General features: G+C 29.8%; 27 protein-coding genes across 52 annotated transcripts; 19 read left to right on the forward strand and 8 right to left on the reverse strand.

The window, feature by feature from the left end:
• The first annotated feature begins 3,619 nt into the window (after positions 1–3,619).
• LOC113858116 lies at positions 3,620–11,832 on the forward strand. 5 transcript variants are annotated; one of them, XM_027490592.1, is made up of 16 exons: positions 3,620–3,770; positions 4,818–4,919; positions 5,045–5,152; positions 5,556–5,591; positions 5,801–5,911; positions 6,077–6,160; positions 6,234–6,352; positions 6,922–7,023; positions 8,612–8,728; positions 8,807–8,872; positions 9,134–9,200; positions 10,089–10,142; positions 10,223–10,318; positions 11,145–11,171; positions 11,278–11,313; positions 11,408–11,832. In XM_027490592.1, exons 2-16 carry the CDS (start codon positions 4,917–4,919, stop codon positions 11,549–11,551), a joined length of 1,170 nt encoding a protein of 389 aa, XP_027346393.1. In that variant the 5' UTR covers positions 3,620–3,770; positions 4,818–4,916; the 3' UTR covers positions 11,552–11,832. The 5 variants fall into 5 exon arrangements, with proteins under 5 accessions (XP_027346393.1, XP_027346395.1, XP_027346390.1 ...); XM_027490589.1 differs by having other exon boundaries at positions 3,696–3,770; positions 4,815–4,919; XM_027490591.1 differs by lacking the exon at positions 3,620–3,770 and adding an exon at positions 4,100–4,567 and having other exon boundaries at positions 4,815–4,919.
• Positions 11,833–14,588: 2,756 nt separating this feature from the next.
• On the forward strand, positions 14,589–22,770 carry LOC113857383 (secretory carrier-associated membrane protein-like). Of its 8 annotated transcripts, XM_027489197.1 has the most exons (14): positions 14,589–14,888; positions 15,560–15,569; positions 16,418–16,465; positions 17,812–17,932; positions 18,041–18,103; positions 19,088–19,121; positions 19,415–19,537; positions 20,203–20,265; positions 20,373–20,466; positions 20,940–20,985; positions 21,072–21,139; positions 21,758–21,806; positions 21,955–22,020; positions 22,146–22,756. In XM_027489197.1, the coding sequence occupies exons 1-14, from the start codon at positions 14,828–14,830 to the stop codon at positions 22,230–22,232; spliced, it is 933 nt and encodes a 310-aa protein (XP_027344998.1). In that variant the 5' UTR covers positions 14,589–14,827; the 3' UTR covers positions 22,233–22,756. The 8 variants fall into 8 exon arrangements, 7 of the variants coding, with proteins under 7 accessions (XP_027344998.1, XP_027344996.1, XP_027344995.1 ...); XM_027489195.1 differs by lacking the exon at positions 15,560–15,569 and having other exon boundaries at positions 16,411–16,468; positions 17,815–17,932; XM_027489194.1 differs by lacking the exon at positions 15,560–15,569 and having other exon boundaries at positions 14,589–14,885; positions 16,405–16,468; positions 17,815–17,932.
• Positions 22,771–25,300: 2,530 nt separating this feature from the next.
• LOC113858735 (PAP-specific phosphatase HAL2-like) lies at positions 25,301–29,488 on the reverse strand. Its single transcript, XM_027491471.1, has 3 exons — positions 28,981–29,488; positions 26,143–26,809; positions 25,301–25,733 (listed from the first exon to the last, which is right to left on the reverse strand). Exons 1-3 carry the CDS (start codon positions 29,360–29,362, stop codon positions 25,427–25,429), a joined length of 1,356 nt encoding a protein of 451 aa, XP_027347272.1. The 5' UTR covers positions 29,363–29,488; the 3' UTR covers positions 25,301–25,426.
• A 16,009-nt stretch (positions 29,489–45,497) lies between these two features.
• On the reverse strand, positions 45,498–50,253 carry LOC113860213 (internal alternative NAD(P)H-ubiquinone oxidoreductase A2, mitochondrial-like). The gene is made up of 9 exons (XM_027492905.1): positions 50,142–50,253; positions 48,373–49,022; positions 47,954–48,167; positions 47,446–47,606; positions 47,282–47,347; positions 47,012–47,175; positions 46,808–46,922; positions 46,135–46,314; positions 45,498–45,653 (listed from the first exon to the last, which is right to left on the reverse strand). Exons 2-9 carry the CDS (start codon positions 48,967–48,969, stop codon positions 45,498–45,500), a joined length of 1,653 nt encoding a protein of 550 aa, XP_027348706.1. The 5' UTR covers positions 48,970–49,022; positions 50,142–50,253.
• A 3,024-nt stretch (positions 50,254–53,277) lies between these two features.
• On the reverse strand, positions 53,278–56,615 carry LOC113860216 (endonuclease 4-like). 2 transcript variants are annotated; one of them, XM_027492909.1, is made up of 9 exons: positions 56,471–56,615; positions 55,997–56,177; positions 55,760–55,870; positions 55,610–55,665; positions 55,217–55,300; positions 54,533–54,625; positions 54,296–54,363; positions 53,830–53,903; positions 53,278–53,412 (listed from the first exon to the last, which is right to left on the reverse strand). In XM_027492909.1, the coding sequence occupies exons 1-9, from the start codon at positions 56,576–56,578 to the stop codon at positions 53,294–53,296; spliced, it is 894 nt and encodes a 297-aa protein (XP_027348710.1). In that variant the 5' UTR covers positions 56,579–56,615; the 3' UTR covers positions 53,278–53,293. The 2 variants fall into 2 exon arrangements, with proteins under 2 accessions (XP_027348710.1, XP_027348709.1); XM_027492908.1 differs by having other exon boundaries at positions 54,533–54,717; positions 55,201–55,300.
• A 1,304-nt stretch (positions 56,616–57,919) lies between these two features.
• LOC113860214 (bifunctional 3-dehydroquinate dehydratase/shikimate dehydrogenase, chloroplastic-like) lies at positions 57,920–64,476 on the reverse strand. Of its 2 annotated transcripts, none has more exons than XM_027492907.1 (12): positions 64,306–64,476; positions 63,991–64,220; positions 63,729–63,834; positions 62,813–63,031; positions 61,952–62,298; positions 61,152–61,215; positions 60,921–61,029; positions 60,684–60,827; positions 59,732–59,880; positions 59,083–59,245; positions 58,907–58,951; positions 57,920–58,317 (listed from the first exon to the last, which is right to left on the reverse strand). In XM_027492907.1, the coding sequence occupies exons 1-11, from the start codon at positions 64,330–64,332 to the stop codon at positions 58,911–58,913; spliced, it is 1,599 nt and encodes a 532-aa protein (XP_027348708.1). In that variant the 5' UTR covers positions 64,333–64,476; the 3' UTR covers positions 57,920–58,317; positions 58,907–58,910. The 2 variants fall into 2 exon arrangements, with proteins under 2 accessions (XP_027348708.1, XP_027348707.1); XM_027492906.1 differs by having other exon boundaries at positions 57,994–58,311; positions 64,306–64,465.
• A 12,298-nt stretch (positions 64,477–76,774) lies between these two features.
• Positions 76,775–78,000, forward strand: LOC113860217. The gene has a single exon (XM_027492910.1). It carries the CDS (start codon positions 76,779–76,781, stop codon positions 77,421–77,423), a length of 645 nt encoding a protein of 214 aa, XP_027348711.1. The 5' UTR covers positions 76,775–76,778; the 3' UTR covers positions 77,424–78,000.
• A 5,220-nt stretch (positions 78,001–83,220) lies between these two features.
• On the forward strand, positions 83,221–85,101 carry LOC113860218 (vacuolar protein sorting-associated protein 28 homolog 2). Its single transcript, XM_027492911.1, has 2 exons — positions 83,221–83,319; positions 83,898–85,101. Exon 2 carries the CDS (start codon positions 84,014–84,016, stop codon positions 84,641–84,643), a length of 630 nt encoding a protein of 209 aa, XP_027348712.1. The 5' UTR covers positions 83,221–83,319; positions 83,898–84,013; the 3' UTR covers positions 84,644–85,101.
• A 2,787-nt stretch (positions 85,102–87,888) lies between these two features.
• LOC113859903 (syntaxin-125-like) lies at positions 87,889–88,803 on the reverse strand. Its single transcript, XM_027492565.1, has one exon. The coding sequence runs from the start codon at positions 88,801–88,803 to the stop codon at positions 87,889–87,891; it is 915 nt and encodes a 304-aa protein (XP_027348366.1).
• A 5,257-nt stretch (positions 88,804–94,060) lies between these two features.
• On the forward strand, positions 94,061–101,044 carry LOC113859904 (probable disease resistance protein At5g63020). The gene is made up of 2 exons (XM_027492566.1): positions 94,061–94,300; positions 98,621–101,044. Exons 1-2 carry the CDS (start codon positions 94,061–94,063, stop codon positions 101,042–101,044), a joined length of 2,664 nt encoding a protein of 887 aa, XP_027348367.1.
• A 3,202-nt stretch (positions 101,045–104,246) lies between these two features.
• LOC113859905 lies at positions 104,247–105,466 on the forward strand. The gene is made up of 2 exons (XM_027492567.1): positions 104,247–104,685; positions 104,964–105,466. The coding sequence occupies exons 1-2, from the start codon at positions 104,247–104,249 to the stop codon at positions 105,464–105,466; spliced, it is 942 nt and encodes a 313-aa protein (XP_027348368.1).
• Positions 105,467–118,528: 13,062 nt separating this feature from the next.
• On the forward strand, positions 118,529–127,271 carry LOC113859906 (probable disease resistance protein At5g63020). The gene is made up of 3 exons (XM_027492568.1): positions 118,529–118,538; positions 118,683–118,938; positions 124,857–127,271. The coding sequence occupies exons 2-3, from the start codon at positions 118,699–118,701 to the stop codon at positions 127,269–127,271; spliced, it is 2,655 nt and encodes an 884-aa protein (XP_027348369.1). The 5' UTR covers positions 118,529–118,538; positions 118,683–118,698.
• A 4,588-nt stretch (positions 127,272–131,859) lies between these two features.
• Positions 131,860–132,708, forward strand: LOC113859908 (probable disease resistance protein At5g63020). The gene has a single exon (XM_027492569.1). It carries the CDS (start codon positions 131,860–131,862, stop codon positions 132,706–132,708), a length of 849 nt encoding a protein of 282 aa, XP_027348370.1.
• A 4,084-nt stretch (positions 132,709–136,792) lies between these two features.
• LOC113858297 (sphingosine kinase 1-like) lies at positions 136,793–141,004 on the reverse strand. 2 transcript variants are annotated; one of them, XM_027490866.1, is made up of 10 exons: positions 140,549–141,004; positions 140,336–140,458; positions 139,831–139,931; positions 139,593–139,665; positions 139,126–139,212; positions 138,949–139,026; positions 138,733–138,803; positions 138,038–138,334; positions 137,496–137,618; positions 136,793–137,388 (listed from the first exon to the last, which is right to left on the reverse strand). In XM_027490866.1, exons 1-10 carry the CDS (start codon positions 140,874–140,876, stop codon positions 137,197–137,199), a joined length of 1,473 nt encoding a protein of 490 aa, XP_027346667.1. In that variant the 5' UTR covers positions 140,877–141,004; the 3' UTR covers positions 136,793–137,196. The 2 variants fall into 2 exon arrangements, 1 of the variants encoding a protein (XP_027346667.1); XR_003503343.1 differs by having other exon boundaries at positions 137,256–137,388; positions 138,025–138,334; positions 140,549–140,986.
• Positions 141,005–142,341: 1,337 nt separating this feature from the next.
• LOC113859006 (nucleolar protein 12) lies at positions 142,342–144,139 on the forward strand. Its single transcript, XM_027491822.1, has 3 exons — positions 142,342–142,635; positions 142,771–142,882; positions 143,432–144,139. The coding sequence occupies exons 1-3, from the start codon at positions 142,432–142,434 to the stop codon at positions 143,683–143,685; spliced, it is 570 nt and encodes a 189-aa protein (XP_027347623.1). The 5' UTR covers positions 142,342–142,431; the 3' UTR covers positions 143,686–144,139.
• A 7,027-nt stretch (positions 144,140–151,166) lies between these two features.
• LOC113857570 (calmodulin-binding protein 60 D-like) lies at positions 151,167–159,120 on the forward strand. Of its 2 annotated transcripts, none has more exons than XM_027489604.1 (8): positions 151,167–151,460; positions 151,953–152,028; positions 152,940–152,998; positions 153,312–153,805; positions 153,878–154,038; positions 154,181–154,384; positions 154,934–155,174; positions 158,109–159,120. In XM_027489604.1, the coding sequence occupies exons 1-8, from the start codon at positions 151,348–151,350 to the stop codon at positions 158,660–158,662; spliced, it is 1,902 nt and encodes a 633-aa protein (XP_027345405.1). In that variant the 5' UTR covers positions 151,167–151,347; the 3' UTR covers positions 158,663–159,120. The 2 variants fall into 2 exon arrangements, with proteins under 2 accessions (XP_027345405.1, XP_027345406.1); XM_027489605.1 differs by having other exon boundaries at positions 151,211–151,460; positions 154,934–155,168.
• Positions 159,121–161,696: 2,576 nt separating this feature from the next.
• LOC113857644 (anaphase-promoting complex subunit 4) lies at positions 161,697–178,036 on the reverse strand. Of its 4 annotated transcripts, XM_027489738.1 has the most exons (21): positions 177,758–178,036; positions 177,544–177,655; positions 177,245–177,336; positions 176,238–176,321; positions 174,914–175,153; positions 173,965–174,045; positions 172,291–172,442; positions 171,939–172,099; positions 171,760–171,860; positions 171,606–171,680; positions 171,438–171,500; positions 170,407–170,586; positions 168,561–168,643; positions 168,385–168,483; positions 166,692–166,796; positions 165,829–165,970; positions 165,435–165,662; positions 165,173–165,325; positions 162,947–163,028; positions 162,030–162,077; positions 161,846–161,911 (listed from the first exon to the last, which is right to left on the reverse strand). In XM_027489738.1, the coding sequence occupies exons 1-20, from the start codon at positions 177,824–177,826 to the stop codon at positions 162,058–162,060; spliced, it is 2,322 nt and encodes a 773-aa protein (XP_027345539.1). In that variant the 5' UTR covers positions 177,827–178,036; the 3' UTR covers positions 161,846–161,911; positions 162,030–162,057. The 4 variants fall into 4 exon arrangements, with proteins under 4 accessions (XP_027345537.1, XP_027345540.1, XP_027345538.1 ...); XM_027489736.1 differs by lacking the exon at positions 162,030–162,077 and having other exon boundaries at positions 161,697–161,911; XM_027489739.1 differs by lacking the exons at positions 162,030–162,077; positions 174,914–175,153 and having other exon boundaries at positions 161,697–161,911.
• Positions 178,037–182,515: 4,479 nt separating this feature from the next.
• Positions 182,516–186,977, forward strand: LOC113857645 (bifunctional riboflavin kinase/FMN phosphatase). The gene is made up of 10 exons (XM_027489740.1): positions 182,516–182,866; positions 182,984–183,170; positions 183,664–183,794; positions 183,902–183,971; positions 184,082–184,147; positions 185,776–185,930; positions 186,029–186,124; positions 186,224–186,375; positions 186,453–186,536; positions 186,642–186,977. Exons 1-10 carry the CDS (start codon positions 182,800–182,802, stop codon positions 186,765–186,767), a joined length of 1,134 nt encoding a protein of 377 aa, XP_027345541.1. The 5' UTR covers positions 182,516–182,799; the 3' UTR covers positions 186,768–186,977.
• Positions 186,978–189,105: 2,128 nt separating this feature from the next.
• Positions 189,106–195,024, forward strand: LOC113858484 (telomerase Cajal body protein 1). 6 transcript variants are annotated; one of them, XM_027491162.1, is made up of 15 exons: positions 189,106–189,331; positions 189,407–189,469; positions 189,554–189,597; positions 189,696–189,782; positions 189,868–189,941; positions 190,266–190,348; positions 190,778–190,884; positions 191,018–191,160; positions 191,242–191,289; positions 191,410–191,462; positions 192,421–192,505; positions 192,610–192,676; positions 193,485–193,595; positions 193,819–193,970; positions 194,779–195,024. In XM_027491162.1, exons 1-14 carry the CDS (start codon positions 189,165–189,167, stop codon positions 193,929–193,931), a joined length of 1,245 nt encoding a protein of 414 aa, XP_027346963.1. In that variant the 5' UTR covers positions 189,106–189,164; the 3' UTR covers positions 193,932–193,970; positions 194,779–195,024. The 6 variants fall into 6 exon arrangements, with proteins under 6 accessions (XP_027346963.1, XP_027346962.1, XP_027346966.1 ...); XM_027491161.1 differs by having other exon boundaries at positions 193,819–193,914; positions 194,853–194,959; XM_027491165.1 differs by having other exon boundaries at positions 193,542–193,595; positions 193,819–193,914; positions 194,853–194,959.
• A 3,635-nt stretch (positions 195,025–198,659) lies between these two features.
• LOC113859120 (F-box protein At1g61340-like) lies at positions 198,660–199,998 on the forward strand. The gene is made up of 4 exons (XM_027491936.1): positions 198,660–198,753; positions 198,904–199,162; positions 199,279–199,353; positions 199,446–199,998. Exons 2-4 carry the CDS (start codon positions 198,971–198,973, stop codon positions 199,659–199,661), a joined length of 483 nt encoding a protein of 160 aa, XP_027347737.1. The 5' UTR covers positions 198,660–198,753; positions 198,904–198,970; the 3' UTR covers positions 199,662–199,998.
• Positions 199,999–203,805: 3,807 nt separating this feature from the next.
• On the forward strand, positions 203,806–205,413 carry LOC113860124 (berberine bridge enzyme-like 4). Its single transcript, XM_027492777.1, has one exon. It carries the CDS (start codon positions 203,806–203,808, stop codon positions 205,411–205,413), a length of 1,608 nt encoding a protein of 535 aa, XP_027348578.1.
• A 4,219-nt stretch (positions 205,414–209,632) lies between these two features.
• Positions 209,633–211,231, forward strand: LOC113859909 (berberine bridge enzyme-like 17). The gene has a single exon (XM_027492570.1). It carries the CDS (start codon positions 209,633–209,635, stop codon positions 211,229–211,231), a length of 1,599 nt encoding a protein of 532 aa, XP_027348371.1.
• A 12,987-nt stretch (positions 211,232–224,218) lies between these two features.
• On the forward strand, positions 224,219–225,491 carry LOC113858795. Its single transcript, XM_027491547.1, has one exon. It carries the CDS (start codon positions 224,478–224,480, stop codon positions 225,387–225,389), a length of 912 nt encoding a protein of 303 aa, XP_027347348.1. The 5' UTR covers positions 224,219–224,477; the 3' UTR covers positions 225,390–225,491.
• Positions 225,492–235,421: 9,930 nt separating this feature from the next.
• On the reverse strand, positions 235,422–247,719 carry LOC113857499 (probable RNA 3'-terminal phosphate cyclase-like protein). The gene is made up of 7 exons (XM_027489467.1): positions 247,707–247,719; positions 237,826–238,117; positions 237,584–237,736; positions 237,180–237,358; positions 236,934–237,109; positions 236,573–236,789; positions 235,422–235,948 (listed from the first exon to the last, which is right to left on the reverse strand). The coding sequence occupies exons 2-7, from the start codon at positions 238,028–238,030 to the stop codon at positions 235,739–235,741; spliced, it is 1,140 nt and encodes a 379-aa protein (XP_027345268.1). The 5' UTR covers positions 238,031–238,117; positions 247,707–247,719; the 3' UTR covers positions 235,422–235,738.
• On the forward strand, positions 245,385–250,919 carry LOC113857498 (external alternative NAD(P)H-ubiquinone oxidoreductase B2, mitochondrial-like). Of its 3 annotated transcripts, none has more exons than XM_027489464.1 (10): positions 245,385–245,687; positions 246,309–246,564; positions 247,495–247,701; positions 247,919–248,169; positions 248,368–248,590; positions 248,720–248,824; positions 249,370–249,642; positions 249,727–249,848; positions 249,974–250,093; positions 250,195–250,776. In XM_027489464.1, exons 1-10 carry the CDS (start codon positions 245,596–245,598, stop codon positions 250,280–250,282), a joined length of 1,737 nt encoding a protein of 578 aa, XP_027345265.1. In that variant the 5' UTR covers positions 245,385–245,595; the 3' UTR covers positions 250,283–250,776. The 3 variants fall into 3 exon arrangements, with proteins under 3 accessions (XP_027345265.1, XP_027345266.1, XP_027345267.1); XM_027489465.1 differs by having other exon boundaries at positions 245,410–245,687; positions 250,199–250,919; XM_027489466.1 differs by having other exon boundaries at positions 245,410–245,687; positions 250,165–250,242.
• A 15,463-nt stretch (positions 250,920–266,382) lies between these two features.
• On the forward strand, positions 266,383–271,203 carry LOC113858457 (protein TRANSPORT INHIBITOR RESPONSE 1-like). The gene is made up of 4 exons (XM_027491119.1): positions 266,383–266,991; positions 268,252–268,741; positions 269,237–270,034; positions 270,512–271,203. Exons 1-3 carry the CDS (start codon positions 266,474–266,476, stop codon positions 269,990–269,992), a joined length of 1,764 nt encoding a protein of 587 aa, XP_027346920.1. The 5' UTR covers positions 266,383–266,473; the 3' UTR covers positions 269,993–270,034; positions 270,512–271,203.
• A 6,988-nt stretch (positions 271,204–278,191) lies between these two features.
• LOC113857732 (armadillo repeat-containing protein 4-like) lies at positions 278,192–280,930 on the forward strand. Its single transcript, XM_027489894.1, has 2 exons — positions 278,192–280,337; positions 280,499–280,930. Exon 1 carries the CDS (start codon positions 278,605–278,607, stop codon positions 280,333–280,335), a length of 1,731 nt encoding a protein of 576 aa, XP_027345695.1. The 5' UTR covers positions 278,192–278,604; the 3' UTR covers positions 280,336–280,337; positions 280,499–280,930.
• The last annotated feature ends 7,428 nt before the right edge of the window (positions 280,931–288,358 follow it).

The raw sequence follows: 288,358 nt of genomic DNA on the forward strand, positions 1-288,358 counted from the left end.
ACACTGGAGATGACTTCCTACAGAGCAACATAACTAAACAAAAAGAGTGGCTTCTATCTAGTACCATAAAGATCTATGTACAAAAAAATACTACCTACGACTAACCTTTGTCACTATACAAAAAAATAAAGTAGTATCAGTCCTACTCTAAATCCATATCTTCAGACTCATCGGTGATCAAAGGATCATAATCCTCTAGAATATCAATATTCATTTCCTCCTCCTCAGCTGGAGGGGGAATTGGTGGTGGTATGGGCTAAAAAGGATTATTATTATCTAAGTCAAGGGTTAGTCTAGTCCTTATGGTAATAGGGACACCACCTCTGGGTCCTGTCGCTCTCCTAAAAAATATAGTAAGTATGTTCGCAAAAGCATGGGTGTGTCTATCCCAATCGTGCTACCATCGATGTGGCTCCGGGCTAATGAGCCTAATCGTCATATTTATTGGGTGTGGAATCTGGGCCATCTCTCTCTGCTACAGGTGGTAACCGATCAAGTCCAATGAATACCGCAGGTACAGAAAAAAATAAAGAAAATAGAAACAACGATAAGGTGAGCAATAATTCATACATCACATTAAAATCAAACATCATAAACATTCACAAATCAATCACATTCCAACTCAAATATGAACCTAGTAGCTCACTGACCATGATATACGGTAAGAGCACAGTCAGGTACAGGAGAGTTTGTACAGTGGGATCCCCGACAACAGGTAGCGAACCTGAGCCTTTTAGGGCTTCCAACCACTACTCTTCCTATCCCCAAGTCCTCCTTCAGGTCTCCCCATCGTATTCCCAGAGTTCATAGTCTCTGATTCCCCATTTTGCACAAAATACCATTTTCGGATGAGTAATATATGAGTTCCTAAGTGATTTTTTTCTTAGAAAAGTCCTATATTTCTAAATTCTTAAATTTGTTTGAGAATGATTAAAGAAAAATTTCTAAGTCTAAATATTTTTTTTTTTTGACAGAGTTTCCCCTGTAATACGGATTTTTCAAAATTTTCCAAATATCTATTGCAATCAGAAAACTTTCCAATACAGTTTATACGAGTTCTCAATCCATCATTCAATCATTTCAATTTGTTTTCATTAAACTTTCCCATGAAAAACCACCATGCACATAAATGCTCACTCAAAGACAACTAATATCATATAACACAATTTATGTCTTAACGAAGTATCAAACATATATTTCCATTACCAAACACATAAGTAAACCATTATCAAAATTAAGCATATAAGAAAATCACAATCATCAATCATAACAAAATTTAAACAATTTCAACAAATAAGGTTAAATAAGTTTATGATGTAATCCTTACTACATAGCTCACCCCTTACCTTTTACGTCCACGTTTGTTCTCTCTAATGCTTGAAGTTGATTTTCGACTAAATCTATACACGTAATGAAACGCTAGTTAGAACCTTATAGTTCTCTGATTTTATCTCGTGTGAATTTAAACTCACTTTGTTTTGTTAATCCATTTTTTTGTAATATGTTAAGCTCACATTTATCCCACACTTAACTTAAAAAAATCATCCTAGTTGGTACACACTTAGAGTAGGAAGAATCCTAATGGCAAGCATGAATAAGGTTTAGTACTTTGGAATTTTCTAGAGTTATATAGACTGTTTTGGCATGAGGTCAAAATCCAAATTTCAATAACGTAATTATCTACAATATTGATGTAGAGGTCAAAGTCTAATTCGAAATAGATTGTGCAATAAAGTTGATCAAAGCCATGACAGGGAAATTTTCGAGCAGATTGCACAAGGTTCAGTGTTTTTGCCATAACTCAAGATATACTTAATATTTTAACATGAAACCAATTTCTAAATTTCAAGGGTTTGTTTATCTACAACTTTTATGAGGAATTAAGTTCAAATATCCTATAGAATAGTGCCAGTTTTTACGTTACAGTGGTTGTTTCTGACAGGGATCAACTACACTAACACTCTAAACATACCTTAGTAATCTGACCATATCTCACGCTACACATAAGATATTGACATGAAACCAATTTCTAAATTTCAAGCATACAATTTTCTACAACTTTTATGAAGGAGACGAGTCCTAATTTTACACTCATAAGTCTCAGTAAATCAAAATCTGTGACTGTTAAAACAGGTCAACCTCCCTAAGGTGACAGCTAGAACACCTGTTAGTAAAATGGACATAACTTGAGTTACAAATATCCGTTTGAGGTGAAACCAGTGGCTAAATTTCAAGTATTAAAAGGGCTACAACTTTAATGAAGACATAAACTCCTAATTCAGTCTATACAAATCCCAGAATTTAGTGAACAGTGACCTGCAAATTTGGGTTCTTAAGCTTTTAGCTCAACCACTTCTAATCCTCCATTCCAAGCATGATTCTAGTATCCTAGATGTAAAACCACAACAATAAAAGCAAGATAACACCCTTCCCATTCCTATTCAAGCTCATCCAAGTAAGAAGAGAAAATTAAATAACACTATTTTTAAAAAATAAAACCATACAAGTGTAGAGGAGGATAAAGGTAACAAGTTTACCTCTTGAAGCTTTTCAAAAAAATCAAATTTTAGCCTTAAAAATCAAGCTTAAAGGTGAGTAGTGTATTTGAGAGAGAAATGTAGAAAACTTTAAGGAAACTTCTAGAAGAAGATGCATTCTCTCTCTCAATCACTTTTTAAAAGTAAAAATTTAATTACTTTATCTTTTTTTTTAACTTAAAAATTTCACTTTTGCAAATGTATATATCTTTTTCAGTTTAATAGGTAGAGAAAATTTTTAAAAAAAATAGTAGAATATTTAGAATAATACTGAGATAGTCACTAAAATTTTAATTCACTCAAGTTGCTCTCGGATCGGTTCGTTTCTTGTCTGCGTATTAGACGTACTAAAAAATAAAATTTTAAAATTTATCAAATTTCATTGTAAAAATTCACTTTTCAAGATCTTTCTAATATTATTAGGTTCTCGTAAAATTTTTAAAATTTTACAGCTTTGTTTGCTATAGAATTAGATTCAGTTTGAAAATTTATTTATTTTTGCTAAGATTCTCGCAAAATAGGCTAATTTTAAGTATTTCCTAAAAGTTTCAGAAAAATTCTAAAAAATCACAAATTATCTAATGAATATAAAACTCTAAAGTTACATTAAATAATTCCTAATAATTTAATTCTTTTTTAAAATTTTGACAAAGGTTCTATCAAAATTTAGCAGACCACGAATACTGAGAATTAGGATGTTACAAGATATATTGTGTCTTTCAAAATATATTATTATATCTTTTGATTCTTGTAAAATATTTTTTAAAAGTTATTGATTTTAATTTTTTTCACTTATGAATTTTTATATAAAAATTAATACGTAATAATATTTAAGTTAACTATGTTATCATTTAATAATAATTAATGATTAACCAAAAAAATTAAAAAATACTTTTACAAAAATTAAATTCAAATATTATACCTTTATAAAAAAAATAGAAATATTATATATTTTGAGATGTTAAAAATATATTTAAAATTATTGTTCATTGTAATTATAATGTCAGTGTGACCTCAACTTATATAATTGTAAGGTGTTTGGTCATAGCTAAAAAATGTAGCTACCAATGCCCCAAAATGCCATAGCCACTAACCACGCATGCATATATTCATATTCTTCATTCGCTACTCTCTGTCTTATTTCTTCCCTATAAACGTGCCCTTCTTCACTCTTCCCTTTTTCTTGCTCTCAGATTTCAGCTTCTCTCTTCGTTTCGATTCTTGTGCATCTGGGTATGTCCCGTGATCTTGAAAGTTTTCTCCATCTCGATTTTTCATGCATACCCTTTTATTTTCTCATATTCTTCGACATCCTCATTGCTTTTCATGCCTCTGTTTTGCCCATTTGCTCATCTGAGTCGGACACTTGATTCAGGGGAAAATCTTTATTTTAGAAGATTTTGATTTTATAGTTTTTATCGACTGATAAAACGATTTGTTATGCCAAAGAAGACTTTTTTTTTAGCTCTCGATGAAGTTTTTTATTTTTTATTTTTTATTTAATTTTTTTGAGGAACTGTGTGATTTTGGGGTGGGAGTGAAACTTTACTCTTCTCTATCTGGCTATGATGAATGTAAGTCTCAAAGGGCTAGATCTAATTCAAGCGCTCTGGGAGCTTTTTTATGTGAAAATTAAGAATGACTCTATTATCTATCATCTCATTTCCAGCAAATATATATTTGTTTATTTTATTTTTTCTTGGGGTAGCAATTGGAACTTGCTGTGAAGAGTGGAATTTTGGTTTTCTGGTGTAGGTCAATGTTTTGGCCAGCTGTGTGTTTTTCCATCTTTTTTTTCTTCCGTTTTTCATGTGATCCTTGTGTCGGTTAAATCCAATGCATGCAGCTCTGTTTTCATGTTCGTGAGGGTGCTGATGTGTTGTATCATGTGATGTCATTATCATTAATTGCTTTTATTGGTGTCTTTTATTGCTGCTATATGTGCAGATTTTGCTGGTGTAGATAACGAGTGTAGATTCAGCAACTTGTTATCATTGCCAATATTCTAAGCATGTTTCTCAAATTCACATGTATTATCCCTTTCTTGTCACACTGCAGCACGTGCATAAACATCTCACTAGTCCCTTTGCTTGTTCCCCAATATCCTGTAAAAAAATAAATAGTATTGTATATATGGCATTCTGTTCTGTGCTAATTGTTCTCTGTTTTGAACCTTGAGGGTTTGGTTTGCCAGTAATTTAGCTCAAAGGCAATCCTTTTCCTTTTGCTTCTATGTATTTTGTGAGATGAAGTAATTTCTGATACTTTCTATTACAGCAGCAAGCAGTTTGTGATGAAGACTGAATAAGAGATTCATTTTTTCTATGAAGTCACTTAAATCATGGAGGTGTCCCATGAGAAAAATGAGTGTCTCGCCTAATGGTTTGTCTTCTTTTCTTTGAAGTTGTTAACTTTTGATATTTCTGAGGAGAATGTCTTGTGAACATATTTTCATTAAGGAATTCGTTTATAACTTCACTCTTTTAATCTGAATTTTCTTGGAACAGGGAAAATCAAGTTTGAAGATGAAACGGCTGCCTTTTATGGCAGTTGTTTGTACAGTATTGTTGTTTGTTGTTTATAGGACTATAAAGTATCAATATTACCAAGAAGAGGTATGAGATCACTTGTCGTAACTTGGGGCCAAAATGTTGATTAAGTTTCTATTCTGCATCAGGTTACTGCTGCAGTGTTGCTTTATCCAGAGTAGTATAACAATGCTAATATTTATTTTGATTCGGAAATTTGTGAAGCGATTCTGAAAAACATTAATTAATCAAACTTTTTGTTGTCATTAAAAGCGTAATAAAAAAGTATAGCAGCATAAAACCCTATCGCTTTATTTGAAAAATTTCCCACTTCCTAGTATATGGTGTGTCAAAAGCCACTTTTTGTGGCGGGTGGAAGCTACATGGCTTGAGCTTTGCCTTTCTTATAATGCATCAATGCATGACCTTTTATTCTTTTTTCCTGTTCTAATTTATATTTTTGTTCTCTGTTTTCATTTATCATTATCAGATAGACAAACAGTGGAGTATTTGGGGAGAAGAAAAGGTATACTTACTGATGCTAATCAGTTTTCTGTTTCTTGCTAAATTTATGCTTTGATGCATTTAGAACAAACAAAGGCTCTGCTAGTTATAGTGAATGATGGTTATGGCTGCATTCAAAATTTAATACACTTTACAATTCTTGCATGAATTTGATAATGTAACTTGATATGTATTTCTTTTTACATTGGTACTTTTGATACAACTGTGCAGGCTTATCCTGAAACTTCTGCAAAGCTGAAAAGCTTACCACGAGGCATAATACATGCTACTTCTGATTTTGAGTTAAGGCCTTTATGGTTGCCAAGTAGTTCTAGGTCAAAGGTCAGCAACTTTAAATTTTCTTTCTTTCACATTATAGTTCTATTTGAACTTACTAATGATGGCTAGAAGTTGGTATACTGTAATGGGCATGCCATCAGTTATCAAAGCTGCTTCACCTGTGCTAGCTAATTTAATGATTGCTTGGTGGTGATTATTTGACTGCAGGCTAGTGTTTACACCAATCGTAACTTGCTGGCTGTTCCAGTTGGTATTACACAAAAGCATAATGTAGATGCCATGGTGCAAAAGGTATTTTTGATGATTCATTCTGTTATCAAAATTGCTTGAATCAACATTCCTAATCAAGTTTCATTGATTTCAGTTTCTTCCAGAAAATTTTACGATTATTTTATTCCATTATGATGCCAATGTGGATGGATGGTGGGATCTTAATTGGAGTAGCAAGGCCATACACATAGCTGCTCGAAACCAAACAAAGTGGTAAGCAACTAGATTTACCGTGTTGGTTTTTTTTCTGTCTGAAAACCTTGTATTGTTAATTGAAGGGAGTTGGCTTTAAATATTGTCAGGAAACTAGGAATATATGGGGCATGTCATGTTTTAATCATGGAAGAGATATATTGAAAATTGAAATGTCTAATGGACTGGTAAATGAGTCAATTAGGTTATGCGATCATTAGAAGTTGGGAAATTAACTTTTTTGTCAATGCATTGAAATCACGGTCTTTATTTATTTTCCTTTTTCTTCATGGGAATCTCCACTCAAATTGGAAAAACATTATGGAGCAACATAATATCTCATTGAAACCATGTGAATCTTCTAGTTGTAGATGAGTTGGGTAATGTGCCACTGCCTGACCTTGCCTCTGTCAGTATTGCTTGGTTATGTATCCCTTTTTGGTCTGATGCATTGGCGTCCATGCCAAACTGCTGGTCCTCTTGCTTTTCTTGCCTAACATATGTGGTTTTGATTTAAATATATTATAAATGTCTATATGTCAACGATTTATTTTCCCAATTTATATATTAATTCCTGAATTCTTTCACAGGTGGTTTGCAAAAAGATTTCTACATCCAGATATAGTTTCTACTTATGATTATATCTTTCTCTGGGATGAGGATTTAGGGGTGGAGCATTTTTCTCCATCAAGGTATGACTGATAGTTTTGTTTCACTTCTCTGCTGGTAGTATATACTTTTACATTTATTTGCTTTTGGCTTCTAATACGAAGGTTCCATTTATATACCAGCTGAGGTACCAAAGATATTATAATGAAAAATAATCCTATTTTATTCAATTATATAATATGGTAGTTTTTTCTTTTATCTTAAACTGAATGAAAATTAACTTGAAAACTATAACATGTAGAAAATAAGATTAAAAAAGGTTCCTTAAAAGTGAATAGTGAGCATAAGCAAGGTAGATAAAATTGGGATTTTGCTTTGAATCATATAGGGGAGTGAAAATCGTAAATCAAATTGTAAAATTTTACACAATATATATATATATATATATATATATATATATATATATATATATTCATGTTATGCATATAAAATAAAATAAATTAGGGAAAAAAACCTTTAGATCAATAAAAGCACTTAAATAAAGTAGCACTCATAAATCATAATCCATATTCCATCAGAAAATCACTCCTCAGCATAAGTAAAAAAATAGAGCAGAACAGAAAAGATGCAAGAACAGCAGCACTAGACTCGATCTCAGAGCAGTAGCACACTGCTGGGTTTATTTACAGACCAGGCTGCACACACTGGGAGGACTGTTGAATGTTGACAATGGTGTTGGGGTCTGCTAGAGGCAAATTGGGTTTGGTCAAAAAGAGATATGAAAGAGGCACTACATTAGGGTTCAACAAAAGAGGCTTTTTGAGGAATTTTCAGAATCATTGTGAAATCCCACAATTTGAGGGATTTTACAATTCAAATTGGGATTTTACATCAATTTTCACACCCATGATTTAAATCAGTAAGGCTTCCAAAATTGTAAAATCCCACTATTTTACGATTCAAATCGGGATTTTAACTAGCATGAGTGTAAGAGGTGGGGCCTTTATATTCAATTTATCATGAAGCATTTCTCCGCTGTTTTTAATTAAAATAGAAAGCAAGATCAGGGCTTTAGGGAAACGAATTTATAGACCAAGTGAAGAATCTTCTTTCTTTCATAGCATAGATGTTTGATATTAAATCAATTTTATTTGATGTCAACTTGTGCTTTACCATGACAGCTTACAACCTGCTTCATCTGATCATAATATTAGTGGTTCACTTGATAATTTATACCCCTTGCCTCTATTGCAGTGGCAGTTCGATTACACATGCATGTGCCTGCATGTGTTATCTGTGATTGTATATATTGTTTAATGCCTTGTCTTGTTTCAATTTAAATACTTACACATATTGCTATATTGATAATGTTTTTTAGATAAAAGGCAATATTGAGTGTTTTTTTCAAGCTATATAATGATTTCTCTGCCTATTTGATGTTTAATTCAACTTGCACACATGATAAGCTCTATCTTACCCTTTATTAGATTAATAAAGGTCACATTAGGTTACTTAGTAATCTTTGCTGGTCTGGAAAGGTAAAAAGAAAGATAATTGGTTGGGTTTTATTCATTCTTGTTTTTCTTGTATAGACTAGTCAATCATCTCATGACAATTTTTATCTCACATCAGAGAAAGAATTAGTTAACATGGGTACCTGTTTTTTCACAGATACATTGAAATTGTGAAGGAAGAAGGATTGGAGATATCTCAACCAGCTCTTGACCCAAATTCGACAGAGATACATCATAGAATTACAGTTAGAGCTAGGACCAAAAAAGTTCATAGGTGACTTGTTGTCAAAGGCTATTGATATGTACTTGTTAATGAATTGTCATACTTAAGCTTGAGTTTTCATACATGCAGAAGAGTCTATGAACTCAGAGGCAAAACTAGGTGTTCAGATGCAAGTAAAGGGCCTCCGTGCACTGGGTAACTCTTACTTTCTTTGAACCTAGGAATGCTGTGTATCTTTTCAAGATGATGTGCATTCTGTAATCTGGATCTTATTCCTGTGGTGTTATCATGCTTCTTTCTGCCATCAAGATGGTGGATGTTTAAATTTAATCAGTCAACGTATTAAAATGGGAACTTAACAAAATAACATTTTATGTTTTGGAGTTTTATGATGCTTATTGGGTGTATCTATAAACATGTTATGAATGAAACTGAAATTTCATTACAACTTGGCAGGTTTGTGGAAGGTATGGCCCCTGTTTTCTCTCGATCTGCCTGGTATTGTACTTGGCATCTTATACAGGTGATTTTCCATGGTGCATAGGAATTGCAAAAATTCTAAACACAGACAACACCTGAAATTCTTTCAAAGTTATTCTAAGTTGTCTCTTTTACGAAGCAATTGCATGTTATCTACTCTGGTGTAGTGTTATGAACTAAGATTGATTGATTTTAAGTTAGGAAGCTACATAAAAAGATGAAAGTATATTATTTATAACTATCTCCAGGTCTGGAAATTTTTTGGAATTCAAGAACAACTGAGAATTGAGCTCCCAGCCTTAGCTTGCCCCCACTCATAACCACTCTCTACAATATTGTCCTCTTACTACTCTTTTGTGTTGTTGTTTTTCATCTTCCACTACAATTCTGTTAGGCTTATTTCTCTCTTATTTTCACTCGGTCATTCTCGTCATCACTTCCTTCTTCCCACTCATTACTCCCATGATACTCCTTTACCAACTCTTCTTATTGGTCCGTTATCTATGATTGACACTACTATTCTTCCCTGTTCTCTATTTCCCTTATCATTTGTCCTAATACCTTGCTTGTGTCTTCTAGAATTAACTTTGGTTATGGACCTAACATTCACTTTCTTTTTTGTTTTAAAGAAAATTCATTATTTAATATACTCAGCATTAAGTTACTTAAGGTTACAATATACTTGCAAATAGGTTTTTGTAGATGAGGTTTTGGATCAACACTGTGCTCTCATCTAACAAGTGAAAATAAAACTTACTACAATAGTCCAATTAACTTGGATTTTTTTGCATTTTACTTTGGTTGATGTTCTTATGTAGTTTAACTTTGTTTCTTTGGTAATTTTTAGTATTCATTTTTTATCTTTTGGATTGGTTATAGATCAAAATAGTCCATAGTTTTGGTAAAATCATTATCATTTTCATTTTCTCAGAATGACCTTGTCCATGGATGGGGAGTGGATATGAAAATAGGATATTGTGCTCAGGTGAGAATTAGACATTTTCTTTAAAAGGTTTATAACTATTCATGAGTATCATTAGCAGTGAAATCAATGTCATTTTTCAGGGAGATCGCACTCAAAATGTGGGAGTTGTTGATAGTGAATATGTTGTTCACAAGGGAATACAAACTCTGGGTGGTAGCACTCATGATACAACTAGAGTATTTTCCTCCTCTCTCCCAATTTTGAATTAATTTTGTATACATTAGCTTCATTGCTTATTTACACTCTTTGTTTCCTAAGAAAAGCATTAGTACACAAACACTTGTATTCACCCTTTCGGGCAAATCCTTGGGATTTTGCATAGGGCTGCCTTTTAGGAATGAGTGATCTTCGGTACACATTTATTAACATTCAGCTTTGCAAAAGAGGTTTCTGTTGCACTATATAATTTATGTCAATAACATGAGCACATTGAGTTGATTATTAGTGTTTATACAATGTATGCAAACACTCCCTCCCCCCCCTCTCCTTCCCCTTCCCCTTCCCCTTTCTCTTCTTTCGATACCAGGCCGTATTCTTAGAAACAAACACGGCTGGTACATATATATTTTATCATTCATTTATTTTATTTACAAAAGGTGTTCTTTTTACCAGTTGTCCTGCTTGGTAGTCATCTCTCCTTAGGGAGATCCCTTGATGCCTACTGGCTATGGATGAGCAGTTTCAATTGGGAAATCCTTTGAACGATTTCCCTAGATTGGCATGCCCTTTGGAATCCTAGACATGTCATTAATGCCTTTATTGATAGTATTGGAGTGACACATCCTTTCTAACATTTTTGTTCATAAATGGGTCTGTAAATTGAGGTGTAGCAATTCATTCTTGTTTCTTTTATGTTTTTGATTTAACCTCTTCCAGATTCCACTTTGATAAGCAATATTCTATAAGCAAAAACAAGGAACACAAGAATATAGGATGAGTTGAATATTAACTGGACCACGAATCTGCAGAAGTAATTTTTCTTTCTTCTCTTTCCTTTTGCAGGTTTCAAATCGTAAAAGGAGAACTGTGGTACAGTTTTTAATGGCATTTAAAGTGTTATTCCCTATATCCTATTTCATTTACCAACACAGTCAATCCTAACTTCATTTTCTTGCTGATGTTGTTTCCTAATCAGAGACACGGTGCAGCGGCCTTTGATCAGCGAATTGAGGTGAGGCATTTTAAGTGATTTCAAACGAAGTCTTGTATTGATCACAAAGAAGCTTGCAAATGTCCTTCTTTACATTGTAACATGTACTGAGCAGATACGAAGGCAATCAACATGGGAACTTCAAGTTTTTAAAGAGCGCTGGAATCAAGCTATTGCTGAGGACAGAAACTGGGTTGATCCGTTTAAGAGTGATCAACGACGAATGAGACAAAGGAGGAATAGCCAACGGTTCTTTTAGCAGTTATTTAACTAACCTGGTTTGATATTTTAGCCCATCTCCATTCATAGGGCTTTAGTTTTATTTGTAGGCATAATTTAGTTTTTTTAGCTGAATGAATTCTCAATTCGTTCAATTTTGGATGCTCATATTTCCTTATATTCTTTTGTTCTTTCCATTCATGTCAAATACTTTCCTGTCTCTCTTTTTTTTTATACGTGTCCTTCATATTTCTTATTTTGATGTAATTATCATATATGCAGCCTTGGATTTTATCATTAATGAAGAAGCTTCCATCTTCTTACAGAGTTTTTGGTTTTGGTCGTGTAAGACTTAAGATTTAACTGAACTATGCCGCTTATACTTTTTGTATGTTGGGTACAGGCAGTGGCAGATCTAGGACCCTAGATCTGTGGGAGTATATTCAATTAAAAATAAGAATTAACAATTATTATGATATGAAGATAAATATAAACATACAGAACTCAATTTTGAAATACACTATTTGCATTGTGGAAAAGTGAAAGAAAAACTACGAAGAAAAACAATGGTAACAACGATTAAGTAGCATGTTTCTTTTATTGTCTTTATTGAAGTTATTATTATGTAGAACACAGGAGGAAGTATGTATAATAATTCAGAAGCTTGGAAGGTAAAAATAGTGCTCGAGACAAGTTTGGATTTTGACTAAAATTAAAATATAATTTTGGACTAATTTTAGTGGATTTATATATAATTAAATTTAGATTTAACGAATTTAAAGTTTTGAAGCTAGAGTCTAGTCTTAATGAGTCTAAATATAGTTGAGTTTTAGTTTAGTGACTTCAAAATTATAAAAATGGGAGATGCAAAATATGAAAAAAAATTCATTATTTATATATATTTTTTTTCAAAGTGAGGAGTGCATTTATCCATCTTTACACGTTTACTTCAACGATATTTTCATTAAATTCACCTTTAAAATATTTTCTAAAACTCAAGAACCAATGGTTTTAAAATGATATTTGCATTAAATTTGCTGTTTATAACCCCCTGCCTTGTTGAGGAAGAGAAATTATTCTTAAGGGCACGCTTGTCTTTACTGTATGGAGCCAATTAGAATTAACAAAATTCATAAGAAATGTTAATTTTTATTAAAAGAAAAGTGATGTATGGTTAGAATGGAAGGCTCTGCTTTAATATGCGGTCATGTTTAATATAATTTTGTTGATTTGTTACAATGACTAAGCAACGTTGGTTGTCTTGCATGTCTGCATTAGAGGGCTTTTTAATTTTTCATTTAATAAGGTACAAATTAAGGGTAATTTATGAAAACTCATATATAGTTGCGTTGTGAATAAAGTACTGTGTCATGATCACACCTTACAATATTGTTTTTCAAATGGAATTTTACAAATGTCCACAGCACAATTCCAAATGTTTGATACCTAACAAATGGTTGACACAATCACATCGCTTTAAATCAAACTGCTCTTTGGAGCTCATTTGTGAGTCCTCAAGAACCCATGCCACCTCAAACATGGTTGGATCAAGCTAAATATTGAGGCAGGTTATTTAACAATGGAAGCACAGTTTTTAGATGTATCCTCATAGATCGTGATGTTTGGATGCTCCTAATAAGCATGCTATTGTTCCTCTTCTCCAATTCATTTGCTTCCAGATATGGTAAATATGACCCTGAATCAATTAGAACCTTTCAGTAAGATATTGTTTAATAATAAAATGAACGTGTTTTAAGAATGAACAAATAATATTTGACAAGTTACATGGGCATCTATGATGCTTGCCTGAGAGAATTTGGCACCCAATGGACAATGTTGCATACATTTTATATTCATGTTCTTATGTGTTAGGAGAAAGAAAAGTTAATCTCTTTCTTTCCACATCCTTCCTTATATCAACCACCCTTTCATGAGAGTGCAAGGTTAGATGTGTGTCGGAATTTTCATTAGGAGAATAAACATAAACATTTATCCATATCATGATTTTGTAACCCAAAAAATAAAAAATCATGATTTAGAGATTTTTAACTAAAATGTAAACATGTTTTAGGAACAACATTTCCTTCTTTAAGTACAATTTCTTCGTCCCTTTTCCTGGTCTTTGTTATTTTAAATAAATTGTTCAAATTTATTTAGATTGAATTTAGAGTGGGTATCTTTAATTAACGTTTAACTTTTTATTAATTATAATGATTTTTTAAGAAACAATTTTACATTTACAAGAAAGAGTAAATAAACTATTCAGACAGCACCACTTCAAGTATTGGTCTTTGAAAATCATCGATAATTTTTCATATAAAAGTAGAGTAACAAATCGATGATTAATTTAGAGTGAAAATTATGTTTGTTTAAATTGTTTCTTTATCTAAATGTGAGTTGTGTTTGTTATTTGTATGCATTTTTTAAATTCGTTGTAATGGATTTTCTCACTTATCAAAGGAACGAAAAAGAGAAAATTTTTATTTTTTAAATAAGCACTTGTATTATCATCTGGTTGCAAGTTGCAACAAGAAACACTGCCATCCTGCTTAGAAAAAGACGCGATTTTGAATAAAAGCTTTGGAAGACCTGAGGGAACCAAAATTTGAAATTTTGTCTTGTTTCTAACAGCAAAATATATATTTGGACAAAAAAGATTGATTACCTTTTCTTTTTAACGATGGGTAAGATGCATTATTTCAGAAGAGCATTTGATTACGCCTATGTCCTCAAATGCGGTTCAATTAATTTTGAATTTACTATTAATAGACTAAAAATTTTGAAAATTACAATATCCATAGCTTACTCGATATTACAAGATCACTTTTATTTTGTTTATTAATAATCACAAAAAATTGTTTATTAATATTTTATATAATAAAAAAATAATATTTTATTAAAAATATGATGATATACTCCTCTGATAATTTTTATTACATTTAAATTTTTTAATAATACTTTTTCGTTTATTAATTCTTTAAAAATATTTAAGGCATGATTAGCAAGATTTTCTTTTACAAAATCTCAAATCTCCCAATTATATTATATATTTTAATATGCCGGAAAGCCAAGATGAAAGCAGTGGGTGTGTGTGTCTTTATTTTCTTCTGTGTTAAGCTGACCAAAGACAAATCCTTCGTATCTGTTGCTGGAATTTAAGTCCTTCTTTTACAACCCTTACTTTACCTTCCTCACCTTCTAATTCTATAATAAGTTCCACACTTTCAAATCTCAGCACTCCAAAAATCCTTTCTTTTTTTATTACCCATTTGATTTTTTTCCCTGCAGAGTCTCTGATCTCTGCATTCCAATTCTCATGGCTGGTCGCTATGACAGTAACCCCTTTGACGAGGAAGAAGTTAATCCCTTCTCTGTAAGTTTTTCTTCCTGAGTGTCCATCACCGTTGCTTTTTAATCAAAGTTGAGATTTTGTGAACTGGGTATGCAGTTTTGTGTTGAACTTGATTTGATCCTCTTCTGGGGTGTTTGAGCCTGCAAATATGGTCAATTTTTTGTTTCTGAAATGTTGTTGATTTTAGGTTGACTTGTTCGATACTATAATTGATGTTGTTGAGGAAACCGGTTTTTGGGGTTGTTCGTAATTTTTATATATATGTTTAGTTATAGTTGTCCTTGTTTCTTCATTTAGGGTTTTGTGCTTTCTGATGATGTTTTGGCCTTAAGAAGTTGCCTTTAGAATTAAGCTCAAACTTTCTGGGTCACGTCTTTCACATGTTCTTGAGATTTGCTTGCAGATGCAGATGCTGTGTTTCTTAACTTTAGAGTGTTAATAACTTGTAGTGAATTAACTATTAAGTAATTGTATCATAAGGGGTGATGGATTCTGGAAGTTTTCAAATCCATTTTTCATTTAAAGAAAAAAATGTGAAACTCCTCTCCACTTAGGATCGAATATCAACTAGAGACTGAAATTCCTGATAATGATTTATTTCAAAGGGATGGTGAGAGACAATTTCCCTTTAAGCTTTGTTTGGGAGTTTGGAAAGAGAGGGAAGGAAAGGGTTTGAAGGGTGAGGGAGGAGAGGAGAAAGAGGAGAGTTAATAAAAAATATCCCAAATTGAGGATTTATAAAACCTCCTACTCTCATCTTAAAACTCCCAAACAATGGTTATCATCAAATAAGCCTTCTCCTTCCCTGCAAAAACTAACTCCCAAACAAATTGAAGGGTAGATAGTGGTGTGTGTGGGTAACAATAATTTGAAAATATACAGATTATATTAAGTTGTTCCAAATGTTATTGTGTGTGTGCACACACTAATACAATAGGGTAGCATTTTACAATTATCAAAAGTAGAGGAGCTGAATTGGATAATGAAAATATTGAATTCAACTTCTCTAAAATCAAGGAGTAAAACACAATAGGGTAACTGCTAGTGTAAAGTAAAGGAGTGTGATTGCTGTTTATGAATAAAGGTATTTAAGATCATTAATCTTTACATTAACAGCCACCCCACGTTTTACTCTTTAAAGTAGGCCATAGGTTTGTGCAGATCTTTTCTAAATCAGATTGTACATTATTATCTCATTGTAAGCTCTTAGAATATCTGAGAGAGATTATTGGAACAAAAATTGAAAATAAAAGCAATGTCTGTGACTTATAATTTGTTCATAGAAGTCAAAATACATATTTGAGTGCCTTATATGGGTGTACATTCTCTATGTATATTCTTAATGTTTAAAATTAATATTGTTATGCTAATGGACTATGAGGAGGCAACGATTATAATAATTATTAATTTATGATCTTCTCAATTTGGGAATTAGAGTTGATAGTTGGGGATTTCAGAATTCAGTTGTTTGGGGTGTTGGGATGATTGTTCCCTACTGGAATAGTTATATGTTTACTTCAAATTTGGTATGAACTAACATAATCCAGCTGTAAGGGGAAAGACATCAAGCCATTCAAACTTCAGTGGGGGTTCCTTTTACATTACGCTGAGTTTATTAATCAAACATTAGTGAATCATAATTATTAAAGTCAATGGAATTTCGTTTTGATGACTAAGAAAGTCACAAACATAGGTTATGATCAGTGGTGTATGTAGGAGGATAGAGGGAGCACAACTTTTATTCATGTGTGCAGCTGTGTGAGTAATATACAGATTTTTTTGAGAATATTCTAAATTTGTATTCAGAATTTTAAAATCATATTATTTTAATGAGTGACATTGCTAAAGGAAAAGGTAATGTCAAATATATCTTAATTTTTTTTCGATCATTACACATTAGGTTTACAAATAATTGAGAAGTATTGTAAGCCCACAAACCAAAGGTCTTTACAGGTCAATGATCATAGAATAACTACAAGTCGCAATAATGATATCCAGAGCTGTGTTTGTGATGTTTTTATAGGTGCATGATTGTGAATTTGTGATATTGAATTTTTATAATATGGAAAGAACAGATAGATGAGAGAAGAAAATTAAATGTTATGATAACTAGCGAAACATTAGGTGAGCTAAATTATTGAGCAAGGTAGTTAAAATCAGGATTTTACTTTAAATCATAAAAGAGAGTGAAAATCGTAAATCGTAAAATCGTAAATTGAATCGTAAGATTTTATAAATTCATATATATGATATAAATTCATGTTATTCATATAAAATATCATAAATTAAGAGAAAAAAGCTTTAAATCAGTAAAAGCACTTAAACCATGTAGCACTCACAAATCATAATTTATTCCATAACAATGTAATGCATTTACATGAGTAAAAAACAGACCAGAACAGAAAATATGCAAGAACAACAACAATAGATTTAGTTGTAGACCAGGTTGCATGCACTAGGAGGACTATTGAATGTTCACAACAATGTTAGGGTTCAAAGCTGCTAGAGGCAAATTAGATTCCATAAAAAGAAGATATATGAAAGAGGCATCAGCTACGATAGGGTTCAACAAAATAGACTTTGCGGGAAATTTTTTAAATCGAAGTGAAATCGTGAAATCCCATAATTTGAGGGATTTTATGATTCAAATCGGGATTTTACAAGGATTTTACTCAATTAGGATTTTATCCACGATTTAAATCGGTGAGACTTCCAAAATCGTAAAATCGTAAGATTTTAAGATTCAAATCGGGATTTTAACTACCTTGTTATTGAGGAAATAGAAGAGGTCCCTTGGAGGTGGGGGGCACCTGCTCTGCTGCACCTTCTCCCTAATACATTGTGGAATCATCTTATCAGTTTAACAAAGGAGGAAATTCGAGTTTTCAGTTTCCACTACCTTGTAATGGCTACATCCCATCTTAATGTGTCATAATGATTTTAAAATGTCAGAATCCTGGAAGTGTTCCTCCTGCCACAAATTCAAGGCTTTCACCTCTTAAGCCAGAGCCTGTTGATTATAATTATGGGTTTGGTGCAACAGTTGATATACCTCTTGATACATCAACGGTATGTATAAAATTGAGATTGTTGAAATCCTCAGTTTTTTCCCCATTTATTATGTGTTGTTGGAAGTATTGATTGTGGTTTTGCTAATTATGATCTATTTCCACATAGGATTTGAAAAAGAAGGAGAAGGAACTTCAATCCAAGGAAGCTGAATTGAGAAGAAGGGAACAGGTATACCAATTTCTTGTTATCTCTTTGTTGGTTTAGACTTCCCTTAGTTGATATTTACTGCAATTGGGAAACTTTCCCTTTGAATGGTCTTCTTCCCCCCCCCCCCCTTTATGGAGAGTTCCATTTGCATTTCTTCTAACCATCCTTCAATTTCCAACTTTTTCCTTTGAGTGGTCTTCTTGACCCCCATGATATAATTCTGTTAAGTTTTTCCTTTGGGAAAAAAGTATTAAAAGTGGACAATACATATATTTGGGAGAGTTACAATTTGAAAAGACATGGGGAAAGCATTTCCAGTTGGGACTGGGTAATGATACTTTGACTACATAAACTACCGATTTGGTTAACTATTAACTTACTCCATTTAAGATATTGAATCTGATCAATTCAAATGTTTGATTAAAATTTTTTACTAAGTCGATCAAGCATAAAAAAAATTATACAAATTAAAAAATAGTTAACACCTCATCAAACAACTTTATTTTAATGTATCATAATGTTTTTTAAAATATTAGTAAATATTTGCTAAAAGACTACTCAATTAACTAAAATTTGATATGCATGATCATCATAATATGATCTAGTGGTTTGATTTTTTGAATTAGTGTTTTATAAAAATTATTAAATGAAGTGTCCAATGTGTATCTACACACACACTGATTGATTATATTACCTGGATTTTGGATATGACACAACTTGAATTTGAATCGAGTCTGATTGATAATAATACCTGAAACTTGGATATGAAGAGGGCATCTGACTTTGTTATGATCAGAAAAACAGTTTGGTCCATGGAAATATGGGTTGTGTTAACTTAAGGCCACTCATCTTATCATGCCATCGTCTATTCAATATTTAGAATGTTCTTGCTGATATTTGTTCAGTTAACTTTGTATGAATAGAGGTTTGTCTACTGACTTTTTGAATCAGTTCAAATGCCTGGAAATTCATTTGTACTTTTTCTTTTGATTTATCAAAATTCAGGAAGTGAGACGGAAAGAAGAAGCTGCTGCACGAGGTAACAAACATCTCCTGATTTTGTATTTGAAGTTTGGGCTTAATTTGTTTCTGCAACTGTTGAGGATGATAATGTTGTTTGCTTGCTTTATCAGTTTTAGAAAACAATTGTCTCTGTTTCTTTTTCTTTTTGTGGGTGTGAACAGGGGTGGGGGGTGACTTTTGTTTGTGTTGGCATTCATTTGGATAGTGGAAGATAGTAATACTGCAGAATTCTGTAAATGTCTTTGAACTATATGTACTGATTTAATATTGCTTATTTATTCTAATAGATATTTACATTTTGTTTTGCAGCTGGAATTGTGCTTGAGGAGAAGAATTGGCCACCGTTTTTCCCAATAATCCATCATGATATTGCTAATGAAATTCCTATTCATCTTCAAAAGTTGCAATATGTTGCATTTACTACCCTGTTAGGTATGTTATCCTCTTGTTTGTTTATTGTTTTGGGTTGGGGGGGTGGTCTTGATTCCTATTGTCGAATTGTTTTTCATTCTTGAGGCTGTTTCATGGACATTTATTATTATTTCATTCTTTTATTTTCAATCTTTTCTTGATTAGATTTTATTTCAAGGATCCTTTGTACATTCTCTGCAAATGATATAGTGTTATGTTTGGTTCCTTTTGATTTATGCTTTGTACAAAAGTTAATTAAAGGGAGATGTTTCTTCTTAATTTTTCTTATTAGCATCAATGGCAAAACCTTTACACCTTATACTGAAAAGTAACATTTGGGAACCTTTTCTTCTTTTCTACCACCTAAATTTTCTAAATGAAAGATTTATAATGAAACTTAAGCCATGAAGAGAGGTGAGATACTCTGAATCACTAGTTTTGTCTGAACGATTGATTTGAAACTGTTAACCTGGATTCTTGGAACTAATTAGTTTTATTGAGTATGATTGTGGCCTGATAAATGCATTCTCTATTTATTTGTTCTTAGCACGATGACATATTTTGAATTAATTAGTTACAATAAATGTATCAATCACGCTTCTGTAAGTCATGTAATTTTATACCCCAAAAATTATGTAAGCATTAGGTGTGGTTCACTGTCACTGATAAAAGGTTATATTATGCAGGATTAGTGTTGTGCCTTTCATGGAATGTTATAGCTGTTACTGCAGCTTGGATTAAGGGTGAAGGTGATTTTAGATACTTAGAAGATTTTCTGGGGTTTTTACACAGCTCAAATTACAAATATGACATTTCCAAATTCCATTGATGTGAAATTTGGCCTTGTTTGTTGCAGGTGTAAAAATATGGTTTCTTGCCCTTATCTACTTCATAGCAGGGGTTCCTGGAGCATATGTTCTGTGGTATCGTCCATTATATCGTGCTTTTAGGTAAATTTTTCAATGCATTCATGCATTTAGCTGCTTTTTACCCCCCTATTATATTATGCAACTGCAAGTAGCAATCATTTCTTTTATAACTTGTGTAGCAAGACTAAATGTAATTTTTGAAAACTGAGGCATGCTTTGAGTTTTAATTATGCAACCTTGGGGTTTTATGAGTGTTATTGTTGTGTCCATAATTAACAAATTGCTGAAGTAAACAAATTTATTGTAGTTGAACTTGTTTCTTTCCATTTATTTTTTCTTTTTTCTTCTTGAATCATTTAATGGGTTATTCATCCAATTGTGAGACAGTGAAACTATACCATTTGTTGGTGTTGACAAATTTTGAAATGTCCCTTCAGAAAATTATGCTTTATTCTATGAAGCATTCATGAGAAGAATAGGCAAATATGATTGCATATTTGATCTTTTATAATTGGTCATACTGTAGATTTTGAATATGCTGCCCTTTTTTGCAGGACTGAAAGTGCTTTGAAATTTGGATGGTTTTTCCTGCTTTATCTGGTACATTGACTATACTTCTTAATTCGCAAAAGCTATGCTTTAAAAGCTGGCAGAAAACTAATCTTCATTTCTTCTTCTGCTTACAGTTTCACATAGGATTCTGCATTTTAGCTGCAGTTGCACCTCCTATAGTTTTCAAAGGGAAATCCCTGACGTATGTCAATTTCATATGTACTCTATTTAATATGCCAATATTGCTTATATAGCTTTATTTTTGTAACAAGGAGACTAAGCATTCAAATCATTTTCTTTGCAGAAGATATGTTTCCTTTTTCCATTTCCTTCTCTAAAATAGAACTAAATGATGATATATGAGAAGAAGGACTTTATGACGTGCATCATTACCCTCCCCCCGAATTACCTGATTTGAAATCTGTTATATATATATATATATGTGCTAGTTGTTAATATCAGTTGGTGTTTAGTGAGTTGTTGATATGTGTTAGTTCGGCTGAGATAGAGAAGAATTACGGAATATTGCTTATAAATAAGAGAGGTTGAGTGAGACGGAGATCTTGTCATTTGTGAGGAAACTGGGTCAAAGATCTGCAGTGCCGTAATGCGGAAGATTGTCCATATTCTTTGCAACAAGATACCCTGTTTATATCAAAATATAAGTGGTGATAGACTAAGAATATGAAACCTGTAGCTGTTGACATGATGGTGACTGATAAAATTTGTGATTTAATGGGTGTGTTTCATATTTTCAAGAGGCTGAAATTATTCTAATTCTTTTAACTTAGTGGTTGACTCTGTCCTCTCATTGGTACAGGGGCATTCTGTCTGCCATAGATGTGCTGGGCGATCATGCTTTGATTGGGGTAAAAATGCATTGTGAATTTTTTTATTCCCACATCTTATTTAATTGTCAACTTCATTGTGACATAATCTTTTTGCAAATACTGCTAAATGCAACCTAAATAATTTTTTGCTTCGGAATGATTGATCTTTTATTATGCTTGTCTGTAGATCTTCTACTTCATTGGATTTGGATTATTCTGCATTGAAACATTGATCAGCATTTGGGTTATTCAGGTTTGATTACACTTTGCTAGGTTTCCAATTATTTTAAGCACATGCACCCAGCATTTGGAATGGCATGATTTCCTTATCCACGTACATATCTGCTCACTTTTTCTTTGGTTGTCAATGCCATACAGCAAGTATACATGTATTTCCGTGGCAGTGGTAAGGCTGCTGAGATGAAACGGGAGGCTGCGATGGGAGCAATGAGAGCTGGCATATGATTAATCGTCTTGTGGAGAAAGGCAGCATGGATAACTTGTGAATGGATCGATGTGTATATTACAAGCCACAGAAATTGTGAACAAAAATATTCTACTGAGCTTGATTTTTGTTTACACCTGTTATTTATTTATTTGTTTTTCCCTTGTTTAGCATAATATCTGTTCATGTGGTTTGTTAGTGTATATTCTAAGCTGATAGCTTGGAGATAGTAGTGGCTGGTAGAAACATGCTCTAATTTATTGAAGTTGATCATCTATAAAGTTCTATCTTTCTTGAAGGTCCAGTATCAGACTTAAATTCTCATCTCAAATTTGGAATAGTGAAGGTTTCACCAAGGGTGCTGGAGCTATTCCATCAGTCGTTATCACATGAACTTTGGCTACGGAAGCACTGGCAAAGTGTCCTGGTCTTCAATTTGCTTATACCTCAGATTGTTCTGGCTCGTCTTTAATTAGCCAAAAGCGGTTGTTTTAAGATATCACAAATTCTCAATTTGACAATTTACGAACAGGACTGAATTTGCAGGATATCACAAAATTGATGGATGCATCTTAACAAAACTAGTAATCCAGTATGACCTAAGACAACTCAATTAGGCTGCACATCGATTATTCAAATTCTCTGATTTTTATTATTTTATTTATTAAGAAGAATTTGGATATTTTAGCTTATCTTTTACTAATTGATGCAAACCAGTATTGACATGGGTTAAATAAGAAGTAGAAGCCTATTTTTTTGTAAGACTAGAGCCTTTATTTGTTGCATTTGCACAAATATAAGCCTGTGTTTCTTTTAGACTTCGTCTATATTTTTATTGTAGTTCGCTTTCAGGTTTGCAATAAGTAGGAGGAAAACTTTATTTGATTTTCTTTTTAAATTGGATGTTGTGCATTTAAAAATTGCTGGTGGTTTCAGTTAGCAAATTGTCTGCCATTTTTGCTGCTTTAACTGGCTTGTTCACCCTCGTTTATCAATTCAATTAATTTGGACACAGCCGTGTGATATATTGTCTCCAATTACTCTACTGTTTACTCTACTGAAATCATAGCATCAAGGACCAAAATAATATATCAGCATAGAAGAATTGACGAATCCTTGTCTCTGTAGTTCTGTTGAGAAGCTTTGAGGTTTATGATCGTTTGCTGTACGATATGGACTTAAGTAATGATCTTCTATTAATCAAATTTTATGTTTTCATAATGAAAATAGAGGAATATAATAGTTATGCACTTCAGTACTCATTTTTTAAATGTTTTTTTTTTTTTTTGTCAAATATTCATTGATTAAAAAAGACTAATGACTTCACTTATCATTTATCTCTCCCTCAAAATATTAAACACCTTCAATCGCCTCAAACTTTCTATCACTTCAAAAGGAATTATTTGAAGATAAAATCCAACACCTTTCATGAGCAAGACCCTCAAATTATCCAAATTCTTATATTCAATAGGATACCTATTTTGTATACTTGTTCTTGAAAGGTCAAGGTATTCCAAGTTGATTAACTTGCCTACTTCTAAGAGAAGATGCTCAATTGTGATTCTTGACAGATACAAGACTTTAAATTTTGACATATATTGGAGATTTGAGTTCAACTGTTCCTACATTTAACATTTCACTTTGACTTTCTCCTTAGCTTTCATTTTAGTAGGTCAGTATTCGAAAGATTACTTTTCATTGATATTCAGTATCCTTTGTGTCTTTTCCTGGGGTCATTAGAATTGGTATCTAAGCTTGAGCTTCGAACTTTCTTTAATGTGAATGAGACTAGAGCACAAGAACATAGACGTATGAAGAAACAGAGAAGCTATTAAAGGAGACTATAGAGACTCCTTGTTTGATTTGACTAATATGGGGGCAGCTATCAGTCTAAGATTCGATTCAACTGGCGGTAGCGGTGGTGGTCAGATTGCACTCAATTTCCAGAACAACAATGATTTTGTTCAAACTCGATTTTCTAAATTAAATTTTCTGTCAATGGTGAAAATTCACGCGGCTGGTCTACAAATGCAACCGAATTTTTTGTGATGAGTATAGCCTCCATTCATTTGGAAGGTAAAGCTCTGGTTTCAAGAACACGAAGTAGCTAGTCCAGAAGCCAGGTGGACAAAATTTGAAGTTGACGGTTTCCCGGTCCTAATCTCTAGGAAAATCCGGTGGGACAACTAATAAAATTGAAATAGACTACTACTGATAAAGGCATATCAAGAACAATTTGAAACATTAATGATCAGGTTTACCTAAAGATTTTTTTGTGCAGTGCTTCATTAGTGGGTTGAAGAATGCAATCAAGAAACAGGTAACATTATTCAAACCAAATACCTTAACCTAGACCATTGGGTTAGCACTGCTACAAGAAGCTACAATTTTTAATGACTATATATTTCATTAAGAATAAAAGTACTAATTAAAAATTCATTATGTATGACCGCCCAACTAAGAGCCCTAAGTGAACCCATCCAATCCACTCAAGTAGATTATTTTTGCATAATCCATTTTAACTAGCTAGTTACTATATCTTTTTTTTTTCTTATTCTTATAAAATATAATTTGAGAAAGATATTGAATTATTTTCATAAATTAAATTTTAGAAATTATTAACAAATTACTTTCTAATTTAATTTTGAAAAGAGATTTTATTTGTTTTAGAAATTAGGATTTAGGGTATATCAAACACATTTCTGAAAAGGTAGTGCAAATAATAATTCCTGTCAAAAACTGTGAAAGGTTCGAAACTCAAAACGGGCACAACCTGCTTGTCTCCAAGTTCATTTATATATGTTATGTGCAATGGAAAGTTGGCAACCAAATGATAGTGATAGAGACCATGAGATAGTTAAATGATCCCCCTTAAACAGATTTCCTTGCTTCTTGTATATTTGTGAAAGCTTTGGGGCAATGTATAAAGAGGAGTATGAAAAGGGAAAGGAACTAATATTAGTGTATAGGTTCATGAAGATTGAAGCCCTCATAAAAGTGATTCATGCCTTAGTAAATGCCATTCAGAGTACAAAAATACATAACTTTTATCCACAATTTTAAACAGTAGTCCTGACAAGTCGGTACCAGTACATCAATAACTGATGTTTATGAGCAGGTGAATTTCTATGATACATACTCTGTAGGACAGAAAAGAAAATATTATGTATTATTCACATAACCACAATGTATATTATAATGATTAGAAACAATCTCAAAGACAAGAAGAGGACCAGCTAACATCAACAGCATCGATGATCTTTTCATGTAATGTGGGTCCAGAACAAGCAACAATACCACGATCAAGCCTTTCTAAATATAAACCTTTTGAGAAATCCAGGGGAAGCCCCCTAGCATCTGTTACCACACCACCAGCCTCCTCTATGATGATTGCACCTGCAGCATGATCCCATATTTTCTCCTTGTTACCAGCCCTTGCAAACTTCATGAAAACCTCAGCATCCCCACAAGCTATTGCCGCATATTTCAGCATGTTGTTGTATACTCTTAATGTCTGGTTACTGCATATAAATGATGAATAATGAATGATGATAATGTTATAGTGCAAGAACTATGCTAGAATTTTTTTGTCATTGGTGACTTTTTCATTGAGATAAATAAGAAAGTAACTGATCTCTAAGGAATATGTGCAACTCCACATTACATTTTTCATCTTGCCATCATATTCTAAGAACCTTTTATTTATTATTTATGCAGTATTCAATTAGCACAAATGATTGGATCTTTCTCAAGAATTTTAATATGCATATCATACTAATTGAACGCAAATATAAAAATTAACAGCAAAAATAAAAGAGCATAGGAATAAATCCCACGTTGGAATGTCTATGCATGACAACCACACAAGGTAAAAAGTGAAAAGGCATAGAGGGTAACTGATATTGAAAATAGAATGAAATGAAAATGCACCTGAGACCAACACTGAGAGCCAAACCTTCAGTAAAAGAGTGGCTTGAATTGGCCTTCTCAAGTGGTTGGCAGAATGTGGCAAATGCTAAGTTGTCAATGCAAGAGACAGAAACTTGTTTTGCATGGTTTGGCCACACAAACTTCTTATTGACATGGAGAAGTGGTTGGATCCAAGCTTTGCCACTACCCCTTTTAGCATAAATTACACAACCTTGATTCCAAGTTTCAGAGGTTGGAGGAGTTAACTTAGATATAATCCTTTGATAGCGGCGATGATAACTAAACCAGTCCTTTCTCATTGGGTAATTAGGACAGCCAAGAACTCCAAGCACCACTTCTCCATCCTCTATAAGGGATAAGGCCACAGCATATTGATCACCATCAAGAGGACCTAGTACCCAAAATCTTCCAGAAGGACCTCCAACTGAGTTGCAGCGACTAATGATTTCAAGAAATTCAGAACTTCCAAGAGGTGATTTTGGCTCTTCAATTCCAAATCGAGGTCCTTCAGCTAGACATTCATTCACAGTTTTAACAACAGCTTCTAACAGTTCAGATGTATTAGTCTTGGAGAGTGTCTGAACATCCTCTTCAGCTAGAATTGAGACATTTTCACCCCTTAAACATTCAAACAATATCCAACTAACAATCGCTTTGACACTCCAACCTATATGAATAACATAATAAAGAGTATAATTCAACCATTATTGTAAGTATGAAAATAAATTCAATAGCTGCCACGAATAGACTGATCAAATGTTCTCTCCAAAAAGGGAAAAAAAAAATTTAATTCACAAATTCAAGAGACTAATAAGCATTAACCACCACATTACCAAACTTGTGAGGAAATATAACTAAGGGAACAGCATAAATATATGATCATGGAGTAACCTACGATTAAGCATACATAAATACTTTACCAAGAGCAAAGAGGATACGGTATATTATTTAAATTTGTTTTAGAAATCATTAATAACTAATATATTTTTCATTTTAGACTGAAACTAATTTCAATTTAATGCTCATACCAGCACCCAAAATTGGAGATGTAAAATGAACACGCGAAAGGTTCAACCAATAAATTGAAAAAACTACCTCATCTGTTTCAATAGAGAACAATGATATCAATTTTTTTGAATAATTTTTCTCCTTTCTACAGCTGATGGGCTACTTCCAAAGTGTTAAAGACACCTCGATGAGATAAGCAACTAAGCATAGCAAGTACTTTCAAAAAATGAGAGGTAAAATAAATCAGTTTTTTTACAAAAATTAAAATCAAGTTGCACTTCAACTTTAAGAGAAGTTAAATGAAAACTTTTGAAAAAGAAGAGTATAAATTGATTTTAACTTTTAAAAAAATTTAATTTATTTTTAATCTGTATTCTTTTCTCTTATAAGTTTATCTGAAGTGAGTCACAGTGTGTTTAAGACAAAGACCTATGACCTCTCTTTGTCAGTGCATTAAATTCTCTTTCCAAGGAGTATCAAGGACGATATTAGAGAGCTCTTATGTGTTAAATACAGTTTTCCTTCTATTAGCATTTTTTTCTTCTTTTTCCCGACTTTTTGTATTCTTTTGGTGAGGATGCTTATCCTCCACCTTTCAATTGTCTCTTCTTTTCCTTCTAATATAATTTCTTCTTTTATAATAAAAATTAAAAAAAAAGGTAGGTTTTATATATCTCTTTACTTCTTCATTTGGTGGGCAAGGGAGCAGTGAACGGCAAAAGAGAAGTCATATATTCATGAATCTTGTTAAGTATAATATTTCCAATCAGCAGACTTTAGGGTAAGCAATTGAATGCAGTCAAATGACAAATCAGTTTGCTTATGGAACAGGACAGATTAGTAGACCTTGATCCAATTTCATGTTCTTCATACATTGAGTAGGAGAATTATATGGCAGTATGAGCTGATGAAACCAACCATATGGTCTCCAGAAAATTCTTCTAACACTTCTAATGCACAACTTTTTCTGCTTGATAGATATGTTGCACTTAAGTTTTTGTTGAGTCTTTTGGTAGCAGTAATACATGATAGTACTGCAATTACTAGTGTCTGAAAATCCGTGTAGCGTCCAAATTTAACAGCGACTTTTTTACCTATAATTTTTCATTGACTTCAAATCATTTTGATTATTATGTCCTTTGTGTATCAGACAATATTTGCATTCCTCTCTTGTCACTATTAAGCAACAATCAAGAAACCACTTGTCATAATTTGACGGGATAACATATCAACAAAGTCCCAAATAGTAAGATTAATCTTCCCTTTCCGTTTAATAAGTTGTGAACTTTAAAGGCAAATCTAGTAATCAATATACCTTATTTTTCTATTCTGTGTGCACTTATATAAATACATATTATTAAATATTTTAAAAAATGAAATTAGTTTTTATATTTTTTAATATAACAAATTTTTATTTTAATAAAAATATCTTTTTAACTTCTTATCACACTTTATATTCACAAAATGTAAGAGTTTATATCTATAAAAGACAAAATTTAGATCAATTTACATTTGTGGCATTAAATTTTCACATTAAATCATGACGTATACACATATATCATAAATTGATTTACTAATTGAAGCTATTTAATATTTTTTGGTTTAAACCCAAGATATTACTTAAGAAGAAAAAAAAAAAATATATATATATATATATATACCACTTCAATCAACTGTTGATTAGTTGATACTGTACTATTTAATGTTTGAAAAAAAAAAACTGATATCATAATTTAATTTGCGAAATTAGTGGCCAGAAATTTTTTTAAAAAAAAGAGCTTTCATATAATTTTGTCAATATGTAAAAGCAAAAGGGTCAACAACATTCACCTGCAACTGTGATTGGAAAATTGTCATTGTGGCTCTGAGGCTTGGAAATCAAAGTGTCTTGCATTTTCTGATATAGGGAGCATACCATCTGAACTGCTCTGACAGCAACATCTAACTCTTCGGAATATTCCTCTGCTTCCGAGACCAGGCCAAACATTTTGTGCTCCTCCTCCATCACAGGAGAAGAAAAATTTTGATCAAATTTTGACACAAACGCAATGTGGGTTAGGAGGGTGTTGGGGGATTTATGATGAAGGGACAAAAAACTAGAACAAAATACGTGAGATGTTTTTATATGGCTGTGTGTGAAGTTGTCACTACCCCTCCCAAGTCCTAAGATACGTGGAATGTTCGCACTCAAGCTGGAACAAATTAAAGGCATGTCAAGTACACAACTTCACCCTTTATTTATTTGGTTCGTGGTTAGTAATTGGTGGTTACCAACAGTGTGGGGATATTGGCTTTGTGACGTTTGAAATAAGAGAATAGCAAATTTCGGATTGTCAAATTATGGGCATAACTATGATCTGCCTACGAGAGTATTTATAGGAACCAGTTTACTACCCAAAAAGAAGAAATAAACATATCACATCTCTTTTTCATCAAAATAAGAAAATTGCATTAAGATTGGAATTTTCTGTTGACAGATGTTGTGCAATTAAAAGAAGGAGAAAGGACAAAGAAGGAAATGAAAAACAAGGGGAAGGGACAAAGTTTCAAGTCAGAAAAGTATCATTGGTGAGAAGACTCGTTACTTTGTTTTTTCTTGAGCTAGGAAATTTAATCCAACAACTCAAGGGCGGTGAGGATATCTTTGATATCAGAAAATGAAAACTCGCACCTTTCAATCATGCAGGATGCTTTTTTGGGTGTAGAAGTACTTTCAGATTTTAAGTTCTAATAGTATCCTCGTATATGTCTTGTAATTATTTGTATTTTTTAAATTAAAGTTTTAAAATTTACTGTGATGGAAAGCTTGTGCTTGAAGAAAGCTTTTGGCTTATAAATTTGAGTTAGTGATGGTCATGTTAGCGAATTTATTTAAACTTTAATACACTGTATATCATGTTAGGAATTCTATGTTAAATTAGAAAATAATAAATTTCTTTTTATTATTACAACATACAAAAAGTTGAAAACTCAAAACTAAGTAACTATAACGAGAAAATTATAGATAACTTTCTTATGTGAAGTTTCTTACATTATACATATAACTATGTTTATTTATGGCTCAACACAATGTACTTGTCTTTTTTTTCTTTTAACTCTCTTATATATATCTTCCTTTCTCCCCTGTTTTCACAAACAAAATAACATATATTGACTAAGAATTAGATGACATAATAGATTCAGATTTGAGTTTCTTTATTTGGATTTTCATGTGAAAATTAAAAAAAAAATGAAAGATGCATAACTTGATAAACAAGAAAGTTAGTGAAAGACTATGGTTGATGTGCGTGTAAATGTGCCAATGACAAATACACCTTATTGCACAAGTAATATCGGAATCAAGTCTCACATATTATCCTACAAAGACTGATTAATATTTATTAATATTGCAAAACTCTTATGATTAAACCACGAAATTAAGATATGGAAAAAAAAATATTAAAGAAATTCAAGAAACAAATAAAGAATCAAGAAAAAGCAATCAATAAGAAAAAATTTAGTAAAAACTAAGAGTATGTTTAATTTCTATTTCAAAAAAGGTTTTTTATTTTTAAAAATAAAATGTAATATAAATTTGTATTACATTTTAATTTTAAAAATTGAAAGTTATTTTTAAAATACAAATCAAACATACTCTAAATCTCTATGTTTTCTCTAAATCTCATCAATCCTGTAACAAAGTAGAAAAAAAATGGTGAAAATTAAAGTAAAATATCTAATAAATAATAAAAATTTCCACAATTTCTCTTTTATAATTACGAAAGGATGAGAGCTTATTGGTAGTTCTACCCCACTCAACCTAGATTAGTTGGATGCCCAATGTATCATTTAGATACTAATAATCTTAGACTAATAAAAAAAAAGTTAGTGAGGGAGATGAAAAGATAGTGATTGATTAGGATAGTAAGAAGACAACAAATCAAAAAGTTAAGAATAATCCTTCTTGTCCTTTATTTTTATAAATTATTTTTAATTATCAAATTAAATTATTTTTTTTTAAGATTACAGATATATGTAATTTTTTTATTTAATATTTATTTTATAAAACAATGAAAAATTATTAAAAAGATAAGTAAGAAAATATACTAAAATTTCACCATTAATATACAATGAATGATATCAAAATTAAGAAGACAAAAATATAATGAAGTATCATAATTGACATATAAGCTTTTTTATTGATTTGGCAAAATGATGTTAACAGAAGATATGAGGTGTCAATACTATTCGTATTTTAGATTTAATAGACTTAATTGTATATTTTATAATTTTAGTTTCGATTATGTATAAGTTTAGTTCTCCAGTTTTTTTTTTTTTGTGCTAATTAAATTTATATATTTTAAAAATTAAGTAAATTTAATTATATCATTAATTCTTTTATCTAAAACCTTTAAATTTTTTTTTACTCAAAATTTTTTCAAATCGAATCTATTAGATTGTTTTAATTCACATATTCAAAACTTTAAATTTCACCCAGAAAAATAAAAAAGAATCTCAAATTTTTACATCTACAAACCTTAATCTCATTCTATAAATCCTTCAAATTTTATTGCATATTTACTAAATTACTGACTTATTAACTTTTTTCATAGTTTAAATTTATAATTTTCTAACTTTTACAAAAAAAAATAATTTGAAGATTTTAAGTAGAAGAAAATCAACAACATGACCGAATTTATTGAATTTTAAAATAATAGAAATTAATCAACAAATAAATTGAGGAATCAATATTACCCATCCTCCAAACAAAGCAGTGATATAAATAGATTAATTTCTGTATTATATTTTTATCATGATTGTGTGGATTGGGGAAGAAATATGACCTTAAATTATAAACATGTAGCATAAAATTACATCAAGTTTTTAAACTGATAATGTGGACATCTTTTAATTAATGAGTTATGCATACGTTAACAGGCAGAAGTTAATGAAAATTCAAGTAGTTAATATCAGGCAAGAATTACTGAAAAAAATTACTTAAAGTCCGTCCTACATGAGCTTTATAAATTCAGATATAACGTATAATATACATTCAAGTACAAAATTTCTCCAAAACTTGACTCATGCATACACATACACCATTCCTATTAGTTCAGTTTCACGGCTATTTTTGTGTATGCCATAGTCTTGTGTAAGATTCGAGTCATAATGAGCTCATCATCAACAAAATATATATTCGCAATCAAATTTTTTCATTCATAATACCAATCATAACTCCAAGTTATTTTTCAGTCTATGGAAATATAACTAATAAGTGAGCCAATTGGGTCAATAATTATGGCTGATGACAATAACCACCACTGAAGCAGGGACCAGAGAGAAAATTTATGAAGGCATAGAGTATCTAAAAGCAAGATGTCTATCGGCATGTTTGATTGATTAGGGAAGCCATGTAATGTGCATGAGTTTTGTTTACAATTGAAGGCACCCCATTGGTGCTTTACTGATTTGTGAGATTCAATCTATTTCTCTTGGGGAATTTATCACTCATCACTGTAACTTGATTTAACACTATTGCTTATTGCGTGCACGATTAAGAGAGTCTGAAAAAAGGAAAAGGAAAGAAAAAAACAAAGCGCTACTGTTAGCGGAAGCTAAGAAAACTCATTTGATAATGCCATACACATAGTGGCATTCTTATAAGGAAGAAAAAACAAACACGCACAAAAACAAAAGCTAAAATAGAAAACATTATTCGGATCAGTTGAAGATTCTGGAGTGCTGGCTTTTTATAGTAACATTGATGTGAAGCGCTTTTTGCTTAGATAAACAAATGATTTTATTCCTAATGACGTTAAGCATATGAAAATATGATGTCATCAACTCCCCCTTATATTGAAACAAATTTCAATGATAAATTTGATATTAAAATATGTGCTACGTTGAAAATAAATTGATTCTATAAACTTATCAAACGGAAACTTATTTAGTAATTGTATCTGAAGACTTTCATTTTTAAAATTAACAGATAAATACTCTAACTTATTGGAGAGATTATATAATATTAACACAACTTTTAATTCATAATCGTTTTATCAAATTTTGTAGTTAAATTTTTATTTTGGATCAACATAATACCTAAGTGTAGTTCAATGGTCAGGTTGATTGGGTTCTTGATAATCAACAATAAAATCCCATTGAAAGTCATTTGTCCCTCTCCCGTTTCTCCTTAAATGAGTTGGACAAAAAGTACTCCATCCCATTTATTTGTAAATTTGTAATGGCGTGTGTTAATATTTCAGAACTCCATACATTATTTATAAGTAAACTATCAAAATATATTAGCCAGTCTCAGAAAATTACTGAAATTACAGGCTTACTGTGACACGTTAAAAGAATTTACAGACACGATATAAAGTTAATTGATATAAAGTTATCAGTATAAATGTGTTAAATGTTTGCACAATGATGAAATTCATTTTGACACATTAAAGTTAAGACTCGAGTAATATAACATAGAATTGCCACTAATGCTTTGAGCTCAATCAACGTTACTTCCTAGTCTTACAGATTGATCGCAAGAATAAAAACCAGTTGAAACAGTACCGTCCTCAACCCTTTATTTCTTCTTGTAGTTTTCATTAGATTGTTTTCATTGTAAGAAAAAAAATAATCAAAGATTATAAACTGATTTTTTAAAATTTACCAAACAAAAATCAATCATCGTTTTTCACATAATCAACAAAAATAATTGAATACAAGAACACTTAAAACTCAGCAATCACATAATATGTTTGCTGCCTTGCAATTAATAGCGGAAGATGAGGTAACTCTTTTTAACTTAGTAATGAATTTATAATTACATGCAAAATCCCGTAAGATAAAACAATACTTTTTATTGGTTTATTGTCTAAATAACATGTATCGTCTTTTATTTAAATTAGATAAAACTATTGTGTGCGATAAAATTTATCTTCTAAATATTTAATATAATTACTTTCATTAGAACTTAAACTAAAAATCACGTATTAAAATAAAAGAACACGCGATAAATTGATTCACATGGTCAATACAATTTTTTATTTGTGAACCTTTTCTTTTTTTTTTTTTTTTTTTTGCAAAACAGAACATGGATGAACCTCACAAGCTAGCCGAAAAATTTGGTTGAACTAAGTCCAGTAGGATTTGGGCCTTCTTGATCATGGTTAGGCCCGATATCTATAATTCAATTACACTAGTTAAGAACAAAGTTAAAAGAATTTACTGCTTTCGTTTTGTTTATATGTGTCTTGTAAAGAGATTTTTTTGTTTTTTATGTCATCAAAAAACTTTAAGTTAATATTAATTATTATTTAATCATTATACCCTATCGAAGAAGAGAGAGAAAAATAATACGTGATATGCAAATATATGATGAATAAGAAAATTATAGTATAATAAATAATTAAAAATAATTTTAATATAAATTAAAAATAATTATTTTTCTATCTATGTACTATAACCTTAAGCAACAAATAAAAATAAAAAAAAGAATATTCAATATAGTTTAACCTAATTCTATATGATTTTTTTAAAATGGGAGTGTTTTTATGAATTAATTTTCTTTTTCCATTATGTCAAGTAAATTTTTATATTAGGTATTTATTTTTAATTTAATATTATTTAAAATTTTGAATTTTTCATAATTTATTTTTAATTGAAAAATTATGTCTTTATTTAAGTTTAATTAAGATAATAGAATAATTTTTTATAATAATTACACTATTTATTTTTTTAGAATTTATAAAATTTACTAATATCAACTTATAATTTGTAAATATGAATTTTTTAATTTTTAATTTAATAATATCCATTCAATTTGCATAGAAAATTACTTATTTATTATATAAAAAAAAGTGCCCAAAAAATTATGAGCACAAATTATAATTTATTAAATAAAATTAAAAGAATGTGGGAGAAGATGGACTTAAACTTGAGTGGTATGTTTGATTAGAAAAACCTTGACATTTTAGACTCAGATTCCCTTACTTATAAATTCTTTAAATTGTTAACTTTGTTATTTAATACTTTTTCTCAAATCTAATTAGATTAAAAAAAAAATAGCTTAAACTTGTAGCTTAAGTAGCTTCTATGCGGCAGATTTTTTATTTTATTTTTCCTATTAGACTTATACAACTGTCTTTGAAATTTGTTTAGATGTGACCCCCACACACAGTTAGCATGTAAAAGTGTGAGTAAATTTTAAAAGTAAAAAAAAAATGTAAAAGTTTGAAATATTTATATATTGACAGGTAACAATTTTGTGAGAAACGTAAGAAAAGATTTATGTGATGTTTATTTATTTTATTTTATTTTATTCATAATTTTTAGATAAAAAGAGAATGTTTATAAATTCTTTAAAACTTTTATAATCTAATATTTTTTTAATTCTTTTAAAATAATTTTTATTCTTTTTCTATTCATATTTCATCTTTTATTTTTTTCAAAATTTTTTTCCTTTTGAGCTCCAAATCTAGATACTTTTTTTTTCCCAACAAATATACTTTCCAAATCACGTTTTACAAAAGATATCATTCTTCAGTTATTGTAAAATTGGGATACTCATATTTAAAATTAAAAATTAAAAAAAACTCCTATTTTCGTCACTCATATTAAGGTGAAAATTTCGACAAGTATACCTTTTTTATATTCATTAGCTATGCTCGGCTATCCCTAGTTTATTTTTATTTATAAAAAAAGTATTATCCCACTTTAATAAAATTAAGATATATTTATTTTTTCATAGAAAACATGATACGGATATGTACATACTTGAAGTTTTTAAGGGTTATTTAAAAATTGAAGATTTAAAAAAAAAAAGAGAAGGAGGATATTTTTATTTTAAATAAATATATTTTATTTTTAAAAAATATAAATTATATATGAATATAAATTTAATATATTAATTACACATTTATTATTATAAATTATATATAAATTCTCTAATTTAAAAATATGTTGTATCTTTCTTTCCTTGTTGATATTTTAAGCGTAATGTCCAATTTTGTAATAGATAGATCAATTTATACTTTTATCATGAGTTAAAGCTTGCATTTTCTTTGAGAAAAAAGCTAGGAAAGCAAGAAGATTTCCAAGATAAGGTGGGAACAAATATGTAAAGACATGGAAGATGGGGGTTTGGAGATTAGGGGCCTTTAAAAAATTAATATTGCATTGTTAGACAAATTTAGATATTAGATTAAATTGAAACTGGTAAACTATAATGGTCAAAATGCACCTTTCCAAAAAAGGTAGGAAATTGGAAGGTACTTTCCTTGGGAAGAAAAATCGATTGAAGGAAAAATGACTAAAAATATATGTCCAAGTCAAAATAAAAGAAAGAAGCAACTTCTTATTTAGGGGAATGGAACAAGGATAATGAAATTGGAAATTAAAAAGGAGAGGACCTTTGTTCCACATGGAGAAAAATTAAAAAACTGTTTTGGCTAATTTGCTTTATTGTAAGATAAATAAGACTCTTGCCATTGGATTACAGACAACACTAGTCAATACCTATTTATTAAGGCTTATAAGATTCGTAATCATTCTTAAAATCTGCAAAAGCAAGTCTGCTACAAAAGCATTTAGATCAAATTTGTGGTAAAGAAGGTTTGAGCATTTTTGTAGAGAGACTTGTAGAAAATAAGATAATATTGGTATAAGAGGTATTCTCCAGGGTGATTTAAACTTGATGTGTACTTTTTTATGGAAATTGCAAATAAAGAAATGTCCGCACTATAGTCCATAAAACATGTCCAAATGCAATGTAACATCTGAGACAATGCACTACTACTACACTTATTTGGGCGGCCAATTAGTATTAATTGCTTTGACAAAAAAATCGATTTGATTAATTGACCACAAAACACAAAACACTGAATCTGTACCATTTGTATCGCTATGTTTGGGTTGTCAAATCAAAGGTGTGGCTTTCATAACCAGTAGCAAGCATCAGTCACTGTAATTGGATAAGAAAAAGATAGAAATGCAAGGACCACTATGAGATTATCCACGTGAATAATATGCAGCATGGCACAAAACAATAGTTCTGGATTCTCAATTAAAATGTTCAAATTGTTTATATTGGATTCACCAAAAGTTTAAAAAGTATCTATGTGTATGATTCTACCTACATCCAACTTATTTTCTAAGATCCTTAACCTGAACTTGTGATATATATAATTATACTTCTCATGTATATATCATACTTCTCATAGTGCTTTGCCATCACTATCACAGCATCTATGTCTATATCAAACTTATTTCCCACTTTAATCTACACTTGTAATATATGTCATTGTTAGTTATTTTTTCCTTTTTATCATATAAAAATATTTGCATTGTTTTTAAAAAATTATATATTTATTTTTAGTATTAATATTTTTTATAAATTTTTAGGAATTAATATGATAATAATAAACATTAACTTTAATTAAAGATAAACTTAAAATGCTGTAATTAAATTTTTAAAAAATAATACATCAATTACTTTCAATAAAATTTTAACAAGTGAAATTAAAATGTTCTTATAAAAGATTTGGGAGAAGAAGAAATAAAATATTGATTTTCTTGAAATTTTTCTAGTAACATTCTTATTTGTTAGGAATAGTTTTTCCTGTTAACTACTAAAATAATTTTAAAATTAGTTATCACTTAATTACAATAGCTTCAACACTTTTTAATAGAAGTATTTTTATAAAATTAATTTATTTTATCATAGTAATTAGTAAAATCAATTACTCTTTCTGTTTCTTTTTTATTTTATTTTACCTTTTTTAATCTCTCACTTTGAAATTCAAGAAAATTATTTATTTATTTTTCTATAATAGTCCTATCCTTTATAAAATTCTTAATTATTTCACACCTTTATTGTAAGATAGATAATTAATTATTATAAAATTTAAAAAAGAATGACGCGAAAACACAAAACTCTTTATAATTACATTAATCCATAAATTATAATATCATTGAAGAAAGTGATATCAGAAAGAAATAAAAAATAAAAAAATTAATATGCAGAAAGTATTATAAGTTGTAATTCGCATCAAAATTAAAAATAATCCAAATCCAATATAAATCAAAGTATTGTGATGAAAATACTATTTAAACTTGTTTTTTCATAGTAATAATAGGCCATGTCATGCAGCAACTGCTCATCCAAAGAGAACAGAAACAAATTAAAACACGTCACTCATCAAATGAAACATTTAAACAAACCACCAATTTGTAGGAATCCTAGTGCATGAGGCAACGTGTTTTGTGTTCCAATCGAAATGAGTGTACGAGCCATTGTTCCTTCAAATGCCACAATGCTCATTACAGAACATGATTAAAGCCCTTGAAAATTTCAAGTGTCACATTTTTGGTGCGGTCCCAATCTATATCTGTCCTCCTCTAAGGACGGAAAATGTCTATAGGCAATGTAACGTTTAAAGAGAAAAGCACTCCAATGAATCTAATCCACTTTACAGTAAATGGAGGCATGGGACAACACGAGGACCCAGTGATGTGCTATGTTAACCCTCCCAGTGCTACACAACGTCAAATTTCTCATTTTCCCTATTTGTCACAACTCTCACATGTCTCATTAGTATAAAGTTTTACAAATTCATTTTAATTAAATCTATTATGTGTTATCCACTGTAATTCAAATATAAATATATGTATTGAATTAATTTAATTTAAATACAGAGTAAAATAATTAGTTCAAAAATCATATTTACGTTGAATTTTAATTTGTTGACAAAATAAAAATATTTATACTAACTTTACACCAAAATTAAACCCTTTAAAGTATATATTTATACTGAAATATAATTTTTTTATTAAAAATAAGAATTTTATTTTTTAACTCTAAAATAGAAATGTAATGTACAAATATATTTATAATATTTGAGATTGAAAATACTTCAACTACAATATTTTAACTAATATAGGGATTAATGAATTTTAAGCATTTTAAGTCTATTGCTACTTATTTTATTATTTGGTGATGGTTCAAGTTTTGTTTGACTATTTTGTGTCTATAAATTAATAGTTTAGATAAAATTTTAAAAATTAAATTAAATAAGAGTAATAATCAATACATATTATGCCAATAAATACTTCTTTTGAGAAGTTAAAGTTTGATTTTTTACTTTTATATTTATGTTTTTGATTAATAAATCAAAATAATTTCTAAAAGCTTTATTTTTCCCCTATTTTCTACGTCTCTATCCAAAAACATAATGGAGGAATAATGAGAGCCCTCATCGTTTTGGCCATCGCAGTTCCTTAATGTGCTTATTTTAATTTTTATTTATTCTTTTAAGAGGATGATATATAAATTTAAAAATAATTACTATATAAACATTTATTTATTTATTTATTAAAAGTATTCTATTTTTTTAAATATTTTTATTATTCATTTATAATAAACATATAAATTTTTTAAAATTATTAGATATAAAAATATTTAACAATGAATATTATGTCATATTTTAAGTAAATAATAACAATTTCAGCTTTTAAAAGTCAAGTTTAAACAACTAATAATAATAAATGTTTTTATATTTTTATTACAGTTTTATAATTTTTACATAATAAATATTTTTAATAAAAAATAATATTTAAAAATTAATCCTAAAACTAAAAATATTTAAAAACACACAAATAAAAAACAGAACAGAGTAAAAATAAGTTAATCGAAAGGATAATGATGGAAAATGATAAACTTATTTTCTCAGCTTTCGTAAAAATAATTCAAAATGAGCTCACTTACAATTATTTAATGAAACACTGTGTCAGTGCTTTCGTCAGTTTGGAGTAGAAAGAGAAGATCCTCTGTTCCCGTACACACTGTTTCTGTCTTGTCTGTCCCAATAAAGACCGCACCAAGACAGGGTCAAAACCGTCAAAAAGCTAGTGGCAACTCATGTAAATTCAACCCAATACAAGGGTCATTTTGGCAGCCTCAATCCTATATAAGCAAACGTCAAAGCCCGCATCCCCACAACACGAAGAGGCAGCATAACTGCTGAAGCATCTCCTTTGTCCTCAGTTCTCACTCATCTTTTCTTAATCTTCACAGAGCAGAGAAAGAAATGGCAGGTGCAAGAGCTAGTGGTGGCATGATCAAGGGTGGAAGAAGCATCCCTAGGAGATACTCTGCACGCCCAATTCCAAAGAGGGGACAAGTTAAGGTTGCAATAGTTGTGGGTCTTGCTAACTCTGTTGCTTCCATTTTCGCTCGCAACAGAGCTAGAGGCTGTGCTACACCTCCTCATCTTACTCACTAGAGAGAGACTCAGAGGACCACCAAAATTTTGATCATTTTCTTTTGTACAAATTGTTGGGGGGTTTTTTATTCCCTCCTATCATTTGTTCATATGTAAATCTCTTGTTTAATTTCTTCTTAATGAATCCAATCCTTTCTTGTTCACCTCAGTTTTTAGTTGGATCTGCAACAATGGATGGGTTTTAGTTTCAAAATGAGATTTACTTTTAAAAAAATAAAATAATCAAACTAACACACTAATTTTAATTAACCATGCTGGTCTTTAACTTTGAGACGGGAGTTTTTTTTTTTTTGTTTTGAAGTCTCTACTGCAGCTTGCACGAAACAGCCAGCAAAATGCAAAAAAAAAAAGCTCCAAATCATTTACAGATATTAAAAATTCGCTTACAATCTCATCTATCTAATTTATTTAATTTTATAATTACAAATAATTTTTAATATAGTTGAGTACATCTAAATTACCAAAGTACAAGGTACAAACGGAACCGCATGCTGTTTGTTTTCAGGGTGTTGGCCCCTTACAGTCAAAACTCGTTATAATTATTGCAAAATTCAGCTTGATTTGAAAGGTGTGATACTAATTCATCTACACGAGCCTTCCATTTTTTGTCTTCTGATTTAATTTTTCTTTCCCATTAGATCGATAGGGAGCATTTATCCAATATAATATTTTGTTTTCACATTTGTTAAGAGGTAGGAGAATGGTCATGTCAAACAACGGCCATTCAGATTGAGTGCACGATCTTTACCAAAAGTGCTTGACTAGGTTAAGCAAAGCAACAAGGAACAAGTTGTCTTAAATTTAATATTCAATAATTGGGATTAACAATGAGTTTAACAACTGTCACTTATATTGTTATTATAGCCTTAGTAGTATATTTTTATTCTTCGAATCTATTCTTCCCTCAACAAAATCCAACATGATCTTAAACCAACGTATTTAAATATTACGTTTTCAGTACGTTGTATCGAAGACTTCCCTTTACAAGATTCAGAGCACTGACATTCACTTATGGGGTACGCATCATTTGTTAATTAAGTCCACTTAGCAGCCTACTTTCTTTCATTTTGATATGTTATAATCTTTTAAGATTTATTAAAATTATTTCTAAATTAAATAAAATGTGATTTTAATCTTCAACGTCTATAATTATTAATTATTTTATTTTTATAGTTTTAAGATATTTTATTTTTTTAATAAAAGAAAAAATCTTAGTGGCTAGTTTGAGGGAGCAATAAATTATAAAGTATAAGATTGAAAGATGAGGGTTTGGATATGGAGGACGTAGTTATCAGGAGCAGGATACATTGAAATTGAAGCAATTTAGCTGAGGTGGGTTGCATATGGGGCAATAGAGGCCACGTTTGGATGGAGTAATAAAATAAGGTTAGTGGGAAGTAGGGCCTTAAACTAAACGACAAAATGACACCTAAAATGGTTCGATTCTCCAAAATCAGAATCGTCAGTGCTTTAACTAATTAAAGGAATCGTGCACGTGATTTTAATGTAACAAAGATAGTATACTATATACATCACAACTTACGAGGCTTATGTTTTTCTTAATATTTTCAAATTAGATTATTTACATTAAACTAAACCCGCAGCCTGCTGCTCGCCTTTTAAATATAGCCAGCGTTACGCCGTCGTTTCCGCTATTTTCGATTTTTTTTTTCAGATAATGATTTATCGCCCAAACTGTGTGAGCTCATTATCACGTACAACCACTTTTTTAAAAATTTATTAAAACTGATTTTAAATGTTTTAAATTAATAAATGTTTAAAATACTTATTATATATATATATATATATCCCATCATATAGAATTTTCAATATAAAAAGCATGCTTGAAATATATAATGATTTAATCAATTTAAAAAAACAAAATTATCGAAAAAATTACCAATAAAAAAATTCATCTTAAAGTTCCTTAAAAAAAATCAGTGGAAGCTTACGTAGCGATGAATTCGTTTACTGGCTGGTGAGCTTCTGTTAACATCTTGATTATTTAACCCCTTTTTGTTTTCCCTATCTATCCAAAGACCAAAGGATTCGCTCTAGTTAACTAGTGTTGACTATGGACTTTCCTACCAATCTTTGTTCTATTTTTATTTTATACAATTCAAATCCGTGCCAGTGATAATAATTGACTGTTGACCTTGTCTTAAAATATGAGCAAACATCACTTGTAATTCTTTTTACGTATGCACCCATGTATGTATCACCTAATAGTTTTATACATACATTATTTGTTTAATTTTATCCCTTTATATATGATTGTTTTATAGGGTTATGAGAAGACAAACCAGTACGAGTGTTATTGAGTTAAGTAATTTATTTTTAATTTAAAGCTGAGACGCACTATAAACATCAATAAAAAAATTTAAATTTTGTAAATGTATTCTCATTTTTCAATAAATTATATAAAGAAAATATTATTATTTTTAATTATTTGGTTCTTTAATTTATATAGTAACTTAAATTTTAGAAACAGGTATATGAATTTTTTATGGGGGCAATGAAATTTTCCCTTGTTGGGACAAATAAGGGGTATAATTGAGTACGTTGAACAATAGAAACCAACAAAGGGTAGGTTTGACTGTTGGTGTAAGGTCAATATCAAACAAAGAAAAAGAGGTACTCCACCGCACGTAACGAAGAAAAGGTAGACAGCTGGCAAGGTCAAAATCGTCAACAAAGGCCAATGATTCAAAACCCACGACCGCGAGAGAGCATCTTCGATTGAAACAAACGAATAAAATAAGATAAAAGGAATCGTAATTTATTGAAAAACAAGGGGCACTCTTGTAAGTGAAGTTCACACCAGCTTCTATTTAAGTTAGAGACTCAACGAATCACAGCACAATAAGCAGTGTGTTTATTTTGGTGGTGGAAGAAGTTACTAAACTTTGTCTTGAAAGGGGAAAGAGAGAAAAGGAAGCTACGAAGGGAAAGATGGGTGTGGCGGTGATTAGAAGAAGGGATTTGATCAACGACAGTTATTTGTCCAACAGGAATATTTGTAGCCGTTTGATCCCAAAGAGGGGCCAAGTTAAGTTGGGAATTGTTGTGGGCATGTTTCACACAGTCTCCTCCGTCTTCTCCTCCTTCACTACGCGATGTGTTCACTAATCTTGATTTTCTGCAACAATTTTTGACCACTATGGAAGCATCATCATCATCAAGGGATGGGTTTCTGTCCTTGGAGAATTCAAGCTGTTGTATTTGTTAACTAAAAAGTTGTACAAAGCCCATATTGATTAATGTTGTAGAGATGAGTTATAGTTTCTTTCTTAATGCCATTTACTTGGTTTCTTTTTATAGAGATATAGGTTGAGTTGAGTAAGTATTTATAGGAATTCAAAACCAAGTTATAAAATGAATCAACTTTTTTTTAAAGTTATAATCAAATTTATGTTTTTATATTGTTTGAAAAATTCTCTAATTTTATGCTTATCATATAAAATAATACATCTTTTTTTTATAACTCAAAATCGGTGATTAAATTCCTATCAGGCCATAGTAGAAGTAGGGATTAATTGCCCTCGTATATAAAACTTATTCAGTCATGTATGTGGCCCGTTAAGGAAAATCCAAATAAAAGGAAATGGTGACATAGGCCTAAACTGGTTCACAATGGCAGAAGATAAACCAAAAGTTTGGTGCAAGTTTGTAAAAATGGGTTATTTTGCTAATTGAAGATGGTGACCATTTTTCAGTTGGAGTAAGAGTCTGATCCTGTTTTCATGGGTCAGGACTACAATTTCTCTAATAATGTTTTGATATACGATTGAATAATTATAAAAGGAATTATAAGGTGTCAGATAATAATAATAATAATAATAATAATAATAAGAGATCGAAAGGGAGAATGATTGTAAGGCTATATGCCTGTATTTAACACAAATAGTTGAAATTAATTAAAAAATTTAAAAGTATTTTCTCGTTGAAAGTTATTAAAGTAACTTGTCAAATTAAAGTAATTAATAAAATTAGTTATTGGATTAATGGATACACAAAAAATAATATAAAGATATGCATTTATATTATACTATTATATATATATATATATATATATATATATATATTTAGATATATATTATTTTTTAAAAATTTATAAATAATGATATATTTTTAGTTATTTTAGTTTCTGAGTGTATTAGTTGACTTTAAAATTCTTGTTTTTTAATAAATTAAATATTTTATCAGTAATGAAAATAAATAATGCAAATAATATAACAATCAAAATAGATAATACAATATTAAAAAGGTAATCACGAATTGTAAGAAAATAGTAAAGTAATTAAATTAAATATCGTTTAAATTATATTTTACTATGATATACCAAGATAGTAAATAAAATAAATCTATTATTTAAAAATTCAAAATAAATTAACAATATTTCTCTGATAAAAAAATTATTAAAGTAGTAAAGGTAAAAATTAAACAGTATATACATAATGAGTTTTAAGAGTTAAACAATAAGTTTAAATGTTACTTGAACTAGGCAGAGAACATGCTTATAACTCTTTTTACTCTTTATAAACATATTTTTTAATAAGCAAAGTTCTGTGATTAACATCCATTTTTAAAATATTTTTTTAATCACCTTTTTATTTACCGATTAAAATTGCTTTAAAAAATATGTGAATTTATTCTTAATTCAATGTTTTTATTTTTTAACTTAATAATTTTTATTCATATGTTTTATATTTTTAATAATTTTTACCATAAATAAAAATATATTAAAAAATGTATTACTAAGAATTTTGAAAATAAAAACGCCCTTCAACAACCATTTGTTTTCTTGTTTTTACCCTTTATTTTGCATTGTCTCCCCATCATTGGTAAAACTTTGTTAGGTTGTCGATGAGTTCTTTACAATGATTCCAGAAGGATGTTTTCTATTATGAACCCAAAATACTAAGTATAAATACTCGCACAATATCTCAATTTATATTTTATAATATTTCTATAAATTGACAGAAAATAAAATGATGAAAAGAATGAATAGGCTAATCACTACTCAGCCAAACTAATGAGGGAAAAAAATGGTTTTGCACATTTGGAAGTGCTGTGATGAAATTTGAGGAATCAACCAATCCTGCTGTTGTCTCTGCCGAAGACCAAAGTGGTAGCCCAGTTCACTGCCACGTAAAACCTGTTCCTCCAGCTAACTACACGGGTAAGATATGCAGAGCGCCATATCAGCCAGCTAATGAAACCAGCAAGTGACAACCCCTTTGCATCCTACACAATATTTATGTTAAGCAAAATCAGATTCAGAAGCCGCTTTCTTTTATTTACTTTGCTATGTTAGTAAAGACTATTAAATTCAATTTTTATTCTTTATGAGAAATAAATATTTGATAATAAATTAATTTTAATCTTTAAAATTTAATTTAACATTAAATAATAATAATATTTTAAAAAATAATATTTACATTTAATTCTTAGCGTTAATGTTAATAAAATATATATTTAATTTACTATCATTAAGAAAAATAATTATACATCATAAGTTTTAATTTTATTTAAAAAATATCTATAATATTAAGTAATTAAATTAGTGTCTTGTATATTAAATAAATAAATATTTTTGCTTATTTAAATAAAGAAAGATACAAATTTTGTAATAAATAATAATATAAAAATTAACAATTAATGTAATCTTTATTTTTTATAAATAAAATCCAAGTTAGTATTAGAATTAAAAACATTCATATTATACCTTTGACTGTCGTAGATCAACTAGTGCTTTATAGCGACCTACTGATGCCATGCTCCCAAGATGCGTGTAGACAAAAGGCTCACCAAGTGGCATGCCTTTTGCAGAGAAAGCCTTGGCTCCATTCTGTTTCCCTATTTTGTTGAACAACTCCACAAGAAACTTCCCTTCCCTTTCAGCAACCTGTAAGTGACCAATGCATAGGTAAGTATCGCGCATTAATTCCCACTTATTATTCTTGATTTCCAGCATAGAATGGAATAGAAGCTTTCACACTTCAATGGAAATATATTATTAATATAAGGCTTTGGTAACCTTTGCAGTTGCAGGGAATGACTAATTTGCCAGGGGAAAAGGAAACTATCTTATGTTTCAGCATACTGTGAACAATGACGGCAATTCACATCATTAGTTGAAAACTACAAAATACAAATATATAGTGCATAGCAATGGATGCTTTTTAGTATATGCCTGAAAAGCTACCAAAAGGTGGATCAGGAAGAGGGCCTCATAATGTGCCCGGGAGTAAACCTTGATAAAACTTAACTAAAATTGACAAATGCATCCATTTACACTAGGTTATTTTCTTGATCACTTTATCCATATCATTTGACAAAACATTTATGCTTCACTTTATCCATATCATTTGACAAAACATTTATGCATAAAGGCCAACCTGAGCTAGAGCTGGAAGCACAGGCTTTCCAGTTTGTTCAAGAAAACCAGCACAATCTCCAAGGGCAAAGACATCTTCCACAGATGGAACACGCAACCATTCATCAACACCAATTCTGTATCAATCAACAACATTAATTAAATGGAGATCATATATAGAAAAATACGAAAATCTTTTTTTTTTTTTTTTTTTTGCTGCACATACCTTCCACCAGGAGATTTAGGAACATTTAGTGACTTCACAAACTTAGAGGGACCAACCCCTGTGGACCAGACCAAGAGTCCATAAGGAACTTCTGTTCCATCACTCAGAACTATCCTTTTGGGATGCACTTCCTTCACAACACCTCGCATAAGACGGACCCCAGACTGATACAAAAATTGAATGTCTCAGCCTTAAACTTGAAAATTGAAATTAAGAGCATGTGGCCAATCTTTATAGACTCAAATATATGATCAAAACTCAAAGGTTTACCTTTGTTAAGTGCTTTGTTGCATATTGCCGTAAGCTAACATCAAAGGATGACAGTATCTCATTTGCCTAATCATGAAAAGTTCACATAATTGTTAAGTACATCAATTTTTACCATCTATTAACAAAATAGACTTTCATATATGGAATTATGTTCAGCCAGGTACCTCAATGAGCGTGACATGAATGTAATCTTTAACATGAGTGTAACGCTCATGAACGTCTCTCATGATGAAATCACTCAGTTCACCACTAAATTCTACTCCCGTAGGACCACCTCCAATAACTACGCAGTGTAAAAGGCGTTTCTTTTCTTCTTCTGATATCCCTGTTATATTAAAACGAATTTAGCTTAGGCTTCAGCAGAAAATGACAACTGCAATCATAATGACTTCTAAAAAATGAAGTGAATAAGTTCTTTTTTTTTTAAAAATAAACCCTGTAGAAAACCTTCAAATGGCTCCTGCTGAAGAATAATCATAAAAGAAAAGAAACTTCAAGCTTTCATTCAAGTGAAGGAATGAAGGTGAATTGGAGGGGAACAGAATAGAACTTCGAGAAAAAAAAAAAAAGTGAATGGCACAGAGAATTGTTGCATTAACTAGGTTTATTTTATTAAAAAAAAAAAAAAGAGTAAACTTAAAAGAAAAACTATAATGGATATCAAATACCCACCTGGATTTTCAGAAAGCATCAAGTTAAGGAGAAGTCTCTTCCTTATTTCTTGAGCATGGTTCACTTCACGAAGAAAAAAAGCATGCTCGGTTACTCCCTTGATACCAAAAGTTAAAGGCTCAGCTCCAGCTGCAATTACAAGCTTGTCATATGCGACTTTAAATTGGTAAGGCTCTCGAGGCAATCCACCATTGTTAACTGCCTCACAATAGATCTGTTGGCACATGGTAAAAAAAAAAGAGTAATTCATTTCATTAGAAAAACTTCTGAATGCACTTCAGCATTTTACATAAAAATTGTACAAACATAAATTTATCACTGTACTAATATTTCCCATAGAGCGTTGCATGATTTCTTGAATGTTCAAAGAATTTAAAGAAAAGGAAACAAAGGCCAAAGGGCACATTCACTTTACTCACTTCATGTTTGTGTGTGTCAATGCCAGTGCAGGAGGCTAGAAAGAAGTAGGAGTTGGGGTCCTTTGACAATGCATCCTGTATTCTGCTAACAGGCTCGGCAACAGACCGGAATTCCAAGGTTCCAACACATGTTGAAGCCAACAAAGGAGTAAAGACCATGTGATTTCTTGGTGATATGCATACAACATCATAAACTCTGGTGTCTAAACCTTTGAGGAACCGACAAGCAGCCCAACCAGTACCAAGAACAACCACTCTAGGCTTTTCACCTGGTTTTGTTGCCTCTAGTCCTGCATATCTTGGTTGATCATACTCCAACTCTGACTCAGAGTCCTCTATAACCCTCTGTGTGTTAGCAGAAGGAAACTGATGGTATGGGGTTCCTGATATTTCTCTCATTGAAAAGTTCATGTAGTTCTGTTCCTTGATTCTTGGAACATACGAAAACTTTCCATCTGATTTGAAATTTACATAGGAAGGTAAGGAGCATTTGCTTGTGTAGGCTCCCTCATTGAACACATCCTTCTCACGAGCATAACTACCAAGAGCACCTCCTGATTTTCTCAGGTTGGCCCTAGCAATCCTTGCCAATGCCATTTTCTGAGGAAACAATTTCTGGGGACAAGCCTTTACACCTTATATAAGCTTTTCTGAAAAAGACCAAAGTTCAGGATTTTAGTGCTTTCAAGTTTTAACTGCACCAACAAGAATGATATGTTTTACAGGAAACAACAAGTTATTATAAACAACATGATGGACAAATTAGGTGCTTCAGAACATGAACAGAGACAAAAGGGAAAAAAAGACCATAGACAAATGGTAGTTCCAGATCATACAATAATTTCTCAGAAAATAAGAGTTTGAGCATTAGAGGGCTGCAAAGAAATCCAGAATTCATGACTAGTGGACCACCATCATTTCCAAGAATATGGGACAACATAACAAAAGTTAACATAGCTGTGCTCATCAACCATTGACAGTTACAACGAAAGAATCCGTTAAAGTTTAGAATCACCCAGAAATGGTAACTCATTTTACAATAATTCGAAACAAGTAATGCCACATTGAATTTGACACTAGTTTGGGATATGATGGATGATACTAAGATACGTCCAACATATACTCTTGATGATGCCATCAAACATATTGTCAGCAAAATAATTATCTTATTGAACAAAACGCTAAGCGAGTCAGGTTGTCATAAAGATATAGATGTGATTCATCATAAGCCACTAAAACCAGGTAACCATGGTTTTTCACTCTCGTAGCTACATGTCCACCAAAAACATTGAAAAAATAAACTTTTTCACAGCTTGCTTTGAGTTTTCATAAACTCAAAGCACGAGTTTTGTTTAATAAATTTATATTGAAAATAAAAGAAGGGAAAAGGAAGTTGAAAGGACAAGAAGTTTCATTTTAGAAATATGACCAACCAATGCCACTTGATTACCTACCTAGTGCCTGCTAACAAAACAAATGTATACAGAAGGATCACCAATTTAGTTTGTCACAGACACAATCTTATAAAACAATTGACAAACACACACGCGAGTCCTAACATCAATGCTCAAAATCATTAGTAAAGCAGGGGCATGGAAATCAGTCTAATAATATGCAACTAATCTTCCGAACCAAAAATGATAAAGATTTGGGCTGTCTAGATCTTATAGAAAAAGTAGCTCCATAATATAACAGAAGCAAATGAAATTGGAAATAAAAAATAACCAAGTAAATCACAGCCATCATCAAGCATCATATTTAAGAGCTACCTTTGGTTTGGTAATGAGGTTACGGGTGATGAAGATTGAAGGAGTTTTTGACGCTTTGTTGATGTGCCAAATGAGCATGCATAAGTTGTGTAAGGGTTAAATATGATGCGTGTAGGGCGGTGCTACCATGAAAGTGTGATTAAAATATATTATATTCACCCATTCCCATGTGACCAACTCCGCCGCCTTGAGACCCAAGAAACTAGGGTGCAGTTGAGATTCCAGAAGGTCTTAAATTTATTTCTGTACTGTAAAGAAAAACATAAATCGCGTGTTAGAAAATTTTTTCAAAAAATATTATTATTTATTCATTTTCTATTTTAAATTTTTTTAATCTAGTACTCAAAAATATTCATTTTTTATATTTTTCTATTAGTAATATATTAATTTGTTTGTTATTTGCTTATATAATATTCAAGTTATTTTATATAATTTGACTTAAAAAATGACGTGAAAGAAATGTGCCACTAATAATATAATTTCATTACCATATTTAACCCAAAATTTTAACTTATAGGGTCAGAGTTGTTTGAACTGAATATACAAATTCGAAGGAGATAAAAGTGTAGATTTTACATCTTCATTCACGTCATTTCCATGTTATATCATTAAGTCAAATTGAATACTATCACTTAAATAAATAACCAAAAAAAATTAATGAATCATAAACAAAAATATCATATAGAAATAAAAAAAAATTGTTTTAATTTTTTATTAAAATAAAGAAGCATATAAGAAATTGAGAATTTTGTAAGAACCGAAAATTATTTTAGCCTTTATTTTTGAAACAAATTATCAAAATAAAAAAATGAGCAACTTTTTTGTGAGTTATTAAAATAACTTTTTTACTAACTTTAATATTTAAGGTTGATTTTAACATTTTAAAATAATTGATTTTTATTAAAAATATATAATTGTAATAATGCTAATTTTTAATAAAATACCACTTTTGAATGCTTCAGAGATTGACAAAATCGATAAAAAAAAAATGATAGAATATTACAAAATTAAAAGTAAAATATTGCCTAATAAATAATAGTAATGGTGGGCCAAGTGCCCAGGTTCTGGGAAAGAAGCACGTTTTCCGCATATTCTTACTTCATATTCTTATGCGGGAGGTCCAAAGTGAGCTAGCAGTTAAACGGCACCGTATGAAACGGAAAAGACGATTCTGTCCCTACAAAATGGGTTTCATGTTTAGAAGGTGAGAGGACAGATAAGACTTTGTGTGATTCCATCTGCGACTTTTACAAAAATTGGAAAATTCCATTTTGTATTCTAATGAGGCAGGTTGTAGTGAAGAGTACGTAGAACCAAATTAGGAAGCAAAGAAGATGGTCAAAGAAGGTGAAATAAGCTGAGTAGGGACGCGGTGTTGAATTTTGATCAACGGTTCATAAATAATGGGCCCAACACTTTCTGTCTCCAACTTCGTAATCATCGACTTCCGAGTCAAATCAAACTTCTCTGCTCAAACTTCCGGAAGCTCCTGTTATTGCGGAAACAATATTTTGCTCGCTTCTTTAATTTTAACTTATTTTTTAGTTATTTTTTTAAATCTAATCTCTATTTTCTTTTGTAAATTATCTTGGGGTGATTTATCAAGATACTGCTAAATATCAATTTTTTATTAGATCATGTTTCCTAACTAAATTAAAAACAATGTTTAGAAAAATAGAAACTATGCCTTAACAAATATTTTATAAAAATTAAATTTAAATTTAAATTATGCAACTTTTAATTAAATATATTTTGTGTTTTTTATTTTGGTCAAATGGAAATATTTTGTTTTTCTTTTTTGCCAAAATATGTGCAGGTGCCTATTGGGCATAGGCCCAAGAGCGCGTGTCTCACATCCATTTTATTGTGTTTCAATTTTAGAAATTTCAGAATTCAGACTTGAGGAGTTTTGGACAGGAAAAAAAAAGCTTCTAACATAAAAAATGAAACATGTCTACAGACTTGGTTGGATATATAGATTTAGATTTTAACAAAATAAAACTTAAAATAAAATACTTATGATATTTTTTATTACTGTTTTGAACATAATTTTCTATTTTTAAAAATAAATTTTAATACAAATTTGTACTAGAATTTATTTTTAAAAACAGAAAACTATTTTTAAAATAATAATCAAATATGCTCTTAGAGTGTTTGTTTTTATTTTTAAAAAAATATTTTTAAAAAGAAAAAAAACACGTTTTAAGTATTTTTAATTAAAGTCAGACTGTTATCTCAGTAACACGTGCAATAAAAGTTAATTCTAAATTAGATACAATTTTTTAAAAAAACTTCTTTATAATATTAAATCACTAAAATTATAATATAAATTCATTTATATGATCTTATTTTATTTAATAAAAAATTAAAAATGATAATAAAATTAAAAATATATATATTATCCTGATTTTTAAGATGATAAAGTAATTTATATATGAAAGTGATAATTATTTAAAAATATAAATACTGATCAAATTTCAAATTAAGTCTAAGTAATTAAATATGTTTTTTTGTATCATTATACTGTTATCAATTAGTTCAATAATTATATTTTTTAAAAATTCAATCAACTAACTTTTTACTTTTAGCTTGCTTCGAATTGATTTTTCAATTTTCAGCTGACATATTTATTAATTCTTTCAAATACACCCTTAATTGATGAAATGGGTTGTACCTTCACCAAGAAAGTAGTATCATTACAAATTGGGTAGCAATGAAATTGTAAATTGTTTGGTCGGGGAGTACTCCTTTACTTTTCCAGTAGAAAATCAAGTCTTTTTTACCTATGGGTCGTTGATGGATTAATCCATTGAAAGAGTTTTAATATTGGGTTAACACCATATTCATATTGCATATTTTTTTCTGCGTATGGAGTAAAAGTATAAATTGTTGCATGAAGAGGCAATGATCCATGTTGATCCTTCTGTTGAAAATTACAATAAGAGGTTGGTGAAACAAAATTGCTACAAGATAGATGTAGCTTCTACAATAGGCACAGAAAGGCGGCTTCTACAATGGTCCAAAATTAGTTCCATACACAAGGCTCAATGAATAGGCATATAAACTGCCAAGAACAACGATTGTGCTACTTTATAATTTATATTAGAAGAGTTGGCAAGCGGAGAGCACTGAAGGTCCCTAAAGATGTGTGTTCAAGCTTGAGCAATTCTGGATTTGGAAGTAAAAATACGGTTGAGGATAGCAGCAAGTCGCACAGCACCTTGAGCCAGCCTTTTCTCCACGATAGGCAGCCGAGAGAGGAAGTAATCATCTACATTATTGAATAGAATAACACAATGAGGGGTCATCCTTCAGATATTATGAAATCAACTGTATTTGTTTTGTGCTGCAAAGACCAGGTACAGAGTAAAATGTGAAACACTTCAGATTTTATTTTTATTATTATTTGATAAAAAAAAGGATTTAATAGAAGAAAAAGGAATGCAATGCATTAGCAACAAAAAATCCTCCTAAAGTAGAAGAGAACACAACATAGAGGAACAAAGAAATAGATTCACTCAAAAGAGTCCCTCAGCCTTTTCATATCAAACAAGGAAGTCCCTTGAATCGAGGAAAAACAAGGAGGCTTACAAAACAACAATACAGTAGATGGGGAGGAGGAAATCTATAATTGAAGATTATGAAGTTCTTTAAATATTTTATTTATAGATGAGAAAATAGGAACTACCTTCCAAAGTGCTACCTGGTGTAGCATTCCTGTAGGCAAATTTGCATGCTAAGCTAATGCTTTCAGAAGCATACCTGAATTGTAAGTTTTAACGAATCAAATCATGGCATATAATTTCTTTATATCAGTTGTATGTAAGAGGTATTGTAATTACTAGTAATATGCTAATATGGCAAAACAAGGGGAGACCATGGCTATCCAAATATACGACCAAAAGTTTTCCAACATGGATTAATTAGTATTGTGATTGATTAAGATAAGTATTTCAAATTTATCAATTCATAATGTTTTCAAGGTGCAGAGTTATGATAATGATGCACAAAAAATGAACATAAATCAGTCAAAATACATATGGAAATATTGAAAACTAAGCAAAGTGTAACTAGTTTAACACTAAGCAACCAATCAGACAAAACTAGAGAGTAATATGATAAAAACGTTGGACAGGAAATGTATTTGCGTATACTGATATGGACAAGCTGTGTAATTGTGCGCGCAATGTTCCCAAATTGATACATCACTTGACCAATTATCCTGCAGAGAGTGAGTAAAAATAATAGTCAGTCTCTTGGGTGTATACATATCTACATTACAAGTCCAAGCAAATAATGAGAAGAGAAAAAAAAAATGTTAACTTTATCTATGCTGGGTATCTTCATCATTTGAATAAATGCATAAAAATATAGGGAAAAATAAAACTCACTGTTATATTCCTTTGAATAGCTTGTATCATAATAGAAAGATCTGAACCATAGAATGTTTTAAGAGCAGACTGAATAATCATGTCATCCCATACCTGGACCAAAACCAAAATCAAAATCACTGAATTTAGTCCATTTACTGCATAATTAACAGGGAGAGGTATTATGACAAAAAGATCAAGACCACAGGAATATGTAGAACATCTTAGTGACAATGTAATTAAGAAGCAATTTCAAAAGTGGGTGCATATTTTAGCTACAACAGGTGAGAATACAATAAGGTTTCTTTAAATTTTGCATAAAATGCGAAGTGTATAAATCAGTGCAAACTGCATACATAGCATAAATAGAATTGAAATTAAATTTTTCATTCCCTTTCCTTTTAGATGGACATAGATCCTCAATCGTTACCTTGCCCATACAAACTATTATTCCCAACCACAATCAATAAAACAACACCATAAAAAACCAATAATCATACAGAGTTCCAGTACAGGTAAAAATTCTTTTAGGAAACTATTAATCTTGGATGAAAGACAGTATGAAAAGGGAAAAAACACATTCTCAGTCAATCTTAAACACTCTGTAAACAATGGGAGAAAAATGCCTAATACAATTACGTTACAGAAGGCAATCAGCCTGTATCAAGTCATCAACTAGCAAAGAATATGATTCTGAACACCTACATGATGAAGATTTGTTTTCCTCCAGTACCAACGAACAATTATTGAGTTTCCACCTAGGTCTCCAACAAAACCAACATGTAGGGGCTGCACTAGAAAATGAAATAAAAAAAAAAATCCTTAAATGCAAGAGTTTTGAGGAGAAAAACAACATATTTAATTATATGATTGTAATTTTCACTAAGCATATAGGGAATAATATCATAACTCATTCCCAGCAATCCTTGTTTCAAGAGTTTGAAGTTCTCATTTCTCAACTTACCTAACAAAAGTAAAGTAAAACTCTAGTTGCCACTCATGCAAATTGACAAAAGATTTGAAAATCATATTCACTTTTTGAACCAAGAATAAACTCTATTTCTCATAAGATTTTAAATAGGAACTAGAAGAACAAACCTGATGAACATCCCCAACAAAATGTGACAAGAACATAAGTGCCTCTGTCAAATTATCTGCAATTGATAAAGGCATAATCAGAACAGTAAATTAACGGACCGATCTTCTCACAGAACAAGCAAGTTAAGAATATACTCAGTTAATGCATACAGTTCAATTCGGACAAAGTGCCTGCATCAGCTGATTTAAGTTGCATAGTATAGTTGTAAATTGCTCCAGTAACACATCTATGTTTATGTCCAGAAGAATCATGACAGTCTCCTATATGAGTCATGAGAGAAACATTACAGCACTTCGTGAAGCACATGGCCATCAAACCATCTAAGTACAGACAACAATGTCATCCATACCAATGTACCATTGTACCATAGAGCCAAACAAACTTACTGCAATATTCATAGTTACACATAAAATCTGGTGTGTCAACATAATGTAAAGCACTACTCCAACGATAGCGGTAATTATGCCGAACCTCATCAGCCCAAGAGCAAACTGCAGCAAGATCACCTTCAGCAGAAGGTGGAAGCAATTGTTTGACAGCAAATAGAGCATCTTCACTAAGATACTCCTAGAATTTGAAACATCCAAGAATATTTAATCAGCACACCAGTGTCTTGATAAACTCATAGCACAAACCCAGAACCACTGGTACTCCCAAATCAACAAAAATTATAACTGAACCTCCATTTAAACATCAATACTCAATTTAGTATATTGTTCATGGCATGTTCTACACTTCATTACCATCTACTATTATTTAATTGTATATTTAAACTAAGTAATCAATAAGGAGCAAGAGTGCTAGAAAATAATTGGGATATGATATGAATATAGAAGCAGAAGGGTATGGTTAGCACTTACCTGTGTTATCTTACAGATGGCATAGTGACCCTCCTTTCCCCAGCCCAGAACAATTGGTAAGGGTATCAGCAACAGAAAAAACAGCACGCTCACTCTCTCATTACCCATTTACATGATTAATGGGGACACACACACACAAATGAAATCATCGTAAGTTATCAAAATGGAAAATAAATGAGTTCGGTGCTAAGCTTAATATTCCAAAACAACTAAACCCGAATTAACAAGTAACTTCATACATTACCACTTATCCAAAGGCAAGGTGTCCTCGGTGAGTGGATGACGTGGGTCACGGTAACTCAAATTTCTAATTACCTTACAAGAAAGTTATATTTTCTTAATCGTTTTTTTTTTAATCAGGTTACCCAATAAAAATTTATTATTTATTGTAATTAAAAAAATTATGAAGATAAAAGGCAGAAAAATACAGATTTATTTACCGGAAATACATTCAAAATACACAGGCAATGAGTTTAACAAATAACTTTTGTGCTCTTTCGAGATATATTCGGAAAAAAAATTAAAAAAAAAGATGACATATTTTTTTAATTTTAAATTAAAAAATTATATATTATTTACAATATCAAATACATTATTAATATATTAAATTTTTGTCAATAAAGTTCAATTCAATGATCATCAATTAGTCATGTGTTATAATTAAATAAATAATTAATATCATTGATTTAATAATTTAAAATATTTAAATAATTAATTTTCGTTAACCCATAGAATTAAATTAAAAAAATTACAATTTTAAAATAATATAACATGGGAAAGACTGAATCAATTTGTTACAAGTGACACTCAATTGCTTGTCTAGGCTGTGGATTAAAAACGCATATTGGCATGTAATGTCCACGTAAACAATCCAGTGTAGCATCTTGTTATACACATCGAAATTTAATAAACTATTCTTAACATGAAGGATGCAAAGTTCTCATATATAAGGACTAGTATGGAAGGAAAAAATTTAGAGAAGTAAAAACTAAAAATGGTTCATTTTATAAGGACCAGAAATATATCTTACGTTTCTTTAATCCATAGCTTATTTTTAATAAATTAATGATATAGTGAATAATTTATTTTTTTTCCATTTCCTGCATGAATGGTCAGACGTGCCTTCTTTAGAATTGAGTTTTGGTGCTTTTGTATAAAACTTAGAACTTTTATGCAAGTTAACGAGTTTCAGTTCTTTAAAAAGATGACATATATAACTTAAAGATGTTATAGTAATAATTTAATATAATAATAATGATGATAGCAAATATAATATCTTAACTATTGTATTCATATTTACGTAATTAAGCCGAACTTCTAATTTTAAAGGTTTGTAAATCGGCTTTAATTCAATTTTTTAATTGAAGTTCCTGCGTGTACTAAAATCCACTATTTTATAGAGGAATTTTCAAGGGTTGTAATGATATCAATCAATAAATATTATTATTAGAATACTCAACATCCCTGGCTAGTTTTTTTATTCCATAAAATTAATTAAAAAAACGAGGCATCTTCTGCTTAAGAAAATTAGATACAATTACAATGCAGAAACTTTCAAGGAATTGCATTTGATGATATTATTTGTGATTGCCAAGAAATCTTCTTAGCTATGATAAACAAAATTTGCACCAGGAGAAATTGGAAGAGAATGGTGAGAATAAATGCAAGTAATCACTATTTCCTAAAGAAAGTCCCTCTCCATTCAAAGGCAATGCAAACAATGGCACCTGCGGTCGCATGTTTCACAACATAAATACTTCCCTTTAAAAGTTAAAACCAAAGCCGCAAGCAAATCCGCTCACCATCCTGATTCTTCATTGTGATACAACAACAAACTATCCCTGCAACTAAAAAGAAAGAAAAATAAACGTTAGGTTTTCACAGATATTTGCATCATTGCTTTCACCCTACTATATTAAGAAATTTAAATTAAGAACCAGAAAACAAAAAGCTAGTAAATTAGACATGCAGTCTTTGCTAATGTTTCAAAGATGAATGGAATAATAAATAAATAGGTTTTAAGTACACAAGTGACCATCTACACCCACCAATGCGTCTTGCTATAAGTTTTATGACAAAAATAATAAAGAAAAGAAGGGATAAAAAAGCGAGCAGGAAATATAAGAAATACAAAGTTGACATTTTCAAAGAAATTAAACCAATTACTTCTGTAAATAAAATAAAATAAAGGCGACAAAGGCAAATGATATTGCAACAAGTCTATATACTCAACAGTCAGCAAGCATATTCAATTCGTATGTAAAAAATACCAATGTCATGTTCACCAGAAAAAAGAAAAGAAAACACCAGAAACGCAATTACATTCGCTACACTCTCTAAAGCAATCATGGATAGAGTAATAGATTAGAAGCAAAGGTAGAATTTTCAGAGCGTGGATAAACATGATCAGTCAGATAGAAGTAAGGGCTTGCAAACCTCATTAATAGTTCTCCATAGTTTTCCTGAAGAGCTCCTTTGGTGCTGCAAATGCAAAAATAGAATCAAGAAAGAAAAGATTTCAAAATTAATTGGATCAAATAAAGTACAGACCAGGGAACCAGGTCAAAAAGGACATAGAACTCAATTCACTAAAAATTTTGCATTCAGCTTACCTGGCAATCCAGTGAACTTTTCATACTGTTCATATGCTTGTCCAATAAACATCTCTATCCCTGTTACAGTAGTGGCTCCTGATTCTTCTGCTTCTTTCAAGAGTCTAGTCATCTTGGGCGTGTAGACAGCATCAAAAACCAGGGAATAATGTTTCAAAGCATGCTGCAAAAACAAAGGAATGATTGGGTCTCTGGAATTCAACTTACTCATGTTTCATATCATAAGATTTTGTCCCTTCAAACAAAAATGAGAATGTTTTTGCAGGCTAAGTCATTGGCATTTTATTTAAGTTCAACTATATGAAATAAAAACTCAATCCTAGAGAGCATCAATATGTCAAAGCAAAAGGTCAAAGTCACGGACAGACTTAAGAAGCATTTATGCACAACTAATCATATTGATTCCCTGCCAAATTTCTCTTTAAGTAGGAATAATCAACCCGTCACATAAACAATTTTAGTGAGATCAAGTAGTGAAACACCCATTTTCATAAATCAATAATCATATTGCATCTGAATAGAAATCTAATCTTCATTAGCAAACAGGAAGTAGATACGATTGGCACTAGCAAATCAAATTTAAATCTTCCACCAACAATATTTCAACGCCCTAACTGATATAGCACATCAACATTAAAGGAGCAAAAACCTTAGAAATAGGTGTCTCATCAACTTTTGGTTGCATTCCAATTGATGTTGTATTTGCAAGAATCATACCATCCTCAGGATGGTAATTATCTAAATCAGCAAGCGCTAAAGCATCTCCACCAATTACATCAGCAAGTTCTCTGGCACGATCTATATATAAATAACACATAATACATCATTAACAGGAATAATAGCTATGATTGTTTCTGTTTAGAAAAGTTATACAGTGAGTTAAATATACTGATTACAGGGACAAGCAACAGTAAGCCATCTATTAATAACTTAATGCTGCCTGGTAAGTACTGATATTGGAAGGCTACCTATACATAAAAATGGGAATTTGGGACCACAGTTTTGGGATATCATTTTCTCGGTTATAATTAAGTAATTAATTGATTCTCATTCTCACTGCCCAACACAGACACACATACATGTTATTATCCAAAACTTATATAAAAATAATGTATCCATGAGAGTCACAATGAACTGAACAAACAAATCTACTAACACGAGTAATACAAAATATAGTAAACAGAGAAATTACTATTTAAGAGAGGAATGTTAAAAAGAAAAGGTATAGTAATGCATTATAAGGGTAAACAAAAGATGAAAGTGAAACAGATTAGACATTCCATTAATAGAATTCAAATTGTTTCCTTAAGCTTGTGATCAAGATATAGAAGAAATAAAACATAAAGCAAATGATTGAGATTTTTCATACCACAGTAATTGTTCCCAAAACCAAGTAACTTTTACTAAAATTATTTTTCTCTTCTAGAGCTGAAACGTGTCATGAAGACATTTCTCATCCTTAAAACCAATATTAAGAATTGATGGCATCGCCAAGACGCCAACTATCTCCTACATATGGTCTTTTGTCAATAAGATCCATGAAGACCTTTCACAATTCAATATGTAACTTTAAGCAGGAAAATACGAATTATGAAGCTTACCATAGGTGCGGTTTGCAATCACAATCCTTGATCCTTTCTCTTTTGCACCATAAGCGAGTGCCTTCCCAGCACCACCAGCCCCAATAACAACAAACAGCTTACCAGCTAATGGTGAAACAGCTGTACTACTCCCATTATGTTTACCTGGCAAGAAATAATTGAGTCACACAACACCTTCAGAAAAACAGATAACAACAACGACAGCATAATTGCTTAGCCACCAAATATGACAACTACCTCGTAACCCATCCTCAATTGCAGAAATAGCACCAACATAATCCGTGTTATACCCAATCAACTTTCCATCAGTTGGTCTTCTTACAATGCAATTTACAGCTCCTATTGCCTGTTGTCATAATCAATTTGAAGAATTTAAGAAGAAAAAAGGAATCAAAATGCTTCCTATTAATATTGTTGATCCAAAATTGTCAAACACACTGTAGCATGAAGTGATCAATAACCAAATACCTTAGCCACTGGATCAACCTCATCACAGCACTTAAGTGCTTCCTCCTTGTGAGGAATGGTAACACTGAAATACAAATATCAAAGATCAAACTCACGTAGTTATCTGAAAGGTTTAACAATCCAACAGAGAAAAATGGCTGAAATAGAGCAATTTATTTGAGCCCTGAACAATACAAAAGGGATAAGGAGCATTGAAAGAAAGAAAGAAAAAAATTAAACTAGTAATTGTGCTACTTCAACAATAGAAGATATTCATAAAAGTAGAAGACAACTAGGAAGCATGTATAGGGTTACTAGGGCATTTAAGCAAGGTTTGAACTTTGATTGTATTACATAGTATAAAGAAACTGCTTGCCAACTGTTTTGCCTACTTGTATATCCCTAGGGCTTAGACACCTAGATTTGAAATGACTATGATCATATGTACAGTTATGCGAGCTAACATGAAACAAGCCTCACGAATTCCAAAATTCAAAACAATTAATCATAAATGGCTTTATGACAAGACTTTATTTGTCAAATAAATGCTTAAGTTGTTACATACTTTAACAACCCTTTCTGTGTTTGGAAATATTGCTAAATATCCTCATCTAAAAACATATCAATAACCTAAGCCACAAAAGACCAAGCAGTAAACTAATATCTTATTTTGCATATAAAGATCTTTAGCAAACCTGGGGAAGATTTCTAGCATGCAAAAAAGAACCTAGAAACATCTTACAATAATGTAACTAGAGCAGACAAGCAAAAAAATCAAACATTAGATTATATAAATTCAAAATATCTTCATAAGTTGGAACCTGAATCCCACAAAATCTGTTGATGAATAAGTCTTGAGAAAATTGGCAACATCATCCACCAATAAAAATACATAAACTCCATCAAAACCAACTGACTTGAAGGCTTCATTGTACAATATGGGTGATTTACTGTGACTAACAGGCTTTCCAATAATCCCATATACTTTTGTATCAGGTCCCAGTTGTCTCAAATTGTATAGATACAATAGATCCTTAAGTGTAGGTTGACCAGGAGCTGAAACTACTCCTGACTCAACAGTACCAAAAGTGAGATATCCACCAAATTTTGCACAAAGTATACGTGAAATCAATCCCCTATCACCCATAACAAGTCCAATAAATGGAACCTGGAAATTAGAACAATAGTTAAGCTAAAATTATTAATTATCATATAGAAAGCCTCAATATAGTAATTGTAAATTTCAGTGTTAGTAGTCAAAATATAAATATAATTCAGGAGCATGTGACTTGAAACTGGCAACATAAAGTTTTAAGCATTAACACAAGACATTCATACAGTCCAAACCCATTGGATAGTTTGATGCATAGACAGATGTGCTTCAAATTATTTCTACTACAAGCAATACGTGGTTTTAAATGGTTGGGGAAAACGTTCATTGAATTTACAATGATAGCAGTTATATTAGTATGTATTTCTTCACAATATGCACCTTGATAACAAATTTGACCACTCTTCCTCAAATGAGCTAGCTGTCTATCATTTTCATCTTTACAATAGACAAATTAAATTCACAAATGTATAAGGTTAATAGTTTATAAAAGATTAAAGAGGAAGTGTATATGGAATTAAAATTTAGTTAAAATTTTCCATTACTAGTCATATGCACATACGCGCCTTACTTGAGAATGCACCATTATTTGAAACATGTGCGCCACATCAGTGATGTCCAAGGCAGTTGTTGCAATCTTCACAATATCTGCCCCTGTGGCTTGTATTTTTGCTACAAGGTTACCAAGATCCTCAATTGATGGAGTAAGCTGATAGTTGTGAGATGAAACAATGACCTTGGTTTTATTGAATGTCTTCCCACGTATAGAGTCATAGAACTGATGTGCTACCTTTGGACATATGGCAGACATAGGAAATGCTTCAGTAAGTTTCAGAGTTCAGACATTATGGAGCAAATAAAATGAAGAAGGTATCTGGCTTTCATCAAATGAGGGGAAAACGTTTTAAATGCAAGAGAAAAAAAAAATGTTTCCTTCAGGTCCACTATCTGATATTTCTAGACAATGCTTTGATTAATCTTAAATTAGATACAGAAATTCAACCTGAAGTTGAGTTTTCTCCATGCCAAGTAGTATGAGCATAATATTTATCCTAGCATTTTCATGAGAATCATGCAAAGACTTAAATTTAACCATAAAACAAGAGAAAACAATCAGAAGGCATCTTTGGGATACATATATTTTCTTCAGTGGCAGCAAGATGAATGACTGATTCATAATGCATGGAACAGGTAAACTAAGCATGTATCGCATGAGGAATATAATATAACAGTATATATATCAAACTACGCAACTACAAGCACACTGTAACCATTTATAGTTTATACTCCACAGCATATATATTAGCAAAACTAAGCAGACAAATTTCGTACAGCATAATTATCACATAAACAGAACCTACCCAAGAATTCAAGAGAAGTCCCCCAATTTGTCTAAATTGAGTGAAGAATACATTTGGGTCATGTGTCCGAGTGTTTATATTATAATGAAGGTGTTAGTGGATTTATATAGACAAAGGGAACACAACCTGAAGTTCAACGTCAATGTAATCAGCTCCCAACTCCATGGCTAATCGTAGTGCATCCAACCGTTTGTTTTCATCACCATCATACATACCACCCTCCCATGTGGGCCTTAAGAAAAGGCATTAAATTTCATCATTTACAATGCTCACATCATACCATATCATATCATATCAAATCACATCATAGTGGTCAACGAAAATTCATACTTAAACACATTTATATTTTAAAAATAAAAAAAGGAACAAGAATTGCGAAGTGGCAAACCTATAAGTGAACAACAAGGGCAAAGGATGATTTTGAATTAGAGCGCTGAGATCTTGATAGGGGTCGAAGGTGTTCAAAGAGTCCAACCGAATTTCAACAAGGTCAGCACCACCAGCTTTTGCTTTGTGCACATCAATCTTCATTTTTTCAATTGATTCGCCCATGATTGGAGCACAGATTAAGGTTGCACTCTTCCTCGTTCCACCACTACCCGCCGATGGCGTGGCAAACTGAAGAAAGAACCAAACAGCGATTAAGATTGAAATTGAAAGATACGTTCATATGAATTATTGAAGTGGTTGAAGAGAAACTTACGAGAACGTTGAGAGAAGGAGAGTCCATTGTTTGGGAGAATGAAGAAAGTGGGAATTGAGAAGAAAGTGGGAATTGAGAAGGGTGGTAGGTGCGTGGGTGCGTGGGTGCCACTCACTACTGTAAATCAAAAAGAAAGGAAGAAAGGAGGGAGTAGTTGAGTTTTTTTAGGTTGGTAGGCAAAGCCAACCATTCCATATTTATTCAATCTATTTGTCTGCTTCTTCACAAAATCGTAATAATTACAACAATTTAGGTCACTTTCCATAAATTACTTCTTAGTAAAAAAAATTTGAATCAATGTTTTTCTATAACTTGAGATTAGATTGTCTAATTTAAATTTTTATAACTTTTTATAAGCTAAAGTGTATTAATTAAATATTTTTTCTTCAAGATTGTAAATCAACGTGGTCTCTTTATTTATTTATTTTTATTTCAGTTTATTGGATAAGCTGTTCTTCTATTTACTTATAAACAAATAGTCCTCGGTAGCCATGTGTCGTGGTTATGATAACTCATTTCTCACTAAGTTCACTTTTCAATGAATCTTAGAATATTGACAAGGAGAATCACTATTATCGTACTTATGTGTATTGATACTTTGATTTTTTAAAAATAAGTTAAATATTTTAATGTTAATATAATTATAAAAAAATACTTTAAACAAAAAATCACTTTAAAAAAATTAATAATAAATATATGAGTGTAACAATAAATACACATATTAATAAATTATTAATTTAATTAGTATACAAATAAAATTATAATTTTTCTTAAAGCGATAATTTAGATTTTTAAATGTTCAAAAATTATAGAAAATGGTGATTTAAACTAAGTAAATAAGTGGAAAAATTGTAGTGCGATCAACTCTTTTATTTCAAGGATATAGATCATAGTTTAAGTAAACAAATTTTTCATTATCAACGGTAAAAAGTAACTTTTACTTTAAATGCAGTTTGAAGATAGATGGGAATGGTCGTTTTCTTAAAAATGAGGACGTGGTTGCAAGATCAGTTACTAACGTGGTTGAATATCTAAATGAAAAGCCAATTGTGAAATAACATTGTGATCACAAATTAACTAACATGGTAATTTTTTGCATTACTTTGTCTACTAGAAGCTCTACATCATCACAAGACGTGACGTTTAAGGGGATTAGGATGTGATACACGAGCTTAGTGAAAGTAACTATTTGTATAAGCCTATAAATATTTATATAAAAGTTTGTAATATCTTTAATATTGACACAATCAACACCCTGCAGACCAGATTAAAAACATAACCTTTTTTTTCACTCGTTCTTTTTATTTACTACCTTTCCTTTTACGCGGTAATTATATGCATATCAATTTCGTGCTTTTATTCTTTATTTTCATTCTTATTTTTCTACAAATTTAGCTAAATTCTAGTTTAATTGTTCTTTTAGTACCTTGGGAATCCATGGTTAGGAAAACATAATCCTTCCACAGTTTGATCAATAAAAGGATTATTATGTTTGTAATTAGTTCGCTAATTAATTGAATCATTCTCAAACTTTCCAATAAAAATAAATGGTTTAGATTAATTTATTCACGTCTCAAAATCAATTTCATCAAAATTAACTCTACATAACTTATTTTTATTATTAATTAAAATTATTATAAATTACAAAATAGAATTATTAAATAAAGAATGAGATCTACCAAATTTTTCTTCTTCGTATCTTGCTCATACTCATCGTGGAGTAACACTGCTGCGGAAGGAGCTAAGAAAAAATTTGAAACTAATTGTGGAGTTAGTTGGGAAATTAATTTAAATATAACATTTAAAAATATTACATACCAAAATACTCAGATTTTGAAGAAAAATTACAAAAATATGAGACTTAAAATTTATTATTAGCAATTTTAAAATAAAATAAGTTAAATTTAAAAATTACTGTTGACAAATTTTCAATTTTAACAAATTAATTAACTTTTTAATTTTTAAAAGAATTTTTCAATTTTAGAATTTTTATAATTTTTTTTAAAAATTATATTTTGATATATATATTATTTTAAAATACTATGTACAAAAGAAAAAAGGCCGAGTCAGTTATCCACAAATTTTTTTTTTTTCTTGAATTGTTTTTCATAGCTTGTTTTTGTTTATTTCTTGCACTAGCTGTTAAGGAGACAGAATGCGAAAAAGTCGTTGCGTTCATATTGGTGCTCTTTTTTTCTCTTTGTACCCTTGATTAGACATCATTAACTATTACGTTCAATTTTGTTGGTTGTGTTTTAGGGGTAGGTCCTATGTTTTATCTAAATATCATCGTCACTAATCTTCGTAACAGTAGGCTGTCCATTTCTCTCACTTTAATTTTTATGTTTGTATATTTTGTTGAACTTATTTTAGACAAATAATTATTCATATTTACTAATTTTTAAAATAATCATTACCGTACATTTGCTTTTTTCAAAGAAAAAGCATCCTACTATTTTAATGCTTTTCACAAAGCAACTCTGCAGGACAAAAGTTAACTTACTTTTTTTTTATTGAGGAACAAGGAGGGTGTCACGATTATCCTCTTCTTGCACCCTGTATAAAATTGGAAAATAAAAATAAAAATTAGAGAACAGAGGTGATAAAATGGATTACTCAGCTGAAATGGGTCAACTTTGTTTAGACTTCATGTTTTGTTGGATAAGTTAAAAAGTTTGGTTTTTATTTGGGTCTTAAAAATATAGGCCCAAGCTTAGCCTAAAACTCGCATTTTTATGATTAAAATCAAGAAAAAGTTCATATGGGAAAGGCTAAAATAGTTTGAATTTAATTTTGGTTTACGTCTTAAAGCTCAAATTATATAATTCAATGGATTTAAATGGATTCACGAATTTTTTTTTTCAGATCTATAAAACAATGATAAATAGTGTGTTATTTGAAAACATTAAAGTGAGTTGCAATTAAACCAATAAAAAATACGCATATATGAAAAGCTATGACTGTTTGCAACAACAATGATAATAACAGGTGGCAGACTTATGTGATGTTAATTGGATCGAGCAAAAAGTATTTAAAATATGTTTATTTTCTTTTTAAAAAAATTATTTTTAGTTTTTAAAAATAAATTATAATACAAATTTATATTACAATTTATTTTTGAAAAGTAAAAACAGTTTTTAAAAGAGAAATTAAACATATCTTTAGATTTATTCAAACTTAACAGTTGAAATTAAATTTCTTGATAAATCAACTCTTTGCGCTACTTAGAGACCCTTAATTTAATAAAATTATAAATAAGCATCATGTTTGCCATCATATTCCTAAAGTGCCATGGATATTGCTATGACTTAATTTCAATCCTTAATTATTTTTTTAGTTATTGAAAAGAATCTAAGATCATATATGCAGAAATGTTAACTAAGCAATCAATAAAAATCAATTGTAAACGAAATTATCACAGTAAATTCAAGTTGACATTTATCATCGTCCGTCGTCCTTACTACAAAAATACTCAGTTTTTTTTTTTTAAGAAAAATTAAGCATTTATTTAATGATAATTATTGTTTAGAAATTTTTAGATGAGAGAGTAAAGTTTTATAAATCCTCTAAAAATCTTTGTAAATTCATGTTTTAAAATTCCTTTAATTTAAGAATTTTTTCATTAATCTTCATTTTTCTTCTCTTCTCTTCTTTTCTCGTATCCTTTAATCTTTTTTATTTCTTTTTTCTTTAAACTCACGGAGAAAGTGTTAGAGAACTTCTTCCATTAACTTTCTAGTAATTAGTTTTCTTTATTTTATTGACTTTTTTTTAATGTGTAGTTAACAGTATATATTAAAAAGTCAAATTTTATTTTATTATAAATAAAAATATTAATTACTTCAAAATCATTAAAAAATTGCAAACTTTTTATAGTAATTTAAAATATTTAATAGAATATATTCAGTGCTTAGACGTATATTAAAAAAATTGTTATTTTAATATCCCTTGTTTCATGGATTTTGTTTTGTTTTCCACTATCTTCTTCTTCTGTACGTATTTTTAACCAAAAAATTTGATCAACTTGACATGAATTAGTCTGTAAATCTACAACTATCAGTATAACATAAATACTAGAACGCACATGTAATAAATATTTACACCTAAACAACATTTATTTACAATGATAAATTTAACCAAAAATAAATCTAAATTTAGTAAAATGTAGATTAATCATCAATTTGATTTTTATGATATTAAAATTTAGTTTAAACACCAAAATTAAAGACTAAATTTACTAATAGTTTCAAAAACTAAAAGTTAAAGTTCTTTTTATCAAAACCAATTAACTTGATCATAATCATCGAAGTCAAAGGTTAAATCTGTTAAATTAATAAATAATTATAATTTCGAGGATTAACAATTATTATAATTCCACAGAATAAATTAATATTTCACTCCATGCTATGAAACAAGAACAGTAGAACTGTAGACATGAATTCAAGTGTTATTTTGGGAATTGCTTGATCCTGAGATTCAATCACACCTATGAACCAGCTCTCTGCATCCACATTTATTTATTTATCTAAATGTTATAACTACTTATGTAGACAAATGCTATAAATAAAAATAAACTGTCGTAGTCATTATGTCATGACTATAACACGTATTATATTAATTCTACGCATATGCAATGAGTTCACATTTTAGTCTTTACTTTTTCTTTCTTTAATATATACAAATTAATTTAATTATGCTGCTTTTTGCTTTAGCCTTAAACTATAAGTAATCAAATATTACATTAAATATTAAACAAGTTTGAAAACTAATTAAGATGGTTATGGATGCAAAAACTGTCCCTTGGAAGTAAAATATACCACTTTTAGAATAATTTGATGATTAATTAATATATAGATTTTGCTTGTTTAATATTTTAAATATAGCAAAGTAGGTTATCTTTAAAACTAACAAGTTACCAAAATAACGTCCTAAGATTTTGCTTTTATACTCAATATTTAATTTATCTTCATTTTATGGCTACTAACTATGGCGGTGCAAAAAAATGGATTATGGAGCGTTTGACTTCAAACTCTAGGTTGACTGTTGTATTGCCGTTACCGTCACCGTTACCGTTACACTCCCTTATACAGTTTTCCTTTTAGTCGTTCTCGACCATTTAAATACTGAAATTGTCAAAAGTATATCTATTAATTTATTTTAAACCCATTTCAAAGACCTTAAAAATAAGTCAATAAAAACAGCTTAAATATTTTTGTTTAAATTAATAAAATAAATTGTTTTCAATATATTTTAATAAATTTATCATTAAATTCATGACGTGAGATATTGTTTTTGAAAAATTATTAAATAAATATTTAAATACGTTATGCATCTTACTTTTAATAGAAAAGCATATATTAGAAAGTAACTAGAACATACTCATTTTTAATGTTAGCAAAACTAATTTTTAATGTTAATTTTATTATTTAAATTATTAAAACGAAACTTTAACTTTAAATAAAAAATAACACTAAAAATATTTATAATATCACGTCTGTTTTCCTGAAATGCTTAATCAAGTTGATAATCTTCCTTTATCCATTTACATAAAAAGTACCAACAAAAAGTCAAGGATATCCAAGTGGACCAATTAAGCGTGCGGTACGTACGAGCATATTTCTTATACAAACCCCTAAAATTTGGGTTCCAAATTCATTTAAAATGTGTTTGACAATTTTTTTAAAGTAAATTTAAATTTAAAATAAGTTAAAAAATGATTGTGAGAATTATAAACTAATTTCATAAATTTTTTCAAACAGGCAAGTAGCTTAATTAAGTATTTATTTAATAAATTTTTATTACGTAAACTCATTATATAAATTTTGATTAATAAATATTTTAAAATAAAATTTTTCATTAAAAATGTTGTTAATACATATTTAATGTAATTTTTATTATATTTCTAACATATTTTTAATAAAAATATTATTTTGAAATATATTAACCAGTATCTAATTAGTAAGATCCGAAGTTAAAAAAAATAAAAAATAAAAACTAATTTTATAAACTCTTTCAATTATTGCTTAAATTAGATAGTCATTAAGTAGCCTGATATAAATATTGCAAATAAATAAAGACATTAAATTTAAGAATTATAGATCATTTGGATGGAATTTAGCACCTCACTACTTTATCCTATCTCCTTAATTGTTTTCATATATTCTCTTAAGATGACCTGCATGTGACCCATATACAAATAAATACGTGTGATCACTGGGAAGTCTAGCCATAAAAGAATTGTCATTTATTAATAACTTATTATTGGGTTAATTTTTATTTGTGTAGATTTTTTAATATAAATTAAGTTTTGCTATAGATACATATTATAATAATAAGTAGTTTTACTAGTACATAACAATAATATATACTATTAATACATAAGTATATTATTTGTTCATATATACCTTTAAATTGTTTTCTAATAATTTAATTTTTAATTGGAAAAAATTTATACTAATAAAAATTATTTTAATAGTTGACAAATTTTCATGTGTCCGTAAACGATACTTTTTTTAATCTCTTGTATATAAGTTAAGAGTATCCACAAGATTAATCAATTTTTTGTTTAATTCGTGTGATTTATAAGGTAAGAAATTTAAAAGGTGCGTAAGAATTGGGAAGGAGAAAGAAATATAAATTAATTAGTTGCATAATACTCATTTCAGTAGTTATTATTATTATTATTATAATTAATTAATTTATAAGGCCAATAAAAAATAGTTATAATATATTATAAATTTGTGCAATATTTTAAAGGTATACATAATATTCAATTTGTTTCTTTTACATTCAATAAATAAATATATTCATTTATCATATAATCAACAAGTATGTTTTTGAAAAAAATATTTTATAATAAATAAAATAATAAAATAAACAATAATACAGTTATAAAGAAATATTTGAATTTCATAATTAAAATAAAATTAATAATTATTATAATTTTCTAAATGAAATAAGAAAAAAATACATAATACAAGTCGTTGCTTATTTAATAAGATCATCTACCATGAATTAACTAGTGGTCATAGTTAATGGACATTTAAAGCGGTGATAATGATGTTTTTTTCGGCTTTTGTTTGTCTAAAAAAACAACTATAAATTTTTCTTAATTATAAAAAAAATCAATAATACTTGTCCTAACACGCTATTTTAAAAGTAATTTTAATTATTTGCTAATATTGATTAAAAATTATAAAATTGCATATTATTTTTTAATTTATTGTTCTCACTTATATTTTTTTAATTTGTAATAAATTTTAGTTAATAAATAAGAGTACATTAATATTATATTTTCAATGGTTCTTTTATAAGAAATAGCCACTCATTTATATTTATTAATTGTCAATTTTTTTATATATTTTTATCTTTTATAAAATTTTATATTAACAAAATACTCATTCATATAAATAAATATAATAATTTATTTAATATATTTTGCTAATTTGACTATTAAATGTTATAAATATTTTTAAAATGTAATATAAATTTATAATATACTTTTTTATTAATCTTAATAAATTATTTATTTATTTTTTATAAAATACAAAGAGAAAAAAAATCGGCCTCGCTTTTATTAAAAATATTATTTATTAATCTTAATGAACGAACAGGACCTTACAGGTGATTTCTTATTAAAAAGTTATAGTATTGTATTTCTTAAACATATTATTTATTACATTAGTTGTGATTAATTAATTTTTAAAAAAAGCTAAAGAATCGTAAATTGATAGTTTAAAAAATTATATTAGCTTTATTTCTTAATTATAAGTAAATACTTCGCCCACCAACTTTATTGACAAGATATGTACGTATAATTAGTTATTATATCCGTACTTTGTCGCGATATATATATAAACATCATTTCATTTTTAAAGAAAATAAAAAAAAGGAACATCAATAATTTAAGAAAATAAAGTTTTTTTTTTTAAATTAAGACTGGGAAAATAAAAATGTTCATAAATGTCAATTTAATAAATAAATGTGTACACACATATATATAATAAATTATGCTAATTATTATTATTATTTGAAATATTAAAAATAAAATACAACTAAATAATTTTTAATAAAAATTTATTTTATTTTATTTCATTTTAAAAAAATTCACTCAATTCGATCAAATGATTTTAAAACAAAAACATTATTTAATTATTGTTATTATTTATTTTTTATGTTAAAATTTAAGACAATGTTAATTATTTTGAATATTTTTTACTTGTACATATTTTTTCAGTAGTTCTGGAGTTAAAAGAAGATCTATTAATAAAAGGAAATAAGTAATTAAAGTAATTAAGTTCTCTTTGTATAGGTAAATTAGTAATTATATATATATATATAATAATAATAATAAAACTATATCAATTATTATAATTATTGAATTATTTAAAATAAAATATAATTAAATATTTTTTAATAAATTTTTTTTTGTTTTATTTCATTTATAACTTTTTTTTCACTCATATTGATCAAATGATTTAGAAACAAAAACATAATTTAATTCTAGTTATTTTTGTTTATGTTAAAATTCAAGATAATGTTTAATAATTTTTTAATATTCTTTTGTTTATACATATTTTTTCAGTAGTTCTGGAGTTCAAAGAAGATCTATTAATAAAAGGTAAATTAATAGTTAAAGTAATTAATCTTGACAAAATTATTATGATTTTTTACTTGTATCTTTTCTCTCTCTCTCTTTTTATAGATAAATATGATAGAACAAAATTTAGGTGTAGTTTCTTAGATATTATTGGTGGTATTTATTGATAAAAAAATACAATTTTGACTCAATAATACTTATAATATTAAATATAATTTTTTTATTAAAACAAAACCCTGATGTTAATTGACAAATAAAACTAACTGCAATTAAAAAAATAACATATAAATTTAGTTCATAAGAATAAAGACAGTAAAGATAGTACATTTTATAAAATTATAGAGTAGTAAATATTTTAAGAATTTAATTTAAATACATTGATAAAGTAAAAATAAAATTACACTATCATCTAATTACGAATTTTTATATTAACAAATTTTTTTATTTTAATTATAATCATTAATATAGAAATCATATCTATAATATATTTGAATTGGTTGATATTGTTAAAAAAAATTCCACTATTAGTGCATCATAATTAATAACCACATACTATTTAATTTTATCATAATATATATATAAAATAATAATTGGCTTGACTGTGTATTTTTTTTTAAATGTAATTAACTTTAAACTATAAAGAATATGAAAACATACATCTCCAAAATAAAACAGTTGTTGTGCGTATCCTAATTATCAATCTCTCTAATAAGTAGGATTATGACTATGGATCCAAATCATATGTCCTCCTTCCTTTTCTTTCAAGACAGAAATAATACATTAACAAAAATAATCATTAAATATGATAAAACATGTTTTTTTTTTCTTATTAGAATAAAAAAGGAAACTAGGATCAGGAAAGATTATTCTATCGTGTGAAAAATGCTAATAACGAGGGAGATAAATAAATTGAGTTATATATATATATATATATATATATATATATATATATATATAATTATTCGAACTCGATTCGTTAAATGTTTAACTTAAAATGTTAGTTAAATAAATAAATGTAAATTTAAAATAAATCGTTAACAGTAAGTATATTATTTAAAGTTAATTCATTTAAATGATAAATCTTTTTTTTTTCATCATGAATATCTATTAATATTTAATTTAATTACTACATTTTTTCTTATATTTGAACTGGACCAATTTCTCTTTTACTTTTTAAAAAATAAGATGTGTGTATATATTTGTTGGGAATTGAATAAATAACCAAGAACAAAATAGGAAGAATAATAACACAATTAATAGCATTATGAATTTAAGTTTTATTTGAAGAGAAAAAGGAAGGGAGGAATAACTGATCATTAATTTTTATTTAAAAGTTAATTAAATATAAAAAATGTTTGAAATTTTTTAAAATCTTTTAAGATCTTTTTATTTTTTTTAAGTTTCTTTATTTTAGATGATTTTTTTTAAAAAATCAGTTGAAAAATTAAAAAAAATATTTATGAAAAAGTTTGATGTTAATTTTTAAAAAATAACAAGAAAATAAAAAAATTATAATATTTAGAGAAAGAATGTTTTTAAAAATTAAAAAAAAATTAGAGAGTGAAAAATATATAAATAAAATATAAAATAGTAGTAATATAATTTACACGTTAAACACTTCATTATCCTTCCTTCATAGTCCAAACAAAAGAGAAAATTTATCTTTCTTTTTTTCCTATGTCATTTGAACTCTTTCCTTCTATCTCCTTCCAAACTCAATAATAAATTCTGAAAAACAAAAGGGATATCTCAAAGTCCTCATGATGGAGAAGAAAAGAGAGAGAGTGTTTGTCTAAGTAATAGACCTAAACAACAAGAATAATCCTAGACCTTTAACCATTGAATAAAAGGCTAACAACTAAGGCCATATCTTGCTAGTGATATTAGAAATAATCGATTAGACAGCAAAAGATACTATCTCAAGCTAGAGAAATGTTGATTCAGTTACTTCTATCTATTACTGTAATATCAAAAAATGAAAAGTTAAATTAGATGAGGGAGATAAACAATTATCTTAAATGAAAAGCTAAATTAGATGAAGGAGGTAAACAATTGTCCTAAATGGTTAAGGCATCAAAAGAGAAAAGAGAACAACTCATTAACTGAGTTTAAGAGAGAAGGGAAAATATACAAAGAGCTAAGAGAGACAAAATGTGCTTCATAAGTTTACATACTCCCGTTCTTTCTATAATAGAAATGCAGTTATGCAAGTTTAAGTAGATGTATGTTAAACTAATTTTTTGATTAATTATATTTGTCTATTTGGTTTAGTGTTTCAAATTAGCTTTCTAAAACTATTTTTTTTATTTATATAAATTTATAATATATAAAAATACTATTTTATGTCCTTATTTATTATACCGTTGCACACATTAGTTCATAATTTTTTTTCATAATTACATTTTTTACTAATATTTTTTATCATTTATTTTAATAAGTTTTAATTTAAAATTTTATTATAAATTATATTTATTAAAAATAAGTTAAAAATAATAATAAATATTTTAATTTTTTTATAAAATATAATGTAATTAATAAAGATTACTAATTTTTTTAAAAATACACTTGTACCGGATAAGCGAACTGATAGGCCCTACGCATAGAAAAAGAAAACCGAATACCCACTCGGCTAGCCTGAATCAGTATCTCTTCAAGATTAAAAGATAAAATAATTTAATTAAGGATAATAATTAAAATATTATTTAATTCATGAAAATGGCCAAAAGTTAAGGTTGACTCAGGCCCATTAGCCCATTACAGTACCTATAAAAAACAGGTAATATAAGTAGGTAGGGCATTGACTTTTCATTATAAACATCATTTATTATTCTGAATCGGATCCTAATTTCAGCATCGAAGTGTCTTTTGCAAGTACCTTTCCACATCCGCAATCGTTAGAAGAGTGTCAAATCAGGAATATTGTCAGAAGAATGTCAAATCAAGAGTTTGAAAACTACTGTTTCTTTAGCAGGAACAGTACTAATTTAATTTAATGTGATTATACACTACCACAAATTAGTTTTAACAACTAGTTTGTTTTTCGTGTAGGTAAAGTCAACTGAAAAGAGAGTATAGGATAATAACTTAATTTTTATTTTTTTTCCTGAGGAATGAACAAACTAGCCAGTGTGATAGTTGTACAAAGAAATAATCGCATATATAAACGACAAATAAGCACTTTGACCAAAGAAAACGATCGACACGTATAAGCTAAAAATTAAACATCAGAAGAACATAAGCAACTCATGCAACGCCACACAACGTTAAGAACATTGTGGCCCTCGAATCTGGGACCATAAACTCCGACACCAGTGGGTCGCCTTTCACACCGAAATCAAAATAACTTAAATTCTTTTATCCTTCAATTTTGTATTCATTTTATCACATTTTTTTCCTGTTTTTCTCTTCTATTTCCAGAACTTACTTATAGACTCAAAAAACGAGAATAATTTATTTTTTCTACAAAACTATAATATCTTTACTAAAACAAATACATTTTTTCCATTGCTTTTTGAATATTGTTTCTGTCATATATTATCTACTTTATTGATATTTCATTTCTCTATCTTATCTTTTTGTATTTCTCAAATACGTGAAATTAATTATACAAGATAATATACATTATAATTTAAAAAATATTAACTTTAATTTTTAAAATTGAGAACAAGTAAAATATAATAATATTATATATTTTTTAATAAAGATTTACTATTTATAAATATTTAAACATAATATGAAAGATGATGTAAACTAAATCTCTATAATTTATCCTTTCCAAAAAATCATGGCATGCAAATCCTGAAAAAGATTCTTTATATCCAACGCCCCGCCACTATATAAATACCATTTCTACTGAATCCTCCAACACTTGGACATGCACATGGCGTTATTCCACACTCTCAAGTTCTTCCTCATCTCCACCGGTCTCTTCTTCACTGCGTTGGGAGTACAAGTCTCCCTTCCGTTAATAACAGAATTCTTTGCCACGCACGTGTCCCTCACATGCAACTTCTTCCTCACGTGCCTCAAACCCCCTTACCTCTGCCTCTTCCTTAACGCCATCATCATCTCCATCTTCGCCTCCTCCAAGTTCCACCGTTCCCCTGCTTACGTGGCAAAGCCGCTCACTCCGACTCTTCCCCTCCAACATGTCCACGTCAAAGTCTTCGTGGCGAACGACGTTACCGTTATGGAAGACAACGTGACGGAATCCACGTGGCAACCGCACGAAACAACGGAGACTCCGCCGTCACCGACGATGGACGACGTTTGGAAGATGATAACCGAGCGTCGAGCAACGGCGCCGTTGAAGAAAACAGAGACGTTGGAGGAAAAGAGGGAGAGTGACCCCACTGTGTTTGGTCTGAAGAAATTAGAGCCCTCACTGAGTGTGGACGAGTTGAATCGGCGCGTCGAAGCGTTTATAAGGAAGTTCAATGAGGAGATGCGGATGCAGAGGCAAGAGTCGCTTACAGATGATTCGATGTGTGCAGATGATGATGATGAACCCCTTCAGTGAATCGTATCTCGTATCTATAGTGGAAAATTATGGAAGGATATTTTGTCCGAAATTATAAAATATCTAAAAAAATTATTTGATATATATCAATACTAGTCAGAGTGTATATAGTATAATAGCATAGGGCTTTGATATATATTATTTCTTTGATTAGGCTTATTGTTACGTAGTTGAAGTAATATATGGAACATGTTTCAAGCAAACACACACAAACTGTGTGATATAGTCAGAGTGTACACCGGAGAAAAGCTTTACCGTCGAGCTTTACTGCTTCAGTGAATGGCTCATGTTCTTTCTCTTTTAGTACTTTACGGGCTGTTGAGGTGTATATATGGAACATGTTTCAAGCAAACACAGAAACTCAGTGTCCTTTAATCGAAACATGTTTCAAGCATCGATGTATATGTGTTACTCTCTGTCTATCTTACTGTGTGTCCGCGTCTGAGGCTGCAATACTATACCCATTACTCTTTTCCTCTGTTTTTTTCAGTTTGTTTTTTATTTGCATTTTTTTTAAAATAAATATTTTAATTTTGAACTTTATATGAATTTTTATAAACGAAAATAAGATTGATGATGAATTTACAATATTCTAAATATTTTATAAACAATAATTTAGTCAAAATAGATTTATTTTACTTGTAAGAATTTTTTAATATTTAATTAAATAACAATCTTGAAAACAGATAAAAGGAAATTACTTAGTAATTACTAAGCTTAAGGATAACTGATAGTTTTGATGACAAAGGTTGTAATAGGCTGAAGCTACATAAATAAACAAATATACACCATCTTCCGTTGGCAATTGAATGCTCTTTTCATTTTGTTATATTTAAATAGGTAACAAAACATATACGCATAGCTCAAAGAAACTTCGGTTGAATAGTTCTTCCAAGAAAAAGTAATAGATAATTTAATATAATGCGACGGAAAGGGGGAAAGATATGCATACCTTACAAAAGAGTTTACTAAGAAGACTTACAAATACAAATTATAATCCTCCCAACATTTTTTTTCTCATATATATATATATATATATTATAAGTTAACATTTGTTAATACTAGTGTTAAACTTAGATACTTATGCATGTAGTTAATTTTTTTATAAAATAAAATTAAATAATTTAATTATTAAATCATTTTATATATATTATCTTTATCATTATTACATAATTTGGATATACATAGATATATTATCTAAAATTTGATATTTACTTATAGTTTAAAAATATAATATTTATTAAAATAAAATAATGTAATAAAATATCTTTAATTTTTTTAATAAAATTTTATAGTTTAACTTTTTTTATAAGAAGCTTCAAAGTAACGATTAAATCAATTAATTTCACACAAGTTATTAAATAATCTAAATTTGACCAATGTAAACAAATCCTTATTCTCTCTCTCATGACTCTCACGCATATGTATAAATAGATTTATTAACATACACTTATTTATTTATTTAGAAGGGATATGTTAACATTTTATACTTTTAATTTTTAAAAATATATTTAAAATTGCAACTTTCCAAAATAAAAATTTCTTATTACCATAAAATATGAATAAAAAGGTTACATTAAATAAAAATAAAGAAGTTAAATAACATATATAAGTAATAACAATATATAATCTAATAATTTTAAGGTTTTGGATCGTATGTAATATTCAAATCCACTTGTATAATTCTTGGTAATTTATTAATAAGAGATTCAAATATTAAATTCCTGAATAAAATTATTATAAATATAAATGAGAGATAATCAAACAATTTTTTGAATATAAGAGATTCAGCTTTCAAAATATGACGATCAATATAGTTTTAGTTTTTTAAAATTTTATTTTGTTGATTTTAATTTTTATAATTTTTAAAAATAATTTTTATCACTCACGTAGCTAATCATGTTACAATACAAATTGCTTAAAAATTGTATTGCCGTAATATAATTATACATGTTACATTATTGATAATTTGATAACAGATATTCATTTAAAAGGATTTAAAAGTTACAAAGATAAAACATATGTATAATTTTTATGAATAAAAATAAAATAAAACCATAATTTAAAAGCATATGTATACCACAAATTGTTTAACACGTACACACACAGATCTATTGGTCTTTCTCCTCAAAACATTCAATTAACACATAATATTGTAAGTGATCGACAAGTGAAAAGATCCAACTTGTAAGTAAGTAATAAAAATAATTTTTGAGGTCAAATTTATGAAAAAAAAATATTTAATGAGAGTTTATTAAAAAAAAAATTAAACTATATAGCCCAATGCATCTTGTGTCCATTAATTTTTTTAATAAAATGAAAGTAAAATGAAGAAAAAGACTTAAAAGTTATGACGTAAAAAATTTAAAATATAAAAGAATTGTGTTTGATCATTTCAGAATAATAACTAAGTGCATATCAATTTTTTTTATTAATCAACCAAAATGGATTTTAAAATATAAATCAATAGTAATTTATATGTGAGCGTGAACTTCAAAATACGCTGAACGGGTTTTATTTTATTTTTTTAAAATAATGAAGCAATTGATTTTGCAAACTACAAACGAAAAATCAACTATATAGAGCCCAACAGTCAAGTCAACCGTCAACGGACGAACCTAAATTGAGTTATATCTAATTCTTTAACACAATCTGTACGGGCATGAACTATATCGTCTCATTTCCAAGTAAACGCGTGGAAGCATAAAAGGCATATAGAAATAAAATAAAATAAAATCATACATGCTCTAACTATATCATGTATCTTGATTTTAAATTAACAAATTGCATATTTAGATTAAAAAGGGTGCATTTTTTTAGTAGGCCACATCCCCAAATTCTAATTATAAGTTGATAAATTTTATTAATACACTCTTTTAAATATAGTTTTTTTTTATTAAATACAATTTATTAAAAGTTTAAAAATTATTGTGTAAATTTTACTTCTAATTAAATTATTTTTATAATTTTGTAATAAAATTTAAACAATTAAATAATGAGTAAATTTGCAAAATAGTTCCTAAAATTATAAGGATCATACAATTGGAATCTCAAGATTTCAAAATCTCTTTATTGTAACTTTGTACGTTATTTTCCATCCTCCACCAGTTTAGCTCTTGATGTTGTTTACCTTAATTTTCAATAAGAAAAACTGTGTTAGTATGCTAAGTGACAAGTAGGATGATGGCATAAGGAAAAAAAATGTCATATTTTAATAGAAATCATATGATTTATGGACTAAAATGCAATAGAAAATATCCAAGCTTTTTCAATCAAACCACATTTAATGGATGTTGTTGATGATCGTCAATCATTTTGCTTGAGAGAAAAATTGGATCGTTAATGGTGTTGGTGAGGAGAACGAGAGATGCTTCTGGGTTCTATTTACTTGATGTTGCAATTCAGCGTTTGAACTAAATTGAAGATTGGAAAGACAATGCATGGACTAAGAAAGGAATTTGAAAATCTAGAAGATTAAATTGCATAACCTTTATAATGTCACATATTCACATACTTTATTCACTAAATATAACTCCAACAGTCATGTTTATCAGAAATAATTATTCCTTTTTTTTTAAAATATAAAAAACAAAGAACAACCTCTCTAATCCTTGTGGGCCTTTATTTTTCAGCCCGTGGGCTTTTCTCAAAGAGTACCCATGCTAGACTTGGATGTTCTCTTGAATATGAAGTTATTTCTCGACCAAAAACAAAAAAGGAAGTTATTTAGAGCTTGTTTGATTATATTTTTTAAAATTATTTTGTTTTTAAAAATAGAGTACTATACTCCATTTTTCTTCATATTCTTTAATCTATTTTTCTTTTATAATCACCTAATCTAGAAATAAATCATTTTTAAAATTTTTTTTTGCATATAATCTAAAGGAAATTAATTTTATATTTAAGTAATTCAAGAAACATCAAGTAAGAAAATGAAAAAGAGAGAAAGAAAAACCCTGTGAACAAGAATAAAACAGTACCATTTAAAGAATTGTAGAACCTCCAAGTTTGTAAATAAAATATATAATTTTTCATATTTCATATGCAAACTAATTAAACACAAACTCTTGTCATTTGGTTTATGAAAAAAAACCGTATATCATATCAACAAATATAACTTTTAATCAAAATGAGTGATTATTATTATTATTATTGCATGTTGTTACAGTACCTTTGAATATCAAGAAAATTTGTTTAGTTAATAAAGCGTTCTGTTAAATAATTTTTTAAAAATAGAATCAGAAATTTTTTGAAAAATACAAATATTCCACCATTAATTATGCTCAAGAGACCATCTTTTCAGGCGCATAAAAAGTCAGGTCTTTTTAGATTTGCGACAAATAGATAAAAGTTTGTGAAAAGGGTGACTCGAAAAATTACAGAAAATACTACTACCAAAAGGTCTAGGGGCAGCAACTTTTATAAATATAATGGTTATTATCTTTAAAAAAGTAATAGAATTAGTAGGGAAAGTTTTATTTTAAAATTTGAAAATTATTCTCCTATTTTTAAAAGAAATTATTCGTCAATTATTATAAAAGATAAAGTAAAAAAAGTAATTAAAGTACACAAATTTTTTCCATTATTGAAGAAGCAGAAAAAAAAAAGGAAAGAAACACAGAAAAAATCAATTTTAAAATCTTTCAATAAAATATTTGGAGGTATGAGTTTAGATAAGTCTTTATTTATGAAAAAATATTTATTTTAGTTCTTCAAATTATAAAGCTGATACTTTAGTCTTAAGACTTTTTGAAAATTTTTCCTTAATATTTTTTTAAAAACTCATTTTAAAATTATATATATATATATATTATTTTATTTACATCTTTATCACGTGAGAATCATAAAATTAAAAACATTTTAAGAATTCAATAATTTTTAGAATAGTAAAATGAAATTATTACATTTTAAAAAAAACTCCATTACTGAAACACAAAGGGAAGATCAATCCACAACAAGGAGAATGTAGCTACAACCATTGGGATAACGAGGAGACAAATATTGTGTACTAACAGAAAATCCAAGCACAAAAAAGAAAAAGAAGACACGAGTTGTAAGTTGATATTTTAAATTCTTTAGTTCTGTTCAAATCTAGCTACCACTAAAGTGTGAGCTGAGTTTGATGCCTTAATTATAGCCTACAAATCCAATTAGATGAAGTTGACAATGTCTTGTCACTAAGCAATAATGCACAATAATATTAATCTGATTTGTGTAATCATCAATTTGTCATAGGGTTTGCTACGATCGAATTGTTGAAATTTTGTTAAGGAGGCCCCAAATTCGTATTCATAGAAAATAAGCAAAAGTGTGATTCATGCTAGGGTAGGGTACAAGATGCCCAAAATGTAGACCTGCTGGACATAATCATAATAATAGTTTAATTAGTTCAAAATAGTTAGGTCAGGTTAGGTTTAACCATTGTTATATACATTGACCAATAAATCAAATTTTAAAATGAATACCCATTTTTTTAACATAATTAATATGTATATTTGGTACTGAAATTGAAAACAGAAAATTGGTGATTTCATGGGAATATTAAAAACGCGTTCCAGCAAGAAAGAATGGCACATAGTCAAATACCAAACAAAAATATTGATAATATTATTAAGGTTTTGAGAAAAAAGAGGTGGGAAAAAGAGAGAGAGAGCATTGAGATTTGAGCATTGCTTTGCTTATTAGTTATTTGGTTTTCAACTGCTACACGTCGATGCCGTAAGCAGTGCAGCAATAATAATATGTGGGAGCCCACACGCAACCCCTCTCACTCTCTCTTTCTCTTTCCCCGTGGACCGTACCGCACCAGATTTATGTCATGCAATCCATTCCCTTTCTATACAAACCATAAGGAACGCCCCTCACTCGTACCATTCGACAGCGTCTTTTGGTTCTTGTAAGCCTCTCTCTCTTTCTCTCTCTCTCTCTCTCTCTCCAAATTTATACTAATATGTTGATAATTATCGCTATTTTCTCTTGATTATTGCTTTTGACCTAACAATTTTTTGGAATCTTGGGTTTCTTAAGATTTGGGGCTGAATTCTCACATGGGTTTTCTTTCTTCGTGGGTTTTCATCAATGTTCATACTTCCTTATTTTCATGTTGTTTGGTTGCTGAGAAATTTGAAGAAAATATCAGAAACCCTGAACTCTTAATGTTATTTTATTATTATAACCTTTTTTTGCCTTGATTTTCAATTAGAGGATAAAAAGTTTACAGAAACCCAGAGTGCATGCCCATGTTTAGTTGACTATCTTGAATTATTTCTTGTTTATCTAAGGGAAAGTTGAGATTTTTAGAAATTTTCTTTTGTTGTGTCTTCAACTCTTGTAGTTCACTGTTTTGTTTGCATTTTGGTGTTCGGTGTGAAGAAATAATGATCTTATTTCTTAGATCCTCCTTGTGATGTTGTGATCTTAGCAGAAGTTATCTTTCTGACTATGTTTTGGGTCCATGTTGTGCTTTATCTTCAGTGAAGAAGGACCCTTCTCTTTGCGCGTGTCCCGTTCTCTTCTCCAATCCTCCACCTTCACAAAAACCTCTGTGTAATCTGATCTGAATATAGTGTATTCCTATACCCATAAGTACTATGGAGGTTAAGCTATGGAATGACAAGCGCGAGAGAGAAATGTATGACAACTTTGCTGAGCTTTACGCCATTATCAAGGCCACTGAGAGGCTTGAGAAAGCCTATGTTAGAGATATAATCTCGCCACAGGAATATGAGTTAGAGTGCCAGAAGCTTATAGCTCATTTCAAAACCTTAGCTTCCACCCTCAAAGACACGGTGCCTAGCATTGAGCGATTTGCTGACACTTATAAGATGGAGTGCCCAGCAGCGATTAATCGCCTCGTGGTATCGGGCGTGCCGGCTACCGTGGAGCACCGGGCAACTGCTGCTGCTTCTGCATCTACGTCAGCTGCCATTGTGGCTGAATGTGTGCAGAATTTTATTACTGCAATGGATTCCTTGAAACTTAACATGGTGGCTGTGGATCAGGTGCACCCATTGCTCTCGGACCTTTATGCATCGCTCAATAAATTGACAATTTTGCCACCTGATTTTGAGGGGAAAACCAAAATGAAGGAATGGATTGCAAGGTTATCAAAAATGGGTGCGGCTGATGAGTTGACAGAACAACAGGCGCGGCAGCTTCACTTTGATCTTGAGTCTTCTTACAATTCCTTTATGGCAGCCCTGCCCAATGCTGGTACATGATTGAGTGGCGAGTGCTTGTAAATTAAATCAGAATTTCCTTTTTTCCTTTGATTACTAATCTTGTTGATTGGAAAGGAATTTTCTGTTTGGTGACAGCTTATACATTTTTAATGCTGGATCCTGGATGTTTGCAAATTATGGCTTTGTGCTGATCATGGAAGCTTTATTTTATATTGTGGATGAGCTTTGAACTTTGCTTTTCTTTCCTGCAGTTGTTTGGTTTGAGCTTCTCTGTACTCTTAGCAAGGGTGAAATCTTACAGAAACTTGAGTTTACAGCTGTTTGTCTGTGTCTTTCTTTTATGTATAGATGAATTACAACCACCCTCCGAATCGACGACACAGAGGTGTTGAATATCCTTCAAATAATTGTCATATTAATAGGTTTTAGTGTGCAGGACCTATCACCTATGCATATCATTATTCATCAGAGCCTCTAAATTATAGTTATGCAATTATTATTGGTTTGATCTTTCTGCGAAAAAAGACTCCAAAGAAGCTCAAGAAGAATAGTTATAAATCTTTCTGCAATAACTTTCTATTAATCATAATTTTACTAGATGAAGAAAGTATTTTACTTTTTTTTTGTTTTCAAGGTATTAAATGTATTTACATTTTTTTTTTAAAATTTTATGTTGTAAAGAAGTAAGAAAATTAGTATGGAGATATTATAGAAAAATATATTATTACTTGCGCAAGATTACTGAAAATCCCTGGGCATCATATTCTAAATTTGTCTACTCCAGACATGAGTATTTCCGTTATCCTGCATATCAAACCAATCAATACAAGGCATTTTGGTAGTATGGGTTTACCAACTATTCAACATCTGAATGGCCTCTGCATCCAAATGTGTATTTGGGAAATTTATGTCCGGCCCTCCATACCTTTGCTTTGATTATCTTAATTGATTCACAAGCATAGCATAGTAATTAAGTTTTTTGACATGTCATTATCTCATTGTTGAATTGCTAATGGAGGTAATATTAGTAACAGGTTGTCATAACAATATGTTATGGCTGATACCGGTACAAATGAATCTCAAGTGGTTGGTGGGGCTGTCTATTAATGGTACTCTGCCATAAACCAGTCATTCAAAATATTTTACCATGAGACCTGGTAAATTGATGAAATATAAAGTGGTGCGTTTCATATCAAGTTCTGAATTTCTGATTGTTCAAAAGATTCAAGAAAAACGTGGGATTGTTTGTACATGATATTATAATCAAAGGAGAACGACAATTACCTAGAACTAGTTTGCTAGAGAAGTCAAAGTGAGTTGGTATGCCTTTTAATTCACGGCTAAATTATAGTTACCATTATGATATTGGATTCAAAATTACTTTGTTTACCTGTGGCATAAACATAGTCACTAGTTTAATCCGTTACATCATAACAATTATATTTTTCATGCATTTTTAACAATAGCCAGAAATTACTATATATATATATATATATATATATATATTTTTTTTTTTTTTTCCTTTGATGCTATAATCTGGTGTTGGTGCTTTTGACAAGCATTTTTCATCGTTTTTAGGCAATTACGTGCTTACGTAATAGTAACTAAATGGTGAATGATTGCGTTTATCATTTTAAAGACACTAACGTTAAGGACCAGAAGTGAGGAACCATTTTGCAAGAAAGTTATTTAGGATACTATGATCGTCAATTAACTAAGCTAATCAAAACAAAGGTATGGCCATGAATGTGTGATGACAGAAAGCAAATATTACTAAACAGCGAGGCTTGGTGTCCTAGATCTATGGCACATAGAAAGAATGGCTTCAACAAGTAGAAATACCGTCATTCCATATGGTATTTATGTATGAGAAGTCTTACAAGCATTTACCGAACCTTCAGTGTGCCTAGCATAGAAGCTTAAATGACATGAGGGGTAGGCGCAAAATGAAGGTCAAGTTCCTTTAATAAGAATATTGAGTTCACATCCCTTTTTTTCTTCTTCTCTGTTTGGATGATTTCATATTTAGTAAATTTCATTTTAGGTCTTGAAATTGTAAGCATTGATAATTTTTAATTTTTTTTTACTTTAATTAGTCTCTAGCTCTTCAAAATTTTATTCATTTAATTTTATTTTAATTTTGTAAAAAATGCAATGGAAAATAAAATTGAAAAGAACTAAAATAGATAGTATTTTTTTTTTGTAAAATTAAAGGTTAAAATACTAATTTTCTATAATAAAAAACTTAAAATAATAAACATTTACAATATTAAAACACTACAATATAATTTACTCAATTCGGATCCAAATCTTTTGCAGTTAAAATTCATACAAATATTCCTATAGTCAATATCTAATACTCAACCTTTTTTTTATATATATTTTATTAATTTTGTTAAATTTTAAGAATAAAATAAAAGATAGAGATTTATTTTCTTTTCTCATTCGTGTAGAGATCGACGTTCAATCTCACAACGGTCTCTAGTTAAGCAACTTTTGTCGTTAAGCACGGGTGTCAACGAGAGTTCCATTGTTGGAGAAAAAGTACATTCGTATAAGAGCTGACATTGCCGGCTGTAGAAATGGTTTCATATTCAAGCAGGACAATTTATAAGTGACAGAGATTTTCTTTTCCTAGTATTTAACACACTTGAGTACTCGGAACTAGAATTCAAGATTACTATTTCAACCGGAACAACCCGTGATATACTGTGCTTGGTGGTTACCAAGACTCTATTATCAATGAATATATTTTGCATAGTATTTATTGATTTATTCATAAAAACTTGAACCTTTTTTATAATTCTTGTTTAAATTATCAACTTTTATTACTGATTGTATTCTTTTCGATACAATATACTACTCATCCACCAGTAAATGAGTGGTGTAATTTATCTTAAAACAGCCAATGCTTGAACACCACGTTCCCGTTCTTCAACCATTAATAATAGAAGAAAAAGGAGAGATCTGATTCAAATGTGTATCCGCTCTGAAAATGTATGAACCTGCTATTAGATTACAACATTATCACGTCACTGTCCCCCGTTGTGCTCTTCCTAATCTATATATGGGAATCCAACACAAAAATATATCAGAACAACTTGGTTCTGTTCTATGGAAGCTATGGTTCATGAAGGTGACATGGTTGAAGAACATCACATAATGCATGCATCATGAAACAAGAACGCACGTATCTATCTGCATTTATATGATTGTCAAAAACATGAAAATGCTCATTTGAGAATTCAAAATCTGAAGTCTTTTTCTTCACTGTCCCACTTTGTTCAGCTTAATAAATGAGGCAAAAGCGAAGTAAAGAGAGGAAACAGTAACACAATAACGAGTATAATACCAAGAAGAATGGCATAGCACGTCCACTTCCTAGAACTCTTTTGATACTCTCTAGCCTCTTGAAGTTGATCCGTGCCTCTTCTAACAAAAGAACTTGCATGCGCCACGTGGCTCTCTATGTTATTCAATTGTTGCCCTTGAGACTCTACCAAAGCAGCCATGTCCAGAAACACCTGATGCAACTCTATCAAGTTCTTCTCTATTTCCTTAACAGCATCATGCCTCTCCTGAATCTCCGAAATTGTGTCCATTATTTGACCCCTACCTTGTTCCTGAATTGCCCTTTGTAAGAAACTCTCACTCTCTCCACTTGATATCAAATTCTCTATTGTCTCTTCATCTGCTTTCTCTCCTGTTATAGTGAAGTACCTTCGTTCCACTGTTTCCTTATACTCCATCTGCATTCTTGCTCTCAACCCTTGAAAATCATCCATCATGTCCTTCAGTTTCTTCCCTAAGCCACTAACCACTGAGGTTCGTGTTCTGTCTGCTGAAGAACCTGGACCACACCCTGGAACATTTCTGTTTGCTGCATTGGAACGTTCCAAGGCTTCGAGCTTTCCCTTAATCACTTTGACGCGTTTGAGGACTTGTTCAACGTCTTTGTCCATTCGGGCTCGAAGATCCTTCATTGTTTTAGCATTGTGTACTATTTTGCTCTCTTCGTTTGCCTCTTGCAATTTTCTGTAGAGCTTCTCAACGGTTCTCATGTCTTCTTTTACGTTCTCTACATCTTCAAAGAATTTATCCAGATTCACACTTTCCTTCCCGGCCTCCATGTCATCAAGGTTCGCTTGTTGCTGCGGGTCACCGTATTGTCTGAAGGAGTTTGAGAATAGGTCGTTCATTTTTGCTGATTTAATGAACAATCACTAATACCTTTCTCTCTCTCGCTCTCTCTTTTTATATATATATTTTTGCTTTGTTATGATTGTTCTCTTGTGTGCTAATTGGTAAATCTAGTAATAGAAAGGTTGTAACAAACCATATAGATAATTTTTATCTAACAACATAGTGGTGTATGTTCCTTCCTGTGACAAAAAATGTTGAGGTGCTTGTGCCCTCATCCTCCACGGGATTATGATCAATTGATTAACGGGGAGGAAAGTAGAAGGTGACAAAAACAACTTGTTAATTTGTTGATTTGTCACCAACGAAAGGTTCCGAGGAGAAAAGTCCTTTTTCTTCTTGGGGTGGTACTCCTGGTGGATGTAATAGAGGCCTACAGTGACTCCGAAACAAGGACCAGCCAATTGACTCTAATCAAACAAGGGTGTTTAAAACTTGGATGCACCAAAGATTACTCCTTTGTTTACAAATGTCAATGCTGTTTTCAAAATGTAATCTTAAGTTGGTTTATGACTTGGTCATCTTTTTTTCTGTCCTTCAACACTTGTGCTATTTTATTTTTAGGAGCTGAAATTGTAGTCTATTTAAATACAAGTTCCCTTCTCATACTATATATATATATCCAAGTTAATTAGATGGTCTGTCTCCTAACAAAGCATTTTAGCTATAATGACGGCTAAAATGGATAGCTTTCCATTGTTGAGTCATTCTATTTTTAAAAATGGAAAAACAACGGCGGCTGTGTTCAATTTTAATTCATAATATTGGATGATTATATTAATATAACAAGAATCTTGCTGACCAATGTTAGTTAAAACAATTCATGATAAATACTATTTTTAAATTTTTTAACAAAAAATCTATTTTTGATTCCTTAATTAGTGATTTATTAATTATAATTTTTAAATAGTAAAATTTAGTATTGTATAAGTGAGGCAAAATATTTTTTCAGGATGAATAACTGCTTCACAAAATATGACTGCAAATACGAAATACGTTAAGCACAACGTAGTTCATTTTAACATCACGCAGTTCATACTCTCTAATATTACTTGTGGGGAGAGCATGTATATGCTTTTAATTAATTTGGATCTTCATGTTATGTTAATCAATAATTAGTCTTCCTGGTAGATTCTATTTCTCAACTGCCCCGTATTTGGGCACATACTCTTATAGTACATGTTTAACTCTCTATAAAATTCTTGACATATATTAGAAGACTCATATGAACAGTTTTATTTAATAAATATCATATAACGCGAACGCAATCTCAATGAGCTTGTTCTTATAATGAGGCCAAAATATGCTCAGAAATTAAACCACTCATGCGGGGTTCGCTAACACAAACAGTAGTGCATAGTCTTATGCAATCTATGATTTTGAACTGTAAATCTCAAGTCTCACCCATTCTCATGTTATATATATAAACTCAATGAGTAGAGAAAGCCACCAAATGTGCACTTTAATTAGTGAAATAGGGTTGAGAGTCGAGAGGATTGAAGAGATCTCGAGAAGAGAAAAGGAAAAAATGAATTTTGTAAACTCTAAATTCTTTAAATCTTTTCTGGTCACAATCCTCTCTCACTACAACAAAAATATCAGAAAAAATTACACTTTAATTTCTGCAAAATCTCGCTATAACGAGACTCTTTCGCTACAACGAGACTACTCCCAAAATTGCACTCCTTTCTCGCTGCAGCGAGGGACCTCTCGCTATAGCAAGATCGCAACAAACTCACTTTTTTTTCTCAGGACCTTCTTGCTACAGCGAGAATCCTCTCGGTACAACGAGAACATTCTAATATTACACACTTAGCCAAATTTTCAATCTAACCAAACCAGCCACAGTCAAACATTCTCAACATATACACTTTGTACTCACATATTTACCTATATGCATTCATACACATTCATACACATGTATTCTATCATCCAATACACCTCATCACCACATAATTTAAACACACATATGTTCACATTATTATGCTCATCAATCATCATTCAAGGGAATTTCATAATTATGTTATTAATATATATACATATAAATACCTATTCAAAATTTGAGGTGTTACACCTAACTCCTCCCTTCCCCTTTAAATTAATTAACTTCCAAATAACAATTAAATTTCTTTAACTCCTTTCTTCTCCTCCTAAACTCCACTCTCAAATAAACTCTAAGAATATAATATATTATATTTATAGATAATTTCATCAATATAGAATGTTCATATATTATTAATATATAAATATAATTAGTATATTATATTATTTGTTAGTAAATATTTTTATATTCTTTGTTATTAGTTTATTTTTTATTAGATAAATATTATGCAAATAAAATTATCTTGGCTTAATAACTTTTTTATTTGTTAAAAAATAACAAATTATTTGTATAGCGACATATTTTAACCAATGTTAAAATGAAAATTGCAAAGAGTAGATAACAGAGGTAGCATGTATTGAAGAGCCTTTAGCTAGAAACTTAAATTTACATCTTAAAGTGATGTGTATTTTCTTTAGAAAGAAATAGGAAGATAAGAAAGAAAAAATTGTAAAGTAATAAATGGACGGATTCTAATGTCGCCTTTAACTTTGATAAAGAAGAAAAAAATATTTTTTAGAATTTGTATGTAATATAGACTGTTGATCGAGAAATTTTTTAATTGGATGGTTAAAAATATAATAAAAAAATTGATGATAAATGTTAAATTTATTAAAAGATATATTGATAATCTGATATATATATATATATATATATATATATATATATTATATCTTGTAGTTATAAATTATGATTTACATCATAAAGAATTTATAAATGATAAAACCTTTTCTACAAATATAAAATACAAAAAATTAAAAAGCAATGAAATTTTAGAATTTTTTTTTATCTAAACCTCTTACAATTAAATAGATCTTGAAAATTATATAAAATATACATATAATTTTTATAAATTAGAATCTTGTGTTAAAAATTACATCTTTTAAAAGTTTATGATATTAAGGATGAGAAATTTCAAAATTTTTTGCATCTTTCTATAATATTTATAACATTTTTTAAAATTAATGTAGAAAGTTGATTGCATTAAACAATTGATGTAGAAAGTAGTGATATAAAAAATACTACTTTTTACGTTGATTCTAAAAAATAATAGATGTAGACTCAAGTTTTTGTTACACAATTGTTGAACACCGCATATTTTTTATTTATAGACTTAAGAAAGATTAAATCTTGAGTGAATATTAATGAATGTTGATGACAAACACTTCATATATTTTTATTTATAGATTCAATAGAAATTAATTTTTGAATAAATACTAACATTGACAACATACATTGACATCATTGGAAGAGTCACTATGTCAGAAAAGAGATTTGAGAGCGATTTCATTTTATCATAAAGAGCATTTAAACTACTTTAAAATTCTATAATATACAATGTATTATATGTAAAAAAGTGGTTAAATAAACACTCTCAAATATTGATATTGGAGAGCAGTTTCACGTGGAATTACTCTCACAAAGTGGATGTTATTTAGAGAGCAATTTATATAACCACTCTCCAAGGTATGAGTATGAACTACGAATTTGAAATTTAAAATTTTTTTCTTTGTGAATTTTTTATTACAAACTAAAATTAATTTATTGTTATGATTAAATTTTAATTTACATGTATGACATTTGAAATTCCTTCATTTTTATTACAAGTTAAAATTGAAACATGAGTTTGTATGTTGTGTTAACTAAACACAACACATCTGCATGAACCAAACACTAGTAAGTAGAAAGAAAAAAAATAAATTAGTAGGATGATTTACTGGTAATAAAGAGAAAAAGAAAAAAAAATAGAATAGAGAAAAATGTAAGAAAGATACTTACAAATGTGAAAAAGACTAATTTTTTTAGCAATTGTTAGTGCAGAGAAGATAAAGAGAACCTCATGTGAAAGAGACCAAAAAGAGCAACTTTATAGTATATAGAAAATGAAGAGAACTTATGGAGGTAAAAGAGACAAACTCTTTGGCAAAACGAAGAAATTCATGAGTTCAACATGTTTCATTTGTAAAAATTAAAGACTTTGAAGAGCGGTTCTCTATTAATCGTTTTCTAAAAGTGACTTTGAAGAGTTATTTTTTTGTTAACGACACTCTAATAATAACTTTAGAGAACAGTTAAGACATAAACATTCTTTGAATTATGTGATTTTAGAAAACGGTTCTTATAGAACAACTTTCAGAAGTATACATTAGAGAGTGGTTCAACATTAACTAACGACTCTCTAAGTGTATTATTATAAAACAGTTTTTACTAACTGCTATATAAGTTAACACTTTAAAAATTTGTTTTGGCACAGTGAGTTACCAGAGTAAAGATCTATAGATTGTAATGGGAGCTCATAGTTGTAGTTACTAATAAACGAAGAGTGTTAATGTCAATCAGTAAGAGCATTTCAAAGTATTTATCAATTTACCATTAATTATTTACAAAATTACTCAAAAAAATTTACCTAAAAATAATTAAATTCTAATAATTTATTTACCATAAAGTCAGATTAGCCGTTCTTAATAATTTACATTTTACTAATCTAAAAATACAATTTTCTTAATTTCTTTACTTATCAAAATTAAAGGAAGGACGTTACAATTCGCTTAATAAATGAAATTAAACTAATAAAAAGAGAGTTAGAGAAAAATGTAAAATCATATGAAAAAAAAAAATCATATGTAAGCTTTGGGTTGAAGTTTCGTCTTGTTTCCTCACTTTTATCCTGTAATGCCAATTTAATTCTAACTAATTTAGACACACTACAAATAATGGAAGGAAAAATAGAAGTCAAGTTTGTCTCAAGTTATTCAAAATCCATGCTTGGTACTTAAATTTCTCTTATACCTTTCGTGCGTATTTAATGTAGAGTTAGTCTCTTACATAAGAATAACCAAAGCAAAAGCAAAGGATACCTTTGTCAAAAGAATAAGATAAAGTGAAGAAGACTTGGACTTCACAACTGCAGAAAGGAATCATTAGGCAAGTTCCACAAACTATAAAACAAAATAATAATTCATACACAACTTCTAACTTCACAATTTCATCAAAGGTGAGCAATAAATATACAACGAACGTTGCATGCATGCATGTTTCATGTTCCTTTTATATTTTATTTATGAATTATGAGCAAGAAATGAAATAATAATTCTAACTTTGAGATTTTGTCTTTTCCTATAAGCATTGAGATTGTAATTGTATCAAAGCTAGGCATGGAACTGTTGGGAATAATCTGGGATGCTGCCACTCGTTTGTTCAATTGCACCAAAACAAAAGCTGCTTATGTTTATAAGTTGGAGGAGAATGTAGACTCACTGAAAAGAAAATGGGATCAGCTTCAAAACATGAAAAAGGATATGCAAATAAGAATTCAGAGTGCTGAAAACACGAGAGAGAAGCAAAGGACAAATGAAGTGCATGGTTGGCTGCAGGAAGTTCTAAATCTTCAACAGGTATCTTCCAATGTTAAAGCTTTTAATTTGCCCATTATTTCTTATATTGATACTTTTTAAAAAAAGAAGCTAAACTCAATTTAATAATAATAATAATAATATAAAATATATGTAGAAACTGATTAGAGAAATTTTTCTTCTTTAAAACGAGAAAAGCTAGAGAATACAAATAAAATAAAATGTTGTTCAATTAACAATTATTAAAAATAAAACTGTTAAAACGGGTGATTCGATTCGACCCAATACGGGTAACGAATTCAAACGGGTTGAACTTATTTAGCTTAAAGTAAAAATTGACTTGCATTTTTACTGCTCAAGACTAACTCTATATGGGCTAGCCCGACAATATTTAAATAATTTTTTATTATTATTATTTTTTATTTGTGTAACATGCTAATTTTTTTTATTGTTTTTGTAATAAAAGACTATTATTCAAAAAAATCTATTATATATATATTTACTGTTTTCAATTTTTATTTCAGGCCATTTTAAGTTATTTTTGTAACATCCTAATAGGTCACTTGTTTTTTTTTTGTCTAATTTTTGTATTAGACCATTTTTTTTGTTGTTTTAAAGTTGTAATAGATCACTAGTTCGAGAGAGAAGGATCTTCTCGTACTAACATAAGTCTAAAAACTCTTACATTCGATATGAGTAATTTATTTAACTTACATCTAACGGTTAATGAAGTAATAAATTATAATCCGTTAGATGTAAGTTAAATAAACAATTTAAATCGAGTTTAAGTTTTAAGATTTACACTAGTGCAAAAAGATCTTACTCCTTTATATATATATATACACTGCTCAAGTCTACATGAGCCAATGCTATTAAAACTCTACCAAGTACCAGACTTATCTGCACCGAGCAAAAATGACCTGAAGTAATTTTGAGCCTTATTTTTTAGAGTCCAAACCTGTCCTTTTAACAAATTTTTTTGGCTCAGCCCATCGAACTGACTCATTTTGTTAACTTTAACTAACACTAATAATAAAAACTAAAGTTCTTAGACAGAAGCTTAAAAATATTATGATACTAGTAAATATTTAGTTTATTTTTATGGTTAATAATATTTCTTTTATCTTGACATAAATTGTTAAGTCATTAATTAAATTATTAATAATATATTAAGGAAGAAATAATTAACAAATTTAAATAAAATAAAATAAAACAAACAAATAAATACACGAAAAAAAATTTCGTAACCATTCTTCATTTTCATTCTAAAATCTCTTACAAGCCGAGTGGCTTCACTCTCCAACAAGAATTGATGTTCAAGTCATTATTCCCAACCAAAAGGTCAAACCAAATTCTGACATGAAACCACGCTATGTTCTTCAATCGTAGAAAATCTCAATACCATCAATGAAACCATATCTGCCCAATCATTAAGGCTTCAAATAATCATGCATTGCTTAGTTAAAAATCCTTGAATCGTGCATCTTGTATATTTTATCTTATTGGTTATTATCTCTATATCTGCCATAAAAACATTTAGCTCACTATTCTCTGTTCAATCTGGCTATGTGGTGCATGATCTTAAATGTTCTATATTTCTTAAAATGAAGTTTCCTAAACTGTACTATATTTTAACCACTTCGTTCAATTCAAATAAATAGATTGAAGGGTGAAAATATTTGTTATCACAAGCATATTGTATCCAATAACAAAGTAAAACTTTGAGAGTGATGAAATTTAGAAATTTGTTAAGTAAAAAAAGTCACCAATAACAAATTATTGAAATTACTTCTTTTAGTTTTTTATAAACAAAATTAGAAGATTTTATTGATTCTTATCATAAGTCAATTTAATAATTTTTATGAAGTGTTTATTATTATTTTTTGTAAATAAATCTAATAAAAATATTAATTAGAACCAATTAAAATAAATGTTAACTGTAGGGATAGGTTCAATAATATTTAAAGAGAATAAAATTTATAATATTTTTACAAAATAAAAAATTAATTAAATTATTTTTATTAATTTATAATTTAATTAATAGTGTGTTATGAAAAGAATGATAAAAAATAAAATTTGGTTAACATTTATAATATAAATTTGTCGCTGGTTATCGAAAAGTTAAAGCATTATAACAAATATATAAAAAATTGAATTGACAACTCTTTATTGACATTCATCTTACAATAAATTTTTAAACCATTATTAAATATAATAATTCCTAAAAATCTAACTACTTTATATTATAAATTTCATTTATTTATTTTTAGATGAATATCTTTTTCTTATACAATCACTTGTCTTTTTTATGTTTTATGAATTTTTACATTAAATTAAATCAATATTTTTTTTAATAAATTATCTAATTAAACGAGATTTTTAATACAACATAGGCTAGTTTGGTAAACATTATTTAACGTGTTGGACATATAGTCAACTACAATGTTATTTTTAAAAGGTGCAATTAATTCATTTTAAATTCATAAACTAAAAAATAAAATAAAATCTTTGAATAGTCATGTACCCTAATATGCATCTCTCTCCATCAACCAATGTTTCGTTCTCTCATTTTTTTATTACTTCTTCAAGCTTCTTCGATCGCTCTAAGCTCTTCATCTACTTTTTCTTACTCTAAATTTGAGTTTATTCCATGTTCTTTACAGGTTTCCTTTAAGTTCTCAATGTCCTCTCTTTTCTCTTTTTCTTTTTTTTTTGCCTTCTTTTTTGTTGCATCTTCTTTCTCTCATCATGTTCCGTCTCTTCTCTTCTTAATTTCTCTTAACCTTTACACCCTCCCACTAAAGGTGTATGTGAGAATGGATATAAAACACTAATTAATATTCAATATATGATTTCTTTGTATATGCTATAGGTTTTAAAAGAATATAGATATATAAGGGGAAAAAAAGGTATTTTCCTCCTCTAAGTTTAAGGTTAATTTAGTTTTCATTCTTTATTTTTTTAAATTTAAATCAGTCTTCTAATTTTTTTTTATGTAGTAAGTTATTTCTTTTTGTTATAACAATGTTAAATCTTTTTCTAATTTTGTTAAGAACTGAGTTTCTTTATGGAATAATGAACCAAGTCATGATGATTCATCAAAATTTTTATATTAGACGATAAAACACACAAAAAATTAAGGTAAAGGTTAAATTTTAATAATGAAACAAAAATCTATCAATCATTGAGAAAAATAGAGATTTTTGTTTGAAACAAAATGGTTCATAAAATAATTTGATTCAATCCATCGTTTTAACTAATGAATTCAACAAAGTTTTAATTAATCATAATTCAACATCTAAAAGAATTTCTAAAATTTTTTTAACAATCATTGAAAGAAAAAAAGATAAAACAATGGTAGTCCAAAATTAGGATTTTATTTTTAATGCCCACACTCAGCCCAGCCTTAAGAATAGTATAGGAGTACGATTGTCCAGGACTCCGGCCTGAAAAGAGTCCAAAATAAAAATTGCAATTTGTAGTTAGAAAAGAAAAATAAAAACAAAAAAATTTCTTCAATTCTTCGCATTTTACTTATCATAAACATAATTAACTCATTAATTTTTTTAGATTTAAAGCTTTATCTAATTCCTATATTATAGTTGATGATAATATAAAAGTCATGTGAATGAAAAGATTTTTTTTTTGTAATTTTATGAGAAAAAGTTGTATTCTCTTAAAAAAAGTATTATTTTAATGAAATTATTAACATATACTTTTATTTTATTCTATTATATTTTATAATTTTTTTTGAAAGGGACCTTAATTTACTGTTTTGCCTTAGGCTCTAAAAAGTCAAGAACGGACCTAACTACATGTCAACTGTAATATAATATTTAAAGAACTCTCAATTAAATTGAAATTTATTTTTCAATAATATTTAATATCGTTAAAACAAAAAAAAGAACTTGATAAAAAATAAATATAAGAAGATTAAATTAAATAAAAAATAATGAATGATATCAAAATTAACTTTAAACTTAAAAAAAATACTAATTTTTCGTAAACAAAAGTAATTCCTTGTATTAGAAGGATTAACACATCATTTGATTTGTTCATATTGAGTTTTTATACACTCACCAAGTACAAAAGTCTTTGTATGATTTGCCAATTTCAAACCTCGAAAATGAGTAAAGATTGTTTTTTAAAATATTACGATGTTGTTAGAAAAATGAGTAAATGCTTTAAATTATAAAATGTTAAACAACACATTATACGTTCAGTTTTGGGCGATGGATACATAAAGAGATTTAAATATCTCTCAATAGTTGTGTTAGAGATTGAAAGGCAAATAAAACAATAAATAATATTTTTTTTAAAATATATTATTCATGATTCACGCTTATCCGCATGTTCTTACAGGAAATGTTGGAAATTAATACAGTTCATCAAGAAATTTCCAATAATAAATGTCTGAGTGGTTGTTGCCCAAAGAATTGTGTGTTAAGCTACAAGTCTGGAAAAAGAATCGTTCATATGCTCAAAAATGTGAATGAACTGTTGACTAGAAGGGAGCATTTTGGTAGTGTTGATATTGCTTATAAGCTACCACCTAAGCCAGTCATTGAAATGCCCTCTGTTGAGACTGTAGGCTTGGATTTGATGCTCAATCAAGTTTGGAATAGTATTGAAGATGAAAATATAGGCATCATTGGTTTGTATGGAATGGGTGGAGCGGGAAAAACCACTCTTATGAAAAGAATTCATAATGAATTTGGAAAAAGGAACCTCCACTTTGATGTAGTGTTGTGGGTCGTAGTTTCTAGAGATTGTGATATCAATAGGATTATGAATGATATTCGAAACAGGTTAGAGATTGATGATAGCTTTTGGAACAGAAGTAGTCAAGATCAAAAAGTGGCAAGGATTTATCAAGTCCTGAAGCAAAAGAAATTTGTATTCATGGTAGACGATCTATGGAAAAGTTTGGAACTAGAAATGGTGGGAGTGCCACTTCCGAAGGAAACTAATAACCAATCAAAAGTATTGTTCACCACACGGTTTGAGGATGTGTGCGCTAAAATGCAAGCTGAGAAGAAACTCAAGGTGGAATGTCTATCAGAGCAAGAAGCATTTCAATTGTTTTGTAAAAAAGTAGGTGAAGACACATGGAAGTGTCATGGAGAAATTGAAAAGCTAGCATGGGAGATGGCTAAAGAATGTGGAGGATTGCCATTAGCACTTATTACAGTGGGAAGTGCCATGGCTGGAGTGAGAAGTGTTGAAGCATGGAGGCAGGCCAAAAGTGATCTAAGGAGTTCTTGTTGGGTAGGTCCCGTTTTGGAAGAGAAAGTGTTTGGTGTTCTCAAATTCAGTTACGACAAACTCCCAGACGAAACACACCGAAAGTGCTTCTTATACTGTGCATTATATCCAGAAGATTTTAAAATTGTAGTTGATGATCTTATTGATCGATGGATAGGAGAGGGATTTCTTGATAAAGCTAAGAAAAAGAAGAGTATATATGACATGCAAGTGCAAGGAAAATCTGTTGTTGAAAAACTAAAGCTTTCATGTATGTTGGAGGGCGTTGTTGAAGATGATTTTTATGCCTTACCTTCCATTAAGATGCATGATGTGATCAGAGATATGGCATTATGGTTATTCCGTGATGAAGATGTAAATAAAGACAGAGTCATTGTTGAGGGAGAGGCATTAGCAATAGAATCAGAAACGAATGTTGAAAGATTAAATGCTGTAGAGAGGATTTCAATTATAAATGCTGGAGAAAGTTGGCGAGTGCCTTTGTGTCCAAATCTTATCACTTTATGTATAAGGAAAAACATTAATCAGTATTCAAATCTCCAATTTATGTCGAAACTGAAAGTGTTGGATCTGTCAAGAATCCGAATTGAGCATCTTCCCTCGGAAATTGGCAAGTTAATCAACTTGGAATTCCTTAATCTGTCAGAAACAAGCATACAGAAAAGGTTTCCAATTGAGCTGAAGAATTTGGAAAATTTAAGGGTCTTGCTCATGGAAGATGTTGAATTTGATCTTCAAATAATTCCTTTGGAAGTGATAGAAAGTTTGGTGCGATTGAGAGTGTTTAGATTTGAAAATAGATGGAAACTTGAATATTTCGAGGGAGAGAAAACATTCTTAGAGAAGTTGAAGTCCTTACCGAAGTTGGAGGAACTGTGGATTGACTTATCAACCTTAGCTGGCATGCATAAACTACTACACTCCACCAAATTGCGGGATTGCTCAACATTATATTATCTTAATGGAATCAAGGACCAACTTGAAATGACGTCGATATTAGAATCTTTGTCGGCAATGAAGAATCTAGAAGATGTAGGTTTCTACCGAGTTAATATAGTGGAAGGTTCGTCCATCTCTGGCCCATGCCCTCTTCACAACCTTCGAATTCGAAGGGTGACTGTTGGTAAATGCAATTCAATAACTCATTTGACATGGCTGAGGTATGCTCCGCTTCTCGAGCATCTCAAAGTTTCATGGTGTGATTCCATTGAAGAAGTGGTGAAGGAAGATGGTGGGGAAGATAGAGAGGAGGCTGATAGTCATATATTTTCAAATCTTACTCATCTTTGCCTTTATGGCCTGCCGAAGCTAGAGAGCATTTACAAGAGAGCATTGGCTTTTCCTTTCCTAAAATTCATCCGTGTAAATGATTGCCCAAAGCTGAGGAAGCTTCCTTTGAATTCCAACTCTGCCAAGGACACATTGATTGCAATCGATGGACGAGTTCACTGGTGGAACAATTTAGAGTGGGAAGACAGCGCTCTTAAAGACCAATTCCAATCAAAATGTCGACGATTGTGAGAGTGCCACGATACTATGCCGATTTCTTTGTTATGAACGCTTCTCATGATTTTCAGTTATATCAAAAGCTGTTTGGTGGGAGATTTTCTCACGATTTCTTTGTTACTCTTATCTCTCTTTTTCAATGTTTATAAGATTGCTATGCTATGTTGTATTTAGTACTTGTAAACTAAGGACTCGTAAAATTATCTATGTACTAAAATCTTATTGGAAGATATCCATTTTGAGGAATTTTGGAAGTTTTTTCTAAGTCTCCAGAATGAAGTAAGCCATAGTTGGTCGAAAAAGGGAGAATTGACAAAAATATTCTAAGTCCTATATAGTTTATGTCGAAAAAAATTACTCTTTAAGGAGTTTCAAAGAGTCTAGAGAAGTCGTATGTTGAAAAGATTACATTTCGAAGTATTTTAGAGGTTTTTTCAAGTCCTAGATTTTCCTTAGAATTACTTGAAAAATAGGAAGTGGTAAAAAAATATTTCAAGACCACAAAACCTGAGTGAGATCACAGATTCCCTTCAGAATTGCTGAAAGGTATAAATTGAGAGAAAAATTATTTTAAGTCCACAAAACTAAACGAGCTCTTAGATTCTTCTTAGAATTGCTAAAAAAATAGAAAATCAAAGGAAAAATATTCTAAGTCTATGAGAGACATGATAAGGCTCAAAAAGTGATACCAAAAGAACTATAAGGCTCATGAGCAGTTACCACCAGTTATAGAAAAAGTTACAATCAACAGCATGATCAAAGTCAGTCATGGATAATGGGTAACAACGGTTGAAAGCAGTTATTGAGAAGTGCCAGCAAAAAAAGGCGAATGATAGTGGTCTATCTGCCTATAAATACTAAGAAGCTTGACATCATCAAGGATGACTTTTTGCACCCAAACACTGCACCTAGAAATCTTTACGCCTTAAAATTTTGCACCAAGCTAAACACCAGCTATTAAGAGACTCACGATGGTTGCTGTTCATTGCTGAGAGTCGTACGTTTACTTTTTCTACAATTTGTTTCTAGTTTAGTTCATTTTATGCTTTTGTTTTCTACAATTACGTCTTTGTTTAGTATACTTCTATAAAACTTTATGTTCAATTGATACTGTTTCTATTTTGTTCTACTATTCCTGCTTGAATTTATGCTTTACAATATTTATTCATTCATTTTGATTACAATACACTTAAAAGAAACTAAGAGAATTTAAAATCAAATTGCTTTTGAATTTATTTGTTTACAATTATAATTTTTCACTGCAAACATATTGCAAATTTAAATCATCTCTCTTCTTTATTTGTTTATTTTTTGACTTCTTTTTATCTTCTGTTCACTTCCATCTCAATTTTTTCCACCAACAAAGCAGCTTTTCTCATTATCTCACCAATTTCCTATTCATCTTCCTCTTCTCTTTATTTTTAACGAGTGAAATTTGAATGTAGAAGAGTATAAGGCCATATTAAATGAGAATGAACTTTGAGAAAAATAAACTTCTATAATTGACTTGTATAGATTAATATATCTTATTTAAACTATTAGAATTAAATATAAATCATATGTAACTTCTTTAATTAATCACGTAATCACCAACTAACTTTAATTATATACTTTTATTTTTAAAGTTCTTATAATCTTTAAATAAAAATTATGCTCGTTAAATATATTCTCAAATATAAGAAATAGTTCAAGTAATAATACTTTATTATTATATGAATAAGAACAATAAATATAAAAAGTTTTTGAAACTTTGTTTATGAAAACTTGTTAATTCTAGAAATTAAATTTAAAAAAAAAAAAACATTTTAACAATGAATACAAATATAAATAAAAAAATTTATTATGTAAATCTTCATCCTTCACCTAAATCTAAAAAATCAATGAAATAATTTATTACTAACATTTACATGATTACAATGACTTTAATGATTGATATATAAGAACAAAAAAAAGATACTTGCTAGTTTTTATAAGAAGATTGATTCAATTGCATAGGAATCATTAGTAATTATTATATTAACTTAAAAAAAATTAACCCCAATATTAATAAGGGTATTTGTGAAAAAAACTAAAACAAATTAAGAAAGATTGCAAGTGGAAAGAAGGGAGTGCAAGAAGCAACCCCTGTGAAGAAATGCTGAGTCCTCTGTACACGTGCCTAACATGGCAAATAAGAAAAGGCTATCACGAATTTCCTTTACAGAGAACTATATAACAGGCTAGTGCTTTGCACGGTTGAGCCCAAAATGCTTTAATTTAAAACATTAGAAATTTGCACAAAAATGACATCAAAGCCACAGTAGTTGAGCAAGAAAAAATGGCACAGGGAGTTGACGCATGGCCTTCTAAAAAAGATTTATAAAAGTATAGATAAGGTGGAAGCTACTATAAACTTTACACGTAAAGAAAGACGTTTCGTTTTTCTCGTTAAAAATTTTCTTGCGTAGTGTACCGTAGCATTTTAAAGAGGAAGAATAAGAGTGTGGATAGTGTTAGATATATATTCATTCATAAGCCTCCGCTGCACAGCTTCAAAGAACTCTTGCATGAGCATAACTATGGTACAACATAAGGATGCCAACAACAATGCACAACCAATAACTCCATGTTCCTCTTGGAAAATTATTTACTATGCTAATAAAACTGCAAAGCAGGAACCACCTACAGGCTCACCTTCAAGTTTAAAAACCAATTGGTTGCAAAAGTTGTTCTCATTGCCAAGCGTTGCTCATGACTTCCGAGTCAACACTTTATCACAGGATCTTTCCACATGCGCTTTTCAGGAAAAGAAAAGCAGACTGAATTAATTTAGTTGCTTCTTAAGTTAATCTGCATGAAGATGATGCTTCCTCCTTTGACAGCGGTTGACATACCATCTGGCATGCTTCTGTAGAACCATGCCAATTAGAACCTTAAGGCTTGTGAGCATAATGTATGTCATGGCTGTGCTGCTTATACTGTGCATTATATTCAGAAGATTTTAAAATTGAAGTTGATGGTCTTATTTATCGATGGATAGGAGAGGGATTTCTTGATAAAGATAACACAAAGAAGAGTATATATGACATGCATGTGCAAGGAAAATCTATTGTTGAAAAACTAAAGCTTTCATGTCTGTTGGAGAGCGTTGTTGAAGATGATTTTCATGAATTACCTTCCATTACGATGCATGAAGTGATCAGAGATATGGCATTATGGTTATTCCGTGATCAGAGATATGGCATTATGGTTATTCCGTGATCAAGATGAAAATAAAGACAAAGTAATTGTTGAGGGAGAAACATTAGCAATAGAATCAGAAAAGAATTTTGAAAGATTAAATGCTGTAGAGAGGATTTCAATCATAAATGCTGGAGAAAGTTGGCGATTGCCATTGTGTCCAAATCTCATCACTTTATGTATAAGGAAAAACATTAATCAGTATTCAAATCTCCAATTTATGTCAAAATTGAAAGTGTTGGATCTGTCAAGAATCCGAATTGAGCATCTTCCCTCGGAAATTGGCAAGTTAATCAACTTGGAATTCCTTAATCTGTCAATGACAAGTATACAAAAAAGGTTTCCAACTGATCTGAAGAATTTGGAAAATTTAAGGGTCTTGCTCATGGAAAAGGTTGGATTTGATCTTCAAATAATTCCTTTGGAAGTGATAGAAAGTTTGGTGCGATTGAGAGTGTTTAGATTTGTAAATAGATGGAAACTTGAAAATTAAGAGGGAGAGAAAACATTCTTAGAGAAGTTGGAGTTCGTACCGAAGTTGGAGGAACTGTGGATTGAGTTATCAACCTTAGGCATGCATAAACTACTTCACTCCACCAAATTGCGGGATTGCTCAACATGTTGTTATCTTAATGGAATCAAGGACCAACTTGAAATGGCGTCGATATTAGAATCTTTATCGACAATGAACAATCAAAGTGTGATTCCATTGAAGAAGTGGTGAAGGAAGATAGTGGGACAGATAGAGAGGACGCTGGTAGTCATATATTTTCAAATCTTACACATCTTGCCCTTTATTTCCTGCCGAAGCTAGAGAGCATTGGCTTTTCCTTCCCAAAAATTCATCTCAGTAGATTATTGCCCATAGCTGAGGAAGCTTCCTTTGAATTCCAACTCTGCCAAGGACACATTGATTACAATCGAAGGACAAGTTGTCTGGTGGAACAATTTAGAGTGGGAAGACAGAGCCCTCAAAGACCAATTCCAATCAAAATGTCGTTTCTGAATATTGATTTCTTTGTTACTAAAAATGTGGGTGTAACGTGGCAACATGTGCATCCTGTGCTTTCTTTGAATTCCAACTCTGCCAAGCACACTTTGATTGCAATCCAAGGAAACCAGCACTGGTGGAACAATTCAGAAGTGATAAGACCCAACCTTAAAGACCAGTTCCAATCAAATTTTAAATCAGATCACGACCTGGGGTTTCTTCGTTAGCAATTTCGCTGGCTAGGAGGGTTGAAGCCATATGTGTGACCTCATTAATTTGTTTCCACATTTATCTTAATATTCTTCATCGTAAGAGTGGCACATGTATCGATCCATCAGCTTGTTTTATTATCATTAATACTTGAATGTTTAGTTTTTGGACATTTCAGTTCTGAATCATAAGAACTCAAATACTTCAATATGTAATCCTGTCTCACCTTTATGACTAAGGATTTTCACTTATTTCCCTTTGTGTGTACTAAACTTACCCACATGATCATAATGATTTTGTTTAACATACTGATGAGTAATTTTTGTTGCCCTAGAAGACGATAGTTTTGTGGAGTTAGTTTCAGGATTCATTCTTCCTCCTACATGTGTTGTATGGGAGACTCTGTTCATTATCTATTTGTTGATAAAAAATAAAAAAGTATATAATAGTAAACTCAAGGACTGAAGAGTGAACTCTTGTCTTCGCACCTTCCCAGTGAATTGAGATTTGATCATGTTTTCCAGGGATGCATTGAGCCTTGACCAAGAATGGTTGTTGGTGTATAGAACCTTAAACTTCTAGAGTTATCAATTTAAAAAATGGTTGGTATATATTCGTTTGCCAAGCCAATAAGGTAGTTTTTCAGATGTACCTTGCGCGCCCCAAGAGAAAAAAGCATATGCCTTTTGTATAAGATGCTTGGTAATGGTAAACAAATTTAAATAAGCTTATGCAGAAAAAGAAAAAACATCAAACCAGATTCTCGCTCTTCTTCTATAGCAATTGTACTAGACCACTGTTGCTTCCCCATGTATGTACAAAATATGTAGTACAACAATCGAAATCAATTTTAAAAAAGTAAAACCATTATTCTGAAACTTTTGTTAGCATCATAAGTTAGTACCTAGCTTATTATCTATGACTAAATGAAATCAACAAGTAAAATTACAAAGGAAGAAAAACACGGGAGGAGTTTTATTTATTTTTTATATTAATTTTTTTCTTCTATAATATCTAGAAACTTATACAAACTGGACCTTCCAATAAAGCAGAACAGCTGGTGAAGTTAGAAAGAAGGGTGATTCAGAAAGACAAATTTATATTTGTTCATATGCAGCAAATGAACATACTTCCCGTCTGAAAAAAATAGGGTTGTACTTTTCTTCTTTAACCTATGTTCATACTGGTTAGCATCAATTAATAAAAGATATTAAAAAATTTCTGTATTCTTCTCAATAAAAGAAAATAAAATAAAGGTATGTAAGAATAAGAGAATATGACCAATCCATATGCAGCCTACGTGCGTTGTTATACTGAATTGTCTTATGCAAGATGAGACATCAAGTTTGTGATACCTGCAAATTCAGCCATCTATATGTTTTGTCAAATTAAGAAGTTGTGTAAGAATAAACATTTAGCCAATCGATTAATTTGTAGCCTAATTACATTCTCCAGGGGCATATTGGGTTGAGATTTGTATAAAATGAGAAATCAATTCTCTAATATCCTTCTAATTCAATTCTATATATCTGTGTAGTCACATTGAGAATTTGAGATATCTTAAAACAAGCATTTTTATCAATCTAATTAAAAAATAAGTCAAATACTTCTTGAGGTACAATTAAGCAAATTGGTGACCAGCACGCATTGCCAAAGCAGTATTAAAAAAAAGGAAACTTCTGGGTAGAAAATGTCGTTGGAAGTTCTCGCCAATATCGTAGTTTCACACCTGAAGACAAATCATGAGATTGTTACTTATCAGCATTATGACCTTTATTTGCAAGGGCTACAAGTTTTACTACTTAGTTTCCCTTCTTTTATTTCATTTCCAACGCACTATGATCGTTTTATCAGTATAATATTGACCCTTCAAGATTGATAGAACTAGAACTAGAGTCTCAAAATACCTGTTACACAACATACATTAACCAACCACACTATTAGGTTGCAATTGCATGTCAGACAAGAAAAAATAAATAACCACTATAACATTTTTGTTCACAATCTCTATGGCTAGTAAAAATGATCCAGTTTCCAGACACAAGACAAGTCACCTGCTTCGATGCATTCACAATAGATGATCAACTGTCTCCGAATTACATGCATATTTGCTGTATGGCATGCAAAGGAAAAGTGAGCAAGTAAGTGGTCAGGAAATCATATCATTTACGGGTTTCATGTAATTTAAAATAATTAATATCCCAAAAGGTGTGATCAAACCTGAATAACCAAAATGCTGATTAACGTTTCAAAGCAGAATAAAAAATTCACATGCCAGGTCATTTTATTAAGTGAAAAAAAAATAAGAATTATGAAATTTAAAATTAATTAAAAACATATTGAAGACTAATATCAAATTTAACCTTATTTATTAGAATTAAAAAATATATGACAAATATATATTTAGTCTCTACATTTTTATAAACTTTTTGTGTTAGTACTTTTACAAAAATTGTTTTGCTCTATGCATTTTTGTTAATTTTTTATTTTGATATCTCATAACGCTAATTAAGAGGATGGCACGAGCCAATTTAAAGTAAATCACAACTTTAATTTTAAACTTTTTAATCCTTTTTTCAATTTCGTCTATAATTTAATAAATATTTTATTGAATTGATAAAAAAAAAATCTAGTTAAATATAAGTTCCCTCCTCATACTATATATCCAAGTTAATTAGATGGTCCTGTCTCCTAACAAAGCATTTTAGCTATAATGACGGCTAAAATGGATAGCTTTCCATTGTTGAGTCATTCTATTTTTGAAAAAGGAAAACCAACGACGGCTGTGTTCAATTTTTATTCATAATATTGGATGATTATATTAATATAAAAAGAATCTTGCTGACCAATGTTAGTTAAAAAAATTCATGATAAATACTATTTTTAAATTTTTAACAAAAAAAATCTATTTTTGATTCCTTAATTAGTGATTTATTAATTATAATTATAATTTTTATATAGTAAAATTCAGCATTGTATAAGTGAGGCAAAATATTTTTTCAGGATGAATTACTGCTTCACAAAATATGACTGCAAATAAGAAATACGTTAAGCACAACATAGTTCATTTTGGTGGTTTTGTCACATCACGCAGTTCGTACTCTTTAATATTACTTGCGGGGAGAGCATTTATATGCTTTTAATTAATTTGGATCTTCTTTTTGTTATGTTTATCAATAATTAGTCTTCCTGTTAGATTCTATTTCTCAACTGCCCCCGTATTTGGGCACATACTCATACTCTTATAATACATGTTTAACTCTATAAAATTCTTGACATATATTAGAAGACTCATATGAAGAGTTTTATTTAATAAATATCATATAACGCGAACGCAATCTCAATGAGCTTGTTCTTAGAATGAGGCCAAAATATGCTCCGAAATTTTTGAACCATTCATGCGGGGTTCACTAACACAAACAGCAGTGCATATTCATTGAATGTAGTAAAAATGTCCAGTCTTATGCAATCTATGCTTTTGAACTGTAAATCTCGAGTCTCACTCATTCTCATTTTATATATATAAACTCAATGCGTAGAGAAAGCCACCAAATGTGCAGTTCGTGTCCTGATACTGGTGATGCTTGTGTAACATAGCATCGTGATTTTTGGTTCACACGTTAGATGGTAATCTCCTAGACATTCTCCATACAAAGTGATGTATTGTAGCTAGATTGCTGTGGATATTTGTGGCCTAACTGCACAATTGCAAATACATTTACTTTTAATGAGTAAAGAAATATTAACACAAATCTTATAACAAAATGTATATAGTTTTTTTTTTTAACAATTAATATATTTAAAAACAGGTCTTTATTTTTTATAATTAGTAAAAGAATTTAATAAAAATTATATCTTATAAAAAAAACTAAAACAAGTTTGAAAATATGCAAAAATATATTAAATTAAGAGTAAGATCTATATAATTTTTTTTATAATATTTAATAAATTTTAGTTAATAAATAAAATGTGTTAAAAAGTGTCTTACTAACATTTTTTTGGGATAAAATTAACATATTTTGTTAATTAAACAAATGTTAGAAGCAGTATAAGATAGAAAAAGCTATCCTATCAAGTTCTCTTATTCTAAATATCAAGTGAACCCTTAATGTCTTTACTCAACTCATATTACTTAATTTTAAAAATAAATTAACAATGAAAAAAGGCTAATAAAAATGATAAGACACACTTAAAATTTTTTATCATTTATTAACAAATTAACATTGTATTAGTCTCTATATTATAATATATATATATATATATATATATATATATATATATACTAAAAAAAGAAAATTATTAAAATATATATTTTATGTTTTACTACAGCTTTATTTGAGAGTTTGAAAAGAGATGGAAGGGAAGGATTTGAAGGAAGAAGGAAGGAAAGAGAAGGGAAAAAGAAAGAAGTTAAACCTTTCTCTTATTTGAATGTTTAATATGGAGAGGAGAAGGTGACATGGGTTAATTATATAAATAATATTATTATTTTTTATACATTTTATTTATATTTATTTATTTTAAAAAAAAACAAAAATTGAATATTTTTTTCTTCTAAAAATAAATGTTTTTAAAAATTAATATATTTTGAAACTATCACTCTAAAAATATATTTTTAAAAATTATATTTCTATTTCTTATAAATTTTTTACAAAATGTCACTCTAAAATTAATATATTTTGAACAAAAAAAATTTATTGCTATTCTTTTCTTTAATTGTTTTAAAAAATAAATAAGTTATATATTTTCTCCCTCTAAAAATTAATATTTTTAAAATTCATATATTTTATATTTTTTTAAAAAATTCTCACTCTAAAAATTAATATTTAAAAAATATTTTTTTCCTATTTCATTTATTTAATTGTTAATATAAAAAAATTCTAATAAACTAAAAAACTTCAAAACTAGAGAACTCATCAAATCAAGTTTAGGAAGATTTTAGAGGTTTAGAAAAATCTTCTAACCCTTTACCTCTAAATTAATTAATTCTCAAACAATAATTAAATCTCTCTAACCTCTCCCTTCCCTTCTTAAACTCAATTTCCAAATAAACCCTAAGAATACGATATATTATATTAATAGATAATTTCATCAATATAGAATGTTTATATACTATTAAATATATAAATATAATTAGTATACTATATTATTTGTTAGTAAATATTTTTGTATTCTTTGTTATAAATATATAAATGTAACATAGCATCGTGATTTTTGGTTCACAAGTTAGATGGTAATCTCCTAAACATTTTCCACACAAAGTGATGTATTGTAGCTAGATTGCTGTGGATATTTGTGGCCTAACTACACACTTGCATGTCGAGTCGTGTCCCCACAAAGTATTTTGTGTCCTCACAAAGCAAACCAGAAACAAAAAAATGACAGAAAACAAAAAATGTAGAAAACTTAAAAATGATAAAGAAAAGAAGAAAAACACCAGATCTTTAATGTGGTTCAGCCAATGTAGCCTACATCCACAGAGAGAGCAACCAAAACTCATTCACTAGTTTATTAAGAACTGATTACAAAGAATCCACCTTGCTATTACCCTTGTAAGAAGACTAGAAACCAACTTTATAAAGGGAACTAATAGTCTTAACTGAATTGGAAACAAATAGTTTCTAACAGCAATTTTGTTATTATGTTTTTAACATGTTTTTGAGTCATAACATCTTCACAAATCTCCACCTTGACTTAAAACATTAGACATAAGTTGTTTCCTTGAGTTGCTCTCCCACTTATCTTCAATTACCTTGTGAAATTAATTAAGTCCAAGCAATGCTTGAACTTTACTTTAGGAAGGGACTTTGTCAACATATCTCCAGGATTTTCCTCAGTTGTAATTTTCAGCACTTGAACCTCCTTTTAATCAATCACTTCTCTAATGAAATGAAACTTCACATCAATATGTTTAGTCCTTTCATGGTAAGTTTGATGGTTTGTCAAATGAATAGCACTTTGGCTATCACAAAAGATATTAATCCTAACTTGACTTATGCCTAGATCATCAACCAAACCCCTTAATCATAATCCTTCCTTTACACCTTCTGTAAGAACAATGTATTCAGCCTCAGTAGTTGATAAAGCTACCACCAATTGTAAATTTGCTTTCCAAGTGACTGCTGTCCCAAACAAGGTAAAAACATAACCAGAAATGGACTTTCTGGTATCAATACAGCCTGCAAAATCTGCATCCACATACCCTATTATAGCATCACTTCCAGCTAGCTCCCTCTTGAATCTCAAACCACAATCCAATGTACCATTAAGATATCTAAGCACCCACTTAAGAGTATTCCAATAAGTTGTACCAGGATTTGCCATGAATCTGCTTATAAGACTAATAGCATAAGCTAAGTCTGGTCTGCTGCACACCATTCCATACATGATACTACCAACACCACTTGCATAAGGGAAAGACTTCATCTCATTCCTTTCTTCCTCAGCTTTAGGAGCCTGAGAAACTGAAAGTTTAGTAAAAGAACCCAAAAGTGCATGGACAAGCTTAGATTGATGCATTCTAAATCTTTCAACCAGTTTCTTTAGGTAATTTTGCTGAGATAAAAACAGTTCTCTATCAGTCCTGTTCCTTACAATGTCCATGCCTAAGATTCTTCTAGCTGGTCCAAGGTCCTTCATATCAAACTCAGAACTGAGTCTGTCTTTGAAAGTCTTTATCTCTTTTATGTTAGGAATGGCCAGCAGAATATCATCCACATATAGCAGTAAATACAACACACACTTCTCATTTCTCTTAAGAACATACGCACAACTGTCATATCTACACCTGTTGAAGCCAAACTTTACAAGAACAGCATCAAACTTCTTGTACCACATTCTTGGACTCTGTTTTAGGCCATATAGAGACTTCTTTAGCAAACAAACTTTATTCTGTTCTGCTGCAAAACCTTCTGGTTGCTGCATAAAGATTGTTTCCTCCAATTCTACATGTAAAAATGTTGTTTTCACATCTATTTGCTCCAATTCCAGGTCCAACTGATTCACCAAACTCAATAAAATCCTTATAGAGCAGTGTTTCACAACAGGTGAAAAGATTTCATTGTAATCTATTCCTTCAACTTGAGTAAAACCCCTTACTACAAGTCTTGCTTTGAATCTTGGTGACTCCACTCCTGATATGCCTTCTTTCCTCTTGAAGATCCATTTACAACCTACAACTCTCTTGTCTTTTGGTAAGTCTACAAGTTCCCAAGTCTGGTTCTTCATAAGAGATTCCATTTCTTCATGTACAGCCTTCATCCACTGCTGTGATTCACAACTCTCCATGGCTTCTTTAAAGGTTCTTGGCTCCAGATTTTGAATTTCTTCTGCCACACTAAGAGCATAACAAATCATATCTGCATAGCCAAATCTGTTTGGTGGTTTATGAATCCTCTTAGTTCTGTCTCTGACCAGTTAATAATCAGAATCATTATACAAGTTTGTAGCTGCATTTGCACCAGAACTAGATGTTTTTGTTGGTTCTATTTCTGAATCTGCAACTTCAGAATTTTCTCCTTTTGTATCTGAAACTTGAGTAAGAGACTCCATCTCAAACTGAGTATGTTCCCTATTTAAAGTATTTTTCTGTTGTTCTTTCATCAACATACCCATTTTAGTTTTATCAAAGGTGACATCTCTGCTTATAATGCACCTTCCTCTTCTTACTTCAAGTCTCCACAACTTGTAACCCTTCACACCTTCAGGATATCCAAGAAAAATGCACTTGACAACTCTTAGTTCTAACTTTCCTTCCTTAATATGAGCATAAGCAAGTGATCCAAATACTCTCAGTCCTGAGTAGTCTGCTGGCTGTCCAATCCATGCTTCCATAGGAGTTTTAGATGAGGGACACTTATTTATCAAATATACTATAGTAGTGGCAGCTTCTCTCCAGAAACTCTTTGGCATTCCTGCTCCAAGAAGCATACATCTCACTCTTTCCAAAATAGTTCTGTTCATCCTTTTAGCTAGGTCATTCTGTTGAGGTGTATTAGGTACTGTTCTATGCCTTTTAATACCTTGATTCCTACAAAACTCAGCAAACTGCTCTGAAAGAAACTCTAAGCCATTGTCAATTTTAAAAACCTTAAGTTTATGTCCTGTTTGGTTTTGAATCAAAGTGTGCCATTCCTTAAACCCATTAAAAGTTTCAGTTTTATCCTTTAACACATACAACCAAACTCTTCTAGTAAAGTCATCCATTATGGTAAGAAAATAAGAACCTCCACCTAGAGTTTTAACCCTTGAAGGTCCCCATAAATTAGAATGCACATACTCAAAAGGTCTACTTGAAACATGCATGCCAGACCCAAATTTAATCCTATGAGATTTTCCTAGCACACAATTTTCACATAAATCTAACTTATTCAGTTTTTCACCCTTAAGTAAATTCTGTTTTTCCAATTCAATTAATCTTTTTTCACTAACATGCCCAAGTCTAAGATGCTACAATTTTGCTTTATCAATTAAACAATTACTAACCACAGCAGCATGTGCAATAATAGTAGAACCATCCAAGATAAACAAGCCATTATTTTTATCCTTGTTACCTTTAGCAATGATTAAAGCTCCATTTGAAATCTTAAGAATACCATGCTGAATTTTAGTTGAGTATCCTAAAACATCAAACATGTTTATAGAGATAAGATTTCTTTTTAGTTCAGGCATATACCTCACATCCTTGAGAAGATATTCCCTGTTATCAAACATCTTCAATCTGATAGTTCCAAGACCTTGCACTTTGCAGGGATGATCATCCCCCAACAAGACTATTCCTCCTTCTTTCAGCTCCAAGGTCTCAAAATAATCCTTCTTTGGACACATATGAAAGGAGCAGGCTGAGTCCATGACCCAATCCTTTGAGGTTTGTGATGTAGATACAACCAAAACCCCTGCACTTTCATACCCATCTGCAGCAGCTGCTAGGTCTGCTGAATCAACAGAGAGCCTTGCATTGTTGTTGCCTTTTTCAGGACAGTCTTTCTTGAAATGACCTGTCTTGTGACAATTGAAGCACTTGTATTTAGTCTTTTCTCCATTCTTGGACTTAGACTTAGACCTCTTCCCCTTTTGTCCTTGCATTTTCTTCTCAATTCTCCCTCTTGACACATTCAAGCCTTCCCCATTACTGTCAAACTTAGTTTCCCGTTGCCTTTGCAACTCCTTAGTTCTGATAGAGGTTTGGACCTCTTCCAATGTAATGGTCTGCTCCTTGCCAAAAAGAAAAGCATCTTTGAAATGTTCATAATTCTTAGGTAGAGAATTCAGTAGCAAAAAGGCTTTGTCTTCATCACCAAGATTCACTTTAATGTTCTCCAAGTCATCCAGAATTTTATTAAATTCTGTCAATTGTTCAGTAATTGATTTTGTTTCATCCATCTTGAAAGAGTATAGTTGCTGCTTCAACCAAAGTCTATGAGCCAAGGATTTTGTCATGTATAAAGATTCTACCTTGATCCACATTGCTGCAGCAGTTTTCTCCTTTGCAACCTCTCTCAAAGCTTTGTCTCCAAGACACAAGATTATAGCACTTCTTGTCTTCTCACTCAGATCAGTTTTTTCCTTGGGAGTTAATGAGCTTGACATATTCTTTTCTCCCTTAATAGCTTCTGCACATCCTTATTGAGTCAAGATAGCGTCCATCTTGATCCTCCACAAGCTAAAGTCATTGTCTCCTGAGAATTTCTCTATATCATACTTGGTAGTTCCCATTCTTGAAGTTTTTCTTAGCTTGGTTCGTTTCCCACAGACGGCGCCACTTGTCGAGTTGTGTCCCCACAAAGTATTTCGTGTCCTCACAAAGCAAACCAAAAAAAAAATGACAGAAAGCAGAAAATGCAGAAAACTTAAAAAGGATAGGGAAAAGAAGAAAAGCACCAGATCTTTAATGTGGTTCAGCCAATGTGGCCTACATCCACAGGAGAGAGCAACCAAAACTCGTTCACTAGTTTATTACGAACTGATTACAAAGAATCCACCTTGCTATCACCCTTGTAAGAAGACTAGAAACTAACTTTATAAAGGGAACTAACAGTCTTAACTGAATTGGAAACAAATAGTTTCTAACAACAATTCTGTTATTCTGTTTTTAACATGTTTTTGAGTCATAACATCTTCACAAGTCATAACTTTTATTTGTGGCCTAACTGCACACTTGCAAAAATACATTTACTTTTAATGAGTAAAGAAATATTAACACAAATCTTATAACATAATGTATATAATTTTTTTAACAATTAATATATTTAAAAAGAGGTCTTTATTTTTTATAATTAGTAAAAAAAGTTAATAAAAATTGTATCTTATAAAAAACTAAAACAAGTTTAAAAATATGTGAAAATATATTAAATTAAGAGTGAAAATTATTAAAATAAGAGTAAGATTTATATAATTTTTTATAATATTCAATAAATTTTAATTAGTTAATAAATAAAATGTGTTAAAAGTGTCTTACTAACATTTTTTTGGATAAAATTAGTTAATAAACAAATGTTAGAAGCAGTATAAGATAGAAAAAGCTATCCTATCAAGTTCTCTTATTCTAAATATCAAGTGAACCCTTAATGTCTTTACTCAACTCATATTACTTAATTTTTAAAATAAATTAACAATTAAAAAAGGTTAATAAAAATGATAAGACACACTTAAAATTTTTTATCATTTATTAACAAATTAACATTGTATTAGTCTCTATATTATTATATATATATATATATATATATATATATATATATACTAAAAAAATAAAATTATTAAAATATATATTTTATGTTTTACTAAGGCTTTGTTTGAGTTTGAAAAGAGATGGAAGGGAAGGATTTGAAGGGAGAAGGAAGGAAAGAGAAGGGAAGGAGAAAGAAGTTAAACCTTTCTCTTATTTGAATGTTTAATATGGAGAGGAGAGGGTGACATGGGTTAATTATATAAATAATATTATTATTTTTTATACATTTTTTTATTTTTTTCAAAAAAACAAAAATTGAATATTTTTTTTCTTCTAAAAATGAATGTTTTTAAAAATTAATATATTTTGAAACTATCACTCTAAAAATATATTTTTAAAAATTATATTTCTATTTCTTATAAATTTTTTACAAAATGTCACTCTAAAATTAATATATTTTGAACAAAAAAAAAATTATTGCTATTCTTTTCTTTAATTGTTTTAAAAAATAAATAAATTATATGAGAAATTGTTGTGCTGTTACATGTTGTGTACAAATGCATTATTGCTTTGTTGTGCTAATTTAGTTGTATTGCTGCTGCTGATTATGATATTGCTGAACTGTAATATGTTGATATTGTTGTGTTGCATCCTATTTATTATCATCATCATTCTAGAATTGATAAGATGCTGAGTTGTGCTATATCTAGATCCAAATATTGGAATGGGTCACTCCCAGATCGAAAAAAAGTTTCTCTGGATTACTTAGGCTGTAAAACCAGATGAAAACTGAACTTGCTACATTTGCATTAGATGGGCTGGGAATGGGCTGAATATGCTGTACTGTTGTATTGAAATGCTGTAATGTGATGTGTGCTGATTTTATAAGCTGTTTAAATGATGTTGTTCATAATTCATTCATATTTTATTAATGAGGTTGTTTATTTCGTAAGTTCACCCTTGTGTTTTGCTGTATTGGTACATTTGTGCTGCAATGATCATACGATGGTACGTGAGTAGAAGGTACAAGGAATGCATTGACTTCTCAAGCTGGAAGGCCTGACTGAGAGATGTTGAAGTTAGCATGGAGTTATACATTTTGCTAGTCTAGATTTGAGTGTAGGTCTACACTGTTGGGTTGTAGTTTTACCCAAAGATGTAATGTACAGTTATGTAAATTTTGGAATTATTTATATAAATGTCATAAGCCTTGTTATTCTATTGGACTCGAATGTTGAAGTTGAAAATTGTTTTGGGACTTTACATTTTTGCATTAATTCTATATTTAAAGGATTCCATAAGTATAAATGGTGGATTAGTGTGTGGCTGAATGTTAATGATTCCTTATAAAAAGGAGTCATGACAGCTGGCGTGCACATGCACGGGATTATTGCTTGTTATTTATGATGTGAAATGTTGTTGGTGCCGTGAGTGCACCGGTGTTGAATAGAAATGAATTGTGTGATAATGCTGCCTGTGATTATATCTGTGTAAACGTATTAAAAATGATTTGGAGGTGAGACTCTATGGTTAATTGTGTGTTTTGCTAGTGTAGAGTACTTACTCCTTACATTCATTTTTCAGGTAATCGAGACAATCAGCAAAGACTCAGTGAAGGATTGGATGAAACTGCTATAGGGCTTAGAATGTCATTTTAAAATTGTTGTATTTAAAATGGTCATGTAGCAGTCGATTGATATAAACTTGTAACCCTTCCTTCATTTTGAATTATTTTATGAACTCATGTGATGAACCTATTTGAATGAAAAATTTTATTATTCTCAATTTTGTGAAATTTATTAATTGAAAAATTAAATTAAGGTGTTACAGTGTGACTTTAGAGAGTGGTTCTTAATAATTTATTTACCATAAAATCATATCAGCAGTTCTTAATAATTTACATTTTACTATCTAAAAATACAATTTTCTTAATTTCTTTACTTATCAAAATTAAAGGAAGGATGTTACAATTCGCTTAATAAATGGAATAAAACAAATGAAAAAAGAGTTAGAAAAGAATGTAAAATCAGATGAAAAAAAAATAAATCATATATACGCTTTGGATTGAAGTTTCGCCTTGTTTCCTCACTTTTATCCTGTAATTTCAATTTCATTCTAACTAATTTAGACACACTACAAATAATGGAAGGAAAAGTAGAACTCAAGCTTGTCTCAACTTATTCAAAATTCATGCTTGGTACTTAAATATCTCTTATACCTTTCGTTGAGTATTTAATGTAGAGTTTTCTCTTACATAAGAATAACCAAAGCAAAAGCAAAGGATACCTTTGTCAAAAGAATAAGATAAAGTGAAGAAGACTTGGACTTCACAATTGCATAAAGGAATCTTTAGGCAAGTTCTACAAACTATAAAACAAAATAATAATTCATATACAACTTCTAACTGCACAATTTCATCAAAGGTGAGCACTACATATACAACGAACGTTGCATGCATGCATGTTTCATGTTCCTTTTATATTTTATTTATGAATTATGAGCAAGAAATGAAATAAGAATTCTAACTTTGAGATTTTGTCTTTTCCTATAAGCATTGAGATTGTAAGTGTATCAAAGCTAGGCATGGAACTGTTGGGAATAATCTGGGATGCTGCCACTCGTTTGTTCAGTTGCACCAAAACACAAGCTGCGTATGTTTATAAGTTGGAGGAGAATGTAGACTCATTGAAAAGAAAATGGGATCAGCTTCAAAACATGGAAAAGGATGTGCAAATAAGAATTCAGAGTGCTGAAAACACGAGAGAGAAGCGAAGGACAAATGAAGTGAATGGTTGGCTGCAGGAAGTTCTAAATCTTCAACAGGTATCTTCCAATGTTAAAGCTTTTTAATTTGCCCATTATTTCTTTTATTGATACTTTTCTTTTAAAAGAAAAAGCTACACTCAATTTAATAATAATAATAATATAAAATATATGTAAAAATTGATAAAAGAAATTTTTCTTCTTTAAAAAAGAAAAGCTAGAGAACAAAAATCAAATAAAATGTTGTCTAATTAACAATTACTAAGACAAAAACTGTTAAAATAGGTGACTCGGTCCAACTCAATACAGGTAACGAATTTAAACGGTCAAACTTATTTAGCTTAAAATAAATATTGACTTGCATTTTTACCTCTCAAGCCTAGCTCTGTATGGACTACAACCTTCTACAGACTGATCTAACAAAATTTGAATAATTTTTTTTATTGTTTTCTTTTTTCTATTTGTGTAATATGCTATTTTTTTATTGTTTTTGTAACAACAAATTATTATTTTTTGTACTGTTTTTAATTTTTGTAACGTGTCATTTTATGCTTTTTTATAACATCCTAATAGACTACTCTTTTTTTTTTGGTCCAGTTTTTATATTAGACCATTTTTTTTTTGTTTTTTTTAAGTTGTAACAGGTCATTACACTACAAGAAAATTATGGTTTACCAATGGTTAATTATAACATTAACGAGGGTTTAAACCGTCGTAAATGACATTACCCGCGGTTGATAAAACCGTAGTTAATTTAAGCGTGGCAAATAGATTACCGGCGGTTTTAAACAACCGCAGGTAAATTTGGTATTTGTCGCGGTTAAACCAACCTCTGTTAATTAACAACGATTTCAGATAACCTTCGTAAATTGCCGGCGGTTCAGTAACCATCGTTAATTGCCTGCGGTTCATTAACCATTGTTAATTGCCCGCGGTTCATTAACCATCATTAATTGCCCGCAGTTCAATAACTATCGTTAATTGCCCGCGGTTCATTAACCATCGTTAATTACTTACGGTTTAGTAACCGTCGTTAAATTCTCGCGGTTCATAAACCGTTGTTAGTTAGCCTGAGTTTGGTAACCGTCGTAAAATACCTGCATTTTATACCATTAAATTTCGCATGGATTACCCGCGGTTTAAAACCCCCGTTAATTTGCCAGAATTGCCAGCAGTTTTGAAACTCCCGTTAAATGCATGTGAATATATATAATTTGAATAATTAAAATATAGCTTATTTTTAATTCACCTGTATATCATATAATATTACATAAAATTCAAATAATTTTGTTTAATTGATAAACATAACAAATTTTAAAAACCACAAACACTTGTATAAAATCAAAAGTGATACATAAAGATCTTATAATACAAACTTATAATAATATTCTAATTAAAATAAAACATGTCATGTCTTTCATTCATAGATGAACTACTGCTATAAATCCCTAAGAAAACTACTCTTCAGCTAGAGAATTTGAAGGAGAATGATCAGTCACATTAGTTGGTTATGCACTTGGTTTTGCAAGTGATATGCAAGTGAACACAAATTATTTTTCATGACATTGGTTTTGATAAGAAAAATACTGAAATACTATAGCTTTTCTTAAGTGGCATGTTCTAACCATGTTCAAAGTGATTAGTATATATAAGGATCAGCCCTCAATGTTACGCATTTAATTATTTTTTGTGGATTTAGCATTAATCATTATGATGAATAACATGTAATCAGACAAGGGTCTAAAGCCAATAGTATTTTGCTTTATCATTTACACTACAATTTGATATTTTATTATATATCTTTAGACATATGTTAAAAACATCATTATTTTATTAAAGTTATAAATTATGAACGTTTTAAAATTTTTAGATCTGTGAATTTTTAATATGAATTGCATATCTTGTGAGGAAAAATAATCTACTGCAGGAGATCCTGTTCCAAATTGTAAAATAGTTGTGTAGTAACAGTACATCGAAAAGGAATGATGGAAACACAGCTGATATTAAATAGCAAATTTTGTGACCCCTTTTCTTTTTTGGCTCAATGCTGAACCAGTTTCAGCTCTCTCTTATTTTCTTTTGAGCTTAAACCACTTTGCTTTTTCTTTCATAAACAACTATCAAGATACATTTGAGTGTAAACTTTACTGCACAAGCTTTGAAAGTAAACACTACCTGAACACAAGATCTACCAGTTTACATCAGCTGAACATGATAGCATGCATAAAAAGAATTGGCTTCTTATTTCTTCAAACAAAAGAAAAATAAAGTTTATATTTGTATGAGGTATTCAGCAAAGCTTTGATTCAGAATTCAGGTCAACAATGAAGTTTTGGGCCAGTGAGGTTTTCAATGGGAAGTACTACACAACACTAAACACTCCCAAAAGTTTTGTCTTGTTACCATTCACTCTATTTCTCATAATTCTTCCTCTTTCTCTTATGATATTCTCACATGAAACATACCCAAAGATATCTACTATCACTACTTTGAACAGCACAAAAGCAAAACAATGTGAAATTTTTTCTGGGAGATGGATTCGTTATCCTAAAGGACCTTACAACAGCAACAAAACATGCCATTTCATTATAGACACACAAAATCGCATCATGTTTGGGAGGCATGATAAAGATACGTACATTCGAGATGGAAATCAGATAAACGTTATCTTCCACTCTTCAATGCAACTCAATACTGAAAACTTATTAGTGGAAAGAAAATCGCATTTGTTAGAGACTTAGTGGCCAGAAATCAGATGCAGTCTTTGTTGTGCCTCCTTAATCATCAACTAAGTTATCAAATCTTGTTTTATTTCTCGATTAATCATCTATATTATAAACGCAACCAAAACAATTGCAAACAAAACAATTATAAATGTTTATCTAAAACCCTAAACATAAAACTCCAAACATAAAACAAAAAGCATACCTTCGTACGACAATGAGAGCAAAATAACAACACCAAATTGATTCGAAGAGAGACGTCAATTTGTAAGCACAGGGAAGAGAGGATTTGTGAGCGGTGGAAACGTTAGGCAAGGGACTTTCAGAAAGAGGGCTTTTGTTTCACTTTTTTGGATAGAGACATTTCTAAGCGCGAAAGCTGATAAATTTTTTTTTTTAACATTTAGTGAGGGTTTTCTTAACCGTCGTTATTTAACAACGGTTACAATACAAAACCGCAGAGAATATTTATATTTTACTACGGTTATTTAAACTACGGGTAAAATTCAAATTTAACAATAGTTATATGAACCGCGGGAAAAAAACCGTGGGAAAAATTCTTAATTCTAGTAGTGCTAGTTCCTTTTTTTTTTTTTGTAACAACCATTTTTTTTATTTTTATATATATATACACACACACACACGCACAAACACATGGAGTAGAATCTTCTCATACTAACATTAGTCTAAAAATTTTTACATTTGATTTGAGTAGCTTATTTAGCTTACATCTAACAGTTAATGAAATAATAAATTATAACTTGTTAGATGTAAGTTAAATGAATGGTTCAAATTGAGTGTAAATTTTTAGATTTATATAAGTGTAAGAAGATCTTACTCCTTTATATATATACACACACATGCGAACTGCTCAAGTCTGCACGGGCCAACGTGATTAAAACTCTACGAAGTACTAGACTTATCTGGACCAAGCAAAAATAGCCTTAAGTAATTTTGAGTCTTATTTTTTAGAATCCAAACCTGTTCATTTAACGAATTTTTTTGGCTCAGTTCATCGAACTTGCTCATTTTGCTGACTTTAACTAAGACCAATAATAAAACCTAAAGTTCTTAGATAGAAGCTTAAAAATATTATGATATTAGTAAATATTTAGTTTATTTTTATGGTTAATAGTATTTCTTTTATCTTAGACATAAATTGTTACGCCATTAATTAAATTATTAATAATATATTAAGGATGAAATAATTAACAAATTTAAATAAAATAAAATGAAATAAACAAATAAATACACGAAAAAACTTTCGTAACCATTCTTCATTTTCATTCTAAAATCTCTTACAAGCCGAGTGGCTTCACTCTTCAACAAGAATTGATGCTCAAGTCATTATTCCTAACCAAAAGGTCAAACCAAATTCTGACATGAAACCACGCTATGTTCTTCAATCATAGAAAATCTTAATACCATCAATGAAACCATATCTGCCCAGTCATTAAGGCTTCAAATAATCATGCATTTGCTTAGTTAAAAATCTTTGAATCGTGCATCTTGTATATTTTATCTGATTGTTTATTGTCTCTATATCTGCCATAAAAACATATAGCTCACTATTCTCTGTTCAATCTGGCTATGTGGTGCATGATCTTAAATGTTCTATATTTCTTAAAATGAAGTTCCCTAATCTTTTTGTTGCATCTTCTTTCTCTCATCATGTTCCCTCTCTTCTCTTCTTAATTTCTCTTAACCTTTACACCCTCCCACTAAAGGTGTATGTGAGAATGGATATGAGATACTAATTAATATTCAGTATATGATTTCTTTGTATATGCTATAGGTTTTAAAAGAATAGAGATATATAAGGGGGAAAAAAAAGTATTTTCCTCCTCTAAGTTTAAGGTTAATTTAGTTTTTATTCTTTATTTTTTTTAAATTTAAATCAATCCTCTAATTTTTTTTATGTAGTAAGTTATTTCTTTTTGTTATAACAATGTTAAATCTTTTTATAATTTTGTTAAGAACTGAGTTTCTTTATAGAATAATGAACCAGGTCATGATGACTCATCAAATTTTTTATATTAGACATAAAACACACAAAAAATTAAGGTAAAGGTTAAATTTTAACAATGAAACAAAAATCCATCAATCATTGAAAAAAATAGAGATTTTTGTTTGAAACAAAATGGTTCATAAAATAATTTGATTCAATCCATCGTTTTAACTAATGAATTCAACAAAGTTTTAATTAATCATAATTCAACATCTAAAAGAATCTCTCAAAAATATTTAATAATCATTGGAAAAAAAAATGGTAGTCCAAAATTAGGATTTTATGAAGAAAGGTTTTAATGCCCACACTGAGGCCCAGCCTTAAGGGTAGTATAGGAGTCTCAAGCCTGAAAAGAGTCAAAAATAAAAATTACAATTTGTAGTTAAAAACAAAAAAACAAAAAAACAAAAAAGATTTTTCAATTCTTTGCATTTCGCTTATCATAAACATAATTAATTTGTTAATTTTTTTAGATTTAAAATTTTATTTAATTCCTAAATTATAATTGATGATGATATAAAAGTTATTTGAATGCAAAAGATTTTTTTTTTTGTAATTTTATGAGAAAAATTTATATTCTCTTAAAAAATATTATTTTAATAAAATTATTAGCATATACTTTTATTTTGCTTGAAAGGGAACTTAATTTACTGTTTTGCCTTGTGCTCCAAAAAGTCAAGAACGGACTTAACTACACGTCAACTATAATTTAATATTTAAAGAACTCTCAATTAAATTGAAATTTATTTTTCAATAATATTTAATATCGTTAAGACAAAAAAAAATAACTTGATAAAAAATAAAAATAAGAAGATTAAATTAAATAAAAAATAATGAATGATATCAAAATTAACCTTACTTAAACTTAAAAAAAATACTAATTTTTCGTAAACAAAAGTAATTCCTTGTATTAGAAGGATTAACACATCATTTGATTTGTTCATATTGAGTTTTTATACACTCACCAAGTACAAAAGTCTTTGTATGATTTGCCAATTTCAAACCTCGAAAATGAGTAAAGATTGTTTTTTAAAATATTACGATGTTGTTAGAAAAATGAGTAAATGCTTTAAATTATAAAATGTTAAACAACACATTATACGTTCAGTTTTGGGCGATGGATACATAAAGAGATTTAAATATCTCTCAATAGTTGTGTTAGAGATTGAAAGGCAAATAAAACAATAAATAATATTTTTTTTAAAATATATTATTCATGATTCACGCTTATCCGCATGTTCTTACAGGAAATGTTGGAAATTAATACAGTTCATCAAGAAATTTCCAATAATAAATGTCTGAGTGGTTGTTGCCCAAAGAATTGTGTGTTAAGCTACAAGTCTGGAAAAAGAATCGTTCATATGCTCAAAAATGTGAATGAACTGTTGACTAGAAGGGAGCATTTTGGTAGTGTTGATATTGCTTATAAGCTACCACCTAAGCCAGTCATTGAAATGCCCTCTGTTGAGACTGTAGGCTTGGATTTGATGCTCAATCAAGTTTGGAATAGTATTGAAGATGAAAATATAGGCATCATTGGTTTGTATGGAATGGGTGGAGCGGGAAAAACCACTCTTATGAAAAGAATTCATAATGAATTTGGAAAAAGGAACCTCCACTTTGATGTAGTGTTGTGGGTCGTAGTTTCTAGAGATTGTGATATCAATAGGATTATGAATGATATTCGAAACAGGTTAGAGATTGATGATAGCTTTTGGAACAGAAGTAGTCAAGATCAAAAAGTGGCAAGGATTTATCAAGTCCTGAAGCAAAAGAAATTTGTATTCATGGTAGACGATCTATGGAAAAGTTTGGAACTAGAAATGGTGGGAGTGCCACTTCCGAAGGAAACTAATAACCAATCAAAAGTATTGTTCACCACACGGTTTGAGGATGTGTGTGCTAAGATGCAAGCTGAGAAGAAACTCAAGGTGGAATGTCTACCAGAGCAAGAAGCATTTAATTTGTTTTGTAAAAAAGTAGGTGAAGACACATGGAAGTGTCATGGAGAAATTGAAAAGCTAGCATGGGAGATGGCTAAAGAATGTGGAGGATTGCCATTAGCACTTATTACAGTGGGAAGTGCCATGGCTGGAGTGAGAAGTGTTGAAGCATGGAGGCAGGCCAGAAGTGATCTAAGGAGTTCTTGTTGGGTAGGTCCCGTTTTGGAAGAGAAAGTGTTTGGTGTTCTCAAGTTTAGTTACGACAAACTCCCAGACGAAACACACCGAAAGTGCTTCTTATACTGTGCATTATATCCAGAAGATTTTAAAATTGAAATTGATGATCTTATTTATCGATGGATAGGAGAGGGATTTCTTGATGAAGATAAGATAAAGAAGAGTATATATGACATGCATTTGCAAGGAAAATCTATCGTTGAAAAACTAAAGCTTTCATGTATGTTGGAGGGCGTTGTTGAAGTTGATTTTTATGACTTGCCTTCCATTAAGATGCATGATGTGATCAGAGATATGGCATTATGGTTATTCCGTGATCAAGATGTAAATAAAGACAGAGTCATTGTTGAGGGAGAAGCATTAGCAATAGAATCAGAAACGAATGTTGAAAGATTAAATGCTGTAGAGAGGATTTCAATTATCAATGCTGGAGAAAGTTGGCGAGTGCCTTTGTGTCCAAATCTTATCACTTTATGTATAAGGAAAAACATTAATCAGTATTCAAATCTCCAATTTATGCCGAAACTGAAAGTGTTGGTTCTGTCAAGAATCCGAATTGAGCATCTTCCCTCGGAAATTGGCAAGTTAATCAATTTGGAATTCCTTAATCTGTCAGAAACAAGCATAAAGAAAAGGTTTCCAATTGAGCTGAAGAATTTGGAAAATTTAAGGGTCTTGCTCATGGATGATGTTGAATTTGATCTTCAAATAATTCCTTTGGAAGTGATAGAAAGTTTGGTGCGATTGAGAGTGTTTAGATTTGAAAATAGATGGAAACTTGAATATTTCAAGGGAGAGAAAACATTCTTAGAGAAGTTGGAGTCCTTACCGAAGTTGGAGGAACTGGGTATTGAATTATCAACCTTAGCTGGCATGCATAAACTACTTGACTCCAGCAAATTGCGGGATTGCTCAACATTATATTATCTTAATGGAATCAAGGACCAACTTGAAATGGCGTCGATATTTGAATCTTTGTCGGCAATGAAGAATCTAGAATATCTGCGTTTCTACCGAGTTAATATAGTGGAAGGTTCGTCCATCTCTGGCCCATGCCCTCTTCACAACCTTGGAAGGGTGACTGTTGGTAAATGCAAATCAATAACTCATTTGACATGGCTGAGGTATGCTCCGCTTCTTGAGTATCTTAATGTTTGGCATTGTGATTCCATTGAAGAAGTGGTGAAGGAAGATGGTGGGGCGGATAGAGAGGAGGCTGATAGTCATATATTTTCAAATCTTACACATCTTCGCCTTGATGGCCTGCCGAAGCTAGAGAGCATTTACAAGAGAGCATTGGCTTTTCCTTTCCTAAAATTCATCTCTGTAAATCATTGCCGAAAGCTGAGGAAGCTTCCTTTGAATTCCAACTCTGCCAAGGACACATTGATTGCAATCATAGGAGAATCTTACTGGTGGAACAATTTAGAGTGGGAAGACAGAGCTCTTAAAGACCAATTCCAATCAAAATGTCGATTCTGAGAGTGCCACGATACTATGCCGATTTCTTTGTTACAAACGCTTCTAATGATTTTCAGTTATATCAAAAGCTGTTTGGTGGGAGATTTTCTCACGATTTCTTGGTTCCTCGTTATCTCTCTTTTTTATCGAAGGAAAACACATTTTCTTCTTCTTGAGATTAGATTGTCTGGGAGAGAAGTGAGATTGATATTTTATTTTTTTTACGTTCTATGTTTATAAGATTGCTATGTTGCTATATCTTCATCATGCTCTTTATATTTAATATTCTTTATTTGTAACTTATAAGTGATGTCATTAGTCTTTAATTAAAAAAATGAGTACTGAAATGCGGGACTTTTATATTCCTCTATTTTCATTATGGGAACATAAAATTTGATTAATAAAATATCATTACTCAAGTACATATCGTATACCAAATGATTATTAAAAAATTGAGTACCGAAATGCATGACTTTTATATACTGCAAGTCTCAGTGACTAAATGAACAGAATTGAGAAACAAGAGCGTGAACAAATCAGTTGGATAACATCCAATTTAAAAAGAAAATTAAATAAAGTTTTCCCCTGTTTATTGAAAACCTGAAGACTAATTACAACAAAGTCTAAAAGAAAAATAATAAAAGAAAATAGGCTTCTACTTCTTTTTTAACCTATGTAAATACTAATTAGCATCAATTAATATAAATAAGGATAACATCATATTAAGTGAGAATGAAATTTAAGAAAAATAATATTGTATAATTAAATTAAAATTATATATAAATTGTCTATAACTTCTTTATATTTAAATTCTCATAATCTTTAAATAAGAATTATGCTCATTGGATGTATTCAAGTGATAATATTTTATTATTCTAAGAATAAAAACAATAAATATAAATAGTTAAATTTTATTAAATGATCAAGTTTGAATAAAAATTACATGACTTTTAAGTAGTCGTATAAGTACTAACTTTTAATTTTAACATTAGTATATAAATATATGGCTAAAATTTAAAATAATAATTATACTCAATGAATATTTTTATTAAATCTTAAAAATACTTTAATTAAAATTACCTTGAGGAAGAAAATTCTGTTATACAGTAGATAAAACAAATAAGTTTTTGATAGAAGATAGAATATGTTTTTAGTCATCATAGAGATTATTAGATTCATTTTTTTAATCTTTCAAAAATAAATGGTTTTGATTCATACAAATTCTAAAATTTTTAAAAATACTTTTTCTCACTTGACAATGTGTTGTACATGTAGACTTGTCCCTCACATGTCATTTGATTATTGATGTAACATATTTAAATACATATTATGTCATTATTAAGTAATGATACAAATATTTTTAAAAATTTTATAATTTATGAAAATTGAAATCTGCAACAATAATTTAAGGAATGAAAGTAAATTTAATCATATTTACAAGGATTAACAACATATTTAAACTTTTAATAGATTATTAAGTTAGACTTTTCTTATGAACTTTTTTTCTCATGAACTTTATTTGTGATACTTGAGAGATGGACTTCGTGTAGGCTGGATTTTCCACTTAGAATGAAAGAGATTTGCTTTCTGCAACCCACTTATTTTCTATTTGCACTTCTATATTAAATTTCATTTTAAAAAAACTTTTATTGTGTTTGGGAAAAGAAATTTTTTTTAAGTTATAAAGTCTCCTGTCAGACTTTCGTTGTAAGATATAGACTATATTCTCTCAAAAAGAAATACATATCAAAATTTAGTAGCTCGAATATAGCTTTCGATTAGAATCAAAGGATTTTAGGCTCCCACATTGATAAATCAAGGACTAGTAAAATTATCTAAGTCTTAAAATCTTATTGGAAGATCTCCATTTCGAGGAGTTTTGGGGGTTTTTTTCAAGTCTCCAGAATGAAGTAAGTCATAGTTGGTCAAAAAAAGGAGAATTGATAAAAAATATTCTAAGTCCTATATAGTTCATGTCGGAACAAACTACTCTTCAAGGAGTTTCAAATGGTCTAGAGAAGTTGTATGTTGAAAAGATTACATTCCGAAGTATTTTATAGGTTTATTCAAGCCCCGAAGCTTCCTTAGAATTACTCGAAAAATAGGGAGTAGTAAAAAAATATTCTAAGACCACAAAACCTGAGTGGGATTAAAGACTCCCTTCCGAATTGCTAAAAGATATAAATTGAGAAGAAAACTATTCTAAGTCCACAAAACTAAACGAGCTCTTAGATTCTTCTTAGAATTGCTCGAAAAATAGAAAATTAAAGGAAAAATATTCTAAGTCCATGAGAGACATGATAGGGCTCAAAAAATGATACCAAAAGAATTATAAGGCTCATGAGCGATTACCAGTAGTTATAGAAAAAGTTACAACCAACAATACGATCAAAGTCAGTCATGGATAATAGGTATCAACGGTTGAAGACAGTTACTGAGAAGTGCCAGCAAAAAAAGGAGAATGATGGTGGTCTATCTGTTTATAAATACCAAGTTTGACATCATCAAGGACGACGTTTTGCACCCAGACACTGCACCTAGAAATCTCTACACCCTAAAATTTTGCACCAAGCCAAACATCAACTATTAGGAGACTCACGATGGTTGTTGTTTATTGCTGAGAGTCGTACGTTTACTTTTTCTACAATTTGTTTCTAGTTTAGTTCATTTTATGCTTTTGTTTTCTACAATTACGTCTTTGTTTAGTACACTTCTATAAACCTTTATGTTCAATTGATACTGTTTCTATTCTATTATGTTCTACTATTTTTGCTTGAATTTATGCTTTACGATGTTTATTCAATCATTTTAATTACAATACACTTAAAAGAACTTAAGAAGATCTAAAACCAAATTGCTTTTGAATTTATTTATTTATAATTATAATTTTTCACCGCAAACATATTGCAAATTTAAATCATCTCTCTCTTTTATCTTTTCACTTTTCAGCTCCTTTTTATCTTCTGTTCACTTCCATCTCAATTTTTTCCACCAACAAAGCACCTTTTTTCATTGCTCCACCAATTTTCGATTTATCTTCCTTTTTTCTTTATTTTCAACGAGTGAAATTTGAATGTAGAAAAGTATAAGGCCATATTAAGTGAGAATGAACTTTGAAAAAAATAAACTTCTATAATTGACTTGTATAAATTAGTATATATTATTTAAACTATTAGAATTAAATATAAACCGTACGTAACTTCTTTAATTAATCACATAATCACTAACTAACTTTAGTTATATACTTTTATTTTTGAAGTTCTTATAATAACTTCAAATAAAAATTATGCTCGTTAGATATATTTTCAAATATAAGAAATGGTTTAAGTAATAACACTTTATTGTTGTAAGAATAAGAACAATAAATATAAAAAGTTTTTAAAACTTTGTTTATGAAAACTTGTTAATTCTAGAAATTAAATTTCAAGAAAAAAAATATTTTAACAATGAATATGAATATAAATAAGAAAATTTATTATGTAAATCGTCATCCTTCACCTAAATCTAAAAAGATTAATGAAATAATTTATTACTAACATGTACATGATTACAATAACTTTAATGATTGATATATACGGACAAAAGAAGATATTTGCTAGTTTTTATAAAGAGATTGATTCAATTGCATAGGAATCATTAGTAATTATTATATTAACTTAAAAAAATTAACCCTAATATTAATAGGGTATTTGTGAAAAGACTAAAACAAATTAAGAAAGATTGCAAGTGGAAAGAAGGGAGTGCAAGAAGCAACCCCCGTGAAGAAATGCTGAGTCCTCTGTACACGTGCCTAACATGGCAAATAAGAAAAGGCTATCACGAATTTCCTTTACAGAGAACTATATAACAGGCTAGTGCTTTGCACGGTTGAGCCCAAAATGCTTTAATTTAAAACATTAGAAATTTGCACAAAAATGACATCAAAGCCACAGTAGTTGAGCAAGAAAAAATGGCACAGGGAGTTGACGCATGGCCTTCTAAAAAAGATTTATAAAAGTATAGATAAGGTGGAAGCTACTATAAACTTTACACGTAAAGAAAGACGTTTCGTTTTTCTCGTTAAAAATTTTCTTGCGTAGTGTACCGTAGCATTTTAAAGAGGAAGAATAAGAGTGTGGATAGTGTTAGATATATATTCATTCATAAGCCTCCGCTGCACAGCTTCAAAGAACTCTTGCATGAGCATAACTATGGTACAACATAAGGATGCCACCAACAATGCTCCATGTTCCTCTTGGAAAATTATTTACTATACTAATAAAACTGCAAAGCAGGAACCACCTACAGGCTCACCTTCGAGTTTAAAAACCAATTGGTTGCAAAAGGAATCCCTTAAAAGCAGACTGAATTAATTTAGTTGCTTATTAAGTTAATCTGCATGAAGATGATGCTTCCTCCTTTGACAGCGGTTGACATACCATCTGGTGCTTCTGTAGAACCATGCCAATTATAACCTTAAGATTTGTGAGCATAATGTAGGTCATTGCTGTGCTTCTTATACTGTGCATTATATCCAGAAGATTTTAAAATTGAAGTTGATGGTCTTATTTATCGATGGATAGGAGAGGGATTTCTTGATAAAGATAAGACAAAGAAGAGTATATATGGCATGCATGTGCAAGGAAAATCTATTGTTGAAAAACTAAAGCTTTCATGTCTGTTGGAGGGCGTTGTTGAAGATGATTTTCATGAATTACCTTCGATTAAGATGCATGATGTGATCAGAGATATGGCATTATGGTTATTCCGTGATCAAGATGTAAATAAAGACAAAGTCATTGTTGAGGGAGAAACATTAGCAACAGAATCAGAAATGAATTTTGAAAGATTAAATGCTGTAGAGAGGATTTCAATTATAAATGCTGGAGAAAGTTGGCGAGTGCCATTGTGTCCAAATCTCATCACTTTATGTATAAGGAAAAACATTAATCCGTATTCAACTCTCCAATTTATGTCAAAATTGAAAGTCTTGGATCTGTCAAGAATCGGAATTGAGCATCTTCCCTCGGAAATTGGCAAGTTAATCAACTTGGAATTCCTTAATCTGTCAATGACAAGTATACAAAAAAGGTTTCCAACTGATCTGAAGAATTTGGAAAATTTAAGGGTCTTGCTCATGGAAAAGGTTGGATTTGATCTTCAAATAATTCCTTTGGAAGTGATAGAAAGTTTGCTGCGATTGAGAGTGTTTAGAATTGTAAATATATGGAAACTTGAAAATTTCAAGGGAGAGAAAACATTCTTAGAGAAGTTGGAGTCCGGACCGAAGTTGGAGGAACTGTGGATTGAGTTATCAACCTTAGCTGGCATGCATAAACTACTTCACTCCAGCAAATTGCGGGATTGCTCAACATGTTGTTATCTTAATGGAAGCAAGGACCAACTTGAAATGGCGTCGATATTAGAATCTTTGTCGACAATGAACAATCAAACTGTGATTCAATTGAAGAAGTGGTGACGGAAGATAGTGGGACAGCTTGGCCTTTAGAGAGCATTTACAAGAGAGCATTGGCTTTTCCTTCCCTAAAATTCATCTCAGTAGATTATTGCCCAAAGCTGAGGAAGCTTCCTTTGAATTCCAACTCTGCCAAGGACACATTGATTGCAATCGATGGACGAGTTCACTGGTGGAACAATTTAGAGTGGGAAGACAGAGCCCTCAAAGACCAATTCCATTCAAAATGTCGTTTCTGAATATTGATTTCTTTGTTACTAAAAATGTGTGTGTAACGTGGCAACATGTGCATCCTGTGCTTTCTTTGAATTCCAACTCTGCCAAGGACACTTTGATTGCAATCCAAGGAAACCAGCACTGGTGGAACCCCAGGTTCCAAACTGGTGAAACCAGCACTGGTAAGACCCAACCTTAAAGACCAGTTCCAATCAAATTTTAAATCAGATCTCGACCTGGGGTTTCTTCGTTAGCAATTTCGCTGGCTAGGAGGGTTGGAGCCATATGACTGTGACCTCATTAATTTGTTTCCACATTTATCTTAATATTCTTCATCGTAAGAGTTGCATATGTATCGATCCATTAGCTTGTTTTATTATCATTAATACTTGAATGTTTAGTTTTGGACATTTCAGTTCTGAATCATAAGAACTCAAATATTTCAATATGTAATCCTGTCTCACCTTTATGACTAAGGATTTTCACTTATTTCCCTTTGTGTGTACTAAACTTACCCACATGATCATAATGATTTTGTTTAACATACTGATGAGTAATTTTTGTTGCCCTAGAAGACGATAGTTTTGTGGAGTTAGTTTCAGGCTTCATTCTTCCTCCTACATGTGTTGTATGGGAGACTCTGTTCATTATCTATTTGTTGATAAAAAATAAAAAAGTATATAATAGTAAACTCAAGGACTGAAGAGTGAACTCTTGTCTTCGCACCTTCCCAGTGAATTGAGATTTGATCATGTTTTCCAGGGATGCATTGAGCCTTGACCAAGAATGGTCGTTGGTGTATAGAACCTTAAACTTCTAGTTATCAATTTAAAAAATGGTTGGTATATGTTCGTTTGCCAAGCCAATAAGGTAGTTTTTCACACGTACCTTGCGCGCCCCAAGAGAAAAAAGTATATGCCTTTTGTATAAGATGCTTGGTAATGTTAACCAAATTTAAATTAGCTTGTGCAGAAAAAAAAAAAGAAAAAACATCAAACCAGATTCTCACTCTTCTATAGCAATTGTACTAGACAACTGTTGCTTCCCCAAGTACGTACAAAATATGTATTACAACAATCGAAATCAATTATCAAAAAGTAAAACCATTATTCTGAAACTTTTCAGTTAGCATCATAAGTTAGTACCTAGCTTATTATCTATGACTAAATGAAATCAACAAGTAAAATTACAAAGGAAGAAAAACACGGGAGGAGTTCTATTTATTTTTTATATTAATTTTTTTCTTCTATAATATCTAGAAACTTATACAAACTGGACCTTCCAATAAAGCAGAACAGCTGGTGAAGTTAGAAAGAAGGGTGATTCAGAAAGACAAATTTATATTTGTTCATATGCAGCAAATGAACATACTCCCCGTCTGAAAAAAAAATAGGGTTGTACTTTTCTTCTTTAACCTATGTTCATACTGGTTAGCATCAATTAACAAAAAATATTAAAAAATTTCTGTATTCTTCTCAATAAAAATAAAATAAAATAAAGGTGTGTAAGAATAAGAGAATATGACCAATCCATATGCAGCCTACGTGCGTTGTTATACTGAATTGTCTTATGCAAGATGAGACATCAAGTTTGTGATACCTGCAAATTCAGCCATCTATATGTTTTGTCAAATTAAGAAGTTGTGTAAGAATAAACATTTAGCCAATCGATTAATTTGTAGCCTAATTACATTCTCCAGGGGCATATTGGGTTGAGATTTGTATAAAATGAGAAATCAATTCTCTAATATCCTTCTAATTCAATTCTATATATCTGTGTAGTCACATTGAGAATTTGAGATATCTTAAAACAAGCATTTTTATCAATCTAATTAAAAAATAAGTCAAATACTTCTTGAGGTACAATTAAGCAAATTGGTGACCAGCACGCATTGCCAAAAAAGTGTTAGAAAAAAGGAAACTTCTGGGCAGAAAATGTCGTTGGAAGTTCTCGCCAATATCGTAGTTTCACACCTGAAGACAAATCATGGGATTGTTACTTATCAGCATTATGACCTTTATTTGCAAGGGCTACAAGTTTTACTACTTAGTTTCCCTTCTTTTATTTCATTTCCAACGCACTATGATCGTTTTATCAGTCTAATATTGACCCTTCAAGATTGATAGAACTAGAGTCTCAAAATACCTCTTACACAACATACATTAACCAACCACACTGTTAGGTTGCAATTGCATGTCAGACAAGAAAAAATAAATAACCACTATAACATTTTTGTTCACAATCTCTATGGCTAGTGAAAATGATCCAGTTTCCAGACACAACACAAGTCACCCGCTTCGATGCATTCACAATAGACGATCAACTGTCGCCGAATTACATGCATATTTGCTGTATGGCATGCAAAGTAAAAGTGAGCAAGTAAGTGGTCAGGAAATCATATCATTTACTGGTTTCATGTAATTTAAAATAATTAATATCCTAAAAAGTGTGATCAAAACTGAATAACCAAAATCCTGATTAACGTTTCAAAGCAGAATAAAAAATTCACATGCCAGGTCATTTTATAAAGTGAAAATAAAAAAATAAAAAATAAGAATTATTAAATTTAAAATTAGTTAAAAACATATTGAACACTATAATCAAATTTAACCTTGTTTATTAGAATTAAAAATATATGACTTAAATATATATTTAGTCTCTACATTTTTATAAGCTTTTTGTTTTAGTACTTTTACAAAATTTGTTTTGGTCTATGCATTTTTGTTAAATTTTTATTTTGGTATCTCACTAACGCTAATTAAGAGGATGGCACGAGCCAATTTAAAGTAAATCAGAACTTTAGTTTTAAACTTTTTAATCCTTTTTTCAATTTCGTCTACAATTTAATAAATATTTTATTTTAGTCCTTGAATTGATAAAAAAAAAAAATCCTATCATATTGATCTTTGTCATTAATAAACATTAATAACACTCAACAAAAATGTTCATCTGATGTATTAAATATCAACTTAATTAGCAATTAGACTAATATTGAAAGTTAGACAATGAACATTGAATGGAGATTTAGAGCAGATAAGGGAGAAAATAATAACTTAAAACGTTTTTGTGTAAGGTAAAACTTAATGTAAATTTTAATATTTATCCTCTTAAAGAGTTGCAGGATTCTCTTTGAAAGAGTGATATGTCACTTAATATGTTTAAATAAAAAATCCCGTAAGGTTTAGAGACTAACTTGAAATATATTTAAATAAGTTGGAGACTAAATAAACTTTTTATTAAGTTAAGAATGAAATTAAAAAGATATTATAATGTAAGGACTAAAGAGATTATTTACTCATCAATTTTTTTTGGTGAAATCACGTTAATAAAGGAGATTAAACCAAAAAATTACAAGAAAATAACTAAAAGAAAAAAAATACAAAAATTTAGAAACTAAATATATTTAAGCCAAAATATATATTTTTTTTCAACACACATATTCTTGTCATCTTGTACAATTTTCACAAACACCATATAGTTAATCAGCGGCGGGGCTAGACGATATTTATTGAGGTAGCCACATAAATACTTTCTATTATCATTTTTATCATCATTTTATATGAAAGGTAACATTGCATATAATTTTATATGTAAGATGCCGATTAAAATTACATAAATCTAGCTTCTAATTTTTGTTGATACCTACAAGTTCTAAATCCTAAATGACTTCTAAAAATTTATAAAACTTTTATTTAATTCATCGTAAATATCCTTGCGACAGTTTTCAAAGAATCTACGTGCGCTATTTTGATATGAGATGACGATAAAGTACGAACTAAAGTGTGTAACAAGTATGAGGGAAGTCAACACTTTTTACGCTCACATGTCAAGTCAACATTTGAATGAAACATAGTTTGACCTAAAAATATGAAATTTAAATTTGATTCCTTTCATTCATTTGAAATGTGTGCCAAGGTTTGAAAAAAATTAAGTTTGGCCCTAAACAACAAGGGACTTCACATAAAACGCATTTACAACACTATCAGTTTATACTGTAGATCAAGAGGCTTGTTTATACAGATTGGGTGTGTCATCTATACCAATATTCTGGTGTAAAGGAAACTAATACAAATTATTCTGATTCCTTTATGTCCCCGCTGTACAGTATAAATAACTTGTGGAACTGCAGAAGGTTCAACTTATATCTACATGTGTGCAATTGCAGCAAGAGGCATTGGATGATGAAATAGAATGAATTGCGGAAAATAATTAAACCAGGAGCTTTTCCTTTCTTTATTTTGTTTTCCCTTTTTTGGGCATAAAAATCAAGACTTTCTATATAGGGGTAAAAAAAGTAGCTAAACCTTGATCCACTGTTATTTGAAGTTTATCATAGGCCATCAAAGCCTTATGCTCACACTGGTACGATCCTTTCCCCCTCGCCAGAACCTCACCATCTGCATCTATGATCCCTTCCTTCTCTTGGGCCCCCGAGCGTGGGCCAGGTTCCAACACGAAAGCTTTCACCTATAATTTGTTGCAAGATACAGAAGTAGCAAATTTTGTTATCCAAATAGATCAAAGCAGGAAAAAATTTCTGGCATAAGTATTACGCTGAAACATCGCAACCACACCTTTAGGTACATGACATACGGCGATTTTACATGACCTCCATTATTCAACTCTGACATCATTGACAGCAATGGTAATTTTGGACAATCCTTCATAATGATCAAGTCAAGATAACCATCTGAGAACTGCATTTCATAAATTAAATAAAAAAAGAATTGTCAAGTCTAGCTCATGGCTATAAATACATATCATCAGTTGTAAATGAAGATGCCCCTCTTCAATATGAAGAGACAATTTTAGTGTCTCTGTCGATGCATTCTCTACAGTAATATTTTGAAAAGTAATAATCATTAAAATCAACCATATTATTCTGTAAACAGTCATTCCTCATTAATTTTCGCTTATGCGAAAAGTGTAATATACACTAAATGCACAGCGCAGTTTGCACTAAAAAAAGAGAGAACCCCTTTCCGCCTTCACGGGACCAGTTTGGATCCATTCTAATAATATCGCCAACACTGCCACGTCAGCAACAGGAAACAGTTCTCATTACAACATTATGAGAGAGAAATGATACACATAGATTCTTACACATAAAACCAACCTTTGCATCTGGTGCTGCCTTGGTGTTTTCAGCACCCCAAGGAACATTATGAAGCCAGACAGAAATAAATGGTCCATTTACAACTCTCCAACTCAGATTCTCCAAGTCAATTTCAGGTCCCTGATAACTTCGACTTTGTGACTTCACAGGTTCCACATCAATTCGTTCCCTTTCGCTGCCTTTGCTACGAGAACTGCCAGGGTAACTAGTAGGCTCCCCGAAAGCTTCAAACCCAGGTGCAGGCACAAAACAAAGACATCCATTGTATTGCCTCAAATGGAATATTCGAGTGAGGGCCTACAACAACAGGTAATTTAAAGAAAATAACAAATAACTTCAATCCTTGTAAGTCGAAGTAATCACCGTACAAGTATAACACAGACATATCATTAAGCTAGATTGGCACTGAAGTGGGTTGCTACTACCTATATATGAATCTATAATGCAAGAAATCAAAATAACATTTTATATCCAGTATTCTGGCTTAAAGCATCCTACATAAACACGAAAAAATTTATATTGCAAACTGTGCAGATAGCTTATAATACGACAATTGATCTTTCATTTGTGTTCTCGCCTTCAACCAAAGTACTAGAAATAACTACAACAATAATTCATATAAAAAAGATACGTATTGATGAAAGAAATGCATCATAAATAAAAATGGCACGGTGATTATAGCGGGGTTTACTGACATAAAAATCTATACGAGCACTTCCCATCCACCGATACTTTTCAGACTCAATGTCAATATCAGCCACCAGACCTGAAATAGAATTAAAATTTTCAAAGATATAAACATGTTGACGCGTATATCATCACGGCCAGAACCAGATAATGGCACAAAGCTGTTTTTGCACATCCACATCATTGCCAAAATTCAATATATGGTGAGAATAATTCATAATTACCCCATGCAAGCATCAATACACTGAAAAATCTGGTTTCCCCTTGTGTGATGGTGGCCACATCAAGTGGTCGTTTATGGCCTGACAGCATTTAATACAAAGGTTACTTTACATTTGCATGAAATAAATTAAATATATTTGGTCACGATGTGACAAGTTTGAATGGCAATGAATCGAAACCTCGTATAATGGCAAGAACAGCATTAGCTACAGCACAAGGATCACCAACTGAATCGAGGAGAGATTTTGCCATGCCATTTCCCGTTCCTTCATACAGAATCATTCATTTTATATGGATATCATGGAAGAGATAATTAGAAGATTACCATAACTAAATTTGTATGTACACTCATTATCTACACAATAAAAAAAGGGCAAATTATATTTCCTGAGGCTTACCAAAATTTTACGGGATACTCTTCCTTATTTTAACCTTACACAAACCGCCCTTAATTCATATAATAATAACGCAGCATTGCATATCTTCTCGATTACACAAACCGCCCAAGACTTTTTATGTAGTTATATGAATTAGGAGAGGTTAATTAAAGCAATGTCAAAAAAGAAGGGATATCGGGTGAAATTCTTATAAATTCAAGGAGGGTGAATGTAATTTGTCCGATAAAAAAAATAAAAAGGAATAAAACCTGCAGGAACTACTCCAAGGGGCACTTTTATTGCAGTGTCCCAGTCCTCCCTCTGAAGCAGTCCATTTACAACCTACTAAAAATGTGTGACGCTAGTAAGATAAGGAAAGAGAAAAGAGAAAACGATGCTTACAAAAGTAACCACAAAATCATCATTAGTAGACAGGGATTCCCACGCTCATAATGGTATTTAATACGAACTGTAACCAACAACAATAATGACAACGAACAAGCTAACCTCAACCAAAATCCCATCTCCACTAACACAAACAATCCCATCATACTTGGAAAGATCAAGTGACTGAACAACTTGCTTTGCATGGAGCTGACGCTTGGTTTCTGAGGAATATAATAATTATTGTTCATTAATTAATAATAATACAATTTTTCCAGGCACATGATAAGAAGTAAATAAATAACAAATTTTGATTGAACATTATAGTAACATTTAGGGGGCATTTGGATACACATTTTACTTGAGCACTTATTCAATAAGACAATTTTAAATGATGACTTAAAGGATATACAAATTGTTTTGATAAGGTATGCAATAAGCTTATTGAAATCAATTACAAAGAACTCGTGAGAATAAGTCCTCAATGTCAATACATTGAATTCTGTGATATCACATAATATTCAATAAAAATTTATTAGAAAAACCAAAGATGATAATAATAATAATAATAATAATAATAATAATAATAATAATAATAATAACAATAATAAATATAAAAAACCAGAACCTTGGATTGTAAGTTGCACTTGTGCATCGTCAAAAAGAGCTTTTACTTGATGACGAAAAATTTTGGTAGCAGCTTTCTTCCCCCCAAATGGATTAACAAAAACAAAAAGCCTCTTAGGGCGTCCTGTTCCATTAAAAATCAGAACGTGTCACGCATAACAACAAAATTAACAACACAAGCTACAAAAATGGATTCAAATTAGTTACTAGTTACCAAGGGAATCGATGAATTCGCTAAGCTTCTGGCACCAGAGCCTGTGCGATTCCTCGGAAGAGGGCCGAAACACGACATCGTTTCGGACCAGTTTTCCTCTGCTCCCACCACCATAGCATCCATCTTCAGTCTCCACGATGGTTTTGAGAATGATGTTGGGACCGTCCCTGGCGAAACCGAGAACCTCCTTTTCCACGGTCAAACTCCGTTGACCTCCCTCCGGCCACCACAGCCTCCCGTCGGCGAGAAGAGATAGCTGTTTCACGGTCCCGTTGACGGTCACCCGGTCGGAGATTATGGCGGCGCGTGGATCATCGGGTCGGTCCATTTTTCGCGAGAACCGGTCAACCGGTTTGCTTCTAAACCGCTAGACAAAAAAAAACCGGTTTGGGGGCACAAACAAAGACTAACAATGCTAATGACTTGAGTTAGGAGTAAACAAAGTTTGCTTGCTTTTGAACGAACGCCAACACGATTAGTTTATTAATTTCTTTTTCTTGACCACACACGACTCAATGATAAAATTTTAAAATATAAATTCTGTTAATTTTAATTTCTAATAAATAGTCTTTGTGACGTTAATATTCTGTTTGGTTTGAGAAGCAAATAAATAAATAATAATAATAAATAAACAGATTATTGAGTTATTTGGTATGAGAATAAAATAAAATTATATATATATATATATATATATATATATATAATACACATGTCTCTGATAAAAAAAATTAAGAAAATATAACAAACAAGGAGAGATATACTTACACATGAAAAAGAAAATAGTCTCCTCTCATGCTTTTTTTTCCTCCACGCTTGTAGAGAAAAAGAATATGTGTGGGTCCAATTTTTCTTATTTATTAACTTTTATCCCCAAACACACTTCTCTTCTATCTCCTCTTTTTTTTTTCCCCACAATTTCTTTCTCTCTTAAACTATGATACTAATAAACTCATTTTTTCATATATTTTATACACTTTCCGAGAATAATTATTTCAAGCATTAAGTATGTCTCAAAAGCAATGTTTGGATTTATATATTTTAAAAATATAATTATTATAATTTTTTTTTATAATTTGGTAATCATTCCTTAAAATCTATTCCTAAACAAGTATTGACGTCAAATTTTATAACTGAATAAACTTAATTTTTTATATGTTACAATTAATTTCTTACCATTTATATATTTATTTTTTAAATTAGAATGTATTATTTTAAAATAATATAATTATTAAATTTAAATATAATTTTTATCTTTCTATTTTAGTAAATTTTTATTTTAATCCTTTAAACTAATTTTTATTTTAATTTATATTTTACGATTTTTTTATACTTATTTTTCTTATGATGTGATCTAAAAAATATAACTTTTTAGTAAAATTACATTAACCATAAAGACAAAAAAATTGTAAAAATATAGGAAAATAATATTTAAAAAATTAAAATGTTGTTAAAATATAAAATTTTAAAAACATTTAAATTTTTTAGTATACTTTTTCATGAAAAAAATGTGTCATTCTTACTATTACATAATTAAATCATAAATAGTTCTTCACCTTATTTCAAGAATAAATAGCACAGTCATATTTTCAATGGCTGTGTTTGTTTTAAAAAATTGAGACACTTAAGAACTTCGTTTGTAAAAATAGTTTTTTTCTAAGTAAAAATATAATAAAATTTATTTATTAACATTTAAAACAGAAACAGAAACAAACAAGATTGTTCTTTTAATTTTTATAAAATATTTTAAAATTTGTATCTTATATATATATATATTAGTGTTCCAGGAACAAAGTTATAAGAGGGTTTTGGTATGAGATGAACTGGGTAGGATGTGGTGTCCTACAACACGGAATATAGGTTGTGGTTGATTGCGGCTAAGTGTGATGGAAGAGGAAGCGGTGCAGCGCAGAGGTGGCCACCTTAAGAAGAGGGCTTTAAAGAACAAAGCTTTGGGCATCTCTTTCAACGAGAAAGACCTGAGAGACTATGTCACTGGCTTTCACAAGCGCAAGAAGAAGAGGAGGAAGGAAGCACACAAGCTGCAACAAGAGGCATTACGCCGCAAACGCACCGAAGACCGCAAAAAGGTACTCTTTTATTCATTCACTGTCCACTTTTATCTTAGGAATCAATTTATTCGCCCCTAAAATTAGGGTGTGATGAAATTACTGTTTGTTTGTTATTTTATATTCTTTGTTTTGTTTTATTGGAACCTTTTGCAGAGGAAGTTGGAAAGAGAATTCGTTATTTGTGGAGGCTTACCTCCCAATGATGATGATGATGAAATCGATGAGAACCCAGAAGAAGTTACTGAACAAGTTGAATCTATTGCTGGTTGGTACTTTTTTTTATCAAATCTCGTGTGAATTGGAATATTTCTCTCTAGTTTTAGTATTTGTTTATTTATTTATTGATTCAATCATGAATTTGTTCATACTTTCTTGGCGATAAACTGATGATGCATGAGAATGTTTTTCACTTCCTTTTCACACTTCAATTGCATTCATTCGTGTCATCTGCTTAAGCCTGTTGTTTTACTGGGACTTTAGTAACTTGAATGTTGTAACTAAAACCTGTCTGAAGCTTCTTTACTTGTGATGTGGGTCTTCGTGTATGGTTGAATCCATGGTAAAATGCACAAAATTAGGTTCATTTAATTGTAACATGATTCTGCAGAAAATTTTGATATGTGGTTCCTTTCAACCAATATTCTGCAGAAAAGTTTTCAAACATAGATCACATCACTTTACACAATTACACTCACTTTTTTAAGCAAATTCAATCCACAAAATCTAGTTTATTCAAATTCAAGATTGTAGATTTACTTCCTGCTTTTGATTTGTGATTCATTCGTTGATTGGATTTACCTTATGTTGTTGACAGGAACAAAGACATACGAAAGTGCTGATGTGAGAGTGACTGTTGTAACGAGTGAGATCAACCCTGAAGAAGAAAATTATCCTAGTGAAAGGAAGGAGGCAGCAGTGTCCCCCCATTCTGTTGTGGCTGCTGATAAAAGGCATGGGGCACCTATAAATAACAGGAAGTCTTTTAAGAAGGTTGCAAAACAAAGGTCACGATCAAAGACCAGAAGTAAGGGTGATAAAAAGAAAGGAAAGAAGCGGGGCAAGAAGTAATAGTAGCTGAGTATCTTGTGTCCTCATCACATTCCCAAGTCTACAATAAATTGTATTTTGTGAAGGTGATCATTGAGTTCAGTAACTTGGCTGCCAGAACTCATGTTTGCGAATTCAGAGTTTTGCTTGTCTCTTAGTTATATTTATCTCTATATACACACAGAGAATCCAGTTGATTATCTGCTTTCTAATGTCCATCACAGGATTTTCTTCTGCAGACTCTTTGCTGTATTCCCATTTTTAGCTGATTCATTTTGGGATATTTTAGAATTAAGGAAGAACACCTAATTTTTGTTCTTGTTAATAGGTAATTTTATTGTTTATTGTACATTTAATAGATGCTCATGTATAACTTTTTCTAAAAAAAAATGGGAGATCTGACATGTCAGTTTCTGATCAAAAGAGAAGGCTTTCAGTTTTTATTTTATTATTATTTTAAGCGTTATGGTTCATCTATATATGCAGTCTTTCATTGAGTCAAGACCTTAATCCTGTGTCAAAGCTTTGTTTAACTTAACTCGATACTTCAAGAAAATTCCTTGCTATAATTTTTATGTAAGTAGTGAATGTATTCAGTTAATAAAAAGTTATAGTTTTGGGACCGGACCTGTTTTTCATTAGCTTTTTTAAACCTCAACCAAGAATGTTCAATGCTGTATGCAAAACTTGAGAAAAGTTCAAATGCAAAAATTATAACAAGAATTCAATTAAAAGCTTCTAAACTATTGACTTAATTGAAAACTTCATGAAATTATAAGGATGTAATTTAGCTAAAATTCAAAAATATAGTTAGGATTTGGTTCATTCAAAATGAGTACATGATATGCTAGATAATTGTTTTTTTTATGTAACCTAAATATAGATAGATAATAGATACCCTAGTATCATACCCCAAACTAAATTCATCATCACCCCTAGTGTCTTAGAATGTCAGTTGAGGTCATTACTTTTCTCAACACCTTTCTTATTTTAAAAAGAGGGGGAAAAATGATGTATTTAATATAGCGTTTAGGGTTTATATACTAAAGAGCAGTGTAATAAGAAATTATCGGTAGTTGAATGTATTCTACATCCATTACATGTCCAGGCCCTTGACATTAGTAGGGCCCATGCTCTCAAGGCCCTGTCTAGCACAAGCCTTCCATGGGTTCAAATTCTGTCATATGTAAAACTACACTCCGTTGACCAATGACAAGATTAAAAACCAGTCCTAACTCTCTCTCCCTACCTCCTAACTCCCACCTCTCCTAACAAATCAGAAAAAAAAATTTTGCACAAGCCTGGCCAAATCTAGCTTTTTGACCTCAAAAAATTATAAAAAAATATTAAACTAGCATAATTTTTAAACAATTTATACAAATAGGTAAGATGAAAAGTGAAAATATTGCAAATCTCTTCTTAAAAAAAGGTATAGCACATTAGATTTAAACATTTTGCAGAAGTATATTAGATGCACCTACTTAACAAGCGTCACTAAACTAGGAGGCGCAGTCATTCTTGTTAAAAAAATGTCACTCTTATCACTATGTCACATGTCAATATGTGAATGGAATAGTTTGAATTTATATAGGCGATTTTTTATTTTTCTCCAACATTGTAAGAGACCAACGAAAGTTTATTGTTCAGAGCCAGAGTGAGATCCACAAAGGGACAAGAAGGAAATTTTATTTTTCTGATTTTTGGAAGCAAGCAGGGGACACTCATGGAAAGAGGGGACCCGGCACCAACAAAGAGAGACTTTCATCATTTGAAAGAAATTAACTTGTAATTTTTTTTTTAATTTATTATTTGACTGTATAGTTATTTTATATTTAAAAAATAAATATTTATCTGATTTATTCATTAATTTTTTATTAGTTGTAATAGTTTTATTTCACAAAATAAAATGGAAAATATTATGTTGTTTAATTTCTTTCAATTATAGTTTAGTTAGTAAAAATTAGAAATTTTGTAGTTAACTTAGTAAAAATTAGAAAATCTAAAGTTATGTTAATAAAAATTTAAAAATACATAGCATCAATTTTGAGATTTTAAAATAAGAATTTAAACCAATTTGAAATGCATATAAAATTTATTTAGTATAATAATATTTAAATAAATAAATAATGCTCTTTCTATATTTTATATTAGTTGTAAAATATGATTTAAAATAATTATTCAAATACTTATTTGAAATAATTAAAGTAAAATAAAAATATTGCTTTTGAAAAGGAAAAACACTTTAGAGTTTTGTTCAGTTAATATAATTTAAAAAATGTGTAGTAATATTTTTTAAATGATATAATTTTTTAAAATAAGTGAATAAATATATTAAATTTAGTAATATAATGAATTTATTAAAATAATAAATTAAAAAAATTAATATATTAAGTTATGTATAATGACTAAAATAATTTTTAATACTGTTGTTTGTAATTATATACTTTAGAGAATAAGATATTAAATATTATATTTTTAAATTATATTTAGTTAAATAAATACAAATTAATATTAATTTGTGTAAATTTAAATAAAATCTAGGCTAGCATAAGAATAGGACAATATTGACTTAAATTAGTGTTACTATATTTAATTTAGTAGTAATTGATTATATTTAAAAATTTATATTATTTTTAAATATCAAATTTAAGAATAAAAATATTTAAATAATTATTATAGTTCATATGATAATTAGTATTTTAATATTAATATGATATATTACTATGTTCAATTTATTATATAGAGAGACAAATGTGACATGTTACTATATACGCTGTAATACTAATTAACTGAGTATACATAATTATTTAATATAAGTTAAAATAATAAAATTAATTAAGATATACTTATGAATAAATAAATTTTAAATTTAAACTAATAAAATTTTGCAACATTCATTTAATTATGTCGACCATCATACTTACTAATAAATTACATATTTTTTCTTTAACAGTGGTGAGTCTTTACTCACCATGCATAACCAACAACACTTTATAGTTAAGATGTTTGACTTTAAATCAACTATTAATAGATCTTTTATTGAATATTATTTAATCACTATTTTAATATTTTTTTATTCAAATATCTCCCACTTCTTAAGAACAAATTATATGTAGTTTTACAACTTTTTTTTTTTCATTAGGATGATTCTAATTAATGTGCTAAACTGCTAATAATGTTGTCAATCATTTCAAAATGAACTTTTATCATTTCTTTAAGAATATAATAATAATATGTAAAAAATAAAAAATAATATAACTTATAAATTATTTACATACTTATATACATCTTATTTAACTTCGTTAAAAATCATATCGGGATCTTCTTATGTTTGCATGCGAATATGAGGGTCATGTTTCGTCTTTAAAAATCACTAAATAAAACTAGAATATTAATTTCAATTGATTAAATAATTGAATTGAAATTACCTTTAATAATATCCTCATTACTTCTACGATTAATTTTATCCTCATCAACTTCATTAATTATTTATTTATATATTGGTAAATTATAATTAAAATTATCATAATCTGACAAAGAAATGTTTTCAATAGAGTAAATTGAAAATATTATTACATTTTTTTTTAATATTTATCAATTATATAATTGTAAAATTAATAATTAAATATTTTATATTATTTACCTAATATATCACTTATATTACTTTAAATAATCATTATAGAATTGCTAACTAAATGAATATTAACATATAACTCAAACATTATTATTGATAATTGTTGCTCAAAACATTTATCATACACTAAACATCATTTTATGTATTTGAAATTTACTATTTTTTTTATGATATCAAAAACTTACCGATCACACTTAAAATGATTTCATTTTTTTATTTTGTTTTTAAACTATTTTTTCCAAGTTTATTATAACTAATATTATATTTTATTTGTTTAAACACTGAACCTTCACTTTCTTCATAATTTTTACTATTTAAATACACAATTACAATAATTTGACTTTTTTTAAATAATATTTAATTAAAATACATAAACAGTTAATATATTCAAATAAATTCATTTAACTAAATTAAAACATCTCAAAAACTTCTTACAGTAGTATTTCATTATGTTAACTAACAATAAGAAAAACAACATACAATTAAAATAATAACAATAAAAAATTAAATTAAAAAACAAAAACAATTGCTAATAATGAGCTAAAAAAAAATAGTAACAACAAAACAAAAGTTTAAACTTAAAATTGCATAAAAATGGCATGACAAATTAAGTGTAAAGTGAAAATAGGAAAAAAAAAGGTTTATTAATAATTTTTCAAACATTGTCATCAGATTAAAGAAACGCAAATTATCAATTGAAGACATGTGAGTCATTCTCTTGCGTGTTAAATAAGCCATCATTTAATAGCGTATGTCTACTAAGTATCATTAACTTCCATCTGATACATGGTTTAGTCTGAGTTACTTCTGTAATACTAACATCTGTCACTTTCATATGCAGTGACGCATATATGTTGGAAGTTACTTTTCTCCTATGACAGCTGTGATAATCTTCTTTAATAATACTTTTATAAAAAATAGTTTTATAATATTTTTACTGTTTATTTTACTTATTCTGATAAATTGTTTAAAAATTATACTTTTTGGTTTTTTTTTAATAATTTTTTTCCTACAAAAGGAAAAAAGCAGGCCAAATCGTACGACTCTTGAGCTATTGTACTTAATCAATAGAATATTCTTTGACGACGGAGGTCAATTTGATATTCAGCTCACTGTAACACGACCCATCATTAGGATAACTGCAGTAACTCTGTCTCTATACTTTTGGTATATAGACTTTTGTATAAGAAATATTAGCATCAGAATTTGGTGCACCGTGTATTTATGCAAAATTTTACTTAAATAAAAATATATTTACTTAAACAAAAATATAAAATAACATAGCTGGTACAGTTACTGAACATTGTACTGAATCTAAATCTGAAATATTATCATCTTGACATAGGTAAGCATTATCATTCTTATAAACTTTTATTTATTTATACTAATTTGAGCATTAAAGTGTCAATATACCCATCACATCTCATTATATGTGCGTTTAAAATATAGAAATTACTCTTAGCGGGTGTTTGATAAATCTTAATCTACCAACAAAATTACGCATATATTTACATATTTCAATCCCTCCACTCAATTAATAACGGACTGTTTTACCAAACGAAGGTATAGAATGTATGATAAAACAAACAATTTGTAATCACACATCACTTAAATGTTAGTTTAGTGTAAATTATCAATGTATTTTTTTTCTTTATTATTGTTTGTATTGCATTTTAGGATTAAGAGTAAATAAATTAATACAAGAAACTACAGCCGACAAGAAAAGTTGACTATAAATAATAATTAAAATCAATTGTGTTTTTAAGTTAATTTCCGAAATGATTAATTTAAAAGATCTCGAACAGATACAAATAAATATGGGTGTGTTTGGGTAATGTTTTCAAAAGCAGTTTTTGGATTTTTAAAAAATAAATAAAAGATCATCAATAGGTTTTTTTAGAACGATATTAAATTCTGATATAGTCTTGACCAACTGACATCTTCATTTCATCTTCTGTCGCTACCTTGCTCTTCTCTATGTATAATGGTTGAATCTGTGTTGGAACTATTATGGGTCATGATCAAATAGTGGGGCATGGTCAACCCTACCATCAATCCAAACACCATCGTTTTCTGCAATGGAACCTAGCCATTTTGAGATTTGGGTATTTCGTGTGTTATGGTTAGTTGCATTTCTATTGAGTGGTGGAAAATAGATGTTGTGGTTCTTCAAACTTGTACTATCAACTGAATAGATAAGAGCTTTAAAGTTATGGAATGCTAGTGCCTCTTTTATGCTATATGGTGGGGCTTTAAAATTGTTCTTAAAAACAATGTTACAAAACAACTTTTTTTTCTTCTAAAAATAGTTTGAATTATATATATAAAGAAAGCACAATCTTTCTCCTTTTTAACCACTATATTCTCTTTGTTTTTGTGTTTTTAGAATGTTACTACACACAGATTAAGAAAATTATTAATTCTCTTATATTTTAGAGAGAAATAAGAAAATGTGAATTTTTTTAATTATTTAGAATATTGAAGAAATAGAGAAGATAAAAAATAAAAATAAAAAACTGTAGATCTCATCCAAAAAGGTTTCTCATCACGAGAAATCCCAAGAAAACATTGGTCATCAACTAAAATAAAAGAATGTGACCTACAGCATTAGTCCACTGTACTACGTGGGACTGCATATCCCGCACAAGAATACTTAGATGGCCAACATTTATTATTCAATATAAATTTCTTACCTATATACTTACACTAGATTCAATATAAAATAGTATAAATATGAAACCTTTTTATTTATACTTTTTTCAATATGAAAGAAATTCATGCGAATATTACACGAGTAAAAACGTGAATATATTTTATTGGATAAGTAAAAGGTTAAATAAAATATTTGACTGAATTCAAGGTGTAGCCAAAATCAGGTCACGTTATTCGTTAAAAGTTTTCGTATTAATTAGTATTATTGTTTTTTCAGCTTCAAATGTTTATTTATTTATTTAACCATGTATTTTTTTATAAAAAAATAATTATGAGCTGAATAAAATTATTATAAACTATAAATTTTTTTATTCAAATATTTAACGTCCTTGCATTTCTATTACTCAGTTAAACTAAAACAAATATTATTTATTAAAGCCGCTCAAGTTGAAATCATTCACAGTATAATAGGATCGATTAATTCTCTCAACTACTTTTTTTTCATACACTATATTTGAATATGATGTTTTGTTTAAAGAGAATCAAGCATATAGCACGGTAAAAGCTATTTAAATTAGTAATTAATTGTAATTAATTTATTTAAAATAGAAAAAAGAGTATTAGTAATTTATTTTATAATTTTTGATTTACTACAAATCATCAATAAATAATTATTAGTGTTAACGATATTGAATAATACACTTTAAAATACCCATTCATTAAAAAAAAATGTTATATCGTGTATTATCCTATAGATTGGCAGTAATATTGTAAAAAAGGAAAAAACCTAGGACGAGCGACGAGGGAAATCAGACCTGAAATAGAGAACGAAATCTGAAATCTGACGGCGAAGTACGACAACACCTAGCAGTGGATGACCTACCCAATGACGCCACATGGCAAAATAGTAAAAGGAGGAGAAAGATTCTCTCACGAATGAAAAAGCAAAAGATAGAGAACAAAGAGGGTGAAAAGGAGGTTTGAGAATTGGTGAGTGAGTTGGGGTTGTTTTGTGGCATGCGAATTGCGACAAAATAAGCGTCAGAATGCAAAATAGTGTTTGGGGGGCCAAAAAGAAAATTCTGAGACGTTTCCCCGAAATTTCTCACATTCCGTACTTTTTCAACCTTTCCCGCTACTTTTCCCTTTTTCTCTTTCACCCTTTTTTTCGTCGCCACAGCACTGCTACTTGTTTGGCTGCTCAGAAAACGAACCAAAACCAGCGCTAACTACAGATTTTCTCTTTTTTAATTTTTTTAGGTTTTTGAGTCAAATTGAACCGTTGAACTTTACGTGACTGAGACAACCTGCTACTTTCGTTGTGTGCCGCCGTGGTGTTCTTTTCTTTCACTTTCTCGGCAACCAAACAGCGCGAATTTCAGCTTGGAATTGGAATAATGCACGGGAGGTATGCGGAGAGATCAGGCGGTGTGGCGAGAGAGAAGCGAAGTTTGGATTCGGCTTCCTCCGAAGAAGGACAACCTGATCGGAAGCGACCTGCTTTGGCTAGGTAATTATAGCGCGTTCTTCTTCCATTTTCAGATTCTGGTAGTTCATTGGATTCGGTTGTTCCTTCTTCGAACACTGTTACGAGTCTATGTCGTTGCTAGGTTTAATCTTACAATGTTTGCGTGGAATTCGGTTCGGAACAAGTGTGTTTGAATTCGTCACCTTATCCGATTTTAATTTCTAGCTTTTTTAAAGGGATAAAAATCACGGAAAAGCGTTGTTTTCCTACGAGTCTGAAACTCGTGTGAAAAAATGATTCTAACGAGCTAAGTGTGAAACCGACCGAGTTTGCGTTTTGGTATTGAGTAGAGTGTTCTGACTTTCTCATTATCAACTAATGAGTATCTACCTCGGAAAGAAATCCCTGTGGAAGAATACTTGGCTATCTTATTGTTATGCTTAAGAACTTATGTTTCGTCTGTTAAAGCATAACATGACCTCTCAAACTTGTTCATGAATGCATTTGTTGTTGATTTTTATATATAATTTGCAGCGTAATTGTTGAAGCCCTGAAGGTGGACAGTCTGCAGAAACTTTGTTCATCACTGGAGCCTATTCTACGCAGAGTTGTAAGAAAATTCAGTTCATTGTGGTATTAATTCTGAATATGATAATCTGATAATTTTATTTATTTATTTTTTAATTTAATTGTTGGATTATATTACCTGAATTTATCACTTGCATCTACCGTTCATCCCATCAGGCCCCAGAAACTGCAACCCTCAGCTGCAGGTCTGTAGCTAAAATTTATTGCAAATTTGGCTGGTAGGCCTTGTCTTAATCTGGGGCTCCCGTAGAATTGACTAGGAAATTAGTGCTCTCATATTCAAAACCGTATAAGGTAATGTTATCGTTTTGTTTTTTTCTTTGCTCATCTATGAGAGGAAACAGCCTCTTTGCTTGTGGGGACAAGGCTGCATATATCTGCCTTCCCAAACCCCTTTAGGTGGGAGCCTCGTCGTACACTAGGTCGCCCTTTGTTACTCATCTATCAGAAGCTTTCTGGAATAAGTTGTCCTGTAGTGTCTATATATCCAAGTCTTCTCATCACTCTTTTTTATAACAAACTGCAAGTATTTTTTATCCTAATTATAAAAAATAAATACCCATTTCTAAATACATTAATGGCTAATTTTTTTATATTTTTATGTATTTTTTTTATATACTTAATTATTATGAAAATTGTATTAAGAAGACGTTAGCTAATTCCTCGTATCAGTGAATATTTTAATCCATTTAATATATATGTCACAAATTTAACCATTTAATATTATAGATATTTTTTAATATAGTATACATTTATTACGTACAATTATTTTTTATTAATTTTGATAAATTAATTATTTGTTTCTCATAAAAATAAGTAGAATTTAAAACAGTTCTATAAAGTATAATGAAATGAATGCATGCCACTTTGTATGGATAATGTTTGCTGAAGGACGTGTCTTATTTCTTATTTTTCACGCTTCCCGCTGGACAGGTTAGTGAAGAAGTCGAGCGTGCCTTGGCAAAACTAGGCCCTTCCAAGCTGTCTGGCAGGTACTTCTTTTGTTCCCTCTGCTTGTTAAAGAAAATGTTATATATAAGATGAATGTGCACAATACATGGTTTTCCTGTTCTTTCGATGCTTACGCTTTCATGGCAAGATTATTTCCTGCAACAACTTGCTTTGCTAGAGGTGGGAATAATGGAATTAGACAGATGATCTAAGCTAATGGAAATCCTGTTATATTTTGAAGTAAAAAATTTAGTGACTCGTTTGTTCTGTGATTTGTGTTTTAATTTCAGGTTCAGCTTATACTATCGCCATGAGTTTGTAACATCTATAATTCGTTTCTCTAATAAAATTCAGGTCTTCTCCGAAGCGTATTGAAGGCCCTGATGGCAAAAATTTACAGTTGCACTTCAAGACCAGGCTGTCCCTTCCCCTCTTTACTGGGGGCAAAGTAGAGGGCGAGCAAGGGGCAGCCATACATATTGTTTTAATTGAAGCAAACACAGGCCATGTTGTCACATCAGGCCCAGAGTCATGTGCCAAACTAGACGTTATTGTGCTAGAGGGAGATTTCAATCATGAGGATGATGATAATTGGAGTGAAGATGAGTTTGATAGTCATATTGTGAAAGAGCGGGAAGGAAAAAGGCCTCTGCTAACCGGTGATCTGCAAATCACCCTGAAGGATGGTGTAGGAACACTTGGTGAGCTTACATTTACTGATAACTCTAGCTGGATAAGGAGTAGGAAGTTCAGATTGGGGCTGAAAGTTTCCTCAGGTTGTTGTGAGGGGATGCGTATTCGTGAAGCCAAATCAGAAGCTTTCACCGTTAAGGATCATCGTGGAGAATGTAAGTTCATTTCCCTATGTTTGCTATATTTTTCTTGAAAATTGTTGTAATGAAACTTCGATTGTATTATAGTATACAAGAAACACTACCCACCCGCCTTGAATGATGAGGTCTGGAGACTGGAGAAGATTGGCAAGGATGGGTCTTTTCACAAAAGGCTAAATAAAGCTGGAATATTTACTGTTGAAGACTTCCTTAGATTTGTGGTCAGAGACCCTCAGAGACTGCGGAATGTAAGAATCCAGACTTGTGTCCATTTAAGATGTTAATGTCAACTGATCAAATATTCAATTCTTTCGGTTCTGTATTTGACTTGATTTAAAATTATTTAATCTGTCAAAGCTATTCATAGGTGAACTGTCTTTCTTATTGTAGATTCTTGGGAGCGGCATGTCAAATAAGATGTGGGATATTCTTGTTGAGCATGCAAAGACTTGTATTCTCAGTGGAAAACTTTATGTATACTATCCTGATGATGCAAGAAATGTGGGTGTTGTTTTCAATAACATTTATGAATTGAGTGGTTTAATTGCCAACGATCAATATTACTCAGCTGATTCCCTCTCTGACAGCCAAAAGGTAAGTACAGCTGCAAGTAAAATTTTCCACTTATGTTTCAAGTCGGACCATACTGTTCTTCCATCATACGATTAACCTGATTTCTAATGACATAATGAAAGTTCTGTTTTTCCTTCCAACTTGGTTATTAGCACAAGCAATTCTTCGTGTTGAAACCGTCTGACTAAAATACTATACACATAATTGACTTCACAATGTTAATTTGACAATGTCCTGTGCTTTGGCTGCAATATTTTTGCTTAGTTTTGTTTTATTCATGGTCTTTCTTGTGGCATGAAAATTTTTGGAGTTTTAAACAATGTAATCAGGCATAGGGTATCTATAATTGTTATTCCTGGAACTTTGTGTGAAAAATCAGCTTGGCAGTCGGCTTAATACAACATGAATAGCACTTACCGTAGGCTAATGTGTTACCCAAGATACGGAAGGGAAAAAAATTTCTTCTATGAAAGAGAACATGGGAAATTAAAAAGATGTTGAAATTTCTTCAAAAACGTGGAGTAGAAAAAAGACGAATTTTCTGAAAAATGTCAATGGTTTCTGTTGTAGGTTTATGTAGACACGTTGGTGAAGAAGGCCTACGACAATTGGATGCATGTTATTGAGTATGATGGGAAGTCTCTGCTAAATTACAATCAAGATAAGCCTTTGGACACTGCTTATCCTCAGCCTGCAATGGGCTCCCATGAATATTCAAACTCACCTCAGCAGATTTCCATCTCAACTTTGCCACTTCCGGTACATGGTGGCCACCCTTCAATGGAGTCAGAAGTAACAGTTGGAGTTGGAGGTACATATTTCCTAGTAAAATATTTAGCAGCAAACTTTTGCTGGTGTTTTTGGTTTACTTTATTTTCTGAACCCACCCTTTTTTTTTATCTTTTCCTACTTTTTCTTTTCTGTATTATTTTTAATAATTATTTTCTTCCCTTTGTTCATAGTCATACACCTAGCACCCATAATATTTTGGATTCGGATTGTCTGCAGGCGGATTCGGATCCTCTCATGTTGTGGCGGGAACATGACCTTCATGTTAAAAGGATAAAATTTAATTCTACTCATCCAGAAACATTTATTTGTAACAGCAAAACATGAATAAAAACTTCATTTTATTCCATTCCATTAATAATACACAATTATTCACAATGAAATTTACCAAAAAAAAAATTCATCTTCTCTCTCATTTATTCCCGGATGATATTTGATATGAATGGAATGGAATAGAATGCCTCAACTTCTTTTATTTTTGACTTGTCTATGTATTGATGAATTTTTTTTTGGTAAATTTCATTGTGAATAATTGTGTATCATTAATGGAATGGAATAAAATGAAATTTTTATTCATGTTTTGCTGTTACAATTAAATGTTTTTAGATGAGTAAAATTAACTTTGATAATAAATTTTATAAAATTTTATCCTTTGATAACATGCTGTTAGTTTCTACATAATTTTTTTTTTTTACATAATTTGCTTAAGTCATTTTGAATTCGCTTAAGCCATTCAAAATTCGCTTAAGCGAATTTGAACATGAGGGTCATGTTCCCGCCACAACATGAGAGGATCTGAATCCGTCTGTAGGCTGCAGTTTTGCATTCACTTAAGCCAAATTTTGATAAAAAATGATTTTAACTTAAGTTAAAAAAAATTCGCTTAAGCCAAAAACATTTGCTTAAGCAAATTTAGAAAGAGTGACAAAAAACTCAAAAGAAAAAGAGAGAAAGAGAGGCTGATAGAGAGATGAGAGATGGGAACAAGAGAGAAGGAGAGAGGAAAAAGGCTAATAGATAAAAGAAAAAAGGGTTAGATGGGGAGAGAAGGAGAGAAGGATGAGTGGGGTGAAGGGGAGGGAAAGGAAGGAGAGCTAGATGAGGAGAGGGGGAAGAAAACTGGGTTGGCAAAGAAGAGATAGAGAAGAGAAAAAAAAAAAGGAACTGAATGAGAGGAAGAGAGGAAGAGGGTGGCTGAATTGGAAAGAAAAGAAAAGAGAAAGAGCCGAAGTAACGGAGAGAAGATTTGCTTAAGCAAAAAATTGTTCCTCCTCTCTCCTCATCTAGCTCTTCTCCTCTCCCCTTCATCTCCATTCATCCTCCTCCCCTTCTCTCTTCATCTAACCTTCTTTCCTTCCCTCTGTTAGCCTTCTTCCGTTCTCCCTCTCCCTCTTTCTTGTGCTCTTGCTTCCATATTTGATCTCCAATTTTTTTGTCACTTTTTCTAAGTTCGCTTAAGCGAATTTTTTTTAGCTTTAAGTTAAAATCATTTTTTATCAAAATTTATTTAAGTGAATGCAAAATTGCAACTTGTAATTCCTGCCAGAGCTGTAAGCGATCCAAATCCTAATATTTCTCTTCAAAGCCATACCTGTAAAAGTTGACCAATTTTATGTTGTTTTGTTGATATTTGCATTAGAATGGTTTAGTTTTAATTTAATTTTTTTATTTATAAAGGTGCAATAAATAAACATTAAACTATATAATAAAAATTAATTAAAAGTATTAAATATCTCAACCCTTGAGTCATAACCTAATTGATACTAGAACAGCTCATTCCAGATCCAGACAACTACACAATTCCATAATTTAAATCTTGTTTTAACTAATATTAACGAACCTAATAAAAAAATTAGTTTTTCATATTTTCGGTTTTAGGTTCTAGTTTTTCAATTTTCATTAAATTGAATTGTTTTATGAAAACACTTGCCTCAACTTTTCCTCTTCTTTGTTAGCAAAGGGTATTTAGTAGTAAGTGTCGTATTAAACCAGTGATGTTAGCATATTGGCGGACGCTATTCATGTGGCGAAAACTGTATATAAAGCGAAAATAGCATATTTGATAGTTTTGAAGTTGTTTTTGTCTCTTTATTTTAATAAAAAAAAAAACTGAATAGTCACTGTTTACTCACGTGACTATTTTTGAAGATGAACAGTCTCTCTTCCCTCTATTCACCTTCTTTATTTGAGCAGAACATGAGCACAGTATACGCACCCATTTCTTTCCTCCGTTAAACTCCTTTTTAGAAATATGAAAAATAGAGTACAACAGGCATTCATTTCTCATCACCTACGCAGTGCACCTCCTCCAGCCATCATCTCCAGCAACCACTGTTGCCTCCAGCCAGTCCCAACGAGCACGGTTGTCCCCGGCGAGTCATGTAGTTGCAGTTTTCTGCTTTTTTTTTTTTCATTTGTTTCTTTTCTTTATTCTCCTCTTTGATCTTTCTCAGTTTCACTTCCCTCTTTTTTTATCTTTTGTTTCTTTCGTCACCTGTATCATCCTTCGGACCCTCACTGTTTTTTTTTTTTTTTTAAATATTCATCTCTCATTTCCTCTTCTATTTCAAGATTATCCTCTTCATCTATGTTCTGTTCTATTTAACTTTTGACTTGAGTTAATCGTATGTCACCTCTTTAATATAGATTTTTTTAATTTTTATGTAGCTTATTTTATTCATATACTGTTTAATATTTTATATTTGACTGTATGACATTGCGATTTTATTTTTTTTTTATTTTTTTGCGATTTTCCGCAATCCGCTGTTGACAACACTCATGCGTGACATGATTTAGAATAATAAATTTTTACGGCACACATGGTAAAAATTTTAACTCGTGGGGTTGTAAGCAGAAGAGAATGACAGCATTACAGGAACAATGCAGATAAACTTAAAAAAAAATGGTGAGCCCGTGAGAAATTTTTTTGTTGCTGACTACACATGAATATCTGCAGGTTATCATGATGGGACAAGTACCAGATTCTCCATGCAACCACAGAATGCTAATCTTAACACATCCGTTCAGTTTGATGACAATACATTTCCTCTACAAAACCAATTAATGAGTGTTTCACACCAAGCTCAACTTCCAAGAAACGAAAATGGGCTGACTCTTGGTCCTCCACAATCAGTCACACATGGCTTCCAGACTGCCAGCATTTCAAATCCTACTTATAGAGGAGTTGAAGAGTTCTTCCCAGAGGAGGAGATTCGTATTAGAAGTCATGAGATGCTAGAAAATGAAGATATGCAACATCTGCTCCGTATTTTTAATATGGGAGGCCAAGCGCATCATTCCTTTAATACACACGAAGATGGGTTCCCTAGTTCATCTGCATACATGCCTCCAACCCCCATGAGCTACAATTTTGACGATGAGCCTAACCGCTCCTCAGGCAAAGCTGTTGTGGGGTGGCTCAAGCTTAAGGCAGCTTTAAGATGGGGTATTTTTATTCGGAAGAAAGCTGCTGAGAGACGGGCACAACTTGTTGAATTGGATGACTCGTAGCGATCGGGGAGGCATTACTCATCTGTGATGATCGGAACATTAATTTTTCTGGTTATAGCATCGAAGGCTTCTTTCCTGACATTCAGAATTGCTATCTGCTGAAATTCCATAGCATGAGCAAAGATATGAATTATGTGGTGCAGAATTAAAGATTTCACCGTGCGTTGATCGATAAACAACTGTGCGGAAACCTAGTTTTCCAGTCACCTTTCCTACCTGCAAGTTGTCAGGACGCAATCGTTTTCTTCTTTCTAAACTGAAGAGTCTATTGTTGCTTAAACTAGGGAAGGTCTTAGTGTGGAATCTCAAGAAACTAGGATATTTACTGCATTTACTGGGTTGTATTTAATTCTGTATAGTAAGCTTTCTGTTCATTCAACCAAACTGGTGTTACTTGTGTAGTTTCACGTTTCACTGGGACATTATAGTTTAAATCAATTTGAACTGCTATTTGCTTTTAGTCCTATTTGCTGCCTGTGTGCTTCATGATTTTTTCTCAGTACTTGTACTTGTCTGCATAATGACTGCACATAGTCCTGTGATCCTCACTAACAATTCAAAAAGATGCTGGATCTAACTTGACATGTAAATCAGGCTTTTTAATATTTTTTTAAAAATAATTTTTTAAAATAGGTATATTTTAAAACTAATTTCTTAATGCTTTTTATTGTCAACTTAGTAGCAGTATCGCACATACATAAATGATAATAAATTTTTATTATTATTTTAATAAAATATCGTTCCAATATTATCAATATTACGTTAAAAATTAACACTTGTCAAAATTGCATAAATATCGGACAAAATAAAACGATAATATATTTTTATTATTATTTTAATACATTATCGTCGTCTTATTCACATTTTTTTAATCAATTTTAATCTTATCATGACAAATTAACTGATATTCATTTTATTATTATTATTTTAAAATTTTATCACTTCAAAACTTTTAATACTCATATTTTTTATATGATTGATGTTCATGGTGTTTACAATCAGCTGCATCTATTGTCGTTACAAAATCACATGCCTAATTTGTGATTGCTCTAGCCTATTGGCTCTAATGACTAGTAAAGGGTGCGATTAAGTATAACTTCAATCACCATCCATTGGCTCTAATGACCAGTAAAGGGTGCATTCACAAGTTATTAACATGTGTCATATGTTTCAATTAATAGAAGTTATTTATGTAATCAGAACGAACATCTCCCCTTTGTACATTCCCGTTGAAAATAATGTAATTGTAGGAGAGCTTAATGCTTGCTATATCCGGTAGCTTACCTGTCGGCATAGAGGGCATTTTGCTTTAGGATCCGCAGCCTTAAGTCCATCAACAATAGTTACTATGCTGCTGAGCAAGCGCAGGTATAGCAGAATATGTGGCCGCAAGTCAGAGAAACTGGGTCAAATACTGTATCCTGTCATAGAATAGCCGGATGAAAATTATCAAGTAAATAAGTGAATGACCATATAGCTAACCATTAGAAAAGTTTATTAATACTGGGGAAACTAAGGTGATATTCTCAATGTGATTCAAAACCAAAAGTTTGGGGCAAAATGCTGGGAAAATATTGGACAATACGAGATGTGGATTCTGAAACCCATCGACAAATCTAAAATATTTTAACGGTTTTTCTAACGTGTCTAAGAACACAAAATAAAAACTTATATATAATATTTTTATTAAAAATTACAAGATCAAATGCACAATTAATATTAAATGACACCATTTTCAATAAAATCTTATTATTTATTGATTTCTTAACATGTGCCTTTGGTACTCGCTAGAAAAATTGATATTTGAAACCATATAAAAATAACATGGCCTATAAGTAAGCATAACTTTTGGTGGAACCATCAAGCTTGTTCAGTTTTAAATTCCAACGTAGATCCTTTAAATTGACTCGATTGTGCATGCATCAGAGCAGGGGTAATCTTCAAATTGACAACCTCAGCATATGTACAGTCCAACAGGCTAGAGGAATCACAAATTAGGCATGCGATTTTGTAACGACAATGGATGCAGTTCCTCGTTAACATCATGAACATCAATCACATAAAAAATATAAAAAATATGAGTATCGAAAATTTTGAAGCCATAGAATTTTAAAATAATAAAAAAAAATATCGATTAATTTGTGACGATAATATTAAAATTGATTAAAAAAATATGAGTATCGAACGATGATAATGTATTAAAATAATAATAAAAATATATTATCGTTTCATTTTATTCAATACTCATGCTATTTTGAAAGTGTCAATTTTTAGTATAGTATCGGTAATATTTGAACGATACTCTATTAAAATAATAATAAAAATTTACTATTATTTATGCATATACAATACTGTTATTGAGTTGACAAAAAAAAGCACCAGGGAATTAGTTTTAAAATATACCTATTTTAAGAAATTATTTTTAAAAAAAGCATTATTTAAATAAAAAAAGCCTGTAAATCAAGGCACATTAATAAATTATTACCATTTTGAATTGGAATTATGCAATTCCGGTTCACGAGAAAACTCTGCTTTTGGAATGTTAATGGTGGCAGCTAGCCGTTCTGCAGGCATGACTGCGATTTACAATTATTGACAAAATATGGAATTATTTCAGGGCCATGTTCTGTACAGAAGAACGGAAGTTAAAAGATTGAAAAAAATAGTGGATGAAAAAAAATACAATAATAGCAACTTGTTACCTCTAAAGAAATTGGCCAATTATCACACAATGCTATAGGAGTATGTAAGCCAAAATATAAACTAGGAGTATATGTTGCATTTGGGTTCTCTCCCTTTATTTTGTGTATCATTATCGTATGATCCCATGTGAAAGAATAAAGTTTATCTATGGATAATGGATGAAAGTCATACATGTTCGGATACTTTACTCTCACCAAGCCCGTACTATTGATTCTTTCATTCGTTCCATCTTTTCTTAACTTTTTTGGGCAGGACTGTTTACTTTTATCAGAAATAATAATAATAAATATAATTTTGTGCTTTCAAATGTACAGTAATAGTTGGCCGCAAGAATATGAACGCTAATATGGGATATGGACATGCTACAACAATGTTTTCAAGGACTATAAAGATATTTGAAACCCAAAACAAGAGCAAAAATTGCTATCAAAGGAAAAATAAACCAAGGAAATTATTCTGCATCCGAGACCTCATCTTCATCTTCTTCCAAAATGTAGACCAGAGCACGCTTTCTTGCCGCAAATACACAAGCCACACCTCGTGATGCTGTTATCAAGGGTACAGTGCAACCGTTAACCAGTTAAATGGCTTATACTCGGATCAAAGGAAGGAATCTTGGATATCTTTAAAGGGAGGAAGTAATTTTTCAATGCTTCTTTAATACCTACTCCCTTACGATTATCTTTTTCTATTTAGTAATTTTTTCTCATTTCTATTTTAGGAAAAATAAATAAATTAGAGAAAAATGACCAGACATGCCAAGTGTCTTTTATTTTAAAGAAGAAAGAGTACATACTACAGAAGTACTAAAAATTCCGTTTAGAGGAGGAGGAAAACAGAATATTCAAAATTATTATCATCATTTAGTTCCGCAATTTGTTACTTCAAAAAGCATATATTTTGAAAAACCGTTTGATTGATCATTACATATAACATTAAATCTGTAATCCAATCTTACATCCATTACCAATTCTAATACCTCAACTTTTGTAACTCTGATATTGGCAAATGTTAACAAACACTATTAGATAAAATCGTGTTTCTAGAATTTGATTACTTATAGGAAAACATTAACCTCAATCCAGAGGGTGGCGTTTAAGCAACTAATAATAATAAATTTATCAAAAAAGGAAGCATTTATCACACTTTTATAACTTATTCTTTTTCAATAAAAACTTAATACTTTTTGAGGCCTATACCCAGCCCTAAGGAGACATAGGTTAACAAAACCCAATTTTTTATTTAAGCAGAAACATGTTTTACTGACTTCCTAAATTGGAATTCTTGTATCCACAATATGAATAAATGTATAGCATGTCCTAATGTTTTCCTTCTTATTCCAATGTATTAATTAGCTTAAAAGATAGAGATCAACACACTACATAATTATATCAGTTCATAAATCAAATACATTGCATGTAATTAAACTTTGAAGCAGATATTCTGTGGTTAGGTAGAATCAGTCTATAATTATGATTAAAATGGTATAAGTGATCTATCAATTTAATATTTCGCAGGAACTTCTGCTAGGAAGATCTTTTAAAAGTTACTATGCGTTTTAGCAAGAGAGTCAGAACTCACCACTAACTGCCAAGGGAGCAATTACAGAATGAGGGATGGTGCGAGCTTTCTCATCCCGGATGTGCAGGTAAGTGACAGAATCCTAGGTGTATATAATTACAAAAATATGACTTTAATGAAAGAATGGAAATAGAAGAACATAAATATTGAAATTAACTCATGGTAATTTCAAGCTGGAAAGGAAATGGAAACTATTTAATACTTTTTCAAAATAAACAAAATGCAGTCCTTGAAATACTGATTGATTCTAAATATGGTTTGTAACATTTCTATCATCTTGTTTGTCAAATATCTGAAATTCCGTATTGATGCCGATTACTTGTTTGACTTTCTCTCAGCAGACTCATTAGTGAAATTTGCTAGCATGGCTGTTCTAAATGGATGTGACACGTCTAAACATGGCTCTGATGTTATTAACTATTTGACACCACGAAAGCAAATAGAGCAGTAAACTAGATAATGTGTGGTAATGATAAGAAACCATTCATAACAATTTATAGCACGTTTGGATACCCATTTGCACTGCAAACATTGGTTTGTGAGCTCAAATGTGATCTTGAGAACTTATCAAGATGTTTGGTAAACAAATTCCTAAATGTGATTATCTCTTCAAACTAGGGATTGGGTAGAAGTAAGAATTTGTAAAAGAAACAAATTCTTTTACGTTAGAGTTTTTCTATTTGCAATTCAAGAACATTTTCACATTTTAAACCTTTCATGTCTCAAAACTTTTTAATAAAATAATCAAAATTAATACCTACACGTACTTATTCATTAAAAATTGATTGTACTTAAAAACTATTCAAACAGCATTACTCTTCTAAAATCAATTCACTTCTAACTCACTTTTAACCAAAATTAATTTTACAAGATCAAGTTTTGAAATGCTCACGCAAAAACACAAACTTATGGGACGCACTGAATCTTGACACTGAAAATTAAGAAAATAATGAGATGATTGAGGATTAAATTATTAGGATACGTTTGGTTCAAGAAGACATTTTCTGTTTTCATTTTGTTTTCAGAAATAATTACAACAAAGACAAGTTGTTTTCATTGTTCCCAATTTTTAAACGTTTGTATTAGAAATGATGAAAAGAACTGCTGAGGATCAGAGGATCAAAATATTAGGGACTGTTGTTTGGTTTCGGAAAAGGTTTTCTGTTTTCACTTTTAATTACAAAACATCACACTTTGTTTTCATTACATTTCCTGTTCTCAAAGATTTGAATAGGAAACACTGTTAATATTTTTTTTTTTCTATTTTTACTGTTTCATATACAAATCTTACAAAACAGAATGAAAACAGTGTAGCAATTTTGTAATAAAAAGTAAAAATATAAAACGTTTCCAAAAACAAAAGCCAGGCCCTTAGAATCTCCAAGGTTTAGGACTTTTCTATTTTTGTCATTTGTTTTCATGAATAATTATAAAAGGTCATCATACTTTCAATTTACTTCCTAGTTTCAGAGATTTATACCTAAAATTATAAAAACATTGTTTCTATTTTTATAATTTTCTACACAAATTTTTGAAACAAGAAGCAAATGAAAATAATATAATATTTTTAAACTACAAAAAATATTTTCTTTAACTAAATATCCTCTTAGTTTTTCTTGTTCTCTTTTTTGGGTCTTTTGATGAGTAAAAGAACTATAAAGAAAATATATGCAGAACAGGAAATTTCCTACCTTAGGACAAACTGTTTCTCTTGGACACCAAAAATTTTCTCCTTGATTTCTGAAGTATCTCTATTGCCTACTAGGTTTGCTTAATTGTAATTTCCATACAACTACATAGAGTTATATGCTGTATACTGACATTGATACAATATTTACATGTTTTCTTGCTCTTTTAGAGATGATTTACTTGTCTTCTGATCCCCTTTCCTATTTTGCATAAACTCTATTGTTTGCACATAAACAAAGGCTGAGCTTCTGGGGAGATATTCAATCAGGATAATAATAAGAATGGAAAGGAAAAAAAGAAAAGGCTCCAGGTATACGGAGCATATAACTCGCAAGGATAGGAATACGTTTTGTCTGAAAGATGTATTTTGAAATTCAAAGAGCGCCTCAAGTATATATGTTCAAATCCAATGAACCAGAACTTATATAAATAGACATGATAGAGAAGCAATGAAATTCAAAGAGCGCCTCAGGAATATGTTTAAGATCACTATTTTATGCCATCAACAATGAAAACAATAGACATAGTACAACTTACCTTCAGTTCTTGTAACCTCCAGATATCTGTATAAGCAGATCTTGATATAGAGATATATGGTAGATCACTTGCTTGCACAATCATCATACAACCATCTCCAGCACTTTCTGACGTCATTGAAGCTTTGTTTAGTAACAAGACAATTTGACTATCCTGTTTAAACAACATATTTTAAAAAAAAGGATAAATCTTAAGATTTACTAACATTAAAATTGGGACTAGAAAGGATGTTTGAAATATTTCTCATTTTCTCAGATGTTACCTTGTACAAAGACAGATCCACACATTGATAATCATCAGGAATACATAACAGCACAGCTTCCAAAGAACTATAACCCTTTTTTAGACAGTGTGAGTCATGCATAAATCCCCTGACTATGCATATGCAATTTACAATATCCGAGAAACACTCATCAGGTACTTGAAAAGATATGTAATCAATAAACTGATTTTGACCAGTGAAATGTGACAAGGAAGCTCTAGAGGAATCCTACAGAAAGAAAACAAAGAATGAAGAAAATAAAGCAGCATTTTAATAGAATTAGAAACCAACTGAAATCAAATTCAAATGACTCGAGATATAAAGCACAAAAAGGTCTCTTAGTGCCTAGATTAGAATATTAAAAATTAGTAAAAAGGTTAATTCTGTGAGTTACCTCATAATATGCTACTGAAGTGGGAATTCTCATGGATGAAGATGCTTTTGACAAAGACAGAAGAGGAAACAGTGGTAGTATATCCTCACAAAGTATCTTTCTTGATATTGTGGTAAAAGGCATTTGAAAAGCCTCTTTAAAGCTGAAAAAAAATGAGCGCACAGTGAAAATCTGAATGGAATCCAGCAACATGTCTTGAACAATGTGAAAAAAATATATATATCTGCAATTTAGAAGACCTCACTTTCATTATCTTCTCGGCTGAGGCTGAGTGATAAATGGAAGGTTCTTGAGGTAAATCAATTTTAAAGCAGGAAAATAAATCTTTTCCATTGAGATATTTTAGGATGGTTTGTATTCAAACTCAGTATCTAAAGAGGTAGACTAATAAATTTAACAAGCCATAATGCTTCAGAGTTCATGAGCCAACACTCTAGAGGTAATAGAACTGAATAATTCCATATTTCTTTTCTTTATGAAATTAGTATTTTTTTTACACAATGAGGACAAATAGTTCTGTTTATGACATTTTCTCAAAAAGTTTGTAATCTCAGTCATAATGATTTAATCATTATCATCGTCAATTCGATTGATGAGTGCAATGAAAGGGGAAAGCCAACAGAAACAATCTGGTCTTGTCTAATTAGAAGGAATAAAAGGGCAAAGATTAAGGACAAAACGTAGGTGCAGTTCCTTAGGCGTTTTTGGTACTGTTTTTCAATCAAAATTATATTTTAACCTCAGTAAAAGGTCTGAATTTAACATTGTCACAGATTTATTGAGGTGAAACTCTAATTTTGATTAGAAAAGAACATCAAAAGCATTTAAGGAACTACACCTAAGTTTTGTCCATAGATGAATACCTTAATTCCATTTGCTGAAATTCCGTAGCCAATGTTCTCCTTAGATATTCAGTGTCTGAAAATCCCCCAAACAGAACTAATTCTCTAACTCTTTGCATTGTTTCCCTGAAAATCCAACAAAATCAGCAATTCAGATTAACATTAAAAAAAAAAAAAACTATCAAAGAAACTTTCGGGAATGTTTTATGTAAGACCACCTAACACATTCCATCACAATGAGCATGCAGCTTTCATAGTCGTACATTTCTTTTTAATATTTTTTATCATTGATCTTCCCAATCTCACTGTCTGATACTTGGTTCAAATGTCAGCAGTTAGTTCTCAGTAAGTTGGCAACTGTATCAACAGTTATTTAGTTAGTTAAAATTGTTGACAATGTATATAAAGAATAGGAGGGAAACAATAGAGTGTAGGGGTTTCAGATTTGGAATAGAAATGTGAGGAAGGAGAGCCAGGTCTCTTGAATATCTGCAAATTAGAGTTCCATTGTAACACTCTTCGCTTGTGGTTTCATATCATCATGATACTGATTAGAGCAATTTCTAAAATTATAATCCATCAGTTCATCCTATTTCTGATCCAGTTCTATCAGCCACCAACCCATTAACAACTTTAATTCTCTCCAGAATACTTCTATTGGCTTGAATTTCCATTTTTTTCTTATATCTTGCTCAAAGACAAGCTTCAGAAATAGAATCAGTTCTTGGTTTGCCAAACTATGCTCACCATTCTTCTGTGGATTGCAACATTAGCATTTTAAACTCCTTAGGAGTATTTATTTCAACTTTATTATTTACTTTCCAAATAAGGACGTTATTTTCCTGCTAATTCCCTTTGACTGTCAAGCCCCAATTAAGGTGAAATCTGTCATATGCAAAATTATACTTAAAAAGATCAATACAAATGAATGAAACGATTTCATGCAGGTTTCAAAAGCATGCAAAACTTCTCTTAATATTCGAATAATAAATTCCTCTGATTGGTAGATTATTAATCATTTTTTAAAAACATTTTTCAGCTCTAGATTCTTGTAGCATAGACTTTGTCTTTGGTAATTTAGGTGAATGTTGATTGCTGAGAGATATGCATTTTCGATATGTTATTTTTATGCTTTGAGAGTAAAGATAAGAAAGCCCTTTGGAGGTCAGCAGTGTCCATTGTAATTTGGTGCTTCTGGTTATTTCAAGTATTCTTTTGATTGTCTCTCCGATGGGATAAGGCAGTTTTCTTTGCTTCTTTAACATTTACATTTTACAGTACTCAGCTAATGGCATTTTCACTTCTTCAGAGGGTTTATTTGCCAGAGACAGAGATAGGCATGTTTTGCATGGTTTTTATATCCATTTTCCTTACTCCATTTTTCACCTCTGTTCTTTTGCTACTTTCTTTCTCTTCTCTAATAACATTTCTTCTTTTTTAGGAAAAAAATGATTTTGAAGCAGAGGTTCAAAATCACTCCTTAGCAGGATATGGATTAAAGACCTTCCTGATGTAACTATTAAATTTGCCATTTAATTCATATCTGATGTCCTAGAAAATAGAAATTTCACATGTGAAACATCAATAACATTCAAAGCTCATGGCATCTGTACAAGCTATGGTACAGCCAACACTGTATTGAAGCAAGGATATGATGTGATACAATAAGTATGGATAAAATATTAAAGATCTAGGAGTAAATAACAAAACGTACAAATCAATTTCAACTTCATATTCTGTTTCTGATGCTTCCAGCAATTGTTTAACTGGATCTTTTTCATAAAGAAACTTCAGGAATATAATAACAAGTTCACTGCCAAAACCAAAAGTAAAATCAGACAAATAATACCTTCAATAATCATACGTAACATTACGCATGTTTAGACAAACCTGTTATATGGTAGAAGCTGGTCACTTGGTTCTGACATGAGTAATTTTATACACTTTAGTAGCCAGTTGAAGAAGTTTGAATACTGGTTGAAGAAATGTTAAAAACCAAAAAATTAAATTGACATAATAGGCTATTATAAAAATGCATTGAACATTGTATTTTGCTCAGACAAGTGAAATCCAAATACATGTCTTCTTACATCATGTCAAAAGGAGCCAATCACAAGCTTATCATTAGGCCCTATCCTCCTAAACATTATAATATGTTCATTAACCATTGCGGAATCATAAGAACTGGTGTCAAATTCAAAGTAGAAAAACTAAAAACAACTTCAAACGAAATTAAATAATGCATACATTTTCATCATTTTAGAGATGTGTTCATCCACCTTAAAAATGTTGCTTCTAACTGATGGAAATAACAAGTAATAAACAGCTATAGTATGATAAAATACCTCCCACAAATTATTCAAACACAAGCAAAAAAGTATGACATTCATTCACACAAAATATTTTCATTGGTCATGCATTCCATATTTAATTTTGTTTGGATAGTTTTATATCAGCAATTGTTTTTCAGTTAGAAACTTAATCATGTGGAATTTAAGGTGATGTTAAATATAATAGTATATTTATGAGGATCAGATGAGTGTACCAACAACAGTCTGTTTAGGTATCAGTTCAAAATTGATTGTTAACTGTTAGAAATTTGATCATCAGTTTATAAATTTGAAGTTTCTGTAATACCAAACTACCAAAGAAGTTTAACCAATTGTGACTATAACCTACTTTCTGGGGATTTATTTTTATCAGGAAACATATTACTAAGATTTCTCAATTTAAGAAAAGACTATTTGTAGGGTCGTTGGGCTTCTGTTTGGCTCTTCCTACAATCAAAATGACCACATAAAAAGTAGAATGGGAAAGGGGAAGCCAAGAGTTATTTTTAACTTTATGAAGACAAACTCACAAAAGTAATTTGGCAATTTCACTGGCACATGGAAGTCAATCCAATTTACATGTCCTGGTTAATTTAGGAATATTTTGGAATCTTTGCAAGAATATACTTGTAAGTTTTAACTGAAATTTAGATTTGATGACTAACTGAAATATCAAATTTTAGTTTTCCCGTATCCATATTATTTTCTGAGTTTCCATCTAAATTTCTTCTTTTAATTAATTATTAGAAGTCGATTAATATACAGTGATCACTCAACTACATACAGCAATGTTTTTTAAAACCAAACCAATTATTGAACCAGTAAAGGCTGGTTCACATTTTATTGGTCAAAACATGATCAAACTGTCCACCAGTTAAATATATATTTTAAGTAGTATATAATATATTCAGTAATAAATTAACATAGCAGAATAAAAAAATAGATAAAAGTTTAAATTAGCATAAAGGGATCATATTTCATCTCCTACAAAATGAAAATTTTATAATTAATTGTTAAATAAAATCAATCGTATGTAAAGCCCATACATGCGCCTTAATTTATTTAAAAAATGTTTGAATAAAAACTTTAAAAACAGCATTTTTTTAAAATACTGGTTTGAACCAGTTTTCTGCCACTGACTTCGAACAGGTGTTTTTGCTTCATTAGTTTTCTGGATTGTCAGGACCAGAGACCTGCCCAACGTCTAGTTGAACTGGCCAGTCCAGTTTTATAACTATAATATGCAGAATATGCATTATTATTGTAACTCTCGTGAAAGCATATAGTTGATAACAATTTAAAAACTGAGACGATTATAAAATATAAATATTGATAGCAACAGAGCATAAATTAGAAATAATAAAACTAAACTCTGTAGATTCATTTCAAACTTAAAATAGGCACACCTGCTGCACAACAGATGAAAGAACCCTCATAAATCGTTCAACTTGTACAAGTAGCATACCAGCCTTTTCTGTTGCATTGTTAATAAGTGACTCATCCAAGCCAATGCCTAGGTAGCGTGCATGCCATCTTGAAAGCCCTCTTAGTTCTCCAATTCTGAATCCAATAACTTCTACAGCTGGCTGCAAATACATTTCAACTTTCATATATGAAAGGTTGTCGTGAAATTTGAGCAAATATTTTGAGTAGATTCAAAAGCAAATAAAATTCTAATACCATGTCAAGAATGGAATACCAAAACTTCAGGTGATTAAGTGAATGCACATGAACGTTTTATATCTCCTAACAATTGATACAACAAACTACCATGCACCTTTTGTGATTTGACCTCATGGTCATAGACTCTGCCATTGTTATTCAATTAAGCTGAAGGTACCCTTTTCTTTAAAATAAGATAATCATATTAAGGTTCCTTCGTGACAACAAAACTGGAATTTAGCTTCAGAATTATAGGGCCCTTTTGTTTTGACATTTGAAAATATGTATAAAAAGTAATTTATTTTTAGAGATTTTATAAAAAGTAGAACGCTAGACGCTATTTTTTCTTTAGTTACAATTATAGAATGCACATTTTATTTCAAAGGGTAATTTCAACTTTTTTTTTATAAGCTATTCAAAATAGCTTCTCAAAAAAAAAGCTAGAACCGTACTATTTTCAACTTCTGATTTTATTTCACAATCTTAACTAAACAACTAAAAAAAACTTGTAATTTGTTTCTTCAAAAGGGCCTTTTTCTGGAAATAATCTTAAACAAATGGGCCCATTGCTTCAATTTCAATTTTTCTAAAAGGCATTGAACTTCAGCCACTTCAAGATGGCCACAGGGAAACAACCTCTGAAGCCCCAAATCATTGTGCTAGGAGCAGGCTTGTCTTCAATCCCTAGTTTGTTAAGACAAGGCAGGTAAGCAACGACCTAGCCCAAACCCACTAATGGGAATCAATGATAAGTTATAGAAGAAAGCAAAAAGACCTTTACACAGTCTTCATTGATCTGGAAAAAGTCTGTGAAAGGGTGCAAGTGCAACACCAAGCACTATCTGACATGAATATTTTAAAAATATATGCTTTCAAACAATAAAACTTCGCTCCTTAATCTTATTAGTAATATTGCTGTATATGGGAGTATACTATGCTGTACCTGGAGGTGGTCCAAGACAATACGTTGAAGTTCTTTGCCTGCACCACAGACAACCTTTGAAATACGCTTGACACCCTGTAAAGCAACAAACGTGCTGAATGAAAACTACATTCATACAGAAGGGGAATACCACTAGATAATGCTGTATGAATACCACTTCACCAAGAGTGTTGACAAGAAACTGATGAACTGGTGGGCTAGTCCTTGCACCACCCAAAAGGCTCAGAAACTCCTCTTGAGGTGAGGAATCAAGTCCTAGTTATGGATGATAGATACAAATGAATTAAAGGGTAATAGTAACAAAAACAAATTCCATCACTGTTGTTCAGTTACCATGATTTATAATCAGAGTAGACAAAGAGCTGAACTTCTCCTGAAATGTTTTCATAGCATCAGACCACTGCCTACTCATAACTGATAATGATGTCCGAACAACCTCAGTCAAATCCTCAATGTTAGAGGCTTGTTGAGCTACCTGATGAAGTTCATTTTTCCTATACAAAGGTAAAAGGAACCAAATTGCAGAAATAAGGAGCAGACAGAATGTCCATTGTAAAGCATGTCCATGTCAAGTTCATTTGCATTTGTCTCAAGGACACAAGGTTTTATATTTTACAAAGAAATAGAATAAGGCATCTTTAAAGAATGTATCAGTAGAACATCCCATTTCTCAAAGAATGTTTACCTATTCCAAAATATAGCTGTGTTCAATGCTAAGCAATGCAGGCCGTGCTCATTTTGCCCAGCCATGTGAATTTCTTCCAAGTCATCACCAACTTCAACAAGGTCTCCTGAGCACATGACTATCAAACGACAAAGATCTTTTGATAATGCAACCTAGTGACATGTAACATCAGCTTCCACAAGTAAATTATAAGTGTATCATTAGAAACAGAATTTAAAACCTCTTAATTAGCCTTTATCTATCTGCTTAAAAATTTGGACAGTTGTTTTAAGGTATGGTATTAAAGCCTCAGTGATTGAGTGGTCTAGAATTTGATCCCAGGCACTCTCATTCTTCTAACAAGAAGTGGAGTTTCAACACAAGATAGGCAGGGTTATGACCACACTTCAAGCCCAAAAGGCTCTTGCATTATACAGCAAGTTTGAAAGGTGCTTTCACCTAAAGCAAAAGCCTTTTGAGGATTTAGTTCATGAAAGGTGTTGATTAACCTATGCAAGTTGTAGTTTCAACTCTTTTTTTTCATGTATCAACACGTAATGAACATGGAAACTCGCTTTCACTACCTTCTTGTCTAAGACAGCACTTGACCTAGACTTTCTATTTTTAGAGCTTAAAAGCTACTTTAACGTTGAAGTTAAAAATAAGAGCTTTAAATTTATAGGTAAATTTTGAGTTAATGCTGTTCAATAATTCTATAATTATTTAAGCTTAAAGTTACTTTTATGTTGAAAATTATTGGGTAGTGTGTTCTTAGATCATGGGATTTGAAATAAAGGAAAAGAAGTAAAGCCAAAAGGTCCTAAAACTTGTGTACTGTATAAGACATTTCGGTGATAAACTGAACACCCCTTCGGCCTGACACTAGAATGAAGGGTATTCGCACCCTTTCGGCCTAATTAAAAGATTAATAATCAATAATCAAAAAGAAAAAGGCTAATTACCCAAGTAATCAGAAAAGGTTAAGAATAGGGCTGAGTCATGAAATCTATTAGCCCAATATCTTGTCTATAAAAAAAAAGTAAGAGATACAAATAAATAGTTGACTTTTGAATATTTAATAATATTTATTATTCTAGACTGAGAGCTGACTTTATCATCGGAGTACTTTTGCAGTACCTTCCCTTCACGTTACAGCAGAAGAGAATTTGGAATATTCCGTGAAAAAGTTACATCAGAAGACAAGGAGAAAGACCACAGAAGACAAGTGTATCTTTAACAAAAACAATTGGCTTTTTTAAAAGCTACTTTTTTCAAAGTTTTCTTCATGGAAAAAAAGTAGTTACTTTTAAAAGGTTCTTTTATTAAAATTCTGTTTGGTCCAGCTTCTCCTTTTAAGGAGAAGTGAAGCCCAAAATAAGCTGGGCCAAACACTGCCTAGAGATTGTGTACGCAGAATTGGATCCACTGATTCATTAATCATTAATCTTTTGGCAGAATTTCAAACAAGAAAAAAACGACTTGCCATCCTTGATGTAATTCATTCTGCTGCTTTGATTGTATTTCAATTTGTTCTTCTCATACTTCCAACAGTTTAAAATACTCATTCATATGCTAGTAAATCAACTAATTAATTTCAAGCATCAAACAATAGTTTAGGGTTTTCCTGCTTCTGTCCCCAACTAAAGGGAACAGGATCTGCAAATGAAGTCCAGTAATCAAAATAGGAGAATCTACCTTCTGTACAGAAGCATTTAAAATTCTGTTAGTTGTTTCTGCACCATCACAGTTAGTCCGAAAAGTGAGGTTGTGTACGTTCTGAAAAATACCAACAATTATAAGAAGTTTTAATATTAAGCAAAAATGGAAATTAAGAAGCAATCGAAAAATAAAGGTAATAAAGAAGCAAACAAGGATAATTTAATGTTTAGTATAAATTATTTTACAAGTATTTGTCTGTGAATGTTTTATTGGTTTTCTCAGAAAAATATCAACAATATGCAATGTATGATATCTACCAACAGAGATAATTTATTATTATGTTATTAGGAAAATCTTCATAGTTAATTTAAGTAGTAGCTAATACTATACCCAAAGTAAACAATGAAGTTGTCTTTTCATAATCATAGTTTTTAATAAGTCAGAGTAATGTATCACAATTGTTTAGAACCTCAGTAATAAAATAATTTTTCTTGACCCCTCCCTCTCCCCACCCACACTTCCAGTCCAATCTAGCAATCCCAAATATCTAAACAATATTATAAATTTCTCACAATGAAAAGTTATGCTAAGCACACTAATCAATAAGGGAAAATATATTAGCAGAAAGGGAATATTACAGCATTTAGATCTACATCAAGTCAACAGCACCACAATAGTTACCTTCATTTACATCAGAAAACAAATTAAGAGAGCATCTATAGTTACTTTAGTTAGCCAAGCCTATCAAATATTACTTACGGCTGCAAACTAAACCTCAATTAAATATTAAAAGCATTCTGATCTTGAAATACAATCATGTAGGTCTCCAGAGACTGTTTCAAAATAAAAATCAAACTGCTCGGAAGGAGACAGTAATATATCAACTCATACAAGCCCAAAAGGTGAGAATGATATTCCTCGTCACACCTCAGCAATTAATTTGTATAATGAAAAATGCTAATTTCTGTGACAGACAATAACTTACAATTTTCCCTACAGAGAATATGCCAAATATACTAAAACAAATGTTTCCATCTTTATCTGCACTGCATAAGATATTGAACCGTTGGTGAGACGAATTTGACAGCTCCTGAAATGAATCTTCACTGTCATCCATGAAGCCATTATCCCCAGATACCAATCCAGGCATTCGAGGAACTCTTGGAGCAGGAGGAAAGAATCGGGAGGTTCTATCTTCATACTTTGAAGTGTGACCATAGTCATCCTAGAAGAAAATTTAAGGAGGAAAGATTAAAATAGTAGAAAAGAAAAGTACAGTAGATGCACCTAGTCAATATGGTACAATTGCAAGCCACCTCTTCACCAAAAGAAAAAGAAAAAAAAGAAAAGAAAATACATAAACACAACCCCAAAGAAAGAGGGGAGGGTGAGTAGCATTATATGATCAATATATGAAAGATTGATGCGGGATGATACTTATGTACATTGTCTGCTCAAGAAAAAAAGTGTTGGTATTTTAGTTTGGTCCAAACTTTTACTAATCAAGGAGAAAATGTAATTGGTGTTTTAAAAGGTTTGACATTGTTTACCTCTTACTTTTATTTGTTTAAATCTACCATGTTTGACACATTCTTCCAATCCTTAACTCAATTCCAACTTAATTATCACCACATACTATAAAGAACCAAGTACCAGAGAGACAAAAAGAAAATGATAGAAAGGGAAAGAAAATTCAGAGAGAGAATGTGAGAATTTTATGCTCTGAAATATTCTGTACCTGAAAAACTGAACTGAATATTTTAACTTCTAAGGTTTTGGTACATAAAGTTAGTAGCTGAGCTAACTTCCTAAGTAACTATGCCAGCCAGGTTAACTGTCAGATTAACTCACAAACAGAACCCTGGGATTACACAAGTGTTGCTCTAATATACTCTAACTTACAATAGTTAACACAAACACAACAGGAATCATCTTAAAAGAATAACACTGGTATTATGGTACATAATATTTTATCAGAAGTTCAGAACCACTTCATGTATGGTGTGATAGCTGAGCTTGAGAGCTTCTTGTTCAGTATATATATAACATTTACGACCACACCTATTTGCCAGTGAGAGCATCTATTTTCCATTTATAGAATGTGAGGATTGAACCTACATATTAGAAAATGATATCCATAATTTAACATGTGGCTAAGCATCATATATCACTTGGATTTTGCAAAATCAAGGTACATATAGAAACCTTATTTTAGTTTATAGCAAGTATCTTTGAGACATTCCACTGAATCAAAATCTATCAATCAAACTAAATATCAAGAGTAGCCATTAGACAGGGAAAAAGTATACTGTAATTAGCTGACTGTCCTCCACCCAGTTGAGACATATAATGGCAGCACAATGTGACTTTAAGCTTCTTAATAGCTTTCCATTCTGCCTTATAGAAAATATCAGGAATTAGTTACGTCAAACAAAAATTAAAGTGAAATCAACCATAATCCCTAAGCAAACATTGACAGAAAGATAAAACACCATTAGCAAAAGAACATGTTCAGTTTATATATCAGGTAAACATGGTTCTGAGACTTTAGCTCATCTTCCTAGGAAAAACAATAAAAATATCAACCAGAAAAACAAACTTGTGCAAGTATGTTGGATATTTACTGATATTCCTTCCTTAGATTGAAGAAGATCTCCTATTGCTTACTTGTTAGATTAGCAAATTTCAAAAATTTAATTATCAATACACGTACGATACACCTGTATTTGTGTCCACCGATACAGATAGTCCAATACACGTATAATACACTTGTATTTGTATCCACCGCATATCTCGCCTTCTTGCTGATTTTGACTTTCTTGATACTTATGTTATTGAACTAATAGTGTAATCTTTTCTATATTTCGCAGTTTTTTTTGGGATTTTTTTTAATTTTTAGAAAAAATTTATCTTATTTTTGTGTCATATCATATCGTATCCAATATTCATATTCATATCCAATGCAACAAAGTTACCAAGTAATCTTGAACAAGTAGACTATGATTCATATTTATGGCCAGCATAGATACCCCACAATGTCACAATGGCAAGAGGTTCAAGGCAACCAGAATTATATTTGAGAATAAACATAAAGCAGCTTGTTTACTTTGATATACCTCAGAGTAAGCAACCAATCTAGGACTAGGAACTCTAAGAAGCTCCAAAGTCCAAATGTACATTTTTCCTTTAAAATTTCCCACAGTACAGGACGAAATAAAACATTTATTAACACATAATTAGAAATGTAGAATAAAACTGATCAAGAAAAAATGACTAAAAAAATTAGTTCTAGACCAAAAAAAAAAAAACTACCCACTTCAACATCATGCAGTGACAACGTCCCGTCATCGAGCCCAATAGCAATTGCTTTACCATCAGGGCGCCAACACAAAGAGGTTATGCATCTTCCTACAGGAAAAAGAAAACATCGAATTAACCCCGGACACAGCAGTTGTAGCAATATCAGATACACAACCATGACTTCAAAACCCAAACTAGAAGCCAGAACGACACGCGACTAACTGTTTCAAGGCATTTCCAAATTTTACCATTTACACAGCATTACCGCGCATTCGAGTACAATATACATGTATTTGAAGAAAAAAAGAGAGAGACCTGGGGTTATGGTCCACAAGCGTTGCCAATTGAAACGATGGAGCAAGATCTTAGAGTCGTCGGTAACCATGGCAAGCAAGTCCTTCTCAGGATTCCACTCCGCAATTTTGATCTATGATTCGAAATTCAACAATAAAAGCAAATAGGCAATGTAAAACAAAAAAGCATGTATAATCAAACAGCAACAGATATGGGAAAGTGAATTTGACAAAACCTGAGAGGCGAGGGGTTTATCGAACTGTAGCTGAAACGGAAGCACGCGAGAGGATTCATCGGTTTCCATAGCTAACAGTAACACTGAGCTCGATGTAGAATTAAAAATGTATGAGTGATATGGCAAAATTGGTGAAAGCGAAGAGCTAATGGCGAGTGAAGCAAAACCCTAAACAGTGTTACAATGAAGTGAAGGTGGTTAAGAAACGAGAATGGGAGATAAAAGAATGAAAGGATGGAATGGAAGAAAGAAAGACAGAAAGTGATTACAACTGAGATATGAGAAAAACGCTAAACTACAGCTGAGATATGAGAATGGCGTTACGTTTGAATAAGTGCCGAGGAGGGAGGGAAGGAAATGCAGGGGTGAAACGACAAAGTAAGTTATTATAAATCTAATAGAATTGTCATTAAATAAATATAAACGACGAACTAACCAAATTTTTTCAAGAAAGAAAAATTTATCAATTTTGAGTAAAATAGATGCGAGATTTTCAGATTTTACAGTTAAAATTAAGATTTTTAATATGAAGTTATTTGTTATAATTTATTAGACTTAAATATATTTTATATTCTTATACTTTTTTAGTTCTTAGTTTTAGTTTTTTAAAATAATTATTGTTTTTTTTTCTTTTTTAATTCAATATTTTAAATCTCTAGTGAGTATAAAGACTTTTTTTAATTTATTCGTGAGATAAATAATCTTATCTTAAATAGACTAGCATTATTTTGTCTATAAAAAAATAAATAAAAAATAGTATAATGTTTTAATTTTATTAATCTGTTCAATATTATATTATTTATCCTATAAAGTTGTTTGGTTAAACATGTGCTAACGTAAATCATAACTTTATATTATTTTTAGTAATTAGTATGACAATATTCATTACACACTTACTTGTAAATTATAAATTATAAATCACTTTATTCTAAATTTACGTTTATTATTAGTCATTTTCAATTTTAGCACAAGATATGTTTAAAGGCAAGTAGCACATACCGTATAATTTATATATAAATTATAATTTGTTTTGTCATAATATGATCTATGTATTAAATATGACAAATATATATTTTAAATTTTTTTATAAAAATATATTTTTAATGATATATTTTTAAAATTTAAATTTTTGTTATTTCATGTCAGCTTTACTTTCAGATGTTGAGAAAATGTGAAGGGCTAAAAAAAGTGATGAATGTTATTTTCATTTAAATAACAAGTTGTTTAAACGTTCGTTTTGAAAATCTACATTTGCCCTTAAGTTGTTTTAAAACTTTTACATCTCCTTGTTTTGAATCAAAAATTTCAAACACAAAGAAAAAATATATATAATAAGTGAGAGAAATTTATTCCTAACAAAAATAATTAACAATAAAGAACAAAATTAAAGATAATCTGCAAAGCGAGATAAGTGCGGAAGAAAGTAAAATTATAGAATCTTAACAGTTAAAAGAGATTAAGAAAGAAAGAAAAAAAAAATTTGAAAGAGTTTTGGAGATTTTCTCTGGAACATACTCTTAAGTGACAAAAATGAAACATCTTTTTGTAATTTTTTCATGTATATGCATTTTTTCCGTTACATATCACACTTTTTTAACCTCCTGCCCTCGCATCTGTTTGTTTTATATACATTTTATTCTTGTTTTTTTATCTCTGTGTCTTGGTGTTTTTTAATTAGCTTATAAAAAGGTAACTAAACTTGTGTTTAGGCTTAACATAATTTAAAAACAGCTATTTTTCAAAATTAATTAAAATTATATTATTTGATTTGATTTTTGTATTTTAAAATTTATTTAAGATGCAATATTACTTACAAATTATTATAATCACTTTTTTTACTATTTTTAGTTGATATTTATTCCAAATTATTATGTACTAAATAATAATGTTTTGATAATAATTTATTAATAATTAATATTATCTTTGTATTTTTTATTCGTAATTTTTGGAGCCTCAAGTAAAGATTTTAGTAACCTTATGCGTTGACTGACTTTGTTCTAGAAACCTTTTTTCTTTTTTGTCATCTAATTCTGTTGAAAACAATATATTAACATTTTTTTATTTATTTATCCTTCTATGAAAACATCTATAGCATGTTTGATGTCTATTTGGCTTATTTATCTTCCTATGCTTTGTTTTGATTAAGTACCATTATTTCCCAACGGATGCATGTATCATTAAATTTAAGATGTGATTTGACATTCTTAAACCATTGAGCTGTCAATTATAACATAAAACACATTGCAGACTAATCATCATAAAATAAAGAAATATTTAATATTTAAATTTAAGTTTAAATACTTTTTAAACAGTTTTTTATTAAAAAATTTATTTAATTTTTATAACTTTGTTATAATAAATATTATTTTATAATAAAAATTATTATTATTATTATTAAACATTTAAATTCAACTTTAAAAATCGAGGGTAATAAATTTCTAAAATAAATTAAGGGTGTTTTACAGGATTAGTCTTTGTGCAAATTTTAACATTAGACGAATGGGGCGTGGGATTACGGGGGATTTTTTTTTCTTGTAAATTTCTCAAATAATTTATTAAAATTATTTTCTCGACAGTTTGTATGTCATAAGAATATAATGTAATGATTTTGTTTTATTTTCCCTCCTTCTTCTTATAAACTGAATAAAAAAAGGAAAAAATAAATAAAAATTCTCCCTTCCTCTCTCTTTTAACTAAACCCAAGAAGGTCTCTTCCAATCATTTTCAACAAAGGGAGTAATCATCCAAAAACAAGGGGAAAAAAAACATTATATTTTATACGATCAGTTGAAATTTCAAGATAACTTGGATTTTTTTTTTAACAGGCAATTAAAGACAAATCAGAGTCGAGGGATAAAATAAATCAAACTTTACTCATAAATTAAAATTAATTTATACACTTCAATACTTACATTTATAATTATCTCATCCTTATTTATTTGAATTTGTATATTAAACATAATAAACAATAAGAATTATCGAAAAAATTATGATGATCTTTATTAAATTATAAATATATTAATTTTTTTACATAAATAAATAAATTAAAACAATTTTTTTAACAGATAACTAACTAAGAACAAAAAAACATGTTATATTTGATTATGCTTGTCAAATTCAAGAGAGCACTCAGAATACTAATAAAATTCATTTTATTATGACAGCAAGACACTTTCATTTTATTCTCCTTTTTAACCTTCTCGGTGACAAGGTATATCTATAAGCTTAGGCCATGACTCGGTTGTTGATTAAGATCATAATCACTATACAACGCTTTTTCCTTTATCTGGAGGTAAATGCACTTGGAATTAAGAGGATAAACATGTTTATTTATTTTCTCTCTCTCTCTCTCTCTCTCTCTCTTGGGCAGGGTATCGGTTTGGAGCTATATTTTATTTATACTAGTAAGTTTTTTTTTATGCACTATATGTATATTATCAAATAAAAAACATTATATTGTCATTTAATAATAATAATAACAATAATAATAATAATAATAAACTATATTATATTAAATATTATCAAAATTATTGCAAAAGAAGTTTTTTAAAATTAATGAATAAATTATAAATTTTTAAAATATAATATTTTTCTCTTATGTATCAAATTACAATCTCTTATATTTTAAAATATTATAACCCCTTTACAAAATTAAAATAAATCACAATTTGATGTATTCTAAATTTGTCATTAGAGCCCCGTTTGTTTGACATTTTTTTTGGGTCAAAATTTCAAGAAGCTTTAATGAATTTTTTTTTTACGAAATATTGAACTATTGTTATTGTTCTGAAAATTTTAGAGCTTATTTTATTATTAAATAATGAAAAAAGTAAAAAAAAAAATTATCTTTGACGAAAGTGTAAATAACTTACAACTTTAACGCATTTAATAAAAAAGGTACAGCATGAAAAAATAAATAATAAGACATAGAAACGTAAAAAAAAAAAGGGAAATTAGTAAATATACATATTGTGTATTTAAATAAAAAAATATTTTAAAATTTATTTAACAATTTAAATTTAAATTAATTAAATAACATATTTTAGAATAAATAGGAGGACACTGAAAGGAAGGAAAATGTATTTTACACTTTTTTAATTTAAATTTTAAATTAAATTTTAATTCAAAAATTAAATGTTTAATGCATGAGAAGTCACATAACATAATAACTAAAGAAAAAATAACTCTAAAAATATATTTATTTAAAATAATATTTTCAATTATCATTTAAGAATAATGAGTTAAAAACGTATGATAGTGAATTGCAACTGTCTAACAACAAAACACCATACAATGTACATAAAAAAAAAGCATACAACTAATCCATCAGAGACTCCAATGCCAAAAATATATCCAGGTACTACCCACAGAAATGACAGAACTAAGGTATGGCCAGTTTTCATCTTAAAATACAATGCATACCACGAAAACTAGTTATCCTTAGGTAGGGTTCTTTCTATATATAAAGAATGAAAAATGTTTGATATATATTTCTTAAAGTTTATGCACTGAAAGACACAAAAATACAGAAAAAAATAATTATAAATATTTAAATGACATGGTATAAAAAAAGTTAAAGATGAATAGGATTAAATAAATGATTATGCTATTGAAATATTTATATTTTATGAATGATAAAAAAATAATTTAAGATATATTATACTGTTATATAAAATTAATTATTATAAAACATGTTATTGAATAATTTTTAATTTTTAAAATTATATATAAATAGAAAGAGGCTGTATTAATTTAAGTGAAACTAGGCGGCGGCTCAACCCAATTGTCTTTTGCATTGCGTTTCGTAACATCATTGTCCACACTGCTTCGAATCGCAATCATGAATGCGTAACAACTTCAACCATGCTCTTTTGGGTCTCTGTAGAACTCATAAGGTCCCATCGCTCTGAAACGCATACTTTGAACTCCAACGAAGCTCTCCTCATACACTCTGCGGCGCGTCCCCCTCACTCCCTACGCCCCTGTTCGCTCCTAACTACAGTTTTCTGAATTCAGTTTCAGAATTTGGTATTTGGGAGAAAATGTCGGTTGCAAAGAAGTTGATTAGATGTGTCATCCTTGATTTGGACGGCACGCTGCTCAACACAGGTCTGCTCTCATAACGTCAATTGAAGCATACTTAGGCTACCAATAAAATCGCTGCATTTTTTTTCTTTCTAATTGGGGGTTAATCGTATAACACTGGCGATTGTGATTTCATGACAGATGGCATCGTTGGGAACGTTTTAAAGGTTTTGTTAGGTAAGTATGGAAAGGAATGGGACGGAAGAGAAGCTCAGAAAATAATTGGCAAGACACCGTTTGAAGCTGCTGCTGCAATCGTGCAAGATTACCAACTTTCGTGCTCCACGGTTCAATTTCTTTCTGAGATTTCGCCACTATTCTCTCACCAGTAATCATCTGTTACATCATTCTACTTAATTAAGCTTTTCATGTATACGGACAGTGCGTTGAGATATATTGTTTACTGAATTCTGATAATTGCTTACTCTTTAAGAACTTGTTGGAGAAAGATGGTTGAAATTTGAAAAGGTATTAACGATTTGTATCACGACCTCCAGAGTTGATTGTTGAACTTCAAAGTTAAAGAATGCACATCCATAAATTATTTAGTGAATATTCGATGTAAACGAGGATGCCATGCTGTGCCGTTAAACAGGTCGAGGTTTACATGAGATTCACCCCATTAGATTTATTACCACATAATGAAGTCAATATCTTAGGAAATTTGTCCCGAAGTGATTGGTTTGTTGTCTGAAATCTTTGTTCAATTAATTACCATTATGTTGTATTTGAGATGCAAGTTACTTGGTTGGTCAAATGAACTTAGTTCCGATTTCTGAGGGATTTTTTTTCTCTTAAGATTTACTATTTTCTCATTTTAGGTGGTGCAACATTAAAGCACTTCCTGGTGCGAATCGGTTGATTAAACATTTGAAGAGTCATGGAGTTCCAATGGCCTTGGCGTCGAACTCTCCAAGGGAAAGCATTGAAGCCAAAATATCCTATCATGATGGTTAGTTTATGTCAGGAACCTTAAACCTCTTGTGCTTCTTTTGTTTTTTTTCATGTGTCTTAATGTTATTATGGGCTTGCTTGTTCTTTTATTTTCTTTGCGTGCAGGATGGAAAAATTCTTTCGCTGTTATAGTTGGTGGAGACGAAGTAAGAACAGGGAAACCATCCCCCGAAATGTGAGATGCAATAATGTAGTGTTTAGCCTTGTTTACTGAGGGTCACTTGACTATCATATTAAAAAGATTTTTGTTTTCTAAAACGTTAGTATTGTGCTTTATCATAACAGGTTTATTGAAGCTGCTACGAGGTTAAGCATGGCGCCTTCCAATTGTCTTGTCATTGAAGACTCTCTGTGAGTTCCTTGATTCCTGTCTTTCTCCCTGTACTGGTTCTGTTTCATATATGGTTTCCTGGGTCATCGTTAGGTCTTCTTTGATGGTTAAACTTTCTGTTAGATTGTTATTTACTTTTCCTTTTATCTCTACAACACCTCGTTAGAGATATTTTTTTTTATTTTAAAATTATTGGTTATCCCATTAGTTATAATTGTACAATATAAATAGTCTCTTTTCCATTTGGCCTTTCATGAAAAAAAAAAAAAATTCTAAATTTTTATGGAGAATCTCTAAATATCTCTCCCTCCCAGGAGGTTCTGTCTGTATTTTGTAGCCTAAGTAAGGCTCACAATTTTGGGTTTGTAATTAGATGTGTGGCTATGAAGTAAATCAATCACCTATTGGCTGAGGACGGCTGTTATGTTGATAGCTTGGCCAGCCAAAGTCACATGCTTTTTACTTGGAAAGATGGTGACTAGCTTTTGAGGAAGTGAAGCAAATATTTATTGTATCTGTTGTAATTACTTAGTGCTTAATCAGGCAAAGTGTGTATGACTGTTTGTGTGTGTGTGGTTTGCGAAAAAAATGAAGGACTGGAAAACAATAAAATGCTTATTCCATATTTGATTATAAAATGGTCATGAGAAAGAGAAAAACACCAGATGAAGTATAGGACAATGTTCTCAATGTTTTTTGCTGAATAAACCGTGAGAATGGAATAAGTTTTTGTCCAACATACAAGGCTATCTAAAAGTAAAAAATAATCTATCAATTTGGCTGAACCCCCTAACACCAATGGAGAACAATCAGCAGGCCCAATAGAACTCTTACCCAATGCAACTCCTTTGCTCCACCTCCAAAATTACTTGTGTTGTGCATTGATTGTCAAATATTGGATAGAACAAAAATTGTACTATATCCAGCTTCTTGTACTATGTTGTTTTGTTTGCAGTGTCCCTCAATGTACATCAAAAGCACATTGATGGAGACAGAAAGAGTGATTTGGATGCAATGGGACTCGGGGCATGTTATAGAAATTTGATAGAATCCATATATATATATATATATATAATATTTTTTTTTAATTTTTTTTTTCTCTTGACAAAATTCCTCCATAACATTCCTTTGTGTATGTGTGCTCATGTTGAATTAGCAGTTGCTCTGTTATTGTGATTTAAACATATTTTTATGACATCTCCTTGACAAGTGATTTAGGTCTTGGCTTGTTACAACTTTCTAGAACTTTATGTCTGTATCTCATGAATCTATGCTTCTATACTTTGAACTTAGTTTTGGAATTTAGTTTAAGATTTTAATTTTAATGGATTTTTGTATCAATCTCAAGTTGTGTGTATCTTTTCTTTGACATGATAAACAAAACAATCACCATTCAACGCTAATTACATTTTGGTTAAACCCTCCCCTTCCATTATGGTCTACAGTGATAGCTATGTTGCGCTATGTTGCATATACCTTAGACAGCTTAATTTACGATAGCTGAACTGAAGACTGCTTGCTTATTTCCTATAAGGTTTCTATAAAGCGATGATGACTTTGATCCTAGACCTTTTTTTTCTATGCCTTATAGTTATGGATACTTCCTTTCCTGTATTCTTTCTAAATCATGTATGCTTGGCTACTTCAGACCTGGTGTTACTGCAGGTAAGGCTGCTGAAATGCTAGTAGTTGCTGTACCATCTCTTCCAAAACAGTCGCATCTCTATACTGCAGCAGATGAGGTGATCAATTCCCTACTTGATTTGCAGCTTGAAAAGTGGGGTCTGCCTCCATTTGAAGATTGTAAACCCCAAATACCTTAAGATGTACCTTTTGCATGTGTTGTGTTTCTTTTCTTTGTATGTCATTTATATTTGAACTGGTATTCTAAATTGTTGCAGGGGTGGAGGGAACTTTGCCCATAGATCCTTGGTATATTGGGGGTCCTGTCATCAAGGGATTTGGCCGTGGCTCGAAGGTACTAGGGATCCCAACAGGTTTGTTTGTTTTAACAAATTTTGGTCTATTATACTATCTTAAAACAATTTTGTTCTATTATTATACTAAGAGTAATATGTACACTATTTTCTTACCAGCTAATTTATCAACGAAGGGCTACTCAGATCTCCTATCAGAGCATCCTGCAGGAGTTTATTTTGGTTGGGCTGGATTATCATCAAGAGGTGTTTTTAAAATGGTGATGAGCATTGGTTGGAATCCATATTTTGACAACAAAGAAAAGACTATAGTAAGTGTTTTATTATACACCTCCTGCTATAACTATTTGCCTCATAGTTTTCTTATTATCAATGCCTTTTAATTTAGGAACCATGGTTACTTCATGACTTCGATGGGGATTTCTATGGGGAAGAACTGCTGCTTGTTATAGTTGGTTACATACGTCCTGAGGTATGTGGAATGAGTATTTCTCCTGCATTTTTTCTTCCTTTCATTCTGGTACCGTCCCCTATATACTTTCCTAGTTTCACTAAAATTGGGTATTGTGCATAACAGGCAAATTTTCCATCCCTTGAAAACTTGATAGCTAAGATTCATGAAGATCGCAGGGTTGCTGAGAGAGCTCTTGATCTTCCCTTGTATTCAAATTTTAAGAATGACTCGTATTTGACAAGTTCTTAGCACTAATTTTATTGATCCCATAGCTTCTTGGTGAAGAAACCCCTGAATTCGGACAGGCGTTGTTTATCGTTTAAAGTGCAAAATCCAGTTCTTGGTTCCTCTCAAAGGCAGTTTGTCATATTATATCCAATGAATTATAATCATCACAATGCAATGTAATCCGTAACGTGCATAAGAATTAATAAAAAGAATAGCCATTGTTTTCCTTTTACTATTTCCCGTGCCCATCGGGGATTTAGATCTTTAATGGAACTCCTGGCATATCTCGTAGGAAATTCGCAAACAGCTTCGTATTTCCCCATTATGGGTTCAATGTTCCTATGAATGAACTAGCAATTGTGTTTTTCCTCTATTAAAATGGTAAGTTCACGTTATAGATTCCAAATGCTTCAATAATTTCTCGACCGATTTCAGATTAAATTGTAACATTTTTCATAATGATTTTCAGAAGTAAAAGAATATATTACAATAAGAGGTCATTAAATGGACCTTATTATTTTCACATCAACAACGGGACATCATGAATTCATAATTACGCTTTTATTTTATTGGAAAACTAATAAATTCTCAATTTAATTTTTAAAATATAGAAATCATTCAATTTAATCTTTAACTTTATATTTATAAATGTTTTATTTTACTCCTTACTGGTTAAAATTTACTTATTTTATTTTATTTACTTTACTTTTTATTGTTTTATAAAAAAAGGACTAAAATAAAATTTATTTTATAAAATTAAAGATTAAAGTATATTTTTTTGTAAAGTCGTAGATTAAATATGATCAATCATATAATTTGAAAAACTCAAATAAATATTTGCTAAAAGAATTTTTCTAACAAAATAATCTTCATAAAAATCGACGTACTGAGAATATTTTCTTCTCAATATAGAAGAATAAGAGATGAATCATTATAAGTTAAATTTTTTAAAAGAAAGATAAAGTTTATAATCAACACATTATAAAATTAATCTTTAATATTCATTATTCAATATTTTTAAACATCTTTTCTTTTATAATAAATAAATATAATTTTATCGTTCACACTATATATTACATGAGAATAAGTCATAAAATACTTTTGTGTTTGACATTTAATTAAAGGATTTTATTAATCTCATATCATAAGTTTGAGTTTAAGTATTCATAAATAAAAAAATTTTATGAAAAAAGTATATAGATATTATATTGAAATTATAAAAATATAATACATATTTTTTTAATAAAATTTTACTATTATTAGTTACTTATCCTTAACTTTAAAAATCGAGATTAATAAAACTCTTACATAAATAAGAATTATACTTTTCAATGTACGATTATCTGGAAAAAAAATTGTTTCCTTTTTATTTATGATACAAAAAAAATTCAGATAAATAAATATTAATTCAATAAATTTTTTTATCTTAAAAATTATTAAAATAAGTTTAAAAAGTTTATGTAAATAATAAAAAGTCACTTATATAAACTTCTTATCAAACATCACCAATTAAATAATAAGTCTAAATAAATTTTATAAAAACTTTTTTAAATATTCTTAAAATATAATCACTAGATGAGAAATTAACTTCTCACTAGAGCTATGAAAATACTTGAAATAATCATACAATGCAAATGGTAAATTTTCTACATAATATTTTATTCCATATTATATACTTAAAGAAACATTTTTAATAATTAGGAAAATGATATTTTAATACAGTATTATTATATTTTACATGCATTTTAGAGCAATTTTCATGGTGCAACCACTATTAATTGCTTCAGATATTTATATTTTTTGGTATGCATTAATCGATATCTTTATAATATTAATTAAATAATTTAAAATAATTTGTTCATTAAAAAAATGTTATTAATACAAACTTAAAATAATTTCTAATGCACCCTAGTACAATTTTTAATGTTTATTTATTATTTCTTAATAAATGTTGTTAGAATATTGGTCAGTAAAATTCATAAATTTTATAACATAATTGTTTGTTTTTTTTTTTTTTTATCTAAGAGCACATTTAACTGGTGCTACTATGTTCTCTCCAAATTATTGCAAAAAAAAGTAAAAGAAAATAATAAAAAAAAACTGAGACACTACTTTGTTCTCTTACAAAGTTTAACATAATTGCTTATAACAGCAATTGTATCTCCACTGTGTTCTAAACTTTTTACAAGAGCTTTAAAAAATTTACAAAATGAGTAATAAACTACCCCATTTTTTTTACAAGACATAATACGTTTTCTAAAATCAGCAATTGTTCAAAGACATTGTACATTTTGTAAATACCCACCAATTACAGGATTATGAATGCACGTACCTGCCCGCCCCGTTAAATGCCTGTGTGAGAGAGAGTTTTGGCGCTTATAAGTATCGAGTGCCCAGCAAAAATTCATCACAGTAGCGATGGGAGAAGAAGAAGCCGTTGAATCCGAATCTAATGTAGCCAACGCCAAAGAAGACTACTCCTCACCGGTGCTTCGGTTCAACGTTCCTCCTCATAGAACCTACCACTTCCACAACCAGTTCATCACTCCCTCCAACCCTAACAATTTCCTCAAGGCCGTTAAATGGTACTCTCACTCTCACTCTCACTCTCTCAATCGTTTCCAAATTCAACTACTTCTCACTCTCTGCTTTTCTCTTAGGTCACCCGATGGCTCCTCTTTCCTCACCTCTTCCGACGACAACACTCTCCGCCTCTTCACGCCGTAACCTTCTCTTTTCAACTTCCATTTCAAGCTTACTATACAACTTAATAATTCCACACTATTTATTCACTTTGCACTTTACAGACCGGCTAGTGAATGTGACATTCCTGTTGCTGCTTCCAACGACGGTAAGCATTGTGTTTTTAATGCGTTTAACTGCCAAATGAAATTCGATTATTTCAGCGAAGAGGAGTTGCGTTGCGAGTTCATTGTTTGTTTCCTGCAGAATCAGATTCCTTTGCTGCAAATGTAGTCATGAGTGAAGGAGAGTCTATACACGATTTCTGTTGGTATCCTTACATGTCTTCGTCAGGTATTTCTTTTGTCTGAGATTTTGTCTATTTTTAAAAAAATATTTCTCTGCTTCTTCAACTTGTCTATGTTAATGAATATTTCAGATCTTGTGACCAATGTTTTCGCGACTACGACTCGTGACCATCCAATACATCTATGGGATGCTACCTCAGGCCAGGTACTTTCGTTATTATGCTTTTCTGATTTGTGCTTAAAGTGTTTGACATGCGTAACGCCCTTGCCTAGAAGGATTTAGGAAAGTGTCAAAGTTTGGAATTCAATATTATTTATTTCAAAATTGAAATCAGGAGTAGAATGTTGAGTTGAGAGAGATTTGCCGCATCGGTTGAATTCAATATTATTTATCTCTCTTAGTGTTTGTTCTTTGTGGGTTTAACTGTTACTCCTGAGTACTTAGCAGCCTTGAAAATGCGTTGTAGCACATTACGGTTTATGTATTGCTATTGTGGTTTCTGACTGATGCTTCTAATGAAACTTGCAGTTGCGTTGCACATATCGGGCATATGATGCTATGGATGAAATTACTGCTGCTTTTTCAATTGCTTTCAATCCTGCAGGGACTAAGTAAGCAACGCGTTTTTTTCAAGGATCAGTAGTTGCCATCTTGTAGATGCATTTTGCAATTTTTATATGACAACTTGTATTTCATGCTCACGAGTTCCCTTTTTTTCCCCCTTAAAGTTTTCATAAACCTTTCTTTAGAACATTTAAATATATTGTCATCCCTAGGATTATTATGTTCAAATTGCTGTTGGCAAATACATATATACCTTCCTTTTAAGTGAGGTAACAAAGTTAAAATATTTGAAGATATGTCATGCTCAGGCACATTCTTTAGATTGCTATTTGATTGTCTGAGTCCACATTGACTCTTCCTTTTTTAAAAAAATGTGGTATGATTTTTGGCGGACTTTATTTGGATTATTTGTCTTGACTTTATTTACAAAATTTATTAATAGACGATGAACATTAAACTCTTGCCTTATCTTGCAGGATATTTGCTGGATACAACAAATGTATTAGGATGTTTGATTTACATCGCCCTGGTAGAGATTTTGAATTGTATTCAACAGTAAAAGATAAAAAAGAAGGCCAAACAGGTAATTTTTTTTCCCAGTCAGGGCTATTTCTTTCGGGGTGTGTGTGTGTGTGTGGCAATAATGGCTATAATAGAATGTCTCAGAAAATTCTCTAACTCAAACAGTTCATATAATTCAGTCTATACTAATGCAGGTATTATATCTGCAATGGCTTTTTCTCCATTTCATTCTGGGATGCTAGCTTTGGGTTCTTACAATCAAACTACTGCTATTTATAGGGAAGACAACATGGAGCTCTTGTACGTGTTGCATGGTCAAGAAGGTGGAATTACACATGTAAGTTAGGAATTAGGATTACTTGTAAGTAATTGATAATTATAAAATTGAGAAAAGAGCCTAAAATTTTCCCTCCTTCAGGTCCAGTTTTCCAGGGATGGAAATTATTTATATACTGGAGGTCGGAAGGTAAGGTTTGCACATTTCTTTCTCCAGGACTGGAGTTTGGACAGCTCTATTGGTCATATTCTTATTACACATCGAATTGTTACTTCAAGTTCAATTTCTAACATTCATTATTTCTTGAAGGACCCTTATATTCTCTGCTGGGATGTGCGCAAAGCTGTTGACTGTGTCTACAAGTACTATACTGACTGCATTTTCTCTATAAATAGTGTCAATTTATGAATTAAAAAAAATTATGCATACAAATGTTTGGGAAAGCTTCAATTATGTAAAACAATTTTTTTCCAAGAGCTCTCTTAGTGAGCTGCAAAAAAGGTATTATTTCCCAAAAACAAGTTAATCCAAACATCCATTTAATATGAAGTATACTTTCTAATTAAACGAAACTGAGCTCTAAAAGCTCTCTCAGGAAACTGCAAAATGAAAATGATTATTTCTCCAAAACAAGTTAATCGAACCTTGCATTTTATATGAAGGGTACATTTGGAGGACTGCTTATTTAAGCACTTATAAGTTCTTTTTAAAACAATGCCTTATGTCTTAAATTTAACGATGAAATTTATTAGGATAAGCCAAAAACAATTTATTTTGATAAGATATACCAAAAAGCTTGTCCAAATAAGTTGAATGAGTCATAATCTATTTTTTTAAGTTGTTCATAAGCTCTTCCAAATAGGCCCTATACTTCCCAATAAACAAATCTGAGGCAAAGTTGTGATTCAAGAGAATAATGAAAGTACAACCTACTCTATAGTACTGCCCTGAAAATAAAGGGTTGGATTTCCTTATTGAAATTGTCATAGACTTCCCATTTTTTAACACTCAGAGAGAGCACATATATGCCTCTAAAATGAGGCCGATTACTTTGGGTAGCTGCTACCAAGTAGAGCATGTGAATTTCAAAGCTAAATTCCCATATTACTTTCTAACTGTTTATGTGTGTGCTATAGTCAATTCAAAGGTCTTCCTTTTTTCCATGGTTCAATTACTGTTTGTTAATATATGGGTTTGTATTTTTCCATTCTTATGAAACCTTGACTGATTCCAACTACATTGTTTGTATTTTATTAAGGCACACTTGTACTGTTTATTCCTTGGAAGCTGAATGGATGCATGTTTGCACATTGTTACCAGGCTATACAGGTCATCAGAAAACACCAATCAGCGGATATTGTTTGATGTTGACCCTTCTGGACAGCATCTTGGTACAGGTGGCCAGGTATCTTCTTCCTTGACCATCTCTATTGTCTAGCAATGTCAATAATAGTCAATTAATATCTAGTTTATGTTTATAAATGGTTGCTATTGCATTTTTGGCTTCAGGATGGTTTAGTACATATATATAATCTTCAAACTGGGCAGTGGGTGTCAAGTTTTGAGGCTGCTTTAGGTACTCAACTCTTGTACCCTTAGAAGATGCTGATGGCTATATTTTGTCTCAATCTTGACTTTGGTCTCATTTTTAGTATCACTCATATCATATCTATTAATTTCTTAAAGTATTCTTCGTTATTCAGAACAACATCTGCAATGTATTCATTCTCATTGTCTGTTTCTTTAGTTCTTCAAATTATGTCTTACTTCATCTTCCATTCTTTCACTATTGTTTGAAGGCCATAGTTTAACTGTCTAAGCTTTAATAGTATTGTAAATGCAATCATATATCGGACACCATCCCAATGGCCACTCCACTGTGGTTTCTGTCGACTTAGCTTGTCCCATAATTTTGATAATATCCTCATTTTTTACAGTTAGCTTTTCCATAGTGTGCTTGTCTTGTGAGACCCATTTTACAGTAAAATGAATTTTATGTTAGAGAGATGGTAATGGTATTTGCATGTACGGATTTTGTGTGCCTAGACCGAATTTCCAAATTTCATGTACCATTTCTTGTTCTCTACATATGTTTATCCTACATTCTGCATCCTCTTCCTCCTCTGATTTTCAGATTCTGATCATTTACTAAATGTTAGTGCCCCGAAATATAAAGAATTATGACGTGTTTATATTTGCCACTGTACTCTTGACATATAGTACATATATCAAAGCCCTTTGTTCTTCACGTTTCTTTCCTTCCATAATGAACTTTATTTTTTGTACTATGCTATCGTGCATTAATGATCAGCTAACTGCATTAAATTTTCTGTGTACATGTCATTTTGTAAATTTTATAAGCTTTCTTTTGTTCTTTTGTGCAGACTCTGTTAATGGCTTCTCGTTCCATCCATTTCTGCCCTGTGCTGTGTCATCTTCAGGTCACCGAAGATTTGTGATTCCAGATGATGGCAAGGAAGATTTGTGTTTAAGTGGTATCATTGAAAACAGACATACAGCCCCCCCTGTTTTTTTTTTATTTCATCATTGTTGAGGTTCATTATTGGTGTGATTTTACATAAATTTAATACTTATGACCTAATTATATTATCTATCAACTGTATGTTTCAGGATATTCCAAAAAACATTATATATTCTGTGCTACTTAAAGCAGTTTTACTGGTTTTCATTAATAATTTTGTTTGTGTTTAAATATAGGTCGTGAAAACTGTGTCTCGGTGTGGACTTTCTGCTCTGATTCAATGATGGAGATAGATTTGAATAATGATGGCAGTTTCAATAATCGATCTGAAAGTGGTGTCTTGGACTGAAATTCCCTAATTTTTTTGCAGCCACCTTGTACCGATCAGGTAAAACAAGTTTGTTTTATAGCTCATTATCAAAATGGTTCACTTTAATTTTTCCTCGTTTGATAAAAGAAAACCAAGCAAAGTTTTGCGCATATATTTTATACAAGTAAATTTCTAAGTGGAGTAAGGATTTGGATTTATTGCTTGTTATTTTGTTGTTGAGATATTTGCTACTGTTTTTAACTCGCCAGTCTAGTTTCAACCCTCAACCTGGCCGGCAATATGTTTTCTTACCATTTTGAGAACCGTTCTTTCTTGGTAAAAAAAAAATGGTTCTTTCTTTAGCAGTCACGTGAAAATTGTCTTTATATACTTGAGATTTTATGTGGTTTTCGATTATTATATACACCAACAAAGAACAGTGGTGGACTTCGGTCAATATTTTAAAAATGGTGGACTCAACTAGATGATATAGGCGTGAAAGTACGCTATTGAGCTTGAGCACCCTCTCAAGGACAACTAGGATCGCTTTAAAAGCATCTCACTGTAACAAGCTAATATCTCAATATTGATGGTATTATACTTAGGTTTGAATTAATGGAATTTAACTTAAAAGTGCTAAAAGGAATTTAATCCAGTAACTAGCCTTTTATTTGTGCACTGCATCTTTTATGCTGACAAAAATCTCGTAAATTCCAGGTCACATGCCATTATTGTTGAAATCTAAAGGAAAGTCAAAGAATAATATGATGAGTCAAGGCATAATGATTTCCTTAATATGTTCTTTAATATATCTGTCTCGTTATTTATGACCGTTCTATGCACACAAGGATAAAGAAGTTAATTCCGAATATATGCTATTGAACAGGTTAACTCAACAAAGCGATTTTGCGGAAGTTTTAGGGAAGTGTTTGGCAAAATTCTGGCAAGTTCGTGATCAAGGTGGTGTGTTTTTTGTTCCTAGGACAATTCTTTTCTAAGGCTCGCTAGGCTTGTGAGCCGTGTGTGTGCACATCGCATTCTATACGTGAGAAATTGTAAAATCGTTGGGAACTGGTCCTCCATTATATTAATTTCTTGAATTTATAATGTCTATTTTATTATATTCTATTTTCATGTTACAGTTTTTAAACATTGTTATTCATTAAAATGCTTTAAAAATTTTAAATGAAAACACTTCAATCTTGCCACCTCTATTATGAATTATTCATTGACTGAATAGTTAAAATTGAAAGGATAATATTCGAAGTTCAATTTGTAACCCGTTTAACTTCATTAATTATTTTGTAGTTTCCAAATAATAAAAAAGAAGCACCCTTCTAAAACTTTTGAACGATGGTGATCTTCTTGTTTGTCTCATACTATTTAATTCCAAATTGCTTTTAATGAATCACTCTGGCCTTCTCAAAACGCTTCAGTACCATAGAAGAAGAAAAAGAATGGAAAGCAACAACAAAGGAAAAATAAAAGAAAGGAATGAAAACATGTGGAGGATGTATTGCTTATGTTGTTTGATATTATCTATTAGGAAAAATAAAGGAGTTTAATTATATCATGTAAATCTAGCTTATCGCTTTCATTATCATTATTTTTAATTTTATTATTTAAAAGTTAATATTTATAAAAAAATATTAAATTTTAGTTTTTTTTCTCTCTCCTTTTTTATAGGTCACCCTAACTGGCTAGCAGCAAATTTTAAAACACCATTCAACAATTTAATTTAATTAAAATTTCATTTTAGTCCTTAAAATAATAAATATATGATATTTTAATTTTTAAAGTTTTAAAAATATTATATCAGCTTCTAACTTTCATTTTTATTGAAATTTTAGTTCTTATAATAATAAGAAAATGCTGACAGCCCTAATTACACAAATATTCTTTTTCTCTTTCCACGACATTCTTCCTAGCTTCTTTCAACTGTTGAGTTCTGTGTTTGTGTCTAGCCTCTTCTTGTGTTGATGCATTTTGAATGATTATGAATAGCAATAGAAGGCCTCTTATTAGTTCGTCTTGCTCTGCTGTAGAAATGGTAGTCGCCGATGCGTTGAATAGTTGGAGACTCATCATGTTGACATTCTAGTGTGTAACTCCCTCGAGAACAAGTTGTGGTAGAACTTAATTTGGTTCACGCACTTCAAGCTTCCCAAACTCAAGTGCTACACTGTCATAGTTTATTCCGCTTAGAACGTGGTCTTTGAGATCGTTAAGGAGTAGGATTTAGGTAAGCCGTTGTATCGGTAGTGGATCCTCTTAAACTGGTGGTGGCGCTTTTTGGGAGGAGAGCGATAGGAGGTAGAGAGAGAGAGAGAGAGAGAGAGAGAGAGGGAAGGTAATGTTACAAAAGTTGGTGAAAGAGGAGAGAGTGAGCACATTTGTACATGGTAGAGACCTTTCCAAAATAACATAATATTTTTTAGAAACTTTTTTTAAAATATTAACTTTTAAATAATAAAATATTAAAAATGATAACAACATTATAATAATAAATTAAAATTTTATTTTAACATATAACTTAATAAAATTTAATTAACAGTAAAAACTAATTTATTTATTTAAAAATATAAAAAAATAAAGTTTAATAAAATAAAAATTTAGAGATTAATTTTAAAAATTTTACTTTATAAGGTCTAAAAATATAATTAAGTTTAAAACTATTAAACTAACATTTCTAATATTTTTTTTCTTTAAGTGAACATAATATTTTTTGAAACAAACATTTGTTTTATTTATATACTTTTTAAAGTATCATGTTTCTATAAATAATAATTTAATCTAAAAAACTTGTAAATCTTTTTTGCCTTTAAATATTGTTTGATTTTATTTTTATATACATCATTTAAAATCAACATATATTTTATACATTTCACTGTATATTATGGAGAAAATTAAAAAAATTATATCTATTTTAATAAATTTTATTATAAATCAACAACTACATACTTTTCACTGTTTGATAGTAATAATAGATTTATAAATAAATTTAATTAAGTATTTGATTCTTACCAAAGTAACAGAATTTGAATTTAATTTTTATAAAATATTTTATTAAAATGTAATTTTTATTTTTATTACAGGAATTATATATTATTTTATTAACGGATTAGATATGCATTTAAATTAGATAACTTGTAAATTTTACATGTTTAAATATTATAATTTTATTATTATATTGTTAATATTTTTTATAATTAATAAATTTTAATTATTTATCATTTAAATTATCATTAGATATATGCCATTGATTTAAATTAATCTATTCTTTATATCTATATTTTTTTGGTGACCTATATTTATCTTCATAAGATATTCTATTTTAATTTTTCATGTTATTCTTTATTAAGATATTTATTAAGCATCTATCAAATTTGCTCGACAGAGTTTTATTCAATTAATTTTAGTATATAATATCTATTAGGTTGTCTTTATATACAATTTTGTTTTAAAGTTCCAAACACTTATTTTTAAGTAAATCTAAACTAAGGAATGATAGTCTATAATATAGATAAATTTTATCTGATTTCATATATATTTTTAATAAAACTATTTTTAAAATATTTTTTAATTAAAATTTTTTAGTTTGGACCACATGTATTTATACGGCTGCATTAATTAAAATTCAAAACTGAGACTACAAATTAAGTTAAAACATGTTTTGTGGTTATTTAATTTAAACCTTATTTTCAATATATTTTTTATATTCTTAAGACATGAGTTAATAATGTCATACAATTTTTTAAACAGAAAGAGAAATTTCTATGAAACTAATTGCTAAAATTTATTTTTCTTCCATTAAGATGCTAAAATAGCTTCTTAATTTTCACAACTTGACTTTGACATTTAGCATAAGAATTTAAACTATAAACTAATGACATTTATTCATGATAAACCATCCTTAAATGATTTAGAAAAGCATATTATAGAACATAGTTTATTTTTTTTTATAAAATTAAGAAGATTACATAGTATTGATTAATTTTATAATTAGCATATATTTGAGGGAGTATTTTGATGAAAATTAATAATAACTAGTGAATACTTTTTTGAAAGAATAACATAGACTTAATAATGAAAAATAAATTAAATGCAGTTTTGATAATTAATAAAGTTTTCATTATTTTTCTTGGATCGTTGAGACTACCCTCATCCACTTAGACGTAATTATGGCAGTTTTTCTACACTTAATTTATAATTAAGTACCTAATTTACTTAATAAAAAAAGGGTAGAAAAGAACAGGAATATAAAAAGAAACGAAGCAAGTGGATAAGTCCGCCAATAGAACAGCAATAACAACAAGCCGCCTACTTAGAAAAATCGGTCAAAACACCAAACTCTGTTAAGTGGGCTCCATTTCCGTTTACCCACTTTTCACCGTCCATCAAGCCATCTCACACGTGTAATTTAACAGGCTGTGATCCACTGCGGTTAAGTCCACAGTATCCGCAGCCCGCGTAGCTCCAGAAATTTCCAGCAAAGCCGCCCAAGTATTACCCACTCGTCTCTCTATCCTCTCCCGCGTTGCCACGTGTCTGTCCTGTTCAACGGCTAGTTTTAGGCTAATTTTAACCGCCAGAGAAAAAGAGAGGCAACATAAAGGTTATTTGATATTTCCTTAGAAGTTTCCTGTAATTTCCTCACGCGGTATGTGGTATTATTTAATAAGAAGAAATGGTAATAATAATAATAAATTATAAACTTTTTTAATTTCGGATAGTCGTATATAAACGAGGTCGTTTACCCCATTTGTTACCAAAATTTTAAACAGCCACGTAGTTGCGTTTCTATTTTTGTTGTTCTCTCTGCAACATCACCCAGCACAAACAGAAATCATCCTAAAACTAGGTTAGTTATTTTCCCTAATTTTCTTTTCGCTGTTTCCGAATCGGCCCACAAAGTTTTTTTTTTTTTTTAAAATAAATTCATACCATTTTTCTCCTCTGTGATACCAATTGTTGATTTATTTATTTATTTATTTTGTTTTGGTATTTGCAGATTTGTAGAGAAACGGTTGTTATCTGTGAAGCTTGGAGTGTGGTAGTATTTAGGTCAATTGGAAATTATGGCTTTAGGGTTTGAGGGTTATAGTTATACACGAGCACTGGGAAGGAAGAGGGTTGTGGTTTCCAACAATGGAGAATCTTCTTCGCTCGATTCCAATTCGGCGATGACTCCTTTGAAGAGAATGTGCAGTGGTAGAATCAATTTCAACTCTGAGAGGTCTCGCCTTGAAGCCCTTCCTCTCGACATTCTGGTGAGTATGCCCAATTTCAAGCTTGGATTTTGACCCTCGTTGACCTTTCATCTCTAATTCCGTAATCGGTATTTTAAAATTTATTTATTTATATTTTTTATTTGGCTGAATTGCAGATACGGGTGTTGTGTGGTGTGGACCATGAAGATTTGGGGCAGCTTGTTCAAGTTTCGAGAGCTATTAGAGAAGCAGTGAGTTTTCGACTATCATTCATCATTCAGTGTGATTCATTTGTCTCAATTGCTTTTTCTAATTTGGTAACCGTTGGGTTTTGCTATTGCAGACTGAGATTGCAAGGCGGTTACACTTTGAGTATAGCACGCCAAAGAAGAAAACTTTTGCTCTTCGTTCACCATTTGGTGTGGAGGGTGCTGGTGGTGGGTTTGAGGAAATTGAAGCTCCAAATGCACCATTGAGGAAATCTAAGTCAAGGCTGAGTGGTAAGAATCTGGCTGGCATCTCAGTGGCTTTGTTTGCTTCCAGTAATGAAGAACAGTGAGCACCTGATGATAGCACCAAAGAGTTTCTCTTGCATTGGAAAGTTTTTGTATATAGATAGTATCTGTTGTGTGTATACTGAATGGGTAGATTTCACACACCTAGGAATCTTTACCAGCCATATCTTCAAATCCTTCATTGAAGATTGCTTTGGCCTGTTTTGTAATCTTTCTGTACATCTGTAGGCAAAGAGAAAGTGGGAGAGATTCTTGTGATTTTGTTTGGAGGGAAACCCTAGGCCCTTCTAATCTGATAAATTTGAGTGTGCACAATCAATGTTGCATACTCTTTGTGCTTCTCTAATAAAATGAGTAAAGTTTCCACTATTATGATTTGATTAACTTTGTTCCTTAATATTTTTGTTTTACTTTGTTTCCTTTCTATATCTTTTGTAATCGATTCATTCTACTTTGATGGCCCTTGAAATATTTACAGAATGTTTATAATATAAATCTGGGGAATATTTCTCTTTTTGATAGAGAAATCGTTATCAGTAGCTAACAGTACCCCACTAGCGACCATAAAGTGGAGGGAAGCAATTAGACATATCATCTTCATCGTGGTCCACCAAAATTTGAGGGAAATTTGGATTTAGATACTTTAGCCTGTTTGAACATCTGTGGAACTAGGAAGACTAGAATACTATGCCTTTTCTTTTGGTTGAATATCTTGGCAATACCAATTGAACATCTTCACTTGGAACCGAGGTTTTCATACCTGTGTGGGCCAATGGTTAAAAAAACACTCTCAAATTTGTGAATGACTAATTGATGTATTTTCAAGTAAGGTCAAGTTTATATCTAAATAATAGTTGATCTTTATGACTTCAATTTGGTTCCCACTTGGAATTGTGGTAAGCCTTGATCTGAATTACCGCATTAATTTAATTAGTCAGAATCACATTTTATTTTGAATTAGTTTTGACAGACGCCAATTCAGCTAGTAACAATTGTGTGTGTGTGTGTGTGTATATATTTGTGTATCAGAAGGAATATTCAGTGAAATTCAGTAACTCATGCGCAGTGCTGATCTTGTAAAATGTGACTTCATCATAGTTGATCTTCATCAATTAATTAACCCTGAAAAGAGAAATTGGGACCCACCCCACCACCTCCTCGCCACCCCCCCCCCCCACCCACCCAAAATGTAAATTTATTACTTGTCACGTAGTTATGTCTAACTTTGTGTACTTTATACTGTTATCACAACAGGTTTTTGCAGCGACAATTCAATTCTTTCTTAATCTCTTCCCATCATATCACCCACTTTATCATCCCTTTCTCTTTTCTTTCTATCTTTTTCTAATTTATTAAAATATCATTTCTCCCCTAACTTTCAATTATAGCAATAGCTTAATTGGCAAGTTTGTGAGTAAAATTCTGTGTACGTATCACTGTTCAATTAAAAAATGCTTTCACCCATTTTATTTTTTGGTATGAATGCAAGTCACGTAATAATTCTATAAGGTTTTAATATTTTGTTGTTATTTAAAAAAAATTGTAAGGTATTTTATACATTTTTAAACTTTAAGGTGTAATTTGGAATATAATTGATTGAAAAGTGCAAGCAATATACCTTTAATTTAAAAAAGAAAATGAAGAAAAAAGGTTAACTAATCGCCATATCAGTAAGCTGAGGAACCATCGAATTTTTCAGAAGTCAAACAAATATTAACATTTCAGGTTATCCACCCTACAGTTATACTGTAAGCAAGTATTTGTGATGCAAATAAACCCACCTAGAATGTGATGCAGGTTAAAGTGGATTAGTCTGTTTATCCACACACTTATGTGGGGCGAGCTACCTTATATACCTACCTCTAACTATAACCTTAGCTATATAATTAATTATATGCTCATGAAAACTAAACAAATTCCAGAATTGAAATTCTATATAAAAAGTTATTTAAGGCCCCTTTTATTGGAATAATAAAAGAACAAGATATAATAACTTTTTAGTTAAAATATATATTTAATTTTTCACAGACAAAATTTTGACACCTGTTTTTGTACTTCCAGCATAGATAATTTTAAATTGCTTTGTAATCATCAAATATCCTTATTTTTCTTATGAATGGTAGGATCAATGATTTCATCGATTTGTTAACTATCATGTTAGAAGTTTTTTTATTTGACACTTAACATGTTCTGTTAATATTTTCACGAACGTTTGAGAACTACAAGAGTAATATCTCTTTTAATTTAAATATTATTTTAACTCTTATGAGTTTTTTTATTTTAAAATATTATTTTAATTTAATAGTATTATAAAATAAATTCTTAAAATATTATTAAATAAAATCATCTTATAAATGTAAGCATATTTGTAATTATTTAATATTGAAAAATTATTAAATTAATTTGAGTAATGAATGATAGTAGTTACCTTATAAGTTTATTGTTGATAAAAAGTATTACCGTAATTAGCATTGTTAGTGCAATTAACTTGAATGTTAAAACGGAAAAAAAATTGGCTATTACATTTAACAAAAAATTATTGAAATTAATTATATATATAAAAAAAATAAAAAACTCACCATAAAATGTAAAAATAAAAAATTAATTAGAATTATACAAAAATAATCTTAAAAAAATTGAAAGAAACTCTAGTTATCATTTTATTAAAAGTAAAATATTGTTTCATGTAATATTCAAATTTAAATGATCATAATTTAAATGATTTTATTGATTAGTTTATTCTTTATTTAATAAGTGCATTAAAAATTAAAATATATTTAGAATAAAAAATTACACATATTTATAAAATTATTGTTTTATATTATGTATTATTAATTAATTTTTTTATAAAAATAAAAATAGAATATCGTATTAACAAAAAAATAATTTTTATTACATTATTTTTTTCATCTTTTAATATATCACTAAATAAGTCTTAATTTCCACCTATATAGTAAGAAGTTGATTATATATAAAAAAAAAATAGAAAAACTCACCATAAAATGTTGAAAAAAATTAGTTAAAATCATATAAAAATAACATCACAAAAATTGAACGAAACTCTCACATTATCATTTTTATCGAAAACAAAATCGTATCTTTACTTTAAATTATATTTAAATTTGAATGATAATGATTTAAGTAATTTTATTACTAATTTAATATATTCTTTAGTTAAAAATGTGTATTAAAAATTAAAATATATTTAAAATAAAAAAATCACACTCACAAAATTGTTATTTTATATTATATATTATTAAATATTTTTTTAGAAATAAAATAGAGTATAAATAAAAAGACAAATTTTTATTATTTTACTTTTTTATCTTTCGACGTATCACTGAAATAAGTTTAGAGTATCTTTACTTGTATAAGTAGTTTTCAAATAACTTTTAAAAAATTACTAATAATTTTTTTTATCATCTTAATTTATTTTTATAACCATGTTAATTTTCAAGAGTTATTTATGTAAGTAAATACATATTATTCTAAAAGTTATCTCCATTTATATTTAATCTTAATTTATTGAGTAAACATAAGATTACATAATTTTTAAGTGATATTATGTATTAACTATATTTTTTAGCTCTTTTTATACCTATTTTCCTATCACATTTCTTATTTATTTTGTTACAAGGTATTGAATAAAAAATAATTTTTTTAATAAAACATTGAATATTTAAAAAATTAAAATATTTAATATTGAATTTTTAGATTATTGAAAAACCATATAATAAACATATGAAATATTTTATTATTAATTTTAAACTCTTTTTAAATAAAGCCTTTTAGCCTATTCCAAAATTACACATTGATAGTTTGATATGGTAACGTAATCTTAGACTTAAAACTGAAACCTCCAAATATTACATATTTTGGCATCAAATTACAATCAATATTACAAATATGCTAAAAGTAAATGGCTTATTCACCGTAATTATCAAGAAAATCTAAAGGCATTTACCATATTCGTAATCAATGCTATAAATTTGGTAAACGTTAATGCCTTATTCACGGTAATTATGAAGAAAATCTCAAGATATTTTCCATATTCGTAATAAGTGCTATAAATATGCTAAAAGTTAATGACTACTTATTCACAGTAATTATCAAGAATAAAATCTCAAGAACTTTTCCATATTCTTTAGTTTCTGCCTTGATAATCCCACACACTCATAACCAACAATCATGGACACTACCACACCATTTTCATTTCTCATCTCAACTCTAGCCTTTGTACTTTCTCTTCTTGGGGCAACTTCAGATTCATCACCCGTTGAAAACTTTCTCCATTGTCTTTCAAACCATTCTCCACCTTCAGTTCCTACAATATCAAACATTATTTACACCCCAAGCAACTCCTCATTCTTATCTATTTTACACATGCACACACATAATAATAGATTTTCTGCGCCAACAGCACCAAAACCATTGGCTATTGTAACTCCTCTACACGAGTCTCATGTGCAAGGCACTATCACATGTGCCAAAAGCAATGGCATTCAGATTAGAATCCGAAGTGGTGGCCATGACTGTGAAGGCCTTTCCTATGTATCAGATGTGCCCTTTATTGTACTTGACATGTTTCATTTTGCGTCAGTTGATGTGGACATAGAAAAAGGAGCAGCATTGGTTCAAGCTGGAGCAACACTTGGTATGGTTTACTATCATATTGCAAACAAAAGTTCAGTTTATGCTTTCCCTGCTGGGGTGTGTCCCACTGTGGGTTCTGGGGGTCACTTTTCTGGTGGTGGCTATGGAAATCTGATGAGAAAATATGGTCTTACTGTGGATCATATAATTGATGCAAAGTTGGTTGATGTCAATGGTAATATACTTGACAGAAAGTCAATGGGGGAGGATCAATTTTGGGCTATAAGAGGGGGTGGTGGGGCTAGTTTTGGTGTCATTCTTTCATGGAGGATCAAGTTGGTTCCTGTAACTCCAAAAGTGACTGTATTCAAAGTGAGAAAAACACTGGAAGAAGGGGCAACTGATATTGTTTACAAATGGCAACTAATTGCGACAAAACTACATGAAGATATTTTCATAAGGGCTATGCATGAAGTGGTTGATGGTAATAAAAAAGGTAAAAAGATCGTTCAAGTTACTTTTGTAGGCATATACTTGGGACTGACTAATAATCTGTTGAGTTCGTTGAAAGAGAGCTTCCCTGAATTGGGTTTGATGCAAAGTGACTGCACTGAAATGCCATGGGTCAACTCCACTCTATATTGGGCCAATTATCCAATTGGGACCCCCATTGAGGCATTGCTTGATGTGCCCAAAGGGCCCATTTCATACAACTTCAAAACCATGTCGGACTATGTGAAGGAGCCCATTCCAAAAACTGCTCTTAAATCAATGTGGGAGTTTATGATTAAAAGTGAGAGTGTGAAGATGGAATGGAACCCTTATGGTGGGAAGATGCATGAGATTTCACCATCAGAAACTCCATTCCCTCACAGAGCAGGGAACTTGTTCTTGATTGAGTACTTGACATCTTGGGGGGAAGATGGGGTTCAGGCAACTAATCATTACTTGAATATTTCAATGTCCTTCTATGAATTTATGACCCCATATGTTTCACAATCGCCAAGGGAGGCATTTCAGAATTATAGGGACCTTAATATAGGTGCCAATCATCCAAGTAATACAACAAGAATGGACATTGCTGAGAGTTATGGGAGCAAGTATTTCCGAGGTAATTTTGAAAGATTAGTGAGAGTGAAATCCAGAGTAGATCCCGAGAACTTTTTCAGACATGAACAGAGTATACCACCTATTTCCCTTTAGTTGCAAATGATTGTTCAGTAATATGTTTCTCAAGTTATTTATTATATATAAATAAACCCTTTATTTATTTTTTCTTCCATTCACATTGACTTGTTATCCAATACTCTCCCTCAAATCTATTTACCTTAGTACATCAAGTTTGGCTCAATGATTTTAAAGGGTGCTATAATTATTTGTTTTAAAGCCTTGGTAACGAATGCTCTAACGACATTAGTTAAAGAAAAAAAGATTTTTTTAATAATAAATCATATTTAAAATAGTGGAATTATAATAATAATATTTTTCATAAAAACTTTTTATCTATAAAATTTTAGAATAATCATTTTGAAAATACTACACGTATCTAAAAATTAATTTTAAAGAAATATAAGTAAAGAATCAAAGGTAAAATGTGGAGTATATAAAATAATATTTAGGGATTTTTTGTTGTGAAAGTATTCATTGAAATACGTTGACTTTTACTTAATGTTGAAATTATCATCTATCATTTTTCTGTCCCTTGATAGATCAATAGTAAAGTTAGATGGTCATTCAAAGAGGAGGGTTTAAACTTGTCACATGAAAAAAAGCACAAGCCTTATTCCCTCTCCTAAAAAATTTAACGTTTATCGATGTTTAGTTTCATCTTATTTTAACAATTTTAAATATAAGTGAGAGTTTTTCTTATTTTTACTCTTAACTATATAAATTATTAATTTTAATAATTTAAATATAGTTATACATTATTCTCATAAAAATAAGTGAGAATATTTTTACTTGACATATTGGTTAATTTTGTTCTTACCACACATATTTTGTACATAAGGTAATGTATTTATTAAAATTAAAATTTAAAATTAATGCATTCTATAATACTCTCTTTTTATTTATTTATTATTTGATAAATTATTTTAGTATGGAGTAATATTAGAATATGTTTTGAATTGAATGGATGAGTGTTTAATATATTTCTGGTGCAGGAGTTCTCGTTCAGACTTACTTAAGTGAGAGTGAGAGTCTAAAATCACATAATTTCAAGATAATTTTACTCAAACGAGATGAGTCTCACTCAAGTGAGATAGGATAAACTTAATTCAACCGTTCTTAGACAAGAAGTGATCTTACTTAATTTGTTTCACTGACTATTTTGAATGATAAAATTATTTTTTTAAATAATTAACATAATTATATTTATTAAAATTTAAATTTAAAATTAATAAATTATACTTGCATTTAATTATATTATTTAAAATATAATTAATAAATAAAATGATATCATAAATGTTAACCTATTTAAAATTAATATTAAAACTAGTTTGAAAAATAAATAACAGTAACTATTATATAGCAATAAATTTTTTAGTAATTATATTTTTTTATATATCATATATGTCAACGCATTTTTAATTGATATGTTTGTTACTTTTTTTTTATCACTATTATTTTGGAGAGAATGTAATTTTGTTTGACTATTGTAAGCAGAAATTTTTTTTAACTATTTAATTAAACTTAAGACTAATAAATTATACTTGTATTTAATTATATTTTTTCAAATATTATTATAAAATAAAATATTTTAAAACCATATTAAGTAAAATTAGATAATAAAAGTCAACATATTTAAAATTAATTGATATTAAAATTAATTTGGAAAATAAATGACAATAACTGTTGTATAGCAATAAATTTGTTTTTCATTTCTTTTTTATATATCATAAATGTTAACAACTTTTTACTTGGTAATTTTTTTTACCACAAGTATTTCGTACAAAAGGTCATTCTGTTTGACTACTGGAATCAATAACTTTTTTTAAGTATTTGACGTAATTATATTTATTAAAATTTAAATTAAAAATTAATAAACTATACTTGTACTTAATTATATTATTTAAAATATTATTATAAAATAAAATATTGTAAAACAATACTAAATAAAATTATACATAAATGTCAACATATTTAAAATTAATTAAAAAATAAATTAGAGTAACTGTTGTAAATGTCAACACATTTTTACTTGGTATATTTGTTAATTTTTTTATCACAAATATTTTGGAGAAAAGACAATTTTGATTTTTTTTTATCACAAGTATTTTATAGAGAAGATAATATTGTTTGACTACTAATATTGTAAAATAATATTAAATAAAATTAGATCGTAAATGTCAACATATCTAAAATTAATTGATATTAAAACTAATTTAAAAAATAAATGACAATAATTGTTATATAACAATAATTTTATTAATAGTTTTTTTTTTCTGAGCATCAACATTTTATAGCAGTTTTCTTTTCTATATACAACCGTTGTTTAGAAATAAATTTGTTAGTAATTTTCTTTTTTTATATATCATAAATGTCAACACATTTTCACTTAGTATATTTATTAATTTTTTTTATCACTAGTATTTTGTACGAAAGTCATTCTGTTTGATTACTATGACTCTGTGAGTAATAAAATTCTTTTATAAATATTTAATGTAATTATAGGTATTAAAATTTAAATTTAAAATTAATAAATTATACAGGTATTTAAGTATATTATTTAAAATATTATTATAACATTTCTTTTTTGTGTTAGTAATTTTCTTTTTTATAGAGCATATTTTAAGTACATAAAAAAATGTCTTAATTTTGTTTTTTTTTAAATATCAAAATGTCTTCATCTTAATGATCGATAGTGTAACAATCTGTACATTATCGATATATTTTAATTAACTTTAAAATTTATTCATATAATAATATTATATATTTACAAATTCAATGTTTTCATCTACTCATAAAGTATCAAATTAACAATAATTATTAATTATTTTATAAAAATATTATTTACTGTGTATTTTAATCAATTAATAATGTAAAATATTTTATACTAACCATATAACAAAACAAAACTCTTATATTTTATAAAAAAATTACATAATTTAATACATTAATAAAATTAAATGGTATAATTTTAATAAAAAATTACTATTTATTTATTTATTTTTAATGTGTTTTTGGGTACACATTAAAAAAATGTTACTCAATAAATTCTTCTTGTATAAGGAATTTATATCATGAATTAGACCATAAAATTTATTACCATACATAAAAAAAAAACATTTTATTAAAATATATAAAATTTATTAAAATAAACAAAATTTATAAAAAGTACAAATCTCCATAAAACTTTTCCTTAATCAATTGATAATACATTTTCTTTCTAATTATCTTAGCTTGACTGCCATGAATAAAAATTTCCCCCCATTTCGAACAATTTATTAACGAGGTTTTTCAAACTTAAATGCAAAATATTAATTATTGTATTTGTTTTGAGTTATTTCAAGAAATAGGTTTATGAGGTGCTTAAAAAAATATTTATTTTAAGGAAAACTATTTTAAACATGCAGATAAATAATTTAATTAATTCATTAATGAGAAAAATATTATTTTATAACTTTTAATACTAAAATTTATTAAAGTGGTTTTAAAAAGTTTACGTTCGCAGGCTTTTATATCAGATATTTGACTAAAATAAACTAGTCAAAACTTGAAAATAATTATAGGTCTCTTTATAAGTCTAAGTAAATTTTATACAGACTCTTTTAAACATCTCTTGGAATCATTGAATCCATTATTGTTTTACAAATATTTAAAAAGTTATTAATTTCTGAAAATATCATTTTTATTTTTATTTTTATAAAAAATTTATTCAATTTTAACTAGAATTGAATAAAATTTTATAGAGAATAAAATCAAAAGACATGATATTTTTAAATACTAGTGACTTATTTAAGCCTTTTACAAATTAAAATGTTCATTATACAATTAACAATTTAAATAAATGATCCTTAATGGGATGTTGATAATTCAAACACTGTTAAAAAGTATTTGGTATTTTCATATTTTAAAAGACTTAACTAAAATGAAAATTAAAACTTTTAAAAAGGAAAAGAAATCCATTTAGTATGTTATTTTTTTTTATTTAATGCAAATTTTAACATTTTTTTAATAATATTATTTTCATATCTAGTTTTGATGTCTATATCGGATTCGGATGCTAGGGTGTAGCATAACTGCTTTTTAATTTATGTAAGATTATAAACACTCAATAAGTATAAATCAGGTTTTTTTCCTTTTATCATTAATACTCTGCAAGAGTTTTTCTTAATATTAATATTAAAAAAAAAACATAGCATTCATTATAAATTGACTGCAATGCACAACACAGCAAGGCACACTGGGATCAAATTCCACCATGGAAACGAAGGGGTTGTTTTCTTTTCTCCTAACATCCCTAACGATCATGCTGTGTTTTACATTAGCAACTTCACAATGTTCACCCTTCAAAAAATTTCTCTTTTGTCTTTCACAAACACCGAATTCTAACCCTTCAAACCCCTGTATCTCTCAAGTTCTATACACTTCAGATAACACATCATTCTCATCTATCTTGAACATGCACGTTCACAACAACAGATTCAAAAAAGAAACAACACCCAAACCTCTAGTAATCATCACTGCTCAACATGAGAGTCATGTGCAGGCAACAGTTACATGTGCCAAAGCAAACGGCATTCAGATTAGAATCAGAAGTGGTGGGCATGACTATGAAGGACTTTCATATGTCTCAGATGTTCCATTTGTCATACTTGACATGTTTCCTCTTCAATCAGTCGATGTGGACACTGCAAGTGCAACTGCATGGGTTCAGGCTGGTGCAACACTGGGTCAAGTTTATTACCGCATAGCAGAGAAAAGCAAGGTGCATGCTTTCCCTGCAGGGGTGTGCATTACTTTGGGTGCTGGTGGCCACTTTTCTGGTGGTGGGTATGGAAATTTGATGAGAAAATATGGTCTTTCTGTGGATAATATCATTGATGCCAAATTGGTTGATGCCAATGGTACTATCCATGACAGACAGTCAATGGGGGAGGATCTATTTTGGGCCATAAGAGGAGGTGGTGGGGCTAGTTTTGGGGTCATTCTTGCATGGAAGATCAAATTGGTTTCTGTGCCTGAGGAAGTGACTGTGTTCAGAGTGAAAAAGACAGTGGCAGAAGGCGCAACTGATGTTGTTTACAAGTGGCAACAAGTTGCAGCAGAACTACATGAAGATCTTTTCATAAGAGTGCAAGTTAATGTGGTCAATGGAACAGTGCAACTTTCTTTCATTGGCCTATTCTTGGGGCAATTTGATGGGCTTGCGCCTTTGGTGAATGAGAAATTCCCTGAATTGGGTTTGAAGCAAAGTGATTGCACCCAAATGCCTTGGATCAACACGACACTTTTTTGGGCAGATCTACCAATTGATACTCCTATAGAAGCTTTGCTATCAGTGCCAAAGGAGCCACCTTCAGTCTATTTTAAAGCCAAATCAGATTATGTGAAGAAGCCCATTCCCAAGGAAGCTTTAAATTCCCTTTGGAATTGGATGATTAAGGGCAAGACTACATGGATGCAATGGAACCCTTACGGAGGAAAGATGGAGCAGATAGCACCATCAGAAACCCCGTTTCCTCATAGAGCAGGGAACTTGTTCTTGATTCAGTACTTCACGTTTTGGACTGAAGATGATGCTAAAGCCAGTGATCGTTATTTGCACTTTTCAAGGTCTCTTCATAAATTCATGACCCCATATGTTTCAAACTCGCCAAGGGAAGCATTTCTTAATTATAGGGATATTGATATTGGAGCCAAACATCCAAGTACTGGAACAAGCTTGGACGAGGGTCGCACCTATGGAAGCAAGTTATTTAAAGAAAATTTTGATAGATTAGTGAGTGTCAAAACCAAGGTTGATCCTGATAATTTCTTTAGCTATGAACAGAGTATACCACCCACAAGTTCCTATTAGCTGCAAAATTGATATGCTTAGTTAATTTTAATTTTAAGAATTAATAATATAAAATTGTTTTGTTGCATATTTCGTATACTTTTGTTTCTTTCAGTTTCCAATCACACTTGAACATTCTTTTGTTTCTTTGTTTTTTCAGTTTCATGATAGTCTTACTATTTCCTAGCAAATAACGCATGAGAAACGCCTATGGTTTTCAATTTTTCAGTACGGGTCTGTTTGTGTATATTCATAAAAACTGATTTATGTATGATAAAGTAAATAATTTCGGTTATGGTTGGTAAACAATGAGGCACTACGTTTATCATTATTATCGTTACAGCAACGCTAAAGAGTAGAGAATTAAAAACTATCAGATACAAAGATAAAACGAATTTGAAATCAACAAACGAAGTTACTCACAGCGGAGAGATGATAGATTTCGTTTGCCAATGAAATTATAATATACAAATTTCGTAAAATAATTTGTGTTCTTTATTATTTCATTATTTCTCAATCTTTAGGGAATAACCCTGATGCTGAATGTTTCTCAATTTTTAAGGAATACTAGTCACCAAATATTCATTGGTCTTTACGATTTTTAGTGATGCTATGTCTTTGTTAATATTTTTTCATTGTTTTTGGTGGATGTTTGTTAATCTTTTCGAAGAACCGAGGTTGCTTGACCTTCCACATTTTGGCCCATTGATAACTTGCTTGACCATCTACATTTTCTCAATCAATTTAGAAAATTAATCATTTAATTTTATGTAGGAAGTCCTGCCCACAAAAACTTATTACACATAATTTAATCTTATGAATAATCATTTGTATAAAACATATTAAAAATTATTATTCTTTAATGACCGACTTTAATATTAAAAGATACGTTAAAAATATAATTTATTAGCTAATTTTTTATATAAAAGCATTTCAAAAAATAATGTCATTTAATGAATGAATTTTATATATAGAATATTTAAAAAATAATACCATTTAATGACTTAATTTTATATAAAAAATATTTCAAAAGTTATATATAGAAAACATTTTTAATAATAATATATTCTATTTAATGAATGGATTTTTTAAATATAGAAGACATTTCAAAAATAATATACCATTTAATATAGCATTCATTGTTAATGACTAACATTTCCCTTAATTATGACTCTTTTATTGAAATTTATTGATTGACCATGAATAGAAATTATATAAAGTAGTTTTAGGGGTAATATCTTTTAACATTACATTCATTACTATAATTTTTTATATCAATGACTATGCAAAAAATTTAATTTCAGAAGACCGTTTTGAAAGTGGAGCTAGTCAAAATTGACATATATTATCAATCAGTATCCATAAATAGGGTAGACATCAAGGGAGTGATTGACATATATCATCAATAGGTATTAATAAATAGGGTAGAGATCAAGGGAATAATTCTGAGAAAAGTTGTTTTTGGTCAATAACTTTTTTAAATATCAAATTTTATTAATTAAATCATTGAATAAAATAATATATTTATAAATTATTTGCATTAAATTTTAGATAAATTAAAAGTTTGTAAATATTTATTTATATTTAAAAATATATATTAGATGTTAAAATAAAAATATATAATGAAATATTAATTTTTAAATTTGATTTATTTAAAAATAAAATTTAATTTCACATTAAATTGATAATATTTAATATTTAAATAAATACTAATAAAAAGTTTTAATATATAAGATGGAATTAGCATGTGGAGTAAATATAGAACATCGATCAAAATATGATATACATATATATATAGAAAAAGTTTAAAAATACACATACTTTAAATTCTAATAAAAATTAAGTGTATACTACGATAAGCAACTTATGCTTTGAGGAGAGAGTAATTTTTGAATTAAGATGATCATAATTGGAAAAGGAAATGGGGAGACTAATTAATACCAAATGTAACCATGTGAGTTCAGAATGTGTTTCACCATGCCCTACTGGTAAGCTCCATATATTAGTGCATGAATCCCGGTATTTCGACCATTGGCCAAACTATTTTTCTAAGTCAAAGACTATAATTCTTCTATCAGTATATTAGGATTCATTATCAATTTCGTTATAAATCCTCAATCGACGCCTTAAATGTTCACTATTATTTAGTTGATTTCTTGGCCATGCATGTTCCAAATTGTGTGCATTAGCATACGATTTAAAATATGAGTATGATACGACGGTACACTAATAAATTTAAGATCAATCCCAAATGGCCTACTACCATTACCATTTCAAGTTCAGAAATGAAAAGATAATTAAACGGTAGAAATTTTAAAATTATTGAACTTTACAGAAGAACATTTTATCCAATAATAGATTATTTTGAATTGGCTGTTTTTATTTTTTTTCAAGTTTCATGGTTAATACGAGCAACTATAGAAAGTACTTGTAAGCCTCAACAACTTAAGAATGGCAACCCCAATTTGGCTGAACAAAATTTTCAAACACTATTTAATAGTTGACTTCTATGATGATATATAAGTGACCTTGTATTTTCTCAATGAAGGAATTGAGACATTTATTTTTACTCTTCCTTTCAAAAGTGGAAAATCCAAATATTTACCAAGATCACAAATGATTCTAAAAATCAAAGACATTTTCATTAATCGTCCTAGATACATCCTTGGAGCACATAATCATAGATTTCTCAATGCTAGCCTTGATCCCCTAAAGCAATTTAGAAATCTGTTGGAAAGTGTCAAGAACAAGGTATAGTGGAAGATTAATATCTCAGCAAAATAGTAACACATCATATGCCAACAACAAATGGAAAATATTTGAATCACTCTTGCTTAAATAAATTGGAATTCAAATTGTAACATTCACCTTTTCAATAAAGATAACCAACTTCTCCATACATAAAACATACATAAAATAAATAATGAAAAAAAGGATCTGTCTTACCTAAGATTTTAGAAGACTTGAAATTATTTGTCTTTGAAACTATTTCACAAAATAGTCCAACTAAATATAAATCTAATAACATAATTAACTTAATAATAACAGTAAGAAAATCAAAATTGTTTCAGCTTCTAGATGTAAATTTATAAATAAAAGTTTATAATTATATAAGTAGCTTATAGAATCAAAATTGTTTGGCAAACTAGCTTTACAACTAACTTATTTATGTTAAATGACTTAAAAAATATATGTAATAGTATATTAACATAATATTAAAATTAATTATTACTTATTTTATTATTTGTAATAATCAATTAAATAATCATATAGAAAAATAAAATTTCTCTTTAAATATATTTGAACATGAAATATTATAAGTTATGTGTTCTTTTTAATATGAAATACATTTGAATAGAAAAGATGGAAGAATAGATAAAAAAAAAATTTAAAAAATTGATTAAAATTGTTGTGAACATGAAAAGAAAAAAAGAAACTAAAATTGACACATGTACATTAACTTTTAATTGTGTAACAGCTTTTGAAGTTAAACTATATTTTAAATAGTTTTTTGAAAAATTGACTTTCAAAAGCTATAAAATTATTTCTATTGGCTAAGTCAATAAGTTATAAGCTTCTAAAGAAACTAGAAACTATATTTATTAAACATAATATAAAATAGATTAAATTTTAATATGGACTGAAATTTCAACATCTAAGTCTATTGTGATGAAAGCACGTTGATGACAACTACTTCAACAATTGGAGTCCTCCTTAGTTGATTAAGAGCACACATATGTTACAATGAAACTATATTCAATATGTTTAGTTAAGATATACCATTAATTTAAGTTAATTTACGTATTTGATGGTTAATTAATGTCAATTTTAATTTTTTTTTTAAAATTTAAATTTTAACATATCATATTTAAATAATAAACATAAATGTATGTTTTTTTGATAAAAAAGAAAGCAAAAGAAAATTAGAAAAACAAATTACAAAATATGTAAATTGACTATAACTAAAAGTGTAGAAACTACACATGAGAGATCATTTAAATGGTGAAAGAAATCTTTAAATAAAAGTACAAAATAAGCTAATTTGTCAATTATTGAGTTAACTTCTTGAACAACATAACATGTAAATACATGAGAGAAGCTTTGCATGAAATTATGAATATCAACACACTTCAAAAAAGATTAATCTTAATTTCTTCATAATAAAGTTTACTTCTTTTAAACAATCAAATTTTAAAATTATTTTATGATAACTTTTTAATTTAACTAAGTAGAGACCCAATAGATTATTTGCAATTAAGTACACATGAATATGACTATTACCATAAAAAAAATAAAAATTGTTAGTCATTTCCTAGTCTAGTCTCGTATAATACTAATGCAAATGGTTCACCCAACAATTACTGTCCACATTAGTTTTAGGGAAATATTTACTTTATCTTCCCGTATATTTAGTTATGGACAATTTAAATTCTAAATTTTGAAAGTGTGCAATACAATGCCTTATAATTTTAAAAATGTGTAAAAAAAGTCATTTTGTTACTTAATTGTCCAAATTCTTTATTTTTTGGACAAAAATACCTCAAACTCCTAACTTTACCTCTCTCTGTGTTATGAGTATTTTCTCCAAGAAATGAAAAAATTAAAGTAATTTTTTACATGTTTTTAAAAGTTAAAATGTCATGTTGCACACTTTTAAAAGTCCTTCCACATGGCCAAACATACATAAAAGTAAAATTTAACTTTCTCTTATGATGGATTCCATAACATCTTTCAAAGAGATGAGTTTGAGAATTAATTTATTTGAAATTAGCCCAAAACAATCTTTTTCTAAACTAGTTAATTAAATCTAAAATATGATAGATACTTTATTTCTCTTCATCAAAAGAGTATATTATTTTTCCAATGTCAAAGTCATCGAAGAATGAAAGAATAGAAAATATAATTCCAATATCAAGGTAAGATAACAATTTAAGTGATAATAGAATCATAGAAATTACAATGAAAAATATTGACAGCTTAAGCAAAACTAAACTTTTTTAAAGTATGGACAATCTTTAAAATAATAATTAATGTCTTTAAATTTATAAGAATACTCAGGACAAAAGTTTGTAGAAATAAACTCACAATGATGCAGATTATCAGTGAACAAAGATATATTTATAATAAATAAGTCAAGGGTATATGTTTTGATTTTAATAATATATTTTTATAATTTCTTTTTAATTTTAAAATCTTTATGTATTCAATTTTATATATAACAAAATAGAATATCTATCAATAATAATAAATAAAATTAATAACTTATTTATTTATTTTTCAATATAATTCTTTAAATTTTTTTATTTTATTTTAAAAACTTATCTCTTTTTATTTTTATTTTTATTTTATGATTTATTTTGGTAATTGTAGAAATAACAACACTGCAATAATTGATAAATATAACCAAATTCAAGTAAGAAAGAGATGAAAAAGGATCAAAATAAAAGTAAAAAAACTAAAAGGCTGAATCAACGTAAAAAAAGGTTTAAAATTAAAGTATTAATTTTACATCAATGATAAATATATTTATTGTTATACTTTTTTTTTAAAAATGCTCGTATAATATACTAGAAATTTGTTAATTCAAATTAAATTTTGGTTTTTTCACTTGGATTACAAGGGCTTGATGACTGGAACAATGAACCAATTCATTGTTAAGTTATAATATATACACATGCACAACAATAGATTTTTCATTTTTATCAAGCCAAAAACTGTAGGTAACTTTGCGTTGCCGATGATTTATAAACCAAAGTATGGTTTTTCCCCCACACCATTGCCCAGACATGGGTACACATGCATTTGGTAGTCACTGCCAAAGCATTCCTTACAGGTTAAATCTGATGAACAACTGCCACCTTATTTTAGTTTGTGTCTTTTGTTTTTTTCCCTTTGTTGTCTAGTATATACTGTTTATTACTTTGGCTTCCTCGTACCAAGATACCGCAATATTATACGAGGATTCTATGCATAACTTTTTGAAAATAATTGTATGACAATTCTTTTTCATACTCTTATTCCGCTTATAAAGCATTATATTACCCAAAAAATCTAAAGGAAATAGCAAAGGGCTAAATTATATTCCTACAGTATATTATGAAAATGATCTTTTACACTAGTATAAGTTTAAAAACTTTTACATTTAATCTGAGTTTTTCATTTAACTTAAATCTAATAATTAGTAAAATAATAAATTATAATCCATTAAATTTAAGTTAAATGAAAAATTCAGATTATATATATATATAAACAAAATCACATTTGATACCAAAGTCCAATATGGTATTGAGTATATACTCGCTTTCGTTTCCAAATTGCAGGAATTATTTACTTTAGTTCATAATATTTCTAAATCATAACGTTATTCATGAGGTTAGTTAATGTTAAAAACTAATAACATAATTATGAGATAATTCATCAAGTTACACGCTAAATTCCACACTGGATCATAAAACGACAGTAATTTGTTTGTAATACTTGTTTCCTTTTATTTTTATCCTCGGGAACCTTGAAATCCATGGTTGTCTCTCTTCTTCCTTAAACCAAACGAATATCCAAGGAAAGGGGAAAAATTGAACCTAATTTTACTATGCTCTAGAATTAATGTCTGAAACAAGATGAAAACCACAGTACAGTATCTTCATTTTAGATTAAGAGTTTCACATCAGAATCACACCTTATCTAGTTGGGGACTTAAGTGAGTAGAGTAAGTTTTTTAACTCTAATTTGATGCATCTGTTTTTCAATCCGGATATGTTAATGTCTTATCTCACCGTTACTAATCATTATCACTCTTTACACCTTACCTGAAGTTTGATGCATTATGAGTAGTCCATTATGATGGCCATAATGAGCCACATTTAAACAAGATTAATGTACAACTCCGTGATGAATAGAAAACATGAAACTTGATGAGGGTCCCGTATCTTTGGTTTCGATATGACATGCATGTGCATGTTTTCAATATAAAGATTTTAGGTAAACCCTGTAGAAAATGAAACCGGAGATCTAACCTTGGTTTTGACAAGCAAAAGGGTCCCAAACCATGTGACTAAAGCTATACAAAAATGAAATTCCCTTCAGCAGTTCCATGGCTTTAAGCATTGAACAGATAGATAAACTATTTGCCACAACTAATGGCAGCCAATCTATCAACTCTGTCTTTGAGGCATGGCTTCCTTCCAACAAGTAGATTATTAGTCTCACCAACTGTTATGTCCTTCTTAGTCCTTTCCCTTGTACAAGTTTCCCATGTTGTGTAGAAATGAAATGATACAACAAGGAGGGAAATAAACAAAGAGTGCTAAGGGCATGAATATTAGGAGACAAAAGTTTTTTGAGAGTTAACTCTGTCCTGTCCTTTGTTCTTTTTACTTTAATTCACACCATTCTTGTTAGAGCTCACAGGAAGATCTAGCTAACATTGTGACATTCAATGATGATCTACTTTCTTGTAAGTTAAGTTGGGAAATAGTGCATGGTAGACCCAAGTTCCCATTTTTGTGATTAGAAAGTGAGAGAATGAAAAGAGAGATAAGTTATTTTCATTAGCTAGCAAACCTAGCATGTTGAACTAGGGAACAAGCTGTAAACTTGCATTCCCACCATTCACATTTTTCTATATAAAATTAGACATTAGACTTTGGTTAAATACCCTTTAATTTGGCGTCATGGCCTTGTGAGGTAATCGTGTAGAGCACGTAAATGACAATCAAATTAACTACAAATGCCCTATGGATCTCTATGCGTGCATATTTTTGCTTGTTCACTGTAGGTGTGGTGGTATTACTGCATGCACCTGAAAAAGTGGATACATTGAGCGGTGATTGCACGTGTATTTCTTAATTTTTTATACCTTGCAAGAGATGAGATCCCCAGCTTCACAACAATGACTTTCTCAAGGCAAATATCTCACTTAAAATGATGATAAATATGAGACTCTTAATTGATGGGCTACAAGCTTCATGCCATTGAAATGATGGGTTCTTATTACTTCATACATTTATTAAGAACTAATTTAGATAAATTTTTGAATAAATATTTATATAATTATAAAACGAATTAAACTTTTCCTAAAAATTAAATCTGAAGTGGAAGTTAAATAAGACCAACTTCTAAAAAAATGCATTACTATTTTTAACTTATAAAAAAATTAATTCATTTTAATAAATATTTATATGAGAAAAAATAAAATATATTAATATTAGAATTAAAATCAAGTTATATACTTTATTTATTAAAAAAAAGTAAGTTATTTTTAATCTATAAAAGTATAATTTATTTCAACACTTTCATTTTTCTCCTATAAAAGTTATCGACAAGTTTAAACAAAGTAGGCCTAACTCCAACATTCTGCAGCTACAAAATGTTATGATTTGGTACGTCCAATACATCTCACCTCACGCAGGTTGAGTTAAAACACACCTCGTTAATTATAAGGTAAGTTGAATATAGGTTTATCATTAATTTGCTTTTGTGGTCTCCAGCTTGTAATTAACAATTAACATTGTACTTAGCGTGATTAATTAACAATGAAGTATACACATGAAAATTATTATTGAACCAGAAATGTTGTCTGATTCTGAATTGCCTTGAGTAGGAGGAACCTCCACTTCATTACATAACTTTTTTATAGCTTTTTCTCTGTTACTCAAATTCTTCAGTTTCTTTACGCTCCCATTCAACAAAAGCGACTTCGTCGACCTGCGTCCACTGCATGTTAACTCCTCCTAACCCTCGGAATGGTGACGCCCTCTTCAATTGCTCCATTGCTTTGCTCTTTTATATTTTGTAAATGATAATGAATATTACTGGTCAATAAAATATTATCAATAAGTTGGAAAGGAATAATTGATCTCACTTGGTTGCATTAGTTCGTTTCAAGAAAATAATTAAATGCTTTCTTTCACACTTTTCTAAGACTTTTTAAAATAATTAGTTTATATGTTTCAATTGTTTTCTGACATATGCTTATTCAATTTAGTTTACAATTTATATAATTAATATGTTAATTTTACATAGGTATTCACATTTAGTATTATCATTTACAAATTGTAACTGATTTTACATTTATCATGAATATGGTGTTTTAATTTATGTAGATGATAAATTACTTTAAATATTGTGAATAATCATTTTTATAAATATAAATGAAAATATATAAAGCACAGAACAAGATATATAAAGTATAAATTATAATATTTTCTGGTACAAATTTAGAGTTTTTTTCTTCTTTATAAAAAGTTTTATTGAATGTTAAATTAAATTTTTGTACACACATGGCATATATATTATTTTTATATTGATCTAATTTAATTTCTCTATCCAATTTTTTTATTATATTACATCACTGATTATATTTTATATTTTTCACGAAATGCATACACCCTATAACTATATAATTAATAACCATTTTCCCTCTTTGTTTAGAATTACAAATCACACTAACTACTATTATTGATTCAGAATTTGAAATTTATTTAAAGACTAGATTAAGATTAGTAGATAAAATAAGAGGATAAATATGATCTATTTTATTTTATTTATAACATATTTTTAAATCAATATAATAAATCTATCGTATTCACGATGTTATCGTACTCTTTTCTCTAGCATAAAATTTATCATGCAGAGGAAAATGGGTTAAAAATAAATGTGATATGATAATATAATATATTATCATAAAATTAAACAAAATATACCTTTAAGACAGAAATAATAATTAATTTTAATCATACTGTTCCTTACTTAATTCTAAAATATTTTATACTTCTATCATAAATATGTAAAAAAGATGATGAAAATTATATTAAAAATTATTCTAATATAAATAAATATATTTGTTGTTTTTTGATTAGTTTATGTGCTACTCTTTTAAAAAAATAAAAATTAATTAAATAATAAATTTAAAATATTAGTTCACGCTCTTTATTTCTTTTATTCATTTAATTTTAAAAAATATTTATTATTAAAAATTTAATATAGTATTAATTATTTTTATCTAATTTTAAATATTTTATTCAGTTATCTTAAATAATAAATATCATATCAAAAAATTAAAATATTTTCAATATAAATAAAATTGTTAATTATATATTTTTTAATCAATATAAGACTTAAGAAGACAGAAAAATAAATTAAAATAAAAGATGTTATTTCTGTCCGTTGTTTCACTCCAAATTAATAATAGCTCATCAACTCAGCTTGCTATCAGCGCACGTGAGGTAGCTTTAATGACATGGTTTCTCATCGACACAAGCAATTTCATCTGAAAAGGCACTAAATTCGTTCCCAAAGTTTCTTTTTGCATTATCCCGATTCACCAATCCAGTTGCAACTAGACAAGTAAAGATAATTACAAAACCAATATCCATACTCAGAAAATCACACAATTTAGAACTGTTTTTGCTTGAGACATTCTCATTTTTAATAAAAACTGAAACTTCTTTGACGTGATCATTATGGGCATATGTAAGATATATATTGGAATATTTTACACATTTAATATACAAATATTAGTTATCTTTAAACATTATACTTATATTTACTGTGATATATTTCTCCATAATTTATGAGTTTAGTTTATTCTAAACTTCACTTTATGCATCCACTTAAAAAAATAAGCAAAGGTTACCCCTCTTCACAAAATAAAAAGCATTCTTAGTTGTAGGGACTGTCAATCCGAATAAAAAAATGATATTATCCAATTAATAAAGCATTCTGAACAAAGACATTTCCATGGCACCGCCAAAAAGGGGGATTGTAGCTGTGCCCATAAAGAACATGGCTACTTGATAAAGAGGTTGTCACAAAAGTATGAGAGAAAAGTGAGACATCATTTTAGCAAAGATGACACTTTGATTGTAACTACGAAACCACTGTTTTTCTCCACCACTCAATAGAGTGTTTTGGCCTTTTCTTTTACCTCCTAATTTCAACTACGATTTCTAAGTACAACGACATTTTCTGGTTTCTCTTTCTAATTGTAAAGAAAAAGAGTGTGTCTCCTATAAGATTCTGAATCATATGCAGAGAAAACGAAACAAGTGGGATTTTGAGTGTTATCCACCCGAATAGACGAGTGAGTGCCTAGTTCGCCAATAATCAAGTTAAGGCTCCATTTGGATAACGTAGGTACCAAGCATAAGCTACAAACTACAATATAACTCATCATGAATACCAAAGTATCAAACTGCGTTTTTTATATGATTTGTGTGTGTGTGTGTGTGTGAAATAAGTGTTATTTATGTTAATTAGGCGAATGCTGATGGAATTATGTTATGAACCGAACAAATCATTCCATTGATAGTGTTTATCATGAGCATTTATACTTCAATAATGTACCGTATATACAAGAATATCATATGACGTGCTTATCATCATCTCTAATTATTCATGAAAAGATTAATTTGATAAACTGTCCACATCTCATGGAATCATCATTTATTATATTTGAGTAAATATTTTGGGCATTGTACTCAAATATAAAATAAGCAAATCATGGTACTCTTGATTAAATGTGAATGAAATTAATACAGTAGTTGGGCATTTTACTTCATGTAAGATAAAATTAATATAACATTTTTCTTTAGCATTTGCTGGCTCAATTTGGGAAGACAATATTTGTTTAGTTAAAATAATTTCTATGATTTTTTTTTTCCTTTCTCACAAAAACACAAGCCACGTGCTTTTATTTTTAAAAAAATCTAAACAATGATTCACGGTTATTTAATATTGTCTAAATAAATTGAACATTTTCTCTTCTAACTCATCGAAACAAATGGAAAATATAATTTAAACAATATAATATCTAAAGAATACACGTTCTTATAATAGAACAAGTTTATATTCTTAAATTAATACAGATAATTTTTTTTTAATTTTACTTGTTTAAAGTCATATGGTTTTGCTGTCATTCAGAATTTATTTTAGACTATTTTCTTATTAGAATTTCATTTTGATGCACAATAAGTAAAAATATTTTTATAATATCAACTAATTAAAATATATGACAAATATGATTTTAAAATTAATTAGTCTTACATATATAACCATTTATATGATGATATAAAAAAATATTTACACTGTTAATATTTTTCAATTAAAATTGTATTCTTATTTAAAAAAATTTACGTTGAAATTTTTTCTTTCAAAACCTTTACAATTTATATGTATTATCGTATTTCTTACATTTTACTTTTTCTCAATTAATTTTTACTTTCTTTACATTATAATTTGCTCCCCCAAAAAAAAAATTTCAAATTGTTTCACTTTTATATAGTAAAGAGGGACGTAGCATTCTTAAACTCTCTTCCTTTAAAATATAAATTTAAATATTTTGAGGTGATTATACATATAATTTTTTACACTTGAATCAATTATTTAACATTTTCTCAATGTTTTTACATATATTATAAATTTGAGCTAAATTCTAAAAATGCTCGTGTAATATGGAAATACTAACAAGTTAATTTTAGGGGATTAAAGTGGAAACAAACGATCAAGTTGCGAAGGAAAGGAAAAAAAAGAAGAAACAAAACAAAATTGTCATTAAAAAATGAATGAAAAGAAAGAAAAAAAAAAGAGAAATGGTAGATAAATTTTAGCAGTTCTTCCTATGGAAAACTAAACCCATTTAGAGGAAAAATTAAAAAAGAAAAAAGGAGCAAAAATGAGTAAGTAATTGTGACATGTGTGGGCACTTATTGACCGACTTACCCTAAAAGAAGAGTGTAGGCTGCATTTCATGTGGTACAGGTGAAGTTTCACATTCTGAAAAGTAAAATACAACCAAAAGTGCTCAACAGCTTAACGCCATTTGGACCTGAAATCAACGTCTTGGATGGATGGATAGGTAGACATGGATCGCTCCATTAATGGTAAATTATGAACAGGTTCCATGAATAAAAGCCTACAATCCAAAGGGCCTCAAATACATTATTCATTCATTGATTTAAATCATGGATTTGAGTTAAGGGCAAAAGCAAAACAACTTTTTTAGGTTTTTGGTGCATAAAAAAGATTTTCTTGGTTATTGTTCCCTGTAGGTCCACACCCTTTCACCCCATTATTCCTTTTCCATGCCTTCTTCTCACGCCAAAACTCTTCATATAAACCCCACAAAAACACTCTTTCTAAAGCCCTCATGCATAGTGGCCCTTTCAGTCCCATCAAAATTCCCTCTTTTTCTCATCACCCAAACATTGCTCTCTCTTCCATCATGGGCTTCATTTTCCTACTATCATTTCTCAAACAATCATAGTTCCCGATGGAGAAAACAAAGCTTGTGAGAATGGAATTGGAAAGTAGGTTTCTTATGGAATTGAAGTTCGTTTCATCCTTATGTCTCCATAAATTTATGAACCTTCTATGTGAAGAAACCGCTTCCTTTCTCTCTGTGTTCTCTTCAGATCCTCTGTTTTCATGCATTGTCACATTCACCACCTTGGTTTTTCTCTATCTGCCACACCTGTTTTTGAATATAGTTTTCTCGCCTGTGCTTATTCTCACTGCGATTCTCTTGCTCTCCATTCTCCGCCTCGGTGCAATTCAGAGGTCTCAACATGAACACAAGGAAAACCAAGGGAAACCCGGAGAACCCATCAACGATGAAAAGAGGGGAAGCAAACGCAGAGAACAGAAACAGAGTTCGTGTCCCATTGAACCAAATGAAACAAATCCTATGGAACAAGTGCACCAGTGGTCAAATTCATCTGTTCATTCAGAAACAGAGTTCAATTACGAAATGGGTTTCGAGTCAAGTTCGTGTTTTGTTGAATGGAACGTGAAAGCGCCGTTGGAAGTTATATATGAAGAGTATGGTGAAGGTGAAGAAGCAGAGGATGATCCGAACGAGAAAGAAGAAAATAGGAACATGGGTATTTTGAGGTACCCTTCGTTGTCACGTTACTACCCGGAATCGGATTCAGATAGCTCGTCGGAGAGTGAGTTTCCTGCGATAGGGGATTGGGACTCGCCGGAGGATGTTTGCTTCAGGTGGGACGAAGAAGAAGAAGGAGACAGAGAAGGGTTGATTGAGATAGCTCTTGATGGTTGCAAGATGAAAAGGGCCTTGGAGTTTCACTTCGAGGAAGAGAATTTGATTGAGATTGATATTTCTCCGTCGAGGTACAGAGAACTTTCCGGCGAAGACGAGGCCTTTTCCGGTGAGATCTGTTGAAACTAATGTGATATTAATTGAAGATTAACGTAGTGGATCGTTGTGCTTTTTGGAGTCGGTCAAAGGGGAGACCGGAGAATAGAAATATGTGATTTTTTTTAATCGTAGGGTTTTGGTGCTTTGCAATTTTGAACTTCTTGATTGATTAATTCCTATTATTTCAAGTACATCGTATATATTTTTTTTTTTATTTTTATACATCTGTGTCTCAAAAATACTCTTTTAACATATTAAATAACAACTTTTATTGCTAATATTTTATTATATATAAAACATTTTATTGCTGAAATTTAAAAATATCATTTATTAATAAATAATTTTTACATTTAAATAAATGTTTTCAAGTGTTACGATAATATTTTTTAATATAGATTTGAAAAGGTTAGACTAATAACATGATTTATTATACTAAAAATTAATTTTGTTTGAAAAAAATATTATTATATACTATCAAAATTTAAATTTTAATATAATATATTATTTGTTACATTTAGCTTTGAAATTTTATATTAATAATTTCTTTTGTTTGCAAAAAATATACCAATAAAAATTATCCTAACACTTAATAATTTTTATTCGATTAGCAAAAAAAAAAAATTAATTTGTATTCGATAATAAAAGATAATTTTTTGTAGAGCAGATTATTGAATTTATGCACTAAATAGTTTATTGAATTTAAACAATCATATGCTTTATTTTTAATGTATTTTATGTAGGATGTACAAGTTTTTTTTAATAAAAAAACATTTTAATCGAGTCACCATAGCATATTAAATATAGGTTTCTCTCAATACGAATTTGAATTATAGTTCATTTATTGTGTGAGAGATTAATCCTTATATTAGATTTAAATTTCATTAGTACACAAGTACTTTCGTGATCCCTCTTTCTCAAATGTCAAATTATAATAATAAAGTTGGCAACCAAATTTGTAAGTACACGTAGCATTGTGGTAGCGAGGAAGCTGCACTTGATTCGACTATTGCAGCATGAAACTCCATAGTCTGCAATCTATCTACGTGTAGTGGCTTGCATGTTCATATGCCCTGTAGAACAATTCGTAGACAAGTAGTTAAGTGCACACATGATCACTCATGTACATAAATTGAAAATGGGTTGTATTCTCTTTTTGTGTTATTAACTTAACTTTAATTGGGTTTAACTAGTAGTAAATAATTCCTTGTTAGGAATGATCGTTTTAAATCATTTGGAGATCCTTCCAGAAATTGTTGCAATTGAGATCTTGAGTTTGAGGACGAGAGTAGAAACCATTCTGTGAGAATATCTCATAGGGTCTTCAAAAATAATAAAATTATCTTTAATTTTACATACCTTTAAATATTTTTTTAGTCTTTTCTTTAATGTAAATGTACCCTTTTGTAATTTTAAATTTATTATTATTTGAAATATTTTATTTTATTTTTTTATAATGTCAGAGAGAAAAAATTATCCTGAAGTGAGAAACAAGGAGGGGAGCATGAAAACATTGGGGACGTGAGAATGGAGAGTAATTATTGCTAATGTCATTCCTAATTAATATTGCTAAGGTCGTATATATTATTATGTAGAGGAATTCTACTTTTTATTTTTCATAAGAATTCTACTTTTTACGGTTTTGTGTGAACTGTAAGCCTGTAATTAATATATTTTTTATATTTTTGTTTAAAATAAAAAAATATTGCTTAAACAAAAATAAAAAAATGCACTAATGCAGAAGATGTGGTCTAAAAAAATCCCTATAATTCACCTACTTTTTATGAGGGACTAATTCCATCCATTAGATCCAAATTATGTTGGTGTTATATTACTTTCTATCTTCTCATTTTTCACATCCAAATAATAATAATAATAATAATAAATTATAGACTTGCAACCAAATTTGCAAGTACACGTAGCATTTGTAGTAGCGAGGAAGGTGATAAGTGGTTTATCTATTCCAGCATGATACTCCACTCCGTGAAGTGGTTTGCATGATCATGTGGTCGGTATAAAATATCATAGACAACAAATCAGGTGCACACATGATACAGTACATATCAAATTTAGGATAATGCTAAACGTGTAATCAAATACTTTATAAATGGATAATATTCTTTTTTTGTGTGTAATACACTTTATCGTTAAGTTTAACTTTGTAGAAAGAAAAAGTGAAAAACTTTCCTGAGGCTATAAATTACCGCTTGCCAGATAACCAGTCATACAAATTAATGAAATTGGTTTACAAAGAAAAACAAATTAATAATTGGCTTTTTAAATTATAATCTGAAAAATAAACAGCATTTATGTACAAGTGTACTTTACCGGTTAATCTCGATTAAAGCTTGAGTTTTGCACTAATATGTTGCTTCATTAACATTCATTTTTTCCAATGTTGATGGGCTATCTTAAATGTCCAAGCTCCTGCCAACTGTAACTTGACTAAGATTTTTTAATCTACGAGAAGCAATCAACTCTTTCCCAACTAAAAACACGTCAAAATACATGTAAATGAAAATTCAACATAGAAATTATAGTTAATAGAGTTAAAATAAATGTAAATTTATTTACATTTTAACATGAAACCAAATATTGAAGGGCTATGTTAATCATCTAAGTTCATGTAAATTGTAACTTGAGTAAGGCTTCTTTAGCCAACATGAAACCCAACCCATGATTTTAAATAAACAGGGAGAGAATTTTGTTGCGATTACCCTAAGGCTCAATCGACCCAACAAATCCTCCCTAATTCTTACCTGATTAGCCTTAACTTTGATTGCAATTAAACTAGCCATTATACACTCCTGCTACAAATTAGTGGAAACTTGAGCAAGGAAAAGGTCTTCACCTTCTGAATTCTCAATCTGGGCTAGCACAATTCTTGATTGCTAGTTCTGGGTGCCTGTCGGGCCATCAAAAACAAACGAGTTAACCCTTACATACTAGGAAAAAACTATACCTTGCATTAAAGAAAAACTTCAAAGTAATTACCTAATTTCTATGTTGCATTTGGATGCAAAGAGAAAATGAGAACAAAAATAAAAAAATAAATATTTGAGAAAAGAAAATAATTTTTTTTTCTTGTTTAGTTAAAATAAAGGGAGAAGAAAATGAAAATAGAATTATATTAAATTAATTTTATTATTTTCATATTATAACGATATTGATAAATAGAAAATTATCATTTTAATTTATTTAAAACTCTATGTAATTAGTATACTTCCTTTTTATTTTTTCTCTCTCTAACCTAATAGTATATAATTTTTTAGGATTGAGAATATGAGTTCAACTCATTAGATTGACTTGCTTAACTCATCAAGGACGAGCTGGATTTTCAAACTTGCCAACCCACGCTTGTTTAACCTGCAATTTAAAATATGTTTGAAGGAGATGAGACGGACTGATCCATCAAGTTAAATATTTTAAAAAATATTTTTTACATATATAAATTTAATAAATAGTAAAAGTCAAATATTTATATAAGACTAGTTATACATGTGTATGTGTGTGTGTGTAGGATAGTTTGGACCCAATTCATTTTTTGGCAGATTCTTAGCATGGGAACAAATTGTATTGGGTTGTCCATTTTACCATCCTCAATTTTATATTATTTTCATTGTATTTTTCTTGAAACTTCTAATCACTCATTTAGTTCCCATCTATTTTCACCCCAATCAAATGTAACTAGATGTTTTAACAAAAAAGAATGGGTAATGTGTATATGTTGTAACTAGATGTTCTAATCAATGTAACAAAAAAGAATTATGAAGCATTGAGGATGAAGTGGGTCGAACCAGGGTCAAAGTCATACTTATTGAACTACGTTAATAAGTAATAATCAAGGTGAAGCATCACTCACGTAACAAGATCAGTTTACATTTCTATACGTACCAAAAATTTCTATTTTTGTTAATATTTCACGTGTTTCTCTATTTATGGTTCCTATGAAATTAGGACGTAGCAACACAAAATATTGAATCTTGAACCTCACAACAAGATAGTTCGAATGGTAAACTATTATAACATAGCGGTACATTGTATTTTAGAGGTTGTTCATTTTGGTCAACTTCAGAGGTTTTTCTGAAATGCCAATGTCCCCAGTTTTGCACGGTTCGCGGGGATACCTTAAGGCCCTATTCATTGGAGGGTGGATCTAATGCCATTATTGGAATTTACAAATGCTAGAAGGAAGGACGCCACAGCTATTTAAAGACTGATAAGTCACTCCCCCTAACCAATGTGAGACTCATCATCCCCTCCCTCTTCAAGAGAGTTCGCCACGGACGCACCGATAAGACACTTAAGCCGTCACAGATACGCCGATAAGGTCCATCGGCTCCAGCCCAGGCTCTGATACCAATTGATAACAACCACAAACCGTGTTGCCGAATTAAACGATCTTGAATTGGATTCACACAATAAAAACAAAATTATTACGGTACAAATAAGAATTGAAATAAGAAGAAAATTAATAAAAAGTAAAAATAGAATAGAGATGGAAAATGGCGCCACAATCGTAAGATTAATAAGCCAAGGAACGATCGCCACAAGAGTTTTGGCCTCTTGATAAGATCAAAGAAAATTGGCTCACTCAAGAACCTAGAGTCACACGCTCTCACAAGAGTGTTCAATCTCAAATTATATTCAAAACTAATTAAAAGTGTGTTTACAAGAGCTTATATATGCCTAATGCTTGTAAACTAATACTAACGCAAATCCTAATGGGCTTTTGTACCAACAAGCCTAAATTCAAATAAAATAACAAGATTTTATCCTAAATAAAAACTCAAAATAAGTAATGACTAATATTAAAATAAATAAACTAAACATAATAATTAAATCCTAATAAAACTCGTTAGAGTTCAAATCCTCTAAGCATATGTAATTGATTATCTTGGGCTTTTCTAACTCTAAATTGAGCTCCCTTTCAAATAAGACAGCAACAATCTTTTCTAAGTCTCCATTTATTCTTTTTGCCCTTGCCTTGGTCCTTGAACCTTTTCCAATGCCTTCAAGTCTTTGTCTTCAATGGGCCTTCCTTGATTCTCATCAATCCCTCTTTCTTCAAGAAAATTTGTTCTCAAATTTGACTCTTTATTACTTACATCAACGAGAGATAAATCAAATACATTAAAAGTAGCATTAACACCATACTTACCTAATAAGTCCACTTTGTATGTATTATCTCTAATCCTCTTTAAGATTTGAAATAATTCATCCCCTCTTGTTTGAAGCCTTGCATTTCCTTGCATGGGAAACTTTTTTTTGCACATATGTATCCAAACCCAATCTCCAGGTTCAAATTCTACTTTCTTCCTTCCCTTATTGATATACTTTGCTTGTTGCTCCACTTTCTTTTCAATTTGATGTTTTATTTTTCTAATTGGAGGTAGGCAGTAAGATACTTCTTTAGGGAAGACATCTTCAAAATCCTGTAGAAGAGAGAAAACACTACTAGGCAAAATATCGTTAGCAAAGGAATCCATAAATTTATTATGAGGACTTTCTTTATACAGAGGTAAGCACATAGGCTGAGAGGCCAACAAAACTTTCTTTACTTCTTTTTCTCTCACAAACAAATTTTCTCTCCTTTCATATTGATTTTTTTCTCCACCTTTCTTTTTACTCTCATATTTCTCACTTGTAAGTGTTTCACCTTTCTTTTCACTCTCATATTCTTCACTTGTAAGTGTCTTCACTTTCCCCCCTTTCTTTTTAAGTTTGCCTTCAAACTCACTCTTTTTCTTTTCATTTCTTTTCTCATCTTTTTTTTCTTGCTCTCTTCTTAACTTCATGACTTTTTGATCTTCATGTACTTGACTAGGAGTCATGGACACTAAAGTGATTGTGCACCTTTTATGTACAAACGTAAACTTGTTGGAATAACCATTATGAATAGCTTTCTTGTCAAATTGCCATGGTCTTCCCAAGAGGATATGACTTGTTTCCATAGGCACTACATCACATAAGACTTCATCCTCATACTTGTCAATAGAAAAAGTAATCAAAACCTGTCTATTAACAACCAACTCTCCTTCATCACTCAACCATTGTAACTTATAGGGCTTAGGGTGAGGAGTAGTAGTAAGATTCAATTTTTCAACAAGTCTAACACTAGCCACATTGGTACAACTACCACCATCAACAATAAGAGAACAAATCTTTCCACGTACAAGCATCTTGAATGAAAAATATTTTCTCTTTGTGTAGTGTCATCCTCTTTAGCTATACTACCCAAAAGACGCCTTATCATAAGCAAATCTCCTTCATGGCATAAAGCTTCAAACTCACTATCTTCTTCACTGGAAGCATGTGATGATTGAGATGAACTTGCACTTGAGATTTCACCATTCTCCTTCAAAATCATAGTTTTCTTGTTTGCACATTGGGATGCAATATGACTCTTTCCAAGACATTTGAAGCATTTGATTGCTCTATGCTGAGAAGTAGGAGAAGCAGAAGTATTAGTAGAATTAAAAGAAGTTTTAGAGGAAGGTTTACCACTTTGCACAACTGTATCCTTAATTGATATTTCCTCCTTCTTTACTTCTTCCTTCCACCCTTTTGAGTTGTAAGAAGAGACATGTTTCCTCAAAGTACCCTTTCTCTTTAGTTGTGCTTCTACTTTAATAGCTTGATGAACCAAATCTTCAAGTTCCACATAGGGATGAAGTTTCACTATGTCACGGATGTCATGATTCAACCCATTTAAGAAACGAGCCATTGTTGCTTCTCTTTCTTCAGATACATTAGCTCGTATCATGGCAACTTCCATTTCTTTATAATAGTCATCAACACTTTTGCCACCTTGCCTCAAACCTTGAAGCTTTGTGTGAAGCTCTCTATTGTAGTATGTAGGAACAAATCTCCTACGCATTAGGTTCTTCATTTCAGTCCATGTATCTACAGGCTCCTCATTATATCTCTTTCAGTCTCTTTGAATTTGATCTCACCACACCAACGCGTAGTCGTAAAACTCTAGGGAGGCCACCTTTACTTTCTTTTCTTCACTATAATCATGGCATGAGAATACTTGCTCTATCTTCAATTCCCACTTTAAGTATGCTTCAACATCATTCCTTCCATGAAAACTAGGAATTTTTATTTTAACTCCACGAATTCTCTCATTTTCTCTTATTCTTACATCTTCTCTTCTTCTTCTTTGATTCCTCCTCTCTCTATTATCTCTCCACCTATCATACCTCATTTCTTCATCATCTCTCCTATTTCTTCTTCTTTCTCTTGAAGAATTACTAGAGTCTCCATGGGCATGTGGAGAACGATCACGTGACCGCCTTCTTGCATTATTTGCCAACACCTCTTGAACATTCCTTATTGCTTCATTTTGCCTCTCAAACATGCTTTCAAATCTTTGAGCAAGTCTTTCAATTTGCGAGGCAGGAGTGCTCTCTCTACTTGATCCTCCTTCTTGAGACATTCTACAAAACAATAAAAGTTAATGCAAAAAGAAAAGGTTCTCTCCACTCGCTAAGTGTTTTCACTTAGTATATATTCACTCGTGTTTCACTCTAAATTGGCTTTTGTGTAAGGATTTCTCTCTTGCCTTTTTCCCCTCAAATGCTCTCAAGAGTTCTTAAGGAAGTCAACCTCCAATCCACATAATTAACCAAAACCAAGAGACAATCAATTAATGAGACTCAAGTGAAATCAACAAAAGAAAACTCTAAGACAAAACTAAGGAAGCCAACAAGACAATAGAAAAAAAAAAGACTAAATAAGAAATAAGCACACTCAAAAATAGATTGCAAATAAGACAAAATTGAAGAATTTAAAGAAGATTATATAACGTTAAATAACTACTTTTTTTTTGTATGGAATCAAGCAAAATAAGTGAAAGATTGGAAGAAATATATCAAAAACACACTTTTGTGTGTTCCAATTTTATTTTATTTTTTGTAGTATATTTTTTTTTTCAATGAGCAACGTGCGATGAAAAAAAGGCCTCATGCTAAAAGGAAGGACGCCATAGCTATTTAAAGACTGATAAGTCACTTCCCCAACCGATGTGAGACTCATCAGTCTATTTACTGGCCTTCTAAGTGACAACGGTTACCCTTCAGTCCTCATTTCATAATTCTGCAATTCTGGTTTTACAATAAATGGTAGGGAGAAGGGGATGGTGCTCATAATGTTGCAGTTGCATTCGACATAGTGAAAAAAACATTAAGGGGATTGAGCATCCTACGTGTGAAAGCCTCAATTTTCCGATTTTCTTGTTAAATTGTGTTTATGCTGTTTGACAAGATGGAATGGAGGAATTTAAATATGTCATTCATGAGTCTAACCCGAACACCATTATGGCAAACATTCCTGCAAAGCCTAAACCAAGAACCGGTTTAAAGTGAAGGATACGGAAGTTGAAGTCCTATGTTGATTTTAGAATGGGAACATTTAAAGTGAGAGTGGCTAGAAGAAGGCGTTGTCTGAAGCTCTGGCTTCCCTTCAGCCTCTTGTAAGCCATCTTCCCCATTTCACCTGCGCAATTGAAGCTGCAGATTATGTTGCCTCAGACTGGAGATGAATGAAGAGTTCTCAAAAACCCTACTAAATTTTTACTTTTTTAAAACCAAAACCGTACCAAATGGAGCCAATTAACGACCTTCGGCATGTCAAAGACGTTTGGGCCAAAATTGACAACTGAAGCCCAACATCCTAAGAATTCTCAACTCCCTGTGTCCATACCCCCTTAAGTCAGACTTTGTTGACAAAAAAACGCAAGACTTTAAATTAGTTTCTGTATTATAGATATTTTTATATTATTTTAATTAAAATTAGAGATTATTTTTATAATATGTTAAAAAATTTAGAATTAAATGTCAATATGCATTATTAAGATAAGATAAAGCTTAAGTTAGTTGTCCAAAAAACAATTCGTAAGCGTTTAAATATTTCTATTTAACTCTTGAAAAAATATTTAAATTATTTATTAACTAAATGTATATTTTTTCATGAAATTGTTAATATAATGTCATTTTAAAAATAAAATAGCATATTAATAACTCACTCAAAATATATATTTGAGCTAGAAAGGTGATACATGGATAAATTATTATGTCATAGTATGATATAATAATTAATAATTATAAAATAAAAATAATTGTATAAAATATATATAATAATATTTAAATTGTTCTAAATTTTAAAATTAATAAATATATATTAATATTATTATTAATAAAATTATTTAATATATTATATTAAGTTTTATAATATACTTTTAAATATTTATAAATTAACTTTAAAAGTAAAAAAAATTAAACTCAAATATTATTTTAATTTATAAGATTATAAATTTAAATATATAAAATTTAAAAATACTCTTATAATTAATTTATAATAATTTATCATGTATACATACATACCACAACATAAAGATCAATAGTAAAAAAATAAATTGTAATATATTTAAAAAAATTTAAGACAAAAAATATTAGAAGAATAAAATTAAATATTTTATCTTACAAAATTATATAGCTCACAATTCAAGAATAAAAAATATTAATTATTTTATTGAATAAGCCTATTTTATATTCTAAAATCACTATAATATATCATAATTTAATCTCATATTATTGAATCATACATTTATTACTTAATCTGTTAATTTAAAATTTAAAATATAAAATATTTCATATATTTTATTAAAACTTACAATATACTTAAAATAGATTTTGTAAGACTAAAACTATTGAAAGAATAAAATAAATATTAACTATATTTATAAATATTAAAAACATATTTTATCTTTCAAAATTATATAGCACACAATTTAAGAATAAAAAAAATTAATTCTCCTATGTCTAGTAATTATGTCTGACCATAATATGATGTTTAGAGCTCAAGGATCTGGCCAGTTTATATCCTTTAATCTTTTCTGTTCTGATTTGTCAGATTCTTAATATTTAATCTCTTCCAAGAAATTCTACTTATTGCTTGTCCTGGAAACTGCAGCTAGCGATGCATTGTAATAAAATATGTTGCAGCTTATCAGCGTAAGTTTTGGAGAATCATAGAATATCAATTGCATGATTAATACATAAAAAATAATATAACTGGGATTTCTTGTATTAATCTACAAAATGTATAACGTACTTACTTGTTCTTCAAAATTGGAGAAACGCTATCATTTGCGAGGAACGCTTAAAATACATAACCAGCTAGCAAAATTGGGTTACAATTGAAACTGAACTCTCCTGTCAATCCATTTTGGGCGTGGTTATTTCACAACCATTAGCATTATATTATGTATTGAAGATGCTGTTGCATTCTTTTCCAGGTACCGAAGTAGCAATCGCTTGAAAACTACAATTCGCAGGACTCATTTTGGATTATACAACACTGTTGACGGTGCTTCAAGATACCTTCCGAGAAAGGTTCTTCATGCCATAACCAATACACTTCAGAAAAACAGACTCTGAATTTGGATCCGGTTTGATAATAAACTTCAAATCAAGAAAATCTCGTATGTTTCTGAGAGTTTCAACCCCATGCTGGGAAAGTTTTCCAACTCGAATCTTGGAAACATCTTGAGGGCATAAAGCACAAAGAAGAAATAACAAACCCTGTAAACCAAAACAGTAAAAAATATTAGGGGAAGTCAAAGTTCTGCAAAACTAAGCAAATGTCATCACACACACGTCCTACAAACCCACGTGCAGGACAACAAAATTGATATGTCTCCCCAATAACACATGTTTATGAAAAGAGAGAATTGCCCAAGAAGCAGGTGGATGGTAAAAACTAGAAAGGACAGAGAGGGTAAACAAGGGAAATGTGTCCAGGAGCGACAAGCCAAAAGCCAAAAAGGAATTGTCGATGAAAATGAATTGAAGCGTGCTGTAACACACGACAGGCAGCAATACAATAAAGAAGGAAAATAATTTGGAGATACGCAAAGTGCAAGAGAAGAGAGGTACAAAATTTAACAGAGAAAGGAGTGATCTCTGGGCCCAAGATACCCTCCTGAAAAGGTGGGTTTTGGCTTCATTTTCTTTACTTTTTCCCCTTATCTATTAGACCATAGCCTTTTCTCTCTAGTGTAAGGAGTCTACTTCTGTATTCTATCTGTTTAATACAGGTATCTGTCAACTGTAAGTACCTTACCTCCATATTATTTTGTGTTCAACATAGTATTTATCATTTGGAAAAGAAAGAATAAAGCAGGCCGAAACTGCTGACATACTAACCTGATGTGTCGAATCTACCACTCCACATTGAGCTATCTCCCCTAGTAAAACATTAGCAATTCCCTCACCGATATCCTCAGGAGGCATCAGATCTTTTTTCTCATCATCTGCAAGGCTTGAAGAATCTTCATCCCTAGCATGAGAAACAGCAGTATCTGCAGAGATGAAGCAACCGGTAGTTGTCTCCGCAACCAGTGAAATCCCATATCCAGGAGAACTGTGCCAGCAAATGACAAATTAAATATAAAGAGAATATGTTGTTATGCATTATGCAATATGATTTTCCTTATTTCTATCACACATGCTTCCAAAATTCAAAATGAAATATTCCACAATATTTGTTGAATGCAAGGAATCATACTTTCCAGCCTGTGGACCTGATCGGTGATCAGAAAAAATATGCACATCTGAAATTAGTGGATTGATGATTCGACGAGCCGCTTTAATCATGCTATTTTCAAACTGAACAGACACTCTTGCTGAAAATGTGGTTCCTCTAATCTTCTTAACAAACCCCTCATCAATCCAATTAACTGCCTGGTAGGAAGAACATATAAGATAACAAACAAAAGGAAAAAAAATATATATAATATGTTTAGAAACTCACCGTTAGACTTTGAACAACAGGAAGTGACAAAAGAACTTCGCCACCACCATTCGGAGGTAGTCCGCGACTCTCTACCTTAAGATCCAAGCCTTCAGAAGGGACTCCAAAGCGCTTTAATAAGGGTAAAGCAGTCGATTTGAAGGTATCAACTGATGGATCTTTAGAATCATTTGTGATTCCTACAAACAACATTTCAAACAGTGTCAACTCAACTCATTAGGATATCTTCCAAACGGTCCTTCTCTTCTAGTTTTGAACCTTTTACATACTTTCTTTGATTTATTTTTTACTCCTTTTAGTTAAAAAAAGAATCATTAACCTAAAGAATGAAAAGACAGTATGCAAAAACTCTTATATTGAACCGTTATAAAAAATGTAGTAACTAAAAAAGTGATTAATTATACCTTTGAGCCTAATGGTAAGGGGTTGTTTGGCAAACAAACATATCACGATGAGTGGCTCCAAAAAATAAGCAATGGACCGCGAGACACCACAGTCGTGCGCACGGTGTTGTTTACCACCCATAATAGTTCCCGGTTTATACTTCAATTTGGTACCTGCGAAGCTCAACCAAACGATAATTAAAAAATGATTGTTATTATAGCAACAAAATTGGACTAAAAAATGAAAAAGAAAAAGGACATACCGGTTTCGTTGATTTCGACGTGGCAATCGTCGCAAACAGTCTCGAACAAACGAAGAAGTGAAATCTCGTGGTTGCGGAGACCAGGCCAAGTTTCAGTTGCGCGAATGTCTTCGATGAGAATGGGAGTGGAAGTGAGAGTGGCGAGAAGAAGGCGTTGTCTGAAGCTCTGGCTTCCCTTCAGCCTCTTGTAAGCCATCTTCCCCATTTCACCTGCGCAATTGAAGCTGCAGATTTTGTTGCCTCGTCAGAGATTGGAGATGAATGAAGAGTTCTCAAAAACCCTACCAAATTTCTTTCTTTCTTTTTTTCAACCAAAACCCTACCAAATGGAGCCAATTAACACCTTCGGCATGTCGAAGACGTTTGGGCCCAAAATTGACAACTGAAGCCCAACATCCTAAGAATTCTCAACTCCCTGTGTCCATACCCCCTTAAGTCAGACTTTGTTGACAAGAAAACGCAAGACTTTAAATTAGTTTCTGTATTATAGATATTTTTATATTATTTTTAATTAAAATTAGAGATTATTTTTATAATATGTTAAAAAAATTTAGAATTAAATGTCAATATGCATTATTAAGATAAGATAAAGCTTAAGTTAGTTGTCCAAGAAACAATTCGTAAGCGTTTAAATATTTCTATTTAACTCTTGAAAAAATATTTAAATTATTTATTAATTAAATGTATATTTTGTCATGGAATTGTTAATATAATGTCATTTTAAAAATAAAATATTATATTAATAACTCACTGAAAATATATATTTGAGCTAGAAAAGTGATGCATGGATAAATTATTATGTCATAGTATGATATAATAATTAATAATTATAAAATAAAAATAATTGTATAAAATATATATAATAATATTTAAACTGTTTTAAATTTTAAAATTAATAAATATATACTAATATTATTATTAATAAAATTATTTAATATATTGTATTAAGTTTTATAATATACTTTTAAATATTTATAAATTAACTTTAAAAATAGAAAAATTAAACTCAAATATTATTTTAATTTATAAGATTATAAATTTAAATATATAAAGTTTAAAAATACTCTTATAATTAATTTATAATAATTTAATATATATATATATATATATATATATATATATACATACCACAATATAAGGATCCATAGTAAAAAAATAAATTGTAATATATTTAAAAAAATTTAAAACAAAAAATATTGAAGGAATAAAATTATATATATTATCTTATAAAATTATATAGTTCACAATTTAAGGATTAAAAATATTAATTATTTTATTAAATAAACTTATTTTGTATTCTAAAATCACTATCGTGTATCATAATTTAACCTCATGTTATTGAATCATATATTTATTACTTAATCTATTAATTTAAAATTTAAAATAAAAAATATTTCATATATTACATTAAGACTTACCATATACTAAAAATAAAATTTGTAAGAATAAAACTATTGAAAGAATAAAATAAATATTAACTATATTTATAAATACTAAAAATATATTTTATTTTTCAAAACTATATAGCACACAATTTAGGAATAAAAAAGATTAATTCTCTTATGTCTAGTAAATATGTCTGAGTATATTATATAATTATAATTAAATATAAAATTTATTATTTGTAATATAATAGAAAGAAAAAAATACAAAATAAAATTTGTTGATTATTTTTAATTATAAATTATCTATCAAAAATAAATTTAACAGTTGAAAATAATTTATATGTAACTTTAAACATTAAAAATTTTATTAATAATAATTTAATTATAAATTAGTAAATATAGTTATATGCCACAAAAATCTGTTTATATTATATATTAGTATATATTAATATTATAAATTGCCACGACATGAGCATCTTTTTAGCAAGAATTATTGCAGTAGGATAATAACTAGGAGGATTTGAAAATCATTATGGCATTAAGATTTTTAAGGTTTAGTCAAGGCTTAGCTCAGGACTCCATTACTCGTCGTAAACCACACATGACATTGAGAGTCATGATGATATTAATGCGGAATATCTTTATTAGAACATTGCTTCTCATTTCAGACAATTAACAATAATTTTTCTATGGACTTATGGGAATTTATTTCATATAGCTTGGCAAGGAAATTTTGAAGCATGGATACAAGATCCTTTACATGTATGACTTATTGCTCATGCAATTTGGGATCCTCATTTTGGTCAACCAGCTATAGAAGCTTTTACTCGAGGGGGTGCTCCAGGCCCAGTGAATATAGCCTATTCCGATGTTTATCAGTGGTGGTATACAATCAGTTTACATACTAATGGTAATCTTTATACTGCAGCTCTTTTTCTATTATTTGTTTCTACCATATATTTTATAACATGTTGGTTACATCTAAAGCTAAAATAGAAACCGAGTGTTTCGTGGTTTAAAAATGCTAAATCCTGTCTTGATAATCATTTATCAAGACTATTCGGAGTTAGTTCCTTGACTTGGACAGGACATTTAGTCAATGTCACTATTCCGAGTCTAGGGGAGAATATGTTTGTTGGAATAATTTTTTAGGTGTATTGCCACATCCCTAAGGACTTAATTTAAAGTTCAAGAGTTTTCTGTAATTTTATCAGTTATCAATTTCTAATAATAAAATTTAAAATAAACATTAATATATTTATTATTTTAATGTCTTTATTCTAATTCATAGTTCTATAATTTTATTAATTATTAATTTTTAATAATAAAATTTAAAATAAACATTAATATTAAGGTTAAAATCTGTCGAATGCACCTTTTGAACATATGAAATTGTTAATTAGAAATAAATGTATTTAAGTGATTTGAATTAAATCATTTAAGACGGCATAAATATATATTAAAACTGCTAATTAAAAATAAAAAATGAATAGATTTAATTGATTTAAATTAAACCGTTTAAGATGGTCTTAAATAGTAATTAATTATTATTAATTAATATATTAATATATAAAGATTATTGTTAATGAGTGAAGACAAATTTTTCTTCAAAAGATATTGCAAAATTTCTTCCAAAACTCATATACTTTTATATATATAAAGATAAAGATTTTCTTTCATTACCATCTAAATACTTTGCAATTACTTCTTGAGTTAGAGGCTGTTGGAAGAAATTATAGGGGTTACAAATACATATTTAGGCATGAAAAATTCAAAAATTTAGTGAATAATTAGACTTGACATTTTGACAAAGGTTTATCAATAGAGAAAATACTTTTTTTTTTTGTTGAACGATGAAGGATGATGAATATGATTAATCATAGATTCATAGTAAAAACATTGGATCTAGGTCTATTTAGTAATATACGTTAGAGCATATTCTCGTAAGTGAAGCCGACAAAGGATATAACGTGTGTGTACTTCCGAAGAAATTTAAATTTAGTCTCTCATCTCAATATACAAATACACATACATAAAAAATAAACGAGGGAGAATTTTTCTCTAACGATTAGAACTTTTCCAAAAATGTCCAACACTAAATCATTTGATGAAAAAACAATTCTAACCACATAAATATTTATCCAAAAAATATATTTGACAAAATCTATTATAATCCTCCTTGAGTGTTTTTTTCTAACTAGTAGACAAACTTTTGCTGTTGTTTGTTGGTTGTTTACTCAATAGTGTCCAAAATTGCTAGCAAGGTTGCCTCCTTCTGCACTTGCTACAAATAAGGCCAAAGCCCAGGGAATGGTAATGAGTTTGAAAAGAGTAAATGGAATTTTGGTTTTTGGAAGAAATTGCCATAATTAAACCTTTGCATGCTTATTATATAGGGATTAAAGGTCCATTATGTTTTGGATCTCTGTGAAATGACTTGATCATGTTACTAATATTGTTCAACTTCAAATGATATGCTTTATATTGTAGAGTGCTTTTTGTAATCTCTCATATTGAATCGTAATAAATGGTATTTGTAGTATTTTCTTATTCTATTGTTGCGCATGAATTCCCAGCGTTTTAACCTTGCATATGCTTGTACTATATGGTCTTAAAGCGCTCTAAACTTACCTCCCATTTCTTTAGTTCCAGAAAAAGTTATTCATAAAGTTACCTACCAGATGGATATGAATCCCTAGTATGGTATTACTTGCAAATGGAAAAAGTGCTAGTACAGATACTTTGGTATTTACCAATGCTTGAATCAAGGTTTATTTGTTAAGTTTTAAGATTAATACTAGGAATATATTCGAATATTTTTTTTATTAAGTTAGACATTTTTAATTACATATGTTGTTGAATTTTAACTTTAATATTAAAATAGTACTTTTATTTTTAGTTTTTTAGAAAAAAAAAGGCTCAGTAAAAGAAAATTGATAAAATATATTTTAGTCTTGACAAATACAGTTAAATTTGGCATTAATTCCTTAAAAAACTATTAATTTTGATCCTCATAGTTTTAAAATTTTAAAATATTCTTTATCATTACTTATTGATAATATGATCTTACACTTTCATGTAATAACATAATACTTAATACCCTTTTTTTACACAACAGAGAAGGGTATTAAGTAAAATTTTGTTAAATTTCAAAAAGTGAAAATATAATTTATCTTACATTTAAAAATGTTATGTTATATATCATTTTAAAATAGTCGTTAACACAACATATTAGATATAGGTACGTCAATACCAAGTAGCAACAAGAACAATTTTAAAAATTGAAACAATGAAAATAAAAATAAAAGTACTAAAATTAAATTTAGTCATATTAATAAGAAATAAAAATATATTTAAGCAAGTGAAAAGCATATACCATTTACCTAAAATGCAGGTAATGAATTGAGGTGTAGTAGTAGTTACGTACCCAAAAATATGAGGACGAATGTTAAAATTGCAATCCACATAAAAGTAGTCCAAGGATAGAAGCTTTTTTTCATATACAGGGACAGAGACCATCTCAAACTCTTAACATTACAATCTCTATGCTTGTTTGTCCTTTACGCATGCAGTTGATTCACAACATTTTAGACCAAATGCTTCTATGTGGCAAATAACTTGAACACCATAATTAGGGCTCAAGCTTATTTTGGAAACAAATAGGTCACCCCTTCTCCAACAAAACCTAAAGTGCCACCATCTCTTCATTATGTGACATTTTTTTATTTAATACAAGCAAGTAGTAGAAGTTGCATCCTTGTAGTATGTCTACCAAAGCAGAAGTTGCATGGATGTCTCTCAAGTCTCCAATAAAATTAATCAAGCCAATTTATGACACGCCACTACCATCAAAATACTATCTTTTATTATTTGAATATCAAATAATTGATGTTGTTTTAAATGTAATCATTTTATTTTTATTATTTTGTAAATAATATTAAAAACATTTGTCTAAAAATAAAAATTCAATCTATCTCACTTTAGTTAAAAAGTAATGTTTTTTTAATTAAAAATGATTTCCTAAGTACAAAAGAAATATATGTATCAAACAATACAATGCAAAATCCTAAATGTTAGCCCAATACTAAAATAGGAAAAATAGGAAGGGATTCTTTTTTTGTTTTTTTTTTTTCCCTCCAAAGGCATGTTAGGTTACGGTTAGGTTCACGTGAAAGGCATGTGAGAAAGGTTGCGTATGTTGGAGGAACAGCCTGTCTCTGGATTTTAGACCCAACAAACTCAGCGTTCTTCTAGAAATCGTGACCCAATAAAAAGAATGATTCAATTCTTTTTTTTATCTCATTCATTCTTAATAAAATATTAATATGTTATTTAATAAACTTGTATAGACCATTAAATAATAATATAACATTTAAAGCAACAATATATCACAATTAAAATTCTTTTTTTTTTTTTTTGTTGCAGATGTAAACAAAAGGAACTTCTTAGCAACAGCGATGTTCACACCTGCAACAGATTAAAAAAAAAAAACTTCTAATCCTTATTGCGCAGACGGTGACTTCTCCAATTTTGTTGCAACCCTCTCCATCCTAAGTTTTATTATTAGTTATTTAAATATGGAGTAATTAACTTGCAAATTAAATTGGTTGAACAAAAATTAATCTCGAAAGGCTAGTATTAATTTATTTTTATCACTTTGCCTATTCAAAGATACTTCATCAACTTAAGCATCTTTTCTCTTTAAACTTTAAGAAAAGTGTTTCTAAAATTATATAAAAATCATTTTATTTTAAAGGATTTTTCAAAAGTTACTCATTACAATTTTATAGAATATTTCATTTTAATTTAATAATGCTTATACAGTGTATGAGAAATTTAGTTTTTATATAAATTTGAAAGCATATATATTATATACTTGAATCTTTTCTTATGACACGTGCTTCATTTGGTTGCCGCCAGGCGCCAGCCTAACAAGTAACAACTAATATTTTATATAATTTCTCTTATTTTTTTTTATCATTTGAAAATATGGACATCCAAAACATATTTTCTTTTCCCACAACTAAAACTAATATTTAGTCAAAAAAAGAGCAACTCACCGGTACATCGCATTCGGTCCGATTGGATTTCAATTTTTCAAGATATTGAATTTTTTTATGCTTATTTTTAAAAGGACAAAGTTTTGACTAGCAAAAGAAAAAAAAATACAACATTTTTAAAAGTTATTAAAAAAAGGTAACTAATTAATTATTTTTTAAAAAACAATTACTTTTTCTCCCTATTTATTTAAAGAATGAATGTTTTTATATATTTTTATTTATAAATTTTTATAAAATAAAAAGTACCAATTTACACAATACCACACTTTTTAGTAAAACATTTTGGAGTAATGTAATGTAAGAAAATAGTATATCATAATAATACATATCTTATTCATTTTTATTCACCATAGGTATAGAAAATACAAGAAAGTTGTGAAATGACTTTAATTATAAGTAAAATTATCTAAATTATTATTTCTTAGAGTATTTAAAATATCATTTTACATATTTTTTTTATTACTAATATTAAGATAAAGTGAAAAATATTACAAACAGATTAATTTATAAAACTGAAAAATATAATAATTTTTGTAAAATAAAAACGTATTGTTAAGCTACAAAGGAATTCTCTTACATATAATACATTTAACTTTGATACATTATTATGCATTTTGTTTTCCGAATATTTTTTGTACTCAGGGCTCTGATAAAATTCAATTTTCTTAATAATACACTCATGTGCAAAGTCGAGTTTTTAATCGTTTAATATTGGTTAACTATATTATTAAGCGTGACCGACAAAACAAATATTTGCAGATTCACTTTGATCAATGACAGCAAACGTAAGAACTCTGTATTATTAATCTCCTAACCTTCTATTATTGTTCCTTTTGCGTGGCAACATCATGATTTTCATTACGAATAGATATCTATTTAAATTATAAAACACTTTTAATCTTTTATTTTATAAAGCAATATTTATTTAATTTTTTATATAATAGTAATAAAATAAATTTAATTAAAAAATAAAATTTAAAAATTAAAGTTTTAAGTAAATATTTATAGAATAAAAAATTAAAACCATAAACATTTATAATTTGGCGGATTAAAAAGAATATGTATTAATTTTATTAAAGTATGTTGATATAGAAAGGAGAAAGTAGAGGGCATTACGTAAGGCGCCGCTTGAAAGCCTAAAGCACACGCAGTTCCTGTTTTGCCTCGTAACTTCCTCTCTCCCACCTCTCTGGACTCTGTTTGACCCCTTTAACATACCAATATACCATACCTGACCCATCTCTTTCTCTCTTTACAACTACCTCTTCTCTCTTATTTTTCTCCCTCAATTTTCGGAAACTCCGCGAAACAATTGTAAACAGAAAATGCGGAGTTTTACTTTCTTTCAACGAGTTTCTAGAGCTTTCCATGACCATGGCTCCCAATTGAAGCTTGTACTTCTCTGCACCACCGTAAGGTACCATCAACTTCATTTCACTTCTTCCCCCTCTTTTGTATTACACTATTCTCTAAAAGAAATATATTGTAATTACTTTTGTACTCTGCTTTGACTTTTCGTCGTGCTTGCTTTATCTTATTTTCACCTCTTCGCTGAATTTTGCTTTTAGGATAGATCCACATATATTGCGATGAAAATTAACTTTTCAAGCCATTTATTCAAAATTATCTCCAAAGTTATTTCTGATCCTCTGAATCAAACTATACTCTGGTTTGCTTAATTCTTCAAGGAAAGACAGCGTGTAATCCAGAGTCCAGACGCAGATTAAATTGAATACACATATATATTATCATATAGTATATATTATGATATGATACAAGGAAGTCTCTCTTATATGATAGTGTGAATTATAATGGTTAAAAATAAATATATTTTTTAAAATAATCTTATGATTTTAATAGACTTTTAAGTTTAACCATTTATGGATCGACCGTTGATATTTGTTCCTCTTAGTCTCGTATATGAGTGAATAGATCGACGAAAAACTTTGAAGGCTTATGCAGAAATGTGGACTTAAACACACATATGTTATGTTATATATTTGTGTGATTGAAGAGGTTAACGCTTTGGTGGATGCAGTGGTGGAGGGCTTTTGGCTTACAGTGATGCCGTTGGAACATCTGAAGCGGCGGTGACAGAGAAGAAAAAGGTGGTGGTGCTGGGAACTGGGTGGGCAGGGACGAGTTTCTTGAAGAATCTGAACAATCCCAGATATGAGGTTCACGTGGTGTCACCTCGTAATTATTTTGCATTCACTCCTTTGCTGCCCAGTGTTACCTGCGGCACCGTCGAGGCGCGCAGCATTGTTGAACCCGTCCGCAATATTTTTAGGAAGGTGATGATCAAAACAAAACAGATACTTGTTCCCCTGTTTCTTATTATTGAATTATGAATTTGTAAATTAATCTTAAAATAATTTTTATATATGATTAAGAAAAATCACCGTGCACGAACAAGGATCAATTATAGCTATTTCTTGAATTTTAAGTCCCTGAAGATACGGGTACATTAGAACTCAATAAGAAAAACTTTGCTGCTATAATGATTCAACTAGGCTTAAATTAGGTTCATCGGAGTCCTAAACCAAAATTATGGATTTTAGTTGTATTGTCAATCATGCTTGGATAGAGCAGCACTTTCTCCCTATATTATACTAAGATATTAAAAGTTATTGAAGTCTTTTTTAAATATATCACTAATTCTTTCACTAAAATTAACAGTTAAGATTGTTCTGTCTATATAAAAGTATAAAATGTTCTCTCAGAGTATTATAGAATTTACTTTTAATTTTTTTATTATTTTGTTAACTAAAACTTTATTTCTTCTTCTTTTTTTTGCTATTAAAACTATATTTCTTTATTAAATGGAATTTAATTTATTAGATTAAAACAACAAAAATAATTTAATATGTGGGATTCTTTTTTTCTTTTTCATTAACCTATTTACGTCATATATGTATTCTTTGGAACTTTTGTCACACCGTTGTGTTATATTTTCTGTGAAACGAACGGAGCTTTGGTCTCATGTCTAGACGCAATGTGACTGAAGTTTGCCGTCACTGTTTTCACCGGAATTTCTTGTTATGTCAATCACACTTATGAGATTGTATCACATCATAAACGAATAGGATATGCTGGTGTGATGACGAATTGCCATTAGGAGATACATATCTGGTAATTAGATTGCCAGTATAGAAATTTGCTTAATGCTATACTCATTACTAGTGGATATAACTAGACCCTTTTTCATGTCATCTTCCGAGCAGAAAGAGGTGGACGTTCAATTCAGTGAAGCACAATGTGTCAAGATTGACGCAGCAAACAGGAAAGTTTACTGTCGATCTAATATAAGCAATAATTTGAACGAGAAAGATGAATTTGTTGTCGACTATGACTACCTAATCATAGCTGTGGGGGCAAATGTCAACACATTTAATACTCCGGGAGTGATGGAGAATTGTCATTTCTTGAAGGTAACTTCTTTTATCAATATCATATAGAGTGCATCATAATAGCATGCATTTATGGTGTACATTTAAAAAAAAAAAAACTTCGTCCAGTTAAGAAAGAGTGAGGCAAGGAGAAAGAGTAAAATCAAGTGATGTCGTAGCCTCATAGGTGTGATTGGTTTTGGTTTATGCACGCGTTTTTGGTTTTTAGTTATCTCATGGACATGTGTGTACTGTGAAGGAAGTTGAAGATGCACAGAAGATTAGAAGAGCTGTCATTGACTGCTTTGAGAGAGCAAGTTTGCCTAGTGTAAGTGAAGAAGAAAAGAAGAGAATTCTTCATTTTGCTATCGTTGGAGGTGGTCCAACTGGAGTGGAGTTTGCAGCCTCACTACATGATTTTGTCACTGAGGATTTGGTCAAGTTATATCCTGGGATAAAGGATTTAGTTAAAATTACGCTTCTGGAGGCTGGAGAGCATATTTTGAGCATGTGAGTGTGAAACTCTCGTTACACTTTTGTCCTTATTAGAAACTTTTTTAATGATGCTTTGATGTCCCTTATTTTTGTTTGAGTAGGCATTTCGGTATTTGAAAGTATTCGATCCAGTCATGGATTTTATGTTTTGTTGTTTAAACTAGAACCTTCTATAAATTTATACAGTTTCATTCTTATGCTCTCATTTTTCAGGTTTGACAAAAGAATCACTGCTTTTGCTGAAGACAAGTTCGGAAGAGATGGCATTGATGTGAAAACAGGATCCATGGTTGTGAAGGTATCTGAGAAAGAAATATCTACTAAGGAAATGAAAAATGGAGGAGAAATTACTACAATTCCTTATGGAATGGCTGTCTGGTCAACTGGTATCGGCACTCGTCCATTTATAAGAGATTTTATGTCACAAATTGGTCAGGTGTGTCTTTGGGAACTTTGCCCTTATATTTGTTCTGGATTCAATAGGCCATATCATGTTTCTCTTGTAGTTTGTTTTTATAATTTTACGTTCATCTATTATTTACTTAACATTGATAATTCTGAACAGGCCAACAGACGTGCCATAGCTACTGATGAATGGTTGAGAGTTGAATCAACTACCAATGTATATGCGCTTGGTGATTGTGCTACAATAAATCAGCGAAAAGTCATGGTATCTTATACTATCTAATCCTCCATTTATTTGATTAACATTGGTCATTCTTACTAGTGCATGTTCTCACGCTTGCGACACTCCAGCTATATTCCATTCTTATAGATATTCGTGTTAATACTGTGAAGTCTATATTACATTCAGCGTTTACGGTTGCAATTTATTTATTCTGTCTTTTCATTGCGGTAATATATCTATTTAATTTTGTTGAAATAGCAAGTGTATGCTCACCAGCATTTATTGCCTGGCCAAGCTAATTGAATAAAAGGGGGCGTTTGGAAGAATTTATTGGTAGCTTATGCAAATATTTAGGATTCCAATAAGGTCTCCTTAGCTTAGTTCAATAGGTTTACTGGTATACTTTATCAAAATACGTTTTTTTCAGCTTATTCAAATAAATTTTTTATTTAGAGTTCAAATAAATTTATGGCATAACCCTGAAATTTGTTGACAATCTGGGAATTGTATGATGTGTGATATTTATTTGAATTTCACATGATATTTCTCCCTGTTGATTGTGAACTTGGGTTGTTGTGGCATTTTAGGAAGATATTGCGGCAATATTTAAGAAGGCTGACAAAGACAACTCAGGAACTCTTACAGTCAAAGAATTTCAGGAGACATTGGATGACATCTGTGAAAGATACCCACAGGTGGAATTGTATCTTAAGAATAAACAGATGCACGACATTGCTGATCTGTTGAAGGAGGCCAAGGGAGATGTTGAAAAAGAATCTATTGAACTCAACATCGATGAACTCAAAACTGCGCTCTCTAAAGTGGATTCTCAGATGAAATTTCTTCCGGCCACAGCGCAGGTGCATATCTTCTTATATGGCATTCTCTTATCTGATTTTGTCCCCCCAGTGATATGACTTTGGGTTTCTAAAACTACATATCAGGTTGCATCCCAGCAAGGCACCTACCTGGCCAAGTGCTTTAACCGGATGGAAGAGTGTGAAAAGAATCCAGAGGGTCCTCTCAGGTTCAGAGGAGAAGGGCGCCATCGCTTCAAGCCCTTTAGGTAACATGATCATATTAATTTCTAGTTCCTAGTCTTTGATGTGCTCTTTACCTTTGACATGATGAAGGTTTTTCACTGGTTGGCAAATGATTTGCTCATTACTACATGGTTGATTGCTCCTGAAGGTACAAGCATTTTGGCCAATTTGCTCCTCTAGGAGGAGAGCAGACAGCTGCACAGCTTCCTGGGGATTGGGTTTCAATTGGACACAGCAGTCAATGGCTGTGGTATTCTGTCTATGCAAGGTAAGTGAATTTCCTTTTGCTTAATGATTTTCTTAAAACTACAAGATTCATTATGCATGCTTATCATCAAGTTGTTAAAGCTTCATCCCATGCTTGAACAGCAAGCAAGTAAGCTGGCGCACAAGGGCGTTAGTTGTATCAGACTGGACAAGACGCTTTATTTTTGGGAGGGATTCAAGTCAAATCTGAAACAGTTTTTAACATTTTCCAGTCTCTTCTGTGCCAATATTGCAGAGCTCATCGATCTTCATTTTATTTTCATATAGGGATTTTTTTTTCGTTCTTTTTTCTTTTTCTCACTTGCTGATTCTTTGAATAACACGAGCAGGCTCCCAGCGGGGACGTCACAGCTGGGATTTTTTTATGATGCTTTCCCATGTTTACCTTCATAAATGAATATTTTACATACCCCTCCCCTTTTCTTTCATGGCTATGATATTGGAATTGAGGCATTAGTGGATCTCCGAGTTTTGCAGATTTATTTCGGAGATGCTTGGTGATGCTTAGCTTCTCATCAATCATTCCTGTTATTTTGATTCAATACTTTGTTATTTTCCTATTTTTCGAATTTCTGCTCAAGGGAATAAGTTTATTTTAGATCATTGCTTTGTTGGAATGTACATGGGTAGACTCTATTGTGTTTCTTCTGTCTTGTCAATTATGCGAATCCAGAAATGCATCCTTAAACAAACGGAAATTTGTTAGTAAGCGCTCGTGGTTGAATTGTTTGCTATCGGCATTAAAGAAAAGTGTATAACAGTTGCTTAATGCTTTTTCCATTTACATGGTTATATGAAAATGACTATAATCACATTCTTATGTTTTCAAGATTTGAGGATTGAAAATCTGTTACTGTTACCGTTGTACTATTCTTTTTATGATTGTATATCCCCACTAAAGTGTCAATTGAACATCCTAGTAAAAAGTACAACAATATTTAATCTATGGAAATAAATGTGTATTTGATCACAAGGTGACTAGTTCAAAACGAAGTATAATTGAAGCATTAATGGATTCATCTAAAGCATCAATATGTCACGAGTATTTTAAAATTTAGATAAAATATAAATTAAAAATTAAAACTTTTAAAAAATAAACTAGGTTCTATTAATTCGTTCAAAACGAAGTATAATTGAAGCATTAATGGATTCATCTAAAGCATCAATATGTCACGAGTATTTTAAAATTTAGATAAAATATAAATTAAAAATTAAAACTTTTAAAAAATAAACTAGGTTCTATTAATTCATGCAGTTAGGGATGGAAATAGTAGGGTATGGGTAGGGTACTGTAGTACTCATCTCCATGCCCGTGTTTTAAAAAAAATACTTGTACTCGGTTTCATATTCATGCAGGTATGAACATTAATCTCCGTACCCGTATTCTCTAGGTACCCGCATATCTATTTTGTACCCATTATCTGCGCTTGTTTAAGAAAAAAATATTTATAAAAAAAATATGTTTATATAATTTCACATAAGTAGTATAATAATACAAAAATTTAATATGTAGTTGCCGAACAAGGTACAAACATATATTAAAAAATAAATATTCAAATATCATAAATGCTAAATGTATTTTAATATAATAATTTTCTAAACTAAAATTTTTAAAAACAATAAGCAAAACTAAACACATAAGTTATTTGTCAGTGATAACTCTATCTTGTGTGAGATTTGATCGATTAGCAATGTTAACGAAATAGATCTTCACAATAGTTGTCCCTTCGTGTAGGATCACTTGGTGACCTCTTATGACAACATTGACAACTAATTCTAATGAATAATGTTTCATAATTGTTAAGTTTTAATGGGATAGACATTGAGAATGAGAATAGAGTTAAAGTAGAGAAATTCAATACTAACAACAGAAAATAGATACATAAAATATTTTTTTTAACATTTGAATTTGAAATTGTAAGAAAAATAATAGATTTAATTAAAATCATATATATATATATATATATATATATTAATACTAATATTTTTTAACTCATATACTATACGAAAGTATTTTATCAAAAATATAAATTTTTAAAAAATTATTTTAACAAATTAAATATTCATAATGTATATAAATTTTAAAAGAAAGAATTTGAATAAAAGATAAATAGTTACAATAAAATTTTATAATAAAGAAATATATGTGTATACTAAAAAAATTATACTTTTTTATCTAAAAAAATTAACAAATAAAAATTAACAATAATTTTTTATATTTATATATTTTTAAAAACTTCTTTGAATGTGAATAAATAGTAAGTATAATATTATTTAAATTTAATAGATTATAGTTGTGCTTGTAATACATATGTTGCATAGAAAAATATTATTTTAAATTTAAATATAAAAAATAAAATTTAAATATTATTAATAAAAAATAAGTTTACGGTAATAGTAGGTGATTATAAAATTTATAAAATATTTATAATATATTTATTATTTATCATTCACTTTATGATTTAAACATCAATATGATTTTATTAACAAAAATATTTGTGTGAAAATATTTTATGTGTCATATATAAATAATATTTTAAAAAAATCAATCTCATATTAATTATGTAATAATTAAATTATATTAGCTTAATTAAATGATATAAAATAATAAATAAATTTTTCTATTAAAAATATAAACCAAAATAAAATTTTAGTTTACTTTATTATTAAATATATTTTTATATTAATCTTATATAACTTCACATAAGTAATATAATAATATAAAAATTTAATGTATAATTATAGAATAAATTCAAGCATATATATATGCGGGTATGGGGCAGGGTGGGTACTTAAATACCCATACCCGCACTCATCTCTATTAAAATTTGTGGATTTTTATTCACACCCATACCTATACCCATATAGCGGGTAAATACCCTACCCATTGTGGATAAATTTTGTGGGTGTCCATCGAGTACTTTACCCATTGTTATCCCTATATGCAATACAGAGTTTAGTTTTCTTTGTACAAAGTTCTATTAATCCAATCTGAGCCAAATTAAGTTGATTTATTTTGAAAAAAATCTTATTTTTTAACATTTAACTTTTTCATTTATCAAATAGTTTAAATAAAATTTTTATCCTTTTAAAAAATATTTTTGATTTTCATATTATTTTTATGTTGATAATTTGTTAATTTATTTTATTATTTGCTTACATGCCATTTAAATTTAGTCATATAATTTGATAAGGACATAATATGGACGAGAAGTTTATAATATTATATTTTTAAATAAATTTTTAGATTATAAGATTAAAATTTAGAAATAAGAAATGAAAAGTATAAATATTATAAATTATACACATTAGTTCCATGATATATTGTATGAGCAAAGTCATCTACATAAACAGATAATGAAAAATTTAACCGTTGCCAAAGGAATTATTTAAAAATAAAAAAATTTATATACTTATTTTAAAAAATAAAACAAAAGACTAAATAAAAAATTATTAATTTTTAAAAATTAAAATTTATTTAAGTCTTATTTAAATAAAGACTTTACTTTAAACAATTATTTAATACTTAAATCTCAAATTAACGTGCTTTACTTGAATATGGATATAATCATTAAACCCCTGACATTGTCACCTCAACCATAATAAGAAATTAAATTAATCCATTTTCTAGTTTTAAATATTCTATAAAATGTAAAGAAGACACTTTTTGTTGGTTGTAAAAACAACTCAAATAAGCAATTTTTCAGTGGCTATTCATGTTGCAGAATATATTGTTTTTTTAATCATAAATTGTAAAATTTATTTATAAAACACGTTATGAATCACTGGGATCCGGTGAAGTTGCACTACCCAATAATTTCTTCAACATAAATACTTTTGGGACAATATAAGGAAATAATGGATGTATTGTGATGTTTGTGCAAAGTGTAGAACTTGAGGTGTCTTTCGCAGCATACCGCACAGTACGGAACAAAGGAAAATTGAAGAGTTTCTCTTTTGAGACAACTAGCGATGCACACGAGATTCTAATCAAAGCGTTTATTGTTTAGTTCCCCTGAGGCCATGTTGTCTTGTTACCCAAGTTCATGATTCTCTTAGCAACACAAGTTGGTCATCATTATGGATTGCACATACCTAGGGAGGGGTAGAGCAAAGGAGTATTTTCTGTTTTTATCTTTTTGAATCCTATTTAAACATTTTTTAAAAAGGAGCAACATCAATTGAAAGAAAACCTTATAAATCTACGCATTTCCTTAAGGACATACCAAATTGAGGGAACAACTATATATTTTGAAAAAAAAACTCACGGGCTTTAGCCCACTCTAGAACTTGGAATGGATTGCATATTTGATTTTTTTTTCTCAAATATTTCGTTTAAGATACCAATAAAACAAATCTTAAATATTAATCTTATATAGATTGGGTTAAGTCTAAGTTACTAATTAAAAACAAGATTTTGTTAACTTCAACTTTTGTTGAGTTGAAGTATTTATAAATAGAAAATTTTTATAGAAAAAGTACATAAATATTGTATTAAAATTATAAAAATATAATAAATATTTTTTTAATAAAATTTTATTATTATTAGTTGTTTATTTTCAATGTTAAAAGTTGACATTAAAAAAACTCTTTAAAATATTATGAATTTTAAAAAATTTAACTAAATCATTTAAGTGAAAAAAAATTTGCATGGTCCGAATGACAGTGATTCTGATCAATCAACGTTTAACACATCACTAATTTTAATGTGTCAAACATTGATTAGTTGGGAGTATAGTACCCTCAGACTAATAAAAAAATTTATCTCAAAACTGACACGAAATCTTATCTTATATTATTAGAAAAATGTTAATTATATATTTTTTTTATTCACATATATTTCATTAATGTATACCGTATACCGTGTTAGATGAAAAATGAAAAATAAAAACGGGAAGAAAATCGATAACCATATAATACAAGTTATAACAGCTGATTTTCAAATCCAATTAACATAACTAGTATTATCAATTTAGCAGCATTTGTTTGATTATAGATGCTGTCTAAAAACTAATTTATGATATTCTTCGTGAATTTAGATTTTATCGTTCGACTCATGCATGCATCTAAAAGCGATTCTTTGATTACTAGAGTTCCGATTAAATTTCGCATTCAAATTCAATCCAACAGTTAAAACCGCTGCTAACTGAATAAGGTACAGGTGATTCATTAAAAAGCATATAAACTTGTCACTTATGCAATGGTTTAGGTAAACATCATTGATCTATTGATTGTATCATACATGAATAGTTAAATCATGTGGTCAGCATCCTCAGGTAAATATTAGAAAATTTTCGTTCCTACATTTTAAAGTGGGTGTCACTGCTAGCTAGGTACATTCCTTTATGCTTTCATGCACCTATGAGAGGACAATATTAGAGAACCCTTCTCCTACGTGCCAAAGAAAAGAAACTGTGGTGCAAACGACAAAGGATACATCCCCCGTAAACCATGAAATATGTTCTGCTATCTTCATACATGGAGCTTATCCACTTGTAACGTAAGGCCAATGCTCAAAATTTTAAAAGGAACTATAAAATTGACGTTGATAAATGGGGTCTTGTCAATCACAAATAGTGGGATATTTAAGCACAGATGGTGATGAGGAACCTACAAGAACCTTTCTGCATTGGCTGGTCAATGAACATAAAGAATCTAGTTTAGAGGGTGTTGCAACAGATTGGACTACCGTTTCACATATAGAATCTCGTTTGTGGGAAATTATTTTGAAAGGTGATTCTAGTAACATATGCATATTATTTAACCACATCATTAATTTATGCAGAAAAAACACTAGCCAAAGAAATTCTTTGGTGCAGCTAGTGTATCATACCCGACAACTTATATTTCACTCCACAGATGAATTTGACTATTCATGACTTGTAATTGTTTTGCTTTGTCATAGTTTCATTGATGTAATATATATAATGCACTCAGTGAAGATTAAATTTTTAGCAGCGAGATGATATATATTGGTGAAAAGAGGTTTGTGATTTGTCTTCAGAGACAGACATTGTCAATGGATTGTGGTGAAGCAGCCCACGGATCCAGGAAGGCCGGTGATGCAACGGATCGGCCCAAATTATCTCCTCCATAATATTGTCCTAATAGGGAAAGGGGTGGGGCTCCTTTTACTTAATAAATGTTTTAAATTAAAATTATAATATTTGCTCAAGGGGTTAATGCACTTTATAGAATAAAATATATTAATAATCATGAAAAATATTTTTTTCATTGTTTAGAGACATGTTTAGGTATTTCATTTATATTTACATTAAATTTACCTTTATTTTATTTATAAGAAACAAATATCTAATTTCTGATAAATAAAAGGTAGTTATATATTTAAATTTATGCTCTATACTAAAAATATTATAGTTTTAAATGGTTAAATTAAAATAATATATATTAAATGAATGAATGTGTCTGCTAAATGGTATATATCTGTAATACTTGTAAAATGAATGTGTACAGAAAATATAAAAAAAATATGAAAGAGAAGTAAATAGTAATATATGGTGTTAATTTTTAATTATTTAAATAATAGAATTAAATAATTATTGATTTTTAATATTTAATATTGTAACTAATTTCAAATTTTGTTCTACATGTATTTGATTTTATTACAATCTTCAACTACTCATTTTTTTAAAATCAATAATTATGCCTGCTTTAATGAAAAGGATTTCTAATTATTTAGAAGTTGAAGCTTGTTGAAAAGTCTCCCTAGAGAGGGTATGTGCAAACAAAGTAACAGAAAGATTAAGGAATATCATTCATAGAATTAGGGAAGATTGAATGAGTCAAATTGTAATTAAGAAAAGTTGCATAACTTAATTCTGATTTCTAAACATGTTTTAAATCGATGACCTTAAATGATTCGCAAAAGCCATTGATTTAGAATGGGCATTTATATTAATTAATGGATATTTTTGTCAGAAAGAGAGTGAATGCGCAACAATGAGATTGAGCACCCCATGTGCAACGAAATTACCAATAAGACAATTAATTAGACCCATCCAGAAAACGATATAAACATTTTTTCTGTTTTTGCTTGGGGAGATGAACAAGTTTAGTACATTTGACATGAAGCATTACCCAGCACATGCCCCACGCTGTGCAACCACACACAAGGCCTATGCTTCTCTCTAAGAATCACTAGTTATCTCTTCAAAATATAATATCAACAATTTTGAAGACAGAGAAATAGTTTTTAAATATTGTATACCAATTTGAATTGTAAAAAGATGTGACATGAATAGCAATATTGGGAGATGAAGGTGGCAATAGAGAAAATGGGGAGGTGTTAAACCATGAAACTAAATAACTTTGTAGGCAAAGGAACAGATAGATTGGATATGATATGGATTGAAAGGAAGAGGGATGGTTGGGTAGAAGGAAGAAGAACATGGGGTTCTTAAGCTTTGGGGAACAAATGGGTAGGGGTCCATTTCAATTGAAAGTGAACCATAACCTTTACTTTCATTTCAATAATTTGTACGTAGTACTGTTTAGAAGCGGTATTGGTGTTTCTGGCTAAGGTCAAGAATTGGATCCAATCAACCAATTCATATCTTATCTTTTACACCAAACTTAAAAAGCATTGGAGCCTAAACCAAAGGCTGGGCCTTATAATATCTATAACCACCAAGATTGCAAACAAACATTAGTGAGTTGGAATTAGACTTGCAATTACAATTCAAATAGCTTTCGACCTTATCCCTTTGTGTTGGTGAAGATGTTATTCTATTGCATGTTACCTAATTCTCACTCAAAGCTATACATAACAACAAAACATGATGCCAATTCCAATCAGTCAATGAAGAGAGCACAGGCTTTTTTTGTCACCACTTGCGTTGCCTATAGTGCTTTAATTAAATAATCTTAAAAACTAGTTACAAGAATGATTTGATAGCATGGATGCCAATATATTGACCACAATTATAGTGGAGCTCCAACTTGCAAACCGGCAATGTTTGCATTTGGTTGAGTAAGTGCTAATGATTTTAGCTGCAAGATCGCTGACAGCACTAAAAATTTACCCTAAAGAAATGGGTATATGAATTATGATATGGATCTTTTCATCTTATAAGGAAAGAACCCAAAGAAGGTTGGGTGCATGTGCTTTCTTTAACCTAACCCTACCCAAATTCAATGGGGGATCCAATTGAATGAGAGGCCCCCACCACCCCCACATCAATTCACATTGCATATGCCACAGTTCCCAGAACCCTTTTTTTAATTCCAATATTCAACTTTCAGTGCCCCATTTTTTTATCAACCCATGACGTGAACCTTTAGTAGTTCAGCTCGCCAAGTTTCTATTTCAATTTTATTATTTTCCTTCTCCTCTACACGTTAGAGACTATTCAACAATTCTTCGATTCTTTTGATTTCTTAATGGCAAAATTATGTCACCTACATAAGAATTTTTCAATAGCTCTTCATTGTTCGATCTCACTAAAAACAAATATGATCAAGTTATGTGTTCCTTGAAAGTATTGGACTCGGAACATGCCGCATATAACCAAAAGCCATGTGGAGTCAAGCAAAATCCACAGTACAGCAAGGTTTATTTTATTGTTCGTATAACCTTTCTACTTTCGTTTAATTAATAATTTTAGTCTCTCAAGGTAGCATACTCATGTGTTGTTATTTTTTTAAAATTAAAATATTAATTTACATAAGATTTTCTATATGAGTATTTTCCAAAAATTATTAAAAAATTTAAAATATAACTATATTTATTTACATACTTAATGATAATAAGGAAAATGAAATTGAGATGAACATCACGTGTTTCCAACTTTTGTTTTCTATTAACACGACGTGTCGCCAGCTAAAATAGAAGAAAGTACTGCTACAAGCTGTGTTAGCAGGCAGAGGTCAGTGGTAACAAATTATTCAATGAAAAAATTAACATAGAAAGTTCATAATACGATGTTAATAGTTATATTATTATCCTTAATCATAGATATTCGAGGCCATTAGCTGTACCAATTAATGATTTCATTTTTTTCTATATATAAAGTTCACTGTAATTTATAAATAGGAAAATAAAAAGTAGAATATAAAAAGACAAGTGGCAGAAACATAAGCAAAATAAGCAATAACGATGACTTTAGTTGGCTCCCGTGCTAACTTCTTAGGTCAATATCCTCGTGAACCCATTGCAAAAAACAAGAAAGGAAGAACATGTTTACGTCATTAGTTTTTTTAATATCAATTTCAAAACATAGAACAACAACTTTTATATAATAAAATTTGATGTATAAATAAGATTAAAGATTATAAATTTTATTATATGTCATTGAATATATATTAAATAATTATTCTATAATAATACGTAAGGATGCAAATTATTAAATTTATCTTAAAATTTATATGTATAAGATAGTTTAATTCTTCATCTTTTCGTGTTTCTTTTTGGATGAACAAATCCATTTCTTATCTTTGCATCCAAAGAGAAGATTGTTTGGGTTTATTATGATTATAATATAAAAGGCTCCGACCAGTATTTGGTATCAGAGTTTAATTTTAACTATAGTTGCTACATCTTATATATTGAGATAATTTCAATATATCAATTGTAGAAGTCAAAATTTTGAGAAGGGAATTACTAATAATACGTGTAATATATATATATATATATATATATATATATATATATATATATGTATTATAAAGTTTAAATTTTATATTTTGATTTTTTAAAATTTTAACATCATTTTATTATTTTGTAATTTTTAATAAAAAAAACACAAATAGTCTCACATACAATTTTAGTTGAATAAAATAATAAATATAAATATAAAATAATTTTCTTTTATTTTTTACTTCTCCAAATTTGTTGATATGAAATTTGAAAAGAATTTATTAACTAATATAATTTTTCTTTAACTTGTAAAAGAATATATTTTTTTAATTATATTATTTTTGTTTTTCTTCATCCTTAACCAAAATCTTGCTTTATTATAATTATTTGGATGAACCGTTAACTGTGATACAGTTATTAGATAAAAGAGAGAAGAAAAACTTTAAAATAATTATACAACTTTTATTTATATCTATGAACTTTCAACATAATTTTATTATTTTATAATTTTTATTAGATAAAATTATAAATCTTTACTTAACACAACACAATTCAAATCTCCAATAAATTATTACAGTGGATTAACATAAAACAATTTTTTTTATTTCTTTTTTCTTTAAGTTTGACTATATAATATTTTGATTAATAACCTAACACACTATGTGTAATATCTTATTTTTTTAATAATTAAATTGAATACATAAATGAATAGTAAATGTATTGAGAATTTTAGTGCCATATTTCTTAAACTTTTAGAACTAAGTAGGTGAAAATTAAAATCAGCTTACTTCCAATTTATAATAATTTATATTGTTATTTTTAATAATTTTTTATTTGACTTCTCTAAAGTTTAAGAAGCTGATTTTAATTTTTGAGAAAAAACTATTTTTTTATTTTTATTTTTTATAAATATTTCTTTAAAATTTTACTCAAATTAAGTCTCGGTATGATTTAAATTTATTTTGAAGAATGAAAAAAAAAAGTTATTTAACATGTATACCATACATCCCTATATGTTATATAAAGATAATGAAAGTGTCACAAATTTATACTATCAGGAGATGTTGCATCATGAGCCATTTACTCAACTATATTGAAGTTTTGAGAATTAGATATCATTTTTAGAGGATCAAGATACTAAAAAAAAATTTTGGACAATTTTATACTAGTTGGGCATGTTGTATTGTTAACCTACTTAACTATATTGAATGTTTAAGAATTAAACATCTTAGAGGACAAAAGTACTCAGAAATTATTCTTCTTCTTGTTTAGAAGATGTCTCTTTCACATTTTTGCTTAGACAAATCATAAGAAGCTCTGCCAACTAAGGCTACATATAATGATTTAAGTTTTAATAGTATGTATATAAAATATTTTATTTAAAAGAGATAAAACTTACTTCTATACATTTCAGAGGAATTAATTTTTTATTGTTAATAAATACCTTGATTTACAGTAAAAAATTAAAAATAACTAATACGTTAATGTACGAACCTTTGAAACTATAAAAATATTACTGTAATTTTTGAAACTATCAATTATTTTATTTTACAGGTGTTTGAAAGAGTTTTTGGCATCATAAGATGATTCACGACTTCTTTAATTTTTTATTTTAATAAATTTATTACTATAACTTAACAAAGTAAATTATTTTTAGTTATTTTAATATTTATAATTACGTTTATGATATGAGTCTTAGTAAAAATAGAGTTTATTAGATAAATATTTTAATTAAAATTTATATTCAAATGCATCCTTAAACCTTATGGACGTAATTTAGGAGATTAAAATAACTATATATTTTATAAATTTTAAACCAGGTGGTAAGCCTATTGTGTGAATTTTACTTTTGATTCTATGAAAGATTCAATCCATGCATGTTAAAATAAATAGGATGGTTATGTATTTATTTTCTTTAAACTTATTCATATTGTTGTAAAAAAATATTATAACTCTTTTTTTTTTTTTTCTAGTATTATAACTCTCTTTTTAATACAATGCAATTCATAAAACTTATGAATTCGAAATGCTTTATGAATATGTTTAAAAAATATTTAAAATATAAAAATATAATTTTTAACTATCTTACTTTAAAATCAAATAAAATGTGCCTAATAAAAAAGATATATAGAAGATATGAGCATTCAACTTGTATTAAAAAACAATTAAAATACATTAAATATCCTAATTTAAACTATAAAAAGTTGTCATTAATCTCATTTGATAATTAAAAAATTATTAAAAAGAAGACCTTGATTTTGGCGAGGTACAGCCCATCTGTAAAAGTTATTTCTTACTCAAATTAGAAACACAGCAGACATCTGTTTGGGAAGCGAACACAAGCAATCAATCAATCAAACATATTTGTCATAATTAATTACTGCCTCGTGTCTGTGGCATAGCTTTAGAATTAGATACGGAACAAATTCAGCCACTGAAAAACATAATCAAGATTTTTAATAAATAAATAATAATAAGATACACCTTTATTTTAGTTAGAATTTGATTATTAATAAAAAATGTTTAACTGATTATGTACTTTAAATTTTAACATTAGTTAGTCTTTTCTTTTGTCGCAATTTATTTTAAACATTCAAAAATAATGAAATAAAACTAATGCATGAACAAGTATTATGTTCAATGTTTGAAAAAGTACTTTATTAATCAAGTCTTTTTTTATTTCTCTCTTTTATTATGCTTTAATGTTTGAAAAAGTACTTTATAAAAATAAAACTAATGCATTAACAAGTATTAGGTTAAATAAAAAGTTGATGATTTTTATTAATAAATCCTTTTTAAATTAATAGAAGTGGTCATTTATAAAAATATAAAGTTTGAGTATTGATTGAGACGAAATTAAAGTTAATATATGTATTTATTAAAAAATTAAATATAAATAATTGAGATAAAGTTAAAGTTCAATGTATTAACTTGTAAAAAGAGTAAAATAAAAGATTAATAGAGATAAAATAAAAATTTTACTTGGAATGATTGAATACTTGTTTTTATTTTAATTATATTTTATAATTAGATGGCTTTTGTCACCAGTAGGAACATAGGATATAATTTTTATTTTTTATTTTTTTTATAAGTAAAACATATTTTATCAGAACTCAAAATTTATATACATAGAGAAAAAAAAATCAATACTTACATAAAAAAATAAAAAGATAAAAACATATTTATATTAAGCTGAAATGGATATAATTTTGTGTGTTTAGATACTAATTAGGTAACAAAATAACTTCTCTCTTACTAACAAGTGATAGCCACTTCAAAGACCTCAAAATAATAGAATCTAAGACTTCCCTCATCCAAAACACCATTAAAAAATATTATTCTATTATATGTAACCACAAATAATATATTATACTTACTTAAATATTTAATAAACATATTTCTTCTCTTTTACTATGACTAACGTTAATCTAAGCAAGCAAGTGAGTTAATAAATTTAAAGGCAAAACCAACGAGACTCCAAGTCACCATGTAGTAAAGTACTAGATTTGAGATGAAACTGAGTACGTTAAAAATAAATGACTTTGAAGTTATTCCAAATTATGACAAAAATAACAAGTTATATCATTAATTTAAATACCATGATCAATCAATAGACTTTTACAAGAAAGTGTATTTAATAGCAATTGTCAAGAAAATACTAGACACTTAAGCAGAACTTTTCCTGTCCATAGCCTTTACAAGGTATCAGCCGTATACTGATTTACACTATTATGACCACCCAAAAGTTTAAATAGTCATAAATACGCAAATTCGCCCTTTATACCAATTTATCTTTTTGTAACACTTTAATAGAAACTCTATTAACAAGCTCCAACAAAATATCAAAACTTGAGATCTCATGTTAAAAGAGTCCTCTATGCCAACTAACATCATGAAAATCATTTTTTAATATACAAGATTCAACATTCTTCACCACCACAAACTCTACCTATTTATCTCTCCAAAAAAAGGTGTGCGAACTTGCACCCACACTCCTATCTAACTTTTCATCCAACCATAAATTTCTTTTATAAATAACCTCTAACAAATCACGTCACCACAAAGATCATTTGTTATGTATTAATGGATATTAAATAGAATAAGTTAATCTATCATACCTAGTTTTCAATACCCAAACTCACAATGAATTAGAACAATTAACACTTTACCATAACCATTTATTGAGAAGCGTCCAGTTAAACCACTACACATTCCTAATGTCCAAGTCACCATTCTTCTGCAATTTACAAACCGTTTTCCATTTCACTCAGAAAATTTTAGATCCAACCTTAATACTCTTTCATAAAAAATTTCACTGGATAATGATAATCTCCTTTATCATCAACTTCAACACCTTAAAAAATGATAACGAGTGACAATCTTTATTTTCTTATTAGTTACTTTCTTATAACTAAATAGCAAATAATTTTTGTTTCAATATTAAATACATAATTTTTATTTTTATTTTTTTATGTTGCATTTTAAAAAATAACTAATATTATTGTTTTGAGTCATAAAAATGTTGTTATTAAATTATAACAAGAGATGAGAATGACAATTCAATTGAGTTATTAAATAATTAAAATGATAAATGTGTCCCACACATCCTACAACTTGATACATCGATGAATATATCTGCTTCTCGTATATCGGTATAAATATTTAGTTTATGGTTACAATAATGTTATTTCTCCTCTTCTTACTCTTACTGTGCACCAACCACCCATTCACTTCAGGAATTTTCTATTTTCAAAAAAATAGATAATACAATTTCTCTAATAATTATAATTTTCACACCATGCGTAAGTTTGGTGTAAGAAAATTACTTTAGCATGCAAGATATCCCGATAATATTTTATAAATTAGATGAAGATTAAAGTGATATATTTTTAAAATTATAAATTCATTAAATTGTTAAAAAATATAATTAAATGGAATAATATTCAAATTAAAATTAAAATAAATAATAAACAAATCAGTTTAATTAATCAATTCAGTCTAATGTTTAAAACATTAACTTCTAAAAATATTCTGCTTAAATTATTATTGAAAAAAAAAATCAGAAGTAAAATCATAAAAAAACTAATTATTTTTAAATAAATAATACAAGCTTTTTTTTTTTCATTTTATATATTTGTTTGCTATAAAAGATTTAAATCCGAGCTAAGAATAGAAAGGACAATGGCTGCCGGTAAAATTATACACTTCTCTGAGACGTCCCATCCATGTCTTAAATCGTTATGAACAAAATTTCACTATTGTATTTTGCTTTATTTAAATCTGAAATGACATGAGTCGGCAGTTATATCAGTTTATTTAATAAATATATTATTTTTATAAAAATAACATATCGATTATAATCTACATGAATTTAGCAAATAATTATTTATCTCTATGTAATTTATGGATTTTTATTTTAAAAATAAAGATATTATTAAAGAAATCTCAAAAGAGAATATCTTCTATTAAATGATTTATTTTATGTAACTTTTAATTCATTAAATATTTAATTTTTAATTCAAATTAAATCTATAATTTAAATGTTTATAAATTAATTTTATAATTTTAAATAATTTTAAATTTTATCATATATTAAAATTATTATTTTTATTATTACTACATAATTTTTAGTTTATAAATTTGTGAAACTTAAAATAATTATAAAATATATTTAAATATTTAATTTAATATTTATTATAATTATACAGTACACGAACAACTTTTCCAATGGTACAAAAAAAATTTTAAAAATAATAATTAATTATATTCAAATACAAATTAAAAAAAATTATATTATAATTATATAATATATTTGATATATACACTAAACTTGAGTGTTAAAATAATATTATTTTTTAATTATATTAAAAAATTCACTTTCATACATACAGATATAAATTTAATTAAATTACACTATTTTTATTAAATCATCAATTATTATTTTGTTGAAACATTTTATTAAATGATATTTATAATAATTTTAAATAATTAATATTGTAAAAAATTTACATCGATAATATATCAAAATTAAATAATTTCATTCATTTTTTTTAATCTTTATTCTATTAAAAAGAATTAATATTCAAAGTTTTGATATATAATTTTTTTATTAAAATTTATTGAAATATTGAGTTACGATAAATATACTAAAGTTATAAAATAAAGTTAAAAGAAAAATTAAACTAAATAAAAGTTTTAAAAATAAAATCAATAATTTATTTTAATTTAAAAATATATTATTGAACTCAAATAAATATATTATTTAGGCTTAACAAAAAAATATTATTTAATATAATTTTAATTAAATTATAATACTATTATAAAAAAGTTTTACAATGTCGTACATTTATAACTTGTCTATCATTAAAAAAATTACAATAATTACCTGAAAATTGAGTATTAAAAAATATTTAATTAGTAAACAATATAATTTATTTTTACGATGATAAAGTAAAAAATGAAAGTTATTTAATATTTTAATAAAGAAATTAGACCGTTAAAGTAAAAAGGTTAAAAAAGAATCCAAAATTGCTTGTTGTAACAACTACCAAAGAGCATAAAATTTAGAAGAAGCATCTAAATCTGAAATGGGGCAACGTGGCCAAATCATAGACATGGGATAGGATAGGCCTATCATCCATTTGGTGGGCCACACTCTTTTCTGCCATCTCCCAGTTTCAGAGCTTGTCACTTTACCATGATTTAGCAACCTTTGTTCCTTTCAAATCTCATTCTTCATTCACAAGGGTATTCCAAAGTCTGTTCCTCTTTCCATTTGGTTTGAGCATGGCCATGCCCATGGAGTGCAAGAGGAGAAAGAAGGAATATTCAGAATCAAACATCATGAACAGAGCTTCATCTTTTCCTGATGAAGTGTTGGAACGAGTTCTTGGCATGTTGAAATCACGCAAAGATAGAAGTTCCGTTTCTTTGGTGTGTAAGGAGTGGTACAACGCTGAGAGATGGTCAAGAAGGAATGTGTTCATAGGGAACTGTTATTCTGTGTCTCCTGAGATCTTGACACGTAGGTTCCCAAACATACGCAGTGTTACTCTTAAAGGGAAGCCTCGTTTCTCTGATTTCAACTTGGTTCCTGCTAATTGGGGTGCTGATATTCATTCATGGCTTGTGGTGTTTGCTGAGAAGTACCCTTTGCTTGAGGAGTTGAGGCTTAAGAGGATGGCTGTTACTGATGAAAGCTTGGAGTTTTTGGCTCTTTCCTTTCCCAATTTTAAATCCCTTTCCCTTCTCAGTTGTGATGGATTCAGCACTGATGGGTTGGCTGCAATTGCCACTAATTGCAAGTAAGAATTGTTTGTTTTGGAGTTCAAAGTGAAATCTTTTGTTCAATCTGGAAAATATAAAAATAAAATTGTTATTTTTGTTTTAAGGATTTTACTTTGTGCATGGTTTGATTGGTGTGAGAGATGGAGAGAATGGTGTTGTTGTAATGAATCACCGGTGGAGTTTGCATGTTTTCTGCTGATGGGTGTGCTTTTTTTTTCTTCTCACTTTCTATCAATTTGGTGATATTACTGTTTTGATATGAGATCTTTGCTTTTTAACTTTTGGATGATGTAATACAGTTGTGTTTACTTTTTAACAATTTTAAATTTGATTCTCTTGTTTAAATTGTCTCTTTTAAACAATTCAGATTACAAGTAAAGCTATTATGGCTATTTACTCTCCGTTTTGAGTTTTGACCTTCAAGTTTTATGTCGCCATTTATTGATTCATTTTCTAGGTTTTTTCAGTGCCTTGCTTTTTACCATTTTCACCTGATGTGCTTTGTTACAATTTCTTGTTGGCGATACGTTTGTGAATTTTGTTTGGAAACAGAATCCCACTACAGAACTGTTTTTATATGAGGGCCACTTCTTTTCTGTATGACGAAATTAACATTTGAGCATCAAATGAGTGGGAACACGGTAATATTCCTTATAAAAAAAAAAACAGCTAAGACCCAGGGAATCAATGGACTTTTATTTCTTTAGAAGGTGGTCTTCTTACTTGTGCTGCTCAGTATGAGGATAGACTTAGCTAAGATTGGTTGTATGCCTGAGATGCTTCTTATTCTTTTGGATGGAGAAAAGTTGATATGACTATTTCACTGTGAGCAATTCTATGATGCATGTGTGAGAATGAGAATTTCCCTTAATTCTTAGATTGGTTTATTGGAATTCACTAAAATATTGGGGAATGATAAACATTCCTTCAAATTTGAATTTTCTCACACCTACATACTTATATTATGATGTAAAAGCGTAGCCTTCAATTTATGTGTTTAGATGTTTAACCATAAATATAATATGCTTTGGCATAGGATCTTCTACAAGTTAAACAAATTTATAGCTGAAAGCATAAACAGTGAAAACTGTTGATTACCATAATTAAAACTATACCTTTTTGGTAGATTTATAATCTTTCTTATTGATCTCAAAATCTCAACTCATGGTAGCATCATGTTGGGTAACTGGAAAATAGGTATTATTCCCATTATGATGGAGTTCTTTGCTTAATCTTTCATTTGACCAATAAATAAGCTGCATTCTACTTGGATGCAGGAATTTAACTGAGCTTGACATACAAGAGAACGGTATTGAGGATAAAAGTGGCAATTGGTTGAGTTGTTTCCCTGAAAGCTTCACATCATTGGAAGTAATGAACTTTGCCAACCTGCACAATGATGTAAATTTTGATGCACTTGAGAAACTTGTTAGTAGGTGCAAATCGTTAAAAACTTTGAAGGTTAATAAAAGTGTAACACTGGAACAGTTACAAAGGCTACTTATTCGTGCTCCCCAGTTGGGTGAGCTTGGTACTGGTTCATTTTCGCAAGAGCTGACAGCACAGCAGTACTCAGATCTTGAAAGTGCATTCAATAATTGTAAAAATCTTCACACGCTTTCGGGTTTATGGGAGGCTACACAATATCTCCCAGTTCTGTACTCTGCTTGCACAAATCTATCCTTCTTGAATTTTAGCTATGCTCCTCTTGATAGTGATGATCTTGCTAAGCTTCTCGTTCACTGTCCTAAGCTTAAGCGCCTCTGGGTATGGCTTTTTATTGTGTTATTTATTTATGGTTTCATTGATTTTGAAGTTTTCACAAACAGAAACCCACATACCATCATTTTCTTCTCAGTTTTTATTCACGCATTAGCTAGAATTGAAAATAATCTCAATCCCACATAGTTAGTTACCATCCATGACCAAAATCAAGACAACAGAATGTTTGCTTTCTCTCCCTAAATTTATGATAGTATTTTGTGGAACCATTTATATTTAACTTCTTAAAATGAATTGCCATTGATAGTTCTAACTTCCAAGATATTTGTCAAATATTTTATCCTGTTTTTGCATAGTAAGCTTTGATATTTATCCTTTTCTATCTTTCATCTCTATCATATGCACATAAATACAACCAAAAGATTGTGCAATATGTGCATTGATTTTAGTGTGGCTGTGGTTATCCTAGTTGATGGTTTCCTGTGCCTGCTAGTGAAAATAATTGGAACATATGCCTTACTGATTAAATAACTGATACAGGTTCTGGACACAGTCGAAGACAAGGGGCTAGAAGCTGTTGGATCACATTGTCCATTGCTTGAGGAACTGCGCGTTTTTCCAGAAGATCCCTTTGATGAGGGCGTTGCTCATGGGGTCACTGAATCAGGGTTTATTGCAGTCTCCCAAGGATGCCGGAGACTTCACTATGTTCTCTACTTTTGCCGTCAGATGACCAATGCTGCTGTTGCTACTGTTGTGCAAAACTGCCCTGACTTTACTCATTTCAGACTGTGCATCATGAACCCTCGTCAGCCAGATTACTTGACACATGATTCTATGGATGAGGCTTTTGGAGCAGTTGTTAAGACTTGCACTAAACTCCAGAGGCTTGCAGTATCGGGTCATCTGACTGACCTAACGTTTGAGTACATCGGGAGGTATGCCAAAAACTTGGAAACTCTTTCAGTGGCTTTTGCTGGAAGCAGTGATTGGGGCATGCAGTGTGTGCTTGAAGGCTGTCCAAAGCTGAGAAAACTCGAGATAAGGGACTGCCCATTTGGCAATGCAGCACTTCTTTCAGGTTTGGAGAAGTATGAGTCAATGAGGTCACTGTGGATGTCAGCCTGCAGAGTGACAATGAATGGCTGTAGATTGTTGGCAAAAGAAATGCCTAGATTGAATGTTGAAGTAATAAAGGAAGAAGGAGCTGATGATAGTCAGGCTGAAAAAGTTTATGTTTATCGTTCTGTTGTTGGACCAAGAAGGGATGCTCCTCCATTTGTTCTCACTCTCTGAAATGCTATCTCTACTCCTACTTTGAAGCTCAAAATGTTCTTGGTAATCTCTCTCTCACACACCCAGATAGATAGCCATGCATCACATTGAAACATGCATGACTTAGAATGGGAAGTGATTAGAGCTTTTTTTTTTCTTCAGTGTATAGATACATGGTTCTGACTTCTTAGTTAATTGATAGTGTTTGTCATGCAATGTTGCTTTCCCAACTGCATAATTTACTAGTTTTGTATGATCACACCTAAGCTAATCTATCTAAAAGTGGTAGCATTTACTCCTAAAATTTCTATGCTGGCTAGATTGGAATTTGGAACCTTAATATATTTCTCTTTCATGACTCGGTGCATGTTTGTTTCAAATTATTTTAGAGAATAATTGTTTATTTGTTTCAGCTATATGAGAGATATTGAAAAATAAGCTATTATTTCTTTAGATATAAGCTGAACCAAACGTTGCTATCAGTCCTGTTGAAATTTGTAATTTCTACTCATACCCATGTTCAATGATTTTGTTGTACAGCCTTTGGTTGCTTCCACAGATGGCAAAACCCATACTGATAATCAAGACTCAATAATATGGTAGGTGGAAGGAGGAAAGGGGGATTCTGCAAGAGTCAAACTTCAATCATGTTGCCAATGCTTGAAACCATGCCATTGATTGTTATCTTGGTACATCAATGCCAGGGTTAAGGAAAGGCCAGAGACACACAACAAAACCAGCTTTTTTTGACATCTTATAATTGCAATATTTGCCTTCATGAGTCTAGCTGGACCCACCAAGGGAAATAATGCAACTGTTCATTGAAGATGAGCAAAAAGTGATAAGTTGCTGAGCAATCATTGTCTCCAATATCCATATTATGAAAAATCTGGTATTGATTGCAGACATAAAGTTCTATACATCCAGAGGATCATGGCAGAACGAATTTGATGGGTGCGCATTTGCAAAGCCAGGTCTTTGCTTATCTATGGCCTTTTGCTGCTTACTGAAGACATTTTGTTGCTGATTGAAATATCTACTCAGGAAAAGACAGCATTCCCCTTCGGATAATGGCGGAAATCATGGAAATAAATTAGATTAGAAACAAAATTCATGCTTGATTGGATAAATTGTAGCAGCAATTTTTATTGATATGCAGATCAAATTCTTTAGACTGTGATAATCAAATGATTTTGTGAAATATCGATAATTTACTACTGGCCAAGGTTGATTTAGCTTAGTGTCACGATCAAAGCATACGAGTCCTAGTACAATAAACAGTCGAAGAGCTTGATATGCTCCCAAAAGAAAAAAAAGAGAAAAAATACCTTGAATTTACTTTTTCCTGGAAAGCACTAGTGAAGAAATTCTGTCCATTGTCTAACTAAATTCTTTTTTCTGCCTTTTTTTTTTGGTATCGTCCTTGTGTTATTGAATTCAATCCGATTATGTTGCATGGATAGGGAAACAATGCATAAATATAATAATTTTTCACAAAATTTTAAAAATTTAAAGATTAAAAATGATTTTTTTTTCCTGATTTCTTTTAATATAGTTGTTCCTTATATTAGTTTGTCATCGTCATCATATTTGATTTCTGAAAATTTTATTAGAAATGCTTTGTAATTTCAATTTAAATAAAAATGTTTTTTTTTCAAGTTATGAAGTGTTTTATTAGGTATTCATAGAGAATATATATATACACACACATTAAAATATATATATTTTTAAAAAAAATAAGTTTTGATTCCAAGATAATTATATAATAAATGTATGAGTACAGTATAGACATATCATTAATCTTAAAAAGTATTACTATTCGTACATCATTAATTGTTGAAAACCTTATGTTACATGCACGTGTATTTAGTAAAAAATCCATACAATATATGCAAATAATAAAAAAACAATGGTAATTTTGATGTCCTCGGTAGTTGCAACAGGGGAATTCTGGAACTACTTAAGGTGAACCTTGAACGTGCTTGCTTTTTTTTGGTGGGAATTATACATGAGTTGTCGCTGTGGATCATTGATTTGGAACAGATCTGGTGAATCGTTTCATTGAGGATAAAGGATAAGTTCCATTTTAGTGTCTATGGATTCAATTATTGAATTTTGTAAGGCATTTAGTGACGAAAATTTTCAAAGAATAAGACTCTCACGAAAATTTGAATTTTGAAGGTATGCGTTATGGTTCCCAAAATTTTCCCACCTGCAAAGCTCATCCACTTCCAACTATGCCGATAATATTCTTCTTTACTACTAAAGTTCATTTCAAATTTAAACATTATGGTTCCCAAAATGAATCTGAATCGTAAGCCTAAGAATGGCCATGGCCCATTTGTCAAAATAAACACGCATGAAAGACCAAATTGGGCCCATAGTTCATGTTGCCAGGCTTGGGCTATATGTGGGGCTTTTTTTTCCTTGTTTTGTTAATATGAATTCACTCGTGTTATCTAGAAAGGTGAAATTATTTAGACAAAAAAAAAAGGTGAAATTATTATTTCCCTAGCTCCATTAATATTTAAATACTAAGGGGAAGTGAGATTCATATGACATGGCCCCTCATAACAAATAAAGTGATGAAGATACCTAAGAGAAGCAGGGCAGCCATGGAACACGAAACACAATGATTATTTCATTGAAATTTATATTTAATGGTACTGGGCCATTTAATTCACTGTTAGTGTCTCAGCATTGATCACACGAAAAGATCTACATTCAATGGTTACTTGACAAGTAATATCTTTAGCCTTAAATATAACATACTTTTTATATATTTAATAAAACTATGTAATATATTGGTTAATGTCATCTAGAATGTCGCATATATTAAAAAAAAAAAAAGAAATATAGTTAATTATATTAATATTATTAACTTTATGAACAATTTTTTTTAAATTACCCTTAAAATTATCAAAATTTATTATTCTACTTTCTTTTCCTTTAATTGCTTATTTTATCTTTATTAAAATTATTTTTATAAGAAATAATTTACAAAAAATCTTATAAAAAAAACCATAATAAATACTCTTAGCAAACATTAAGATCAGATATATTCTTTAAAAATTGAAAATATTGATCATCAAATAATGTATAAACATTTTCCTGCAACAAATAAATAATTTGAGAAAAGGAAAAGACACAGAATAATATACATTGTGTTTGGACTTTGAAAAGAGGAGTGTATAATTTACAGAAGAATTTAATGAGAAAAGAGGATTGTCTCATTCATCCAAGAAATGAAGCATAAGTTAAATATTTGAAGAAACAAATTATCCACATTATTTTGATCTTACAACGCTATATGCACTCATCATAATTTAGTGTAAAATCTAAGCGTTGAAAAGAGAAGGCAATCACTTTGACTTGTGGATTGGTCAAGAAAGACTGAATAGAATAGATGAGTCTTCAATTAGTAAATTTTTTTGCGTGCGAAAATGAATGTTAGTTGGCCTTGAAAACACTGTCTTGGAGAGTCTGTGAAAGTAACATTTTCCTATACATGCAAGACGTGGGATTATTTCTTCTGTGGATCAATTGGAGGAAAAATTAGGTTTTTTTGTTTGTAATCGTCTGGGAGAAACCCTTCCCAAATTGGGCAGCAACACAAAGCTTTTGATTGCAGTTACAGTGTCAGTTTCTTAATGCTCGTAAGGAAATTCATATGCAATGTCAAATATATACATACAAATACATACTAAGCACTGTTTTGATGAAGCACCTTTTATGCAATGATTACTTGCGATGCTTAATATTTGCATTATGCAGGGTCTGATTCTATGACCTGGCCCCATATTTATCATTTCACTTCACAAGTCCCATTCTCCAACTCCAATATAAGGCTATAATAACTTGAGAGTGATGTTTGGTAAGAGGTCTATTTTATTTCATTTTATTTTATTAGCATTTCATCATGCAACAATTAATTATCTATAACCAGGACGGTAGTTGTGTGCATGTGTGTTTGTTTAAGGATCCATTTTTTATTTTAATGAATCAAAATTATGATATATTAATTTTAAATTAAATTAGAGGCAGACATTAGTCATACACCAAAAAATTCTTTAAAAATGTTATAAAGTGACTGGTTTTTGTTCTCATCTTTTTTGCTTTATTGTGTACTAATTTTGTTATGTAAGTTCTTTATGAAATAAAATTTCTGTGCAAATAACTTTCCCATTCTGAGAATTATGACAGGGTATGCAAAGTTCTGGTAAGCTATCCTGTTGAAATTTGTAGCTAATAATTAACCATATCAGGCTTTGGGTTATGCAGGACCCATGCATGATTTCCAAGACACACATCGTTTTCTTGCGGTATAAGTCGTAAAATAAGGCACTCACATAGCCATTATCTAACTAATTGGTCAAGATAGTATAAAGGGATGATAGGGTTCTGATTCACATTCCTCCACTTGGCCTTCTTCTAATCGAGTCACTATTATGCAGATTTTAGTGGTTGAACATCATGCTTGCTTCACGCATATGCCAAAATAGGACAAGTAAATCAATAGCAAAAGAAATAGAAAAAGAGAATACTATGATCCTTAATTTGTATTTGTGTTTTTGTTCTTTTAAATAAAATGACAATAATGATAGATTACATATTCTAATATTATCGATTGTATTGAAAAACTTAAAATTTGAAGGGACTAGCAGAGAGATCCACTCATTCAGGGTATTGAGCCCAAAATTCTTTGTTAAGGAGAGATCCACTCAATTTGAGTTTTTTTCCCCTTTCAAGTGAGAAATACCTAAACTGTGATAAAAAAAGAAAACCTGCCCTTTATTAGATATTCATTTCAGCAACATTACAGAGGAACTGATAATTCTTGCGAGTAAATAAATAATTTTTCACAGTCAACTAAGTTAATATATCTACTAATTTTGCATATAATTGCTGAGATAACTAAAATCTTTTCCATTGGTCTACTTCGGAAGTATATAGAGCCAAATTTCTTGAGCTATTTAACTTTCGTCTCTATAACATTTTGTAATATGTAATTAGGAGATGACAAATTTTGAGCAACTAAATATGAAAATTGACATTTTAAAACATGTTATTTAATGGCCCAAAAGTGATGGAGTACAAAAATTGTACTGCTGGACATAACAGACTTACGCTACCATGGTTATGCCAAATGTATTGGTGCAGAAGAATAAGGGATTAACTCAAATTATAAATCTTTGAGCAACATGCTTAAGAAAAGGCATGTGGATCCAATTTTATTAATTTCACATCCTTGGCGTTTTCTTTAAACCAAATTTCATTGCTTGAACCCAAAAACAAATTCATAACAATAATAATAATAATTAACGTATTTCTAAGATTCCATACATCATGATACGTCGTCCTGGAATGATATTATTGACACATTATTTGTATTAAAAAATTTATAGAAAGTTCATCTAGCCATATATCAAGTAATCTCCAGTAGTATTAATTGTTGTTTCCCAATTTGTTACATTGGTTAGGGTCAGTAGAATTGATGAATATGAAGATATTATTTTATATATCTATTTTTCTCTTGAAAGCTAAGACATTTTCAGACTTTTCTACTGTCTTGAATTTCGCTTATTACTTACTCAAAGGTAGAATGACATGGCTTTCTCATATGAATGGCATTCTGCACCTAACATATAAAAAAAAGAAAAAAAAAATAGCACAGTGCTTTTTTAATCAATGGAGAAGGTATAGAAACAGTAACCCTCTTTCAATCAACAGTAAATTTGAGACCAAACTATGAAAGTGATCATGATTACAACTTAAACTTACCACTTAAAGTTGCAAATGAGGAGCTAAAATCGATTTACAATCTAGATTCACTTATTTTGATAAAAAGTGACAATTATTTAGGAGGGGAAAAATCAACAACGAAATTAGAAGAGAAGATCCCATATTGCTTCTATTAATAGAGAGATATATACATGCAAGATCCTGGATGCTGGCCCCTGAATTGAGGCATGTGCAGATTGCAATTATAATGTATGGGGAACAATATATATAATTAACTCATAGTTTTACAATGTTGTTTTGGCTCAACCAGCAGGTTGGCCCTATGATCATAAATATCATTACTTAGCTTTGTAAAACAACCAAGATGAACTATTCTGGATTAGTTCAGTACTACTAACCCTAACCTAAGTTTTGGTCTAAAGTATACTATTTGTGGTCACATAAGATAAGAATCCGTGACCAGCAGAATAATGATATTTTGACCTTTAATCTAACAGTGTTTGTAAAAAATTAGACACCAAATGACACGATGGGGTCATTCATTTTTGTTTTGCCTTAGTATTAGTTTATCATTTGTCTTGTATTAAGGTTTAAAAAATTCACCTTGATCCTCTTTGCCCCTCATGTTTTCCCCATAAATTCTGCGAAGGTTAATCTTCTTGGAAGGAAAGGTCAATATTTTAATGCTTTTTTTAGTCGGGATTGTCATGACATGGGGCAGCTTTACTCTTTTGCTTTGAGCTTGGGTTGTGGGCTATTACCGTTTGGACCTTCTATTCATGATTTCTCGTGAACCCTCCTTTGTCTCTGGAAACCATGAGTACTTTTCTATTTGAAGCTAATCATGTGGCTAAGATTTCGTTTCAAAACATTCCACAGTGGAATTGCATGTATGGTAGTGGTTCCCCTCATTGGCTTTTGTTGGACTCTTCATTACTATATACGTTTACAACCCACAAAAAAGTGTTGGAAAAGAAAGCAACTTTCTCTCAATTAGTTATGTGATTCACTCCCCACTTCCTATTCAAAAGGTCACTGCTTGCTCAAGGCATCCAACAAAGGGTTTCACATGGTGGGGTGTGTGAAGTGTGGCCGTGTCATTTCCATTCCAAGGGCATTGAAAGCTACTCTCTTTTATTTTGTTCACGTAATTAAAGCTCTGTCCTCATTAAGACGTGGTCCATCTACACTTTCATCTACTGTTTCAGTACTAATTCACAGTTCTCTATTTGTTTTTGCTATTATTTTCTATCAACTACAACTTAAAACAGGGTTCTTATAGCAGTCTCATTGTTTATATTCTAGGGGGCTCAAATTCATTTGCAGTTGGCCAGTTGTTAGCATTTAAACGACAGGAAATATAATTGTTATTCTTGATATTCACTCATCAATTTTATGGAAAAAGTGCAGTAAAAGCAATTTTCAAGATGGTGTTGAATTATGATATGAACTGTGAAGTGGGATAGAAATACGGTAAACACTTTCATTATCTAGTTAAAGTATTGCAGCTAAAACATTGTCCATAACTATTTATATTTAATATATGGTCCATATTGTAAGAAGCCGCGTGGCCATTTTTAGAAAAAGTGAATGCAAATCATAAAATGAGCTAATAAAAAAAAGATGCATACAGGGAAAAGGAAAAAAATAGTTATGAATCGTGTGAATTAAAAACCATTGTCTTTTATTTTTTTTAAATTATTAATGTGATTTTTAGGTAATTTTTAAAATAGTTAGGGATTGACTATTCTCACATCTCATTGCTAGATAGTGCCAGGGCCCGCTACCACAATCCTATTAATTGGACTCGTAAACTAAACTGAAAAGTTGGTTGATTAGTTTTTGTTTGATACATTGTGTCTAATTTAATACTATATGCAAAGTTGGAATTGCACCATGTTTATGATAAAGGGTCCACCAATTGAAAAAAGATAGATGCTACTTTATGACAATGGTTACGGGGTTATAAGCCTCAACATACCATTAGATTTTAGTTCATTATTATTAATTTGCTACTTATTATTCAAATTTTTATTTTTATCTAATTATTCAAGACTTCAAAATTAATTTTATGACCTTTCCACCCTCACTCCGGGGTCGGGTTTAAAGTATAGATGAGAAGTTTAGTATTATTCTCCTATTCTTATACAAACTACAGAACTTTCAGATTCCATGACATAATTTAGGACCACTTTAATTATGTCAAACTTTTAATTAGAGAAAGTTAAAATGTGAGGGATATTAAGCTACAAACACGTTGGGAGGGAAGTAACTGACTTCTGCTAATATAAAAGTAACAGCTAATAACTAATGCTCCTAAATAACTGTTAATTAAAGTATTAATTTTGTAATGCAGCCCTTGCTTGAACCTCACCTTTTATCTGTTAATTTATTTTCTTCCTTTTTCTGTCCTATGTTGAAGTATTATATAATGTTTCCCATTGTATATACGGACAAAACCATGTTTAGAAACATTGAACTACCACCAAAATGATTCCATCTAAATAGGCACTGCTAGACCTTAGAGACAACCTCTCTGGGCCTCTCTTGTCTCCTCTCAACACACCTCCAACTTCCAAACAGCATCAATTCCACTGTTTACCCATTTCAGTGACAGAATTGCACCAAAACACTGCGTTTTACAAAGCAATTTTGAAAGGGTATTTCAGTAAATTCAAATGCTAGAGTCCAATTCTGTATCAACTGCAATGTAAATATGAGCATAGATCTGCAGAAAAACACCCTCTCGCTTTCTCTCTCCTTGTTGTCTTCGTGATATTATAAGATCGTTACTTAGATTCTGAACTCACTGAAGCTAACGTTCTCTTCGCCGGAATATTCGTCCCTGGTTCACCGGAAATGGGTTTTGTCAACAACCACTGAGACCGAAAATGGGTGACGGAGAGTTCGCCGGAGAATCCCAAACCTCGGGGTCACCCGCCGGAGTTTCCGCTCTCCGGCGAGCGGTGGAGCTCATCTGTGCCGTGCTCTCTCTCTCGCACTCGATCAGGGTCTTCGCCGGAAAGTGGCAACTCATTCGGAACAAGCTGGAAGAGCTTCACGCGGGTCTAATCGCCGGCGAGAACTGCGATTCCGGCGAGAACACATCACTTTCCCGGTTGGTTCCTTCTATAGTGGCTACCGCAACGGAGTGTCACGATCTGGGTCGGCGCTGCGTCGATGTGTCTTACAGTGGGAAGCTTCTGATGCAGAGCGATTTGGATGTGGCGTTCGCGAAGCTCGATGGGCATGCGAAGAAGCTCTCAGAGTTATACAAGACGGGTATTTTGACAAACGGGTATGCTTTGGTTGTGTCAAAACCGAGTCTTGGAGCTTCCAGAGAGGACATGAGGTTCTACGTGAGGGACTTGTTGACGAGGATGAAGATTGGGGATTTGGGTATGAAGAGACAGGCCTTGAGGAACCTTCTGGATGTTGTGTTGGAGGACGAGAAGTACGTGAAGGTGATTGTTGACGTGGGTGATGTTGTTCATTTGTTGGTTGGTTTTTTGGGTTCTGCTGAGGTGGAGATTCAAGAAGAGAGTGCTAAAGTGGTTTCTGTTGTGGCGGGGTTTGATTCCTATAAAGGGGTTTTGGTTGGTGCTGGGGTTATTGCTCCGTTGGTTAAGGTTTTGGATTGTGGGAGTGAGTTGGGGAAGGTTGCGGCTGCAAGGTGTTTGGTGAAGTTGACTGAGAATTCGGACAATGCTTGGAGTGTTTCGGCTCATGGGGGTGTCACTGTGCTGTTGAAGATTTGTGGTGGTGTGGATTGTGTAGCTGATTTGGTTGGGCCTGCTTGTGGGGTGTTAAGGAATCTTGTTGGTGTTGAGGAAATTAAGAGGTTTATGGTTGAGGAGGGTGCTGTGTCCATTTTTATCAAGCTTGTGAGGTCCAAGGAAGAAGCAATTCAGGTCAATTCGATAGGGTTCCTTCAGAGTATTGCCTCTGGAGATGAGTTGGTCAGGCAGATGGTGGTTCGAGAAGGAGGAATCCGAGCTTTGTTACGTGTTTTGGATCCTAAGTGGTCTTATTCTTCTAAAACAAGGGAGATAGCAATGAGGGCTGTTGAGAATTTGTGTTTTTCATCCTCTAGTTCCGTGAGTGTTTTGATGAGTTATGGCTTTGTGGATCAGTTGCTATATTATGTTCGAAATGGGGAGGTTTCAATCCAAGAGTTGGCTCTCAAAGTGGCGTTTAGATTGTGCGGAACATCAGAGGAGGCTAAGAAAGCGATGGGTGATGCGGGTTTTATGCCAGAGTTTGTTAAGTTTCTTAATGCAAAATCATTTGAAGTTCGTGAAATGGCAGCTGAGGCACTCTCCGGCATGGTTATGTTGCCTAGGAATAGAAAGAGATTTGTGCAGGACGACCATAATATAGCCCTTCTTCTGCAATTACTTGATCCGGAGGAGGGGAATTCAGGTAATAAAAAGTTCTTGATCTCTATCTTAATGTCATTAACAAGTTGCAACAGTGGGAGGAAAAAGATTGTTAGTTCTGGATATGCCAAAAACATAGAAAAACTTGCAGAGGCTGAAGTTTCTCCTGATGCCAAGAAACTTGTCAAGAAGCTATCCACAAACCGGTTCCGCAGTATGTTGAGTGGAATCTGGCACTCATGAATGTAATTCATTTATTTTTACCCTTTTTTTTAACTGTATATTTACATAAGTGTCTTACAAGTTTTGCTAATTTGTGTTCCCCTTCTCAATATGCTTTCTGTTTTATTTCATTAGCCTTGCCTATGACAAGAGTAACACAGCTTTATGTTGAGATTGTAACCAGGTGTAGTGATACCATAAAAGCTTGTTGTAGATTTTCTTGAGGATACTCTGCCGTTGCTGTTAGGCCTTCAGCTATGGCGGATTGTACCAAAGAAGTAAAGAATTATATTATATTATATCAAAAGAAGAAGAATGTAATTACTAGTTTCATACAGTTATTCACCTACCTACCTCAATTTTTGTTTGGAAGTGCTTGAAAAATATTGTTAGTGTATGCATCTGTGAATCCGTGTGTGGTACCACATGGAGATGACATCAATCCTTGGCAAGCATGTGAGTAGTGTCAATTGTACTTTTCTCTATCCAGCATTATACATAAAGAAGATAGCGATAGATGAAGTTTCCATCTGTATTGCTTTGTCTCTTAGCAAGCACTGTCTTTTGGCTATAGCTACTTCCTAGGTGTTAATGAAGGATATACACATGCCAAGTGCCAATTGTTGACATGTTGCATGAGAACACTAGAGTGAAAAAAAATATATGCCACATCATTCTTATTCTTCTTCTTCTTTTACTATTTGCTTGAGTTCTAAAATAACATGGAAAAATTGAAAGTTCCTTAATGTGGGTAAAGATTTAGGCAATTGAGTTCCGTGTGAGATTGGACATCTATCGTCTTGGTTGTGTGGTGGTTGCAAAGTGTTGGGTCTTGTTGCGTGTATGCAACCAATGCTAAATCACTACAGAATGGGAAACATGTGAATATGTTAATCAATAAGGCTGATCTTGGGAGTTGTTAATGGGGTGCAAGGAAGGGCACTTGCACTTGAAACTCATGATTCTTCCAATTTCCCAGCTTCCGAAGTCAATAATTTCTCTAATTGAAGTCTTGAAACGCTACTATTTGGTTCAACATTCAAACTTCGAGGATTTGTTTATAATATGCCACCAATAGCATCCTATGGATGACTAGTGTGCATTCTGGGGAGGTCTCCTCTTAACTACGTCTGACTAGTGTATATATTTTGTTACTTTTAGTATAAGGCAAATGCTAATCAGGCAAGGAATTAAAATTAATTTTTTTATTGAATAGAAAAATAATAATGTGGCTTTTTAGTGATTTTTAAAGTACTTCTAATGTGTAAATTGTAATATTAGACTTTGACTAGTTCTAAATGCTACAAAGAAACCAAGATCAATTACGGAAAAAGTCTGTTAATTGGACCGTTGGATTATGACAGTTGCAAATATCGTACGTTAAAACCGTTAGCTCCATATAATGGAGGTTCTTCTTTCACATTGATCTTTATTCTTTGGTGAAAATGTCTTTATTGGAAAATGACTTCCCTTAAAAGGATTATAACGATTAACTAAAAAAGAAAGTTTCTTACGGTTACACCAAACACACACAAATAATTTTTTTTTAAAAATTTATATGCACTGAAGCAAACAATAAAAAAAATACTCAAAAGTATTTTCCACATCAAAGGCAAAAGATTAAAAATAATATTTTGAAAAAAAAAAGGTGTTTTCCCTAAAATAAAGGGAACCAAATGGCCCCTCCTCCCAAAGGTTTCATTTTCACACAGGTTTCAGTATTATTTATGTTAGTGACTTTTCACTGCTAAAATGTTTCCTTCTATATCATCATGCCCAGGTGACTTCTTTTTCTTTATTTTTTATTGAAGACATGTCACAAAGCAAAAACAAAATATATAGAAATATGAAATTAAGACCCAACACAATTGGTAACATTGTGCTTATAGAAAAATATTTGTTCGAAGATATAAATTTCATTTCGACAATTTTCAGACCTCTCGTATTAGTCTCCGATTGTTGATCAGAGATACTCTCTCTATATATACATCAAAACAAAACTAAAAATGAAAATAACATATTATTTTGTTTTTAGTGGATAAATTTACTCAACAAATGAACCATTGCCCTCCATAGGCTTCGGGTATAGGACTTGTCTAGCATGTTTCATTGAAATGGACCACATTCTATCAAAGTAGCTAACAAATGCTTAGCTCAGTTTACCTTTGTCACTTTTTCTTTTTACTCTAATTTTATATTTTCTATTTCAACCTTTACATACATAATGTAAATCATGGTTAATGATGGGTCAAGTTAAAAAGTCGACTTATTGTCTGAATCGTTATAGCATGTCTTTCTTTAGAGTAATTTCAGTAGAGGTTACTTAAAACTAAGTAATTATTATAAAATGAATTGTGGGATTGAAGTTGCTAATCAGAAGTCACAAATGGTTGCATTAAAAAGAGAGAGTTGTTTATACAACTATATGTTACATGTTGGAAGATTGGACCTACATGCACGTAAATTTGAAGCGAAAAAAAATTATACAACTTTTTGCTAGTTATAAGAATAAAGATAGTCTCAGCATAATCCATTCCCAGATGAAAAGAATCAAAGATGGGCCCTAACCATTTTTGACAAGTTTAAATAGTCCAGTTTTGGAAGGTGCAATCAACCAATCGTTTTCCTCTTTCATTTTCTGAACCACAATCTGACAGGCCTAGAGACAATAAAATATCAAACAGGCCTGAGGTGGTAAAAAATTATTCAACCCTTACCTTTTGTAGAGAGTATTCCTAAAACTAAAAACATTTTAAGAGTGGTTTTCATAGAAGGCTCATTTCCAGAAGTTCAGAAACTGAATTATCTTTTATTTTGGTTAGAAACTCACTTCCCTAAATACTCTACCTTCTACCCTGAAATTTTTACTTTCTGCATATTTTTTTCTAATCATACTACCATTGTTTATATTTTTCAAAATAAAATTTTGGAAGATATGAATCACTTTCAAAAATTAAATTTCAAAAAGTTATTTCCAAAAAAGTGGCAGAAAAAGTAGCTAACACGCAGTCAATTGGGCTTTCTAAATATCGAGGCTCCTTTTTGTTGCAGTTGATGTGGGTACTTGTCATTTCCTGTCTTAGTAATGGGCTTTAGGTTTCTGTTCAGCCCATCTTTTGTCTTCCTAGTAATTTAAATTGAAAGGTGATACGGCAATGTTAACAGTGGTTAAGGTAATTGACTATGAATAACCCATTTTTGTTTTTGAAGTCTTGAAAGTGTGTGGTTGTAGAAGGGAATCATGTGTTGCGTCTCTATCCATGTGTTTTGTGCTCCACATCGCTTGTGACAGAGGAAGTTTCGGACATTTTGGGAAGCAAGCTATGATTTGAACTTTGAAAAGCCCAGTGGTCCATCATGGCTCCTGAATGGGCCCAATACACACATTACTTTTCCTTCTTTCATTAAAAAGTGTGTTGCTTTAGTACTTTTTAACTTCATGCCATTGCTCCCAACTCAGCGTTAACTTTCAAACTAAACCTCTTCCACCCACCAGTAGATGCACCTTCCTCTTTTATTTTGTTTTCATTATTTTAAATTATTTTTTACAAAAATAAATATTTAATAAATAAATTTAATGTCTTTTTTCTTCAATATCTATTTAATGTCTTCATATTATGTGATAGAGTTAGCAGACTAACTAGTCGACCCAATTCAACTTTGAATTCTTTTAACTCAGGACAAAAAATTGAAAAAAAGAGTTAGGAGAAAAACTTTTTTTTTATTAGAATTTCAAAAGAGAGGCTCAAACTCAATCTAAACCAGCATTTTACACATAAATAAATCTTGCTTAATTAATTTTGATAAAAGCATTAAAATAGATTATATAAATACTTAAAATTAATTCTAATTTAAATTTTAAAAATTGAAATATTAAGTAATCACCAATTTTGTCATGTAATTATTGATGTATAATAGATTCCCACGTTAAAATTAAATTCATCGAAATGTGTTAACTCCAATTTATTAAAGAGTTATATTATTTGGACGTAAAAAATAAAGTTATATTATTTATATAACACTTCTGTACAAAATTTTTTCATCTTTCCTTCATATTACATATTTTATTCGTACGATTTTCTTTTGTTTGAAGATGCATATTTATTTGTTATTTCACAAGTACAAAAAATTTATATTATTTATTAGTGCCATTTTTATTTATTAACTAAATTTTATTTAAGTTAAAAATGTATTAACTATAACTATAATCTTAATTAAAAATAATACTAAAAACACTTATAAACCGCAACTAAATTTTGTGCTTTAAAAATATAATTTGACACTCGTAGCAATTCAATATACATAGGCATAGGAAGCTATGGTATCTGAGTATCCTATTTTTGGTCTTGCTGACCTGATGTCAGCATGGATGACTTAAACCAAGGTATTTCCGTACTTCTATGCATATTAAATTATTAATATTTTCAAAACATTATTATAATATATTAATAATATAAAACTTATTTTTTATACTATCATTTAATGATTAACTATCCCACAAATTACTTTACCAAAAACAAAACTATCCCACAATTGAAGACTTTAAAATTTGTGATTAAAATGGTTTTTAATTGCTAGTTAACAGCGTAAAAAGATTTACATTAATAGTGTATTAAATTAAAATAAATTATTTATATTTTATTTATTAAATAAGGGGGTTCTATATTTTAAAAATTATTTAATTTTATAAAATATTAAAAATGATAAAAAATTATTAAAAATGCTAACATCAGTCCTTAAAATTACTTTAAGTATATGAAAGCAAAAACTATTTTATTTAAAAAAAATATTCATTACATCAAAAATAGAAAATGCAATAATTATACTTTATTAATAAATTTATATCTTTCTATTTTTTACAAGAAACATAAAGAGTGTTTTTTGTCATAATTATAAAAAATTAAAATATTTTTAAATACATTAATTACTAAAAAAATGTTATACATTTATTTTATTGTAAGATTTATATTAATAAAATAATTAATCATTTTTCATCCAGCTATTTATTATTATAATTATTTTTATTAAAAGATAAAAACTATTTTTATTAATCTTAATAATTTACGTGTTTGTTTCTTATAAAAGTATATGAGGCAATATTTTAAGATACTTAAAATTAATCCTAGATGTTGCATAACAAAGGGTCTTGCTAACTTATGAAATTAGTTAAATAATTAAAATTGAAAAATTATTGTAATTTATAATGAGAATGAATTGAAAAAGACAGTTAGTGCGTATTTAATAGATTTTTTAAGTGTATTTAATATATTTTTAGTATTTTTTTTAAACAAATACTAGCTAGCATTGTTTTAATAAAAAAAACGGTATAAAACTTACGATTGTGATAACCAAAATCTTTAAAATTGATTTATGCATTTAAAGTAATATTTTTTTATTAGAAAATACATTTATTGTATTAAATATATAAAAGTGATACTTTTTAATGAAATTTTATTGTTATTAATTGTCAAATATAGGTATATTATAGTCCAGTTTAATTTTTAATTCTTATGGTTAAAATTAAACTCAACTATACCTATAATATATTATATATTTTTATATAAAAACTTTGTTTCTTAATCTTACCATAATATCGTGTGTATATATGATGCACTACATTTGTCTATTGTAGACAATATTTGTTTATTAGGTATCCATTTTGTTTTTCTATCAACAAAGTTATCGTCGTTTAACAATTTTACCCTTCTAATTAATGTCTTTTTTTATGGTTTTTTTTTTAAAATTTTTTCTTATAACTATTTTTTTTTAATTACACTTTAGGTTAAAAAGAAATTAAATTTATTTAAAAACAAACAAATAATATCAACTTATACCAAATTGCAGAATATTAATATACTGTAATTCTATTTTTATATTGTATTCAAATCAAACTAAATTATATTATATTATGTACTATATTTATATTCAATTCAGACAACTTTCCACTATATATTAATAATTTGATTTAAATATATTAATAATATAAAAATTATATTATAATATAATTAGTTAATAATGGAAAAAAATAATGCTAACAATACTCGTAACTACTCGTAAATAAACACTTCATTGATACACAAACTTTCGATTATTTATATGAAGTCGTTAGAATAGCCTAACAATTAATATAAAGCATGTGAAAGTGGGGGTTTGAAGACGATAGGTTGCTTTCGGTCCACTGGTGGTCCTGCTCTCAAGCTATATTTATTAGCTTCATTAAATGCTTCATAAGCTCTCTGCATTGTTACTTTTTACTGCTTTCTCTTTTTTTTTTTTTTTTTTTTTTTTTTACTTTCAGTGATATTTATTTATTTTCAAATATAAATGAAAAATATTGTTTATAAGAATTTTAATATAAGGAAACTTTCACCATTATGTGTATGTACAAGTCACACAAAATAATCAAATTCACTCTAATTCTAAAAAAGTTAACACCCTTAAAAATACTTTTATTTAAAAACTAGTATTCACAAATTATATATAAAAGTTAATAAAATATTTAGCAACCATTGAAACAAATACGGTTGAGCTAATTACAATTAATCTTCAGCAATTATGCTCTAATTTTCTTTATATCTGTTATACTTTATCTTCTTAATTATTTATTTTGTTATTGTTTGCTCATTATTTTTATAAAATATTTTAAATGTCTCGTGTTTCAATTGACAGGTAACCGTCCAAATTTTGAAAAATATTTAGCCAAATCAAAATAATTTTATTATGAAATATGAGAAGGTTTATACATATATATATATAAAAAAAGCCATGACGAGAATGAATATATATGAATTTATAAGCTATTCACAAATATTTGTCATGATTTAAAAACAATTTTTTGGAAGTTTTTTGTAATGGACAAAAGAACATGAAGCAAATGATCACATTAAATCATAAAGTTAAAAAACTATAATTAATTGAAAGCATAACTAGCAATCAACTAGCATGATCGATCATAAAACTAGTAGCATCTGCAAGTTGCAAGTTTGAAAGTCAACCGAATGTGTACAAGTTGGGTGACTCTGGGTCAACTATGAACACAAGAGAAAGAGAAACGTATTAGAAAAGAGCTATTATTGATAGTACAGAATTTGGGATATGTGGTGCTGTATATGTTAAAGTGAGAAAGATGCAGTCAAACATGGTGGATCGTGTAAGAGTTATGGCAAGTGAGAAAGGAAGATAATTCTCAATCTCCGTCTAATTTTAGAACTGCGAGTTCAAAAATTGAATTTTTCAAAGGTCTAAAGAATCTGGGTGTGGTCCAATCCAAGTTTTATTCTCCTCAGTATGGGACCCTCGCCTAACCTTGTACACGTATATGCTTCCTATCAGTTTCTGGAATTAATGCCCTCCATAATTATATATTGCCTATATTTGCACTGTCGTACATATGATCATTTCATTAGAGTAATGTTATTTGTATATTCATTTTTTGTAACAAATATTAGAAAGGAAGAGGAAAAAGTGTGTGATAAGATAGTTAATATAATAAAAAACTAAAATTATTATAAAATTAGCATTATTTATTTTATTAAGGTATACAACGCCTTAAATCTTAATGTCTCCAATGAATTCCCTGCCAAGGACACGGTAGTGAAATCATTTTTGTCTTAGATTATGTAGTCGTCCCAGATATTTTAAAGACAAACGTTAAATAATATTTCAAAGAAATTAGTTAAACAAACAAAAGTAATTTTCATTAAAAATATTAATAATATATTTTTATTATGATTTTTAACGTAGTTTTAATTTTAAAATCCCATTTTAATTATATATTATGGAACTGTAAGCTGACATGAAGTGCCATTTTAATGAAGGAGAAGCGAGGAATGTGAGACCAATATCATCATCTGAGAATGTTCACTGCAACAAGATTTTGGTGGAGGAATGTGTATTAAGATTAAATCAGCCGCATTTATATATTGTAATTATGAATGATCACATTATTGAGATTCGTTGACATTTGTAATATACCGTGTTAAAATATTTACATGAATAATATATTAAAAGTAAACCCTAATCTTAAACATTTAATTGATATACT

The sequence above is a fragment of the Abrus precatorius genome, unplaced genomic scaffold (assembly GCF_003935025.1).
Source record: "Abrus precatorius isolate BTA unplaced genomic scaffold, Abrus_2018 Scaffold2, whole genome shotgun sequence".
In the NCBI taxonomy this organism is placed as follows: Eukaryota; Viridiplantae; Streptophyta; class Magnoliopsida; order Fabales; family Fabaceae; genus Abrus; species Abrus precatorius.

Bases quoted from the DNA above. Each gene is read 5' to 3' on its own strand.
- LOC113858116 (XM_027490592.1), top strand. The intron at 5,153-5,555 runs GTATGAGATCAC...TATCATTATCAG, and splicing joins ATCAATATTACCAAGAAGAG to ATAGACAAACAGTGGAGTAT. The intron at 9,201-10,088 runs GTGATTTTCCAT...TCATTTTCTCAG, and splicing joins GTACTTGGCATCTTATACAG to AATGACCTTGTCCATGGATG.
- LOC113857383 (XM_027489197.1), top strand. From the start codon at position 14,828: ATGGCTGGTCGCTATGACAGTAACCCCTTTGACGAGGAAGAAGTTAAT. The intron at 17,933-18,040 runs GTATGTATAAAA...ATTTCCACATAG, and splicing joins TACCTCTTGATACATCAACG to GATTTGAAAAAGAAGGAGAA. The intron at 21,140-21,757 runs GTATGTCAATTT...TCATTGGTACAG, and splicing joins TTCAAAGGGAAATCCCTGAC to GGGCATTCTGTCTGCCATAG.
- LOC113858735 (XM_027491471.1), bottom strand. From the start codon at position 29,362: ATGCCTTTAATTTGTTCCAGCTTGAGTGCGAACATTCCACGTATCTTA. The intron at 26,810-28,980 runs GTGAATGTTGTT...TTATTCATATAG, and splicing joins TTTTCCAATCACAGTTGCAG to GTTGGAGTGTCAAAGCGATT. The intron at 25,734-26,142 runs GTGCATTTTCAT...ATTTATATGCAG, and splicing joins GCTCTCAGTGTTGGTCTCAG to TAACCAGACATTAAGAGTAT.
- LOC113860213 (XM_027492905.1), bottom strand. From the start codon at position 48,969: ATGGCATTGGCAAGGATTGCTAGGGCCAACCTGAGAAAATCAGGAGGT. The intron at 48,168-48,372 runs GTGAGTAAAGTG...ATGTGCCAACAG, and splicing joins TTGACACACACAAACATGAA to ATCTATTGTGAGGCAGTTAA. The intron at 47,607-47,953 runs GTGGGTATTTGA...TTAATATAACAG, and splicing joins GATGCTTTCTGAAAATCCAG to GGATATCAGAAGAAGAAAAG.
- LOC113860216 (XM_027492908.1), bottom strand. From the start codon at position 56,578: ATGGGTAATGAGAGAGTGAGCGTGCTGTTTTTTCTGTTGCTGATACCC. The intron at 54,364-54,532 runs GTGAGTTTTATT...CACTCTCTGCAG, and splicing joins CTATTCAAAGGAATATAACA to GATAATTGGTCAAGTGATGT. The intron at 53,904-54,295 runs GTATACGCAAAT...CTTACAATTCAG, and splicing joins TACACAGCTTGTCCATATCA to GTATGCTTCTGAAAGCATTA.
- LOC113860214 (XM_027492907.1), bottom strand. From the start codon at position 64,332: ATGGACTCTCCTTCTCTCAACGTTCTC. The intron at 61,216-61,951 runs GTTCCAACTTAT...TTTGTATTTCAG, and splicing joins ACAGATTTTGTGGGATTCAG to TGTTACCATTCCTCACAAGG. The intron at 60,828-60,920 runs GTAGTTGTCATA...ATTTCTTGCCAG, and splicing joins AATTGAGGATGGGTTACGAG to GTAAACATAATGGGAGTAGT.
- LOC113860217 (XM_027492910.1), top strand. From the start codon at position 76,779: ATGCACATGGCGTTATTCCACACTCTCAAGTTCTTCCTCATCTCCACC.
- LOC113860218 (XM_027492911.1), top strand. From the start codon at position 84,014: ATGGAGGTTAAGCTATGGAATGACAAGCGCGAGAGAGAAATGTATGAC.
- LOC113859903 (XM_027492565.1), bottom strand. From the start codon at position 88,803: ATGAACGACCTATTCTCAAACTCCTTCAGACAATACGGTGACCCGCAG.
- LOC113859904 (XM_027492566.1), top strand. From the start codon at position 94,061: ATGGAACTGTTGGGAATAATCTGGGATGCTGCCACTCGTTTGTTCAAT. The intron at 94,301-98,620 runs GTATCTTCCAAT...ATGTTCTTACAG, and splicing joins AAGTTCTAAATCTTCAACAG to GAAATGTTGGAAATTAATAC.
- LOC113859905 (XM_027492567.1), top strand. From the start codon at position 104,247: ATGGCATTATGGTTATTCCGTGATCAAGATGAAAATAAAGACAAAGTA. The intron at 104,686-104,963 runs GTTTGGTGCGAT...ATTCCATTGAAG, and splicing joins TCCTTTGGAAGTGATAGAAA to AAGTGGTGAAGGAAGATAGT.
- LOC113859906 (XM_027492568.1), top strand. From the start codon at position 118,699: ATGGAACTGTTGGGAATAATCTGGGATGCTGCCACTCGTTTGTTCAGT. The intron at 118,939-124,856 runs GTATCTTCCAAT...ATGTTCTTACAG, and splicing joins AAGTTCTAAATCTTCAACAG to GAAATGTTGGAAATTAATAC.
- LOC113859908 (XM_027492569.1), top strand. From the start codon at position 131,860: ATGCATGTGCAAGGAAAATCTATTGTTGAAAAACTAAAGCTTTCATGT.
- LOC113858297 (XM_027490866.1), bottom strand. From the start codon at position 140,876: ATGGACCGACCCGATGATCCACGCGCCGCCATAATCTCCGACCGGGTG. The intron at 138,335-138,732 runs GTCAGTAAACCC...CTGTTGTTGTAG, and splicing joins GTGCTCGTATAGATTTTTAT to GCCCTCACTCGAATATTCCA. The intron at 137,389-137,495 runs GTGTGGTTGCGA...AACAAATTATAG, and splicing joins CGTATGTCATGTACCTAAAG to GTGAAAGCTTTCGTGTTGGA.
- LOC113859006 (XM_027491822.1), top strand. From the start codon at position 142,432: ATGGAAGAGGAAGCGGTGCAGCGCAGAGGTGGCCACCTTAAGAAGAGG. The intron at 142,636-142,770 runs GTACTCTTTTAT...AACCTTTTGCAG, and splicing joins GCACCGAAGACCGCAAAAAG to AGGAAGTTGGAAAGAGAATT. The intron at 142,883-143,431 runs GTTGGTACTTTT...TGTTGTTGACAG, and splicing joins ACAAGTTGAATCTATTGCTG to GAACAAAGACATACGAAAGT.
- LOC113857570 (XM_027489604.1), top strand. From the start codon at position 151,348: ATGCACGGGAGGTATGCGGAGAGATCAGGCGGTGTGGCGAGAGAGAAG. The intron at 153,806-153,877 runs GTAAGTTCATTT...ATTGTATTATAG, and splicing joins TAAGGATCATCGTGGAGAAT to TATACAAGAAACACTACCCA. The intron at 154,039-154,180 runs GTAAGAATCCAG...TTCTTATTGTAG, and splicing joins ACCCTCAGAGACTGCGGAAT to ATTCTTGGGAGCGGCATGTC.
- LOC113857644 (XM_027489736.1), bottom strand. From the start codon at position 177,826: ATGGAAACCGATGAATCCTCTCGCGTGCTTCCGTTTCAGCTACAGTTC. The intron at 174,046-174,913 runs GTAAGTTATTGT...GGTATTTTTCAG, and splicing joins TATTCTCTGTAGGGAAAATT to AACGTACACAACCTCACTTT. The intron at 165,326-165,434 runs GTAACATCTGAG...TTGTTTAAACAG, and splicing joins TGGATCTGTCTTTGTACAAG to GATAGTCAAATTGTCTTGTT.
- LOC113857645 (XM_027489740.1), top strand. From the start codon at position 182,800: ATGTCGGTTGCAAAGAAGTTGATTAGATGTGTCATCCTTGATTTGGAC. The intron at 185,931-186,028 runs GTAAACCCCAAA...AAATTGTTGCAG, and splicing joins TCTGCCTCCATTTGAAGATT to GGGTGGAGGGAACTTTGCCC. The intron at 186,537-186,641 runs GTATGTGGAATG...TGTGCATAACAG, and splicing joins TTGGTTACATACGTCCTGAG to GCAAATTTTCCATCCCTTGA.
- LOC113858484 (XM_027491161.1), top strand. From the start codon at position 189,165: ATGGGAGAAGAAGAAGCCGTTGAATCCGAATCTAATGTAGCCAACGCC. The intron at 189,598-189,695 runs GTAAGCATTGTG...TGTTTCCTGCAG, and splicing joins TGTTGCTGCTTCCAACGACG to AATCAGATTCCTTTGCTGCA. The intron at 191,290-191,409 runs GTAAGGTTTGCA...TATTTCTTGAAG, and splicing joins TATATACTGGAGGTCGGAAG to GACCCTTATATTCTCTGCTG.
- LOC113859120 (XM_027491936.1), top strand. From the start codon at position 198,971: ATGGCTTTAGGGTTTGAGGGTTATAGTTATACACGAGCACTGGGAAGG. The intron at 199,163-199,278 runs GTGAGTATGCCC...GCTGAATTGCAG, and splicing joins CCCTTCCTCTCGACATTCTG to ATACGGGTGTTGTGTGGTGT. The intron at 199,354-199,445 runs GTGAGTTTTCGA...TTGCTATTGCAG, and splicing joins CGAGAGCTATTAGAGAAGCA to ACTGAGATTGCAAGGCGGTT.
- LOC113860124 (XM_027492777.1), top strand. From the start codon at position 203,806: ATGGACACTACCACACCATTTTCATTTCTCATCTCAACTCTAGCCTTT.
- LOC113859909 (XM_027492570.1), top strand. From the start codon at position 209,633: ATGGAAACGAAGGGGTTGTTTTCTTTTCTCCTAACATCCCTAACGATC.
- LOC113858795 (XM_027491547.1), top strand. From the start codon at position 224,478: ATGGAGAAAACAAAGCTTGTGAGAATGGAATTGGAAAGTAGGTTTCTT.
- LOC113857499 (XM_027489467.1), bottom strand. From the start codon at position 238,030: ATGGGGAAGATGGCTTACAAGAGGCTGAAGGGAAGCCAGAGCTTCAGA. The intron at 237,737-237,825 runs GTATGTCCTTTT...TGAGCTTCGCAG, and splicing joins CGTCGAAATCAACGAAACCG to GTACCAAATTGAAGTATAAA. The intron at 237,359-237,583 runs GTATAATTAATC...TGTTGTTTGTAG, and splicing joins CCTTACCATTAGGCTCAAAG to GAATCACAAATGATTCTAAA.
- LOC113857498 (XM_027489464.1), top strand. From the start codon at position 245,596: ATGCGGAGTTTTACTTTCTTTCAACGAGTTTCTAGAGCTTTCCATGAC. The intron at 245,688-246,308 runs GTACCATCAACT...TGGTGGATGCAG, and splicing joins CTTCTCTGCACCACCGTAAG to TGGTGGAGGGCTTTTGGCTT. The intron at 248,825-249,369 runs GTATCTTATACT...GTGGCATTTTAG, and splicing joins TAAATCAGCGAAAAGTCATG to GAAGATATTGCGGCAATATT.
- LOC113858457 (XM_027491119.1), top strand. From the start codon at position 266,474: ATGGCCATGCCCATGGAGTGCAAGAGGAGAAAGAAGGAATATTCAGAA. The intron at 266,992-268,251 runs GTAAGAATTGTT...ACTTGGATGCAG, and splicing joins GCAATTGCCACTAATTGCAA to GAATTTAACTGAGCTTGACA. The intron at 268,742-269,236 runs GTATGGCTTTTT...TAACTGATACAG, and splicing joins CTAAGCTTAAGCGCCTCTGG to GTTCTGGACACAGTCGAAGA.
- LOC113857732 (XM_027489894.1), top strand. From the start codon at position 278,605: ATGGGTGACGGAGAGTTCGCCGGAGAATCCCAAACCTCGGGGTCACCC.